The sequence below is a fragment of the Biomphalaria glabrata genome, chromosome 10, assembly GCF_947242115.1.
Source record: "Biomphalaria glabrata chromosome 10, xgBioGlab47.1, whole genome shotgun sequence".
Classification (NCBI taxonomy): domain Eukaryota; kingdom Metazoa; phylum Mollusca; class Gastropoda; family Planorbidae; genus Biomphalaria; species Biomphalaria glabrata.
The window spans coordinates 30,898,477-31,136,871 of record NC_074720.1 but is presented as its reverse complement, the minus strand read 5'-3'; the positions used below and the strand labels follow the sequence as shown (position 1 = coordinate 31,136,871).

The 238,395-nt window shown below is 36.6% G+C and overlaps 7 protein-coding genes across 10 annotated transcripts; 5 read left to right on the top strand and 2 right to left on the bottom strand.

Moving 5' to 3' along the window:
* Positions 1–23,632: 23,632 nt before the first annotated feature.
* LOC106053623 (proline-rich transmembrane protein 1-like) lies at positions 23,633–39,897 on the top strand (the record flags this gene model as incomplete). Its single annotated transcript, XM_013209205.2, has 3 exons — positions 23,633–23,911; positions 29,185–29,313; positions 37,734–39,897. Coding segments are annotated over 3 exons (606 nt in total), but the record flags the coding sequence as incomplete, so codon positions are not given.
* Positions 39,898–42,937: 3,040 nt separating this feature from the next.
* LOC129928508 (proline-rich transmembrane protein 1-like) lies at positions 42,938–51,035 on the top strand. Its single transcript, XM_056043062.1, has 4 exons — positions 42,938–43,099; positions 45,044–45,198; positions 49,833–49,961; positions 50,580–51,035. The coding sequence occupies exons 1-4, from the start codon at positions 43,093–43,095 to the stop codon at positions 50,754–50,756; spliced, it is 468 nt and encodes a 155-aa protein (XP_055899037.1). The 5' UTR covers positions 42,938–43,092; the 3' UTR covers positions 50,757–51,035.
* A 2,307-nt stretch (positions 51,036–53,342) lies between these two features.
* LOC106051721 (uncharacterized) lies at positions 53,343–62,803 on the top strand. Its single transcript, XM_056045061.1, has 5 exons — positions 53,343–53,668; positions 54,884–55,155; positions 57,874–58,005; positions 59,902–60,036; positions 61,039–62,803. The coding sequence occupies exons 1-5, from the start codon at positions 53,650–53,652 to the stop codon at positions 61,099–61,101; spliced, it is 621 nt and encodes a 206-aa protein (XP_055901036.1). The 5' UTR covers positions 53,343–53,649; the 3' UTR covers positions 61,102–62,803.
* A 3,840-nt stretch (positions 62,804–66,643) lies between these two features.
* On the bottom strand, positions 66,644–77,088 carry LOC106051727 (proline-rich transmembrane protein 1-like). The gene is made up of 4 exons (XM_013206930.2): positions 76,905–77,088; positions 74,840–75,057; positions 74,572–74,700; positions 66,644–71,855 (listed from the first exon to the last, which is right to left on the bottom strand). Exons 1-4 carry the CDS (start codon positions 76,918–76,920, stop codon positions 71,682–71,684), a joined length of 537 nt encoding a protein of 178 aa, XP_013062384.1. The 5' UTR covers positions 76,921–77,088; the 3' UTR covers positions 66,644–71,681.
* Positions 77,089–84,468: 7,380 nt separating this feature from the next.
* LOC106067302 (uncharacterized) lies at positions 84,469–189,768 on the top strand. Its single transcript, XM_056044405.1, has 13 exons — positions 84,469–84,802; positions 101,562–101,728; positions 157,414–157,779; positions 161,777–161,992; positions 164,542–164,793; positions 165,585–165,826; positions 171,363–171,503; positions 172,488–172,650; positions 174,111–174,252; positions 180,115–180,245; positions 180,654–180,794; positions 181,692–181,891; positions 186,252–189,768. Exons 2-13 carry the CDS (start codon positions 101,617–101,619, stop codon positions 186,447–186,449), a joined length of 2,304 nt encoding a protein of 767 aa, XP_055900380.1. The 5' UTR covers positions 84,469–84,802; positions 101,562–101,616; the 3' UTR covers positions 186,450–189,768.
* A 3,417-nt stretch (positions 189,769–193,185) lies between these two features.
* Positions 193,186–205,260, top strand: LOC106065907 (uncharacterized). The gene is made up of 5 exons (XM_056044032.1): positions 193,186–193,421; positions 194,457–196,931; positions 201,690–201,887; positions 203,805–203,923; positions 204,672–205,260. The coding sequence occupies exons 2-5, from the start codon at positions 194,630–194,632 to the stop codon at positions 204,888–204,890; spliced, it is 2,838 nt and encodes a 945-aa protein (XP_055900007.1). The 5' UTR covers positions 193,186–193,421; positions 194,457–194,629; the 3' UTR covers positions 204,891–205,260.
* On the bottom strand, positions 205,049–215,669 carry LOC106070177 (uncharacterized). 4 transcript variants are annotated; one of them, XM_056044036.1, is made up of 7 exons: positions 215,584–215,669; positions 212,851–213,010; positions 211,835–211,982; positions 209,244–210,808; positions 208,162–208,393; positions 207,315–207,548; positions 205,049–206,271 (listed from the first exon to the last, which is right to left on the bottom strand). In XM_056044036.1, the coding sequence occupies exons 2-7, from the start codon at positions 212,971–212,973 to the stop codon at positions 206,006–206,008; spliced, it is 2,568 nt and encodes an 855-aa protein (XP_055900011.1). In that variant the 5' UTR covers positions 212,974–213,010; positions 215,584–215,669; the 3' UTR covers positions 205,049–206,005. The 4 variants fall into 4 exon arrangements, with proteins under 4 accessions (XP_055900011.1, XP_055900008.1, XP_055900010.1 ...); XM_056044033.1 differs by lacking the exon at positions 215,584–215,669 and adding an exon at positions 214,310–215,277; XM_056044035.1 differs by lacking the exon at positions 215,584–215,669 and adding an exon at positions 213,819–213,943.
* Positions 215,670–238,395: the final 22,726 nt, after the last annotated feature.

Below are 238,395 nucleotides of genomic sequence, written 5' to 3'. Positions count from 1 at the left end.
AGTTACGCCCATTTATAAATGTACTTCGAGTATATACAATTCTAGTTTAGTGATATTGATCCAGGCATGGTTACATTAAAGGACAGAACGCTAGTCTAAATTAGAATGCCGGATCTAGGCTTAGCTAGAGATATCTCTATATGGCCTCCTTCAGTCGCGAAACGGCTATGGATATTCTCATGGAACTGAAATGAATTCCTGGGCATTAGCTGTGGTCGGAACGATGTCGCCCACACATCAGTTCCCCCCTCTCCACGCAGCTGATGTATCCAAAAGGAACGGCAGTGCCCATACAGTTTGGGGTGAGTGGCGTCGCATGTTCTGCCAGGGTGTAGCAATGGGTGCTGCAAACTGCCTTAGGGTCGCCAGCTCCTGATTTTTCCTCATCGTTGACTCTCGAAGCTAGAGATATGGAACAGAAGATTCTGGTTAAGTGATACACACACCCATACATGGAAACAAAAACACAGTCGTTTAGACGCACAATATTGAACTCTTTAATAAATAAAAGCGGGGAATTTCCATCGACATGACCAAATTTGATTTTAAGAAGATTATATTTTTTGATAAATTATAATGGTCAACCCAGAGTTTTCATTGTGAGGCTAATTAGTTAGTAATTCTTTTCCCAAAGATATATATGAACTGTCACATTTCTAGGAAAATCGTAAGAGGCGTTTTCGGGATCCGTGTTCAGGTTTTCAAAACCCAGGAAGAATTTGCTATTATGATTTTTTTTTAACTTTTCATTTATAGAAGACGTAAGCCGAATTACATTTTTAAGATGATTATTTCCTAAAAAAAATACAACGTTAAAACGAGAGTTTTCAGGGTCTGGCCAGTTAGTGATTTTCATCCCAAATATATCTATACACTGTCAAATCTTCAGTGAAACTGTTAGAGCTCTTTTCAAAATACGTTAACTTTTTCCTTTCAACTTTTTGAGCCGATGAAGAGACTGTCAGCTAACTGTAAGGTTTGTAGAACAAGAAATCTTTCAATGATGTATCGAGATATGAAAACAATTAGGTATGGAGATTTAGGGGGGGGGGTGAGGCGCTTGGCTTTTTTTTAATTTCGGGATCTTTAGGGTGGCTCGGAATGCACCTAGCTCTAATGGTTACCTGACATTTGTTGGGGAAAAGTAAAAGCCGTTGGTCGTTGTGCTGGCCACACGGCACCTCTCAATCTAAACAGATGACCTTTACATCATCGGCCCTATAGGTTGCAAGTTCTGAAAAGGGAACATTTTTTATTGTAATTGAAAGGAAACGCTCAAGTGTTTGAGAGCCATGACTAAGTTGAATTACCACCACTACGGTAAATTGGACAACACATACTTAAATCTATCCAAGTAGTTCCGGGTTCAGAAAGAATGCATTTAGTATCAGACTGAGATGGATTTGAAAACAAGATAACAAAGAGAGTTTATGTCTTTGCGTTATTGTCAGGCAGGTAAAACAGACAGGTTTCAACATTTTTAAGCAGGAATATCAGCAACTATGAACTTATTGCCTCCATGCTAAGAGTTCATTCAAAGCCTGCTATCACTCACAGCCAATAAACGAGGCCCTGCTTATCGCCTGTGTAAATATAGCCATGCAGTGACATAGCAGCCATGAGGCTAGGATTTCATTAATTCCAGGCCCATAAATATTAGGGCCCACGAGGGCTCTTGCAAGAAGAATTTCAAATTTGTATGAGTTATGTAGCACTGGTGACAACTCGTTGTTTAAGGTAGCACTTGAATTCTTTTCCCTTTTTTAAATGTAGTCCACTGACTCAAGTTGAATTAGTCACACTTAACCTACAATTCGGGGAAGGTGGGGGAACCCTAAATCATAGTCTTGAACCCATGCCCACGCTTACTTTGCTGCATATATGAGCTCAGGGTGAGCATATCTTCTACACGTATTCACAAAGACATATGTCAACACTTGAGTCTTGGTGAGTATGAATTACATACGGGTTGTAAAAAAAAATTCTAATTGATGGGGGCCCTTCGGTCGGGGGGTTTGATAAAGAGCCCGTGGAAGAAATCCCTTTCTTGTGCCAATAGAGTGTTGTTTGCTGAAATGTCTTCTGTGATGAAAAACCTATATAGGTCTGTGATGAAAAACATAAATAGGTATGTGATGAAAAACCTATATAGGTCTGTGATGAAAAAGCTGTATAGGTCTGTGCTGCACGCAGCTATGGTTGAATTAAAAATAAAAATCGAAGTATATATAAAATAAACTTTTCTAGTTGTTATTGTTTTCAAACACATATGGCCTAAAATTATATTATATTATTTTGACAATTGACAAAACTGTATAGACATATATATAAATGTTAAAACAAAAAATACATATTATCACAGTGGCTTTACTGGTTGGGGGTGGGGGGACAGTCTGCACCAGGTGACACCCATTAGGGGTGACACTCGAATGGGAAAGTTTTTATTTTGGCTAAAGCAAGCAAATAAAAAAAAAATCTCTAGATATAGTAGATATATACTTACAGATGCCTTGGCACATATACTGTACTAATTTATAGCTATATATTTTATTTTATTTATTTATTACTAGCCAGATATTACGCGCGGCCCTCCGGTCTTAATTTGCGTATCACTGATATAGTCCCTGATATAGTGTACTAGTAAGAAACAAACAAATTAATAATGTTAGAAGTAAAGCGAATGCGCGAATATAAAATTATTATGAATGGGAATGAAAAAAAAAAGCTAATCGACCTAATTAAGACTTCTAAGTTGTCCGTACGGCGCACGCGTGACCTTTCGGTAGTGTCTAATGTAAGAAGCGCGCGATATCGAGCTGTTGGGTTTATTGTATATTTTTTTATTAATTGTATATAGTTTATTTCCTTTGGTACAAATGTCCAAAAAGTTACCTGGTAACAAAGAGGGTTGCGTAGGCAGTCTTTTTTTAACGAAAAAATATCGGTTGAATTTGCATTATAGTTATTTTTAATGTTGGTATTAATGAGGTGAAAGCGGCTTTATTATCAAATTTAAAGAACTTAAATTATTAATTAAAATAACGTTGTTGCATCGACCAAGTGGAACATTTCTTCGTTAGCAGCAAGGTCGATTCAAAAGGTTCTTTTCAAGACAACAGTTTAATGCCTCTTCAACAACGTGATTCTAGTCTACCTCCTAGTGACGTAGTTTCTACCCTGAAACAGAAGGCTTTGTTACAGCAATACAGGACAGAGTAATCAGGACAAAAAATTACGAGAAGCATATCCTGAAACTCAATGTTGTCGACAAACGAAAATGTGGAAATGTGGGCGAGTCGATTGAACACATTATGGCAGGATGTCCAGCCCTATCAGAATCAGCCTACCTGGGTCGCCATAACCAAGTTGCAAAGTTAATACACCAACACCTGGCTTTGACGTACAAATTGATCGGTAAGGACACTCCCCCTTATTATAAATACTCTCCGCAAGAGGTTCTCGAGTCTACTGAACATCTGCTGTACTGGGATAGGCCTATTCTGACCGACAAAACGGTAGATTTCAATCGCCCGGATCTGCTGTTCATCGATAAAAAAGAAAAAAACGCTACCATTATCGATATCGCCGTACCACTGTCTCATAATTTAAGAAAAACTGAAATAGAAAAACAAAGAAAATATGGGAACCTGGGCTTGGAGATTAAGCGTCTATGGAAATTGTCCAAAATAACAATATACCCCATTGTTATATCAACCGAGGGGATAATAACAACTGACCTTACAGACACCTTCAAGGCCCTTAACATTCCTAGGAACATCTTCGTTGCCTGTCAGAGGGGGGTACTGCTGCAGACCTGCCACATCACCAGAAAATTCCTCAGTGGAAACTGTTAAAGGGACTACGATGAATTTTGTTTCTCTTTAGCGAAACTCGACCCTGGCAGCGCCAGAGAATGACTACCCGTTCATTTCTAACATAATAATAATAATCTTTATTATCCATTATTTAGGTGTAGTGTAGTTTCTTTCCTGGTATTTAGAGTTATATCCCTTCCTGGGGTACAAACTAGAGTAGAGTACAGTGCAGTGTCCACAAAAGGATACTTTCCTAAGAAACATGTTAGCGTTGGCTAACGGCGTAGACCAGTGATGCCCAACCTAATTTGACCTGCGGGCCATTTTAATTTCCGACACTCTTGTCGCGGGCCACATGAAGAAAATGTACAAAAACGAAATTAAATTGACCTGAAACAATTTTGTTAGAAACTTGTTAATCTATTACATTAATTAATGGAATAGTGTAAGAAACTTGCTTCATTTCTCTACTTCAAATGTGAGCAACATTGTAGGTAGCGTTACCAACCAGTCATTTTCTTGTCTCTTTTTGGGTAAGCATTCCCATCGATCCTCCAATCTCTAGGCGTAGTTTAACACTCATTTATTCGCAGCTCAAACCAAGAATGTCCTTATATTTGTTTGATAATCCGTTTATATGTAGTTCTTTTTTTTTAAACAGCCACAGTTTTTTTCTTATAACAAATATGTAGTCTTATTTTTTCTACAAAAAGTAAAGATAAGTTCACTTTTCCTGGTATGATTCAAAATTCAGAATCCACATTTAGTTTCTTTGGGTCTCCCATTTATAAAAAATTAAAATGGAGGTGAGGAATTTTCTACATTTTGTTCCGACGTTTTGGCGGGCCGGATCAAACCACGTCGCGGGCCGGATCTGGCCCGCGGGTCGTATTTTGGGCATCACTGGCGTAGACACATCAGATCTCGACTGAAGTGACCTACTTCCCAGAGTTCGTGGCCAAACGATATATTTCATTGTCTCCTCCTTAACGGAGATATAGCTATTTATAGCCCATCTTTAGGATGGATATCTCATATTCGACCCATGTGAAGAACATTTTAACAACATCCGGGAATAGACTCTTTTGATTAACTGAAGCCATTGAAAGATATCCCCATTGACTCGTGACGCGTTGATATCCGGCTTGTCAACACGGTGTCAACACCAGCGGTGCACATTGAAACCAAGGGGGTAACGATGCGACGTGTTTTTTTGTTTTTCTCAGCAGTGTTACAAGGTGCGCTTGAAATTTGAACTTGCTATGTCCCCCTGTCCGAACACAGTTTGGGGACCACTGACCTAAGCCATATTTTTTTAAAGCAGATTAGGAAAAGGGAATACAAAGGTTGACATGGGGTGGGGGGGGGGAGCTATCATTTACTGAAATTTAAAAATAAAAATTAAAAAGACATAATGTAATTTAATGGAAACGTTTTTGGAATTCCAAGAATTCGTTTATAGTATGTATATAGCCTAGTGTCGCATCGTTACCAGCTGCAAAGAAACACTGTGTTATTCTCAGCTTCTGATGATAAGTAATATTTATATATATATATATGTATATCTGAGTGAGTGTGTGTGTAAGAGGGTAAAAGAGGCATGTAGCTACAGTGTGAGTATGTGTGTGTAAGAGTGTAAAAGAGGCATGTAGCTACAGTGTGATTGTGTGTGGCAACTCATCTCATAGGTCACCAACCAGCTTCCTCGAGGCGTCTCAGTTCTGGGCGAGACTCTCCAACTGTCCCCACGTCTTACCCATCTGCTTCCAACTCGCGGCGCTATGTATTCCTGGGCCGTCCCCTCTTCCTCTTTCCTTGAGGGTTCCTTGTTAGGGCATGCCTTGTTATGCTGGATGCAGCCTTGTGAAGGGTGTGACCTATTTATCTCCAGCCTCTCTGAAGCGAATCAACTTCAATGGGCTGCTGCTTTGTTCTCGCCACAGTTCATTATTCGATCCTAAGATGGTGAGGTTGTACCTTTTCATCTCAGCTGCCACTTGCGCTGTCTTCCCAGTCTCATACATGGTCCGGACGTTCCATGTACAGATGGTGGTTGTGGTCCTGGTAGAGATGATGGTCTTCGGCCTGTCAGCTTCCAGATGACTCTGGCTTTCACAGACGTGCGTCTTAAACCTTCCAGCTGGAGGTCCATCTTCTCCCAGGTCCGTGACTTCTGTTGATTAGCTCTTTAGATTTCTTTAGCTTGTGCTTTTTCTACGGGGTAGGGTAGCTAGCCCTACGCCAAACCCTCCTCCTTTCTCAGCCGAGCTTGGGACTGTCCTATGGTGGAGTTAGTCACAACACTAACAGCTGACAATTGTAAGGTAGAAAGATAAAAAAGTAGATACACAAAAAACAAACTTTAACATTTTCAAGGAGCGGTTTGAGGCATCATCGGACAACGACTTTGTCCGCATGAGAATTGGCGAAGAAAATTGCAGTTCTCAAACTGGGTCTGCGTAGTCACTTGAAGTACAGCACGCGTTTTTTAATCTTTTTATTTTTAATTTCTTTTAGGAGATGTATTAATGTGTAAATATATGTGTGTTTATAGGTGTAATTAATATGTTTTGTCAAACTTTAGAATAGCATACACACTCTTCATTTCCCAGGGCAGCTTTTAAATTAACTATTAAAAAGACATCTGAAACTCCACTGATGTGTATGTAGCCATTTGCAAAATTTAAAAAAAAAAGGCTGCAGGGGATCTTACTCCAGCCAAGCGTGTCGCTGCATCCGCAATGATATTACAGATACTGAAAATGAATGAATTCTGGGAAACCAGATGACAATCATAAAAGTGTTTTTGTATTGGTATGCAAAACAAAATTTTGCGACATGCTTCAGTGTTTTTGGACTTGACGTCTGTTCTAGTCCACCAGTTCAGAACCAGTGGTTTTCCCGCTTTTCAAGAACGACTGGGCGATCTTGTGTTTGTTTCGTCTGCAAACTTGACCTTGACAGTGTTCACGCAAAATTGGTTTTTATGGATTTTACGTTCATTTTAATTTAGAAACTGGAACCTTAAGCGGGGCCATCGCTTGGAGGTAGGAGGGGCCATCGCTTGGAGGTAGGAGGGGCCATCGCTTGGAGGTAGGAGGGGCGCGCAACAGGTGATATCAAGAAACAGAGTTAGACGGTAATCCCTAAGCTATTCGACATAGCTTTTGTAATCAACATAACGCAATTTTTCCTTTATTCTTCTTGCTAGAGCCATGGAAGGGGGGGGGGGGGCAAGCAAGTAGGAGCCTTAAGCTATAGATTGTGTTGCCTTTAGGTAAAACCAGCACTCAAGGGGTTACACCAGGGTGGTACAAATATTTACACTTTTGCAATAGCAGTCTTATGTGCTCCCATTTTCTTCTCCGCCTGTACCTTCGATGAAGTCCAGTAGGGAATCGGCGCCGGAGGCGCCATTATCCCGTTGATGGTTAGAAAGGCTTTTATCCAACCACCAGGCCTGGACATGGGGTTCTTCACCCCTGTCCTGTCTGAGGGCACCCAACGGTAGGCGGCCATATTGGTTGACTGACTGGTAAAACCGGGCCGTGCCGTGTACACAGCGCACCGTCCCCGAATCTTAAGTCACCCGCTATAAGTGTCAAGGACAGCGCTAACTGCGGGGAGCTTGTCTCATATTCCTATAATGTAACCGCCACTGTTCCGTGCAAGGGCCGCCAATCCAGCAATCCGGAACTGATGACGACCCCCTTTGTGGAACGGCGTGGCGGACTTTTTGGACTGGGTTGCAGGTTACTTGTTCCATCCCCACCCCGAGTGAGATAAAAAAAACAAAAGCTCACCCAGGGAGACCTGCTAGAAGGCCTGGTTCGCTACTCGTTCTTAGCCTGTCCAGATCCACCTCTGGATGTTTCCACCGGAGGGCCACGCTGAGGCGACGGGTAGCTGGAAATCCTCCGGTCCGCCTGTACCAGAAATGTCTTCTACTATAGGGGGGAAAATGTCAACACTGTGGCACAAAGTCAAATGAGAACTTTGATCATACTTCGCAACAAAACAGTGTTGAAATAGTTTTAGGTCTCTTCTATCCGTCTGTTATACCTATACAATACAAAGCTAGTTTTTATGGTGTATCTAAAAACAGAATACAAGAAAGTTTATAAGCTATGTAACTTTTTTTTCACTTTTTTTTAACACGGAAAAATCAAATGACTACATTCTTCAGTTTCTAAGCCCACAATAATATCAATAATGTCACCATGAAATAAACAATGTCAAGGACGCTTATCGAAACTCAGTATTGCTAACCAAAAAAAAACTATGAACTAAAATTAACAAGAAATTTTGTTATTGAATCACTTTGTTAAAAGATAGGCGCAATTATATCCGGGTGTGACCTACTTAATTTTAAAATATGTTTTAATAGCATCACTGTCCTAGAGTGAAAGTGTAACCCTGGTCTAATGCTTCCTTCCTATTGACCTTATTGTGTGCTACAAACGGAGGAGCTTTCAAAGCTAAATTCTGCAGTGCTAAAAAGTGCAGACCAAAAGTGCGGACAAAAAGTATCCTATAAACTGTGTACAAAACAAAGCTTGTCAACAATTCCTGTGTACACCAGAGACACCAGAAAGCTGTCTAGTCCACGACTCTTCCCGACATGCATGACAATCACCTACATGGAAAAGTTTTTACAGATGCATCACTGGCGACAGTAATCTTTCACAATTTAACTTTTTATTTTTTCAAATGTTCTCACTTTTTTTCCATATTTATACTTTTTTTTTTGTACGGTACGCAACGGTACGGCGTACCGGGACATTTAACAAAAAAATATATTTTTCTTGTATTTTAACGTATATAAATAATTTTTAGTAGTTAAAAGTTATGCAATCAACTACTCAGTACCGGCACCTTATCACTGAGTACCGGCACTTATTTTTTTTTTACAAAAAAACAAAAAAACACTGAGTAAATCTAAAGTAAACACTCAACGATAAGAAGTAACAATAGACGATGTATTTATTTCTTCTTCTTCTTCTTCGTTCTCATTTGACATGTTGAAGGGTTCAGATCAGTAATCCTATATCTGCGATGAACTGCGCAGTGGTTTCCAGATCAGGCAGTTCTCCGTATAGTAACAATAGACGATGTATTTAGTTACAGCTATAAAATACACTGCGAGACATGGACTTCAGCTATCAAGCCACAGGGAGTCTTAAGTTCTGCAAGTCCTATTCTACCTAAACATTAGTACAGACCACTGACACACTTCCTAGTGTAGCTCCAGGTTCTCAACACAGTTTACTGGTAGCCCTAAGGACGGCTCTTGGTCCCAGACAGCTCAGACTCCCATAACTTGCAGAGCACGTCAGCCAGATCTAAAACAGCCCTTCCTCTAGAAAGGACCCCATTCACCAATCGTAAACAAACAACATTTTGCCACGTGGTTTTCTATCTCTTCTATACAAATTACGCAATCCATAAAGCCTGTCACGTGACACGTAATTTTCATTGTTTTATCAATATTATCACGTGGCTAAATGTCGTTTGTTTACGGTTGGTGAATGAGGTCCATTAATATGTCATCTATTTCTCGTGTTGAACGGTGTGCTGGTGCGCAACATTAGTGTCGGCGCGGGAGCAGGCAGGGTTATATCAGTATGTCACTTATATCTCCTTCGTATTCCTTTATTTTGCTTTCTCTTCTTTTTCTATGTTGCTGTAATTTATTAGAATATAGACCGGATTGAAAAAAAAACTGTATGTAAATAACGTGACGATTAATGTGTTTAAAAATTGTGAATAATCCCCAGTACCAATCAATAGGTTTTGTTATGGTTGAGTAGTAGAGCGGTTGACTTTTGGATAGTCACTAGTTCGAATCCCGTTGAAGAAAGATTTTGAGCGTCGAGATTTCTAGGACGTCCCACCTCCCCCACCCCACCTCTAAGGGATATAGTTGGCGAAATTAAATGCGATTAGTTGTTATGCGGGCCACGTGAAAACTTTGTTTACCACTGAAAATTCTGGCTTACTGTTCGTGTGGTTTGTGCCCTAGGTTGTCGACTCGATGGGTGGAAGAAATTATTTTTTAAAATTATTCAATACAACAGTTTAGCAAAGCGAAAGCAACATGTTTATCACAATAAGTTTAGTGTTTTCTAAAATTATCGCCATAACTTGTCGCAATAAAAAAACAGCTCGCGCCAAAACGGCTCGCACCAAAACAGCTCGCGCCAAAACAGCTCGCAACAAAACAGCTCGCGCCAAAACGGCTCGCACCAAGACGTCGCGTACCAGTACCTTTCAGCACATGACAAAAAGGAAAGGATTTCTTCCAGGCGCGGGTTGGCTATAGAGACATTCGGGCAAATGCCCGTTGGGCCGGTACCCATTTGGGCCGGTACCCATTTGGGCCGGTACCTATTTGAGCCAGTAGGGCCACCGAAAGGGCCGCATGAATACCAGTAAATTATATTAAGATGTTATAATACTCTTTTTAAAAGCAACACTTTGAGCATCGTGATTTAAAAAAAAAATCTGATTCACTTTAAAATCTAATACTAATCTAAAGCATTGTCGTAAAAACACTATATCCGTATATAGTACTTCTAGTAGACGTCAATTCCTTATACACACTAAACGATTAACAAGAAACTTAAGGCCTTTACTTCTTATAGTGATTGACGTTAGTGTTTGAAAAGGGTGTCATGTGGCCACCCACCATAACTTTCCCAAACCTTAGGCCGGTTACTCGAGAGAGTCTATACAGTGATTCGAAAACAGGACTCGCGAAGATTCCAAAACTAAAGATCCCAGTCTTCACGAGGATTCGAATCCGGGACCCGCGGTTCGGAAGCTAAGCGCTTTAGCGCTCAGCCACCGCGCCTTCAATTTGACAATCTAAATATAATAATGATAAGATAGGTGAAAAATAGAACTCTCCCTAAAGTACAATTAAATATCTGAAGTTTTTACTGTGGCGAAATAAGATTTTGAAAGAAGTTTTATATTATATTAACATTATGTGTTATATCACAGCGTGGTAGGAACGACATGGTATAACTTTCTGTCTTTATGCTTTTGTGTATTGTGCGCTCTCTCTAAAAATTTCTATTGACTATGTGGTTTCAGATTTTGTTTACTTAGAAATAATAGCCTACATTAGGTCTGCGTCTCAAAAGGCTTCAATCTCAATTGCGTTGAGTGAAACCTTGACTAACGGGAACTACCTCGGAATAGATTGTATCATAAAGAGCAATTGTTAGTATGTAAGAGAGAGAGAGAGAGGCAAATGAGAGGGAGAATAAAGAGAGAGAGGAAGTAGAAAGTAGGAGAGAGAAAGAAATGAGAGGGGGGATAAAGAGAGAGAGAAGAAGTAGAAAGTAGGAGAGAGAGTTCAAGCGCAAGAGATGCAAGGAAAGATAGAGAGTAAGAAAGATATAAAGTGAGAGATACTGAAAGAAAAAAAAGGTACGAACAAAACAGAGAGTGTGAGAGAGTGAGAGAGTGATAAAGTGAGTGTGTGAGAGAGAGAGAGTGTGTTTTTAAAACGGATAGTAAAGAGTATGGAGGCCAGGTCAAAGACAAACACAAAGAAAGGGAAAGAGAGGACAAGGAATAGGTCTACATGGTGACAAACAATGGAGAAGTGAAAAGGGGACCCTAAGAGAGTGGCCTAGAGATACTGCACAATTTTACATCTACCGTTTTGTTGTGTGTGTGTGTGTATTTGTGTGTGTGTGTTAGAGGACATAACAACCAGAATACACGTATGAAAGGGACATTACATTCCATACCTATACCCCCCCCCACCCTTCACCCAAAGCTCGAAGTAACAGATCTTATAATCTAATAAATTATTCATATTATTATTATTATTCATATTATTCATGTCAGGACTGGGAGCCTACGTTACGTAATAGTGTTTAGTCATAATGGATTTATACCCATTTAATACAATTGTCCTCAATAAAATCGAGCCAGGTTTTTCAAAGGTATTTTTTTTGTATTTTACATGTTTACTTTGTTACCGCATTGTATTGTTTCAAGAATGCAGACAGGATCTTTAAAACTACAATTGTAAACAAGCAAGAGAATCTGATATCATTAGATCGGTTTATGTGCTATCACATGGCCGTTAATCTTGTCACATTGCACACAAACATGTTATACATGTGTCCCTTTTTTTAATGTAACCGTCTACAACATGACGAGATTGTAAACACTTACGTTGTAATACTTATACAAAGTTCAGCTTTTGCTTATTTGAATATCCTGGGGCTACATAGTACTACGTCATTGTGAACTCAAAAAAAAAAAAGATATTTTACTGGGAAATAACCGCGTGCAAGAAGAGTTGATATCCGGGACGAGCGAGAGCATACGTCAGAATAGCCATGGGAAAATGTTAGTTGACCAATATGTCTACCGTTAAAACTTTTCCGAGGGAAAGCCTACACAAGATTTCATTGCTTGGGGAGTCACAGTATAACGTATTCAAGTATCACACCCAGAATGAGCACATAAAATGGCCCCACTTCATAAGTTATACCAGTTTGAAGACATAAAATATGTACATGCTGTCCAATGTTTTATAGTACAAGCTGTCCAATGTTTTATAGTGCAAGCTGTCCAATGTTTTATAGTACAAGCTGTCCAATGTTTTATAGTACAAGCTGTCCAATGTTTTATAGTACATGCTGTCCAATGTTTCTTTGTACAAGCTGTCCAATGTTTTATAGTACATGCTGTCCAATGTTTCTTTGTACAAGCTGTCCAATGTTTCATAGTACAAGCTGTCCAGTGTTTCATAGTACAAGCTGTCCAGTGTTTTACCTTTGGCCAGATCAAAACAAAATAATCATCTTCATTAAATTACACAAAACTGTTAACTAAAAACAGGAAGACATGTAGAACAGAGTGTTCATCTATTTCTGTTCACAAATACAGTACGCTTAGATTTGGTATTTTTAGCGGCCCCCGAAAGGGGAAAAGACGCTATTAGTTTTGTGTGGAATGTCTGTCCGTCCGTCCCGTTTCGATCTCGTAAACTAGAAAAGATAGTGAAAATCCGACATCATAATATTTTAGACCATTCAAAGTTCTGATGCAACGGCTACTTTTTTCTTTTCTTAAAGCGAAAAATCTATTTTTTAAATCCCTTATGCAAGCCGTTTTTTCATAAAAATACACCACTTTTAAAACTTTTCACTGTTAATAGTAACAAACACGGGAGGTTCTTTAGTAGGTAGACACAATACACACTATATTTATAACACAATTATGCAAACGGTTCTATATTTTTTGTCAAAAATAGTTTTTTTTACATTTGTATTGCTAAATTTAAATTACGTAAGTTCTCTCACACAAACTACAACTTTCACACGCAAAAAATCTATTTAGTATGCATATAGGTTAGACATGATTAAAAATTACTATTAGTAAGTAGTTTTTCATATTATCGAGTGAACTGCAGCAGTGCGATATTGCCATTGAACACTTAATTAAAGGAATATTTTTTTTATCTTTTTACGGAAATGACTTTTTTTAATTTCACATTTACTTTCACCTATCCTTAGATCTGCTGGGGCAACACACAAGATAGATCTGTCAACCTTCTTTCTCCATTCTTTTCTGTCATTTGTCTTTGATAGAATTTCATTCTGATTCTTTCTGAAAATATTGAAACCTGCCTTTTTACCTGCCTGGGTGGACCATTTCGGAGTCTTTCTCACCTTGTTATTCCTATTCTTTCTATAGCCTTTAATTTATTTATTTGAGTTCATTCCCTTACCTCGTGTTCATATACAGGCAAAAGTAACCATTATAATAATAATATTCGATATAAGAAATATAATAACTTACGCCTTAAGCAAACTGATCAGATTAACAGGAGACCTACTCCCATGAGTAACCTGGGCAGAGTCCTAGGAGTGACGGAATAATTCATTTATTTTGTCCTACTCATGAGGATAGGCAACAGACACAGAGAGAGAGAGAGAGAGAGAGGACTGTAACACAGAACAAAAAATATGACAAATAAATCTCCCTCTCCCCTTTCTCCAAAATCTCTTAAATCTTTCTCACCGAACCCTCCTCGACCAACCGTCGCGGGCTCATTTTCAAAGGCTATTTTCATCCGGGTCGGGAAGCGTCCTATTTTTTTAATCATTCGAACTTGAATCTAACGATTTGTACTTAGGGAGTTGACCTCATTTTCTAGATTCACTACTTAAGTGTAGCACAGTCGGGGGAAAAAAGAGAGAATAAAGTTTTAGTTGCAGGACAATCTAAATATAATGGAGAAAACATCACGTAAGTTGGACAAGAAATTCTTTAAAAAATTTAGAGATAATTGGCCCATTATTAGAGTATTCCTTGTATTCTTTACACAATTTAGTTTCTTAGAAGCTATTTCTACATTTAAAAAATACAGCAAGAAGAAGGTAACTTAGAGTGGTCGGATAATCAATTCTATGCCTGAGTTGAACTGCGCAATGGTTTTAAATATGAATATTCTTTTGTCACCGACACCCCATCAGACAAATATGACAGGCCTTAGAAAGGGCCGGCCATAGATAATTGGAGGCCCTAGGTGAAGTGAGTAAGTTGACCCCAACTGAAAAAAATTCACTGAAAATTAGAATTACGCAATTTATTAAAACCAATTTGATCTATATCTAAATCATCAAATAACTGAAATTCCCATAGTATTCCGTTTGCGTGCAAATGTCATAAACATTTTAAAACATTTTTTCTTTGTTTTGATGGCAGTAAAGTATCGAATGCATGGTGACTAATCCAGAGACTAAATAATATCTTGTTCAATATATATCATTTCCATACTGTTCAGGCGTTCTCGCGTCATAGTTGTTCTCAAATAATGTTTAAATAATCCCCAAACTAGGAAAATACTTTATCTCACACATGCAACAGTGATCGAATCGTCAATTCTGTCTGAAAAGTTGTAGCAACATATGGATCAGAAATAGGATGTACGATGTCTACATTTTCATGGAAAGAAATCAACAAAGTTTTCCTAATTTGGGTAGTCTCAAATGAAGGTCTAAATAGTCGTGAATAAATACTAGAGCCCTAGAATCGGCTATGTTTGAGATTTGATGCACGTTTCGCCATTTTTGTCTCTGTTTTTTTTTCTAGTTCTGGGCGAGTCCCCTATCAAACGGAGGTCCTAGGCGGGGGCCTAGTTTGCCTATGCCAAGGCCGGCCCTACTTACACATGAAATCTCTAAACATGATTTTTTTTCAGAAATAGGATTAAGCCCTGGAAATAACACTAGCCTAGCGCCCCACGTAATACTAAGCCCACCTTGTCTAGTATATAGTAAAAGTTGAACCTGCAAATCTTACCATCCAAATTCTAAAAACGAAATAAACAATATATTTGTTAATGTGTTAAGTAAATACATTTAAACAGAAACATTAGGATGATCTGTATAGTGGTTGTATATTTACAGTATATAATCTAGAAGGCGCGGTGGCTGAGTGGTTAAGCGCTTGGCTTCCGAACCAAAGGTCACGAATTCGAATCCAAGTGTAGACTGGGATTTTTAATTTCGGGATCTTTGGGCGCCTCTGAGTCTACCTAGCTCTAGTGGGTACCTGACATTAGTTTGGGAAAAGTAAAAGCGGTTGGACGTTGTGCTGGCCACATGACACCCTCGTCATCCGGTGGCCACAGAAACATGTGAACTTTACATCATCTGCCCTATAGATCGCGAGTCTGAAAGGGGAAGTTTAAACTAAATTTAGAATCTGAAGTTCTATTTAGTTTTACTCAAACTATGATTCTGTGAATTACACAAAATTTAGTGAAAGATACAGAATTATTTTTTTAAATAGAAAATTCCATTAATAACATTTATTTAAAATAAAACTTATTTAAAATAAAAAATTTATAGCAAAAAAAAAAGTCTGGGGTAAAATAACTAAAAAGTTTCTCTAGTGCATCCATCAAGCCAAAGTTGGTGTAGAATCTTGAAAGTTGGGTAAGCATAGTCATGTGAAATACTGCACCCTTCCGGAGTCTTTGAACTAGGTGACAACGCCTTCAGTAGTGGTCGTCTGAGCTGAGCAAACATTCTGCTGCTTCGTCCATGTACCCAGGGAATTGTGGGAAAATAACTTATGCATATTTTAAACGAAGAAAACACGAACTGCACGAGACAGCTGACAACAATAGATTTGTATGTAACAGATTCACAGAATAGATTAGTATGTAACAGATTCACAGAATAGATTAGTATGTAACAGATTCACAGAATAGATTAGTATGTAACAGATTCACAGAATAGATTAGTATGTAACAGATTCACAGAATAGATTAGTATGTAACAGATTCACAGAATAGATTAGTATGTAACAGATTCACAGAATAGATTAGCATGTAACAGATTCACAGAATAGATTAGCATGTAACAGATTCACAGAATAGATTAGCATGTAACAGATTCACAGAATAGATTAGTATGTAACAGATTCACAGAATAGATTAGCATGTAACAGATTCACAGAATAGATTAGTATGTAACAGATTCACAGAATAGATTAGCATGTAACAGATTCACAGAATAGATTAGTATGTAACAGATTCACAGAATAGATTAGCATGTAACAGATTCACAGAATAGATTAGTATGTAACAGATTCACAGAATAGATTAGTATGTAACAGATTCACAGAATAGATTAGTATGTAACAGATTCACAGAATAGATTAGTATGTAACAGATTCACAGAATAGATTAGTATGTAACAGATTCACAGAATAGATTAGTATGTAACAGATTCACAGAATAGATTAGTATGTAACAGATTCACAGAATAGATTAGCATGTAACAGATTCACAGAATAGATTAGCATGTAACAGATTCACAGAATAGATTAGTATGTAACAGATTCACAGAATAGATTTGTATGTAACAGATTCACAGAATAGATTAGTATGTAACAGATTCACAGAATAGATTAGTATGTAACAGATTCACAGAATAGATTAGTATGTAACAGATTCACAGAATAGATTAGTATGTAACAGATTCACAGAATAGATTAGTATGTAACAGATTCACAGAATAGATTAGTATGTAACAGATTCACAGAATAGATTAGCATGTAACAGATTCACAGAATAGATTAGCATGTAACAGATTCACAGAATAGATTAGCATGTAACAGATTCACAGAATAGATTAGTATGTAACAGATTCACAGAATAGATTAGCATGTAACAGATTCACAGAATAGATTAGTATGTAACAGATTCACAGAATAGATTAGCATGTAACAGATTCACAGAATAGATTTGTATGTAACAGATTCACAGAATAGATTAGCATGTAACAGATTCACAGAATAGATTAGTATGTAACAGATTCACAGAATAGATTAGTATGTAACAGATTCACAGAATAGATTAGTATGTAACAGATTCACAGAATAGATTAGTATGTAACAGATTCACAGAATAGATTAGTATGTAACAGATTCACAGAATAGATTAGTATGTAACAGATTCACAGAATAGATTAGCATGTAACAGATTCACAGAATAGATTAGCATGTAACAGATTCACAGAATAGATTAGTATGTAACAGATTCACAGAATAGATTAGTATGTAACAGATTCACAGAATAGATTAGTATGTAACAGATTCACAGAATAGATTAGCATGTAACAGATTCACAGAATAGATTAGTATGTAACAGATTTACAGAATAGATTAGTATGTAACAGATTCACAGAATAGATTAGTATGTAACAGATTTACAGAATAGATTAGTATGTAACAGATTCACAGAATAGATTAGCATGTAACAGATTCACAGAGTAGATTAGCATGTAACAGATTCACAGAATAGATTAGTATGTAACAGATTCACAGAATAGATTAGCATGTAACAGATTCACAGAATAGATTAGCATGTAACAGATTCACAGAATAGATTAGTATGTAACAGATTCACAGAATATATTAGTATGTAACAGATTTACAGAATAGATTAGTATGTAACAGATTCACAGAATAGATTAGTATGTAACAGATTCACAGAATAGATTAGCATGTAACAGATTCACAGAACAGATTAGTATGTAACAGATTTACAGAATAGATTAGTATGTAACAGATTCACAGAATAGATTAGTATGTAACAGATTCACAGAATAGATTAGCATGTAACAGATTCACAGAATAGATTAGTATGTAACAGATTTACAGAATAGATTAGTATGTAACAGATTCACAGAATAGATTAGTATGTAACAGATTCACAGAATATATTAGCATGTAACAGATTCACAGAATAAATAAGTATGTAACAGATTCACAGAATAGATTAGCATGTAACAGATTCACAGAATAGATTAGTATGCAACAGATTCACAGAATAGATTAGCATGTAACAGATTCACAGAATAGATTAGCATGTAACAGATTCACAGAATAGATTAGTATGTAACAGATTCACAGAATAGATTAGCATGTAACAGATTCACAGAATAGATTAGTATGCAACAGATTCACAGAATAGATTAGCATGTAACAGATTCAGAGAATAGATTAGCATGTAACAGATTCACAGAATAGATTAGTATGTAACAGATTCACAGAATAGATTAGCATGTAACAGATTCACAGAATAGATTAGTATGTAACAGATTCACAGAATAGATTAGTATGTAACAGATTCACAGAATAGATTAGCATGTAACAGATTCACAGAATAGATTAGTATGTAACAGATTCACAGAATAGATTAGCATGTAACAGATTCACAGAATAGATTAGCATGTAACAGATTCACAGAATAGATTAGCATGTAACAGATTCACAGAATAGATTAGTATGTAACAGATTCACAGAATAGATAAGTATGTAACAGATTCACAGAATAGATTAGCATGTAACAGATTCACAGAAAAGATTAGCATGTAACAGATTCACAGAATAGATAAGTATGTAACAGATTCACAGAATAGATTAGCATGTAACAGATTCACAGAATAGATAAGTATGTAACAGATTCACAGAATAGATTAGCATGTAACAGATTCACAGAATAGATTAGCATGTAACAGATTCACAGAATAGATTAGTATGTAACAGATTCACAGAATAGATTAACATGTAACAGATTCACAGAATAGATTAGTATGCAACAGATTCACAGAATAAATTAACATGCAAAAGGTGAATAGTTTATAACAGCATGCAGGAAATAATAAAGGATATAAGCCTACAATACTATTTTTTTTTTACTTTTAAAATCTAAACATAACACCCTTTTTAAGATCAGCAAGACGAATACATTTAGACGTATGTGTGTGTGTGTGAGTCTGTGTGTATTTGTCTGTGTGTATGTCTCTGTGTATGTCTCAGTGTGTGTTGCTATGTGTATATGTGTGCGTGTCGCAATGTGTGTATATGTGTGCATGTCTGTTTATGCCTATTTTTATGTGTCTATATCTATATATCAGCCTATCTCTCTCTCTCTCTCTCTCTCTCTCTCTCTCTGTATAAAAGTTAACATGACATAGTGTACGCTCATTGAATTTTTACGATGTATAACTTATCAATATAGATTAATTAACACCGTATGGCCAGCAAAGCATTCGTTTCTTCCTTCCTTTTGACAAGAAAAACACTAGTATAGACTGTCTACAGTGGTATCACGCCTGAGATCTACGTAACTCGATCCTCAGTTTCAATCAATAACTCATGAAATATGAACGAACTATAGTTAAGTGGCCATATTACGAGGTCTTCGGGGCTCGCAAAGACCTTCCTTCACGGAAAAGTACCAGGGAAAAAAGAAGAGGCAGATAGAGAAAGCGATGGGAGGGCAACATAAAAGAATGGACGGGACTGCCATCGAAAAAGGTTCTATCCAAGGCAAAAGACAGCGAGGAATGGAGAAAGACGGTCAACAGATCTTGCGTCGTGCCTTAATGGTCCAACAGACAAAGGCAGTGTTTCTCAAACTTTTGGCATATGTCTACCCCTTTTATAATTTCTGTAACGCTGAGTACCCCCTCGTCCCCTCCCCCTTCCATGTTATTGTATCTATGTGCTGAGATGACAGATCATATAATGTGGTTCCCGGGTTGTTCATTTTAATATGAGCTCCTGTTCCACGTCTAACAGTCTTGTTCCTTTTTTTCTTTTTCTACAAATATTGTAAAGTAAATTCTCAGAAATATAAAGTTCCTGATGCCAAGATGTATTTCAGAAAGGAGAGAGTTAAAATGCGTGACGTTACAAACCATTTTAAATCACACAAATAAAACGTATATCTTGAGACGCGTAACAAATGTTCTGTAGTTCGAACCTAAACATCTTTAAAACAAAAAAAAAAATTAAAATAAAATAAATAAACGAGAGCATTGTTTGTTTGAAGTATTGCAACTTCTGTCAGAACTAATATTAGCTATTTGTCAAAGAGTGAAATAAACACTGCATTAAAAAATAAGAAGAAAAAATGCAATTTGATACATCAAAAACTCTAAAAATCTTTGACAATGAAGTATTCAGTTGGAGGGATTCACTTATGTATTTCTAAAGTTCATAAACCATGGTAAAATAAAATAAAAATTTTATTGACCTTGATAAACATCAGTATTTATTTCCCGATCCATATCAAATTTATTTTTAAGATGTATAATAACACCGGTTAAGAGTCTGTATAAATATAAAATAGAATAATATTAAAAGTGTAAATTATAACTTATATGTAATTTATTTTAATTAATTAACAGAACATTATAAATGGGAATTAAAAAAAAAAAATCAGCATAGTTAATGAGGTGCAGCGTGTACCCCCTCCAATGTCCTTCATTTCCTCTGGGGGTACGCGCACTCCACTTTGGGAAACACTGAAAGGTGATTGTTGAGTGTTTCTGTCTTTCAAAAAAAGAAAGTTTTTTCCTCGACTGTATCGATTAGTTGTATAACTTCTTAGTAAAGTCAGCTAGTCTTAAAGTCAGACAGTCTTAAAGTCAGATAGTCTTAAAGTCAGACAGTCTTTGTTTTGTATAACATTCTGTATACACTTTTGGCGCTTTTTTTTTTCTGCGTTGATCAGTGATCTTAAAATGGTAACCTTTTCTTCTTAGCAATTTGAGTCAAACATTCTGGGAACTCTTGTGCCCATGGAATCTCCATCAGCCCGTTTGGATTACTGGTCAGGATCCAAGTAGATGCAATTTGGTTCATGCCTATTACAGATGGCCCGTATCGTAAGACGCTCGAGTGAGGCCTGAGGTTGAGAACACAGAGTGTTCTTTTTCTGTACAACAACAGCCCTGCGAGTGTCAGTAATAAAATGGCCCCGTGGGGAACGGTGTGTGGGTAGTAACATGATTGTCGGGACTTTCTTCCACCCCTGCCAGTGCAATCACTGCAATGTGTTCCTACTTCACCACCCCATCCCCTCCTCGACCCCGGGGGGGGGGGGGGTTGTTTGGCTTCTCTCCTAACCTAATATCCCCCGGCCCAATGATAAAACTTAGAACCATTGCTCGGTTTGGTAAACGTAAATAGTTTGAGAAACACTGGCTAAACTATTTGGGGGAGAAGAGTTTAGAACAGAAGAGAAACTCTAGGACTGAGAAATGAACAGAGAAAAAAATACTTTAAAAAAAGCTTTTATTAATTGTATAAGTTCTTTATCCCTAGTGCTACTAGAGTATGGAACGGCTTGCCTGTGTACGCCAGGTAAACAACTGACACAGAAGACTTTAAGTCTCTAACTGACATGCACGACTATAGTGCCACATGGATAGGACATACTTATGTTCTATCTTGAAGTAACCCTAAGTAACCCTAAGTAACCCTAAGTAAGCCAAAGTAAGTAAGAAGATACAGTCAGGTAAAAAGATATAAAGAACGGAGTATTAAGCGTACACACACACACACACACACACACATACTATATATATCAAGAGAGACAGCCAGACATATTATATATATATATATATATATATGATAGATAGATAGATAGATAGATAGATAGATAGATAGATAGACACACAGAGAGAGAGAGAGAAAGAAAGAGAGAGAGAGATAAAGTTCAGAAAAGAAAGTTGAAGCTCTTTTTAATAAAATGAACTCTACTATTTGTTCTGTATTCCTTTGTTCTTCTTCTCCCCCTCTCTCTCTTTAATACGTCTCTACTCATGCTAGTTCATGTTTAACTAAAGGCCTACTACCATATTTGCGTACGTCACAGATTTCCCCCACGTCGGTTGCGCAAGATCAGAACGCCTATTCACATCAATGAACAAACACTGCAGGACTTTTGAGACTGAACCGGAAATGCACCTCCTCTTCCCTTCCTCCCAAACAAAAACGTCTTATTACTAAAAGGCCTTTTTTTTTGGGAAGGGGGAGAAATATTTTCATCATAAATGTTAAACGCAGTAATCTTCTCTTATACAAAGCTTATTAACAACTCACTCCGTCTGTCTGATACAGATTTGAACACGTTAGTTCTCCCACACCTCGGATCAAGCTCAAAATCGGCACAATTATTTATTGTGTTAGACAACACATGAATCAATAACAAAAAAAAAACTAATGAAGTATTTAATTAAATAGTGATAATTATTAAATTTTGTTTAATATCAAAAGGGGAAATAAATCTTATAGTATTGAGAGGTATTGCTATAAATGTAGAGCTATTCCCTTCAGATACTCTTTTTTTAAATTTTATTTTTAAAAATTTTTCTTGTTATAGTTTGATGTTAAAATCCGGTCGAACATTCTGAACAACAAAATACTATAACCTAACGACTAAGAAGAGAGAGTGATTTGGTTACATGTAGTGTGATTTAAGATAAACTCAAGAAAGCGTATGAATTGAATAAAGAACAATTGGGGAAGATTTTGACATAGATAGATAGAATAAGCCAATGTCATGGACACTGTTGCCCAATAAATATCTTAAGATGAGCTATTCCTTATGGTAAGCCTGAGCACCGTCCTGTGCATTGACCACCTTGTGGTCAGAGGAGGCCAATAGCTGTTCTGGCCTGCATTAACCACTGGTCTTGACTCTGTGATTACAATGTCTTCGATTCCGAAGATTAAGAATGAGTGCAGTGTTTCATATGACTACGCGAACCCAGGTGCGACCTACATATTTTCCCGCATTTCAGGCAGACAATTTTCGCTGGCGGTCCACGTAAGTCTTGACACTACTCAGTTATTAAAAACTCACTCAACAGTGTACATGCTATAGAGAGAAACTCTACTACTTCCAACAAAGACCTTATAAATTGTATTCCGAAGTGATAAAATAAATAGTGTATACACTAAATACATACTTTCTTAACACTTCGCATATTCTGTAAACTGGATACACCAGAGAGAGATGTATTTGCAGCATTTTATAGCTATCAGCCAGAGATGAAAATCAGTAGATTCGCCAAGCTACCACCAATAATAAAAAGCCTTCATATTGTAATTATTTTCTTTCTTTAATTATCCCTCACATCTCCAATTGACGTTAAAGTTTGGACTCACAAAATCCACTTCATCCATCACGTGAAGTCTCATTGGCCTATTTTCTATTCAGTTCATTAAAACCTATGACGAGTAATATCATTACTATTGAATTCGGATCTTAATTAGTTTCCTACTATTCAGGGAAAAAAGGCGGGAGGATAGGAATGAAATTTGTGTCCCCTAAAAGGTCAAGGGGCAGTACACTCCTCTTCTGAACCCCAATGTTTCCCATCCCCCCCCCCTAAAACAAAACAGTTTAAGAGCTAATATAGGGCCTTTATCTCATATTCATTTTGGATATTATTAATACCTATCATGTTTAAATCACAGTTCCACCATCATACGATCAAGCTACTCCCGATGAACAGGGATATCCTCAGCAAGGATACCCACCAGCCCAAGGGGGCTACCCACAAGCCCAAGTTGGATATCCTCCACAACAGGCCGGATATCCACCTCCACAGGCCGGCTATCCACCTCCACAGGCCGGCTATCCACCTCCACAGGCCGGCTATCCACCTCCACAAGCCGGCTATCCACCAGCTGGCGGTTACCCTGGATATTATGGGCAGCAAAGCAATCAGACAAGTAACAATATAGTCGTAAGTAGTTCATTAGTTGATAATTTAATTAGTTCGCTAGTGCAATGGTTTATTAGCTCATTAGTTCAGTTGAGCTTTGCTTCAAACCAATCCAAGGTATTAGCAAGATATTGTTTCCTGAAATGTCACTCTGTTGTTTGGCCATGTGACCAAATCTTGTGTTCAAATCTTCCAAGAGAAGATGCGTTGAGGCATACGATAAATACAAGCCTTAATTAAGAAAAACCAATATGTTCAGTCTGTTATGGTGATAATTTTCCCTTTGAAAACCCGGTACAACCAATTTGTACTATTTGAAGCAAAGGAGGTCTAGTAGAATCACCATGAAGATTTATGGTTTTGTATACTGTGCCCGGGTCGTGTAATATAAAAAAAGAGGGTATTGTTAGGTTATTAAAAAATAAATTTTAAAAACTCAAAAAAGGTGTCACATTTTTAGAATACTTGCAATTGGTGTGTTGAATGTCTGACATTCAGTGTGTTTGAATGCCTCAAATCTGGTTTATTTGAATGTCTGACAACATTTATGCTTGCATGTCTTATATCTGGTGTGTTTCAATGTCTAACGCATGGGCGTAGCCAGGGGGTTGGGGTTCACCCCCCCCCCCCCCGAAATGAAATCCCCCCCCCCCCCGGGGATCGGAATTTAGTGAATGATTTTTTGCTTTGATTTTGTTTATTTTAGGTGAGATTTTAATACTAAACCATCACTAGCCCCAGCACAACCAATGGGGTTTTGAGTTTAAAACCCCCTACCAGGGGTTTTGAGTTTAAACCCCCCTACCAGGGGTTTTGAGTTTTAAACCCCCTACTTGGGGTTTGTGTAGTTAACTCCCCCTCTTCTATAAAACAAAACAAAAAAAAAATGAAAACGAAAATCCCCTAATTCCAAGAGCACAGTTAAGTCAGATTTTGATATTAAACCCCCCTCCAAAATTTACGATAAACCCCCTCTTCAATATAAAAAAAAAAGCTAATTGCGCACTCAAAAAGTTATGAGCGTAGCTAAATGGGTTTTGACTTAGTTTTGTGTTTAAACCCCACTTCAGCGGGGTTTGAAGGTAAAAAATACCTCTTTAATAATAAAAACAAAAGCAAATTATACACTCAAAATGTTATGAGTGTAGTCAAAGGGGTTTTGAGTTTAAACTCCCCTCCAGTGGAGTTTGAAGCTAAAAAGTACCTCTTCAATATAAATAAAAGCAAATTACTCACTCTAAAATCTATAAGCGTAGCCAAAGGGGTTTTGAGTTTCAACCCCCCGCCAGAGGGGTTTGACGATAAAAAATACATCTTCAGTTGAAGAAAAAAAGCAAAGTACGCACTCAAAATGTTATGAGCGTTGCCAAAAGGGGTTTTGAGCTTAAACCCCCATTCAGATGGATTTGATGCTAAAAAATACATCTTCAATCTAAAAAAAAAAAGCAAATTACACACTAAAATTATTTGAGCGTAGCCAATCCAATCGGGGGTTTTGAGTTTAAACTAAACCCCTCTTTTACAGATGGTGTTTTTTAAAAGTTTAAAACCCCTCCAGATGGTTTTGAGTTTAAGATCCCCCTTACAGAGCATTTTGAGGTGGAAAACCCCAAACATATGATTTTGACGATAAAACTTCTCTTTTCGATATAAAATCTAAAGCAAACTACAGTCACTCAATTCCAAGAGCGTATTCAAGAGAGGTTACACATTTTTACCAGTGGCAGGGCTCCCTTAATAAACTTCAGTGAATAGTCATCTGCCGAAATTGAAAAACACTAAATGTGGCTCAACAAAGATGGCTAAGACAGATTTTAGGAGTCAGTTATAGAGATCGGGTCTAAATCAAGGAAATCCTATGCCAAACTGGGAGTCGACCCTTTAGTAAGATTGTGAGAGAGCGACGCATGAGGTTTGCGGGACATGTTCTCCGACAAAATGAATTACGCATAAGAAGAGTTGCAATGATATCCTAGTACAACTTGACGCCACTCATTCATTGAGGTCCTCTTGGCAGGTGGGAAGAGGCTTCAGACATTACCAGTGACAGATTTTTATGGAAACAGTTTGACGTCAAATGCTCCGAACGGGGCGGGAGGGTCTAAGTCAGTAAGAATAGCACAATAGGTTTTTGAAATAAAACTTTTTAATAGCAGGAAAATGCACTGTAGATACCTCAGAATATGCATTTTGTTGGCTTTCAATACCAGAAATAGTGCTTGGCGGCGGGGCTTCGCCCCGAGCTGGGGGAGCTCCTAGCGCTCCCCCAGACCCCCTTGCTAGTATTGGCGGGGAATCTACAATTTTTCCACTAACTCATGGAAGAACCTATTCTAGGGCACAATAAACGTCTTCCGAGAGAATGAATGGTCAGAATGCAATAAAGATTATGTACACACACACACACATAAATACATATCAAAATAAATTTCGTGGGGGGGACGGGGGGGGGAGAAAAAATCCACCCCCCAAACCCCCCCCCCCGAAAAAAAATCCTGGCTACGCCCATGGTCTAACGTATTGTGTATGTCTTACGACGTCATGTCCTGTGTGTTTGAATGTCTCGCGACGTCACATTCGGTGCATTTATTTGAATGTCTCTCGTCTGGTGTGTTGCTTTATTTTTCATTGACGTATTGGCCTTGAAAATTGCGTGTGCACGAGTATGTCAGCAATAAAATGACACATCTTTATTGATTAGCACCTATCGATCCTTTAAAAACCTGGCGCATTAATGTGATCGAATGTAAGGATTAAATCTTATATAAGATTAGACCAGCTGTGAGTCTTACACACTACTTCGACTTTGTGCTGAATACAATTCTATTTCTTCAATATGTGTCTTTGGAACAGTACCAGGAAAAAAAAAAGAATAGGCAGACAACACAGGTGATGGGAAGACGTGAAGGAATGGATAGGCCTGGCAATTTTTTTTACAGATAGACAGAGAGAAGGAGTGACTTTATATTAGCTTGGTAAAAAGAGAAGAATGGAGAGAGGCGATGACGGAGAGAGAGAGAGAGAGAGAGAGAGAGATCAAGTGTAATGCCCCCAACAGGCTAAGAGACGCCAGAAGGAGATTTTGGTGATGAATCATTGGCACACGTCGGGCACTACTGAGGACCAGCTGCAAGATTAGACCATGAAGCTTTAAGAGGGAGTAAATAGACGGTTTACACCAATAGCTTTCCTTCACCTGATGTCAATCTAACACTTCCTTGTTTTCTTCTTGTCCCACCTTAGACCTCTGGGCTCACGATTTTAAAATGATTCATTTACAATTCACTAATGTTCAGTTTGATTGTTTACGAAGTTTGGGGGTCAAAGTATTTATACGTTGTATAGTTCGGACTTGTTTAGAGTTTAGATATAATAAAACTATCTATAATATAAAGCAGAAAGTAAGGCGTATCTGTATGTATGTCCCGAATAGAAATAAAAACCTTTTGAGCAATCATGATAAAACTTGGCATTAATGTTCCTTAGATCGTGGCGGAGACCGTAGTGTAGGTTTAATGTCCTTAACACAACCGGAGGACCATTAAACAAAAGAGTACCTAATTATATCTCTATTAAAATACGAAACTTTTGAACAAATCGGGTAAACCCGTTTCCACAGTATTTTAGATTGGATATAAATGTATGCAATCTACTTCAATTTTCGTGGCTACAGAAAAAAACTTGAACATTAGCCTAGTTTAAACATAGATCTTAATTAAATCCACTAGATTAGTAATACCGAAACCAAGACCCGCAGGCCGCGGGTAATATCCGGCTAGTATATATATATATATATATATATTAGACAGTCTGCCATAGGATGCGCTGGCCTTGAGGATACCCAGGTCGATTTCATTATCGATCTGTCCGTTTCCGTCCCTGATTACTGATGATTTTATTTTTTTACTTTGCTTTGAGCCGCCTCGGGTTGAATTGGCCAAAAATCAAATCTATTTGTTATATTTATCCCATTGATTTCTCTATTTGTGAATGCATCTTTCAGCATAGCAGAGAAAATGATACTCAACAGTGTAGGTGCTAGGACACAGCCTTGTTTTACCCCGTTTGATATCGACGGGTTATGATGGTTCTCCACTTTCTTGGACACGAGCCTTCATGCCATTATGAAATAGTCTCACCATGGATATGAATTTTTGTGGACATTCATACTTTGACATAATGTTCCAGAGTCCTTCTCTATGGATCTATCGAGCTGTCATCCTCCCTACATTGTTCTAAGCCTCAGAAACGTGGACAGTGTACAGAAAACATGCAAAGAAACTGAACCACTTCCACATGACATGTCTAAGAAAAATACTGAATGTCAAATAGCAAGAAAAAAATAACAGATGCTGAAGTCCTTTAAGGAGCGGGTCTGCAAAGCATCCACACAATCCTGATGCAGTCCCAACTGCGATGGGCAGGACACGTCTGTAGAATGAAAGACCGCCGCATCCCTAAATGACTCCTGTATGGCTAATTAAGGGAAGGAAAGCACGCACTAGGAGGACAAAGAAAACGCTTCAGGGACACCCTCAAAGCTTCTCTAAAGGCGTTCAGCATAAACCCAGCTACCTGGGAGAAAGAAGCACATGACAGAGCATCATGGCGTCGCGTTATGAAAACTGGCACACAAATTGCAGAGGAAAAGCGAACAGCGCTGGCAGAAGAAAAGCGCCAGAGAAGAAAAGCAAGGCAAATGACTCTAGCTCCAGCTGGAATAACCTGCACAGTGTGCAGCCGAACATTTCGGGCTCACATAGGTCTCACCAACCTCTTGAGGAGGCACAAAAACCCCAGTGCAAAGCCCTCAGCCCCCTGGATGACAAAAGTGGTCATCATCGAACCAAGATGGACGAACTATATATATAATCCTAATAACATTTATATTTAGCTTGAACTGATACAAAACGACATGAGTCCAGAGAAAGAACCCCTAAGGGTAAGGAGAGAGGGGAGAGAGAAAGAGAAAGAAAGGGGACAGGGAAATGGATTGAGAGAGAGAAGTAGAGAGCGTCGGGGGATAGTGAGGGAGGGAGGTTTAAAAAGGAGAGAAAGAAGGAGGAAGATGACTAGAAGGAGGAGAGAGAGAAAGAGAAGGGATGAGAGAGGGAGAAAGAAAGAAGTTGAGGGAAATAGAGACTAATGGAGGGAGAGAGAGAGTGAGACCCTTGAAAAAAAAAGTGAGAATGGTTGGGCTACAGAGAGAAACAGACATTAAGCATGAATTGTGTTTCAGCGCACTCGATTGCATAGAGAAGATGTATTCACCTTCTTCCACTTACACTCTCCAGATAACACAGCAGCCTACATCAGGAGCCACGGTCGTCGCCTCATACCAAGATCACATGACAGCGGCCATCTTGGTAACTCTATGTTGTTTCTGGCCAACAGGAATAGTGGCCATTATAAAAGCCAGTGAGGTAAGTCTTCATCTAAACGTTGGCCAGCTTTGTATCGTTTAACCAATACCCGATGGACCAGCAGGTCTGAATGGGCAACTTTATTTAATCATAGTTCTTATACCAGGCTTGTAAGGGAAAAAAAGTAGATCTTTTTATCAAAACTTTTAAAATATGTTTACATTATAAAGACATGATTTTAAAAAAAAAACTTGTTTAATGGGAATTGACCCGGTCAGTAGTTGACCTTTCCCGTGACCAGAACAATACTCGTTTACACAGAGCTTCATTCCTTTACAGCTGGTAGAGTAAGGGGGGATCTAGAATAAATCGTAAGGTCTTCGGCTGGTAGAGTAAGGGGGGATCTAGAATAAATCGTAAGGTCTTCAGCTGGTAGAGTAAGGGGGGATCTAGAATAAATCGTAAGGTCTTCTGCTGGTAGAGTAAGGGGGGGGGGGGGAATCTAGAATAAATCGTAAGGTCTTCTGCTGGTAGAGTAAAGGGGGGGGGGGAATCTAGAATAAATCGTAAGGTCTTCAGCTGGTAGAGTAAGGGGGGGGATCTAGAATAAATCGTAAGGTCTTCAGCTGGTAGAGTAAGGGGGGATCTAGAATAAATCGTAAGGTCCTCAGCTGGTAGAGTAAGGGGGGGGATCTAGAATAAATCGTAAGGTCTTCAGCTGGTAGAGTAAGGGGGGATCTAGAATAAATCGTAAGGTCCTCAGCTGGTAGAGTAAGGGGGGATCTAGAATAAATCGTAAGGTCCTCAGCTGGTAGAGTAAGGGGGGATCTAGAATAAATCGTAAGGTCTTCAGCTGGTAGAGTAAGGGGGGATCTAGAATAAATCGTAAGGTCTTCAGCTGGTAGAGTAAGGGGGGGGATCTAGAATAAATCGTAAGGTCTTCAGCTGGTAGAGTAAGGGGGGGATCTAGAATAAATCGTAAGGTCTTCAGCTGGTAGAGTAAGGGGGGGGGGGATCTAGAATAAATCGTAAGGTCTTCAGCTGGTAGAGTAAGGGGGGGATCTAGAATAAATCGTAAGGTCCTCAGCTGGTAGAGTAAGGGGGGGATCTAGAATAAATCGTAAGGTCTTCAGCTGGTAGAGTAAGGGGGGGGGATCTAGAATAAATCGTAAGGTCCTCATCTGGTAGAGTAAGGGGGGGGGATCTAGAATAAATCGTAAGGTCCTCATCTGGTAGAGTAAGGGGGGGATCTAGAATAAATCGTAAGGTCTTCAGCTGGTAGAGTAAGGGGGGGGATCTAGAATAAATCGTAAGGTCTTCAGCTGGTAGAGTAAGGGGGGGATCTAGAATAAATCGTAAGGTCTTCAGCTGGTAGAGTAAGGGGGGATCTAGAATAAATCGTAAGGTCCTCAGCTGGTAGAGTAAGGGGGGGGGATCTAGAATAAATCGTAAGGTCCTCAGCTGGTAGAGTAAGGGGGGATCTAGAATAAATCGTAAGGTCTTCAGCTGGTAGAGTAAGGGGGATCTAGAATAAATCGTAAGGTCTTCAGCTGGTAGAGTAAGGGGGGGATCTAGAATAAATCGTAAGGTCTTCAGCTGGTAGAGTAAGGGGGGGATCTAGAATAAATCGTAAGGTCTTCAGCTGGTAGAGTAAGGGGGGGGATCTAGAATAAATCGTAAGGTCTTCAGCTGGTAGAGTAAGGGGGGGATCTAGAATAAATCGTAAGGTCCTCAGCTGGTAGAGTAAGGGGGGGATCTAGAATAAATCGTAAGGTCTTCAGCTGGTAGAGTAAGGGGGGGGGGATCTAGAATAAATCGTAAGGTCCTCATCTGGTAGAGTAAGGGGGGGGGGGATCTAGAATAAATCGTAAGGTCCTCATCTGGTAGAGTAAGGGGGGGATCTAGAATAAATCGTAAGGTCTTCAGCTGGTAGAGTAAGGGGGGGGATCTAGAATAAATCGTAAGGTCTTCAGCTGGTAGAGTAAGGGGGGGATCTAGAATAAATCGTAAGGTCTTCAGCTGGTTGGGCTGATCGTTTGCTTCTATTGTTATAGAAGAGTGGCACAAATGTGTTGCAGAAAAGTGCATTTTATTCTTTTGAGTTTTTTTCTGTGTTTTTTAGCGGCCCCCGTAAGGGGAAAAAGCCGCTATTAGGTTTGTGCAAAATGTCCGTCTGTCAAACTCAGATCTCGAAAACTAGAAGAGATATGAAAAATATTATTTCATCATTAAATGCGGCTTAAAAAGTTTAGGTGCAGCGGCTACTTTTGGTTTTCTAAAAGCAAACCGTTTAATTTATAAAATTAATTATGCAAGCGACTTTTTCATAAAAATACACCAATTCTAAAACAATTACGTAAATGTAAGGGAGGCAATGTTACAATATGCTAACAAAGATGAACGAAACTTGTGTATTTTCATTGTCACTATGTCAAATATTTTTTAAAAATGTACAGGAAATGTTTACAACAAATATAAATAATAGTTGGAGGTTTTTTTTCTGGTCAACTAGCTGCTAAAATTAAAAGGAAACATTTCTGTTTCTTTATAAAGGCTAATAATGCACTTTGTATGTAAATATCACGCACATTTTTTAAAATGGACTTAATTCGCAGCGACTTTCGTGCTGTAGCGTAACGTCGCAACATGACCAAACTGTAAACCAATTCCTTAAACTATTTTAAAAAATCAGATTTTTTTATTTTTTTATAGTTCCCCCATCCGAATATAAGAAGATTATTTTCGTGCGTTTTGTCTGTTGGTCGTCTGTCGTCACGATTAGATTAAAAATCAGCTTTTATTTTTTTTTTTAGTGTCCCCATCCGAATATAAGAAGATTATTTTCGTGCGTTTTGTCTGTTGGTCGGTCTGTCCGTCACGATTAGATTAACAGATAACACTAGAGGCTATTGTAAATCTGATTTAACCTTTAATTTTTCATTCAGAAATATTGCAATAGTTTTAAGTACCTATAATAGATTGTTCCGGATGTTTTGTGAAAAACAAATCAATGCCAATGAATATTTGTTTGCTCTTCTAACTTATAATAGATTTTATTTCCATGCTTAAACGTTGCAAGAAACACATGATCTTTAATATATTGTTCCGGTTTTTTAATGTAAATAGCATATAAATGCTAAATAAAAATATCTATACTGATTTATATTTCATTAACTATAAAGTTGTTCCGGATATTGTTTTATAAAAAATAAATTGTGTCAAATGATTGTTTGAAATCGCATAATTGACTAATATTACACTTATATTCTTTGACACTACGTCACTATAGTTTATTTATCAATATCAATTGTTCCCAATTTTTAACTTCAAACAAATTTATGTCAAATAATTATTTTTTTTTTAAATATCGACAATAGGTTATTCAGGATTTTAAAATAATACAGTAATTTACTAGAAACGGTTATTGAAAATCAATTTTTAGACTTATTAGACTTATTTTACAGTTAAATTTCTAGCCGAAACATAATAAAAGTTGTTTAATCGGTAAAGAATGTTACGGATTTTGTTTCGAAAAAGAAATCGACCTACATTACCTTAATTTTTCTTACAATTCGTCGCCAAAAATGATCCGAATTTTATATGAAAAATCTAAAAACGCTAATAAATGTTTGAAATCCCTCTTCTAATAAATAAAACAAATAATTTTCTCATTTACGAAAATTGGTTGTTCCGGATTTTTTATGAAAAATAGTTTAACTCTATTTATGTAAAATCGCACTTCTCTCTTACACTACATTTAACTTTCTAGCTAAAACGTTAGAAAATCTAATTATCGTTAATATTATGCTCCGATTTTTAAGGAAAACAACTTCCTAACACCAAAGTATGGTTTGAAAAAATCTCCATAAGGCTATGGTACATCTAATTTTCATAACAGTCCATCCCACAAATTTAATTAACGGAATTTGATTAATCTGGAATTCCTATTTTTTCTCACTATGAATATATCAACATCCGGAACAATCTATTATAGAAACTTAAAACTAATGCGATGTTTCGGAAGGGAAATTAAATTTTAATCAGATTTTCAATAGCTTTTAGTCTTTTTTTTTTTCTCGCTATTAACCTAACGGACAGACAGACTGACAGACAATACAAAAAAAAGCGCCTTTAATACTTTATATATATATATATATATATATATATATATATAAAGTCTAACTAGCCTGTCAAATGAAATGCTAAAAGAACAAACTCGGTGCACCAATGTCTATTATCCTTCGAGAAGCTGCTCGTATAGATGACATTTTTTAGTCTAACTAGGACGTGTGACGTAACGGAATTTTTTTTTCTTTTCTTCATATGGAGTTAATTCTTTAAATGAAATGCTAAAAGATCTCACTCGGTGCACCAATGTCTATGAACACTCGACAAGCTGTTCGTATAGATGATATTTTTTAGTCTAACTAGGCCGTGTGACGTAGTGGATTTTTTCCTTTGACGTCATATGGAATAAATTCTTTAAATGCTAAAACAACTCGGTATAGTAATGTTTATTAAACTTCGTAATGTGACTCGCATTTTAAAAAGACGTAATAGCTAGATTTAGATCTAATCTAGATTTTTTTACGCTAGATCTAGATTTTTTTTTACACTAGAGCTAGATTTTTTACACTAGATCTAGATTTGTTTTTCTTACACTGGAGCTAGATTTTTAAAACTAGATTTAGATTTAAGTTCTAATTAAAATCAGTATAGAATCTAGATCTAGAATTTCTTGGTCTAGTTTAGAATGTTTTTTGTTTTACATGTTTCGGATGCTCCTTCAGAGTTGTAGTCCAAACCTCCCTTAGGATGACGGGGGATGGGAACGGGCAGGGTTTGAACCTGGGACCATCGATGAATCCAAACGACAGTGCAGCGCGCAAACCGCACTACCAGACAGCCATGATTTAGACTTGATCAAGATCTATAATTTTAATTTCTAGGCTTAAAGTGTAGATTTTTATTTCTTAAGTCTAGATTGTCAATATGTCAATATTGCAATGTTATAAAATACTAAAACTAATCTACTATTTTAATATTTCATATTGCAATTAGTCTATTAATTGATTACCTAGTGTTTTTTTTTTACATAAATCTTATCTAAATTACATCTACATTATCCCAAATATATATTTTAGATTAGATTTAGATAAATCTACATGCTCATTCTAGTTCCATTTAAATGAAAATGCTTAATACCAAAAGATTATCTAAAATCGCTCTTCTGACATATTGTACATATCCGGTAGTTGTCATTCCATAATGTGTAGGTATATTATCAATAGTAGGCTATTAGTTTGTAACCAGTTTGTCATTAGATGAAGAGCAATGCCTGGTCGTGCGGTTAGCGCGCAGGACTGATAATCTCTACGGTCTCGGTTTCATACCCAGCTCGATGCTATCCTCAGCCGACCAGCGAATATGCGGATCCGACAGGGATCTTGTTTTTAATGTGTATATCAGCACATAGATTTTTGTGGAAAAAAAACTGTAACACTGAACTTGTGAAAGGGAAATAACTTGTACAATGTATTGTTTGTCTTGTTCTAAGTGGCAATGCTTAGGTCATCAAAGTATCACTTATGTTAATATAAATACACGACCCTTTGCTACGTAGGGTATTAAAGTAGTCACGTGACTTCACTGAGCTTAACGATTGGCTGATAGTGTGGTAACTTGGTTTCTTACCGGAAGTTGACTGGATGAATTTGATGACCGTAAAGAGGTCAGGGCGACACTGTCATTAAATCAGAACCCTAGAGATGATGACTGCTCTAGTGTTAGGTAATGTAGCACACAGTAACACTAGCACTGACAGACACTCGTAGCGTGTAATCTTCCAATGAGTCATTAACATTTCTGGGGATTCTCTTTCAAACACAGTTAATTTTTCTTTGTTGCAAAGCTTATATCAACTCTGTCTGTCTGGTAAAAGTGTGTACACGTTATTTCTACCACACCCATTCTCGGATCAAGCTGAAACTCCGCACAGTTATTTATAGACAAGACATGAATCAATAAAAAAAAGTAACCAATTAGTCGATTAGTTACTAGTAATTCATTATTTTGCTTAATAGCAACTAGGGAAACTAATACTTCAGTATTCACAGATATGTCTAAATTTGTTGGATTTCTCGCTCACGATTCTCCGATCAAGTTGATACTTTAAACAATTATTTTTTGTACTTAACAAAACATGAATATATTAACAAAAAATTCTCGAATAAGGGAAATAACATGTACAATAATTATATAGTTTAAAGGGCTGAGTTCTTCCCCTTTAGAAAATCTTTTTTTTTTAAAATAATTTGTATAGATTGCTTGTTAAAAAAATCTTATTTACATTTTTAAAGCAACCGTGTACAATGAAATTAAAAGAAGGGAAAGCAATATGACGAAATTTAAAGGTACCTAAATGAAAACGGGAGGGTAAAAAAAGGAGGAATATTGGAAAAGATTTGAGATCATTAGAAAAGTAAACAATATCAAGAACGTCATAGTAAACTATCGCTGTTGTCACAAGCGAAAAAAAAAAAAAAAAGAAATACGTGAATATATAGTAGGTCCTACTGTGATTAATTAATATCCAATTCCATTCAAAATAGGCAAAATGGTAGTGTATTATTTCTAAACTTTAAAAACTAAAGATCATTACTTTTCTAAGACAGAGAATATCATTTTTCCTAGATACGGAGCGACTTCCCTTACAGCCTGATAAAGAGTTACGTACATAACAAAAAAAAATATATATATATATATATATATTGGTCTGTGATCTGATCATTATCGATTAAGGATTTTTTTTCCGTTTTCCAGTCTAGGTCTACTATCTATATAGGCTATATATATATGTACAAAAGCAGGTGTTTTTGTTTTAAAATAAAGATCAACTGGACACTTATTCCCTTCCCTGTTTAAAAAAACAACTAAAATGAGCCGGTGCAAGGAAGTTTAAGATCTTTGTGAGGGACTTTGTTGTCTCCAGGTCGGTGTAACCTTTAAGTAAAAGCAGACACACACACACACACGAACAGAGCCTTTTTAACTGGTTACTTTCTGATTTCTGTGTTTAGTAAGAAGAAGTTTAATAAGTTAATACGCTCAATAACAGACCGTTGGTTTGGGTTGTAACGTTTAAAGTATCAATCGGCGAAAAGAGGGTTTTGAGTTTAAACCCCCCTTCAGAGGGTTTTGATGCTAAAAAAGCAAAATGCCTCTTCAATATAAAAAAAACGTAAATTACACACTAAAATTCTTTGATCGTATGCAAGCCAATGGGGTTTTTGAGTTTAAATACCCCTCCTCCAGATGTCCCAGAAGATTTTGACAATAAAGCTTCCCTTTTCGATATAAAATCGAAAGCAAATTACAGTCACCTAATTCCAAGAGCCTAGTCAAGAGAGATGACAAATTTCTACCAGTGGCTGGGCTCCATTAATAAAGTGCAGTGAATAGTCATCTGCCGAAATTGAAAAAGACTTAATGCTCAGACAGATTTTAGGAGTCAGTTATAGAGATCGAGTCTAAATCAAGGTAATCCTATGCCGAAGTGAGAGTCGACCCCTTAGTAAGGTTGTGATTGAGCGTCGCATGAGGTTTAATGGACATGTTCTCCGACAAAATGAATTACGCATAATAAGAGTTGCGATGACATGGAGGTCACTACGAGGAAAAGCGCAAACAGGGACATCCTAGTGCAACTTGACGCCGCACTTTTATGGAAGTTCTCAGAGCAGGTGGGAAGAGGCTTCAGACATTGCCATTGATAGATTTTTGTGGAAACAGCTTTCCGCCCAATGCGACGAACGGCGCGGGAGGATCTAAGTCAGTAAGAATAGCAGATAAGTTTTACAATAAAACTTTTTAATTGCAGGATAATGCATGTGGATACCTCAGAATATGCATTTTGTTGGCTTTCAATACTGGAAATAGTGCTTGGCGGCGGAGCTGCAGCTCGCTTCTCTCCCCCAGACACCCTTGCTGGCAAGGGCGGGGAGTCTATAATTTTCCCAAAAACTATTATTATTATTATTATTGGGTACATTAAACATCTTCCGAAAGAATGAAGGGTCAGAATGTAATAAAGTTTAATTATATACTCACAAACACACTATATATATATATACTTTTTTTTTTTGGGGGGGGGGGGAGAAAAATCCCCTCCAAACCCCATCGCCCTCCAAAAAATCCTGGCTACGCCCATGGTGGAGCTATTTCTATTATCCATTCGCGATCAAGTTGGAATTTAGCATGATTATTCTTATTCGGTGATAGTACATGAATCAATAACTAAAATAACCATTAATTAGTGGTAATTAACTATTTTTCTTTTTTCCTAAAGCTTATTCCTATAGTACTGAGATATATAGCAGTGATTTTGCAGTTCTTCCCATTTGATAATTTTTGTTTTAAAGAAGGATTTTTTAAGAATATTTTTTTCCTTATGGTAATGCTCATACTTTTTGTATTCCTAGGCTCGCAGTGCCATGGCAAGGGGAGATCTTGCTTCCGCCAGGTCCTACTCTCAATCGGCTAAGACTCTGGTCAACGTTAGCATCGGTGTTGGCATCGCAACCATCGTCATAGTGGCGATCATCATAGGTGTCACCGTCGGTATAAGCGCTTCATCTTACAGTCGAACCAGTTCCAGTGGCTATTACTACAGCGGGTAAACTAACTCCATCATTCCAGTGACCAGTCTTTCCGGAACAGACCTCTAACATTCAACTATGATGTCAAGGAGTTTTTGCCCTTCTTTTTTCGTATGTCAGCGTGTGTGTATGTTTTTACAACAGTTAGCGAGTGTTAAAATATCTGCAGAGTGCTCCATTTTATTTATTTGTATCTTGTAAAGTGATGTACAGATGTTTACAGATTAACAGGTAGCTCTACTACCCCTGATAATTATGATAATAATGACAATTACAGTAGGTGAGTACCCATTCTTCGTAGCACAAGATGACAACAACGTCATAACTAAAAAAAAAAACTTAATAACCGTAAACAAATCCGATCCTAGTTAAAAAAAGATTGCACAGTAGGTATGGGTCAGTTGTACCTCTTGCAGCATGTATTTGCTCTAAGTAATTTGGCAAGTCTTTTTTGTATGCTGTCAGCCATCCACACTGGAGTAAGGTATTGTCTTACTGAATCACTTAGAGGACTCATTACACCTTTTTGATTCCAACATCCTAGCACTAACAAAGTCAAATAGCTTAGCCGCTTAGCTCTATTCGGCTGGGTGCATTTTTTTTTGTTTTGAAATAAGGTTATAACATATTTCGTCTATGATTTGTCATCCTTGTATGTTCTCTTAAATGGAATGTCTTCCTTCATACGGCGGCTGTTTTCAAGCTTATACTTATATTTGCTTTTATTTCAAGCTTATACTTATATTTGCTTTTATTTCAACGCATTTACTGTTTTAAACATTTATATTTTTAGGCTGTATTAAAAAAAAACACTTTTTACTAGTGGCGTAGCTAGGGTGGGGGTTGGGGGGGGGGGGTGGAGTCCAGATTCAAAATTCCCCCTGGTCTCTACTTGAGGGGGGGGGGGGCTCCCAAATGAGTATCAGAATATTTATTAGATTAAATACTAAAGCCAATGCCATGTTATGTTGCTATTCGTGTTGATATGTACATTAGTGACCATGTTGCATGTATAAATCTATTAAGTATATTATCTCATGTCATGATGTCGAATGTTAAAATGCAGGGACCCTAAAGGGGCCGAGCCACCCGAGCCCTTAAATCTCTTGCAACTCTTTTAACTTACCGGACATGAAGAACTGGACAACGATATTGAGCTGGACTAAAATATCAATTTTTCATGATTACATATTGACTTTTGTTATTTAAGATTTGTGTTCAAGAAATATTTTAATATAATCTTTAAGATTATACTATGTTAAATAAATTTCTACTTATAAAATTGTTTTTGTGGCCTTGCTTTTATAATCTTGAAGTCTTGAAACAAGTAAATCTAGAATACATTTGTATTTGTTTTAAATTAAATTTTCGTTAAAAATATGCCCTTTATTCTTTCCTTTCACAGTTGAATATACTTGTCTATATTTCTATTTAATACATACAATATAATGTCATGGACACAATTTGATATAATTTTGGAATATGAACAATGAAAATGTAGGGCTACAGAAAGAAAATTTAGTGTACATTGGAGTTGAGTGTACATTGGAGTTTAGTGTACAATGGAGTTTAGTGTACATTGGAGTTTAGTGTACATTGGAGTTGAGTGTACATTGGAGTTTAGTGTACAATGGAGTTTAGTGTACATTGGAGTTTAGTGTACATTGGAGTTGAGTGTACATTGGAGTTTAGTGTACAATGGTCTAGTTTTGGCCTTTATTCAATTGGGAGTACATAATTGCTGGCTTGTCTTTTTTCATTCCAAGAATTATATTTATTGTTCCTCTTTATATAATGATTTGTGGAAACTAATGAACTTCTTTGTTGTAGTTTGTTTGTTTTTATGGTGAATTAAACAATGCAAATGAGATTTTTTTTTTGGTTAAATGTTCAACGTGTTTAGCCTTACAATAATGACATCACATAAATATAAGTTGATATTTGTATAATGTATTATGTGAACTTCAGAAATAAATCTATTTTTACTAATTTAGTCTGTCTATCTGATTGTCTTTCTGTCAGCATGTCTATCTGATTGTCTTTCTGTCAGCCTGTCTATCTGATTGTCTTTCTGTCAGTCTGTCTATCTGATTGTCTTTCTGTCAGCCTGTCTATCTGATTGTCTTTCTGTCAGCCTGTCTATCTGATTGTCTTTCTGTCAGCCTGTCTATCTGATTGTCTTTCTGTCAGCCTGTCTATCTGATTGTCTTTCTGTCAGCCTGTCTATCTGATTGTCTTTCTGTCAGCCTGTCTATCTGATTGTCTTTCTGTCAGCCTGTCTATCTGATTGTCTTTCTGTCAGCCTGTCTATCTGATTGTCTTTCTGTCAGCCTGTCTATCTGATTGTCTTTCTGTCAGTCTGTCTATCTGATTGTCTTTCTGTCAGCCTGTCTATCTGATTGTCTTTCTGTCAGCCTGTCTATCTGATTGTCTTTCTGTCAGCCTGTCTATCTGATTGTCTTTCTGTCAGCCTGTCTATCTGATTGTCTTTCTGTCAGCCTGTCTATCTGATTGTCTTTCTGTCAGCCTGTCTATCTGATTGTCTTTCTGTCAGCCTGTCTATCTGATTGTCTTTCTGTCAGCCTGTCTATCTGATTGTCTTTCTGTCAGTCTGCAGACACTGCGCCCACCCCTTTGAAACCGTAAACCATATCCTCTTTGAATGCCCCTCCCTAATCCACCTTAGGCAGACCCTACTTCCACTACAGCCCAACATAACCAACACCCTGTATGGCAGTGCTGAACAACTGAAGAAAACAGCAAACATTTTCCTTGGCACAGTCTGCAAAAGAGCTCACAGCTCAGCAGCAATAAAGTTGGCTAGAAGAAGAAGAAGAAGAAGTCTATCTGGTAAACTAATTAGAACATTTTTTTCACATTTCCTATTCTCGGATCAAGTTGAAATTTTGCATAATTATTCATAGTGGATGACAGTAAAACAATCAATCAAAAAATTAACCATTTAGCTAATGATATAATTCTAATTAATTAATTTTGTTTTATAGTACAGAAAGGGAGCTAAACCCTGTAATTGTCCAATGAATGGCAGTAAACGGTCTTTCCCTTTATATAAGCTTTGTTTTTATAAACTATTCTTTTCTTCTATTGCGTGTTAAATTGTGTGTACACTGCTGCTTAGACGTATACTTTTAATCAGAGTCATTAAAACCAATATTATGTCAATTTTCAAAGCGATACAGTTGTCTTGTCTTTTCATTTTGTATGTAAATGTCCGGCATATAAAAAAAACTCTCTAGCGCTGGTGGAGACCTATTTTCTTTTAAAATACCATACCAATTTTAAAAAATTATCTACTGAAATAAAAAATAACAATAACTCCACTCCCCTTGCAGACCCTTGTCCATTTCGAACAAAATAATTCGCACTGAAAGAGTCAAGTAGTACAAATATCCTGATAATAAATGACAGTGTGTCTCCATGTTTGAATCCGGGTATTCATATTAACGGAGAAAGATGCTTAATAGGAAATAATAGTTTTCTTAGAAATTAAGCCTGGACGATAGTTTCGAAAGTCTCCCTGGCAGATGAAGCAATTATTATTTACTTAAAGTAAAAGAAGAAAAAAAATATGCGAATTAATTAATGCGAATTAATAGTTTTTATTGGTTTTGAATGGCGCCTCCTTAATAATATAAGCAACGACTCCTAAAATTTAAGTTTGCAATAAGCAAAAAGAATCCTGGTTAAGGGAATGTATAGATCTACTATCCATTCATCCCATTCCCAGAGGCGCTACAGCCCATGGAGGGCTCAGGCCTACCTCTACACATCCCTCCATCCAGATCCCTCCTGGGCACCCCGTCTCCACGCCCTAACCCCAAGCTGTTGTAGATCTGCCTCCACATCATCAATCCATCGCATTCGGGGTCCACCTTCGGGTCATCTGCCCTATGTTTTTTTGCCTGTATATAATTTTCGCGCCTCTGTTCTCTGACATTCCTTCAAGGTGACCTGCCCAACGTAGTCTGTTCTTTTTTATTTCTGTATAGATCTACTATACTTTATAATATTCCAATGATAGGCCTTTAGAGCAAGTATTTGAAGACGATGTCAAAGTAGTATTTTTTTTGTGAGCTTAAAGGTGGTCGACGTAACAGAGGTACCCCACGGAAACGCCTTAAAGACCAGCTTATGCGCCAACTTGCCCTGAAGTTTAACTGACATAGAAGAGAGCACCTGGTTGCATGCGGCCTCAGAACGAGACGGCTGGAGGTCACATACAAAGGCTGCGGGAGACACATTTGATACCAAAAGAAAATCCGCTGTCGATGACAGACGTAGACGGCAAAAAGAAAATCTAAATCGACCACCGCCATACAATTATCATGCCTGAGCTGGATGTGGCGAAATATATAGGTCACAGCTGTGGCTGCGTAGCACTGAAGATTCTGCATTCCTCATTGATCGTCGGACTCGAAGACAAGCCTTATTAGAGTAAGATGCGCACAATGTTCCTGAACATTAATTTATTAAACTCTTGAATCAATAATGCCTAAAAGATAAATATGTTCTCGCTAAGTTTAATCTTATTTATTTTTATTTATTTTATTATTTTTTTATTTTATTTTAACAGTCAGACTAGAAATTTTCCAGCGTGGCCAACGAGCTAGTAATTCTTTTCCTAACGAAATTCAGCTATTGTCAAATTTCTTTGAAAATCTTTAGAGTAGAACCGTTTTCGAGAACCGTTTCCAGGTTTTTCCACCCACCCAGAAGATTCCAGGTTTCAAGAAGTTAGAAGCTGAATAGAGTTTTTGTAAAAAGCATATTTTGAGCTCTAAGAAACAAGTCCCTTCTGAACAGCCTTGACAATACAAAATCTTTTCATGAAGGAGTATTTTTTTTAAAAAGATTTCTTGTATGTATGTGTGAGTTTGTGTTTAAACTAAAGACATCCAGTTTTACTGAATAACATGCCTTTCAAGTGAACAACCAAGATGACATCTCCTTCTGTTGCGTACTTCTGCTAACCCTCATGTCATTCTAAATCTAGGGCGGAAGAGGAAATGGATATTGAAAGTAATGACGTCACAGTTATGGAAGCTTATGGATCTAGTTTATGTAACCTACATGGGGAAAGGATTGATATCTACATTTCTAATTGACAGAGACTCCATTTATACAATTAACTTTTGATTTTCAGAAGACATCTAATGGCGAAATGGCCTGTATATAAATTCTTTCTATTATAGAATATATTCAAATACAAATTACATTTTTTTAAAATCTAGAACTAGAATATAGGAGCAATCTAGGTATTTTAATTTTAGTATTTATCTATAATTCTTTTGCTTGCAGCCCATTGGTTGATCTAAAATCTAAATCTACATCTAGATACAAGTATATAGCCCTATTCTGGGAAATATCTAGGTCTCTAAAATCACCATATCTATAGCTTCTAATTTTAGTCAAAAACAAACAAAATATAAAAAATCCTTTAGAAAAACAACAAAAAAAAAACGTATTTAAAGGGGGAAAATTCGTCCTTAAACTATATCTACTAATAATGTACAAGGTATTTCTTTATTCGATATCAACCAAAATAATTAATTACTAATAATTACTTGACTAAGTGATTTTTTGTTTATTGATTCATGTCCTGGGTCCTGGGGGTTCGAATCTCGATGAAGACAGGGATTTTAAATTTCGGGAATTTTAGGGCGCCCCTGAGCCCACCCAACCCTAATAAATGTCTCACTTTAGTTGGGAACGTAAAGGCGGTTGGCCGTTGTGCTGGCCACATGACACCCTGCCATAGAAACAGATTGCCTTAACATCATCTGCCCTTCAAGTTCTGAAAGGAGAAACTGTATCTTCCTCTTCCGTTGTTGACTATTTGTTAAAATTTATTGTCGATTATTATAGATAACAATTTTAAGTTTCATAAAAAAAAAACTGACCATATTGTCTCAAAAATCGTTCCACGGGCTTTAATAATTATTTAACTTGGACCAGTATAATTACAGTTTTTAGAAACATGCATGGCTAAAAGAAGTGTTTACTATCGGGGAATAAGAACTCACATGATAAACTTTTAAAACTAGGTATACAAATATTTTGGTGAACTAGTTAAGTAAATGAGATAATTTAAAACTCCTTTATTAAATAGCATAGTCTATTTCGCACACAAAGGGACTTTTCACATTGGTTCATTCGCGCATAGCTGTAGACTAAGAGAGATCTAGAACTCCATGTAAGACCTTCTTTTCAGATGACACTTTATGGGAAAGACCCACTCTTAGAGTCAAAAAATGAACCGTTTCTCTCTTTGGTCCCTTGTTCGTTGATCAACGCAAACCCCGATTAGAACGCAAGCATTAATAGTGAAAAGAAAAAAAAATAACAAAGTTGTTGAAAAGATACAAGAGACAAGTTTCTTTTGAGCAATCGTTAATATTGTTATGCTCCGATCAAGACGTATAACGACTATTCGAGTCCCCACAGCTGCTCTGCTTTTCAGGACGCTCTTTAAAGAATTGGATAAAGCTGTAGTAAGCATTTAAAACGTTTATTAAATGGTCGTCGCGTCTTCCCCTCTAAGTGTCTCTATTGTCACGTCTGGCGTCTCTAAACATGGCGTGTTTGCTGTCTAATTCTATCTACTCTTTTGGTCACAAGATGACTACTCAGAAATACTATACATATATATCATAACAATATACAAGCACCTGTTCTTTAATGAGGTTTTCAAAACCGATTAATCTGCTTTTAAGAAGTGATGTTTGGATTTAAATCAGACTTTATAAAGGGTAATTGGACAATATGCCTTAAAATAAACTAACGAGGACAGCTGAAGTGGACACGACACAAACAAATGAGGACATGTCCTCCTATTCCAGGACGTCTGATAACCTTGAGTAAAATAATATTGGTGTCTATGATTTTTTTTAACCTTAAAAATCATTTTATTACAGACACTTAGTAATGATAAGGGAGACAAACGTGACAATATTAAACTTTCCGACATAATATTTAGGTATAGTCCCTTTAACTCGAAATTAGTGTCTTGGTCCATTAAGGACATTTTAGATGCGCCTATCATTGATTCACTGCGTCTAAATACAATGACATAATATATTTATACAATAATAATGTTATAATCCTCACAACAGCAGCGGCATACAATCAGATAACACCAGGTGCTCAAGCATATCCACAGACCCTCTATTCATCAGCGCAGGGAGGATATCAACCTACACAAGGCGGTTATCCTACAGCACAGGCTAGCTATGTACCAGGGGGAGGCTACCCACAAGGTGCAAACATTGTAAGTTTAACGCTTTGACTCCGTAACAACGCACTCATCGTTTATTTTATTATAAAGCTCTGAGCAACGCTGGATACGTCGGCGTTTTAAATTATTTTGTTTTCATTTTTTTTCTCCCATATATGTTTTTAATTGCTTGAAACATTATCTTGAATAGTTTCCCTTTGCTAAAAATCCGAAATTTTCGTCTTTCAATGTATTTTACTGTGAAAGATTTTTTGAAAGGCTCTTTTTAGCGGCCCCCGTAAGGGGAAAAAGCCGCTATTAGGTTTGTGCAAAATGTCCGTCAGTCCGTCTGTCTGTCTGTCCGTCTGTCACACTCAGATCTCAAAAACTAGAAGAGATATGAAAAATATTATTTCATCATTAAATGCGGCTTGAAAAGTTTAGGTGCAAAGGCTACTTTTGGTTTTCTAAAAGCAAACCGTTTAATTTATAAAATTAATTATGCAAGCGATTTTTTCATAAAAATACACCAATTCTAAAACTATTACGTAAATGTAAGGGAGGCAATGTTACAATATGCTAACAAAGATGGACTACTTTTGTGTATTTTCAGTATCACTAAGTCAAATATATTTTTAAAATGTACAGGAAATGTTTACAACAAATATAAATAATAGTTAAAGATGTTTTTTCTGGTCAACTAGCTGCTAAAATTAAAAGAAAACATTTCTGTTTGTTTATAAAGGCTAATAATGCACTTTGTATGTAAATATCACGCGCACTTTTTTTAAATGGACTTTTTATGCAGCGATTTTCATGTAGTAGCGTAACGTCGCAACATGATCAGGTGCTAAACCAATTCCTTAAAATTTTTAAAAAAATCAGATTTTATTTATTTTTTGTTTAGTGCCTCCATCCGTATAAAAGAAGATTATTTTTTTGCGTTTTGTCTGTTGGTCGGTCTGTCCGTCACGTTTAGATTAAAAAAAACTAGAACTCTAAAAGCTATTGAAAATCTGATTTACCCTTTAATGTTCCTCCCATAACATCTAAATAGTTATAAGTATCTAAAATTGATTTTTCCGGATTTTTTTTGTGCAAAACTAATCAACGCCAACAAATTTTTGTTTGCTCTACTGACTTATATTACATTCAATTTCCATGCTTAAACCTTGCAAAAACACAATATCAATAATATGTTGTTCCGTTTTTTATGTAAATAGCATATTAATGCTAAATCTAAATCTCTATACTGACTTATATTTCATTAAGTGTAAAAATGTTCCGGATATTGTTTTATAAAACATGAATTATGCCTAATGATATTTTGAAATCGCATAATTTACTAATATTACACTTATATTATTTGACAATGCGTCACTATAATTTGGTTATTAATATCAAATTGTTCCGTATTTTCATCTTTAAACACATTTTTAAAATATCGACAATAGGTTCTTCAGGGCTTTAAAAAAAGTAATTTACTAGAATTGGTTACTGAAAATTACTTTTTAGACATTTAATTTTCTTGCTGAAACATAACATAGAAGTTTTGTAATCGATAAAGAATGTTCCGGATTTTGTTTCTTACAAATCGTCGCCAGAAATTTCCGAATTTATTTAAAAATCTACTTACGCCAAATAATTGTTTGAACTCCCTCTTCTAATTAATAAACAAATAATCTTCTCATTTACGAAATAATGTTTTTACGGATTTTTATGAAAAATATTTTAACTCACTTCTCTCTTACAGTACATTTAACTTTCTACCTAAAACATTAAAAAATCTAATTATCGTTAATATTATGTTCCTATTTTTAAGGAAAACAGAATCCAAACACCAAAGTAATGTATGAAAATCTCTCCACATGGCTGTAGTACATCTAATTTTTATACGAGAACATCCAAAAAATTTAATTAACGGTATTACATTTATCTGGAATTCTCTTTTTCTTTTACTATTTATACAAACATCCGGAACAATCTATTATATAACCTTTTCAATTGTGTTCATACCTAAAAATTATTGCGATGTTTTGAAACGTACAATAAAGGTTAATCAATTTTTAATAACTTTTAGTTGTTGTTTTTTTTATATCAAGATGACGGACAGACCGACTGACAGACAAAACGCAAAAACAATGCGGCTTTGATCCTCTTTAAATAACTTCTATTAGAACTCAGTGCACCAATGTCTATGAACCCTTGTTAAATATCTCGTGTAAATAAAGACATTTTTTTTTTATGGTACCGGTACTAGCCTATTGTGAGGTAATGGACTTTTTTTTTCTTTGACGTCATATGAATGGACTCTTTAAATGTAATGCTAAAAGACAGCACTCTGTGCACCAATGACTATTAACCCTCGAAAAATTGCTCGTATTGATGAAAACATATTTTAGTCTAACTAAGCCGTGTGACGTAGTGTTTTTTTCCCTTTGACGTCATAAGGAATGAATTCTTTAAATGAAATGCTAAAAGAACGCACTCGGTGCACCAATGTCTATGAACACTCGATAAATGGCTCGTATTGATAAAGGTGATTTTTAGTCTAGCTAGGCCGTGTGACGTAGTGTTTTTTTTTTCCTTTGACGTCATATGGAATGAATTCTTTAAATGAGATTCTAAAAGAACGCACTCGGTGCACCAATGTCTATGAACACTCGATAAATGGCTCTTATTGATGAAGGCGATTTTTAGTCTAGCTAGGCCGTGTGACGTAGTGTTTTTTTTTCCCTCTGACGTTATATGGAATTAATTCTTCAAATGAAATGAAAAAAGAACTCGGTAGGCCTATAGTAATGTTTATTAAGCCTCGTTATTTGACTCGCGTTTAAAAAAAAGAATGATATCTTGATTTAGATCTAATCTAGATTTTTTAAAACTAGATCTAGATTTTTATTACAGTATATCTAGATCTGGATTTATATTCTAATTAAAATTATTTTAGAGCCTAGATCTAGAATTTCTAGATCTAGTTTAGACTAAAATAGACTAGATTAAGATGTAGAATTTCAATTTCTAAACTTAAAGTGTAAAAAAAAAAGTGTAGATTTTCATTTTCAAACGTTTTGATCAATATTGCAATGTTATAATATACTAAAACTAATCTACTATTTTTTATTTAATTAAATTTAAATTTACGGCAAATGAATCTTTGAAACATTATTACTTTTGACCATCAAAATTAAATCCCCTCTTGAATATTATTTGCGAATATGCAGATCCGACAGGGATCCGACTTCGACGGGGGCCGCCTCTGAGTTTGTGTAACACAAACTCTCTTTGTAATCTTGTTTTTTTCTTTAGATTTATGTTCTGGATCATACTGATAGGGGATAATGAGCCCAGAAAATTCATTTTATGTGTTTTTAAATGGTTTTCGTGTAAAGTTATGTGTAGCCTACATATGAATAAATATCGTAAATAATAGAATAATAATAATAAGTTGAAAAAAGGTTTGGATTAGGGAATATGAATGAAATGTATTAGCCTACTACATTGGGAATATGAATGAAATGTATTACTACATTGGGATGTTTGAATGAAATGTATTACTACATTGGGAACATGAATGAAATGTATTACTACATTGGGATGTTTGAATATGAATGCTGACCACAAATTCTGACCATAAAGAGGCTATAACTCACATGAAAGACATAACAAAAATTTACAAGATAAATGGTCATGTTATATACTATCTATTGTTCCTGTGTATCCTAGAGTCAAACCCCTTCCCTCCTGCGTGAGGTTTTGTCTTGAAAATGATTATCTTCGAATCCGAAACATATCAAACAAACAAACCAAATGCGCTTAACTGCATAGTAGTGTATAGACTTTTACTGAGCCACCTCTGTAAGTTTACTTCCGAGACAGAGCTCCATGATATAGTTCTACACAAAACTCTGTGTCTGGTTCAAATTTATACACGTTTTTTCTCCGACACCATTTCGGATCAAGCTGAAATTGTATACAATCATTTCGTTTATCTGGCAAAACAAGAATCAGTGAAAAATAATTATAGTTAATTAACTATTTTTAATTACATATTTTGTTTATCTCGAACAAGGGAAAGAAATTGTACCAAACTAAAGTTGTAGTAGAAGCAGAATTAGTCCCATTCATATGTCGCCGCTATAAAAGTAAGTTTGAAATAGACAATTGATAACTCTACAACCTTCTATGTTTATAGGCACTTCACTAGCAGAGTGGTTAGAATATCGGCTTGATGATGCTTGAACCATGAGTTTGAATCCAAGTCGTTCCCCCCCTCCTTTTTTTTTGTAAATGCTTTTAGAAAGTTATTACGGTAAAATTTACCCAGATATCCCTTTCTTTCTCCCCCCCCCCCCCCCCCCCATTTTCCCAAGTTGTCCAGTTAAGTGATAGGATCATATAGCACATTAAAAAAGTTAAATGCATGAAATTGCTCTAAACAAAAACAATTGGTCAAAATATTTCTAATTCCACAGATTTATTGTTATTGGTCTAGATCTATTTTTTTTTACAAACTTAATTGCATGACTGATCCGAACTAATTTATAAAATTACACTTAGTATAAGCATTTTATTTTTTAAAGGTTTTTTTTCTTGTTAATACAAAGTGTTGGTACAACACGGAGAGGGGTCACCCATTAAAAAACCTAAACACCCTTTCCTTGACAAAGTCTTTTCCCTTGTTACAGGTTACACAGCAGCCTGCGCATGCTGTCATTATTCAAAAACCTCCGAACGATATACTAATAACGGCCGTCTTTGTGACTCTATGTTGTTTCTGGCCCACTGGATTAGTTGCTATTATTAAGGCCAGCGATGTAAGTAGTTAGTATATTTGTTATACCGAAAGTTCAATAGAAACCTCATTAATAAGAATCAATAATGAAATAAAAACTTGTAAGGACCTAGTTGGTGAAAGGGAAAGATCCTCTAATTATTACCATTTATCTGAAAATTACAGGGTTTAGCTCCCTTCCTGCTTTATATAATAAAACTTACTGATTACTATACATAGTTAACTAATAGGTTAATTTTTGGATTTAATCCTGTTAGCTGTTAACTCGTATCTATTATTCTGCGAGGAGTCAACAATTCCAACAAAAACAATACAAGTCTATGGAAACAATAAGCCCTGGATGACCGAAAAAATCTAACACCTTATTATTGAAAAGAAAACAAAGTATAAGGCTAGCAACGAAGAGTTTTTATGTCCTCCATACCAAAAAATGTTGTACATGTTTTGGATGTTCCTTCAGAGTTGAATATAGTTTACTTCCTAGTCCAAACCTCCCGCAGGACGACGGGGGATGGGAGCGGGCAGGATTTGAACCCTCGACCATCGACAGTCCAGCGCGCAAACCGCACGACCAGGCAGCCATCTTTTTCCTGATATTCTCAATCTTCTCTCGTTCATCGTATTTCTTTTATGTTTTAAGGCTCGAAGCGCCGTGGCCAGAGGAGATCTGGTCTACGCAGACTCCAGCTACCAAACAGCCAAGACCCTAGTGAACATCAGTATTGGCATTGGCTTAGCAAGTTATTTCATTTCAATCGTAATCATGGCATTCCTCCTTACCTTTAGCGGGTCCGCCTTCAGCTTGACGATCGGATAATCCCCCAACCAAACTGTCACTCAAGCAGAGAAACTCTTACCTTTAACAGCAAGGACCTGGCTTGAAACAGAACAGAACACTCACAGACACAAAAAAAACAAACTTTAAGGATTGTAGTGTATCTAATTTGGACAAAGACTTTCTTGTCTATTTCTACATTGGAATGGATATTGTGTGTTGATCTAAAAATAGTTTTGAATACAATGTGAATAGAGAAAATAAAACAAGTTTGCAAGTTTATAATAAAACACATTTACTGCAAGCTAAACTGTTACTAATGCTACTGTATTTGTTCTTCCTAGATTCTTGATGTTATATGTCCTTTGTTATTTGAGTTTTTTCTATATTCTTTACATGTTTTTTCTATACCTTTATGTGTCCAATGTCATGTGTCATTTGTATGTTGTTGTATGACCTATGTGTCCAATGTCATGTGTCATTTGTATGTTGTTGTATGACCTATGTGTCCAATGTCATGTGTCATTTGTATGTTGTTGTATGACCTATGTGTCCAATGTCATGTGTCATTTGTATGTTGTTGTATGACCTATGTGTCCAATGTCATGTGTCATTTGTATGTTGTTGTATGACCTATGTGTCCAATGTCATGTGTCATTTGTATGTTGTTGTATGACCTATGTGTCCAATGTCATGTGTCATTTGTATGTTGTTGTATGACCTATGTGTCCAATGTCATGTGTCATTTGTATGTTGTTGTATGACCTATGTGTCCAATGTCATGTGTCATTTGTATGTTGTTGTATGACCTATGTGTCCAATGTCATGTGTCATTTGTATGTTGTTGTATGACCTATGTGTCCAATGTCATGTGTCATTTGTATGTTGTTGTATGACCTATGTGTCCAATGTCATGTGTCATTTGTATGTTGTTGTATGACCTATGTGTCCAATGTCATGTGTCATTTGTATGTTGTTGTATGACCTATGTGTCCAATGTCATGTGTCATTTGTATGTTGTTGTATGACCTATGTGTCCAATGTCATGTGTCATTTGTATGTTGTTGTATGACCTATGTGTCCAATGTCATGTGTCATTTGTATGTTGTTGTATGACCTATGTGTCCTATGTTATATGGGCGTAGCCAGGGAGCGTTCTTGGGGTTCAACCCCCCCCTGAATAAAATCCCCCTCCCCCGCATAGGGAGGGGGAGGTCGGAATTTAGTGACTGAATTTTTGCTTTGATTTTGTTTATTTTAGATGAGGTTTTAATATTAAACCATCACTAACACTTGTAATTTTCTGGGTCAGATCTGTCTCCTTTTTAAATAGGGGGGAGGGGTGACATTAGCTTCTTTTCAGTTCCTTGGTACTCTGCCCTGGTTAAGAGATGCCTGAAAAAGTATCTTGAACACTGGTGCTAGCTCATTGCTTAGTTCTTTGAGTAATCTAGCTGGAATACCATCAGGTCCAGATGCTTTATTCGGTTTAATGTTTGCTAATAGTTTTTGGATCCCCTTTTCTTGTGCTTCTATATCTCCTATGCTGTCTTCTTAGTTCAAATTAAGTAATACACCAAACTCCCACACACACACACCGAAAAAAAATCCTGGCTACGCCCATGGAAGGGAACATACTCCATGTTTGACATAGATCTAAATCCAATCGAGTAGGTCAGTAATAACCAGACCTAGGGTCATATACAGCTAGTGTTCTATAAACATGTTGTGAGATAAGAGATTGTATTAAAACTAAAATCTTTGCAGCAGAGGTTGATCTAATCTTGCTAAAGCTATGTACGGTGCCCTCCTTTTACTCAAACGTAGTCTATAAATATCGTGCGGTCTAGTGTGCTACGAAAAGAACACTTTACCAAGAAATAAGTCAAAAACAAAACTGAAAATTACGTAACGTATTGACCTCGCCAGTGTTTGTTTGATTTAGGATACACAAAAATTAACTCTTTCTTTCCTAATTGACGATACCATCGTCGATTTGACCTAATTAAATTAAATTAATGTTCAACTTTATAAACTTTCATTTGTGTTCTATAAAAAGAGCCTGCATTCCCCTTTCATTCTATACCAATAAAACATTTTCTGATAACAAACAACAAAGCTATTGAAGCTTAATCAAAACAGGGTACTGAAATAGTAATTAGCAAAATGAAACGTGGAAAAATAATTACGGAGAGAAAGAGTTAAAGGCACCCTGTATTTCACCACAGGCTCCATGTAATATTCTTTAGTAAAACTACGTGCAAGCATTATGCTCAGTTTGTATGTTACTGTTGTGACTGCGTTCAGTGCCGGATTTAGTCTTGATAAGGCCCTAATTTATTTAAGATATGGGACCCCTAGTCATCACCATAGGGCAATCTTTCCTTTGTTTTCTACAAAATGGAAATTATCCCTGAAACATATTTCAGGGGGGCCCCAACCAAATGGGAGGGAGGGCTAAGCAATAGCGTATGTTGCCTATAGGTAAACCCGGCCCTGAGACTATCCATGTTAGTGTATGTATGTGTGCTATTTAGCATGTGTCTCAATGTATGATAAAGTGTTTACAACAAACAAACCAGGGTTAGATAACATATTTGGCATACGACTCTACATTAATCATGTGAGAAAACGGTCCAGGTATGAGGAGAGGAAGAAGGTAGACCTACAACACTTCTGCTCAAAAAAGTGACAGCATGTCAACAAGGAAGTAACTGTAGACATTTCGTTTTCTTAAACTTGATTTGATCATTTTAAACTAACCTTCCTCAAGTTTTTAATCTCCACCAGTGCGGGTGCGTACTAGTAAATGTGTTAGGAGAATGGAAATTCGTTTGAATTGTTCACCCCATTGATATCTCCCTTCTCTTAATGATGAAGTCAGGCCCTCAAAACAGGTAGAAATAGTTCGTGAAAGTTTAATACCAGAGAAAGAATGAAAGATAACTCTCTGCGTAAGTACACTTTGCCTATAGCTTACTATATGTTTAAAAGTGCCGGTTATGACCCGCGACCCGACTATTTAGTGCATTAAATTAGGAAATAATACTATTAATAAACTTATAAGTAAAGCGAATGCGTGAATCTAAAATTTTAATAAAAAGTACATTTTTATTAACTTAATTTTGCGTAGATCTAGATCTACGCAAGTAAAGGATATTCATGCCACTGTTGTCCATGACCAACATTTTCCAACTCTTGTTGACCTACTTGAGATTGGCGAACATTTTTAGATGCTGCCAAATATGAAATGTTTGTGGGCCGTATGTAAAAATATTCTGAAATGGAGTACATATTAGATTTAATTACATCCTGCTCTACTCATAGGAAGTTAAAAACTGTGAGTGTTTTAATAGTTTAACATTATTTGGTTCAAGTATTTACACACTATAATTTCAGCTGCAAGTCTGATCTCACTAAACTATCTCATTCAAAGGAAGATTAAAAATATCAAAACTATTTCAATAGCACTGAGGTTTTGAAAACTTATTTCAAATTTGCCCCCCCCCCCCCCAAAAAAAAAAAAATTGCTTCATAATGCCTAAACTTGTTTTCTTTCATATCAGTCAATAAGTTTTCCTCGTTTAATGCGTCAAGTCCTCTTTAGCCAAAAGTTGACTATCTGATAAGCAAAACTGTTGTTTGAAACCTTGAAAGTGACTACATCTATTGTTCATAAATTGATTTTTACCCTCGTATATCACCAAATCCCGCCAGTAGTAAATCATAAAAATTAAACAGTTGCAATAAACTCAATTTTTCAACCTGTATTTAAAAAATTATAATTTTTACATTGTGAGTGAAGTTGTTATTTTCTCAATTACTATAAACATGTGGTGGTCCGGATTTAACCTTTCCGCGGGACGGTTTTTGCCCGCGGGTCGTAATTTGCATGCGTCTTCAGAACGAGACAGCTGGAGGTCGCTTACAAAGGCCGCGGGATACACATTTGAGACCAAAAGAAAATCCGTTACCGAGGACAGACGTAGACGGCGAAAATAAAATCTTAATCGACCACCGGCGGACAATGGTTATGCTTGCTCTGGTAGTGGAAAAATATGTAGGTCACAGTTGGAGCTGCGTAGCCACGGGAAACACTGCATTCCGCATTCATCTTCGACTCGAAGACAAGCCTTATTAGGTAGTCACATTTTCTAACCCTATTTCAGCTCCTCCTTACGACGAGGTTGTAGCTGGTGACTTCCAGAACACCAATCCAGGTCGTCTGCAGACAGTGCAGAGAAATGTAGAGCACGGTCAAGCATATCCACTAACACAGCCAGGATATCCACATCCACCAACAGGATATACTTCAACGCCGATGTTGAATCCCAATCCACCGCAAGGATGTCCGCAGGCCGGATATCCACCTCCAGCTGAATACAACCAGCAGTCTCAAACAGGAGCTCAGCAGTCGGTTCAGAATATCAACAACATCATTGTGAGTTTAAGATTAGCTTCTGTTTTACAAAACTTACATCATCTCACTCTGTCTATCTGTCTATCTGGTAAAAAGGTTGAACATGCTTTTTCTCCCATCTCCCATTCTCGGATCAAATTGAAGCTTTGCACAATTATTCATTGAACATGACCAAACACGAATCAATCAAAAAAATTAACAAAATAGTTAATTAGTTGAATTAGTTAATGGTGGTTAATTTTTTTTCTTGGATATCGAAATAAGGGGAATAAATGCTACTTAATGAGAGATATTCATGTATATATGGATTTAATCCCCTTAATACGTTTTGACACATTTTTATCCCACTTCCCTTTTTTGATTAAGTTGAAATTTTGCATAATTATTCAAAGTCAATGACAATGCACGAATCAATCCTTAAATTAACCAATTAGTTAATCAAGTAGTACTAATTTATCAATTTTGTTTAACATACCACAAACAGTGCCAAACCCCTGCCATTTTTAGATAAATGGCAGTAATTAAGTGGGTTTTTTTTAAGCTTAGATAAGCTTTTTTTTTTTTAAATAATCTTTTTTTTTATTTCTTTTTACAAAGCTTATACCAACTCACTCTGTGTGTCTGGTTCAATTTGTGTACACGTTATATCTCTTTCGTTTCTTGTTTTTGTTAGTTTATGGAAACTCTTTTTAGCAGTGATGTCTAAACTTCAAGCTTAGGACAGGGCCGGCTTTGGATAATTGGAGGCCTTCGTCGAAGTGAATTTGGTGCCCCCCCCCCCCTATGAAAGGGAAAATAATGAAAAGAAACAGCGAAAACATTAAAATTACGCAGAACCTTCCTGTGTCTATATTTAAATCAACAAATAACTGAAATTCATACATACATTTTCCGTAGTAGAGTTAGACTTGTAAACATAGAGTCATAGTGCTGAACTATGCTTGAGATTTGATTGAAGCTTTGAAATTTTCTCTAAAAGAATTTTTTTTTTAGTCCTATGCGAGGCCCCCGCCATATGGAGGCCATAGGTGGCTACCTAATTTGCCAGTGCCTAAGGCCCGTACTTCTTAGGACCATGTCCGGCTCGTAGTGCTATCCAGATCTTAGAAATATGAACCCACGGGACACGCGTGGCATAATTTATACGCCTCCCTCCAAAACCGTTTGAGGTAGGGCACCACACCTTGCAGGATACACACCCCTGGGAAAAAGTAGTTGTGTTTTTTTTTTATTATATCTTACCACGTGGAGTCAATGCTTGTCTAATACTACATTCACTAGCTGTTTTATAGTTTTATAGCTGACTTGCATGATTTCTACCCTGTAACGCCTGAGAGAGAGGCAGTCCTGTTCTCTTTAGTGTCAGCCCTAGGACAATGGTGTTCTCTGTACTTCGCTGGAATCCAATTGTTCTTACGTTTTACTTGAACTATGTCAACATACCTAATACTTCACCACGTGTTAAAACTTGAATGTGGAGAGGACTTGTTGATTTTCTTACACGGGAGAGGTTTTGAAATAAATAGACGAAATAAACAATGTCAAGGACGCCAAATGGAAAGATCCCTGTTGTCAACTAAATAATACTAAAACGATTAATACAAAAAAATCCTTATTTAAAAAAAAGCTTATCTAAAGGGGAAGAACTCCGCCCTTAAAACTATATCTATCAATATTGGACATGTTATTTCCCTTATTCGATATTAAACAAAATAATTTATTACCAATAATTAACTGACTAGTTGGGTAATTTTTTTTTTTTATTAATGTTTGTTTTTTCTATGCCAATGAATAATTGTGCGAAGTTTTAACTTGATCGGAGAATGGGGATGGGAGAAATAACGTGCGCACACATTTTACCAGACAGACAGACAGACAGAGTGAGTTGATATAAGCTTTGTAACTAAAAGCGAAAGAGCGAAAGAGTTTTGGTATATGCTGAAAAGTGTGCGGAACTTATAACATGGTTGTAGTTCCATGGTTCATTAAAATACTTTGCTTATCAATATTACGTAGTCTGTACACAGGATACGCCAAAAAGCTTTCTATTTATAGATTAGGCTCCATGTACAACAAAAATATGATCGTGCTTCTTCAACTACTGTTTGCGTGAACTGCAAACATTACAGAGGGGAAAGGAAACTTTAAATACCTATATAGTGCATGTGTTGCTTGGACTGCTCTACACTCAACAGAGTTTCTGACATTTTTAGTTGTGACGCTTTCCCGCATCCTTACCTTAAGCCAGCAGCCAGCTAAATTAGTCCGGGAGAGAACTGATAAGTCGCCCAGCTGCTGGACAGAGCACGAGCGCCAAGGGTTTTCCTTAATTCTTCCTAGCTATTTTTTTTTTTAAATGTATTCAGACCAATATTTTACCCTTTCCAGTTTGTGCACTGCTGACCAGGACTAACCAGGCCTGTTTGAACACCATCAAGATTCAAGCATTCGTACAGAGTACACATTTCTTTTAATTTTATTGCGCCCCAATAGCAGCCTCTACCCTTTCCAAATTGTTATCACAAAAAAATGTAAATTCACTATGACTCATTTTACGTAAATCACGGTGGCTATGTATGGTTAAAAGAGACAGTTACACTGATATGGTACACACACGGTTCTAGGTTGTTGAACAATTATTTATAAAGAAACACACTTATTGTTTCATTTTATAATATCCCTGCTAAAAAAATAGTTGACAAACATTTCATTATTTTTTATTTTTTTTTGTTTCTTCAGATAACTGATCCGCCCCACTACAGACACGTGAATTTCACTTCATTCAAAGATTATTTGCCAGCAGCAATTTTGGTGGCTGTCGTCTGCTTTTGCTGTCCCACAAGCTTCATTGCCGTTTTGCGGGCAAATGACGTAAGTATTTAAATGAGAAAAGATCGTCTCTCGAGAAGTAAAATGCCACAGCACTTTATGAATTCGGCTTCTACTTCTTGGTGACGACAAGTGACCTTGAGAACATGTGACCTTTAAACACCTTGACTGAAAGTGGAACAAAGGAGTTATGAAACCATTATCTAGTTACAATATTTTCGAATATATACGCCGCGCGCACACACACACACAATAAAATACATCATACATGTATTCCCACACACACAAATGCATATACCCCGCACACGCGTATACCCTACACACTCGAATACATATGTCACGGATGAATGTGTGTATGCATGTATAATCTATTTTTACACTCTGCGCGAATGACCGGAAGTGTGTTGGTTGTTAGAAAGAGACCATCTTGTGTGATATGCAGTAAAGCTGATTAAAGTTTATGTGTTTGATCTAGTGGTTTAATTGTTTTATTTCGTTAACTACAGCTGAACCAGGGACACCTAGAGACGTAGCGAGACCTAAGGTAGATTTTATCGAGTTATAAGTAGATAGAGTTATATAATAGGAAAGCTGTGACAACATATATCAAGTAAAGTTCCTCTTATAGACCTTGTGATTTATAGGTCAGATGATGTAAAGGTCATCTGTTTCAGTGGCCCATGGTTAACGAGAGTGTCATGTGGCCAGCATAACGACCAACTGCCTTTATTTTTTCCCAACTAATGTCAGATACTCATTAGAGCTGGGTGGACTCAGGGGCGCCCAAAGATCTCGAAATTAAAAATACCAGTCTTTACCAGGAATCGAAGCCGGGACCTCGGTTCGAAAGAGCCAAGCGCTTTAACGCTCAGCCAACGCGCCTCGCAGACACGTATATCCAGCATTAATTACAATGAGTAAAAATTAAACCGTACAACCCGCACCCTTATATAAGCTGCACGTGCAAACCGTGACATATCATAATTTACCTGTCCCCAAAGTTGTTGCTCATCAGACGTCTGTCCGTCGAGACACAATCGTGCTCCAGTTGTTGTTCCAACAAGCGATACATAGAGTGCAACACGCGGGTGAAATACGAGCCTAATGTTGTATCTGTAGTATGTTGTTCTGTATCTGTTGTAAGTTGTATTGTATCTGTAGTATGTTGTTCTGTATCTGTTGTAAGTTGTATTGTATCTGTAGTATGTTGTTCTGTATCTGTTGTAAGTTGTATTGTATCTGTAGTATGTTGTTCTGTATCTGTTGTAAGTTGTATTGTATCTGTAGTATGTTGTTCTGTATCTGTTGTAAGTTGTATTGTATCTGTAGTATGTTGTTCTGTATCTGTTGTAAGTTGTATTGTATCTGTAGTATGTTGTTCTGTATCTGTTGTAAGTTGTATTGTATCTGTAGTATGTTGTTCTGTATCTGTTGTAAGTTGTATTGTATCTGTTGTAAGTTGTATTGTATCTGTTGTATGTTGTATAAAGACCCACCGCTATCGCCATAGTTTCCTTTGTGCTTGAATAAAAGAAATTTTGTATACCCCGCACCTTTGTGTACCCCCCCCTCCCCTTTTTTTTCCATAGCTGCAATCTATCCAGAAAACATGTAGGCATATAACCCGCGGGTTATATGTACGCCAATACGGTCAAAACTTTCTTTGTTCTGTTCAGCGGAAACACCAAACTAAGCTAGACATATATGAAATTCTGCGAAACCATTCCTCCCCCCACCCCCTTTAAATCATTGTTTACAAATAGTCTCTAGTTGTGCTGTTGTTCGTATTGGAAAGTCGTTTAGTCTCTAGTTGTGCTGTTGTTCGTATTGGAAAGTCGTTTAGTCTCTAGTTGTGCTACTATTGTTCGTATTTGAAAGTACTTTATGTAACCAGAATGTGTAATAATGTTACTGTATTCATGTATTTGTTTACTGCAGGCTCGCAGCGCCATGTCAAGAGGCGACGAGCCAGCTGCAATACAGTACTCCAGGTCTGCCAGGTGTATGATCATCGTCAGCGCTGTAGGCATTGTCATCACGTTTTCACTTATTGCAATCGTCATCGGCATCGTTGTAAGTTAGTGTTACAGCTGTGTGATTATTTTGTTTGTTTTTTGTTGTTGCTCCAAATAATATAGTACGATCTCTCACGTGCTGGACCTGGAGCAGACTATGACAGTGATGTATAGATACCCAGACAGAGACATTAGTTGACACCAACACTGGACCTGGAGCAGACTATGACAGTGATGTATAGATACCCAGACAGAGACATTAGTTGACACCAACACTGGACCTGGTCTAGACTATAACAGTGATGTACAGACACCCAGACAGAGACATTAAGTGACACCAACACTGGACCTGGAGCAGACTATGGCAGTGATGTATAGACACCCAGACAGAGACATTAGTTGACACCAACACTGGACCTGGAGCAGACTATAACAGTGATGTATAGACACCCAGACAGAGACATTAAGTGACACCAACACTGGACCTGGAGCAGACTATAACAGTGATGTTTATAGACACCCAGACAGAGACATTAAGTGACACCAACACTGGACCTGGAGCAGACTATGGCAGTGATGTATAGACACCCAGACAGAGACATTAGTTGACACCAATACTACGAAGACTCGAGAGGAACAAAAAACTAACGAACACTAGGGCTCGAAGTACCATGGTCAGTGATACCGGCAGGACACATCGCGGATCTTTAGATTTATGTAGGGAAAATGTGGTACTAGCGGAGTCCGGGTGACAAGACAATAATTAGAGAATAAATTAGATATAGCTTAAGGACTATAAAGTCAGAAACAGTTTGAGATAAGGGGGAGACGACTCAAACACGACTAGGTGCTGGACCAGACCGATGTTGTAGGAGTCGATGTCGTATTGGTATATACAACTTGTGTTGTGGTTGTTAGATACAGGAACAGTATCAGTGCATTTCTCAAGGACATGCGGTAAGAAGAAACTATTCATCTTTTTTTTACTGTACGTTAGGAAGTTACGAGTTGATTCGTTGATGAAGTATTCGGCTATTTGTGTCTGTCAACTTATATCTAGGTAACGGTCAGAGACGGTAGATTTATACAAGTACATATCACATCAAGACTATACAGACTGTGACGTAGGCTCCAGGATCCGTGCTAAGATAAGAAAGAGAGAGAAACTGTCCAGTGTGGCTTGCTATTTGTACCCAGCATCAATTTATATGTAACTATGTTGTTTTGGCCTTTCTTGATTAGATAACTCCGAATTTCTCGTACCATTATTCATTTCTTATGTGTTTGTATTCATTACATTGTTTTATCTACTTAATTAGTCAACCAAATAAATCACATTATTATTTCAATTATATCCAATTTTGGTGGTTAGTATATCAATAATTAAACACCAATTTTAATGACACTATTGTGTTCGGAGATCCTCATTTGTCACATAAGTCATTGTTGTGCTCTTTACTTCATCGTCACCTTTTTGTATTAGTTTCAATCATTATTACTTGTTGGCTAGCCACAGCGAGAATCATCCTAGACATCTTGCCATCAAGAGCTGATAAGCTGATATTCAGTTTCTTGACAGTTAGTAATCAGAATTTATCGAAGCTAGAATATTTAGCCAAATTAACAGAAGGGAAGTAATTCATAATATTACATCAACTCCAAGGCAAGGGAGATAATTCTAACTAGCAAAGATACACACATAAATACGCAGTATGTACAATATCAGCTCTTGTTTGTGACCTATATACGTAAGGGTCTTACCTCCGTGTCAGTGGCGTAGCTAGGGTGGGGGAGGGGAAAATTTGTAAAATCCCTCAGTGCCAAACTTGAGGAGCCCTTAAATAAGTTTTCGAATTATTTTTTTTACATTAAATAATAAATATTACGCAAAATGTAGGTTCAATCCCACACCATCCCAAATAAGTCAAGCCAGCAGGGTCCCCAAATGATGGTGAATTCCTAGCTACGCCACTGCTCCGTGTAGAGGATAGATGATCAATTTTTTAAAAATATTTTAAGTATGTATGCCTATATTTTTAGTAACGTATGTATTGTCTATGTTATAATAATTTTAATGACTTAAATTGATTGCGCGAATTTCAATACAAAGTAATACTGGTATGTGAATTTACATACACGAAGGCCAAGACAGTGCCATTTTTTATATATACTATATGTTAATATGTACCTATTATAGATGTTGCTTATGCCAATAAGTTTGTTGTTAATTACAAAGCTTATATCAGCTCACTTTGTCTGTCTGTCTGGTAAAAAGTTTGTACACGTTATTTCTCCCACACCCAATCTCGGATTGAGCTAAAATTTTGCACAACTATTTTTTTTGTACCTGACAACACAAGATTCAATTAAAAAATTAACCAATTGGTTAATTAACTATTGGTGATTAATTATTTTGTTTGGTATCTTCAACAAGGGTAAGAAATACTACTTGACAGATGTGGTGGTATAAGTTGAATTAGTCCCTCTGAGGACTCTTGAGCCACAAGTGAGCATTTGTTTATGCATTTAAAAAACGATCATGTAAACCTTCACTAAGATACCCCCCCCCCCCCCTTTCTTCCTTGTCCCTTTCACAACTGGTCCAGACTAAAACAATTGGTAAAAGTATTTCTATCGCATAGATGTATATGTCTAGGTCAGTCATGCTTTGTGTGACTCATCAAAACTAATTGAAACACTCCACTTAAATTAAGCTTTTTTTTTTTTAAAGTATTTTTTTATGTGAATAAAACAGATTATTTATAGTTCATGTTTCTTACTGCGACATCAATATTTAGCCAATAAATTGACAATGTTGTGACTGATTCTAGTTTTGTTTTGTTTCATAAAGTGTTTCGAAGTGTAGACTGTCAAGTTCCACTCTCTTGGTCATTACTACCATGACCTAATTGGAAATTTAGCCAAAACAAAAAAGATTGTTCATCAAGAAACTCAAACTTGAGGAGGTCAACTACAATACAACTTTTCATGACATTTTTTTTTACCTTTACCTATCCCTTAGTCTGTTGGACCGTTGGGGCACCAAGATTTGTCGACCGTCTTTCTCCATTCCTCTCTGTCTTTTGCCTTAGATAGCACCTCTTTCGATGGCAGGCCCGTCCATTCTTGTATGTTGTCTTCCCATGTATAAGGACATGTATAAGTCAAATGAAAACAAGATTAGGAGGAACGAATGAAATGACATTTCCCTTTTGATACAAGAGCTCATTACATTATGAACCATGCGCAAGTTATCCGAACATCTAAGATAAACAAGAATCGTTTCTCATGCATGTAACTATACAGTATGTAGAGTTTACTTAAAGAAACAATTGTTAGTTTATTTTTGTACAAAATATCTTAAATGAAAAATAAAATGGCACATAGAAGTAATTCTGATTTAGAAACGAAATTAATCATCGGAGCCTTATTCGCCAATAAAGATCCTTGATATAACTAGCAATACACACCGGCTACGGCCGTTGATTTGTTCCTAGGCTTTATATTGTTTATAATGGCCGGATTTGTCTAGGCTACATATTCTCCAGTATGGCCGGAACACCCCCTTCTTTTCTTTTTTTAATTGAATCGCATACTTAGTCGTAATTAAACAAACTCCACACTTTAAATAACAAGACTAAATTATTTAGATTACTGGCGAATAGAAATATTATTCCGAAAAATGTATATTAATAACAAGGTTACAAAGACAGTTTATGTGGAAACACAAATTCAAAATCGGCCCCGAAGTGGTCCACCCAGGCAGGTAAAAAGGCAGGTTTCAATATTTTCAGAAAGGGCATCAGAATTAAATTCGATCAAAGAAAAATGACAGAGAAAAATGGAGAAAGAAGGTTGACAGATCTTGTGTGGCCCCAGCGTGGCCTAACTGATGTCTTGTAATGAATATCTAATTGATCTAATTGTTTTGTAAGGGGTCAATGTCTTAGTCAAATACTGAGAAAGAGAAAAATACATTTCCGTAAAAAAAATAAAAAATCTTAAGTTATGTGTTGTATGTATGTTTTGCAGTTATGCAGTTCACGCGATAATATGAAAAATTATTCATTAATTGTTGTTTTAAATTATGTCCAACTTATATATATAATAAATAGAATTTTTCTCTTAAAAAAAAAAAACATTTATTTTTGGGTAAATGTAGTAGTTAGTAGGACAGAACTTATATAACGTAGCAATAAAAATGTAAAAAAAAAAAACATTTTGACAAAAGATCTAAAGCCATTTGCATAAATGTGCTAAACTGTGAAGAGAAATGTCATGTCCCCTACTAAAGAACCTCCAGTGTTTGTTACTATTAATAGTGAATAGTTGTAAAAGTGGTGTATTTATATATACATATATATATATATATATATATACATATATATATATATATATATATATTTAGAGCGAAAGAGAGAATAGAGAATTTGAAGTCATGGAAGAACTATTCCGGCAAGGAATTTTCTTGCTAATGGCAGTAAATTTAATGTAGTTTTTTTTTCTTCCACTTTTACAACCCATTCTTTACAGGGCTTTCGATTGTTCATATTTTTAAAAAATTAAAATTATTTTTGTGTTCTTTCAATTCTTTTTTATCGCAATTAGTACAGCCAAATGAAATGCCAATGGCAATGACACATTGTCCCCACAATTGCTTGCTGTAAAGGGTGTGAATTGTAAATGCATTACACGCTAGACTCCACAAGTAACAAAGAGATTATCTAGTTAGTGTATTTCTTGGCTAAGTTGGAAAATTTATACAATGTCTGAATTTACGACAGTGCCGCCGTAACGCCTCCCTCCCTTAAAAGGGTGGGGGAACTTCACATTTGAAAAAAATATAGCTTTTTGTTGAAATATTCTTATTAAATATGAAAAAATTGGAGGAGTGGTCGAGTGGTATAGCGCTTGGCTTCCGAACCGAAGGGTCCTGGGTTCGAATCCTGCTGAAGACTGGGATTTTTAATTTCGGGATCATGAGGGCACCTTTGAGTGCACCCAGCTCTAATAGGTACCTGACATTAGTTGGGTGGTTGATTGTTGTGCTGACCACACGACACCCTCGTTAACCGTTGGCCTCAGAAACAGATGACCTTTACACCATTGGCCCCGTAGATCGCAAGGTCCGAAAGGGGAAGTTGACTTTATTTTGAGAAAATGAAAGAAATGAGATCAGTTTTAATAATGTGCCAAGCTTTTAAATTAGTATTTTGTTTATTTTATTTTTATAAATAACACATGTCCATTTCTACTGTTTCTGATGTGTATTTCTAATTGCCAGAATGTAACAATTTCTAGAGCAGGCGATCAATTACTAAATGAATTCTTTCTCTTTGTTAACAAAAGTAAACACTATTTAAAATGTAACTAAGTAGCTGGTATGACAGAAAATACTTAATTTAGGTGACCGGTCAATTCAGTCCTTGGTCATTTCATCCCCATTTAAATATTTTTCTATTTCTAAAAGTTTGTACTTACAATCGATAGGTTATCTATCTTATTGATGTACCTTTATATTTATACATACTATTTTTTTTTCTTTAGTTTTTAATGGCATTTAAAATTTATTCATATCTAACGTGTTACACTTTTTGTCTTTTAAATAAAAAATAAATATATTAAATATTGCTCATTTCATGATCTTTACAATTACTATTTGTTAGGTAAAATGATCAGAGATGAAATGACCGGGGATGAAGTGAACGGGGATGAAGTGAACGGGGATGAAGTGACCAGCAACCTTAATTTAGTAATAAAAATATTTTATACCATTATTTTAGAAATACACAAAACCGTCAGCATACACAAAAACAAAATTTACAGGAAAATCCCCACCCTTTTTTTTTGTAGTATAAATAGGCCTACAATCTCTCTCTCTCTTTTTTTTTTTTTTTTTTTTTTTAATGAATAGTTGTAAAAATGGTGTATTTTTAAGAAAAAAAAACAAACAGCTTGCATGGTAAATTAAAAAAAAACTAATCATTTTACAGTCAGAAAAGAAAAAAAGTAACAGTTGAACAATTACCTTGAAAGATATAAAATATCATGATAACAGATTTTCATTATTTTTTCTAGATTTAACCATCTAAACAGCACGGACAGACAGACAGATCACACAAAACCAATAGAAGGGCCGCTAAAGTTGTGTTGTTCTGTTTCATATAAAGTTTCAAGTTATTCGATTTTTTGTGCCGTGACGTATTAAAAAAACAAACAAGACAAAAAACATAGTTCATCAAGAAATACAAACTTTGATCTGAACTACAACAAACCTTTTAATGACATGTATAAGTCAAATGAAAACAAGATTAGGGGAACTCATCAAACATCACAATGTTGAGGATCATGGGTACATCAAACTAAGAGCCAGGAGAAGAAAAGATTAAAGCTTTTTGAACATTCAAGAAACACAAGAAATTTGTATGTCAAGGATTTGACTAGAAACAAAATAAAATGCACACAAATATGAATGATGAGTTGATTGTTATAACATCAATTTCAAATTAAAATAAAGTGGCACATAGAGATAATTTTGATTTCAAACGATCACTAGGGCATTAATTACATAATTACAAAAAAACAACAACAATCACATTACTGATTGAGCATAACAAAAAATGAAAAAAAAATATATATAATTTCAATATTACTAAAAGCCTATCTATCTTTCTTTGCAATCTCTTCTTTTTACAAAACCTATATCTGCTCACTCTGTCTGTCAAAAAGTTTGTACACATCATTTCTCCCACACCCAACTATAATTAAGCTAAAATTTTGCATAATTACTTCTTTCACCTGACAACACAAGAATCTATAGAAAAAAAAAATTAAAAACAATTAGTTAATTAACTATGTGTAATTGTATGTGCACAAAAAAAACATTATATCGATAATGGTTACTCTTTACAACTAAACTAATAAAATGTAAATCACAAAAACTAAAATCACATTTCTTAAAACAAGCCCTTAAAATAATTGCCTGAATATATTAATCCAATTCACAGCAAAAAAAAACAACAACAACCTTCTCAGGAAATAAAACACTGTATTTCTCCCTTCAATTTGAGCAAACATGCAGTTGATTTAAAAACCTGTTGTAGACTTTAGAGTTATAGTGAGAGATAGAAAGAGGTACTACAACAAAATGAAACAAAACTATCTATTAAATATTATGAAACATGTAAAATTTCCTTCTGAATTCTTTGTTGCATTTAGATTTACTATATATATTTTTATAATCATTCAAGTACACACTCTGTAATTTGTTACGAAAACAAAATTAATATGTGGTGTGATATCTGATTGTTTTTAGGTCCAAAATTTGAAAAATCCATTTACATAAAAGGAATTGTAATTTTTATGAGCCAATTTTTTCGGTTGGTATATTTAGTCTTAATGGTCCATATTAAGCTAAGTTCCCTTTTCAGACCTTGCAATCTATAGGACAGATAATGTTAAGGTCATCTAATTCTTTGGCCAAACAGTTAACGAGCAGGGTGTCATGTAACAGTCCATATAATACCAGGATATTGCCCTATCTTTCAAGATGGAAAACACATTACTATACAGTATGACCCCTAAAAATCTTGAATTAATTTGACCATCAAGAAACTTAAAGGGATGAGGAGTGTTTCAAAACTGACCTCCAGCAGAAATGTCTCACTATGCCCATGGGGTCTCATGGGACCTGGCATTAGCTCCAGCCATTGACTTCTCAGCACTATATATATATATATATATATATATATATATATATATATATATATATATATATATATATATATATATATTATAACAGTTAAGTACAGATAATCCTCACAATATAAATCTATTAATATTATTTTAATCTGACATAAAACAAGAGGAATACAGCAGTTCCAACAAAAGTCACCGAAACATGCAATAAAATCTTTGACTTAACTCTGAAAATAAAAAACAAATTGAACAAAGCAGTTGAAATAAAAGCAATGTCAGCAGTGTAAGTGTGTATATGAATACATTTGATCAGCAAGAGATATTCAAAAACTATTATCAAACATGTAAGCAAATTGAAATCCAATCATCCATTATGAGCCTTCAAATGGTAAAATTTCAAGACATTGGCTTTGTTTTTTGTTTTTTTTTTTGGTATTAAATTAATAGTCCATGTTGGTTTCTACAGCAGAGATTTGTAAAGATTAGTCCAAGTGTAAGGAACTTCTAGAACAACTTGCTTTCAAATATAGCTGAAGAAAGCATTGAAAAGAAAAAATATATTATCTCAGAACTTTGAGGATGTAAACTCATTTTTGTTCAGTCAGTGCAGAGAGTTACAATAAACTAATGTATCTCTCCTGAGAAATAAAATCAATACAAAATCCATAAACCTATTATAGTTCAAAGGTTGTTGAAGGTAAAAGAGACAGTTGTGAAAAATATCAGTGGAGAAAAAAATAAAATCACTTTTTTTTTAATGTACAGGTCACAGCTTACAAATATAAACATTCTGATCTGAATAGTACAGAATTTTTTTAAGGCATGTTGAAGCTGAAAGTGTAACTTTTTTTTTAAAGTCAACTTCAATCAGTGACTAAAGTTTAGCAAATAAATGGTGTCAGAGTTCAACAGTTTTTAAAATCTCAACAAAAAAAAAAACAACCTGTAAACATTCATCTCAAACATGATGATGTACAACTTTCTCTGGTTTAAGTTGAGGCTAATAGCACACAAAAAAAGCAATAAATAAAAAAAAAAAACCAACACTCTGATGTTTTTAGCTTTGTCACTGAAATTTGTAAATTCCATGAAAGAGACAAAATACCTCTGTGTATGTGTACATAAGTGGCAGAATTTCATGATTTTATGGTGGATTAAATTAACATGATTATTTATACTGCACACACAAAAAAACTAACACTAACACAAAATAAAATCATAATTTATGTAACTACACAAATTTGTTTTTATCAGGGTGAAAAACATTTTTTCAAAATAATTTCAGATCTTCCATAAAAGGAAACCAAGATTCAGTGTTACTAACATTCAAATGAAACATGTCAAAATGTATATAAAGAATTGACTAGTGGAAACTTATTTGATGTTAAAAAAGAACTGTTGTAGCCCATATAAGACAATAAAATGGGTCTATACACAACAAATGCTTCATATAATAAAAGTAATATTAAATAAAATTACTGGCACAATGTAACAATGACTCAAAAAAAAAAATCCTTAAATCTGGACATAATTTTATAAGAGCTATTTTATAAAGTATGTCAGGCTTCACATATTACTTTGTGATTTTATCATGAGATTTAGAGTTTCATGTTTGAATATCTATTTAGATACCATACGTCTGGTCTTTGCATTATAAAATATATTATATTTTCCTAATCGTGTGTGCACCTATAAAGAATATCAGCAAAGCTTGTGGATATCTATTAACTCTTTCTCTCCTAACAGACAATACTAACGTTGATTTGAGCCCATTAAATTTAATTAATTTTTGGTTTTACAAACTTTAATTTGTGTTATATAAAAAGAGCATGCATTCTTCTTTAATAACACAAATGAACAAAATGAATATTTCCATCACAATGTGGAAAATAATTCCAGAAAGAAAGAGTTAAATACTATTAACTTATAAGTACTGTTAAAAAAAAAATTAAAATAAAATTTCTTAAACAGTTGTGACATTACAATTTTTTTTTTAATTGCTGGTCTCCAAAACTATGAAGCCTTACTAAGTATAAACAATTTTTAAAATCCTTGAAAACTACAATGCATGTGTGTATGTATATAATAGTAATATTACAATTGAATTATATTAATAAAAATATATAATAACATTTAGATTCTGTTTGGCCCATAAATGTTAAAACAAACAATTTCAAGGAAAGAAAACGACAAAGAGATTATCATATAATGACTGTGTTATTGCATTATGTTTTAAAGTTCACAAAAACAAGAAGAATTGATAACAATGTTTTTAAAAAAAAATTTTTAAATGCAAGACTCAATGTATTACAATATGGTATATATATGTATTTCGTACGGGCTGGGCAATAACACAACAGCCCTGGATAATAAAGTTTAAACATTTTGACTGAATAGAATTGAGGCAATGACACTTAACTGTCACAGCTGACACTAAACTGTCACAGCTGACACTAACTGTCACAGCTGATCTTATTTTGTGTCATGGTCATGAAATGGAAAGTTCAGACTGCCTTAAGCTTGTTTCACACATTTGTCGAAAAAAAAAATGTTTTTGTTGTGCCAGTATTTCAGGTGAAGGATTCCCTTGATGTGTTGGATGCAAGCTTGCAAAGGGTAAGACCTATCCATCTCCAGCATCTCTAAGGGACATCTACTTCCATGGGCTGCTGCTTGGTTCATTGCCACAGTTCCTCAGAAGAAGAGGGGATGGCCAGGAATATATGACACTGCAATTTGGAAGCAAATGCCAAGCAGATAGGCAATATATGGGAATAGTTGGAGAAATTCGTCCAGAACCAAGATGCCTGGAGTAAGCCGATTGGTGGCCTCTGCCCCAGGCAATGATGACTATGTTGTTTTCATACTAGACAGGAGTTTGCAATTTCCAACTGCACATTTTACATTATTTATTTCATTTGCAGTGAGTCTTGTGTACAATGAATAACAGACAAATAACTGCTTTGAGGTTGGCTCATCTCTCTATGACCGAAAGCTAATAAGCTAGAAAGCATGTATTTAGTCACACAGGTCACTGTGCCCAAAGCTTTGGATGGCAACCTTCTAGCCTAGTAGCAAAATACAGCCATTTTACCATCACAGAGTAGTACGAAAACTCCCATAGTCTTCTCCAATTTTATTTTATTTTTCCAAGTGGTTAAAACCATGTACAGGTCATGTGAAACAAGACTTAGTAAAAATACAATAATACAACAGCCCTCAGTATACAGTATCAAGAAAAAAAAAAGGTATTAATAAACTTTAGAGACAAAGGTGATAAACTGTGACAGCTGAACATTTTGTCAAGTTTTGAGACATGATAATATAAAAGCAAAGTTTGAAGAAAGTCAAATAGATTGACTGGATAATACAACTTATGAAAAAATAAAATTTATTCAAATATCACTTACAATTAAACTGATTCCAAACCGTTTGAAGGGTTTTAATGTTTAAAAAAAAATATATTAACAAAAAAAAAAAGCATTCATATGGCAAGATTTTGTCTTTGATCATCAAGTGTGTCAATATAAAAATATTTAAAAAACAAAAATCATCCTTCAAAAAATTATTTTTAAAAAATAAAAAAATGTTCATGACTGTACTAATTATCTTCTGATATTTAATCTTAAAAACTATTAGCTATATTAGCATTGATTCATTTCAACTTAATGGTATCTTTGGCGACTGTACACAAGTATAACATAAAACAAGACAAGAATTTCAATGGTTTAATTATCCCTAATAAACGTTTAAGACCGAGTAACAAGAACTATATACAATAAGAACTACATGTGAATATTGCTATCCTTCAACGCTTTGGTAAGTATAGCAAAAAAATTTTGATTGAACAGAAAGAATTTCAATATATTTGGTACAAGTACAGTTTTCTTAAAACTAGCCAATCTGTACAAGTCCTAAGCCACAACTATCACAATGTTTACTTTGCACTCAGTTAATGCATTACAATTTATTTTTTTTTATCCAACCTTCGTATATCTTGATGATTTAATCAAATCTGTTTATAGAAGACATGAGGAGACCAAAGTAAACGCCAAGTATAATGACCACAATGACCAGGCTGATGACACCAATGACAATGCTCATGGTGACCATGCTCTTTGCAGACCTGGAATAGGAAGCAGCAGAGGCAGCATCTCCACGAGCCATGGCACTACGAGCCTATATTTTTAGAGAAAATAAAAATATATTATTAATTAAAAGCATTAACTTATATTTTATGGTTATGAGATTTCTCCAGGGAGATTAATAATGTTCATCCATAAATGAAACATAAAATATTAATTTAATAATGAATCATTAGTAGAGAAATTCTTTTATTTTACACTTAAGGGGTTACTGGATCCGTTTTTGGGTAAAAAAATTGATTTTTCAATTTTGGTGTAATTAAATAGGTGGACATGTATTTTATAAACTGGCACCAAAAATTTTCTAAAAAATAGCATTTTTTATTGAAAAAAAGCATTTTAATGATGCATGGTGAACACTATTTTCCATATTTTTCTTAATACAAATTCACTGTTTTTGAGTGAATGCATTTTTTGTGACCCCCCCCTGTAACATATTTCTAAAATCTCTAGAACTAATAGAGATAAATGTGTCAAATTTGGTACACATATTCAGAGATAAATAATACAGAGAATCAGGTAGATTTAATGACTTTAGCTGAAGAAGTTTTTAATATATGATCTTTTGGGAAAAAAAATGTGGATGCATTTTACAGGAAAAAAATCACCCTTTTTTAAAAAATCATAAAATGCACAATACTAAGGGAAAATGTATAAAATCTAGCTAGCTCCTTCTAGCCACCTTTATACTTTAAGGTGTAAGTATTTTTAGCTTTGAAATTTATCTATCTTGAAAAATTTTAGAATTTTCGTATATGAACTAATGTTTGTTTATTTTCAAGATGGCCGCCATTACCATGGCAACCCGGAAACATTAGACAACATTCAATATATATTTTTTATTATTGAGTTGTCATATGATATAATATAACAATAGTTATTAAGTTAAAGCAAAAATAAAAAAAATAAATTTCGCACTCCAGTAACCCCTTAAATCATGTTTGTATGTATAGGCTGAATGTATCCTGGTGTAACCCCAAATCAGTCATTTGACGTTGAGGCTATTAATAATGACAGAAAAATGTTTTTGTATTTTGTTTAAATAGTTTATTATTACTCTTTTGTTGTTATGTATATACATCTCTACATTGATAATGACCATGTATATTTACCAATAAAAGTTACTTTCATTTTTGTTTAAAAAGAACTAAGAGCAAGTCTTATTCAAGTTCGGCATTAAGATAGACCTACAACAGTTTAGTTGGACTAGCTTTCTGTAGTTACGACCCAACATCCATGTATCAACAACAAACTTCCTAGAACCACGAAAGTCATAAAATTGAAGCAAGAAGTGGGTAAAACAACTAAGTAAAAGACTTAAGAGCCAACTCATAGAGATTAAGAAAAGTAGAACAAAATTAGACAAAATACAAATATTGTGGATTTTTGAAAATCCAATTTGAGGAAAAATCTAAATTGTTCTGAACTAAATATTCTTATTTGAAATCATAAGTAAGCTACTTAATAATAGAGAAACAAGGGTCATTTGCCAAACTATACTACAGTGTGCTATTATATTTAGAAGATTTCTGTTATGAACAATAGACAACAAAAAAGCACACACTGTAGCTGTCTTTCCATCTTGACATTTTTTTTGTTTTACATGTTTCGGGGTTCCCGGTCATTTCATCCCCGGTCATTTCATCCCCTGGTCATTTCATCCCCTGATATTTTCATCATCTGATCATTTTTATCCAACTAATTGTAATTTTAAAAATCATGAAGTGAGGAATATTTAATGTATTCATTTTTTATTTAAATGACAAATCTGTAACACGTTAATGTTTAAAGCAAAACTTATACTGGCGACATGATATCACGAGGATGGGTGAACTCCGCCTTTATTAGAAAAAAAAACAATCTTATTTCAAGGCTAAAAATGACGCGCCCATTTTCAAGAAAGAACTATTGAAAAATAAAATAAAGTGAAACATGGTCGTACTTCCACCACACCTTGGCCTTTGATGATAAGTTATCAGCGGCACGGTCATAATTGTTGTAATCGCACTTCTATCTCTCAAAAGATTTCCTCTACTTGCATCACACCTTGGCCTTTGATGATAAGTTATCAGCGGCATGATCATAATTATTCTAATTGCACTTCTATCTCTCAAATGATTTTTTACTTGGCCTTCGATCCGGATAATATTATGATATTACAACCCCCACATCCAATAAAAGCGCTATAGCTATGTACACCCAGATTTACAATAAGATTTCTCATTAAGAAAACAAAGTGGAAGAGGAAACTCTATAAACGCATTAGTAACAAGTCATAAAATGTCAAAAAGCATTCTACATAATCATATTTATATATAAAATATTTAATTGGGGATGAAATGACCGGGGATGAAATGACCGGGGATGAAGTGACCAGGGATGAAATGACGGGGATGAAATGACGGGGATGAAGTGACCGGGGATGAAATGACCGGTCACCATGTTTCGGATGTTCCTTCAGAATTGAAGATAATTTACATTCTAGTCCAAGACTCCCGCAGCATGACAGGGGATGGCAATGGGCAGGGTATGAGCCCGGGACCATAGGCGAATCCCAATGACAGTCCAGCACGCATACCACTCGACCAGGCAGCCAATTATAGACAACACTGAATTATTGTCCAGCACACATACCACTTGGCCAGACAGCCACATTAGCAAACAATATAAGTCTGACAAAAGAATTTAAAAAAGAAATACTTAGGTAAAGATGAAATGTGTTCAGTAGAACAACCTATCTATATACATACATCACTGGCACGCATAATGGCAATAATCCCTGTTGGCCAGAAGCAACACAACGTCACCAAAATAGCAGCAGTCATGTGATCTCTGTAAGGCGCAACAATAACTTGTTGAGAACCAGGCTGTTGTGTTACCTGAAACAAACAGCAAAACAATAACATCCCAATATTAACATTTTTAATCTGTAGAGATTAAAATAAATATCCAGTCCCAATAAAAACTGCTCAGGCTAACAGCTAATGGGTGTGAATTTTTCAATTGTGTAATACTCACTACTATGTTGTTTTGCTGGTGCATTCCATACTGTCCATATTGCACCGGCTGACCATATCCTGGCTGGGGTGGGATGTACCCTGGTTGGGGCTGTCCATAGTATCCTGGGTAACCTGCCGGTGGTGGGTAGCCGCCTTGAGTTGGATAAACTGGATATGTTGGTGGTGGCGCTTGCTGAGTGTTCGCAGTTACTTCATATTCATTGTACCCTGGTGGAGCTGTCAAAATATAACAAAAAATTATTACAAGAAGATTTTTCAGAATGTGTTTAATTTGAAGAAGAATGATTTGGTGCAGGACAAACAGTCCTTCAAAGCATGAAAAAAAAAAGCAACTCAGGAAACTGTTCTTCAATGGATTTCAGCACACATTGAATTAGAAAGCAATGAAATAGCATACTAGCCAAAGATGGAAGAATGAACAAACAAATGAAAATTCCTCTTTACCCAGAAAAAAATGATGAAAATGATAGAGTGTAGAATAAATGAGAATCCTGACCAGTTTACACTCCAATTACAAAAAAAAAGGATGCCTATTACAAGCTATCTCAACATGATCAGTGCATAAGTTTTTTACTCAGAACCAGACACAACAGAATGAGACAACATATCCAAAAATGTGTACAATCACAATCTTGATGCTAGAAATTTTAGCCCATACATTCAAACTGTAAATAAAATACAAACCAATTTAAAAAATGTGCACATCTTTCAACAAATGAATAGAAAACAATATAAGCCCTGTTTATTATAGACAGACATTCTCTGTAATACAATTTTCAATTTTTAGGAGAAACAGGAAAATTAATCCATTTGCTTTGACTTAAAGATTCAATGGTTTTAAAAAAAAAGTATTTGTTTCACATGGGAGGCATCTAAAGCAATTGAATGAAATGAACATGCAACTGCAATGAAAGAAATTATCATTTCTTGATTCAAAGGCGAGGGCGCTGTTGGATTGTTCAAAGAGAAAATATAAGAAAAGGGGGCAGTGGGTCTAAAAAGTTTGAAGACCACCTAGGTCTAGACATAGATCTATATAATATAGTATATCATAGATCAAGAGCAGTGATGCCCAACCTAAATCAACCTGCGGGCCGTTTTAATTTCCGACACTTGTGTCGTGGGCCACATGACTGAAAATGTACAAAACAATATGAAATTAACATGAAACAAATTTAATAGAAACTTGTGGATCTAGTACTTACATTAATTAATTGCTTATTAGAGGTTCATCTTTTTTTTTCCGCGTCGGAAATCGACTTCGTTTTCTCTATTTAAAATTTGAGCAACATTTTAGATAGCTTTACCAACGACTCACTTTCTTATCTATTTCTATTAAATATTCACATAGTTAAATAATCTTTAATTCGTGGCTCAAACTAAGAATGTTTTATATTCCGTTTATATGTTGTTGTGCTTTATAACAGCCACACTTTACAAAACCAATATGTTGGCAATGTTTATTATCATCTTCCACAAAAAAAGCATCTATAGATCCGTTCACTTTTCCTGGTAGATTTTAAATGTCATGATACTAATCCATCAGATAAAAAGTCAAGGCCCTAACACAGCAGGTAAAGATACATAATTCACATTTTTTTTAAAGGGGAATAATTTACACTTTGTACTGACGTTTCGACAGGCCGGATGAAACCACGTCGTGGGCATCACTGATCTAGAGAGTTATAGAGACTATAGTCGCTATCTATACTATTATAGGTCTTGCTCTAAATATAGTACTCTTGAGTACTGTCAGCACCATGAGTATGTCAGATTCTAATAGAATTTAATAGATCTATATTAATATTTAATACTATACTAGAATATATAGATTAGATAAAGACTACTATACTCGAATTCGAATATAGATCTAGATCTATAGTCATAGATCTAGAAATCTAGATCTAGTAGATTCTTAGTGATTCTAAATAATAATCATAATCATAGACATACTGAGTTACGTCACATAGTCATAAATTCATAAATCTAGTTATGATAGTACTAGATCTAGATCTAAATAGTAGATCTAAATCATAAAAATCATTAAATGTTAAGTTACTTACCAGATGCTTTATCCATAATTGGGAAATTAGAAACAGTAGATTACAGATAGAAATCTAGATCTATCTAGCCAGAATCTAGATTAGTCTAGACAAATTTGACGAAGTTTAGGTTGTTTGCTAAAAGACTTCACTCCTTAGCAAAACATTAGTCTGGATTTTGTTCTGCTTGATAACGTTATGACGAGAAAGCTATTTTTGGATCCGGATGTTGACAATCAGAGGCCTATCCGCATAGAGAGTATAGACTAGGTCTGGTGTCCATTGGAGAAACAAAATTCCTAAAGGAGTGCCCTATATAGATCTAGATGTCTAAGACCTCTCGCTTCTGTACTTACGCATTTTGATCACAAAATACGTCTCTTCAAATATTTTGTGACAGGCACTAAAAAACAAAAGTCTACATTTTTATTTTTGCAACAAGAACCACCCCCAAATTCAACTTGGTAATTTAATTAAACAGGAAAACACAAACAGGGTCTGGTCTGGTAGAAGCATAGAATAGATTCTATAAATAATAATTTTTTTCTGAAACAGTAAGTGTGGGTGTTGTTATGTAAACACGGTCATTGGTGACCATATCGGTCCAGAGTAAATACTGTCTACTGACTTTGAAAGGTTTTTGTAGCCTATATATATAGGGACCTGGGTGATAAAGTCAAATGTAAGCTGGTAGCTGTATCGCTGAAATGCGAGCTCTGTGTCGAGTTGTTTCTAAAATTTGATTCCTTGTCCTAATCTGTTTCTCAACATTTTTTTTGTTCACTTTCTCTCAAGCACTATATATAGTTCTTTCTTATAAAATAGGGCATGCTTTTAGAAATAAGTATTACTATTGTTAAGTGGATTTTCATTAAAGCTTTCAAAAAGTGTAAAGGCCTCCACAAAAATCCTGCCCCGGGGCCTCCGCCTACTTAAATCCGGCCCTGCTTGCGTTTACAGCCCACTCAAAAGCAGTTAATTCCTTTCCTTGTTATGTTTAACTCCTCTTGTGTGAGAGTATGGTTACCAGGCTGCAGAAAAATGAGACCATGGGGAGGGGGGGGGACGTGGCTGAGTGTTTGAGCGCTTGGCTTCTGAACCGGGTGTCCTAGGTTCGAATTTCGGTGAAGACTGGGATTTTGAATTTCGGGATTTTAGAGCACCACTGAGTCCACCCGTATCAAAAGCGCACCTGACTTTAGTTAGAGGAAAAGTAAAGGTGGTTGGTCCTTGTGCTGGCCACATCACCCACATCGTTAACCGTTGGCCACAGAAACAGATGACATAAGCATCATTGACCCATAGATAGCAAGGTCTGAAAGGGAAACGTTACTTTTACCTCTCTTTTGGGGTCGTGTCCTCAGTCTGGCAGTCTTTAGCCTAAAATGAGAAAATGTTCGTTTTTTTGCACAGTTCTCTACTGCAATGGCACATATAAGACCAATCAACTTAGTTCTCTACTGCAATGGCACATATAAGACCAATCAACTTAGTTCTCTACTGCAATGGCACATATAAGACCAATCAACTTAGTTCTCTACTGCAATGGCACATATAAGACCAATCAACTTAGTTCTCTACTGCAATGGCACATATAAGACCAATCAACTTAGTTCTCTACTGCAATGGCACATATAAGACCAATCAACTTAGTTCTCTACTGCAATGGCACATATAAGACCAATCAACTTAGTTCTCTACTGCAATGGCACATATAAGACCAATCAACTTAGTTCTCTACTGCAATGGCACATATAAGACCAATCAACTTAGTTCTCTACTGCAATGGCACATATAAGACCAATCAACTTAGTTCTCTACTGCAATGGCACATATAAGACCAATCAACTTAGTTCTCTACTGCAATGGCACATATAAGACCAATCAACTTAGTTCTCTACTGCAATGGCACATATAAGACCAATCAACTTAGTTCTCTACTGCAATGGCACATATAAGACCAATCAACTTAGTTCTCTACTGCAATGGCACATATAAGACCAATCAACTTAGTTCTCTACTGCAATGGCACATATAAGACCAATCAACTTAGTTCTCTACTGCAATGGTACATATAAGACCAATCAACTTAGTTCTCTACTGCAATGGCACATATAAGACCAATCAACTTAGTTCTCTACTGCAATGGCACATATAAGACCAATCAACTTAGTTCTCTACTGCAATGGCACATATAAGACCAATCAACTTAGTTCTCTACTGCAATGGCACATATAAGACCAATCAACTTAGTTCTCTACTGCAATGGCACATATAAGACCAATCAACTTAGTTCTCTACTGCAATGGCACATATAAGACCAATCAACTTAGTTCTCTACTGCAATGGTACATATAAGACCAATCAACTTAGTTCTCTACTGCAATGGCACATATAAGACCAATCAACTTAGTTCTCTACTGCAATGGCACATATAAGACCAATCAACTTAGTTCTCTACTGCAATGGCACATATAAGACCAATCAACTTAGTTCTCTACTGCAATGGCACATATAAGACCAATCAACTTAGTTCTCTACTGCAATGGCACATATAAGACCAATCAACTTAGTTCTCTACTGCAATGGCACATATAAGACCAATCAACTTAGTTCTCTACTGCAATGGCACATATAAGACCAATCAACTTAGTTCTCTACTGCAATGGCACATATAAGACCAATCAACTTAGTTCTCTACTGCAATGGCACATATAAGACCAATCAACTTAGTTCTCTACTGCAATGGCACATATAAGACCAATCAACTTAGTTCTCTACTGCAATGGCACATATAAGACCAATCAACTTAGTTCTCTACTGCAATGGCACATATAAGACCAATCAACTTAGTTCTCTACTGCAATGGCACATATAAGACCAATCAACTTAGTTCTCTACTGCAATGGCACATATAAGACCAATCAACTTAGTTCTCTACTGCAATGGCACATATAAGACCAATCAACTTAGTTCTCTACTGCAATGGCACATATAAGACCAATCAACTTAGTTCTCTACTGCAATGGCACATATAAGACCAATCAACTTAGTTCTCTACTGCAATGGCACATATAAGACCAATCAACTTAGTTCTCTACTGCAATGGCACATATAAGACCAATCAACTTAGTTCTCTACTGCAATGGCACATATAAGACCAATCAACTTAGTTCTCTACTGCAATGGCACATATAAGACCAATCAACTTAGTTCTCTACTGCAATGGCACATATAAGACCAATCAACTTAGTTCTCTACTGCAATGGCACATATAAGACCAATCAACTTAGTTCTCTACTGCAATGGCACATATAAGACCAATCAACTTAGTTCTCTACTGCAATGGCACATATAAGACCAATCAACTTAGTTCTCTACTGCAATGGCACATATAAGACCAATCAACTTAGTTCTCTACTGCAATGGCACATATAAGACCAATCAACTTAGTTCTCTACTGCAATGGCACATATAAGACCAATCAACTTAGTTCTCTACTGCAATGGCACATATAAGACCAATCAACTTAGTTCTCTACTGCAATGGCACATATAAGACCAATCAACTTAGTTCTCTACTGTAATGGCACATATAAGACCAATCAACTTAGTTCTCTACTGCAATGGCACATATAAGACCAATCAACTTAGTTCTCTACTGCAATGGCACATATAAGACCAATCAACTTAGTTCTCTACTGCAATGGCACATATAAGACCAATCAACTTAGTTCTCTACTGCAATGGCCCATATAAGACCAATCAACTTAGTTCTCTACTGCAATGGCCCATATAAGACCAATCAACTTAGTTCTCTACTGCAATGGCCCATATAAGACCAATCAACTTAGTTCTCTACTGCAATGGCCCATATAAGACCAATCAACTTAGTTCTCTACTGCAATGGCACATATAAGACCAATCAACTTAGTTCTCTACTGCAATGGCACATATAAGACCAATCAACTTAGTTCTCTACTGCAATGGCACATATAAGACCAATCAACTTAGTTCTCTACTGCAATGGCACATATAAGACCAATCAACTTAGTTCTCTACTGCAATGGCACATATAAGACCAATCAACTTAGTTCTCTACTGCAATGGCACATATAAGACCAATCAACTTAGTTCTCTACTGCAATGGCACATATAAGACCAATCAACTTAGTTCTCTACTGCAATGGCACATATAAGACCAATCAACTTAGTTCTCTACTGCAATGGCACATATAAGACCAATCAACTTAGTTCTCTACTGCAATGGCACATATAAGACCAATCAACTTAGTTCTCTACTGCAATGGCACATATAAGACCAATCAACTTAGTTCTCTACTGCAATGGCACATATAAGACCAATCAACTTAGTTCTCTACTGCAATGGCACATATAAGACCAATCAACTTAGTTCTCTACTGCAATGGCACATATAAGACCAATCAACTTAGTTCTCTACTGCAATGGCACATATAAGACCAATCAACTTAGTTCTCTACTGCAATGGCACATATAAGACCAATCAACTTAGTTCTCTACTGCAATGGCACATATAAGACCAATCAACTTAGTTCTCTACTGCAATGGCACATATAAGACCAATCAACTTAGTTCTCTACTGTAATGGCACATATAAGACCAATCAACTTAGTTCTCTACTGCAATGGCACATATAAGACCAATCAACTTAGTTCTCTACTGCAATGGCACATATAAGACCAATCAACTTAGTTCTCTACTGCAATGGCACATATAAGACCAATCAACTTAGTTCTCTACTGCAATGGCCCATATAAGACCAATCAACTTAGTTCTCTACTGCAATGGCCCATATAAGACCAATCAACTTAGTTCTCTACTGCAATGGCCCATATAAGACCAATCAACTTAGTTCTCTACTGCAATGGCACATATAAGACCAATCAACTTAGTTCTCTACTGCAATGGCACATATAAGACCAATCAACTTAGTTCTCTACTGCAATGGCACATATAAGACCAATCAACTTAGTTCTCTACTGCAATGGCACATATAAGACCAATCAACTTAGTTCTCTACTGCAATGGCACATATAAGACCAATCAACTTAGTTCTCTACTGCAATGGCACATATAAGACCAATCAACTTAGTTCTCTACTGCAATGGCACATATAAGACCAATCAACTTAGTTCTCTACTGCAATGGCACATATAAGACCAATCAACTTAGTTCTCTACTGCAATGGCACATATAAGACCAATCAACTTAGTTCTCTACTGCAATGGCACATATAAGACCAATCAACTTAGTTCTCTACCGCAATGGCACATATAAGACCAATCAACTTAGTTCTCTACTGCAATGGCACATATAAGACCAATCAACTTAGTTTTCTAGCTGTTGTCTCTTGTGTTTAATGATTCAAATTGGTATTCAAGATGTCGGCTAACGTTGAGTTCAAGGTACTGTTAATCTTATCTTATCTTATATATTATAGACAATACTTCAAAAACGAAGATGATTACGTATTGCATAGAATAATATGGAGAAGCCCATTCTCTGATCACATGAAGACTAACTATCCGTGTTTTGCTGATGGTAGCACAGAAAATGAAGCTAAGTCTGTGTGTGTGTGTGTGTTTTGTTTGTAATTCTTTCGTGTCACATGTCAGTTGCAAACAAGGACAGCATTGATTTAGAACGCCATCATCATCATCATCATCATCTTTTCTTTGCGTTCCTCGTGTAACATAGGGGGGGGGGGCCTCATGTCACTCTCCACGGTCTCTTGCTAGTTTTTTAATGGCTCTTTCCTGTCCTCTCGGCTTCATCCAGTGCACTACGTCGCCATGTACTTTTTGGTCTTCCTCTACGTCTCGTGCCCGGGGGGTTCCACTCTAAGGCCTGTCCAGCTCTTTTGTTACTACCTTTTCTAAGGGTGTGACCAATCCATCTCCACTTCCTCTCTAAGATCTATATTACGCAAGTCCGCCCATCTCCCGCAGTTTGGTGTTTTCATGATGCCAACGAAAAACACCGTAACATGATAATAAGTTGTGATTCTTCTGCAAAAGTCGCAAACTTTATTATTTATAGGCATCTTCACTTTTTCGAAAGCTTTAAAGAAAATCCACTGAAATGTATATTTACAACAGGTTCTTATTAAATGATATAAATGTTTACGTTTTTTCGAGTTATGAATGGACGTTATATTTAATAACTTGGCTGTATAACATTTAGATCTTGAGCTATAAAAGGGAAGTAATCCTTGTGGGTTTATGGACAATTGTGGCGATGTGCCAAAATCCCAAAATATCAAATAATAGTAATACTTATTTCTAAAAGCATGCCATATTTTAGAAGAAATAAATAGAGTATTTGTAAATTTAAACTCTATTTCTTTTTTTTTTTTGTAAACATTTAATATGTATTTTTAGGGCAAAAATTATTTTTTTTTTGGGGGGGGGGGGTGGAGTTACGCACTGCATAAATCCAGAGCTGCTTTTGTATATTAGGAGCACCCTACAATACTAATGTGAACTTTAGAGGCATCAACAGGAAAGAAGGCAAGAATGTATTTCCACAGCTGAAAACTCAACTTATAAAAACTCTTGTTGAAGTTGAATGCCCAGCTCACGTTCTTCACTACTGAATGCAACATGGTGCATATATTCCGAGATATTCTGCAAACGCTGAGAGCGTTCTTTTGCGGATAAATGCAGAGTGAACATACGAGAACAATTAAATTATGTCTTGACTCATTGAGAGCTCTTCTTCTCACAAAGTTCAATTTGAAGAAAATGTCCTACGCAGCGCGAATGATGAACTACTGTTAAAGGCCTTTCTTCTAGGAAATATGTAATAAAGTTGCCCTAAACCATATGAATTATTAAAAGTTTAATTAAAATAAATATAAAACCCTATGATTTATTAAAAGTTTAATTAAAATAAATATAAGTCCAGTATTTTTTGTAAAAGTTTACTTTATCTTTTTTGTCCTCCAATGTAATGCTTTGTCCTCCTTTTTGTCCTTGTTTGAGTTGTCTATACAGTGAGCGGTAGGACAGTCTAACGAACGTCATAACTTTCAAATGCACTACAAATCTTAATACTTATAATTAGCCAGAGAGCATTAGACTAGGCCTATTGCCCCACCTTACCGGGCATTTTTCTACACCCAGACGTAAAGCTACTTTTTTTTTCTAAAACAAAGAGGTTTATAGCACCAATATGCCCCGACATTCCGACGCCATCCATCTTATAACTTCCATGACAAGACGACCGGCTCTGAAAATCGCTAAGGTCGGCAAGCGACAAGAGACAGCACCAACCAGACGATTTCCGGAATACAATAGTGGTATCGATTGATATCGATTCCTTCAAAGTCCACACTTTATATTTATTTTATCTTTCAATGTTAATACGTGTTAACGTATCCGATTAGATGTTTGTGATAATTCATGATTCATAACGATCTCAAACTGAAATATCGTAGTGCATTTGAAAACTAGGGAAAAAAAAACAAGGTATCGATATTTGTGGATTGTACGCGTTCCACGCTAGAGTAGTAGAATAGAGAGGTTATGCCAAGACAGGCAACACGGCCAGTATCGATCTGATGATACTGTAGCAGTCCATCAATTCACACATGTTTCATGTAGGTACCGAGAAAGAGAGCGGGAACTCGCATCCATTTATTCCTTTCTTACAGCTAGTGACTGAGGATACGCCGAGTTGTTGAATGTTTATTTCGGAACCACAATGACAATAGATGATACCATAAACAGATTTGTTCAAGTTCAAGGACGAACAATATCCTTCGGTTTTCTCTGTGTAAGGATTTAATTTAAAAAAAAAAAAGCAAGTGTTATTTAAAAAAAAAATCTTTCATTTTCACGAGATTAATTCAAAACTGTTTCGAGGTGGACTCTAATTGTAAGTGCCAACATTGCTCTTTCTAAGTCTTCTTTCTTTCTCCCACCAGATTTGTTTTAGAGACACTAGTGCAGTTGTAGAATATTCAATACAACGCTAGGGACTCCCCCCCCCTCCCCGCCCTGATGAGGGGATATTTCTTTATCGCTTTGTTGTATTATGTAATATGATATACTATACCTATATTTGATATTATATATATATTTCCTCTACTTGTTAACCAATTTTTAAAAGATACAAAATAATCATACAAATAATTGACATGCAAATTTATCCTTTTTTTCCACATTTGTTTACCTAAGTCTAACGTGTTTAAAGATAGGTTTAATATGTTGCAATATAATTCGAACAGTGGGCTATTTAGAATATACTTGGACACATTGTATTTGATACAAATAACCAGCTTTATGTCTGGATGGACTCGCAGTGTTTTTTCAAATCCCGTAGTTCTCCAGACAGTTTGTCTATAAAATTAGGGCAGGTTCTTATTGAGGTCTCTTGTTGACACTCCTGAAAGGGCGAATTACACTGGCTCTTATTTTCATCTTCTGGAACATGTGCTGTTTCTCTGTTCTTAGGCGGAAAATGAGGCTTTAGTTGAGGGGGGTTACTTTAGTAAAAGCATCTTTTAGTTTTTGGATGAAATTTGTGAGAGGGTTTGGGTGCGTCATTGATTCATATTTTGAAGAAATTTTAACTTTGGTTTAAATATGTTGATCCCGAATTGGTTAAATTTTTATTTTATCTTAAAAATTAAAGAATTTCCTTAAAAAAATAAAATAAAGATAATTATGTTCTACGTGTCAATCTAGAAATATATGTCAGAGTAAAAAGTAGAGGTTTCTTTCATCGAACACGTACATTTAATGGACACATTCTTAGAACGAAATTTCACCAGTCTGATGACTCTTTTTTGTACAGCCTTTTATTCCCCCTTCCCACTGATCTCACACTGTCGGAAGTGGTAGTGGTTGCAAATGCCCCATTACCTATAAAATGTAGCTCTACATCCTAGCAGGGTACGCTGATCACTATTTGTATCGGATATTTCCCTTTTTTTTTGGACATGGCTGCATGGAGAGGGTGAAACTTCTGTTTAGACAACCTTGTTCCAACCGTAGCTAATGTCCAGGCTTGAAACTTCTGTTTAGACAACCTTGTTCCAACCGTAGCTAATGTCCAGGCTTGAAACTTCTGTTTAGACAACCTTGTTCCAACCGTAGCTAATGTCCAGGCTTGAAACTTATTTCTATGTGAGATGAGACATTCTCATTCCACGGCTGAAGAAGGACACCTATTTTCATAATACCAAGATTTCTAGGTTTCAATTCCCCACATTTGTTCACAACTATAATATTAAATTCGAAACGCTCAAAATGTAACAGTTGATAAAAAAAATTGGCCGTCCTCAGGGCGTAGAGGGGGCGCGGTGGCTGAGTGGTTAAGGGTTTGGCTTCCGAACCTGGGGTTTCGGGTTCGAATCTCGGTGAAGATTGGGATTTTTTTAATATTGGACGTCCACTCAGCTTTAATGGGTACCTCTGGGAAAATAAAGGCTTTGGTCATTGTGCTGGCCACATGACACCCTGTTCTTTAAAGTTGGCCATAAAAACAGATGACCTTAACATCAACTGCCCCATAGATCGCACGGTCTGAAAGGGGAACTTTTAGGATGAGGAATAGTGCTTTTTTTTTCAAATTTTTAATTTAAAATTAAATGCAGACAAATGCTAAAATGGATTCACATGAGTAAGCTGTTAGATAGCTCTCTTAATATTCACGTCAGTAAGCTGTTAGATAGCTCTCTTAAGATTCACTTTAATAAGCTGTTAGATAGCTCTCTTAATATTCACGTTAGTAAGCTGTTAGATAGCTCTCCTTAGATTCACGTTAATAAGCTGTTAGATAGCTCTCTTAAGATTCACTTTAATAAGCTGTTAGATAGCTCTCCTTAGATTCACGTTAGTAAGCCGTTAACGAACTCTTCTTAATAATCCGATCTTCTTGATTGGATCACAGCGAAAAGCGCCAAAAGAATATGCTTTCCATCCCTTTGCACATGTCTTTAAATAAAAAAAACTGATATGATGTATTAGTTAAATTTTTATTTCATATATTTGTATTTTTTGACTGTTCTGTAATTCTAATCAAATGAGATTAATTCTAGATACGACTATACATAGTTATTTTTTTTCTTGAAATGTGAAGCGTGACAAGACTATAAACGTCAGCTAATGTTTCGCTGTATTAAATTCAGACATACTTTGACAAGTCGGGTTATAAATTAATTATTAGGCAGTGTTGTTTTTTTTTAATATTTTCGGCCTGCGGCTAGGCCGCTAGACTTACGGAACAGAGAGCTACTAAGGAGTTTAATCCCTTTCCCATGCGACACTACATTGAAATGTTAGTCAATTTTAAATAGAGTGTTTCTGAACTTCACACCGTTACATTATTATGGGAGGCCACCGTAACTGTGCGGTGAAATGAAGGGGAAAAAATACACTCACTGTTATTCAAATTCTTAACCAAATCTTTACTTTTATTGTTATAAAAACCTTAAAACTAGCCCAAAACATAAACATCAATGTTATTTGGTAAACTTCGCTTTCAACGTGTACATTCGAATGTTTTCATTCAACAATATCTGATAAATGTATATCTTGAACACACAATATTATGGCATAAAACGACATCTATTTTTTTTTAAATATATAACTTGTACAGTGTTACAAATCTATGTCGGAGAAATTACTATGCGCAGGGTGAAAAAAATGCAGAAAACATACGGGTTCCAGAAAGAGAGAGAGAGAGAAAGATGGGAGTTAAATTTCATTGTAATAGATACACTAATTCAAGGGCCAAATGTATATTAGGGAGCAGCGTTAAAATGTTGTCTGTTTATTGAAAAAAAAAAAAAGAAAGGACTAGATGTTTCGGCACAATAAACACTATAAAGCTTGGGAACAACGGGCGAAGCCGGGGTGTACTGCTAGTACTATGTATATGCTCTTTACGACATTCATACGCCGCTGTATTTTGACGTCATTCTTTGATTATGCCATTATGTCGTCGAACCATTAGAAAACGAAGCAATAGATTGAGCCACTCCTGTTCTGCTATGGACATGGCTCATTCACGGAGGATTGATATAGAGCCATTCATGCGTGACCAACAGTCATAGTAGACAAAACGTGTCCTAGTGAAGATGATGTACTACGCACCTAAGCGACCTGGTCACGGTGACTCCCATACGTCACAGGCATGACCGACTCAATCACAGGAATGTTCTCTTTTTTAAATAGCCAACTCACAATTCTTTATTGATCTCGCGCAGTGTTAAAGGACCAGCCACGAGAATTCGGGCACCTCTCACCTCCAAGACGCACACTCACACACGAATGCACGACCTCTCTCCACAGCCCGTTATTCACTCATAGTCTGTCTCTGTGCTGACACGAATTCGATCAATACTTCTGTAGAGCTATTCACACTGTTGGAATAGGGATGGTCATCTAAAATTGTTTCGCACAATAATTCTGATTCTAGTTTAGCTGGCTGTTTTCTTTGCCGGCTCTTGTAATACTCCTATTGAAACTAGTGCAATAGTCCCAGCACTTCTCCACTGCAATGAAGTTATTGCATTTCTTCCTGGATAGATTTGTTTTTGCTCCTTCTTGTATTTTTGTTTTCTCTTAATAAGCAATGGCTAGTATGCCCTTGTACACATATTGATGACGAATGTTCTATTATGTGTTACGTGAATTAATACAAATCTTTGTAGTTGTTTCTTTCTAAATAGATCTATAGCTAAATGTTTTTCTTCACTTGTTACTGCTTCCAGTTTCTATACTTCTAAGCCGTTCGTAAATATTAGAGATTTTCATGTATGGCGGAAAAACTATACATAGAACGCTTTTTGGTGCAACCTATGCGCCCGCACTTTCATAGGCCCCGCGCTAATTCTAGGTGTAAATTATTGAATTAAACCATTATAATTTATATATAGGCTACTAACAGTGTTTCTGAGGCCTCCTGATTTTTCAAGACATCCTGGAAATCTCCAGAAATCCCAAAATATATGAAAAAGTCATGGAAATCTCATGAAATTATCAAAAGCTTTTGTAAACTCATAAAAAATCTGCTGAAAAATAAAAAAAAATTGTCACTTCAGGGACCCAATCGTATGCACGATAAAAAAACGTGGCTTTGTTAGCTTTCATTGGAGAAAAAATTATTGCAAAGACAAATGTATTTTCTAAAAGAAAATCTTAATTTTGACATTATGATTAGGCCTATCCCTATCTAGACTGGGCCCCGCGCAATCCGTTTCGCATAGGGTCACGCAATTTTTAGGGTCGGCCTAGGATCCAATCGCTGAACTAATCTAATTTCTTTGTTTGTAATGCAGTCTTTGTCTACTCTATCCAAAAGCTCGTGTGACATAGTACATACAATCAACGCATAGAAAAATGCACTTTTTGATTTATTTATTTTTTTAAATCCTCTATTAAAGCATTTCAATACTGTTCAGCCTTTAGACTTCGTATTTAATACTGCTGGAGCCGCTTTTGCTTTCAAAATTATGAAATTTCCTGTTATTACAGATTACAGTTTGATTACAGCATCAGGTTTGCATCATGTTCAAAGATCGGATTCACTATTCGATTGCCATCTTTGTCGGACATCTGGATATCTGGTCTTGTTGTCCACCATGGTAATAGCAGCGTCTGACCCAAGGGAGAGAGAACATGGCATTAGAAGTTTACAGATGAATATCTTATGCACAGGGGAGCTCTAGTCATTGATCAATATTCCTTGAATAACTGGATGAGGTTGCATAGGTTATGTGTTTAGTGAAGGGTTATTAATGTCTACCTTTGCTCGTACAATATTTTCTAAAGACTTCATTCCTCTAGAATGGTATTACTTTTGATCTGTTCGGGAGAGTAAATGATGGGAACGACATTCCGATTGCGAACATTTTGTCCAGAACCGAGACGCCTGGAGGAAGCTAGTTGGTGGCCTATGCCCCAGATGGGAACACGGGCTGAGCTGAGATGAGATTGTATACATTTTCCTTCTGAATAGTTGTTACATAGTGACCACTTTACTGTAGAATTATTCTACGTAAGACTTTTTATATGTAAGTAAAAAACAGTTTGCGTATACAACCTCACGATATAGATAATAGAAATATCGGATTTTCTAAAACGCTTTTACTTTTTTAACAGACGGACAGCATAAATCCAATGTCGGGTTTTCCCTACGGAGGACTCTAAAAGTGAACGTTTGTTTTCTTACTATTCCGCCCTGTTTGTCTTAAACTTCTGTAACTGTTAATTTTCACTTCACTTGTCAGACTAAAACATCGCTATTCTTAAGGGAACTAGAAATCTCGACTTCAATCCTGTTATTGCGCCATCTCTCAACAAGGGAAGTAATTCTATCTCAATATCGTGTTGTTTTTGAAATGTCAACACTTATTATCTTTTCCTTGTAATTTGTTTTCCTTTTTGTTTTGGCCCCCCGGCTGGGGGGAGGGGGGGATTTACCGATCAATGTACTTATAAGTCTGACTGCTATTGATTATTTTGATGGAAGAGGGACAAAAGGGAATCGATTTATATGTTGTTCGCTTCGGCTGGAGACACATGAAGAAAAACATGCATGCAAACAGCACAATCTTTTAGCTTGGCGAAAAGCGCAAGACACAAAACATGCTTTGTCAATCATGCGATTGAGCTGTTTTGTCCCGCAAGCAACAACGTCACCCATTAGTGGTCATTATATGTGGTACAGCACTGCTCTCTTCCTTGTGTGCGTGTGTGTAGGTATAGGTATTTTCGCGCATGCGTAGTAGTTAAACTGAAGAAGCCAGAAATCCACAAATAACTTTTAGACTTTCGAGCCGCGGCTCCCAACCTGTGTTGCGAGGCCCGCAAGTCAGTCACTTAAGTTTCAAATAGCTCACTTCAAAACTTTTAAAGACCTCGGGACAACAATGGAGACAAAAAAGAAAAAAAAATGGAAAATTCATCCAAAGACTGGCTCAGGTGGTGAAAGAAATAGTTTAAATTGACCCACTGTGTAGAAACGGTTGTCTGCATTAGATGTACTAACAAAAATGTAGGTCACATCTAGGTCTGCTTAGGTCACATTAATTACTGCAATCCTCCTTAATCTCAAGACTTTAGGACAATGCTCTACATTGTTGAAGTCCCCTGTTTCGTAGTCTATTGGATCGATAGAGCAAAACTTTTCTGCAGTTCATCGAATTCTTTCTTCTCTGTCCTACTTTCAGTTCCACCTGGCGTGAGGCTTGTCCATCTTTTGATGTATGGTCATCGTTTTATTATCCGACTAATAAATTTCCGGTACAAAGAAATTGTTACAAACAAAATTCTTTAGTCTATTTTTACGAAAGCAATGACAGGCATAACAATGCAATATACAAGAAAACAGGATATGTTTTTTAAATACTTAAATATTGATTTTAAACATCCAATTGGAAGTACGGACGTAAAAATCTCATCAATTATTTTAATGGATGTTGACGATAAAATTTCTTTGTAAAAAAAAAAAAACAACCCAACAACATAATGCTATAAACATATTAATGTATTTTCACATCTCTTGGCTTTTATTGTGAAACGCGAAGCAAGTTAAGAAGAAATTATTTTATAACCTTGTTTTAAAGTTGGCATTAAAGCCACTTGCGCAATTTTCTCATTAAACTGACAGTTCATTTTGGTTCTCTCTCAAAAGCCATGAAACTCGATGCTTCCAATAAGCCCTCGTGGCATTATCTTAAACATTTTTATTTAAATCTTGTTTTCTTTTTCTTTTGATATTTCTCTACGATGTCACTAAAGCTCCTCAAGTAATATGTGAAGTAATTCGTTGTCGAACATTCGTTCCAATAGCCCACTTAAATAGGAAGTGTAAAAGTGGACGAACAGTTGATCTATTATCTATTGCGACTATTCACACTAAAATTAAGTACTTTTTTTTTAACTTTAGACTATCAAAACAAGACCATGGCTTGAATATTCCTGGTCCATGGGCGGATTCGACGGGGAGCGACTCTGAGTTTGTGTGATAACACAAACACTCTTTGTAATCTTGTTTACTTTATTGACATATTTTTTTTGAGCTCCTTTTTACTTTCTTTAAAGCAAAATGAAAAACAAATAAATAAAAAAAAAAAGCTTATAATGAGCGTAGTTGTATAAATTAGTTTGGATCAGTCATGTCATTAAATTTGTAACAGATCTAGATTCTAGACCATCAATAATAATTATGAGCGATTAGAAATATTTTAACGAATTGTTTTGTTTAGTGCTATTTCAAGCTTTTAGTTTTCTCAATACACTATGATCCTATCACTTATCTGGACCTTTTGGGAAAGAAGGGGCTATCTCTGTTAATGTGACTGTGATCGCTTTAAAAAAAAGTATACGATTTGAATTCGAACTCAGGGCTCAAGCCTCCTTAAGAGGACTAATTCAACTTATTCAGCTTATACCATCAAATCTGTCAAGTAAAATTTATTTCCCTTGTTCGATACCAAAAAAAAAAATAATTACAAAGACTTAACTAATTTTTTATTGACTCGTAATTTTGTTAAATACAAGAAATAATTATTTAAAATTTCAACTTGATCCGAGATTGGGTTTGGGAGAAATAACCCGTACAAACTTTTTACCAGACACCTGACAGACAGACAGAGCCATTTGATATATAAGCTTTTTTTTAAAAAAAGTTAATATACCAATAAGGAAGCGATATAGATTCTAAATAGTTAAAGATTATAATCTAGAACCAAAATAGTTGTGTATAGCATAGAAATTGATGACGTAATAGTTCAGAGAATTAACATTAAACGAATTAAACAGGTTAGAGAGAGAGAGACAGGCAGAATGAGAGAGAGAGAGAGACAGACAGATTTGGCATTAGAAGAAACATTTGTTCTGTTAAGGGTATCATAAAAAGAACTTCTTTGGTATTTGTCTACTTTTCCTAACCAAGTTGCTGAGAGCTCGCAGTGATACCGAACACACAACATTACAACACTAAAGATGAGGCGGTCCCGAGACCTAGCTTCGTTCACAGCACATTCCTAATCAAGAAGACTAGACTGTTAGGCACATCCACATTAATAGTGGATTTAACATTTGGCAACCCATAAACATCTTTCAGTACAACATGATGACAACAATAGATACAAGTTAAGGGTAAAAGCTAATTAGTTTAAAAGTGAAGTAAAGTTTTCCTTTTCAGACTTTGCAATCTATAGGGGACATGATATTAAGGTCATCTGCTTCTGTAGCCGAAGGTTAACGAGCAGGGTGTCATGTGGCCAGATCGACGTCCAACCGCCTTTACTTTCCGGTACTATAGTCAGGTACGCATTAGAGTAGGGACGACTCAGGGACTAAAAAAAAATTCCGAGATTTAAACCCAGGACCTCATGTTCAGAAGCCAAGCGCTTGACCACTAAGCAACAGCAATACGTTACGTGATGCAGAAAAGTCATATCAGACCTTTAAGATTAATTGTTTCGTACGATAGCAGTTAAATAAACCCTAATAACTTGTGTCTATCAATACTCTCAATAACCTATAAGACAAACAAGAAGAGCCACATATAAAGAGAAATAAGAGGAGCCAGATTATAAGAAATTAAGAGGAGCCAGATTATAAGAAATTAAGAGGAGCCAGATTATAAGAAATTAAGAGGAGCCAGATATACAAACAAATTAAAGAAGCAAACAAATAGAAGCCAGATATAAAGACAAAGAAGAGGAGACAGATATAAAGACAAAGAAGAGGAGACAGATATAAAGAGCCGACAAAATCTGGGCTAGATGAAACCCACTGTAATGTTTTCACAGAAAAGACTTCTCTTGAAATTGCCGTTAAGATGGATAAGGTCCACAGTAAACAAAAATAAGTAATATATATATATGTATATATATATAAAGAATACCTAATAGAAAGAACTGCAAACTCACTGCCATATACCATCATGCTGTAGAAACAAGTTTGCTTTTTCTATTTAAAATTTTTTATTAATTACCACTAATGGTTTTGTTGTTTGTTATTGATTTATGTATTGTTCCGACAAGGAATACTTCAGTAAAACTTTAACTTGATCCGAGAAAGGAAAATGAGAGAAAAACAAAAACTTGTACAAAACGTAAGAAGAGGAATAACTCCTCATAAACAGCCACACCTCTAAATAAGTAGTATTTATTTCTGTTTTTCGATACCAAACAAAATAGTTATTTACCAGTATTTCTCTCTCTCTCTCTCTCTCTCTCTCTCTCTTTCTCTCTCTCTCACTCAATCTCTCTCTCTCTCTTTCACCATTTTCCTCTCCTTATACCTCTCTTTCACAAAAAATATTCTCTCCCTCTCTTTCTCTTCTTTCCTTCTTTCCCGACCTAATAAAACTGACTTATCAATGGGGGGGGGCATGGTAGTTGATGTATAAAGTTGAAAGAGAGAGAGAGAGAGAGAGAGGGTCACGTAACATAAAGCAGCTATTGCATTAGGTTTATTTTTAGATTGAATATTTTCTAGGAAAAGGTCATATTTGCTTGTCGTTAACAAGTAATGACTAGTTTATTTAAAATGATGACGTTTTCGGTAAGGTCTAAAAATCGTTTGGACGTTACTAAAAAAGGGATACACGAGATAGTATTTAAAGAATGGAGATTCAGTTTGGAGAGAGAGAGAGCGGAGACTAGAGAAAACAATTTCAATTGTATTGTATTGTACATCTATCTAGTGTGTATAATTAAAGTGATTCCATGTTCCAGAATAAAAGCTATTTAAAAAGTATTTATTTGAAAGAAGATTTCAGTTTTGAGTTTATACTTTGAAGTATCTCCAGCATCACGATATTGTTTGAGATTTCTGAAATTGTCAGATAGAACAATTGAAATTTAGAACACCAGAAGCGCATTGTGTGATCTACACAATCTCATCGTAACCTAGATATCGTGACATCTGGCTCAAACTTATCGTATCAGAGAGAGAAACTGTGTGTGTGTGTTAAGCTAGTCACGAAGCTTTAATAAAACCTGTGCTTGTACTCAAACGAATCACTTTGTATGTACGTCGATATTCCACCATCCTGATTTTAATCCTGTTTCTCTGACCTAAATACATTTCCGTTGTTCAAAGTAGTCTTTAATTATCATAACCCAAATCAATAACTTTCTATAACATTTCCAATTTTAATTTTCACTGAGTATGCTTTAAGCCGTTTTCATTTAGTCGATTTCAGCTGATTCATGTCTCAAATCTCTCTCTCTCTCTCTTTCTCTCTCTCTCTTTCTCTCTCTCTCTCTCTCTCTCTCTCTCTCTCTATATATATATATATATATATATATATATATATATATATATATATATATATAGCTGGGCAACTTACATGCGTCAAGAACACACATTAAATAGCTTCCACCTACGCTGCCTGCGACGACACATAATGTGCATCTCCTGGAGGGATCTTGTCACCAACCAGGAAGTTTTGATACAGGCCAACATGCACAGCATCTATGCTCTCCTTTAACAGAGAAGACTACGCTGGCTCGGTCATGTCACTCGCATGCCCAATGGAAGAATCCCTTAAGACATCCTATACGCTGAGCTTGCAGAAGGAGTCAGACCCAAGGGTCGCCCAAGACTAACCTACAGAGATGTCTGTAAGCGAGGCATGAGAACCACGGGCATTGACCAAAGTATGTGGGAGGAGATAGCCCAAGGCCGGACAGCATGGAAACAGACTGTACGTTCTGGTACAAACTTGGCCGAATGCAAGAGAAACGAAGCAGCGTCACCCAAGAGAAAAAAAAATAAATTCTGCCCTGTCTGCTAGCCCTATTACAGATGAATAAACATGCCGCCCCAGAGTTGGCTTGATCAGTCACTCCAGATTCTGCCCCATCTCAAGACGTAACCAAAGCCAGTGACTCATCTGTGCGCATCCATTGTCTTCCGAGACAGAAGGAGTCATATATAAATATAGTATTTAGACCAGTTGAAATGTGGTCTTCTTTTGTGAATATTGCGTTAGTCAAAGATTAAAAATAGAAAAAACATTTGATTATAGACTCGAAACTGTTGGCTTAATTAGTCTGTACAAAGCTTCCATCAACTCACTCTATCAGTCTGTCTGTCCTTTGTGAGTGCCCTACATTCTCAGTTTTGTTTTATGACAAACTTCTTTAATTGATTTTTTTTTTTACAAAGCTTATATCAACTCATTCCGTCTGTCTGTCTGTCTGTGTGGTAAAAGTTGAAACTTTGCACCATTATTTATTGATCCTATAAATGAGTCGAAGCACTTAAAGAGGGATAATTAATGAATTTTGTTTGATTTCGAAAAAGACTAATAAATCTTACATTATAGAGATGGCGTATATGTGGAGTTCTTCTCACTAGGTAAACCTTTTCAAATATATTTTTTTAAATATTTTGCTTGTTTAATCATAATTTTCAACTTTTTTTTAAATAAAAAAAAAGGAATAAACTAAAACAATTTATATTTTGACTCTTAACGTCTGCTGTAATCTGATAATATATGAACGGCGGCGTTCCAGTACCACCTCATCGTGGTCCCCACGCCTGCCCTGCAGGAAACTATTTCTCTCTCTCAGGTAATATATGAATGACTACTTTCCCATCTTGACTGCTCCACCCTGCAGGAAACTATTTCTCTTTCTCAGGTAATATATGAATGAAGACTTTCCCTTCAAAATTTATTCTATCCTAGAAGTGCTATCACCATGGTTTCGAGTGGGGGTGTGGCTTGGCATTTGTCAGAGGTCACGTAATGGACTATGATGAACAACAGTAGTCCTAAACACGTTTTATTTTTCTTTCTCTAGCACGTCTCAAACAGTTTGTACCACGTGGCCCGTGATAACGTTTATTCATTGGAAGATATGTTTGTGTCTCTTAGAGCACTTTCATCATTGCCAGGTCATCACTTCTCCAGTTTCACGAATCAACTTTGTCCATAATCTCTTTTCACACCAAACAGAAAAGTTGTTTCGTATCAGCACTTTTTTATCAATTTGTACACGTTATTTTCCCCACATACTATCTCAGATTGTTAAAAAAACAAACAATTAGTTAATTAAATATTGGTAATTAATTATTTTGTTTGGTATCTCGAACAAGGGAAAGAAATCGTACTTGACAGATGTGTTGGTATGAGTTGAATTAGTCCCTTAGAGCTCTGAGTGATTTTTGTTTATGCATTTGAAAAAAAAACGACCATTCAGAAAGATCTATCTCTTACTCCCTCCTTCTCTTACAACTGACAAGTAATAGGATCATAGAGCATTGAGAAACTAAAAGCTAAACAAAAACTATTGGCGCGTTGGCTGTTTTCACAAAAATCTGCCAGTGGCAATGTCTGAAGCCTCTGCTCTAAGGACCTCCATGAAAGTGTGGAGCCAAGTTGTACTAGGATGTCAATGCAACTCTTATAATGCGTAATTCGTTTTGTCGGAGAACATGTCGCGCTAACCTCATGCAGCGCTCTGTCACAACCTTATTAAAGGGTCGACCAGTTCGGCATAGGATTTCCTTGATTTAGACCTGATCTTTATAACTGACTCCTAAAATTTGTCTTAGCCATCTTTGTTGAGCCACATTTAGATCTAGTGTTTTTCAATTTTGACAGATTACATTATTAATGTGGAGCCCAGCCACTGGGAGAAATGTGTAACCTCTCTTGAATACGCTCTTGGAATTAGGTGGCTGTAGTTTGCTTTAGATTTTATATCGAAAAGGGAAGTTTTATCGTCAAAATCATCTGTTGGGAGGTTTTAACTTAAAAAATCTCTGGAGTTTTTTTTTTAAATTAAAAACCCCATTTAGCTACTCTCTTCTATTCTTATCTTCTATCTTATATAATACAGACGTTACTTCAAAAAAGAAGATGATTACGTCATACGCGTCATGCATTTAGTCATGCATATTAACCAATGACTTAAATTCTGCCAAGTCGCTGGTTTTCCTGGCTAGCTCAGGCAACCCATTCCATGCTCTAATAGCACTAGGGAAGAAGGAGTATTTGTACACATTTGTCCTAGCATATGGGATGAGGAATGTGCCTTTATCTTTGTGTCTTTCAGAGTATTTTATTAAATTTTGTTTTTGAATTTGAAGATTATGGTTCAGTGTTTTATGTATAATTGCTTTTTTACTTTTAAGTCTTCTATCCTGAAGGCTTTCTAAATTTAGTGTTTTTACTAAAGGTGTTACTCTAGTCAGATGTGAATATTCGTTTGTTATGAATCTCACTGCTCTATTTGGTGTCTATTCCAGTTTCTTAATGTTTTCTTGAGTTGAGGGGTCCCAAACTGAGGATGCATATTCTATTATTGGCCTAACCAAGGTTAAATAACATTTTAGTTTTATGTTCTTATTTGATTAATAGAAATTTCTTTTAATAAATCCTAATGCTTCGTTGGATTTTTTTATAGTTTCATCAATATGTGGATTCCATGACAGTTTTTCATTTATTATAACACCTAGGTATTTTGCGTTTTTAGTCTGTGTTACTGGTTTGCCATGAATAAGATAAGTGGAATTAATTTGTTTTAGTTTTTTTTGTTACTCTTAACAACTGACATTTTTCTAGGTGGAAAGACATGCTCCAATTTGATTCCCATTTCTGTAATTCAGCTAATTCTCTTTGTAAAATATCTGTGTCTTGTGTTGTTTTTATTGTTCTATATATTATGAAATCGTCTGCAAATAATCTGACTTTTGTTCCTGAACTAATGCAATTTGGTAAATTATTTATGTAAATTAAAAATAGTAGTGGACCCAAGACTGTTCCTTGAGGTACACCTGAGTTTACTGTTATCGGTGTTGATTTAGAGCTATTTATTATTACAGTTTGTTCTCTCCCTATCAGAAAATCTTCAATCCACTGATGCAGTGGACCATTAATGCCGAAATATTTTAATTTTTTAAGCAAATTATGGTGGTGAACTTTGTCAAAAGCCTTGGTAAAAATCTAGTAAGATAGCATCTATTCCATTCACTATTATCTAAACCTTTCTAAAAATCATCAATTAGTCCTATTAGTTGTGTTTCACATGCTCTATATTTCCTAAAGCCATGTTGGTATGGGGTGAGGACATTATGTTTGTATAAGTGGTTTATGATGTTCCTACATATTATGTGTTCTAGGATTTTACATGTGATGCTGGTAAGTGATACTGGTCTGTAGTTTCCTGGGTCAGATATTTCTCCTTTTTTAAATAGGGGGGTGACATTAGCTTCTTTCCAGTCCTTTGGTACTCTGCCCTGGTTAAGTGAAGCCTGAAAGAGTATTTTGAACACTGGGGCTAGCTCATTGCTTAGTTCTTCGAGTAATCTAGCTGGAATACCATCAGGTCCAGACGCTTTATTTGGTTTGGTGTTGGCTAATAGTTTTTGAATACCATTTTCTTGTACTAATAAATCTTCTATGTTGTCTACTTGGTTCAAATTAAGTAATATGTCTTTGTCTCCTGGGGCTGAGAATGCTGATGCAAAGTATTTGTTTAGGATGTTTACTTTAGTTTCATTATCATTATGTATTATGTTATGTTCATCTTTTAATGGCGCTATGCCTGTTATTTCCATTTTCTTAGATTTAATGTATGACCATAGGTTTTTGTTGTTATCTTTAGATATTACATTGTTTATGTATTCACTCTGCAGCTGTCTTCTTTTTTTGGGGTTAAATGTTTAATTTTTATATACTTTTTGTAAACTCTTTCTGCCTTAGTTTCTTTAAATTTTCTATATAGGTTTTCCTTCTGTTTACAAAGCTTCTTTAGTCTATTATTAAACCAGCATTTATTTATTTTGTTTAATGTGTATTTAGTTGGTATATGATTTTTATAATGCTTTTTAATGAAATTCCAGAGGTCATCGACTGGTTGGTTAATGTCTTTTTCTAATAAGAATGTTTGTTGAAAGTTTAATGCAGCTTGGTGTAGTTGTGTTAGGTTACATTTATTCCAGAGTAAGATTTTTCTTTTGGGTTTTGTATTGGCTACTGCTTTTATCTGACTGTGTATTTTTATGATCTCATGGTCTGATAGACCAGGGATAATATCATAATCAACTACTAATCCAGGTCCGTTGGTTAAGAAGAGATCTAATTTGTTGTTTAATCTAGTTGGCTTTTTGAAGGGGATTTAAACTCAAAACGCCTCTTTTATATTGAAGATATTTTGGAGGGGTTTTAAAATCAAAATCTTCCTTAGCTGTGCTATTGGAATTCGGGGATTGTCTTTTTTTTTTTTTTTTTTTGTATGTTTGTTTTGTTTTATAGAAGAGGGGTTTTAACTGCAAAACCCCCTGGTAATGGGTTTTAAACTCTTAACCCCCTTGGCTATGCTGGGGCAAGGGATGGTTTAGTATTAAAATCTCACCTAAAGTAAACAAGATCAAAGTAAAAAATCAGTCATTAAATTCCGACCCCCCCCCCCTTGCGGGAAGATTTCATTTCGGGGTGGGGGGTTTGAACCTGAAACCCGCCCTGGCTACGCCCATCATATATATATATATTACCTATTTTCTAAAAATGAGAAAACTGAAGACATACCCTATATATCATCTTTTTAATCGCCTCATTTATAAAAAAAAGAAAGCTTTTGAGACAAACTGCCCAGGGGACACAACCGCCATTTTACGACATTTTGTGTTTACAGACCATTGATGTTATAGGGTTGGATAGCTACCAAACTTTTATGTCTCTGTTCTTTGGATAGTTTTTTTATTTTGTTATGCACATTGGCAGTATTCCAGAGTTGTAACATGTTATTTAACATGTTATGTGTCATATGTTATTGTTATGTATAATGTGCAGTGTTGGTAACTCACATACATATGAACAGGGCTAAGGATACATTTGTGACCTCATTGTGACCTCATTTGTGACCTCATTGTGACCTCATTTGTGACCTCATTGTGACCGCATTTTGCTCGTTTTCTTTCGTTTCATGTATGACTTGAAATGTCCTGACATTTTCACTTGTAACAAGTCGTTTGTTTGTACAAATGTTGGATATGTGTCGGTTGTTCCTTCAAAGTTGAAGATAATTTTTTTCCAAACCTCCCGCAGGACGACAGGGGATGGCAGAGGGCAGGGCATGAACTCTGGACCATCGAAAAGTCCAAACGACAGTCCAGCGTGCATACCGCACGACCAGGCAGCCTTCGTTACAGAATTAAGTGTTTGATCTCTAATATATTTGCTACATAAATTGGAATGTGTGTTTGATACATACAATATTTTTGTGTGGTCAACTGTCTAGTTTCTTATATAGGGAAAAGAAGGGAGGCCACCATCATATTTTTAACCATGGTCCATTGCTATCTTGTTAAACCTCTGAGCACAGAGGTGTTTTCTTTTCTAATTGTTATTAGATAGTTGGAATTCGGTTATTAGTAGAAAATAAACTATAAATGTAAAAAAAAAAATATATATATATATTTTAATCGCTTAACAATTAATCTAAATATTTCGAAAATTAATGAATCTTAATTCTAAAAAATATTTTAGATTTCAATAATCATAAGTGCGTTATACCTAAAAAGTGATGCGGAACAATCTTAAACCATGCTTCTTAAAGACCCCTACCATCCATAGAGTCGTAAGTCATTTATACGCCTTCGAAACCTCCAAAAAATCCGAAATTGTAATATCTTTGTTTTGTTTTCTTCTCAAGACATGTAGATTAACTGCCAGTAACACAGACATTGACGTGAGCCTCACACGCTGTCATGACACTGTCAAGAACTTGCCACCGTTGTGCCCGTCCCCTGATTGGATTCCATTACTCCTGCCTGACACTTATCCTAGCTGTCACTGTCTGGACAGGCGCTGCAGTCAACTGTAAGTAGCAGAGAATAGATTGCGACAGATAGACTGTAGATCTTTTGCTCGTACGCATGCATCACTTCTTTTTTACCTCCCCTTCTTTCTCTTTCCATAACTTCGTAAATTTTGTGTTTGATTTCGTAGCGGGGAACTCCCGGAATCTGTAAGTAAATTTCGGTAAATGTGGATCTTTAGATTACTATACGTAGTACTATCTGGAAATTCGTGGCTAATATATAAGCTCAGCGTCTTGTTAAAGAATCTGAGTATGTTAACACTAAAGCAGTTTCAACGTTCTTTGTTAAAAATCACTTAGTGTACATAAGAGAACAAATAAATCATCAGTAGCATGGTACAGGAGTATAGCTGATTCCAGTACTACTTGAGTATGTTTAGTATTTGTTGTAACCTAATAAAATACTACAGAAAGGCATGTCCTGATTCTAGGCTTTATTGAACAAATGAAAAAACAGTTCACAATAACACATTACACACACACAGAAGCTGACCTGGATACCAAGACATTTTGACACACAAAAGCAGATCAGTTCACAACTCACAAGAAACATATAAACAACAATATTACACAGGAAATTCTAAGTTATTTCGTTACTATTCTTTTTCCGCTACCTCTATTATATTTCTGTTAACTAAGTAGCTACTTTAGTGGCATTGATTTCCAAGACACATTTCAATCTAATCTATCACACCATCTAAAACGACATAAACTGTAACGACACGCAATTTTCACATTTATACATTCACTTTACAATTTTAAATCTCGGTAGAGGTCCTAAGAACGAAATTCACATTGTTGATGCTAATGAACAGCTAGAGACAAAATTAACAATTCAAACACTAGAGAAAAAAAATCAAACAACAACAGCCTCAACGCATCACCTCCAAATAATAGAGAAAAAACACTTTTTAAAAGCGAAACCTAATATTTACTTTATTTTTCAGTTTTAAAAATGTCTATAAATGAAGAAGAAATAAAAACAAAACTTGGCATGACCATCTCATGTTTGGACATTTACCTGGCTACCTTGTACGTAGGATAGTAGTCATAGTAATAAGAATAATTTCATTTATAGAGCGCTGTTAATTAACATAATGTAGGCTCAAGACGCTTTGATAACATAACTAACATACACGCAAGAACTAAAATAACAAACTAATCTAAAAATGTTTAGAACACGCAGGTCTTAATGTTTTGTTTTTGTATGTAGTGAAACATGTTTTCTGTCCCATATCAATGGAGAGTGAGAGCCAAACCTGAAAAAGCCCGCAAACAGTACTATGTCAGAGATTTTCTGGAATATTTTTACTTTTATAATGGCCGCACGGCCAGTGCGTTATGCGCTCCAGACTGTCCCCTCGATGGTCCAGAGTTTGATCCCTACACCATGCCATCCACTGCCGTCCCGCATGAAATTTGGGCGAGGTGGTAAAAATTATCTTCATTTTTTTTTTACAAATCATATAAAAGCCGGCCTTAGGCATAGGAAATCTAGGCAGCCGCCAATGACCTCCAATTGACGGGGCCTTTCACAGGATTCTTAACATTTTTTAGAGAAGAACTATGGAAACTGGAACCGAGTCTTGTAGTTCACTAGGTTTTCAATAAATTGTGTCATTTTTTTTTTTCGCTGTCAAGTTTTATTTTTCTATTTTCTTTGGAGATCACCAAATTCACTGCAATTATCTAAGAGCGGCCCTGGTCATATGTAGCTTTGTATTAATTTATTATTATCAAGAATATGTAAGGGATACACTGACGCATTACATGTTTATTATTTTATCTATGCCATTGTCTGTGTCATAGAAAGTCCGGTGGCGGTCACAGCGATCGCCAGCAAGGTTCACAATGATGACTGGGCTAAAAGGTTGCCATGAATATATAGCTGCAGACGTATGAGATGGCACGAGCCCATTATCTCTGGGCCAGATAATGGAAACATTAGGAATTCTTGTTCAGAAATGACGTTACGTAATATAACATGTTTTATTATTTTAATCGATTTTATAGACAAATGGAAAGACTGGTGAACATATAGATAGATAGATAGATAGATAGATAGATAGATAGATAGATAGATAGATAGATAGATAGATAGATAGATAGATAGATAGATCACACGCAAGTACGGGGAGTCTACATTTTTTCCACTAACTCCAGGAAGATCCTTTCTAGGGTACAATAAACGTCTTCCGAAAGAATGAAGGGTCAGAAGGTAATAAAGATTAATTATGTACACACACACACACATATATATATATATATATATATATTTGGCCTAAAGGGGTAGGAAAAAATCCCCGCCCCCTTCCGAAAAAAAACTTGCCTACGCCTATGGGGCTTTTAATGTTTTCATGTTAAGTCAAGTGTAATAGTGATTTCAGAGAAGACATGGTGACTTTAAATGACTGAGCACTTTTCAGCAGTCATATACTTTAATGACTGAGCAGGCATTCACTTTTTACTGACGGAAACTTAGACAAAGTTTCCTTGTAAAAATTCTGCGATCATTTCACTAAGTTTGAGTAATGTAGAAGTTAAGTCCCCCCTTCAGACCATGCAGGTGATGTCATCGTCGTCTGTCCCTGTGTTCCATGGCCAGCACCACGACCAACTGCCTTAGTTCTGAGTTTGAACATGTCCTACATGCTAGAGGATGAACATAATCTCACTTTCTATAAACTATTTTTAGTTATAGAAACCGTATAACATATTGTAGCAGAAATCCGAGTGGCCAATCGATCGACTTGTTTTTCTGGCATTAGGACTTAAAGGTATTGACCGCTCGACTATATATAGGTTCACTGACCAGCAACCCAGCCTGTCAAACTATTGACGCTCTCCAGTCTATCAAAGTCAAATTACATCTTCGTGGTTTTCTGAATCAAAGCGCTCGCTGTACACTTTTTTTGTTGTCTAATTTTATAATGAAGCATATTTGCATAGAGTTCATTGTAAAGCTTGTATACATAGTAATAAAAATAATAGTAATAAAATTAGAATATGCCTACTTGGGTCGCCATAATCAAGTTGCAAAGCTAATACACCAACACTTGGCTTTAAAACATGATTTGATCGGTAAGGATACTCTTACATATTACAAATACTCGCGACAAAAGGTTCTCGCGTCTGCTGATCACTTAATATACTGAAATAGGCTGACAAAACGGTAGATTTTAATTTTAAAACCGCTACCATTATTGACATCGACATCTCATAATTAAAGAAAAAAACTGAAATAGAAAAACATAGAAAATTTGGGAACCTAGGTTTGGAGATTAAGTTTTTATGGGAGTTATCCAAAATAACAATATACCCCATTGTTTTATCAAAGCCCTTAACATTCCTAAGAAGATGCTCTTTGCCTAATAGAGGGTTGTACTGCTGCAGACCTGCCATATCACCAGAAAATTCCTCAGAGGATACTGATAAAGGGAATACAATGAATTTTGTTTCTTTTTAGCGAGACTCGACCCTGGCAGCGCCAGAGAATGAATACTCGTTTGTTTCTAACATAATAATAAAAATAATATCATCAGAAAATTTCTCAGTTGACACTGTATAGGGGACTACAATGAATTTTATTTCCTTTTAACGAAGCTCAACCCTGGCAGTGCCAGTGATTGAATATTAATTCAAGAGTGTCTTCATTACCTGTCAGAATGCAGTATTGTTGCAGACCAGCCATAGTATCAGGAAATTTATCAGTGGACATTGTTAAGGGGACTACAATACATTTTGTTTCCTTTAAACACTAAGCTGGACCCTGGCAGTGCCCAAAATGAAATTTAATTCATTTCTGCGATGATAATAATAATGATAATAAAGTGTAGTAGATTTATAGATTTGCTTAACCACGATTTTTTCTCCAGGGCGGGGATGAGTAGTGGTAAAGAAGATTTGATCCTGCTTTAAATTTAACATTCATTACTTTTTAAGAGCAAAATAATCTTTCTGTAAGAGGTACAGGAAAGTTATTGTTCTTTTTTAAAAAGTATTTTAATATCTTTCTTTGTTCTAATAGTTTACAATCAAGACAATGTGTCTACGAATATTTCGTAACAAGAACGAAGAAGCGACTATGCTAAATTTGCCTTTCATTTGCCTCCTCTTGTAGTGTCGCACAGTTGGCATGCGTCCCAGCGAGTTGGTATTGTTCAGTACAATGAAAGGTAGATCTAGTAAATGTCAAAGTGTTTTGAAAAAATAATGATAGATACAAGCTCCGATCGATTCGACCAACAAAACTTTAAACTGCATCCCATCAACTCTCACACCGCCCCCACCCCTTGAATGTAAGGTGGTCGAATTTCCGCAGGGCTATTTCCAGGAAGATCACGTGACCATCCCGTGATGTCCAGCTTATGACAAGATGACATATTGACACGACGTTATTCTGCATTCATCACCTCCTCCCCCCGCCCATTTCATTCCTGGTATTGATTGTTATCACGTTCCTAAGCTCAGTCAGTACCAAGGGATCTTAATGAACTCATTAGCACCCATACACCGTACTAGAAATCTTTTTTTTTTCCCTTTGTAATTGTCCTGAGAGCGGAGACTCGTGTAACTCTAGGCCTATGGATGCTTGTCCTAAGAGCTGAGCCTAAGACGCTTGTAACTCTAGGCCTATGGAAGCTTGTCCTATGAGCGGAGCCTAAGACGCTTGTAACTTTAGGCCTATGGAAGCTTGTCCTATGAGCGGAGCCTAAGACGCTTGTAACTCTAGGCCTATGGAAGCTTGCTTCCTTCTTCCTTTTTGGAACTTCTGTCTGAGATAGATGCAAGCAGATGTAAATTATGACATTCCTATTAGAGATGGCGTTCGGATAAGGTGTGGGGCTAAAATCTACGCTTATTCAAGCTATATATTATAGTGTTGTAACTCCGCTCCCGCGCCACACTGATGGTGCGCATCAGAGCATCAGACATCTTTATACTAGGAAGAAGGACTGTTGTAGATCCGGCTGAAGTGATCTGCAAGTTATTTTAGAGACTGAGCTGTCTTGACTCAAGAGAACGTCCTTTGTGCAATCTGTGTTGTGGACCTGGGGCGGCACTGGGAAGTGTGTCGGTGGTCTGTACTGCTATTTAGGTAAAAAAGTACTGGTGTCACTTGAGATAGGACACTCTGAAACTTGATAGCTGAAGTCCACCCCTTTTTTAACTGTAAATAAATACTTTGGCTATTATTACCTCCAGTATAAAACACTGGGGAAACGGGTTTACCCGATTTGTTTAAAAAATTTCTATCTTTAACAGTGATTCAGTTAGGTACTTTTTGTCTATTTCTAGGGCCCTCCGGTTGTGGTAGGAACATTAAACAGAGAGAGAGAGAGAGAGAGAGAGAGAGAGAGATAAACAACCAAAGACACTTTAACAGTTTTTGGATTAAAATACGGATAAATCTAGCCTAGACCCTCTAAATATTTATATTTTATCAGACTTCGTTAAATAAGAATTAGGAAATGGTAGGCTATTACTGAACGGTGACTAATTCTTACTTCCCTTGGCCATATCTTCTTCATCCCTACAAACTCCATTCCACTTTTAATCAAATTTCCAAAAGCTCCAACTCATACAGAAAGGCGACGGCGCAGACGCAATAAACGTGTTGCTTACTCCAATGACCACAGTCGGGAGAGGTCAGAGGTGTGACACATATCCAGACGACTTACTTGAACAGAGGCCAGATGCTGAAGGACCCCCCCCCCCTCTTCTAATTCTTTCCCTGTTATGACAAATCGACCAGGCAGCGGTCAACGGTTGGAATGGGGCTGGAAAGGGGGGGGGGGAGAACCAGCTTGGGGCTAATATGTCACTCCGCGTGGTCAAAAGTCGTGCTAGGGGAGAAATACACGAAGGGCTTGCAAATATCAGGGAACAACATTAATGGAACTGTCTATGAATGGTATTAATACACAAATACAGCACTATATTTAACATGAGGGATTTTCATAAATGGAGTCTACGGTGTATCTGGTGTACAAAATATGGAAGCACATATGAGCTATGTATTTAAAAAACAACATTTAATAGTGTTTGTGTACATTTGATGACTGTACAATCAAATCAAATTGGTGAGCTCCTTCGCGTGTAATACTAAGTACTAAAGTACTAAAAGCGCAAAATACTTAGGTGTAATAATAAATGAAACACTGTCATGGAATCCCCATATTGATGAAACTATTTAAAAAATCAAAGCATTAGGATTTATTAAAAGAAATTTCTATAAATCAAATAAGAACATAAAACCAAAATGTTATTTAACCCTGGTTAGGCCAATAATAGAATATACTTCCTCTGTTTGGGACCCCTCAACTCAAGAAAACATTAAGAAACAGGAACAAACACAATTAGAGCAGTGAGGTTCATAACAAACGAATATTCACATTAGACTAGAGTAACATCTTTAGTAAAAATCACTAAATTTAGAAAGCCTTCAGGAGAGAAGACTCAAAAGTAAAGTAACAATTATACATAAAACACTTAACCATAATCTTGAAATACAAGAGAATGACACAAAGATAAAGGCACGTTCCTCGTTCCATATGCTAGGAATGAATTTGTATAAATTCTTGCGTCAGCCAGGAAACTTATTTGAAGTAACGTCTATATTATATTAGATATGTAAGTGCTATCATCTACTAGGCAGTAGCGATATTACAGTATGGCGTCCTTGACATTGTTTTATTTTGTCTATTTTTTTTTCAAATTCTCTCCCAATCTTTGTGTTCTCTTTCAATTTATTTACGTTGTTTTCCTCTCGGTTTCCTTCTATCGCCCATACATGTTGTTTTTTTCCTTTTCTCTCTCAATGTGTTTGTTATTGGTGAACTTTGTACACCAAATCTTTAATATTAAAACGAAGAACAGATTACTGTAATTAACTTTAGTATGAAAATTCCCCATAGACGAAAAAAAATATCTTGATTACATAACTGTTAATCATATCATTAATTGCACATTAACTCTAATTGGAAATCAGGCAAGGTATCAACACTAATAATTGGGCAACTAGCGGAAATATCAATCGATAGAATCAATACGGCCACAGTCATGAAACAGTGGGGATACGTTTAAATTATGGAAATAATTGGATCTTTACCGGACAACACTAAACGCTTTTTTTTCTGACTTCAATACACACACACACACGCATACGCACAGAGACACACATATAAAAAAAGACAAATCTGCCGACACATCATTTTTGTTTGTTATGGGTGGTTAACATTAAAGGAATTCGTAAAAAAAATTGAAGGGTATTATTGCACCTAAGCCAATGAAAATTTCAACCTTTTTTACAAAGCTTATAGCAAATTACTCTGTCAGTTTATCTGTCTGTCTGGTAAAAATTTTGTACACGTTATTTTTCCCACACTCGTTCTCGGATGGCGTTGAAATTGTATATAATTATTCATTGGCATAGACAAGACATGAATCAATAAATCAAAACAATTAGTCAATAGATTACTGGCATAGACAAGACATGAATCAATAAATCAAACAATTAGTCAATAGATTACTGGCATAGACAAGACATGAATCAATAAATCAAAACAATTAGTCAATAGATTACTGGCATAGACAAGACATGAATCAATAAATCAAAACAATTAGTCAATAGATTACTGGCATAGACAAGACATGAATCAATAAATCAAAACAATTAGTTAATAGATTACTGGCATAGACAAGACATGAATCAATAAATCAAAACAATTAGTCAATAGATTACTGGCATAGACAAGACATGAATCAATAAATCAAACAATTAGTCAATAGATTACTGGCATAGACAAGACATGAATCAATAAATCAAAACAATTAGTCAATAGATTACTGGCATAGACAAGACATGAATCAATAAATCAAACAATTAGTCAATAGATTACTGGCATAGACAAGACATGAATCAATAAATCAAACAATTAGTCAATAGATTACTGGCATAGACAAGACATGAATCAATAAATCAAAACAATTAGTCAATAGATTACTGGCATAGACAAGACATGAATCAATAAATCAAAACAATTAGTCAATAGATTACTGGCATAGACAAGACATGAATCAATAAATCAAAACAATTAGTTAATAGATTACTGGCATAGACGACATGAATCAATAAATCAAACAATTAGTCAATAGATTACTGGCATAGACAAGACATGAATCAATAAATCAAACAATTAGTCAATAGATTACTGGCATAGACACGACATGAATCAATATTAAAATCAAACAATTAGTCAATAGATTACTGGTAATTTATGATTTCGATCCCAACAAGGACAATTTATTTTTCAGTATTCACATACACGGCTAAATATGTAGGGTTTCTTCCCCTCAGATAAATGAACATGTTATTTCTCCCACACCCTTTGTCGGATAAAGTTGAAATTTTTTCAAAAAATATTTATAGTACCTAGCAAGACACGAATCAATTAAAATTTAACGAATTAGTAAATTAATTATTGTTGCATAAATTATTTTGTCTTTTATCGAATAAGGAAAACAACTTCTACATTGTTAAGAGATATAGTTGTTAGTGTGGAGTTCTTTCTATATCTATCTGTATTTTGCATATTTTTTCATTTTTGTGTCACAAAGATACTTTTGTTGGTTTAGCTTTGGGGAAGCAGCTCGGGCATATTTCGGATATTTTGGACCTTCAAGGGTTTCGATTACATATTTCGATTACTTATTTGGGTTAGTTTGATTTGATTTGTTTGATTTTACTTACTTTAACATTGGTAATTCTTCCTGATTGTTAAGATGACATTTTTATTGGTGATTTGTTTGATTTACGGTTTTTAATATTTCCAGAATTTCGTTTGAAAAGTAAGACATAATAATATGTTGGTTTTTTTTTGTAAAGAAAATTAATGTCAGTCATAAAGACAGTTTCATGTTGTTCTGTTGTTTTTTTAAATAGATCTTTAAAAAATCTAACATTTGCAACTAATTTTTTTTAATAGTCGTAAAGCGATCGGCGGCCGAACCGAGGGTTCCGGGTTCGAATCCTGATGGAGACTGGGATTTTGATTTTCGGAATTTCAGGAAGCCACTGAGTCCACCCAGCTCTAATGAGTAGCTGATATTAGTTTTGGAAAAGTAAAGATGGTTGGTCGTTGTGCTGTCCACTTGAAACCCTCGTTAACCGTGGGCCACAGAAACGGATAACCTTTACATCATCAGCCCCATGGATAGCAAGGTCTTAAAGGGGTACTTTACTTTACTAAGACGCCCAACAGTATCTGTGTTGGCCACACGACGTTCTCATTGACACATGACGACAGCTCGGACAGAAATAGGTACACCTTTACCCGGCTTTTTTAGTGGACCTCAAAGCATCAAACATTGTGCTTTAAAAAAGGGCTATTACTCCTTCATACATCTTACAGAGTGATTTGTTCGCTCTTAAAAGCTAATCAATGTTACAATTAGGAAAAAGGAACATTTTTTTTTTTACCTCGCCCCATTTCCTCCTTTCTCGAGAGAAAAATCGCTGGTCAAACGAATGTATAAATCTACCAGACTTGAACATTAATTTATTCAACTCTTTAATGAATAGGGCCTACATGCGGAAATTCCCGAAGACGCAGTCAGTACACGATATGATTTTTCTAGTCCTCATGCCAAATTTGAATACTTTTTTATACTTTGAAAGATTATAAAGGTCAGACTAGAATTTTCCCAGTACGACCAACGAGCTAATAATTCTTTTCCCAGCGATATTCATCAACTATCATAGTGCTTGAGTAATCGTTAGAGCTCTTTTAGAGAACCTGTGTTTAAAGTTTTGCCGATGAATGTGCGATCTGAATAGAGGAATTACTAAGATGTTTGTTTTTAAGGTTAACTTTGATCAATACTTTCAAATCGATACTTAACTTATTTACATTTCTTTATAAATGAATTGAGGTCCGACCACCAAGGCGTCTTTAGGTCTGTAGCAACGTGGCAACGAGCTATTGGTCTAAACTGCCTACAGGTTGTGACGATACAGGTCTATGTTGAGGCCTTCTATAATGAATGGTCTTGTTTGAACCCGGGACAATCGAGTCCTGAGTGCATTTTAGGATTGTTTTTTTGTTGCTTTAGATTTTAGATCCATAAGTAGTCCATAATTTTAAAGTCTGTTGACCATATAAACAATAATAAATTAAATCATGTACACAAGTGACAATCTTGCTAACAAACTCATAGGTAAATACATTTAAAAGTCACCTAAACGCTAATGAGAACTGACCACTGAAGCTGGATATCTGTTAACAACAGGAATGCCTCGAGGCGATAGAATGGCTGGCCACTCGTCTGCGCAATAGCACACGTCACGTGACCTTACATACCAGCAGGCACGAAAATATTTGTTCTTATGTTTGATGTTTTGAGAGCCTAAAGGGCTGGAATAAAATTAACGAAATTTCATTATTTAAAAAAAGAAGGCGGGGGGGGGGGGGGGGAATCGATTACTCTAGACCAGGGGTTCTCAACCTGTGGGTCGCGACCCCCTTGGGGTCGATTGAAGATTTGGCAGGGTGTCGCCTAAGAAAATATGGATTGTTTTTGTCTACTCTTCTATTGCTGTATGTGTATGTGGGGGGGGGGAGGGTCGCGGCAGAGTGGGGGTTTGTAAATAGGGGTCGCCATGCATAAAAGGTTGAGAACCGCTGCTCTAGACAATCTGAAATGTTTTTATGATGTTATATTCTCCCTTTGTTAGCCCACTGAATCACAGCAAAATTATTTTAGCTCACTTATTTTCTTATTTTAAAGTTTAAAATCATAACTTGATATCCTCTTTAATTTTCAAAAATTCAAGTTTCTAATGTACTGTTAGGAATAGTTTAATGTTTAAAACATTTACTACACAACATTAAAACAAAGAAAAAATGGATTAATGTCTGTTTTTAATTGTTTGTTGTTGTTGGTGGTGGTGTGTGTGTAGTTGGGGGGTTTGAGATAGGTGCTAAATATGATGTCTATTTAGTCAATAAATCATGTGTACTTTTACAAAACTAATAAAAAAATCACTCTGTCCGTCTGTCTGTTCGTCTGTCTGGGTGGATTCTTTTACACGTTTTTTTCTCCCACTTCTCGTTCTCAGATCAAGTTGAACAATTATTTCTTGTCGAAGACGACACACGAATCAATAACAAATAAGACAAATTATTAAACAATTAGTCGTGTTTTATTATTGATGTATAGAAAAAAAGGGAAATGGACTCAACAATTATAAGAGATATTACAGAAATAGGACTGCCTTATCTCATTACTCATTATAAGCGTTTTCTTTTTTAAAAAGTATTTTAACATTATTTCAATTCTAAAAAAAAAAGACAATTGGTTTAGACGAAACAATTAATTACATTTCTATCTAAAAGTTCTCGTGACTTTAACGTCTCTTCTGTTAATGTTCTGAGCTCGTTGTTTTTATTTGGTGAACGAGACAATAAAGAGAGGTGTGAAGGTGAAAAGCCAAAAGTTCAAGGAAAACAAAAGAATACTTTATGTTGCAGTTCACATGGGTCAATGTGCATGTGGTCGATGCAACTTTTATTGTGCCGCATTCCAAAAGTTTGTTGTCAAAACTTATTTCATTTTGTTTTAATTAAAACATAAACAAGAAAAAACATTTGAAACTACATTTAAAAAAAAAACAATTATTATTTAACTTAAAATATAATACAATAATTAAAAAACAACACCAAAATAATATTATCTTCCAACCGGGTATAGAACCCGTGACAGTCAACTGCCTCTAACGTACTATGGCTCTGTTTCGGCCAGCGAGCAATGCATACTTGTGCCATTATTTATTGGTATTTTCATCATATGGACATTTAGATCTGACACTAGACCTAGTCCTAGACTTCTGATTTAGAATTCTCAAGATCTAGCCTAGATAAGTTTTGTTTTTCGAAAGGATTTTTAGCAATTTGCTTGTTCTACAATTGAAATAAAACTGAAACCAAGACTGACTCGTGGGTCTGCTTATCTGGGACCACATTTTTATTTCTATTTTAATTAGCTTTCCGTCAAAAAAAATGTCCAAAAGGTTATTAAATGTATCGTGCAAAGCATCAATATATTTACACCGAGTTATTTCTTTCGTTTAAAGTTATCATAAAATATATTTATCTTAATTCAATGTTTGCAATAGTTAGCAGTTCTTGTTGCGTCAAAATTTAAGCTCTTGTAATACCCTAATCATCAGGCACTGTTGGACTGTTCTTGGTCAATTAATAATCATCTAGGGGTGTTCGATTCAGTGTTAGGTCATTTAATAAAAATAAAATGTTACTGATGTGCTTAGTGGAAAAAAAATCCACTTGGAATGAGCGCCTCTGGAGACGAGGTTTTCTCATTTCATGGTCTGTCAAGGGCTCAAGCGGGGGAAACTCCAAGAGATATCTAAGTAGAAATAAGGAGTGATTTCCCCTAGCTAACTCTGTACATTCACTGTGAAGTACATCTCAATTCTATATTATTTTTTTTTTTTTTTACCGAATTAAAGACAATGGTGAATCAAACATGATTGAAATAAAGTCTCTTTTTTTTTTAACAAAGTTTTTATCAACTCACTCTGTCTCGTCTGTCCGTCTGTCTGTATGGTAAAAAGTCTGTACACGTTATTTCTCCCACACCCAAACTCGGATTAAGCAGAAATTTTGCACAAATATTTCTTTTACATGACAAAAAGAAAAATCAATTTAAAAAAATACAATAAAAAAAACAAACAAAAAAAAAACAAACAAATTACTTGACAGATGTGGTGGTATTTATTGCATTAGTCGGAAATGAGCCCCCTTAAGGACTCCTTGAGATTTTTATTGTTTCGTAAAAAGTTGAAAAAAAAAGGATTTAAATAGGTCCAATTTTTTTAATTATCCATTTGTCTTTAACAAAAGTGTTTAGAAATCTTTATGAACCAGCCAAAACAAACGCATTAATTCTCTACAGGTAGAAAGTCAAACTTTTTTTGTTTGTAACTATGTTTAGTAGGCCTACTGTCTGTGTAACTATGTTTAGTAGGCCTACTGTCTGTGTAACTATGTTTAGTAGGCCTACTGTCTGTGTAACTATGTTTAGTAGGCCTACTATCTGTGTAGACATGATTAGTAAGCCTACTATCTGTGTAACCATGTTTAGTAAGCCTACTGTCTGTGTAACCATGATTAGTAAGCCTACTGTCTGTGTAACTATGTATAGTAGGCCTACTGTCTGTGTAACTATGTTTAGTAGGCCTACTGTCTGTGTAACTATGTTTAGTAGGCATACTGTCTGTGTAACTATGTTTAGTAGGCATACTGTCTGTGTAACTATGTTTAGTAGGCCTACTGTCTGTGTAACTATGTTTAGTAGGCATACTGTCTGTGTAACTATGTTTAGTAGGCCTACTGTCTGTGTAACTATGTTTAGTAGGCCTACTGTCTGTGTAACTATGTTTAGTAGGCATACTGTCTGTGTAACTATGTTTAGTAAGCCTACTGTCTGTGTAACCATGTTTAGTAAGCCTACTGTCTGTGTAGACATGTTTAGTAAGCCTACTGTCTGTGTAACTATGTTTAGTAAGTCTACTGTCTGTGTAGACATGTTTAGTAAGCCTAATGTCTGTGTAACCATGTTTAGTAAGCCTACTGTCTGTGTAACCATGTTTAGTAAGCCTACTGTCTGTGTAGACATGTTTAGTAAGCCTACTATCTGTGTAACCATGTTTAGTAAGCCTACTGTCTGTGTAACCATGTTTAGTAAGCCTACTGTCTGTGTAGACATGTTTAGTAAGCCTACTGTCTGTGTAACCATGTTTAGTAAGCCTACTGTCTGTGTAACCATGTTTTGTATGCCTACTGTCTGTGTAACTATGTATAGTAGGCCTACTGTCTGTGTAACTATGTTTAGTAGGCCTACTGTCTGTGTAACTATGTTTAGTAGGCATACTGTCTGTGTAACTATGTTTAGTAGGCCTACTGTCTGTGTAACTATGTTTAGTAGGCCTACTGTCTGTGTAACTATGTATAGTAGGCCTACTGTCTGTGTAACTATGTTTAGTAGGCATACTGTCTGTGTAACTATGTTTAGTAGGCCTACTGTCTGTGTAACTATGTTTAGTAGGCCTACTGTCTGTGTAACTATGTATAGTAGGCCTACTGTCTGTGTAACTATGTTTAGTAGGCCTACTGTCTGTGTAACTATGTATAGTAGGCCTACTGTCTGTGTAACTATGTATAGTAGGCCTACTGTCTGTGTAACTATGTTTAGTAGGCATACTGTCTGTGTAACTATGTTTAGTAGGCCTACTGTCTGTGTAACTATGTTTAGTAAGCCTACTGTCTGTGTAACTATGTATAGTAGGCCTACTGTCTGTGTAACTATGTTTAGTAGGCCTACTGTCTGTGTAACTATGTATAGTAGGCCTACTGTCTGTGTAACTATGTTTAGTAGGCATACTGTCTGTGTAACTATGTTTAGTAGGCCTACTGTCTGTGTAACTATGTATAGTAGGCCTACTGTCTGTGTAACTATGTTTAGTAGGCATACTGTCTGTGTAACTATGTTTAGTAGGCCTACTGTCTGTGTAACTATGTATAGTAGGCCTACTGTCTGTGTAACTATGTATAGTAGGCCTACTGTCTGTGTAACTATGTTTAGTAGGCATACTGTCTGTGTAACTATGTTTAGTAGGCCTACTGTCTGTGTAACTATGTTTAGTAGGCCTACTGTCTGTGTAACTATGTATAGTAGGCCTACTGTCTGTGTAACTATGTTTAGTAGGCATACTGTCTGTGTAACTATGTTTAGTAGGCCTACTGTCTGTGTAACTATGTTTAGTAGGCCTACTGTCTGTGTAACTATGTATAGTAGGCCTACTGTCTGTGTAACTATGTTTAGTAGGCCTACTGTCTGTGTAACTATGTTTAGTAGGCCTACTGTCTGTGTAACTATGTTTAGTAGGCCTACTGTCTGTGTAACTATGTTTAGTAGGCATACTGTCTGTGTAACTATGTTTAGTAGGCCTACTGTCTGTGTAACTATGTATAGTAGGCCTACTGTCTGTGTAACTATGTTTAGTAGGCCTACTGTCTGTGTAACTATGTTTAGTAGGCTTACTGTCTGTGTAACCATGTTTAGTAAGCCTACTGTCTGTGTAACTATGTTTTGTATGCATACTGTCTGTGTAACTATGTTTTGTATGCCTACTGTCTGTGTAACTATGTTTTGTATGCCTACTGTCTGTGTAACTATGTTTAGTAGGCATACCTTCTGTGTAACTATGTTTAGTAGGCCTACTGTCTGTGTAACCATGTTTTGTATGCCTACTGTCTGTGTAACTATGTTTAGTAGGCCTACTGTCTGTGTAACCATGTTTAGTAAGCCTACTGTCTGTGTAACTATGTTTTGTATGCCTACTGTCTGTGTAACTATGTTTAGTAGGCATACCTTCTGTGTAACTATGTTTAGTAGGCCTACTGTCTGTGTAACCATGTTTTGTATGCCTACTGTCTGTGTAACTATGTTTAGTAGGCCTACTGTCTGTGTAACCATGTTTAGTAAGCCTACTGTCTGTGTAACCATGTTTTGTATGCCTACTGTCTGTGTAACTATGTATAGTAGGCCTACTGTCTGTGTAACCATGTTTTGTATGCCTACTGTCTGTGTAACTATGTTTAGTAGGCCTACTGTCTGTGTAACCATGTTTAGTAAGCCTACTGTCTGTGTAACCATGTTTTGTATGCCTACTGTCTGTGTAACTATGTTTAGTAGGCCTACTGTCTGTGTAACTATGTTTAGTAGGCATACTGTCTGTGTAACTATGTTTAGTAGGCATACTGTCTGTGTAACTATGTTTAGTAGGCCTACTGTCTGTGTAACTATGTTTAGTAGGCATACTGTCTGTGTAACTATGTTTAGTAGGCCTACTGTCTGTGTAACTATGTTTAGTAGGCCTACTGTCTGTGTAACTATGTTTAGTAGGCATACTGTCTGTGTAACTATGTTTAGTAAGCCTACTGTCTGTGTAACCATGTTTAGTAAGCCTACTGTCTGTGTAGACATGTTTAGTAAGCCTACTGTCTGTGTAACTATGTTTAGTAAGCCTACTGTCTGTGTAGACATGTTTAGTAAGCCTACTGTCTGTGTAACCATGTTTAGTAAGCCTACTGTCTGTGTAACCATGTTTAGTAAGCCTACTGTCTGTGTAGACATGTTTAGTAAGCCTACTATCTGTGTAACCATGTTTAGTAAGCCTACTGTCTGTGTAACCATGTTTAGTAGGCCTACTGTCTGTGTAACCATGTTTAGTAAGCCTACTGTCTGTGTAGACATGTTTAGTAAGCCTACTGTCTGTGTAACCATGTTTAGTAAGCCTACTGTCTGTGTAACCATGTTTTGTATGCCTACTGTCTGTGTAACTATGTATAGTAGGCCTACTGTCTGTGTAACTATGTTTAGTAGGCCTACTGTCTGTGTAACTATGTTTAGTAGGCATACTGTCTGTGTAACTATGTTTAGTAGGCATACTGTCTGTGTAACTATGTTTAGTAGGCCTACTGTCTGTGTAACTATGTATAGTAGGCCTACTGTCTGTGTAACTATGTTTAGTAGGCCTACTGTCTGTGTAACTATGTTTAGTAGGCTTACTGTCTGTGTAACCATGTTTAGTAAGCCTACTGTCTGTGTAACTATGTTTTGTATGCCTACTGTCTGTGTAACTATGTTTTGTATGCCTACTGTCTGTGTAACTATGTTTTGTATGCCTACTGTCTGTGTAACTATGTTTAGTAGGCATACCTTCTGTGTAACTATGTTTAGTAGGCCTACTGTCTGTGTAACCATGTTTTGTATGCCTACTGTCTGTGTAACTATGTTTAGTAGGCCTACTGTCTGTGTAACCATGTTTAGTAAGCCTACTGTCTGTGTAACTATGTTTTGTATGCCTACTGTCTGTGTAACTATGTTTAGTAGGCATACCTTCTGTGTAACTATGTTTAGTAGGCCTACTGTCTGTGTAACCATGTTTTGTATGCCTACTGTCTGTGTAACTATGTTTAGTAGGCCTACTGTCTGTGTAACCATGTTTAGTAAGCCTACTGTCTGTGTAACCATGTTTTGTATGCCTACTGTCTGTGTAACTATGTATAGTAGGCCTACTGTCTGTGTAACTATGTTTTGTATGCCTACTGTCTGTGTAACTATGTTTTGTATGCCTACTGTCTGTGTAACTATGTTTTGTATGCCTACTGTCTGTGTAACTATGTATAGTAGGCCTACTGTCTGTGTAACTATGTTTTGTATGCCTACTGTCTGTGTAACTATGTTTTGTATGCCTACTGTCTATGTAACTATGTTTTGTATGCCTACTGTCTGTGTAACTATGTTTAGTAGGCCTACTGTCTGTGTAACCATGTTTAGTAAGCCTACTGTCTGTGTAACTATGTTTTGTATGCCTACTGTCTGTGTAACTATGAATAGTAGGCCTACTGTCTGTTTAACTATGTTTAGTAAGCCTACTGTCTGTGTAACTATGTTTAGTAAGCCTACTGTCTTTTGTAACTATGTTTAGTAGGCCTACTGTCTGTTGAACCATGTTTAGTAGGCCTATTGTCTGTGTAACTATGTTTAGTAGGCCTATTGTCTGTTTAACTATGTTTAGTAGGCATACTGTCTGTGTAACTATGTTTAGTAAGCCTACTGTCTGTGTAACTATGTTTAGTAAGCCTACTGTCTGTGTAACTATGTTTAGTAGGCCTATTGTCTGTTTAACTATGTTTAGTAGGCATACTGTCTGTGTAACTATGTTTAGTAGGCCTACTGTCTGATCAATGCTATGTCAATAAATATATAAATATTTCTTTGGCATTGCTACCAGAACGTGCACTGCACATAGAGACTAGCAAGTGATTTTACGCTGTGTCCACTCTTATGCTTAAGTGCGCCTGCACCAGTGCTTCCCTCGGCCTGGGAACAAAAATGTTTAGAACTTCTAAGAGCTCCAAAGATGTATCTTGTTGTCAAAGTCCGAAAATGTATTTTCGTTCCGTTTAACAAATCTCAATCTAAAAAAAAAAAATTCGTTTTCAATAATCTCTCTCAATGTTACGTGTACACCATACAGTTATGAAACCTTATTTTTTCAGTGGTATATTGACGCTGAAAGGGGAACTTTTAGTATTTTATATGGACTGTTGGATTCTGTAGACAAAGTGTAGATTAATGCAAAAGATATAACAATAACACTACCCCAAGGCCTGATGTAACGTTGACAAGAATTAACATCTTAACAAAGATTGAGTTGGAGAAAGAGAGAGAGAGAGAAAGGGATAGTGAAAGAGAAAACAGAGAGGCGGGTATGATGTAGGCAGAGATATTCATGGTAAAAGAATGGAGAGAGTTATTTGTCTTTATTTGCATATCTCTGCTGCTACAACCTTTATATGAGATCCTAAAATGTATCATTTTTACAATCAAAAGAGTATTGGATAACATTGTAAATACGTGGCATGTGCATTATATAAATATTGGCTCATCAATTACACTAGAATGTACATATCTGTTTTCATAACTAAGTCCAGCACTGTCCACACTGTCAAACAATGTTATCTTGCTATTAACCCTTAAACACCACCTTCTGAATATCTTGAAACTCGAGGCTGAGAAAAGCAGTGATAAATGAGTAATGAGAAAGTAATAAAAAAATGTAGAGTCGGAGAGTGATTGTCAAAGAGAGAGAGAGAGAGAGAGATGCAAAAAGAATGAAGTAGGAGTGAGATAGAGTGAGAGAAAAAAGAGAAAGAGAAATGTAGAGACACTATGATAGAGTAGACACAGTAGACACAAATGTAGAGACACTATGATAGAGTAGACACAAATGTAGAGACACTATGATAGAGTAGACACAGTAGACACAAATGTAGAGACACTATGATAGAGTAGGCACAGTAGACACAAATGTAGAGACACTATGATAGAGTAGACACAGTAGACACAAATGTAGAGACACTGATAGAGTAGACACAAATGTAGAGACACTATGATAGAGTAGACACGAATGTAGAGACACCATGATAGAGTAGACACAGTAGACGCAAATGTAGAAACACTATGATAGAGTAGACACAGTAGACACAAATGTAGAGACACTATGATAGAGTAGACACAAATGTAGAGACACTATGATAGAGTAGACACAGTAGACACAAATGTAGAGGCACTATGATAGAGTAGACACAGTAGACACAAATGTAGAGACACTATGATAGAGTAAACACAGTAGACACAGATATAGAGACACTATGATAGAGTAGACACAGTAGACGCAAATGTAGAGACACTATGATAGAGTAGACACAGTAGACGCAAATGTAGAGACACTATGATAGCGTAGAGTAGACGATGACAGCGAAAAAATGAGAAGAAAAAAGAAAAAAACGGAGAGAGAAAAATGAAACAAGACATGGAGAAAATGCTGAGAGAAAAGACGGGAAGACAAGACAGGAAGACAAGACAGGAAAACAATACAGGAAGAAAAGACAGGAAGAAAAGACAGGAAGAAAAGACGTGAAGTCAAGACAGGAAGACAAGACAGGAAAACAATACAGGAAGAAAAGACAGGAAGAAAAGACATGAAGTCAAGACAGGAAGACAAGACAGGAAAACAATACAGGAAAACAATACAGGAAGAAAAGATGGGAAGAAAAGACGGGAAGAAAAGACGGAAGCAAAGACAGGAAGAAAAGACAGGAAGAAAAAAAGGAAAAAAAGACAAGAAGACAAGAAAATAAAAACAACAATAATCTTACTACGCGTCTTTGAAATGATTAGAGTTCTTCAATTTGAAATGATCCTGGCACAAAAGTGTGTTTTCTTTCATTCTACAATGAACCTGACAGAGAAACAAAGAAACAAGCCAAAAGGTTGAGAAACATTTCAATGTTGGGTTTTAAGGGTAGATAACTATTGTCATTGAATGTGTCTCAAACGGATACCAACCGTCAGAATCAAGTCTAAGAGTTTTACTGACTTGATCATCTCAACCAAAAACCAATGCGAAGGCACAAATTATCACACGCTGTGAGAGTTGACCAAAGAGATGTCCTTGACCTACTATACTGTCGTATTGTAATAAAATTGAAGTCGACTCTACGTTTCTGCTTAGTGAAAGTTATTGTGGTGTCTAAAGTTATTTTTAGCTCCCTTGGGTATTTTTATTTATGAGACTTTTTTTCAGCTCTATCACAAGATTTTTTTTTTGATGTTTCGAGAACAACGTTCTGTCACATGACAGCTGCGTCAAAAACTAAAACTGGTCTGTTGTACTTGTCTGGCCTCATTGTGACCACTTCTGTACCTCCAGGATTAGTTTAGTAAGCCTCTTAAGATCTTGTTTGTTGGTGGAGTACATTTACCACTGTGTAAAAGTGCAACTGCTGTATTAGTACAGAAAATCTTTAGAACTAATTGAAAGTTGAATCTCTGGAGGAATGACCTGTGGTCAGCAAGGACGAGATTTAATGAGGTTGGAATCATTTCGTCGTGTACTGACCTCAGCGTCACTTGTGGAGCTGTCTTTTACTTGATTCATTATTTAAATATGTCCTTTAGATGTTACAAATATTTGTTTCCCTTGACCTGTAGGGTTTGGCTTGACATAACATTTAGTGCAATCATTGATCGAACACTGAAAATTTGTAAGACTAGACTCTAGAACAAAATTTTTAAATTAATGTTCCTTTTTTATATATATTCTTGATTAAAGTTGAATATTCTGACCAGTACATTTGTCTTTCATTTTTCTCTCATTCTGTCTTTCTCTCTCTCTAATTCTTTGTCTCTATCTATTTTATTCTCTCTCTATTTCTGTCTTTCTTTTTGTTCTCTCTCTCTTTCTTTCTTTCTCTCTCATTCTTTCTTTCTCTCTTTCTCTCTTTTTCTCTGTCTCATTCAATTTTTTTTCTCCGTTTTTTTATTCTCTCTCTTTTTCTCTCTTTCTCTCTAATTCTTTCTTTCTCTCTCTCTTTCTTTATCTCCATTCCTTTCTTTCTTTCTTTCTTTCTCTCTCTCTTTCTTTATCTCCATTCCTTTCTTTCTTTCTTTCTCTCTCTCTTTCTTTATCTCCATTCCTTTCTTTCTTTCTTTCTCTCTGCCTCCACATCTCTTTCTCTCACTCTCTCTCTTTTTCTTTCTCTCGCTCTTTATTTCTATCAATTTTCTTTCTCTTTCTCTTTCTTTCCCTCTCTCTCCTTCTTGCAAACATTCACAGACTCTTTAGAATACCATTAACTTTCAATAATATTGTTACGTATTTCTGAATCTTCTGGCTAGATGTACTAGTAGGCACACAAATAAAAACACTGCAAAGAACTTGACGACTAAACTTTCAGTTTCATATAACTTTAATGACTATTAACTCTAACAATTCGTTACTGTAACATGTAGCGTAGAAGACTGTACAATATCTGTCAGTTTACAGTTAGCTATACTTCGTTGCAATTCATCTCTTCACTTCGTTGCAATTCATCTCTTCTCAACTTTCCCGCGAGCCGTATTCCACAGAACAGACCAACGACACACTTCCCAGTGTCGCTCCAGGTCTCCTAAAGCTGAACCAAGTCGTACTCAAGTCTACCGAATCAGAGCCGCACACGTCTTACATCGACTGTATCGTCTGTAACGGCTCAAGTCCACTGTAGTTCGCTGTATAGACTTTAACGACAGTAGTCCACTCCAGTTAACTCTACCCTAGTTAACTTGCATCGAGTCGTACACATTTCTCTTCCACAGAGCCGCACACGTCTTACATAGTCTGTATCGACTGTAACGGCTCACTCACGACTCCATACGACTGACTTTCACATGAACTCTCTGGCTTATATAGAGTCCCTAATCGCTTGTCCAAAGTTGCACAAACACGGCTAGTATTCTCTGGAATAACAAGTGAGGAAACGTCACATCCTGTCTTTGTTTATACATGTAGATTCCAGAAAACATCGGCTGCAGTGTCATCCAGCCAGGGTCACAAGTTGTGACCTCTATCTGTCACTGGACATTTTTAGTACCTTCTGGAATAACACGTAAGGACACGTCACATCCTGTCTCTGTTTATACATGTACATTCCAGGGAACACCCGCTGATGTGTTATCTCGTCGGGGTCACACGTTAACCTCTTCCTGTCACTGGTCATTTGTAACACTGCCCCCTTCTTAGATCTGTTCGTCCCGAACAGATTCCATTTCACCACGATACTGAAGAAACCGATCGATGATCAAGAAGGAAGCTTTGGTGGTTGCCCCCTTCTCAGAGATGTTCTTTCAATCTGGCCGTTGTCCATCTTCTTTCCATAGAAGAATGGGAGCCAAATCCTCATTTTTCAGCAGGTCCTCACAAATGTTTTCATCAATCTTGGTATGGAAACATCGATCTTCAGATGACGACATTGGGCACTCTTGTCGAGAAAATTCATCAGCATTCTAACGAGTTCGTGCTTCACTGGCTGAGTTTTACATTCTCCAGCATCTTTTTACAGAGCTTCTTCAGAGATACACAGGTTCATCACAGTACAGCAATATTCACATGTTCTTCTTACAACAGCAACTGACTTTGGGTTTGTACGATGTCTGTTGGGTTGATCTTCTTGTACAGTTCTGTCACAGATGGTTACTCACTACAGTTCTGACATCTTTAAACTACTTCTTTTCTGTCCTTCTTGCTTCTGACTTAATTAGCGTTCTTCTAAAACCTTTGTTATACTTCATCAAGCTATTTTCATGAGGAATGTTCTTAGATTATTCATTAGCGGCTTCACACTTTCAACTGATAGTAAGGCTTTCTTCTTTGGTCTGATGGTTCCGGACAGAATCTTTCTAAAAACATGGGCTGTGGAGTTTCATCAGTGCAGGTGGGGGTCTATCAGTGGGAGAAGTGGTGGGCTTGTTTTCTAACAACATGGGCTAAGGAGTTTCATAAATGCAGGTGGGGGTCTATCAGTGGGAGAAGGGGTGGGTTTGTATCTTGATCTTGTTGGAGCCATCCACGTTGCACTCTGCATATGTCGCTTTCTCCGCCTCCTCAATTTGATATTTCTTTGGTTGCGTTGATGTCGTTGTCGTTGTCCTGCTTTCCTGTCGATCAATACTGATGGCAGCCACTTAGCACATAGGAAGGCATTGTATTTCATAGCTGTAGTCATCAAGACTGTTGATCTAACAAGTTGCTTCAGCATTATTCTTCGATGGGTGCTTTGCGAATGAGCTGCAAGTCCACTTGAAGGCAAGTTGTCAAACACGTCATCACCTTCATCCGAGTCTAGAGGACTCGGCTGTGGGGCAGGTTGATAACATTCAACGTGCAAAGGTCCATCAACTTCAGCATCAGATTCTATTGTGTTTCCTTGACTTTCACCAGGGCTTCTCGCGCTGATCTTGACAGCTGGACATGCTTCTGTTAAGTCCAGACCTTCCTGGTGTATTTCTTGGCATTCACAGTCTTCTTGTAAAGCTACGTACGTACAGTTCTTGTCAAACACGTGGGTGCAATAATCAAGCTTCGAGTTCCTCTCGTAGACACTGGCAGATAGAAGACAGAAGTCTTTAAGGCCCACAGCAACAAGCTTGGACTCAGACCCAACGTTGTCTTGATCTGTCTGGCTGGTTGAGGTACTCATATCAGGTATATCTGTAGCAAAAGCTTCGGTCAAACTATAGGTCTCTTCTCTTGTTTCTTCAACTGTCTCATTCAGCTTCTCGTTGAAATAGTAACAGCTATCGTCTCTTTTCATTTCTTGTGGGCCACATTCATTTGGTTTGCTATCACAGTCAAAGACAGCACAACCATCACCAGCATGCCTATCGTAATTATCTGTATCGCCACATCCTTGGTTGGAATATTGTTCGCTGTTCATCAATGGTGTAGCTCTTTCATCAGTCGACTCAATCTGATACTGCTGAGTGTTCAGCAGCTCATTAATCATGATTCTCGTTTGATCTTTTATTTGTTCTTCTGTCTTGTTTGGCGTGGTAGCTATTCGTTCATTTTCATTCATGGCTTTGATCAACTGGTTAAATGAAGAAAATCTGGTGTTGATTTCTGATTCTATCTCCTTAATGCTCTCGTTCACCGAGTTCATTTTGTATTGCAAAGTTCTCAGGAGCTCCATCGTATTAGGTTTGATTTCAAATTGGCAAGTGTCTGGATTCTCATCTTCCTCCAACAGGGCTTGTCTGAGACGTGCTGTTAGCGTTTCCTTATTTCCGTTAAGCTGTAGACCTCTTTCTCGAAGCTCTTGTCTAAGTTCTTTCATGTCAAGTTCATTAAGAAGTTTGGTGGAATACATTCTAGCCAGAAAGATCCCACTTCTGACACCAGTTGTTACGTATTTCTGAATTTTCTGGCTAGATGTATTAGTTGGCACACAAATAAAAACACTGCAAAGAACTTGACGACTAAACTTTCAGTTTCATATAACTTTAATGACTATTAACTCTAACAATTCGTTACTGTAACATGTAGCGTAGAAGACTGTACAATATCTGTCAGTTTACAGTTAGCTATACTTCGTTGCAATTCATCTCTTCACTTCGTTGCAATTCATCTCTTCTCAACTTTCCCGCGAGCCGTATTCCACAGAACAGACCAACGACACACTTCCCAGTGTCGCTCCATGTCTCCTAAAGCTGAACCAAGTCGTACTCAAGTCTACCGAATCAGAGCCGCACACGTCTTACATCGACTGTATCGACTGTAACGGCTCAAGTCCACTGTAGTTCGCTGTATAGACTTTAACGACAGTAGTCCACTCCAGTTAACTCTACCCTAGTTAACTTGCATCGAGTCGTACACATTTCTCTTCCACAGAGCCGCACACGTCTTACATAGTCTGTATCGACTGTAACGGCTCACTCACGACTCCATACGACTGACTTTCACATGAACTCTCTGGCTTATATAGAGTCCCTAATCGCTTGTCCAAAGTTGCACAAACACGGCTAGTATTCTCTGGAATAACAAGTGAGGAAACGTCACATCCCTACCCTAGTTAACTTGCATCGAGTCGTACACATTTCTCTTCCACAGAGCCGCACACGTCTTACATAGTCTGTATCGACTGTAACGGCTCACTCACGACTCCATACGACTGACTTTCACATGAACTCTCTGGCTTATATAGAGTCCCTAATCGCTTGTCCAAAGTTGCACAAACACGGCTAGTATTCTCTGGAATAACAAGTGAGGAAACGTCACATCCTGTCTTTGTTTATACATGTAGATTCCAGAAAACATCGGCTGCAGTGTCATCCAGCCAGGGTCACAAGTTGTGACCTCTATCTGTCACTGGACATTTTTAGTACCTTCTGGAATAACACGTAAGGACACGTCACATCCTGTCTCTGTTTATACATGTACATTCCAGGGAACACCCGCTGATGTGTTATCTCGTCGGGGTCACACGTTAACCTCTTCCTGTCACTGGTCATTTGTAACAATATTAACCTAACTAAGACTCGAGATATCATTTCCCCACATGAAGCCAGTCACCTTCGGCTAAGGCGTTACGGCTTTTTCTATACGTTTCACGTCTGCCGAAAGTCAGTATCTGGCCACCCTAGTCTCTGTACAGACAAAAACATAAGACAAAAGTAATACTCAGCCGGCAACACAAAAGTCTCCTAAGACACAAGAAGCTTGACAATGTTGAAACACCAATAAATCAATAAGACCATGGCCATGAGTGACGTAGCCATGACATCACTCGTAGTAATGAGTCATACGTCGTCATAACACACCTCGTAAAGTACATTCATCCGTTCGATTGGTTTTAATGTACGCAGTGCCTCTTTCCATTGAATCAGAGGCGACTATTGCATTACACGTGGAGCTGGGATATCATCTAGATCTATTTCTCTTGTTCTCTTTGGCTCTAGGTTACACAAATGTGGAGGGGCTCTAAGCCTCTAGCCACTTGTTGAAGGGAAGTGCGCCATCAGACATCTATTGGAAATTTTGATGGAATTCTACTTTCTTTGAATTTAATAATATACGAAATAGTTTTCAATGATTGAAATTACGCTATATCTCTCGAGAAAGTATAGTATATATGTTAAAGCCAGATCGCGAATGGGCCGGCCAAATCGTAAATTAGCCTATTTCGGGCTTTGGACGTAACATAAATACAATGGACTTATAAACATTGCTTCAATCCAGAAAATTATATGGCTTAACATCAAGGAATATGCCTTTGCCCCAACCTATACCAAATAAAATTAACATAATAAATAATAATACAGTAGAAATCTGTGTTTTTCTGATGTTTAACATGTTTCGGATGTTTCTTCAGAATGAAAATTGAAGATTATTTCATACTAGCCTAAACGACGGGGGGTGGCGAGGTGCGAGGTTCACATCCTGGCCCATCGAGTAGACAGTCAAAAGCACATAGCATACAACCACGTAGCTGTCGACATATCATACAATCAAACATAATAATAAGGCTTGTCTTGGAGTCCAAAGAATAGTGAGGCATGCAGTATTTCCCTTGGCTACGTATGTAACAAGTCAAATAAAAAATACTTTTAAAAAAACGCAAAGCTTACAGAAGGGAAAGAGCTTCTCAAACACGGTCATATCTCTTAATTTGCAATTAGTATTTCCATTTGTTCTAAATAAAACAAAATTAATTAATTACTTCTAATGAACTCATTAATTTGTTAATTTATTTTTATTGATTCGTGTGTTTTCATCGACAATGAATTACTGTGCATATTTTCAGCTTTATCAAAAAATGGGAAATGGGATGAAAAAACGTGTTAAAGAATCCTCCCAGACAGACAAAACAGACAGATATAGTATGTTAATATATAAGCATTGTAAAAAAAAAACAATACTATAAAATGGTATCTCGTGCGAATTTTTTTTCTTGGGTCTGGAAGCTATATTTAATTGTATTTTTACCAAATGTCATTTACTACTTTTTTTAAAAAGTTGATCTGACATATTTAGAGTTTGTCTAGTCTACAACAATCTTATTCAACTTAGAGAAACATTCCATTTATTCCAAACTGAAAGCACTATGAGAACAATGCAGGCTATTCTTGATGCAACTTCTCATGTTCCCCATTGAAGAATGAAATGTATAAATAATTTGTAGGCAGACAGATGGGGGGGGGGCGTGATTTCTGAGACATTTTCAGACTTTCTAATAGTCAGTACCATCACGTTTCCGTGACTATTATTTGTGTCTTTGCCATTCTCTCTGTCAGGGACTCTCAAACTTGAGAAGACTTGTGAAGAACTGTAGTTACTTTGATTCAATCATTTCAAAACTGTAGTGTGGTGTTTAGTTTAGAGTGTGACCTGTTTAGTAATATTATTGAAGCAGGTTTCAAATCCACTTAACCCATGTGGATAGAAGCGATATCTAGGGAGTATCTATTTCATGTATTCACATCTTCCATTCAAATCTTCCATTCAAATCTTCCATTCAAATCTTCCATTCACATCTTCCATTCACATCTTCCATCCAAATCTTTCATTCAAATCTTCCATTCAAATCTTCCATTCAAATCTTCCATTTTGTTCATTGTATTGTGGAGAGAGTAAATATTTTAAAAAAAAGTGTTTTTTCTAGAGAATCACGTAAAAAGCAGATATTGACACTTAAACACTAAATGGCTTTGTTTCGGAGGCCAGATTCTCGTCTATTTGAAGAACGCCTGTTTTATTCATGAATTATGGTGGTGATTCTAAAAGTTTTGGATACTGTAAGGTCATGATAAAAGTGTTGGTTACCTTAAAGTCGAAATGAAGGAGGGAGATAATGAACACCTTAGCAATATTTTTTATATAATCAGTGATTGCCCTTCGAAAAATTTTTTTCTAATACCGTTTAGCACAGTATGACCAGATACTGGACACTGTTAATCTATTCACTCCAACATTTATGTGTCTGTTTGTCTGTCGGGCAGTGGGAACTATTCACATTCATTGCAGTTGCTACCGCTGTTGAAATATCAACCATCCTGACACTTGTTCATTTTTTATGGTGCTTCTAAATCTTTAAATTTCATAGTCTTTTTAAATCAATTTTATGCTGTTTCTGTACGCTGTAGGAAGGTTTTTACCAAATTTCAACGTTCATGTGACACGATCATAAATTAAATTACCATCTTAACAAAATAAATTCCACACCATTTCCACTTTGTAGACACTGCGCACACCTTATGAAACCGTAAACCATATCCTCTTTGAATACCCCTTCCTAATTCACCTTAGGCAGATTCTACTACCACTACAGCCCAACATAATCAACACTCTGTACGGCAGTGCTGAAGAACTGAAGAGAACATCACACTTTTTTTTCCTTGGCACAGTCTGCTAAAGACCTGTCAGCAGCAAAAAGCTGGCTAGAAGAAGAAGAAGAAGTACCCTGTAGGAAGGTTTTTACCAAATTTCGACCTTAATAATAATTTTATTTATAAAGCGCTATTAACAAACAAAATGTGACACGATCATATCATCTGAGTTTACAAGTTTTTTTTTTTCTCTTTATTAATTCACAGAATTCCGTTGTTAGTGCTTTGTACAACGATATGAGACCCACTGCACTATGTTACCCTTTTATACTGTACCGAGAACCAAATCCGTCGGCTGTCATCACTGACTAAACTGCCCCCTAATGACCTTTCTCGGCTTGGCCATTCATTCCTCTTTGACCCGGTTCTGTCACAAGGGAAGATTATTATTGGTTCTGTGATGCTTTTCAAGAGGTTTGACCGGAATCTTCACTTCCAGACATTAGCATCGGAGACGTGGCTCCATTTGATTCACAGCTGTAACTGCGTTTACTGTGTCCTTCTAGCGACCAGTAAAAATCTCTCTTCAAAACATGATAACAATTACAAGGGGAGTTTAGGTTTTTATGGCCTCCAGATAGATTCTACAATAAAATACGCTAGCCAGTCATTGCATGTGATCCGAACGGACAACCAAGTGGACATAGATAGGTATCAGACGTCTTATGTTTGGCTTTTAGGAAGAGCGTAGTGAAAAAGAACCTGATCATGATTTCAAATGAAGAATAAACAGTATAACAAAGAGAGTTTGTTTTTCAAATGAAGTCAGAGGTGGCCCCGTAGGGTCCTTCCATTAAAAATCTGTTTTTGTAAGTATAAAGGTAAAAAGTCAGGTTTCAATATTTCTAGTACGAATTTCAGAAGTTGGATCATAAACATAAACAATCACAATCACGTATCACTTTAAACAATATATAACAAAATAGAACAAAGTAGAACAAAGTAGAACAAAGTAGAACAAAATAGAACCAAGTAGATGTGTGCGGGGCAGATTGATGCCCACGTTATTCTAGTGTTCGGCCTTCTGACGGCATAATAACGCAAGGTTTGGATATATGATAATGCTACACCTTGCACAAATATATATATGTATATATATCATCTCATCTCTGCCAATGGTCCCGTATGGGGTATAGTCCACATACCAGCTAATTACACTACAGGTGTCTCGGTTCTAGGCGAGTCTCTCCAACTGTCCCCACGTCCAAATTACGGCTTTATGTATTTCTGGGCCGTCCCCTCTTCCAATTTCCTTGGGGGTTCCAGGTGAGGTCTTGTCTTGTTATGTTGGATGCAAACTTGTGAAGGGTGTGACCTTTCCATCTTCAGCGTCTCTGAAGGATACCTAATTCAATGGGCTGCTGCTTTGTTCTTTGCCACAGTTCCTAGAGATCTTGTCTGGCCAGCGGATCATAAGAATCATCCTCAGGCAGATATTGATGAATACCTGGATTTTATTCATGGTAGTGATGGTGGTTCTCCAGATCTCTGCTCCGTAAAGTAGCATTGTACAAACATACAGTATAAGTCTTGTAATTATTTTTTGTAAAAAGATATATTAGTGTAAACAAACAAACAAACAAAAAAGTACATATTTCATTTTAAGAACAAAAGGGTTCGCTTTCAGAAGTTGTTGTCGCACCACTCTTCAAAAGTAATGTGAAATCAGATTTTGAATAGCGATTCCGTTTTAGACTTCTAAACGTGACAGACGGACAGACTTCAAATAACTTACAACAGCTTCTAACGTTTGGACAGCTGTTAAAAATTACTTTTCTTTTCCAAATTTTTCCTGAAATTTTTATCTTCTCTGAGATCCTTATTTTAATCATAGGATGCACGTATTTGCATCGAGAGAGCAAAATTGAAGGACCCCCACGTGACAGTGCTAGCACATGTCGTCTGCTCTTCCTAAGAAAAGAAAATTAAAAGCGCAAATTGAAGAGGTGGAAGAAAATCTTAGAAGCAAAGACCTAAAAAAAAATTACAAAAAAAAAAAAATGAAAACATTTCAATTTACGCGATTGAATTTAACCAGATTGTTTTTTCCTTTCTCTTATTTTTTTTCCTTCTCTTATTTCCAATTAAGCTGAAACAGAATAGACCTTGAATTCTGACGAAGATAAAGATACCACAAAGTCTTAGAGACAGTGTGGATATCGAGAGACAACTGGCTGCAGTTGAGTACTCAGCACGAGAGAAATAACTCACCAGGCTCTGCCCAGGTCCGAGTGTTTGCTCTGATGTTCATGCGAAGAACTTATTTCACTCGAGTGCCCACCAACCACAGGAGCTGGAGATAGCTGTCATTACTGGGAGGTGGGGGGGGGGGGGAGACAGACGTGTACTCGTGAGGGCGAACTGACCTTATTAACTGGAGTGGCCAGGGTTAGGCTCTGGAATGAATAATTCGTACGCTTTTAGCTATGTCAACCTTGGATCAGGCTTTAATAAGATAAAGTTTAATTAGGGTAATACATTCAGTTTGAACTCCAGGCCTGTTAAAATAATAGTATTCTTTCTAGCATTAAAATTAAATCGAATAGATTTTCTTTGGAACAATGTAAAGATATTCTCAGGATTTTTTAAGCGATAAAATAGTATGTAATGTATAGATGGCATACCAGATTTGGAAGCATAGAAATCATTAAATGACATGTAAATACATGTAAGCTGCACTGGCTTTATAAACAAAAAACTAGCCATATATTACCCGAGGCCAGCGGGTCTTAATTTGCATATAACTGAAATAGTTACTGATATAGTGCATTAGAAACAATTAAAGAAAATAATAATGTTATAAGTAAAGCGAATACATGAATAATGAATTCATGAATAAAAAAATATTATGAATGGAGCTAAAAATAGCTATTTGACCTGAATCCAATTTATTTTATGAAAGAATTGGCTTGTGTATAGATCTACATTTAGAAGCACGCGATATCAAGAATAAAGTTGCATTAATGGCGAACGAATGTATGTAAAAATGCTTTAGAAAAAAAATTGAATGTTAATTTGATTAAAATATGAAATGAATGGACTATAATTAGTATGTTCATGTGTTTAAGTATAAAATTATCTTTGCGAAGAGAAGCTCTATCATCTTAGAGTTCAATTAGACCTAGGAAAAGAGAGATGTGTAACATTTCGGTCTTGTCTAAAGTCTAATGAAAGAATGTACGTCAGGAATTCTAAATTCGCAGATATAAGGAAAAATTTATTTATTTTCGAGATAGCAAAAAAAAAAAAAGTAATTGCCACTAGTTAATTGGCTAAATGATTAATTTTAAAATATATATACATCTGACTTGTCAGGTAAAAGAAATATTTGTACAAAATTTCAGCTTGATCCGAGATTGGGTGTTGGACAAATAACGTATACAAACTTTTTACCAGACAGACAGACAGAGGGAGTTGATATAAGCTTTGTAAAAATAAGAAATATGAAAAGAAGTTATGTGAAGTAAGAAATTCTATTAATGTAGATGTTGTGGATGTTTTGATACGTAGCTCTTGACAGGTAATCAAACCTTCCATGTAAACATTTATTGACCCTCCACACACACACACATTCTTTATAAAGTTGGACATGTTGTTAAATAAATAAAAAAAAAACACTTACTTCTTATTGCAAATATCTCCAGGCTTTAAAAAAAAATTCACATGATGTTAAAACATTTTCAGTGTATCTACTTCAATCTAATTGTTCTTGCATTTCAATACTCACACGAGCATCTTTCCCTGGTCTCTTTTATACCAGACTCATGCAATAGATTCGTAGTCCAAGTATATGTATTACATTAGTCAATATGGCAATGGTTCTGTAGTAAAACGCTTGTCTTCTAAACCGGATGGTCCCGGGTTCGAATCCTGGTGAAGTCTGTGATTTTTAATTTCGGGATATTTAGGGCGCCTCTGAGTCTACTCAGTTCTAATGGGTACCTAAAATTAGTTGGGGAAAAGTAAAGGCGTTTGGTCATCAGAACAGACGACCTTTACATCATCTGCCCTATATACCGCATGGTCTGAAAGGGGAATTATTACAATATATCAATATATATACACACACATATACACTTCATTCAAAAGTATATATTAAAATATTTGCGTCTATATAAAGTTTGCCTATATAAAGTCAACCCATTTCTTCTAGTCAGACGATTCTAATTAAATGTTCTTTATAAATTAACGGACCCGAGGATGTTTAGTCACGAGGAAGCTCTGCTCTGGTGAGTGCTACATTTTTTTTTAAATTAAAGGGTAACTCCGATGGTTTTGACAATTTTTGATATAATATGTGTTTTGATTTATAGATAATGAATATATTATTCTTTTTTTTTTATTTGCAAGAATAACTTAGTAATTGATGTTTTTGTGACATAATTTTTCTGCGCATCCAAAACAGTCAGATTTTCACTGAATTTCTGTGTGACGTCACGACGGTGCACTCAAATCCTATTGATACTCATTGATAGGGAGGCGAAAAAGAAATTATCTTTGATAAAAAAAAATTTTTCGTTATTACATCATTAAAATACTTTAAAAGAAATTTCTAATGGTGTATAAATTATGACTGTATGTTTGACCGTAAGAAAATTATGATTTTTTTGTGCTGTTTCGACCTAACATTGGTTGACATGGAAAAAGTGATGAGAGAGCTTGACGCTGGCTCAGCCGGCGAGACACACCCCCAATGTCAAAAGTTAAAAAGTTGGAATTGAGTTTCGTAGACGATAGATCTACTTATTAAATAAGAAATTTAATAGTAGATCTAGTATTCGTAGTAAATTTCTAGCTCACAAATCTGATTTCATTTATATTTATGAACTTCAGTTGTTTAAAATGTCTCAGTAGTATCATTAATTGAATTCTTTGGCCTGGAAATCCAATGTATTGTTGGTACTGCACCTGGTATTAAATTCAATTTTATTTTTAAATCCCATTTCCACAGCAGTGAAGTTGCTGAAACAGCTTCTCTCAAAATGGTTTGAGCATAAACAGGAATTAGCTAATGCCTTTGTAAAATATTTGCTCTTCAGGCGAATAAATTTTCCCCATTTTCCCTTTAAAACTTCATCTCTTGGAAACAAATGAAAATTGAAAAGAGACACTAATTTCTGTATCAGCATACTTGCTGATTTTATCTTTGTGATTGGAACTACTGCAACAAGCTGAAGAACAATATTTAATTTTCTTCAAGTAGAAATAGAGGTTTATATACAATGACCGATTATAAATCAACGTGGAGACTAGATCTAGTTGTGAAGCGTAACAATAAATGCGATCCGATAGGTCTAGATCTAGACTAGAGAGTTTATCTGTTATATAGGTTTAGATCTATATTTAGCCAGCACCTTCGTGACGTCACGTTTTTAAAAACTAAAAACATCTCGCAGAACCCCGTTTTTTGGGGGGCGTGGAGAATTTTCTGTCTAATTTATTAAATATAAAATTTTCCGAGCATTTAAATAAAAAATGATATAATGTTTACTATTACAACTTTTTACGCAGAATTTAAATATGTCAATAACTAAAATTTGAAAAACTATCGGAGTTTCCCTTTAATTAGACACTATTGATTTCTTTAGTCAAATTTCGTTCAACTTGAAAATCAGATTTCTGTCTTTATTAAAAAGAGTTCCTCCCGCTGTCCTTTCATATACCAAGCATATAATAGTTCAAATAATATAAAAACAAGAATTAAGGAAATCGGACTTTAGAGTATTTTTAAAAGCATGTAGTAAAATAAAGTTTCTTTTGGACATTGAATATCGGCTTAGAAAACGGACATTTTGAGTCCTAACCCTCCTATCGGATGACTTTTCCTTTACAGTTTCCTCTTCTTCTTTCCTTGTTGTTATTTTCAAATTTAATGAGCACTGAGTCTGTGGGCTTAAAGTTCAGCGGTGCGTGTGTGTGTGTTTGGAAGGGAGGAATATTGAGCCCTGAGACAGAGCCTGGAGAGAGGAGGTTTGGATGAGGGAGAGGCTGGAGAGAGGAGGTTTGGATGAGGGAGAGGCTGGAGTTTGTGATCACGTCTGACTGGAGTGATGGGACCCAAGAGTTTTAAAAAAAATCTGGAAAAATTAATGAGGACTAAGCCGGTTGTCTCTCTTGGACTGTTTAAATATAAGCGTGGTTTGAGGGGGTCAGAGGGGAAGTTATTTTGTAGACATTCGCGACTTCATTAAAGGGTTTGGAGTTTAATTACATATTTGTGTTTATGTTTTGTTTAGATTTTGTCGGATTTATTTTGAGCCCTTATGGCTTAAAGTAAGCAGTGATTTAGAAATACATTAGTAGGCTACATTCTAGTTGTAAGAACCATTCAGTAGTCATTATCGATTGCAAAAGAAAAAAAAATTGTTAATATTTTGTTGCTGGGATTTTTGTTTTTACGCATCACACTGATAAGAGTTTCTAGTTTGAACAGTAATATCATATAGCGCTTTGTTTTTACGCATCTCACTAATAAGAGTTTCTAGTTTGAACAGTAATATCATATAGCTCTTTGCTTTGTTTTTACTCATCACACTGATAAGAGTTTCTAGTTTGAACTGTAATATCATATAGATCTTTGTTTTTACGCATCACACTGAAAAGAGTTTTTAGTTTGAACAGTAATATCATATAGTTCTTTGTTTTTACGCATCACACTGATAAGAGTTTCTAGTTTGAACAGTAATATCATATAGCTCTTTGCTTTGTTTTTACGCATCACACTGATAAGAGTTTCTAGTTTGAACTGTAATATCATATAGATCTTTGTTTTTACGCATCACACTGATAAGAGTTTCTAGTTTGAACTGTAATATCATATAGCTCTTTGCTTTGTTTTTACGCATCACACTGATAAGAGTTTCTAGTTTGAACAGTAATATCATATAGCTCTTTGTTTTTACGCATCACACTGATAAGAGTTTCTAGTTTGAACAGTAATATCATATAGCTCTTTGTTTTTAAATATCATTTTTGTTTTCATTCTCAATGTTGAATACATTTGTTTCTTAGTTTCTTAACGACCAATATTTTGTTTTATTTTTATTTTATTATTTTGTAAACATACAAATAAACTAACTGAAAAGCTTACACTTTTTGCTGCTGTGGTAATGTGGTAACTCTCCTGTAGTTCATGGCTTTTGTGGTCACATAGCTTCTGTGCTTCACGATTTTTTTTTGGTTATACTGCTTCTGAAGCCAATTAACTTAATAAGTAACTTTCACCTTTCAGACCCAGTGATTTATGGGGCAGAGGACGTAAATTTTATGTTTCTATGGCCCACGGTTAACGAGGGTGTCATCTGGCCAGCACAACGACCAACCTTTCTCCAATTAATGTCATGTACCCATTAAAGCTGGTGGACTCAGAGGCGCCATGAATATCCCGAAAGTAAAAATCCCAGTCTTCACCAGGATTCGAACCCGGGACCCCTGGTTCTGAAGCCAAGCGCTTTAACACTCAGGTACCACGCCTTCCAATTTTGCTACTGTAGTCTAAAATTTCACAAGCCATACAGCGTCTGTGATCTACAACATTTGTGGCCGTACAGCTTCTGTGATCTACAAGTGTGTTCGGTCCTACAGTTCCAGTGGTCTTTCATCTTATGAGGTCTACAAGTGTGTTCGGTCCTACAGTTCCAGTGGTCTTTCATCTTATGAGGTCTACAAGTGTGTTCGGTCCTACAGTTCCAGTGGTCTTTCATCGTATGAGGTCTACAAGTGTGTTCGGTCCTACAGTTCCAGTGGTCTTTCATCTTATGAGGTCTACAAGTGTGTTCGGTCCTACAGTTCCAGTGGTCTTTCATCGTATGAGGTCTACAAGTGTGTTCGGTCCTACAGTTCCAGTGGTCTTTCATCTTATGAGGTCTACAAGTGTGTTCGGTCCTACAGTTCCAGTGGTCTTTCATCTTATGAGGTCTACAAGTGTGTTCGGTCCTACAGTTCCAGTGGTCTTTCATCGTATGAGGTCTACAAGTGTGTTCGGTCCTACAGTTCCAGTGGTCTTTCATCTTATGAGGTCTACAAGTGTGTTCGGTCCTACAGTTCCAGTGGTCTTTCATCTTATGAGGTCTACAAGTGTGTTCGGTCCTACAGTTCCAGTGGTCTTTCATCGTATGAGGTCTACAAGTGTGTTCGGTCCTACAGTTCCAGTGGTCTTTCATCGTATGAGGTCTACAAGTGTGTTCGGTCCTACAGTTCCAGTGGTCTTTCATCGTATGAGGTCTACAAGTGTGTTCGGTCCTACAGTTCCAGTGGTCTTTCATCGTATGAGGTCTACAAGTGTGTTCGGTCCTACAGTTCCAGTGGTCTTTCATCGTATGAGGTCTACAAGTGTGTTCGGTCCTACAGTTCCAGTGGTCTTTCATCGTATGAGGTCTACAAGTGTGTTCGGTCCTACAGTTCCAGTGGTCTTTCATCGTATGAGGTCTACAAGTGTGTTCGGTCCTACAGTTCCAGTGGTCTTTCATCGTATGAGGTCTACAAGTGTGTTCGGTCCTACAGTTCCAGTGGTCTTTCATCGTATGAGGTCTACAAGTGTGTTCGGTCCTACAGTTCCAGTGGTCTTTCATCGTATGAGGTCTACAAGTGTGTTCGGTCCTACAGTTCCAGTGGTCTTTCATCGTATGAGGTCTACAAGTGTGTTCGGTCCTACAGTTCCAGTGGTCTTTCATCGTATGAGGTCTACAAGTGTGTTCGGTCCTACAGTTCCAGTGGTCTTTCATCTTATGAGGTCTACAAGTGTGTTCGGTCCTACAGTTCCAGTGGTCTTTCATCGTATGAGGTCTACAAGTGTGTTCGGTCCTACAGTTCCAGTGGTCTTTCATCTTATGAGGTCTACAAGTGTGTTCGGTCCTACAGTTCCAGTGGTCTTTCATCTTATGAGGTCTACAAGTGTGTTCGGTCCTACAGTTCCAGTGGTCTTTCATCTTATGAGGTCTACAAGTGTGTTCGGTCCTACAGTTCCAGTGGTCTTTCATCGTATGAGGTCTACAAGTGTGTTCGGTCCTACAGTTCCAGTGGTCTTTCATCTTATGAGGTCTACAAGTGTGTTCGGTCCTACAGTTCCAGTGGTCTTTCATCTTATGAGGTCTACAAGTGTGTTCGGTCCTACAGTTCCAGTGGTCTTTCATCTTATGAGGTCTACAAGTGTGTTCGGTCCTACAGTTCCAGTGGTCTTTCATCGTATGAGGTCTACAAGTGTGTTCGGTCCTACAGTTCCAGTGGTCTTTCATCTTATGAGGTCTACAAGTGTGTTCGGTCCTACAGTTCCAGTGGTCTTTCATCGTATGAGGTCTACAAGTGTGTTCGGTCCTACAGTTCCAGTGGTCTTTCATCGTATGAGGTCTACAAGTGTGTTCGGTCCTACAGTTCCAGTGGTCTTTCATCGTATGAGGTCTACAAGTGTGTTCGGTCCTACAGTTCCAGTGGTCTTTCATCGTATGAGGTCTACAGCTCATTATGTCTAGGTTCTCACTTGCACATCCCCTTGCTTCCCAAAGAATTTATTAGGTGTACGCAATGTTAATTGGATCGAGACCAGTCGTCTTAGAAGGCCTGAACACTGACCTGCAACGTCGCAACATGTGGGCAGTTTAGACCAATAGCTCGTTGCAACGTCACAGGTCTGTAAGACTTGGCAACGAGCAATTAGTCTCCACTGCCCACAAGTTTCGACGTCGCAGGTCAGTATTGAGGCCTGCTATTACGAATGTCTCGATTGGATCATGCCTGAGATTCTATTGTTCTTCATCACAACCTAACCTTTTGCGACCAATCGAATCGCCTGTCTAGTCCACGAGACAATTTGAAATGTGACCCCGGTAGATCTAATCATTACACCGGTTAAAAAAAACAACACACAACTAAATTGATTTACGTTGGTGAAGTTTTTTTTTTCCTTTGGTTTAGAAGGAACCATTGCCGGATGTGGCCCATGGATAACCTTGTGTCTGGGGCTTGAGGGAAGCTAGCGAGTTCTCTCCACTTTATTCAGGCATAAAACTGATTTTTTTTTTAAAAACGTTTCTTGGTTCATGAAGCACGCTAGGATAAAACCCAGAACCCGGAAAAAATAAAGTACAATTTGATGTTCCAGGAAAGTTCAGATAAGAAAACATTCAAATTAATGTCAATGAAAAACCCAGAAAATAAAATGTACGCTAGCATGTTCTAAGATAACCCAGGCCACGTAGATTTACGAAAATAGTTTATCGCTATAGAACTTTAACTTTCAACTTGTCTTTTTTTTAATACAAGAACAGTGGCGTAGCTAGAAATTTGCCATCATTTGGGGGCCCGGGGGAGGGCTTGACCTCTTTGGGGGCCGCTGCATTTTGCGTAATATTTATTATTTAATGTAAAAACAATTTTTGGGGGCTCCCCTCAAGTGGTGGCCCGGGGAGGATTTTCAAATTCTCCCCACCCTAGCTACGCCTCTGCACAAGAACAAAACGGTAACAGCCGAACACAAACAATACACAATGTTTCATCTTCTATGTTCTAATTGCAATTTACTTTAGGTTTCTCACAGTAAAATACCCATTTCAGATCTCGCGGCAGATGATGTTAAGGTAATTTTTTTCTGTGGCTGACGGTTAACAGGGGGTGTCACAATGACCCGCCTTTACTTTTCCCCAGCTAATGTCAGGTACCCATTAGAGTTGGGAGGGGACGTGCAGAAAAAAAACCTAACTCCAAAAACCCAGTTTTCACCCAGACTCGGTTCGGGAGTCAAGCACTTTTAACACTCGGCCAGCACGCCCTACATCAAGTTTATTACGCAATAGATAATTATACGACATTTCGAAATAAAGCATCTTTCTATCAAGTAAGAAGATACGCTGTTTAAAAACAAACAACATGTGACATTTTAAAAATTTTATAAGGAGAAGTAACTATATATAGAAATGAATGGAAACCAAACTACGACTCAGGTCCAAACTCTGCACAATTATTTATGGTCGAAGACTTCAAGTGAATCTATGTGTAAAATAATCAATTAGGGAATCAATTAATTTTGTTCTATAAAGAGATAGTAGGGGCCTACTAAGTTAAGGGGAGATAAGCCTGGTGTAGAGAATGAGGTCGTTCGCTAAAATTTGTTAAAACTAACTATAGACTATAAAAGCTTCTACTTTTATAAGTACTTGGATAGTAAAGTTTCCTCTGTAAGGCCTTGCGACCTATAGGGCAGATGATATTAATGTCATCTCTTTCATTGGCCAACGGTTAACGAGCAGGGTGTCATGTGGCCAACACAACGACCAACAGCATTTACTTTCTTTAACTAACGTCAGGTACCCATTAGAGTTGAGTGTACTCAGGGGCGCCCTAAAAATGCCGAAATTCAAAATCCCAGCCTTCGCCGAGAAAAGTAACTTGTTAGAGTTTAGGTCATTGGTTAATATGCATGACTAAATGCATGACGCGTAGGATGTAATCATCTTTTTTTTAAAGTAACGTCTGTATTATATAAGATAAGATACATTACGGCTGACTAAGCCATGTGTTGTTGTTTTTTAAGCCAAATTTAAATTTCTTTTATTGAACTTAGAAAAATTATAAAGATCAAACTAGAGTTTATTTCGTGTGGTCAAACTAGAGTTTATTTCGTGTGGTCAAACTAGAGTTTATTTTCTGTGGTCAATCTAGAGTTTATTTCGTGTGGTCAAACTAGAGTTTATTTCGTATGGTCAAACTAGAGTTTATTTCGTGTGGTCAACGAGCTAGTAATTCTTTTGTCAACGATATACATTACATTTCTAGGAAAATCGTTAGAGCCGTTTTTGAGATTCGTCTCCAGTATTCATGAAGTTCTGACTTGAATAGAGGTATTGTAATATGGGACTTCAAAAGCTAACAAATTATGGAGATGTTTTGTATTTATTGATATGTTGGGAATATTCGAAACTTAGAGTAATGAAAGCTCTAGACAGTATTTGTAATTAACGTGAATGTCGTGGGTTCGATCCCCCAGAGTGTCTAATTTTGTTTCTCTTCCAAGGACAAATAAAATATGAATGTGTAGTTGACTCTAGTGTTTGACTTCACATCAAGTAGGAATCATTTTTTTAAAATAATATTATGCCTATCGTTCTTATGTAATCGAAAACTTCTAGAATATATATAGATATTACATCAAAATAACAGCAAATTTTTAAAAAATGCTTTATGACCATATATAGGTAACATGAAAAAAATATTTGATAAAACAATAGTTAACAAACGGTACACGTTCCACTCATTGGCACATTTTATACCTCTACCCGATTTCCCCTCCCCCTTATTTCCGAAAAAAAAAAATGCTGGTTATGCGCATGTCTAAAATAAAATGTTAATTATAGGCTTTTAGATCCAGACTTAGAAGACGGTGTGAGAATGTATTTACTTTTTTTAACTCCTAAATGAATACATGCGGGAATAACCACTGACGTATGTGTCTTCAAGATATAGATTGTCAGATTGTCTAATCCTACGGACCAAATTTAAATTAATTTTTTTGTTTTTTATACTTTAAAAAATTATAAAGGTCGAACTGTGTTTGCCTTACATGGCAAATTAGCTTGTGTCTTTTTTTTGTGAAGAAAATTGTTAGAGCCGCTTTCGAGATAAATGTCTATCTAGGTTGTTGTTTTTTTTTTTGACCCGATGAAGAATTTGCAAGCTGAATAGAGGGATTGTAAAAGTTACTGCTGTAAGATTTTGATATCAAAATGCAGAACGATAAAGTTAACAACCACAACTTGATTACAAAAACATTACAAAAACATTACAAAAAGACTTGAAAAAGAAAATGTTTACAATAGGGCCAGAAGATAATAACCCGTCCCCAGGACACCCCTCTCTCCCCTTCCCCAAAACTACCCTTTGATGGAAGAAGAAAACAATAAAGATAACAGATTCCTCAAATCAACCCCACGCAGACAACCGATGCCGAATCCAATTGTGTATCGGAGTTATAAATTATTTCAACTGCTGAGTACACTCTGGAAAAGGGGGGGGGGGTGCGAGGGGGACAAAAATGGCGGCTCTGCTGCTCGGAAAGAGAGAACGCTAGGAGAAAGGAAGCGTCTTTACCGCCTGGGCGACACTCTCTGGTCTGTCAAGACACGCGTGCGGCTAAAGGATTGAACAGTAAGATGACATTGAATATTGATTTTTTCACATGTTGAGAATCGATATGAGCCCTAGTATCGAATTTTTGTTTTCTTCGAGGTGTCTTCGGCAGCCAGCCATTCGTTAAGTCATTGTTTCAGGTTATTGTTTCCTGTTATAGTTTTCTATTGTTTTTTACATAACATAAAAATATTATTAGATTGTATTTTGTCTAAACGGCTCTAGACTACAAAATAGATCGACTGAATGGAGAAAGAAAAAGTTTTTTTTGAGGGTTGATTTTGGATTTTTGAGTGTTTTGACAACTAGATACATATGAGTTGTACTCGACTAATGATTGTATTATGTCATTGAATGGATTTAGGAATACACATATATATGTACGTTTGGTCTTGTGGTTTGTACTCCGAACTGTCGTCCCGATAGTCCCTGGGTCAAAGCCTGCTCGCTGCCACCCTCCTCGTCCTACGAGAGGTTTGGGCTACGATGTAATAATCTTAAAATCTAAATCATATAAAACAACTATAAGAGAAGATTTAAAAATACTTTAAAAAAAAAGCATTGTATTAAATTTTAACGTAATCACACTATAAAAGCTTTGATTTAAAAAAAGGGGGGGAATAACCTGAATTTGAACTCACGGCTCTCGCCTTCTAAAGCCGACATTCTCATCACTCTGCTAGTGAGGTGCATATGAAAATAGAAGATTGTATAGTTATCTAGTGTTTATTTCAAACTAACTTTAAATCGGCGACCTATAAAGGGGACTAACCCTAACCCAAACACTTCAGTCGAAATACGGACAGATTGAGTTGATATCAACTTTGTAAAAATAAAAATTAACTTGATATACTGTCCTAAACTGAATAACTGGATAACTAAGTACAATATAAATAAAACATAATTAAAGTTATCCAGAACCTCTACAAGGATACCACCAGTGCGGTGTGCTTCAACAATAATATTGAAGACTGGTTAAAAACCACAATTGGAATAAGACAAGGCTGCCTACTTTCACCAACACTTTTCAATGTCTTCCTTGTAAGGATAATGGAAGATGCTCTCGAAGGCTATGAAGTTACTGTAAGCATTGGAGGAAGAAAAATTACTAACTTGCGCTACGCAGATGACATTGATGGTCTAGCAAGGACAGAAGAACTAGCTGACTTAGTGATGCGCATTGACAAGACTTCCACAGCATATGGCATGCAAATAAATGCCAAAAAAAAAAAAAATATGACCAAATAGGGCTTTAAAAGGGGCATCAGTATTGGAGGTGAAAAGCTGACTAGTGTTAGCAGCTTCAAATACCTCGCAGCTATTGTCTCAGATGAGGGAACAAAACCTGAACTATTGGCCCGAATAACACAGTCCACAGCAGCTCTTTCAAAACTTAAAATAATACGGAAAAACAAAGGCTTAGCCCTTGGCACCAAAACCTGACTGATGCGCTCCCTGGTCATGGCCACATTTTTGTATATGCTTGTCAGTCTTGGACGCTGACTGCAGAGCTAGAGAGGAGGATCCTAGCAATGGAACTGAGATGCTACAGAAGGATCCTAGGTATCGCATTCAAAGATTAGAGATATGTTTACTACAGCGATTGGACCCCATGATGACCTGCTAACTATCGTAAAAAAACGCAAGCTTAAAATCTATGGCCTTATTACAAGATCTTCGGGGCTCGCAAAGACCTTCCTGCAGGGAACAGTACCAGAAAAAAGAAGAAGAAGAAGCAGACAGAGAAAGTGATGGGAAGACAACATAAAAGAATGGACAGGCCTGCCGTTGAAAGAGGTTCTAACTAAGGCAAAAGACATAGAGGAATGGAGAAAGACGGTTGACGAGTCTTGCTTGGTGCCCAAACGGTCCAATAGACTAAGGGATAGGTAAATGTAAAACTATCCTAAATACTGCTATCACACACTCAACATACAGAATAAAGATCTGCTTATTCTCATGGTAAAACTTAATCACACACACACACACACTCATTCTTCATTAAAATCTATCACATACACAAAATGCTTACTCATGCTCTCGCTCAACCTATACAACACACACACACATGCTAGTTCAAATCCAATTTATTTCCTTTCCTTCTGACGTCGTCCTTAAGGTACTCAACTAACTTGTCTCCACTCCTTTTTGATAGCTTCAACCTCTTCAGATAATTTTTTTTTCTCATACTCAGCAAACCCCTCCCCACCGGCCATCAGCATTCCCCTTTATTATTTAGTCTGACCAACGGTCAGCTAAAACGCCAGTCGAGTGTCGAGTGGAATTGGATGTTCTTCTTACAGACACTGAACTAATTAGACACACTGGACTTAAAACAATGAAGTCGCGGCAAGGTTACAGCGAGCTAATGACTTGGTCAGAATTATTCCTGACAGTAACGACAGTAGTTCTGCAACCATCCCTCCACACAGCTGATCTATCCTAATGAACGTCAGGTAGTGATACAGTTTGGGATGAGCTGAGTGGAGGTTCTGCAAGGGTGTAGCACTGTGTGCTGCAAGCTGCCTAATGATATCAGGTCAGCGCTCTTGAGTTTTACTTTACGCAACTTATTGAGCGATTGTTTTTCTCTTGATAACTGATAAACGTCATATTAAAAATAGTGGAACATTTTCAGCACTCCCCTCCCCCCCCCCCCTTTCCTCGAGAAAGAATCCTGGTGAAGAGAATGTATAGATCTACTGACTTTATAAAATTCCAAAATCCAAAGATAGACTATTAGATCTAGACTTAGAAGACAATGAGCAAAAATGGCATAAACAATAATTGATTAAACTCTTGAATTAATAACACCTTACATTCGGATTCGGATATTCCCGAACGCGATAGTCCTTTCAAAACCGATACTGGATCTAGATCTAGAACTATTTCTCTAGCCAAATTTAAATTTTCTTTTGTTTTTTTTTTTACTTTGAAAATTATAACGGTCTAACTAGAGTTTTCCAGTGTGGCCAACTATCAATTCTTTTCTCAGCGATAGACATCAATAGTTAAATTTCTCATAAAATGATATCCACGTTCCTGCACCCTACAAGAAGTTGCGACTTGAATAGAGGTATTTTAAAAATGCATGAGTGTTAATTTGCTGCTCTGATCCTATATATAAAAAAACTAATCTCTGAACCCACCTATTGTGATCATTTATATAAAAAGGCTTTTATAGGACTTCTCTAGTGTGGCTCTTTATTTTAAAAAAGGGTTGTCTGATTACTGTGATTCCTGTATCTGAATGCTGTCGTCTGATACTTCTAAGATAGACCGGAAGTGTGAGAAAAGAGGGGTCAAGGTTTTCAAACGAATTCTCTGAGAAATTGATTGACGATAGAGACAACGTCGTGACGCACGTCTAGGGCGCCAGGCTTAGAATCTATTCACCCCATTGGCGCCCTGCTTACAATAATAGATCCTGGTCTTCTCGACCTTGACTTAGGACAATTTTCTTTTTTTTTCGACCGCCCCACCCCATTTTTGTCTCTTCTGTCTTTACAGAAGAGACATTTTGTGTCTAGCTACAACTCTTCTTCTTCTTCTTCGTTCTCGATGTTATGTTGGAAAGTTCAGATGACTAGACCAATATATGAGATGAACTGCGCAGTGGTTTCCAAATCAGGGAGCTCTCCATATAGTTTTCTTAGTTCCCCTTGTGGTCTATAGGGCAGATGATGTAAGGGTCATCTGTTTCTGTGGATTACGGTTAAGGAGGTGCCATGTGGCCAGCACAACGACCAACCGCCTTTACTTTTCCCAAATTAATGTCAGCTGGGTGGATTCAGAGGCGCCCGAAGGTCTCGAAATTAAAACTCCCAGTCTTCACCAGGATTCGAACCCCGGACTCGGGGCCGCTCAGCCACCACGCCTCGAAAACCCCTTTAACTCATTCCGTACACTCGTTCTCATTCCCCTCGGGTGTCTATATGGGACGCTGCTCGTGAAAACACAGTCTTGTGATAGACGAGAAGGTTTGGTCTCTAGAATCTTATAGAAGGAACCTTAATTGATACAGTGCTTTGCGAATGTGGTCAGCGACAGTAACTTTATTGATACAGTGCTTTGCGAATGTGGTCAGCGACAGTAACTTATTTGATACAGTGCTTTGCGAATGTTGTCAGCGACAGTAACTTATTTGATACAGTGCTTTGCGAATGTTGTCAGCGACAGTAACTTATTTGATACACAGTGCTTTGCGAATGTGGTCAGTGACAGTAACTTATTTGATACAGTGCTTTGCGAGTGTGGTCAGCGACAGTAACTTATTGATACAGTGCTTTGCGAATGTGGTCAGCGACAGTAACTTATTTGATACAGTGCTTTGCGAATGTGGTCAGCGACAGTAACTTATTTGATACAGTGCTTTGCGAATGTGGTCAGCGACAGTAACTTATTTGATACAGTGCTTTGCGAATGTGGTCAGCGACAGTAACTTATTTGATACAGTGCTTTGCGAATGTGGTCAGCGACAGTAACTTATTTGATACAGTGCTTTGCGAATGTGGTCTGCGACAGTAACTTATTTGATACAGTGCTTTGCGAATGTGGTCAGCGACAGCACCTTGAGTACAGCAAGGAAATCGTAGCATTATGGAAGCTGCAGGTGCGTGTTTACATAGGCTAATAAAGTCCGATATCTCTTTGAGTTAAGATACAGATGATGGGATGACAAGGGAGGGGAGTGAAAGAAGAGATGAGAGACAGAAGGACAAATATTGATTTTAGATTTTGAAGTGAATTGAAATATTTGTGCAAATCTTATAGCAACTCACTCTTTCTGGTGTTGGAAAGTTCAGATGACTAGACCAATATATGAGATGAACTGCGCAGTGGTTTCCAAATCAGGGAGCTCTCCATATAGTTTTCTTAGTTCCCCTTGTGGTCTATAGGGCAGATGATGTAAGGGTCATCTGTTTTTGTGGATTACGGTTAAGGAGGTGCCATGTGGCCAGCACAACGACCAACCGCCTTTACTTTTCCCAAATTAATGTCAGCTGGGTGGATTCAGAGGCGCCCGAAGGTCTCGAAATTAAAACTCCCAGTCTTCACCAGGATTCGAACCCCGGACTCGGGGCCGCTCAGCCACCACGCCTCGAAAACCCCTTTAACTCATTCCGTACACTCGTTCTCATTCCCCTCGGGTGTCTATATGGGACGCTGCTCGTGAAAACACAGTCTTGTGATAGACGAGAAGGTTTGGTCTCTAGAATCTTATAGAAGGAACCTTAATTGATACAGTGCTTTGCGAATGTGGTCAGCGACAGTAACTTTATTGATACAGTGCTTTGCGAATGTGGTCAGCGACAGTAACTTATTTGATACAGTGCTTTGCGAATGTTGTCAGCGACAGTAACTTATTTGATACACAGTGCTTTGCGAATGTGGTCAGTGACAGTAACTTATTTGATACAGTGCTTTGCGAGTGTGGTCAGCGACAGTAACTTATTGATACAGTGCTTTGCGAATGTGGTCAGCGACAGTAACTTATTTGATACAGTGCTTTGCGAATGTGGTCAGCGACAGTAACTTATTTGATACAGTGCTTTGCGAATGTGGTCAGCGACAGTAACTTATTTGATACAGTGCTTTGCGAATGTGGTCAGCGACAGTAACTTATTTGATACAGTGCTTTGCGAATGTAGTCAGCGACAGTAACTTATTTGATACACAGTGCTTTGCGAATGTGGTAAGCGACAGTAACTTATTTGATACACAGTGCTTTGCGAATGTGGTCAGTGACAGTAACTTATTTGATACAGTGCTTTGCGAGTGTGGTCAGCGACAGTAACTTATTTGATACAGTGCTTTGCGAATGTGGTCAGCGACAGTAACTTATTTGATACAGTGCTTTGCGAGTGTGGTCAGCGACAGTAACTTATTTGATACAGTGCTTTGCGAATGTGGTCAGCGACAGTAACTTATTTGATACAGTGCTTTGCGAATGTGGTCAGCGACAGTAACTTATTTGATACAGTGCTTTGCGAATGTGGTCTGCGACAGTAACTTATTTGATACAGTGCTTTGCGAATGTGGTCAGCGACAGCACCTTGAGTACAGCAAGGAAATCGTAGCATTATGGAAGCTGCAGGTGCGTGTTTACATAGGCTAATAAAGTCCGATATCTCTTTGAGTTAAGATACAGATGATGGGATGACAAGGGAGGGGAGTGAAAGAAGAGATGAGAGACAGAAGGACAAATATTGATTTTAGATTTTGAAGTGAATTGAAATATTTGTGCAAATCTTATAGCAACTCACTCTTTCTGGTGTAAAAGTTTGTATGCGTTCTCTCTCCCACACCCATTCTCGGATCAACCTGAAACTTTGCACAGTTTTTCATTGGCATAGACAAGACATGAATCCATTTTTACAAAATTAACTAATTAGTCAAATAATTATTGATAATTAAATATTGGTAATTAATTATTTTGTTTCATATCGAATAAGATAAATAACTTCTACATTATTGATGGATATAGTTGTAAGTGTAATGTTCTTTCCTTTAGATAAGCTTTGTGTTTTGTTTTTATATTTTGATTATTAAGACTGTATACAGCTGATAGTTTTCAATAAAAGTTGTTGTTGTAGCTGTTGTTGTTTTTTTGGTTTATTTTTTTTAGTCAATCTAATGTAGACAGTTTTGTCGATTGTCAAATGATTGTTGTAAGAAACTATGTGTATATATGTGTTTCTTCATGTGTATCAGCCACTAACAATGATCAGAAAATGTTTATCATTATTTAAATAATAACTATTAAGGCAGATTCTATGCACAAAGCTTTACCCATTTTTTAGGACACGATTTAAAGCTACGTATAAACGCCCATTTATAAATATTATTGTTGTTACATTTAGACCATCACAGTTAATAGTGGACCTGGTCCCCTATTTGAATATCATCAATTATTCTGACAGCATTAATGAACTATTATAAATTCGTCTGTTTTTATTTTGTTTATAAATGATTTCAAGATAATAGCTTGATCATTCCTAATAATTTATATCTATGTATAACCTTCTAGATTTAGACCAACCTTTTAATGTTCCCATTAGGTACGTTTTGCAAAACACCGCTTCGGCGATAGACTGTCGATGTTTTAGAAAACACTCAACATTTTGTAATAAACATATTTTCTATACGAAAAAAATAAATACTTAAACATTTAAAAAAGACTTAAATCACTTTATTTTTTTAAAAAAAAGATAAGACAAAGTTTTAAATATTTAACAAATTAATAAAGTATAACAAGTATAACAAGTCAAAATGCGTCGAATGGATAACGAATGAAGCTACTGGACATTCTCATTTATTTCCTGTCATGTGGGCATTTTCAGGTATATAACATCAGAACTCCCATCCTGCACTTTCAAGCAAACATGATGTATCACATGACAGCTTAGTTCAGGTCCTAACCTCACCTGAACCACACACCTCCCCGTCCTTCATACAGCTTAGAATGGAATACTAACCGCTTTCAAAAAGGAAAAAAAAACTAATTAAATTTATGTTATTTAAAGTAACTGTGAATACATCCCTCATCTCTATGATCAGCGCAAAATATCATTTCACTTACTGACTGACGGATTTATGTATCAAGAGATTTCATTAACTGCCGTTCGGATTCGCATGAAATTTCGTACATCCGTACACAGTTTCCTTCAGTATTCACAGATACGGCTAAATATGTTGGGTTTCGTCTCCTTAGATAATGGAACACGTTCTTTCTCTCATACACTGTTCTCGGATCAAGTTGAAACTTTTAACAATTACTTATTGTACCTAACAAAACATAAATCAATTACTTATTGTAACTAACAAAACATAAATCAATTACTTATTGTAACTAACAAAACATAAATCAATTACTTATTGTAACTAACAAAACATAAATCAATTACTTATTGTAACTAACAAAACATAAATCAATTACTTATTGTAACTAACAAAACATAAATCAATTACTTATTGTAACTAACAAAACATAAATCAATTACTTATTGTAACTAACAAAACATAAATCAATTACTTATTGTAACTAACAAAATATAAATCAATTACTTATTGTAACTAACAAAACATAAATCAATTACTTATTGTACCTAACTTAACATAAATCAATTTTAAAAATTAACCAAGTAGTCAATTTATTTTGGGTAATTAATTATTGCGTTTGCGGTGGAATAAGAGAAAAACTTCTACGTTATTGATGGATATAGTTGTAAGCGATTTCATGTTGTGCCTTTAGCTGCAGCAAGTCGTAGATTATTGGAATAAAAAAAAAAACAAGGGAGGAGCGAAATGAAAGAATGAATGGACCGAGTGAAGAGGACTTCAGACTAAAACCTTTTACTTTCAGACACGAATAAAGAAACCTTGGAATATGTCTATTAATACAACGTCATTTCCCATTCTTTAAACAAAGTATCTTAAGCAGCAGTAGTTGTGGTTAGGGTCATCCTTGAAGTAGCAGTAGTTGTGGTTAGGATCATCCCTAGTACTTTCTCTTCAGTCAAGCAAACACTTGAATGTCTCTAGCGCTACTATTTCTAGTGTCTCACTTCAGTCAAGCAAACACTTGAATGTCTCTAGCGCTACTATTTCTAGTGTCTTACTTCAGTCAATCAAACACTTGAATGTCTCTAGCGCTACTATTTCTAGTGTCTCACTTCAGTCAAGCAAACACTTGAATGTCTCTAGCGCTACTATTTCTAGTGTCTCACTTCAGTCAAGCAAACACTTGAATGTCTCTAGCGCTACTATTTCTAGTGTCTCACTTCAGTCAAGCAAACACTTGAATGTCTCTAGCGCTACTATTTCTAGTGTCTCACTTCAGTCAAGCAAACACTTGAATGTCTCTAGCGCTACTATTTCTAGTGTCTCACTTCAGTCAAGCAAACACTTGAATGTCTCTAGCGCTACTATTTCTAGTGTCTCACTTCAGTCAAGCAAACACTTGAATGTCTCTAGCGCTACTATTTCTAGTGTCTCACTTCAGTCAAGCAAACACTTGAATGTCTCTAGCGCTACTATTTCTAGTGTCTCACTTCAGTCAAGCAAACACTTGAATGTCTCTAGCGCTACTATTTCTAGTGTCTCACTTCAGTCAAGCAAACACTTGAATGTCTCTAGCGCTACTATTTCTAGTGTCTCACTTCAGTCAAGCAAACACTTGAATGTCTCTAGCGCTACTATTTCTAGTGTCTCACTTCAGTCAAGCAAACACTTGAATGTCTCTAGCGCTACTATTTCTAGTGTCTCACTTCAGTCAAGCAAACACTTGAATGTCTCTAGCGCTACTATTTCTAGTGTCTCACTTCAGTCAAGCAAACACTTGGATGTCTCTAGCGCTACTATTTCTAGTGTCTCACTTCAGTCAAGCAAACACTTGAATGTCTCTAGCGCTACTATTTCTAGTGTCTCACTTCAGTCAAGCAAACACTTGAATGTCTCTAGCGCTACTATTTCTAGTGTCTCACTTCAGTCAAGCAAACACTTGAATGTCTCTAGCGCTACTATTTCTAGTGTCTCACTTCAGTCAAGCAAACACTTGAATGTCTCTAGCGCTACTATTTCTAGTGTCTCACTTCAGTCAAGCAAACACTTGAATGTCTCTAGCGCTACTATTTCTAGTGTCTCACTTCAGTCAAGCAAACACTTGAATGTCTCTAGCGCTACTATTTCTAGTGTCTCACTTCAGTCAAGCAAACACTTGAATGTCTCTAGCGCTACTATTTCTAGTGTCTCACTTCAGTCAAGCAAACACTTGAATGTCTCTAGCGCTACTATTTCTAGTGTCTCACTTCAGTCAAGCAAACACTTGAATGTCTCTAGCGCTACTATTTCTAGTGTCTCACTTCAGTCAAGCAAACACTTGGATGTCTCTAGCGCTACTATTTCTAGTGTCTCACTTCAGTCAAGCAAACACTTGAATGTCTCTAGCGCTACTATTTCTAGTGTCTCACTTCAGTCAAGCAAACACTTGAATGTCTCTAGCGCTACTATTTCTAGTGTCTCACTTCAGTCAAGCAAACACTTGAATGTCTCTAGCGCTACTATTTCTAGTGTCTCACTTCAGTCAAGCAAACACTTGAATGTCTCTAGCGCTACTATTTCTAGTGTCTCACTTCAGTCAAGCAAACACTTGAATGTCTCTAGCGCTACTATTTCTAGTGTCTCACTTCAGAACATTTCCAGCTTCTACGTTTTAACTTTAAAAAGAAATCAATTGTCTGCCCTTGGATTAAGCAGAAGAAAAGATGTGTGCACATCCATCTCTGTCTGGTATGTAACCTCATTGGACGTCCACTTCGTGTAATACAGTTTGCTTTAAGGTACTCCACAATTCGTTTTCAGAGACTGCAATTATGTTCTACCTCTTCCACAAGCTTCAAGGGTCAAAACTTTGATTTATCTATATAGCCTTGAAAGAGGGAATAAAAGGGAGCTAATGAACTAGCATCACAACATCTTCATGCTGTTTTCAATCATTCTTCTTGTTATGCTCGACTCTTAATGGCTTCGGTGAGGATAACTTCCGGTTTGTTATAACTCAGTCAGTCATGTGACCAGGGTTTCGATTTCTATTTTTTTAATTGAAGTAGCCTGTATGTTTGAATGAGTCAAGCTGTTCCTAATGTTAGAACACTTTCAGTTTTGTGGATATGTTGAGTCCTCTCCGATGCCACACTTGTTCTCAAAGTCTTGAATATTTTCTCCCTTCATTTTCCTAATTAGAGCTGCTAGCTTTGCCTTATTGAATATTTATTGTGTCACCCTTAGCAAGGCCAATATCGTTGAGCGTGCACATATTACAGATGAGAAAACATCTAGGTCAACTGGTCAATTATGAATCGATTTATTATGTATTATTTGAGATAACGGATCCAATCCATTGTGGGGCAGAATCAAAGCGTGGTGAACCAGAAATATACTTGTTCTTATGTGACCTGACACCCAAAGGATCAGCGTTTACTTGCAGTTTGTTCAACCACAAATACCAAAATATAACACTGTTGTATTCTAGTTCTTTTTTTTTTGTTCTATATTTCTATTAATTTTTATTAGCCAGTCAGGTGAATTTGAGCCCAATGCGTATACATGGGCGTATCCGGGGAGGGGGGTGTTCAAAGTTCACAGCGCTCCCCCAGACCTTTAACTGGCAAGGGCGAGATGTCTTCTGTCTTTCCACTAACTAAACGAAGAGTCTATTCTTGGGTACAAAAAAACGTCCGAAAGAATAAAAGCTCATAATATAATGAACATTAATTACGTACACTCACACATGCACAACCCCCTTCCCCCAAATATATATATATATTATGTCAAACCTGTGTGGTTTTTAGCGGCATTTGAAATGTGAAATGCCGCTTAAAGTGTGTGTGTGTGTGGTCCGTCTGTCCGTGCGTCAAGTGGCGATCTCATAAAAGAGCTATGGAAAATCTAATTTAAGCATATTTTCTATATTTTGTAGTTTGCTAGATTCAACGGCTAATTTCTGACAGCAAACTGTTGTTTTATTTTTATTATGCAAGATTTAAAAAAAAAAAAGAATGAACCATTTTAAAACATAACAACTAAAGATAATTGTCCACTTTTTAGTAAAAGGTATGTTTTGTCGATTGTCAAATGTTATAAGAAAATATATGTAGGTGTGTTTCTTCTTATGTATCAGCCACTAACAAATGATCAGAAAAAGTTTCTCAGTATTAAAAAAAAACTATTTAGGTAGATTCTATGCACAAAGTTTTACCTATTTGTAAAAGCGAGATTTAAAGCTACGTATAAACGCTCATTTAAAATTTTGTAAATAAGGATGTCACTTTCAGAAGTTAATAGTGGACCTGGTCCCCTATTTGAATATTATCATTTCTCCTGATAGCAAATAATGTAGGGTTTGATCAATGAATACAAGGTATTGGCTTGATCTTTTCTAGCATTGTGTATCTATAACCAGTGCTTTTTATGTGACGGTACGCACCGGTACGGTGTACCGGCACCTTTTTAAATATGGGGAAAAATTATTACTTTTCTTGTATTTTAACGTTTATTATTAATCTATTAGTAGTTAAATGTTAGGCAATCCATCACTGATAGCCGGCACCTATTCCTTTACAAAAAAAAAAAGCGCTGTCTATAACAAACAATTTAGATCATCCTATTAATAGGCCATTAGGTAAGTGACGTTTTGCAAAAGACTGCTTCGGCGATGCGCAGTCGATGAGATAATGGATCCATTGCGGGGCAGAACCAAAGCGCTGTGAACGAGGACTATACACACAAAACATTTTGTAATAAATATAGTGTCTATATACAAAAAAAGACATGAATATTTAAAAGAAACAAATCACTTTATTAAAAACAGATCAGACAAAGTTGTAAATATATTAGGAATAAATAAAGTGAAGTTGAACAAGTCGGATTCGTTGCAGGGAACACGTATACGTGGAGAACGGATGAAGCTACTGCACATTTACATACATTTCCGGTCACGTGGGTTTTTTTTCAGATAGAAAGTATTAGTACACCCACCCTGCACTTTCAAGCAAGCATGATGGTATCACATTACAGCTTAATTCAAGTCCTAATCTGGCCTAACCTACACCTCCCCATCCTTTCTATGTACACGTTTGAATGGGATACAAGCCGTTTTCAAAAAGGAAAAAAAAGTAATTTAACTAATGGCAGTAACTATGAAAACATGCCTCTTTCTATCTTATACGCCATAATACCGTTCATTTTACTGACTGACTGGCGTATTTATGTATCAAGAGATCTCATTAACTGCCGTATGGATTCGCGTGGAATTTCGTCCATTTTTCTTTTCCTTTTAGATGCTTTCTAAGACGCCGTTTCGAAAGATTCATTGCCTTAATGACGCAGTGTTTTGCGCATATATTATATATCATGAAAATCTAAAAGAAAATTGACCTATGGTTATAAAACTTTATATTTTGTCAAAATAAAGTTATATTATATTATATTATATTATATCACACTGTTATTTTCTGTAATAACATATCTGTATTAATTTCTTGTGCATGACGAAAAAAAACACAATATTCATGTCCTATCATACCGTTTTTACTACATTCTTTCTAATTCCTTCATATATCTGAAATCAATTAACCACACTGATAATAGTACACACTGGTGATGTTCATAAATGGTAGATAACAGTAAATAGCTTTTTTGTTGTATTTGGTGTACAGGAAATTTGAAGTTTTAATTAGCTATGTAATTAAGAAGGTATGCGATAAATTATGGACACACTTTAAAATCCTATTTCTAAACTCTTTCGCTGGAAGCAGAAACTAATTTTCACAACGCGTAAGAAAAGACTCGAATTATTGAATAGAGAATTTCATTTTATCACTGGTCTATTTCATTTCCACATGGCATAGCTTTAGGGGCATTTCTTTTATTGTGGCAATAAAGCTCCATTTTGAGAAAGCATTCTTGCCCGCATGGGAGGTGCGGTACAGCTTTCGAACTTAAGTTCCTGGGTTCGAATTCTGGTAAAGGCTGTAATTTTTAATGTCGGGATCTTTGGGTGCTTCTTAGCCCACCCAGCCCTAATGGCTTCCTGGGATTAGTTGGTGAAAAGTAAAGGTGGTTGGTCGTTGTTACGTATTGAACTTGCTAAACAAAAGGGGTGGGGTACGTGCGCATCGTAAATGTGGAATGGTGCGAATGCGCGTGGAAAGAGGGGAAGAACCAAAATGTAGGAATAGAAACAGAATAGTACTTACAGTGTTAAGATTAAATTATGTATAAACTATGATTCTGTCGTTCTGGTGTTGGTGTATCGCTGAAACGTCTCATCACTTAATAAGACGTAACAGTCCTTGTGCTGGCCACATGACACCTCTGTTAACCGTCAGCCATAGAAGCAGATGACCCTAAAGATCTCTAGGTCTGAAAGGGAAACAACTCTTCTTGCCCTCATAACTTACAGGTGAAAGTAAACCCTGACTGACTGTTGCAAGAATCAATTTTTTTTTCTTTGTCTACTAAGACCAATGCTTCTTCCACATGTCGATTTCTTGTCTAGATAGCCACTTCCCTACACAATGTGCGGTCTAAATGCTATTACATCTGTGTCCATGGCTTTAATATCCCTTTTTATAAGCTTTGATTTGAATTCCCCATAAACATCGATGTTCCAAAAGTTATATTTTTTCGTTTGGCTTCTTTCTATTTGTAGTACAAGAGGCCAACAAATCTCCTATTGTGTTCATTGATCTAGACGAGGGCGCCTCACAGTTCCGCCCTGGCCTGAACACTCTGAAGAATGAGGTGAAGAACACCCTGAGCAAAGGCAAAGGTTACATCAAGGCGTCGCCAGCCGCGGCCCCCAGCAGCACCACCAGCACCACTGCCAAGACCACTGACGTCACCTTCGATGACGACGACCTCTTCGCCTCGGGCTCCGGCTCCGGCTCTGGTGACGACGGAGGTAATGCCAGCGAGGCCAACGGCAGATTGACGCCCACGGAGTCGACTGCTTACTTTCAGGTCAACTCGACCTCCGCGACAACGGAAGCAAGTATTGACCTGTTCAGTATAGAAGGTATGTTTTAGCATTTAGCACATTGTTATTTTACATTCCTGTTAAAATCTCATGTCTTGTGTATGTGAACGTGTGTTACAGTCATCTAGAAAACTAGACCAATACCGTGTACATCAACGAAATGAAAGTTCTACGCATTATCATTAACTACAGTCCTTACCATTTCAAACTGTAGTCATTTTGTCACGTACACACACACACACATATACTATTTCATACATACCTGTTTCTAGTCATTGTAAAAATACATTTGATTATCACACAGAAACATTTACTCGTAAAAGTATCTAGATCAAGACGATACTGGACCTCATTCACCAATCGTAAACAAACATTTAGCCACTTGATTCTATATATCTTCTATACATAATATGTAATCCATAGTGTCTGTCACGTGATACGTATTTTTCATTGTTTTATCTATATTATGACGTGGCTAAATGTGTTTATTTACGATTGGTGAATGATGTCCAATTAGATTTAAAATCTAGATCTAGATCTGTGTAGGAACAAAAGAAAATTTAAAAAAAAATGAATCGAAAGAAAGTTACGCACATAGACATAAGTAAATATAGACTGGCCGATTTAAAGAGTTTTATGAAACGAAAATTTGTGACTTGCAATTTTGTGTACTTTATTATACAGCATTTATGAGCAGTATAAAAGTATTCATATCTATTTCAGCCACACACCTATTTATATTGTAAATAAGAAGCAGTGTAGTTTTGTTTAATCTCTAAGAATGAAGATCATGTAATTTTTCATAATTCGGAAATCCGAATACAATAGATATACATGTTTTCATGTTACATGAAGTTACTTCCTACGGCCAGTCTATATTTATTTATGTCTATGGTTACGCACCAAAATGGTGTTAATAAAAAGTGCTTGAAGCGGAAGAAAATTGTACTTGAGACATCTAAAAGTCTGCTTTAAAAAAACATACTGGGTCGAAATTTCGAACAAAAAATCGTTTATGGTAAATTTAACTGCTGTGGTTTCGATTGTGAAAATGGCTTACATGTTCTATGGACCCGGAAAGTAATAACAGGCTAATTTTTCGTATTTTATCGTCCATGACAAGTGTGAGAAAAAGTGATTATCAGTGTGTGAGTCATCAAGGCCAAGAATTCTATATTGTAGATGAAGTTCACTGTTTCTTTTTTTTTTATACTCAGAAAGACACAAAGATAAAGACACATTCCTCGTTCCATATGCTAGGACAAATTTGTACAAATGCTTTTCTTCCCTAAAGCTATTAGAGCATGGAACGGGTTGCCTGAGCTAGCCAGGAAAACCAGTGACTTGGCAGAATTTAAGCCATTGGTTTAAACATGCATGACTAGATGCATGACGCGTAGGACGTAATCATCTTCTTTTTTTTGAAGTAACGTCTGTATTATATAAGATATAAGATATGTACAGGGCTGTTATATTTGTATGAGCTGAGTTTGTTCTCTATACTGGATGTAAAAATGTTAAAGTCGGCGTAATGTGTTATAAATGAACTCTTGTCACGAAAGCACCTTCAAGAGAATGATGCAGAAATAGCATTAGACACCTTTACGTGCAATTGAGGAAGTACATTCACTGCCACTGTCAACCTTAATTAACTTTCTCGTATAAGTTGAATGTCAAAACATCTCTAAGTTTCTACCTCTCTGTTTCTACCTCTCTTTCTACCTCTCTTATTCTTTCTCTTTTCTTCTCCCAGTTTCTACATCTCTCGTTTTTCTTTCTTTCATTCTCCCAATCTCCTTCTCCTTTTCTCCTTCTCCTCCACTATTTCTCCCTCTCTCCCTCTTTTGATCTCCTTTTTCTTCCTGCCTCTCTCTCTCCTTGCCAATGGTCTTTCTCTTTTTTCTTCCTTCTATTGTTTGATTTTTTCTCTCTCTTTTTCTCTTTTTTTCTCCATTGCCTTTTAATCTTTTATTTCTCCCCACCCCTGTCTCTCTCTCTATCTCTCTTTCTCTTAATGTCTTTTCACATCTTTCTTTTTATGTATTCGTCTCTCACCCCTAACAACTCGAGTCCCACTCTGTCTCAAGAAAATTGTCTCCCTCAGATTGTGGGATCATTGAAAGCTAATCAATCACAGCAAATGCGTCCGCTGAGTTCTCTGGCATGTTGTCCACATTGAACTCTGCGCATAAAAGTTGATCAAATAAGGTTCCAATTTCCACAGCTTGACACATGCCTGTAATGTCCACAGCTTGACACATGCCTGCAATGTCCACAGCTTGACACATGCCTGCAATGTCCACAGCTTGACACATGCCTGTAATGTCCACAGCTTGACACATGCCTGCAATGTCCACAGCTTGACACATGCCTGTAATGTCAACAGCTTGACACATGTCTGCAATGTCCACAGCTTGACACATGCCTGCAATGTCCACAGCTTGACACATGCCTGCAATGTCCACAGCTTGACACATGCCTGCAATGTCCACAGCTTGACACATGCCTGCAATGTCCACAGCTTGACACATGTCTGCAATGTCCACAGCTTGACACATGCCTGCAATGTCCACAGCTTGACACATGCCTGCAATGTCCACAGCTTGACACATGCCTGCAATGTCCACAGCTTGACACATGCCTGCAATGTCCACAGCTTGACACATGCCTGCAATGTCCACAGCTTGACACATGCCTGTAATGTCCACAGCTTGACACATGCCTGCAATGTCCACAGCTTGACACATGCCTGCAATGTCCACAGCTTGACACATGCCTGCAATGTCCACAGCTTGACACATGCCTGCAATGTCCACAGCTTGACACATGCCTGCAATGTCCACAGCTTGACACATGCCTGTAATGTCCACAGCTTGACACATGCCTGCAATGTCCACAGCTTGACACATGCCTGTAATGTCCACAGCTTGACACATGTCTGCAATGTCCACAGCTTGACACATGCCTTCAATGTCCACAGCTTGACACATGCCTGCAATGTCCACAGCTTGACACATGCCTGCAATGTCCACAGCTTGACACATGCCTGCAATGTCCACAGCTTGACACATGCCTGTAATGTCCACAGCTTGACACATGCCTGCAATGTCCACAGCTTGACACATGCCTGTAATGTCCACAGCTTGACACATGTCTGCAATGTCCACAGCTTGACACATGCCTGCAATGTCCACAGCTTGACACATGCCTGCAATGTCCACAGCTTGACACATGCCTGCAATGTCCACAGCTTGACACATGCCTGCAATGTCCACAGCTTGACACATGCCTGCAATGTCCACGCATCCAAAACAATATGTTGATATATTTTAGTATAAATATTTGGAGCTTACTTACAAATGTTAGTGTATTTAGCTTGAAGTGCAATCAAAATGAGTTCCTAAAAGTGGCTTCGTCTTTTGTGTGTGTGTTCTTTACATAATATGGCAAAAAAAAAATCATACATCCTTATATTTCTGTTGCATGTCCCAAGTCTAATTTATATTTAATGATTAAGAGTAGTATAAAATTTAGACTAGCTTTCCTTTTCGTAAGAGCTCTCTGTCTATTTCTTTGTTGATTTTTTATAACGCTTTGCAGCGCACTTCTGTTATGCTGTAGGACAATGGGTTCGTCTGCATATGAGGTAGAAGAATTTGCTTGTCGCAACTGGGTGTTCGTAGCAATGTAAAACACTCATCCTTCATCTTCATAATTGAAGGCAATGCCATTAAGTAAAAAAAAAGCAAAGTTCCGCTTTCAGACCCTGCAATCTATAGAGCAGACGATGTAAAGGTCATTTGTTTCTGTGGCCAACGGTTAACGACGGTGTCATGTGGCCAAGCACAACGACCAACCGCCTTTACTCCCAACTAATGTCAGGTGAGAGGTGCCTAAAGACCTCGAAATTAAAAATCCCAGTCTTCACAAGGATTCGAACCCGGGAGCCCATGCTGAAGTTACCGCGAGTCCTGTAAAATGAACAACTTTGGGATACTATTTTTATTTTAAAAAGTTGTTTCTTCTTTCCTCACAGAAGGTGGCACCGAACATGCCATCAACATCACAGGGGACGAGAAGAATGTGGTGATAGACAAACGTGACAACAACATCAACACCAACAACGTGGTGGTGGACCACACCTTCATCGACAGCGACATCAGCGACGACGTGAATGGCGTGGACGAGGTGGACGAGGATGCGATCTACGACCTACCGCCTGCCACACCCGTCACGTCCAACCAAATCCTTAGTAAGTGATTCTCTGTACAAGATGAAGCTAAATGCCTAACGATGAACTATAATCATTTTTTATGCATCATGTTTTGACCTTTTTTAAAACTTATTTCATAACTATTTTTTTACTTGCCTTTGATATGTACACATGGCACAGACACCACATGGAGCTCGTAATACCCATCAATTAAGAGCACTTAAATCGGTTGTGACAAAAAATGAAGATCACCGCTATGCTTTCATGGTCACGTGATATATTGCTCAGGAGACGGAATCGAGTTTGGGGATCAGACTGATTTATATAAGAAATATGTTTATCAATTAATCAAATTAATGTAATAAATGCAATACATAATACTTCTCTAAAATCTTTCCTTACAAATTTATGATATATTAATTTGAAACGGGGCCGAAGTCAATCTTAATCCGGGACTGCAAACGGCCTCTAAAATGTGTAAATATATGACAAGGCTTTTTAAAAACATATGTCCAAAGTCAAAGAGTTATTTTAATAAAACACCCATTTATTTTTACGAATCAAAAAGCTTTGGCGAGACGGGTCTCACTTAACCACTAACAGTTCTTTGATCAATATTTGATGGGAAAGCCATTTTATATTCTCTTAAAAGAGTCTACTTTGTAATATCCAATCTATAAGCAGCAGCTTTAAGACTTTCATTTGATCATGAATAATATAGAGACACAATACGGCAGAGAGATCAAACGATGTTGTTGTTTTTATCTTTGGAATGCTTCCAAAAACTACCATCTCTTTCTAAAACATTTAAGTCGTGTTGTATAGAATATTCAAACTCGTATGTGGACCCAGCTGGTGAGTTATACGCACGCATTACGCTGCATACGCTCTCACACCTTAATTGCATTTGAAATTGAGGATAATCAATCGTTCGCCCCCCCCCAACCCTTAATATACATGCCCCATCCAAATTGTATAACGCACTAAAATTACCTTTTCAATCTAGTCGTTAAATGGGATTGTGCGTAAGCGTTATCGGAAGACCATAAGAAGTGTTAGCATCTAGGTACACATTAAAACACATTTTAAACACACAATGAAGACAACAGGGATACCCCATTGGTTAACGAGATTAGACATTGCTTTGCTTTCTTACTTTATGTACTTTAAAAAAAAAAGCCTAAATAATCATATTTAATGCACTTAGAGGTAAATTATAAAAATTGAAAATAGTTTAAGCAAGATGGAGATGATGATAAAATTGTATTTTGACTTTTGTACCTTGGACTTTGGTTAGTCACTGATGTTCCGCTTCTCTCAAGCTTGTAAAGAGTATGGCCTAATCATTAGCACAAAGAAAACTAATGCTATGGGACCAACTGCTACAGCACCACCACCCCCAGTCGTCATTGACGATAACAAGCTAGATTCCGTAAATGAATTCTGCTATTTCGGATCTACAATTCAAGATGACCTGTCTCTAGAAGAGGAGATACAAAAACGCATAGGGTAGGCCGCATCGACCTTCGCTAGACTCCAACCAACAGTTTGGTAAAAACCAAAAGCTCACTACAGCGACCAAAGTGGAGGTCTACAAGGCAAGCGTTCTTAGTACGCTACTGTACGGCAGTGTGTCGCGGACCACCTACGCAAAGTAAGGGAGAAAAGTAAATTCATTTCACTTGCGCTGCCTTTGAAGGATCTTGAAAATCATATAGCAAGAGAGAGTGTGTATACTGAGAACCTTTTAGCCGAATCCCGAATAACTAATGCGTGTGGATTTATTATTCTTTTTCAACTTCTAATGATCAGAAATCGCAACATATTTAGCTACGATCAGTTTATTTCGCTGTAGTTTTTGCCAATCAAATGACTTTTAATGCTAAAGTTGAAATATTTTAAAATTAGTCTATGTTTTTGTTTTAGAAAAATAATTTCAATAATTTTGTTCATTATTAACATAAAGCATAAATAGAACAACAAGTCACGATCTCAGACATGACTTGGATGATCTTTATCTCAACATATCTCAGTACCATCAACCTTAATTAGTGGTAAAAGGTTAGTTCTATGACTGTAGTCTACCGCTCGAAACATTGCACGATTCATGAACATAATTAAGAATCGCGTGTCCCTATTGTCTAATATAGCAGTTCTCAAAACAAGGCAAAAAAAAAGTAAAGTCCCCTTTCTACACCTGCGTTCTATCGAGCAGACGATGTTAAGGTCATCTGTTAATTTGGCCCAAACCTGCTACTAGAAGTCAAACATTGGTAGCCATCCATGACGAAGAACAATATTTTAAAGTCATTCTCTAATATGAAAATATTAAACCTCACAAGCTCCACGTAACCAAGGTAGCAAGTTACTTATGAACACATTTGTTTGTCTTAGTTTTTTAAGAAAATGCTAGAGACAGTAGAACTCGCGTACGAAAGCTTAGGGGTCATGTACTCACCCAGAGTTGACAGTGGCTCGTTTTTTTTTCTAATGATACTAACTTTCACAGCTTGGGGGTCAAGTACTCACCCAGAGTTGACAGTGGATCTTATTTTTATCTAACGATACCAACTTTTCTCCATTTTCAGATTTTGCTTCCTGGGGCCAGTGGTCCGACTGGTTCATCATCGGGGCCACGTCCAAGATAAGGATACGCTCCTGCCTGGTGGATGGTGGCCGTGAGACTAGTGAGGTGGCCTGCGACGGTGTTAGGGTGCAGCTTAAATCCTGTGAGAGCGGACACGGTGACCGTTGTGGAAAGGTCCAAAACATCAGCACAAACTCGGACGGAAACTGTGTGCAGACATCCAGGCCGAAGACAAGGGAAGGCGTCGTTAAACGTAAGTTGATTGGTGTGTCATCAGATTTAAGAGGTCATCTAAGGCTCGGGTCCTGCTAGAAACACCCGGATTTAAAATTCGAGAAATGACGACTGGACAAAAATGTCTCAGCTCTTCTGGCCATAAGTTTAAGAGCTAAATGGTCTTATATCTGAGACAGACAAGAAGGCCAGGAGTTGGACCGGTTTTCAGGGGCTATTGGAGACACATTTCACTAGGAAGCATTTTATAGGTAGCGTAGTGCTTATATTCATGACCACTTCCATCAATGACTACATCGCGGAACCTACATAATACTAATATAATTATATCATTAGCAAAGTCACTTGTATCTTGAAATCTAAACTATATTTTAATCTTCACGTAGAGTTTGGAAATTAAAAAGTAATCAAACCTAGAAGCTTACAACACAAGCAAATCAACATTTTATGACGGAAGTCTCGGACACTAGATTCCAATTTGTATACTCAGGCAAATTAAACACTTAGAAAACTAAAACCAAAATTTTCCCTACCAGATAAAAAGGTTATTTAATATACTTTAACCCAATCGACTCTAAAAGTCTCTAGAGGAGCCGCCTCAGGACTTTGCCCTGCCTGGAAACAAGGCTCTATATCTAACATAATAATTATTTGCATTAGTCTTGTCCATTCATATTCATTATCATGTGGTATAAATTATTGTTAAAAAAAAGACAAACTTTTCTCAATTTTGAACTTAAAACTTCAATTTAAATCAACTCTCAAATCTCAGTAAAATGTTTAAAATCTGCTAAAAAAAATTTTTTTCAGCGCCACCTCCACAGCCTCCCCCAGCGCCCCAGACTCCGCCCACGGAGAAGCCGGATCCAGGCGTGTGCCACTACTCCCTGTTCGACAACTACCGCCAGAAGTACGTCATCAGCCGCTGGAACCTGACGGAGCTGATGATGAAGAGCAAAGTGAAGAGATGGTGTGACCGAAAGACTGGACAGTACACGGTCATGACGTCACCGGAAGACCACTGTAGGCGTTATTACAAAGATCTGTGTAAGGTGAGATCATAATGTAAACATTGCGGTATTGAATGACTCAATAGTAAATCTATAGACTTAATTTCGCTATGTTTTTTTTTGGTAGTTATTGATTTGTTTATTTGCACTTGGTGGCTGAGTGGTAAAGCTCTCGGCTTACGAACTAAAGGGTCCCGCACTAAAATCTCGGTAAAGACTGGGATTTTTAATTTCACGACTTTTAGGGCGCCCTTGAGTCCACCCTACTCTAATGGATACCAGACATTAGTTGGGAAAAGTAAAGCGGTTGGTCGCTGTGCTGGCTACATGCCATTCTAGTTAACCGTAAAAACAGATGGGCTTACAGATCGCTAGGCCTGGAAGAAATACTACTTTTTAGGAGCCCCCGAAAGGGGAAAAGACGCTATTAGTTTTGGGTGGTCTGTCCGTCCGTCCGTCCGTCCGGTTTCGATCTTGTAAACTGGCAAAGATATTGAAAATCCGACATCACAGTATTTTGGTCCATTCAAAGTTTTGATGCAACGGCTACTTTTTTTTATCTTCTGAAAGTGAAAAATCTAATTTTTAAAATCAATTATGCAAGCAGTTTTTTCATAAAAATACACCATTTTTCAACTATTCATTATTAATAGTTACAAACACAGGAGGCTATTTAGTAAGCGAGATGACTATTTACCATATAATGTAGCACATTTATGCAAACGGTTTTAGATTTTTTGTCAAAAATATTTTTTTTACAATTGTATTGCTAAGTTTAATAAGTTCTGTCGTACTAGCTATTACATTTACAAAAAAAAAAAATGCAAACTTTTTTTTTAAGAGAAAAAAATCTATTTAGTATGCATATAAGTGGAACATAATTTAAAACAACAATTAATAATTTCATATTATTTGGTGAACGAAAGTAGCAGATGCTGCAAACTAAACAAATAAGTAAAGGTTGGGTTTTTATTATTTTTTTTACGAAAATGTTTGTTTTTTTCTTGAGGCTTTGAATAAGAGATTAACCCTTTACAAAACAATTAGATAATCATTATAAGACATCAGTTAGGCCATGTTCATATCTAGCCTTACATTCACTTCACCTATCCCTTGGTCTGCTGAACCGTTGGGGCACCACACAAGATCTGTCAACCTTCTTTCTCCATTCTCCTCTATCATTTGCCTTTGATAGAATTTCATTGTGATGTTCTTTCTGAAAATATTGAAACCTGCCTTTTTACCTGCCTGGGTGGACCACTTCGGGGGCCGATTATGAGTTTGTGTTTCCACACAAACTGTCTTTGTAACCTTGTTTTATTTGCGCTTGATAAAGTGTTGACGTAGTCTTTTAGCATTTCCAGTCCCTGCTTATCGTGAAAGTAATTAAAGAAATATATATTTACCAACTAAAGCGTCATGGTAGACTTAGCATCTATCAAGCGTAGTGGGTTTTTTTTCATCCTCAACAATAAATGGCCCAATGACCTAAATAAAGGAATCTGCGATAAAAAGTAAATATCACTTATTCATAAATCATACACTATAGTAAATATCAATTAGTATATGTTTATGGCCACCTTCAGTCGCGAAGCCACTATGGATTATCTCATGGAAATGCGAGCGTTAGTTGTGGTCGGAAGGATATCGTCCTCACATCAGTTTCCCCCTCGCCACGCAGCTGATGTATCCAAAGGAACGGCAATTGCTGATACAGTTTGGAGTCAGATGTGTAGCAGGTTTTGCTAGAGTGTAGAATTGGGTACTGCAAACTGGTTTAGGGTCGCCACCTCCTGATTTTTTCTCATGGTTGACTCCCGAAGCCTTTCCCATAATTGGGTGTAGCTGCAAGTCAGCAGAGGTTTGAATTCAGCGTTTTCCTTCTCATAGGAGGTTATCCAGCCATGGCTAACGAGCCCCTCCTACCCGAAGCTTACTGGTTTAGACACCAGTTACTCGCCTTTGCCCCTTCTCGTGTTAGTGAGAACAGTTCCGAAGGACTCAATATCTGATCCGCAAGGTTTTAATGGAAATGGATGTACACACTCCACTGCCTATAAAATGCTTCCTAATGGCATGCGTCTCAAATAACCTCTTACAACCAGTCAAGTCCAACTCTATGAGTATCTAACACTTTTGTAAAGCTTATACCCATAGGTATTAAAAACTGTGGTCCCAAACTACCAAGGACAAAGACTGAGCTGTGGAGAATACCCAGTTTGTCACGTAGTTCATATTCAGATGAATATTCACCCACGGTTTCATGCAGTCATTATCTAGCATCATTTATAGCACATAAAAAATGATGGGATGGAAGATCGATAAGGTCATTAAAATTCCGTCCTTGAGATTTATGCCTTGCAGTATCAACAAATGTCCATAAACATTCAAACATTTTTGTGGCTGTCACAGTTTCTATTGTTTACGTTGTTTGCGCAGGTCATGGAAACAAGATTCAAAATAAGGTTTCAGAGCGAGAGTGTGTTAGATGCAGAGCCTAACTCTAGCCCTAAATATCATGATAAAAGCCTTTGCGGTCTTTGGTATAGATACGGTGTTATGGGGTGTCTGTGCTTGAGTGTTTCTATGGTGACGGTGGGAAAAGGTTAGCGATTGGTTCTGAATGATACAAGATCAGTAACATTTTCGTCAGAGGTCTTTGTGAGGACAGACGACTCCAGAACGTGAGACTGAAAAGAAGTGTCATTGTAGTGAGTTAGATTTTGTTTAAAATACCATTTCCTATTATTACTAAAGTCTGCTACATTTATTGCATTTTGTCACAAGTTGAATTTGTCTATATTCTAATAACAGTTCTATTTAGTTCTGTTCATTAAAGAAGTAGTCAAGCTCTTTCAGGCTGTATTAGTTACGATATATTACACCTACAGCGGTTTAGTTGTCTGTCTACACGCAGTTTGGTGCTACAAGTCAACGACTGTCCACGGAAAGTCTTCAACAAAATTGAGAACTGCATACGAATTAATCCACCCCACAGTATTTCTAATAACTGGTACTTCGTAGCTTTACTAATTGGTACGGGACAACATAGCTAAGGTCCCACATACTTGTGTGATGCACTGATCGTGACAGAGAATTTCCATATCGCCAGACAACTTCAGCTGCGGGGCTTTGGGCGGTCGCCCCTGTTTGTCAATTCCAAGGGCCGCCTCTGAAGCATTGTACTCGTTCTACATTTGTGGTTTATTTCAAGGACATGTGGTTGACATGCTGAATTTGTGTCTGTTGAATTATTATTAGATCATAATAGTTACATGTGTAAATATTTAACTTAGGTTTTAAAACCAAGATCCATTAAGGAACCTTACCAGATCACCAAAGGGGGGTAAACAAGATGTCTGCGCACGAGACGGTCAAATCAGTTAAAATGGAGTGGAGGGAGCGAGACAGGAAAATGGTCTCAACACGGAAGCCAGCAATAACAAAGGGCAGTAATTCCAGATAATCATGTCTAAGGGGAAGACAAACTATCCAGTTGGTATGGATCCAAAAACTATAGCATCATTTCCGTGACTTGGCCTTTCAGATCCACACATCTACATGTACACACACACGTGATGACATACACACAAACCCTTTTTTGTGTGTGTGTGTGGTTTGTGTGATAGATGATTCCTTCCAAACGTACGTGATTCTGCACTGAACTATACAATAATAATGGAAGCCACTTGATGGATTGCTCTTGGAGAACCCGCGAACTTGTTGATGGCTTCACAAAACATCGAATAATAAAATAGCACTACACTAAAAAAAACAACAAAAAAACACACCCACAAAATTCATTCTTGTAGGCAACACGCAAACATCAATTTTTAACCTGAAGAAATATTTTTTGCTTTTAGAATATCAATAAATAAACGATAAAAGAAAGCTTTGTGCATTAAATGTTTTATGATTGTTTCTCTTCTTTTCTCAAGACTTTTTTTTTTAACTATAAAGAAAATACAGGAAATTGAAAGATATTCGTGTTGTATGTATCTTCAGTACACCCTGAGGAATCACAATTAGACATTCTAATTAGATATGTGACTGGGGAACAAATTATTATTGCGATTTAGTCTGTCCCCATGTTAATCTAGTTGTCGATGCTAGTGAGTTAAACTTCTGTACTTACTCTTGCCTTGATTCAGGAAACCTACGCCTTGCTCGAATGTCTCTTGAGATGAGTCCTTGGATTTTTTTTTTACAAAAGTACTGGTTGATATATTAGCTTCAAAAAATTGTATAAATCTATTACCTGGTAGAGATTCAATTCGCACATAAACGAAAGATTTGGTGACACTAATGATTCATTGACCTCCAATGGCGCATCTAAAAGACGGAACAATAGACAAGGAATTGTCGGGACGTTGTCTTCCACGCAGCTGTTTCCCCCCTCTCCACGCAGCTGTTTCCCTCCTCTCCACGCAGCTGTTTCCCCCCTCTCCACGCAGCTGTTTCCCCCCTCTCCACGCAGCTGTTTCCCCCTTTCCACGCAGCTGTTTCCCCCTTTCCACGCAGCTGTTTCCCCCTTTCCACGCAGCTGTTTCCCCCTTTCCACGCAGCTGTTTCCCCCTTTCCACGCAGCTGTTTCCCCCTCTCCACGCAGCTGTTTCCCCCTTTCCACGCAGCTGTTTCCCCCTTTCCACGCAGCTGTTTCCCCCTTTCCACGCAGCTGTTTCCCCCTTTCCACGCAGCTGTTTCCCTCCTCTCCACGCAGCTGTTTCCCCCTTTCCACGCAGCTGTTTCCCCCTTTCCACGCAGCTGTTTCCCCCTTTCCACGCAGCTGTTTCCCCCTTTCCACGCAGCTGTTTCCCCCTTTCCACGCAGCTGTTTCCCCTGCTTTTGGGTCCAAAGGAATGGCAATATTCAATACGGTGTGGGTTCACCAGCGTCGCAGGGTCTGTCAGACTGTAGCAAAGTGACATGATGGTCAACGGCTCTTGATTTATCTTCATGACTACTATACTTTCAATGGTATAGCCGCCAAACAGCAGAGGTTGGGATTCAGAATCGTCCTTCTCTAAACAACTCCAGGCCTTCACTTGTGGCCCTGATCTTGGGTCTTTCAGACTTGCAGAAGTGTTAACACTGAAAGGAGAAGGGTCAAATCGAGCATCTGGCTCCTAAAACAGAAAGCACCGGGCAGAAAGGGCATCAACAAATTAATTGTATGCATTCTGTGTAGTTCTTGTTTCCAATCATTCCTTTTACGTTTTGGTAAGAAACGTTAAGATGCTGAACACTATACAGCGGACTATTTGCACTATAGAGCGGACTATTTCTACGAAGGTTTTTTTTTTAACGTTTCATTCTAAATTATATCTGAAATATTTTATTGATATTTTAAAAGTATATTTTTTATTTGTAATGTTTTCAGAAAAGTGCCGGATCAAAGTAGTTATTGTATTTTTTTTTTGTTCTCAGGGACTTCTTTGTTATAGAAAAATGTTACAACCGTGCACCAATGTTGTTATTTTTAATGTGGTGAAAATTATTTTCACTTCTTTCTTAATAATGTTGTTCTCCAATGTGGACCGAGTCATAGCTTGAAGTAAACCTGTCCTACATATTCCAGGTTTCTGACAGATGTCATGCCAACAAACCAACTAAAGAGAGAGGAGATTTCGCTGAAGGGTGTTGGAGAAACATGGTTTACAGTGAAATGCTCCCAGTTGGCTTATCCGGCAAACAAAGCGCTATTTACCTCATATGCCAGGTAACTTTGAAATGTCAAATGAATCGCTTTAGACTATTACTTATATAGGTTGAACCACGTTATCTATTCTAAGGATAGAATAAGTTAATTGTCTTCCAGAGAAAGTAGATTTATAGTCCATCCTTTTGAAAGACCAAAACTTTGGCGGTTGAATTTGAATTGTATTCGAATCACCTTTTCATTGTATGTTTATCAGGCAGTGCCCGGAGATCTGTTCAGTTATCAGTAGTAGACGCGTTAGCCATGCCTTAGCTGGCTTGGAGAATAGACATGTTCATTGAATGCCACAAGGTCGATTCCCACACGATATTTGTACGGTGATCTAATAAAAGGCAGGAGAACTGCAGTCATTCTGATATACGCCACTTGAATCTCATCCTGACACCAACAGTTGGAAGAAACAAGCACTGCCGTAGATCCACATGGGAGGGGCCTTGATTGCGGATTTTGCAGACACCAGAATTAGAAAGAGTTAAAATGCTGTAGCTACTGTTGATTACCGATGCCCATCCCGTGACCGCAGTTTTGTATTAAGGATTGGCCTCTTTGGTCACACGAGTTGTAACTTGAAGTGACAAATAATATATTTTATTTGTTGTGAAATTAGATCTAGTATTAATTTGAATCGATTCACTATTGAGCGTTGAATCGATTCACTATTTAGCGTTGAAAGAAGATATTCATCTGATACAGTTTTATTTCTGTATATTCTGTACATTATTGTGATTCCTAGTTTTTGAATTAAAGTTCTGTATTTGAATTGAAAGGATCTTCGTTATTTGAATCTCTAAGACATATTTAAATCTAGAGATATATCTATAGAATCCCCGGCATCACAGTTACAACATATTAGCACCTTCGACGAATGAGCATTTTCGACGAACAAGAGAAACTTAACTGTGATAATAACAAAGCTTACAGATAATAGCTTGACATATTGATTTACATTGAATGTTTTTCTGATACTTTGTAATCTTCCAACAGAGATTTGCGGCCCAGAGCAGGATGGGTAAATTATTTGGTTATAAGGAAACCCAATTCGGCACACTGTTTGATACAAACTTGCGATCGCCGCTTGTTGCCATAAATAAAATCACCAGACTTGGGGACGAAACCTGGCCCATGACTGACTACTTCATAGAACATGGTAAGTCTGTACTGGCCATTTTAAACGTTTTAAAGTAAGAGGCTAATAGTGTAGATAACAAAGGAAAGGATGTAGACAGTTTTAGTAGACACCAAACTTTTAGCATGATTTGTGAGATTTGTGGAAAAAATGCGTCCAATTTTTTCGCCTCACACTTTCTTGGTCTTATATTGTTCATGATGGATATATATAACTAGTCGGATATTACCCGCGGGCTGTGGGCCTTTAGTTTGGGTATTACTGATCTAGTCGATTGGATATAAGTCAAACATGGCGATTGTTTTTTATATTTTGCCACGAAAATGGAAGTAGAGTGTGAAAATGGGTTTACCCCTTCAGCCGATCAATCCACGTCTAATATAAAAATACTCTGAAAACGGATTTACCCGATTAGTTTTAAAAAGTTTCTTCCTTTACTAGAGATATATTTAGGTATTTCTATTAATCTTTTTGGCCTTCTGGTTATGGGTGGGGCATTAAACATAAACTACAGTCTCCGCCATGATCTCAGGAACATTTATGCCAAGTTTTATAAAGATTGATCAAACGGTTTTGATTTCTATTCGGGGCATACATACATACATACGCCTTACTTGCTGCTCTATATATTAGATTATTATTATTATATTTTGGCTAATTCTTCGTCCTTCGAGATCTTTCTCAACCACAACACACTCAGTATTGAAAAAAAGCACAAAAATGATAAATATTTACAATACAAATGTGCGCTATGGTTCAATCCCTTTTATGGACCAGTTGTGGGAAAAGGGAAGGGGGGGGGGGGGAGAAGAGTTCCTTGCTGCCTTTATTCGCTCAACAAACACAGCTCAGCTCAAGTCGGGTTTCGAACCCGAGCTCTCCTTTATAAGTAGACAAGCTGTTATCGCATCTTAGCCACACATCCCATATTTTGAAAAATAAATAATTAAAGTTCCCATTTTTGTTTTAATTTTATAAATGTATCTGCTTTTAATGCGAGCCAAGGTCCGACACTGCGTTTACTCATTTCTATACAAGTCAAAGTAGCTAGAAAAATCTTTAATGATTTTCCCATTGCAGAGATAGAATATAGAAAATAAAAATATGGAGTCCCCATGTTATGCCCTTGAGGCAAGCAATCACCAATTGCACTGCTTAACGTTCACATGTCCAATCACAGGCAATGCTAAGTCTAATAGAGTTGGTTTTAGTAGTTCAATACCTCTCTTTTCTCGTTGTGGTCGAATAAGATTTCTATTTTTTTTTGTGTGTAAATACTTTATATGCACTCAAAGAAACAAAATAATTTTTTCATGATGTCAATATGTCGCTTTTAAGTTTGCGTTACTGCAAATGTCTGGGTTTTCTAGACTATTGAAGAAATCTAATGTTTTCATTGAAATACTGTGTTTTTTAATTATACTAGTGTCCTGTAGTTTATGTCCCTTGTATTTCACGACTTCACTTTGAATTGCTTCTAGGTCTGGTGGAGAACGAGTCGAATATGCTGTGGCTCTTTAAGAAGCCAAGGAAGGGCATGTTGACACTGCTCGACCTTGACCGTTGCCAGGACGACCAGAGTTGTGACGTGGGCTTGAGGCAGACTTTGCCTCATGATTACGTGTGAGTACAGCCTAGTAAATGAGTGCAGCACTCACATCCGCACAAATATATATTTTTTTACACACGCTGACTTTTATTATAAAACTAGGTGCATGAAATATTTTAGAAAGAAATAAAATTGTGTGTTCTTTTCATGAGGAAATCTCTAAACGTGTTATGTAGATTGCACACAAAACATGTAATAGACATTCTTCTTCAACAATGGTGTCAAGTTTGTGTTAAGGCGTGTTATTGTCTTTGTTTTATAAATTGATCCGATTTGTTCTGAAAAAAGCATACATTAATGTAGTGTAAACATAAGCAAAATTTAAACAATCCTTTAAAAAAAACCAGCTTATCCTAGGAGAAGAACTCCGCCCGATATAAACTCTATCTCTTAATTATGTTGAAGTTATTTCCCTTATTCGATATTCAACAAAATATTTCATTACCAATAATGGACTAATTGGTTAGGCTTTTGTAATGGATTCATGTTTTGTTAGGTAATATAAATATTTTTTTTTATTTCAACTTGATCCGAGAATGGATGCCAGGTCGTGCTTGGACTTGTAGATGATCCCGGGTTCAAACCTAGCCTGCTCCCATCCCCTGTCGTCTTGCAGGAGGTTTGGACTAGGAAGTAAATTATCTTCAACTCTGAAAGAACATCTGTGTCACGTACACTATGACCATATATGGTAACAGTTTCGGGTTGTTTGCCGACATAGCTTGACATAGCTGGGAAAAAAAAACCAAGCATGTAATTAAATGAACTCCATTGGTTCCGAAAGTTAATTGTTGTACATTAGACTGCAATGATTGGTTGGTCTGGGAGGGGTAAGTTGTTGATCACGTGATTACGAGCTGAAGCCCGGATGAAGCGTGTAGCTCCCGGCCAGTCTTGTCTCGGAAGTTGTAGCGATAACATCTAACTTGTACGTAACGTGAAATTGAGAATATATTTTATTTGTATCAGACTCAGATATACTATTGTGTAGATTCAATTCAAGTACATTTTAACCATTGTAACTATTTGTGAATAGTGTTTTCAAGTTATTAATTAAAGTAATTGTTTTTGGACGAAGAGAAGTTTCTTCATTGAATTTAGAGCCTACTTAGATCATATCTGTCAAGTAGTAACTCCTAGACCTAGATGATCCTCTTATCAATTGGCAACATTCTGTATGATCGTATTTTCAACATAGATCTGTCTACTTCTATACGATCATCTTATCGAAAGATCATTTCAACATCCTCGGCAATCACGATCATTGATGGTACAATATAGTTCAAGTCTGATCGTGACAGTAGCACCATCTTAGAGTGTGACATCAACACCATTGATGATCGTGACAGTAGCACTATCTTAGAGTGTGACATCAACACCATTGATGATCGTGACAGTAGCACCATCTTAGAGTGTGACATCAACACCATTGATGATCGTGACAATCTGTAACATGTCAAACATTTGACAAACAAACAAGGGTTAAGACAGTGATGGGCTAACTTTTTGAGGAGCAGGCCAAATATTAAATTAACAATTTCGGCGGGCCATATTTATTTTATTGGGGTGAGGTGGCTGAGCGGTAAAGCGCTTGGCTTCCGAAACGGGTCCATGGTTCGAATCCTGGGATATTTAATTTCGGGATCTTCGGGCGCTCCTGAGTCCACCCAGCTCTAATGGGTACCTGACATTAGTTAAGGAAAAGTAAAGGCGGTTGGTCATTGTGCTGGCCACATGACACCTTCGTTAACTGTAGGCCACAGAAACAGATGACCTTTACATCACTTTACTTTTTTTTTTTTTATTAGGTAAATACAGAAATTATTATAAGAGTTTATGATATCATTATTTAAATTTAACATGTTTCCAGTGATATATTCATTCGTATTGAAGAAAAAGCAAAGAAAAAATTGTTAATTACAAGGGGCCCCATAACTGAAAAATTTTAGGGCCTTATCAAGTCTAATACGGTCCTTGTATCTAGGAAGGTAGGATATTGCTTGTTGGCAGGTTTTATTTCATGGCTTTTGATATTCATGCTATGAACGATAAAGCTGCCTGCATGGCTTACCAAACGGATGACCCATGGGGGCCAGCTCTGAGTTTGTGTACTTTCTTTGATCTCCTGTTTATTGTTAGCTTATAAAAGTTAATCTTATATATTTTAGCTAATGATATTAATTTAAATTGATATTTACTAATTATTTCTTAATAATGAATTTGAGCAAAACTGATCCTTGTACCACACGTGACCTACTGACGTAATGAGCACGTGACAGAGGTACGTTTAAGTCAATGAGCTCCCCTGCAGCTCTTGAAACGTAATCGGCTAAAGCTGGTTACTTCCCCTTGCGCTGGCTTCGCGACATCCTGGCCATTACCTTGGTTGGCCCTAGGGCGCCTGGCTTGAATCTTCCTGAGAGAGAGAGAGCAGGAGAGAAAGAGACATAGAGAAGAAAAAGAATCATACAGCAAAAAAAAAAAAAAAGGTGGAATAAGAAAGAGACTTGTGCTGTAATTGATCAGGCAGAACAAAATTCAAAATGAAACATTTATTGTATAGCTACGGTTAAGCCCACTGTTGCTATATTTTATAACCAGTTTCACAAAGTCAAGACTTAGCTTTCATCGTATTGGAGACGATTTTTAAAACATACGTTAAGTGGTGCACGGTGGCTGAGTGGTTACGAGCTTGGCTTCCAAACCTGGGGTTCTGGGTTCGAATCTCGATGAAGACTGGGATTTGGAAATCCGAGATTTTTAATGCGCCCCTGAGTCCACCCAGCCCTAATGGGTACCTGACTTAAATTGGGAAAGTAAAGGCGGTTGGTCGTTGTGCTGGCCACATGCTGGCTCGTTAACTGTTGGCCAAAAAAACAGATGACCTTAACATCATGTGCCCTATAGATCGCAAGGTCTGAAAGGGGAGCTTTTACTTTACTTTACACTGTTAAGTTACCTTGCTTATGTATGTTTCCAGTTGTCCTTGCACGAACACAACACATTGAACATATAATAATAAATATAACACTGAGGGGACAAAATGAGCAACAATCCTTGAATTGAACTGACAAACAATGTCATAAAATAAATCCAACAAGAATGTTTGGATCACAAATTTGAATACACATGAAATAGATTTTTAGGTTTATGTAATCTAACAGAAGGCATGAGAGCCGCTGGTCGTCCACTTCTAAGGTATACTGATGTAGCAAACTCGACATGATGCTCTTCTAAATTGACACTAGCAGTTGGGAAAAAGTGGCTCTGGATAGATCCACATGGAGAGCGAGCATAAAAAAGGGTCCCGGATTGCAGATGGCGTACACAATAGTAGTATAAAGAAGGGTCTAAATCAGTGGTTCCCAAACTTTTTTGTCTCGTAGACCCCTTGCCATGTTTTCTGGTTTTCGGTAGACCCCCTGCTTAACTTGTTTTGCAATTTTTGCAGATTCATAAACTCATTTTTAAAACTAATTTATAACTGTATTGAGTCGAAGAGTGAAAAAGTAATTTAAAGCTACATCAAAAGATCTATCTTTTTTGACTGATAAAATTTAAACCAAAAAAAAAATGTATTGCTGGAATCACCAAACACACTAGAAATGTTTTTTTTTTTTTTTGCATGTTCATCATTTGTTATTACGGTTATTATGTTTCATATATAAATTTTTTGTTCTATGAAGTAGTCCTTCAAACATTAAATATTAATTAATTAATCAATTTAATCATAAAAAGGCGCTGAGACATCCGCTTATTTAACCAAGGAAATAAATAATCTATAATGTAAAATCTAGATTTCTTTTTGTTAAACATTAGTTACATGTAGACAAAAGTAACTATTTAGATAAGTATTGAAATTAAATACAACAATTTTACATTTCAATAACAGGACAAATATTTATAACTAAATTACACATATTTATACGTGCTTGAAATAGTTACATTAACGGAGTGTGAAAATTATAACTTTCTTTAATTGAAATCCACCACCGTAGACCCCCATGGACATCTCATAGACCCCCAATTTACTTTTTCACTTTCATGGACCCCCTGGAGGTCTTCGTAGACCCCTGGGGGTCTCTATAGACCACTTTGGGAATCACTGGTCTAAATAGTTTGGCATATTTTAACTTGTTAGGCAAGACACAGTCTAAATAGTTTGGCATATTTTAACTTGTTAGGCAAGACACAGTCTAAATAGTTTGGCATAGTTTAACTTGTTAGGCAAGACACAGTCTAAATAGTTTGGCATAGTTTAACTTGTTAGGCAAGACACAGTCTAAATAGTTTGGCATATTTTAACTTGTTAGGCAAGACACAGTCTAAATAGTTTGGCATATTTTAACTTGTTAGACAAGACACAGTCTAAATAGTTTGGCATAGTTTAACTTGTTAGACAAGACACAGTCTAAATAGTTTGGCATATTTTAACTTGTTAGGCAAGACACAGTCTAAATAGTTTGGCATATTTTAACTTGTTAGGCAAGACACAGTCTAAATAGTTTGGCATATTTTAACTTGTTAGACAAGACACAGTCTAAATAGTTTGGCATATTTTAACTTGTTAGACAAGACACAGTCTAAATAGTTTGGCATATTTTAACTTGTTAGACAAGACACAGTCTAAATAGTTTGGCATATTTTAACTTGTTAGACAAGACACAGTCTAAATAGTTTGGCATATTTTAACTTGTTAGGCAAGACACAGTCTAAATAGTTTGGCATATTTTAACTTGTTAGACAAGACACAGTCTAAATAGTTTGGCATATTTTAACTTGTTAGGCAAGACACAGTCTAAATAGTTTGGCATATTTTAACTTGTTAGGCAAGACACAGTCTAAATAGTTTGGCATATTTTAACTTGTTAGACAAGACACAGTCTAAATAGTTTGGCATATTTTAACTTGTTAGACAAGACACAGTCTAAATAGTTTGGCATAGTTTAACTTGTTAGACAAGACACAGTCTAAATAGTTTGGCATAGTTTAACTTGTTAGGCAAGACACAGTCTAAATAGTTTGGCATAGTTTAACTTGTTAGGCAAGACACAGTCTAAATAGTTTGGCATAGTTTAACTTGTTAGACAAGACACAGTCTAAATAGTTTGGCATATTTTAACTTGTTAGACAAGACACAGTCTAAATAGTTTGGCATAGTTTAACTTGTTAGACAAGACACAGTCTAAATAGTTTGGCATAGTTTAACTTGTTAGACAAGACACAGTCTAAATAGTTTGGCATATTTTAACTTGTTAGGCAAGACACAGTCTAAATAGTTTGGCATATTTTAACTTGTTAGACAAGACACAGTCTAAATAGTTTGGCATATTTTAACTTGTTAGGCAAGACACAGTCTAAATAGTTTGGCATATTTTAACTTGTTAGACAAGACACAGTCTAAATAGTTTGGCATATTTTAACTTGTTAGGCAAGACACAGTCTAAATAGTTTGGCATATTTTAACTTGTTAGGCAAGACACAGTCTAAATAGTTTGGCATATTTTAACTTGTTAGACAAGACACAGTCTAAATAGTTTGGCATATTTTAACTTGTTAGACAAGACACAGTCTAAATAGTTTGGCATAGTTTAACTTGTTAGACAAGACACAGTCTAAATAGTTTGGCATAGTTTAACTTGTTAGGCAAGACACAGTCTAAATAGTTTGGCATAGTTTAACTTGTTAGACTCGACATTTCTTTTGTTCAGAAATGAAGATATTTTTTCGTCGTAGCTTTATCGTTCTGCGACACGGCAGGGGATCGAACTCATTCCCATCTAAAACTACAATCCGAAGTGCATACATCACGACCAGAGAGCCATGACTTACATTTTGTAAGAACTTGTTATATCGGAGAATGTTTTTTTTTTCAGAGACCATGGCGATACAGGCTACACTCCAACACACTTGATGTGGCCTGAGCTGATGCCAAACGAACCAGGTCCTAAGGTAGCCACATTCACAATGACCAACATGGCACCGATGTTGTCCAATTTATTTGAAGGTGAGTTGTTTCACATTCAAAATAAACAACATAAAAACACACCCTTAAGAAAAAAGACCTGAAGTCCGAAGGTTGTTAAATCCTTATTTAAATATTGATCATGTAAACACGATTTTATTTTCAATGTTTAAATCATGAATTTAAGAGTCGACTTTTCAGTTAGCAAATTGGAAATTGTACAATATTTTTGTGGTAAACAACTGCAATGACATCGTCGCAAAACTTTCTGTTTACTAAGAGCGCTGTCGGAGAAGGCGTTTCTACACTTCAGAATAAAGTAAAACGCTGACCTCTTGCTTGGGAGGGGGGAGGTCGAGAAGGGCGGAGGGAGAAGATGTGACAGAAGTCAGAAGTTTTGAACACACTGGAAGAATTTTGTTAGTTACTACTATGACTTTTTATTTTCAGATTGGCATAAAACGGTGAAGAAAGTTCGTCAGTTTGCCATAGAGAAGTGTGGCGTACCTGTGGTGGTGGACTATAGTGTCAGACATATGGGAGAGTTCAGCAGTCACAGGGCTAACCAATCTGCCTTGTACTTAGTCTCAGGTAATCTTGTTGCTTACATTGGAATATAACTTATAACGGCTTAGTTTCATTATTAAAGACCGAATTCATTACTGTCTTATCTTATATATTACAGACGTTACTTCAAAAAATAAGATAATCACATCCTAAGTATATCATGTGTCAGTCTAGTCTTACATGTTAATCAATGACTTAAAATATAAAAGGTTTTTTTTCGGGCTGATTCAGGCAACCCATTCCATTCTTTAATGGCACTATGGAAGAAGAAGCACTTGTACGAATTTGTTCCAGCTTAAAGAATAAGAAATGGGCCTCTGTCTTTGTGTCTTTCTAAGTATTTCATTAGGTTTTGTTTTTTATATGTAAATTATGGTTTAGTGTTTTATTTCTTATAGCTACATTACTTGTTATTCTTCTGTCCTGAAGTGCGGATGCGTGCGACAACTTAAGGGATTTCATGATCTGTGAATGATTCAGTCAAATTTTACTTTTATATTATACATTGACAGTCTGGCTACCATTATGTCTAAGAAAAGTGCAACTGAAATTTCATTATAAAATTTAAAGATAGGCAAATTGTACACCAACAATAGAAGAATTTAAAAATGGGCATCTGAAGCTATTCTTGTGGGAAGCGATGTCGAGAGGCTCAGTACGCTTGAACTTGGCTACCCATGAAAGGGACTCGACACCCGACTCCAGCAGAATTGTGTTTACTGAGCGCCTAAAGGCAGAAGTGTAAACCTTCTCTCAGATATTTCCCCCTCCCCCCCCCCCCCCCCCCAACAGCTCCGCAAATGAGATTTGACCATAGCGCTCTAAGCATGCTATAAGCATGAAAGTTATGCTATATAAAAAAAGACCTATAAATCTATAATCATTCTTTTCTTAAATTGCATTGTATTTTGTCTTTTCCAGGGCAAATGCCAAGCGTGGATCCATTAGTGACCACCGGTCGTGGGATCCCCGTGCCCTTCATGTTCTGGATGGCCGGATGCTGTGTCCAGCAACACTTGACCATTGAAGCGTCCATCTCAAGTGTGACGGACTACGATGCCGACCACAACGTCAGTAGCAGCGACACCCACATCAACATCACACACAAAGAGGCGCCGAAGGTAAACATGCAAATATGGCTTCACTTTCTTTTGAATGACTAACACATACAAATAATAATGGCAATGTCTTTTGAGTCCGAAGATTAAGGATAAGTGCAGTGTTTCTCGTGGCTACGTAAACCCACTTGCGACCTGCTTATTTTTTCACATCTGATGCAGACAAAGCCGTTGTTTGCCTGGGGGGGGGGGGTTGTCTTTACGTCATCTGCGCATGTCCTCTATAAGGGCCTTCATGGGAGCTTTCCAACTGTCTCTTTATAGGCCATCTGCTGGTGGCTACTTTCCTCTTTTGCAAAAGAGGGCAAAAGGGCACCTTAGTTGGTCTTCATTGCGTTTACGGGGGGGGGGGGGGGGGGGGCAGCGCAGTTTTCGAATGGTAAGTAGTGCTTCTAAACTGTCCACAGCAGCCTTCAGAAGCACAAGGTTATTTGTTAGGTAGCAAAACTGAAGATTAAAATAAAACGGAGAGTCGTAAATATAGATACTTATGGAAGCTAGATAAATGTAAACCTTGGCCTTCGTAGCAACTTGAAATACTGCAGTCCTACTTAATCTTCTGACTCTTGTCAAGGCAGTTCAGCTTTCAGAATGAGAAAGTATTTTTACAAAGCTTATGTCAACTTACTCTGGCTGGTAAAAATAGTTTGAACATGTTTTTCTCCAATTTCCCATTCTCGGATCAAGTAAAAACAATTATTCATTAAACGTGACAAGACATGAATCAATTTTTAAAAAAGGTTACAAAGACAGTTTGTGTGGAAACACACTCAAAATCGGCCCCAGAAGTGGTCCACCGAGAGTCTTCACCAGGATACGAACACGTGACTTCCGGTTCCAAGTGCTCTACCCATCAGCCACAGCATCTCCATATTTTCATTTAGCGTACATTTATATTTTTTAAAACAATGATTATTAACCTTATCCATACATTCAAAATTAATATCATGTTACATGTAATAAAGAGAAACTAAAAAAAGATTTATTCTTCTAACAAAATTAGATAAATTGGCAACACGAAAAAAAAAACATTTCTTGACCTAGATTACTTTAGGTAGTGAGCTAGCTACAGTTGTGTACAAATGACTTGACAAGACTTTCCCCTCGCAAATAAAAATTAATATCTCCGTTTTCATTTGTCATACAAACTAGACCTAGATCCAGCTAGATCTAAGTCTAGGGCCAAATTCTGGAATAGATATAGAATCTTGATATAGAATCTACTAGTCTATATCTAGACTAGAACTCGTATGACTTTACACGTTTAATCTTAAAATTACTAGACCTAGGCCAATGTTAGGCCTATAAAATGGAATAGTAGGCCTTTTGTTACGGGGTAATGATGTTTTTTGCTGTTCGTATCCGATTCATTTCTTAATGTGATAATACTGTTTACATAATAAATAAATCTACACCCCTATACTGTCAGAAGATAAGTTATTGTCTTAATAATTAAAATTTTGTTCGAATTATTAATACATTAATAATATATACATATATATTATAAATATATCTAGATCTGGGCTCTATTTAGTCTTATTTAGACTGTCAAGTGTAGGACCCTATAATGAGGATATGTCAAAACTGCGCGCTATTAAAGTAGTTTGTTATTTTTCAAACTTATAACAAAAACGAAGTTCATATCAAAATTCTATTTTTAAACATTCGAATCAGTATTCTATTGAATGAGTTAGTAAATAAATGGAGAATATATTTTATAATCATCCATTGATACTTTTTCCCATTGTGACCTTAGATGCAAATTTTTTTTTACCAATGCGCGAATCTATGAATGAAGCTTGAGTTATTCATGAAGAAGTCTGTGATCTTTTTAGAAAACTTACCTTCCCTGAAGTTTTCATTGAAAAGTGGTGTATTTTTTTTTTTTTTTTTCAAAAATCTGCTTGCATAGATAATTTACAAAAATTAGATGGTTCACTTTCGGAAAAGAAAAAAGTAGCCGTTGCATCAGAACTTTGAATGATCTAAAATATCATCATGTCCAATTTTCATTTTCTCTTCTAGTTTCTAAACGGGACAGACAAACAGACAGACATGCTACACAAAACTAATAGCGTCTTTTCCCCTTTCGGTGGCGCTAAAAAGTAACCAATAAGTTAATTAACTATCAGTGATTCATTATTTTGTTCGATATTGAAATAAGGGGAATAAATGCTACTTGATGAGAGATATGGAAGTATATATGTATTTAATCTCCTTCGACATATTTTTCTCCCATTTCCCATTCTCGGATAAAGTTGAAATTTTTGCTTAATTATTCATAGTCGATGACAATACACGAGTCAATCCAATAATTAACCAATTAGTTCATCATTTAGTACTAATTAATTTATTTTGTTATTTAGCAGAAAGGGAGCTAAACCCTGTAATTTTCAAATAAATGGCAGTAAAAAGTTTTTAAAAGTTTTTTTTTCCTATTGCTTATTTAATGGTTGAATTACAGCTCTATTTAACACAAGGAAGTGTCTGACTTTTCTTCTTTGAGGTTTTAGTGTGCCTCGTATTGATTTCATCGTAGCCTCATTGTGGTGTTATAGAAATGGGATAATAGTACACGTCTATCATTTAGTTTTCTAAACAGCATTTGAGAATTGCGCAAGCAATAAAAATGTTTAATTCTCCTTATATCAAACTGACTTACAAATAGGCCTATAACAAACAGACTTAAAAATAGGCCTATTAACTGACTTACAAATAGGCTTATAGCAAACTAAATTACAAATAGGTCTATAGCAAACTAAATTATAAATAGGCCTATGGCGAACTGACTTAAAAATAGGCCTATAGCGAACTGACTTACAAATAGACCTATAGCTAATTGACTTACAAATAGGCCTATAGCTAATTGACTTACTAATAGGCCTATAGCTAACTGACTTACAAATAGGCATATAACAAACTGACTTACAAATAGGCCTATAGCTAATTGACTTACAAATAGGCCTAAGCTAATTGACTTAAAAATAGGCCTATAGCTAACTGACTTACAAATAGGCATATAACAAACTGACTTACAAATAGCCCTATAGCTAATTGACTTACAAATAGCCCTATAGCTAATTGACTTACAAATAGGCCTATAGCTAATTGACTTACAAATAGGCCTATAGCTAATTGACTTACAAATAGGCCTAAGCTAATTGACTTAAAAATAGGCCTATAGCTAACTGACTTACAAATAGGCCTATAGCTAATTGACTTACAAATAGGCCTATAGCAAACGTACATGCATGATTAATTTGTTAATTCGAAAAAAAAAACAATAAACTTGCTACAACATTCGGAGTTATTCAATTGTTCTAAGCACAATGCAACTGATGATTAATACACACTCAAACCTATTCTTAAATGTATAGTGTTGTCAGGCATAGTATTTCTCTATCGAGTCATATCTTTACAAAATGGGCGTACATCTTTCATAAAGAGAAAAATAGCGATTCTGGAGAGGCGGCCCCAGCAGTACGCGTAGACTTGGGCGAGTTTCAAATGTTGAATTATCAGGATTTGTCAGTTTAAAGACAAAACCTCAATTTTTATTTTCTACTCACTAGCCAGTCACCAGCCAGTGTCAATATAAAATCGAAGGGTGTACGTTTTCTGACACCTAAAATATGCTTCGAGACTTCAGGGTTATTCAAGTAATGCAGGGAAAGACTTCTAAAATACTGAGTTCTGATTTAAGAGAACTGTCTCCTAAGAAATTTACCACACCGAATTGAGGTCTATTTGATGGATCGGTATTGGACATTAGAATGTGTGTCAGAGACCCCACATATATGTAGAATATGCTCAGAGTGAAATAAAGAATTACCCTGAGGAGTCCAACTCTGGTGAGGGCTATTTGCGGTTGCCTCCAAAGGTCACGTCTGGTTTGAGCCATTTGTTCAGCACATGATCTCCCAGTCAGACAATTCCTGAACAAAACAAAGTATTCTCATTTTTTACGTCTCTTAACACCCATGAGCATAGAATGCGATGTAATTAATGCTTAAAATTATGAGGGGAAAATTTCCAAGGATTCCTTGGTTTGCTAAGCCAATTATTATCTCCCCTTCATTCTTATAAATATCTCAAGCTCGCTCGCTAATATGCATTCATTAATGTCTCGAAGCCTTTCACACGTGACCTCAGACCTTGAACTTGTTGAATAAAAAATATTAGCATAAAGGTTAAGAGAAAAAAACAATTAGTTTTATTGGCGTTTTAGGAAACATTTATTTTGGTGTTGCTATTAATGATCTGTTTCTTGAATCCAATCACCTGCTCGTGGCAATCCAATTTAAATTGCTAAGAGCTATTAAGTTATTTTTTTAAATTGACCTTTTACTTTTCTTTATTTCAGATTGTCATTTCGGGTTTCGCTGTGTACATCCGAAACGCCCCAGATAATCACGTGATACCAGCACCCATTCTCCAGCTAGAAATGCTTCTGCAAGACATGTCGAAAAGCGGCTCCATCGAGGGTGAGGTGGCGCTCTTCCCGGGAAATAACGGAGCCTGTGGAGACCTGAGGAATGACGTTTCCAAATGGTTCCAATAAAAACTGTGTCTGGGTTGTGACCAACAAAACAAAAAGAAATTGTTGATATTTTAAATGTTCAGTTAGTGATGAAAATCATCATTTATTTAAATACATTTCCGACTTTTTTCCAATTCTGGCATCAGTGGATGTCATAGAGTCTGAAGTATTTCATTGAAACATTAGAGCACACACTCACTGTTATTCCACATTGTCTCTTGACTATATTGCCATATTTGATACAAAGTCTTTTCATATGAAGTGTAGTGAACTTCTTTTTTATTGTCTCTAGACTTTCAGACCCGGGGCCCACTTTAGTGCCACACTGCATCCATGTAATACGAAGATTTGAACTCTGCCTGTATGTCGCAGCTTTGGCTTGTATAACTATTTGACAATCTCATTGTGCGGTGTGCGATGCATTCAATTATTGATTTGAAATATCTCTTCATCTTGCTACTCTTGATATTTACATTGTGTTCATAATTTTATTTTCATTGTCAGCTTGGGCCACGCGGGCCTGTTCCGGCCCGCAGTTGTTTCATCAACACAATTTGTGATTCATTCGTGTACATAGAACATTGTGTGTGTGTATCTTCAAAAGTATTATTAATACTTTCATATGTAGCATTAGAGAGACCCCCATCCCCCTAGGATATGATGCCCTAGCCCCATCGTTTTACCCAGCGTTAGTCCGGCCCTGCTTTCTTAACAGGGTATAATGTGTTTCATCATAGTCTGTGTATGTTTGCCTTGATTTTGACACGTATTATAATAAACCACATAATACTTTGACCAATGTTATGCTTATGTGGTTTTTTGGGTCATTGTTTATTAATGTGTATTTTTAAAAGTTCATTTCAATAACTAAATTAATGATATATACTTTTTTTTATAGTATGCTGAATAAACATGCTACAATCGCAAGGCGCTACTTAAAACTGTAAAAGCAACATAAATTTAACATTGCATAATTTAAAAGACCATTCCACCTTTACGAAAGTAGATGCTTTATGTAAAAGTGATTACATTGTCTTTAATAACTACTAGATGCAGAAACTGAAACATTTTGTACTCCGCTCCGATTCCCCCCCCCCTCCCATTTCCAACAAAAAAATGTCCTTGTTAAGCGCATGTATAAATCTATTCAGAGCATATACATTTTAGTTTGGTGGTGCAGATTCAAACATCGAAAGTCAGTAGCCTAGAGTTTAGTCTAGACTAGAATACTTAATATAGATCTATGGTGTGGAAGGTTCTAGTCGGGTGATAGACCTATAGATCAAGACTCAGAAGACGCCGCGCAAAATGTTCCTGGACGTGTGTGTGTTCAAGATAGAGATTGTCTAGACCAACTTTACATTTAAGAATATTATTTTTTTTCAAAAAATTCATGGATATACATAGACTGTTAGATTTCTGGGCAAATCGTTAGAACCGTTTTCGACATCGGTGTCTGGGTTACCCAAATTTTTGTTTTTTGACCCGCCATAATGAATTAGCCAGCTGATAAGAGGGAGCGTTAAACCTTAATTAAAGTTGAATATTATGCAGATGCATTGTGTTGATTAACGAATCAAACACAAGGTTTGGGATGTAACTTACTAATTATGATGTCATCTTAGTTAACAACTCGGAGAAGATAAGGGACATGACTCCTTAGGACAAAGAAGCATAACTCATATAATACATCTATCAATGCGTAGTACATCTAAGGCTTTATGCATAAGAAAATACGAAAAATATATTTAAAAAAAAAAAGGAAATCATGATCTAAACCTAAGTTTGAAGACTTTTAAACAAGTGAATTTCGAAGGACCTTTTGATACAAAGACTTGGAACCAATATGAATGTTTGAAACTTTAGAGATGTTGTTTCTAAGATTTAGTTTAGTTATAGCTAGGAATAAAACACTGAAACTATCAGGATAATAAATATACAGACTCATAAAATAAATACCTAATATATTTTCATAATCAATACTACATATTACTGTGCAAGGCTGTAAACTCTATGACTATAGGGTAAGCTATATTATAGAATAGGTATGACAAAATTCATTTTCCTTGCATAGCCTTTTTATCAAATCTTTTTTTGTTCAGAATTCTCCTTCGCTAGATAAAAATATACTTGTAAGTGCCATAGGCTGCAAATCGAATCTTATGTTGATTGGCGTTTCTTGTAAAAAGCATTTTAAAACAAGTTAACAAAACACAATAGAGTCAAAAGCTCTAGCTCAATGAGCCACGATCACAACAGAAACATATAGGCTTCGATGACGATAGTATATTTAATAATTGATATAATAATATCTAGCAGCTTGCGTGGGTTAGAACTTCACGTATATTCTTTTTATGCGGACGATCCTACTTTTTAAAACAGCGCTTGTTAAGTCAAAGCAACGGTCCAGTACATTGCGTTTCCTTCTAGTTTTAAGATAATTTATAGGTAAATCTTCAGTTTTAACAGTTTCTTGATTGTAAAAATATTCAGAAACCCTGTTACACAAAATTCAAATAAGAAGAAATGGACGTGAAATTGTTTGTATGTGTCTCGTTAAAACTTGATTAGACGTTGTTTCTACTTGGTGTCAAGGAGTCAATCAAAAAGACAATTATAAATAATGATTCATTAGTTCCTCCTGAAAAAGGAGAAGATTTGCTGGAGTATTATAAACTAGACGACGTACAAATAGTCACGTCTAGGAACAAAAGAATTTATGTTGAGTTGACATTAAATTATTTGTTCATTTGTATGTATTTACTTTCATATGGAAATAAAACAAACATCATTTTCTTTAGCATAATTTTTTTTTTATTTCTAAAAACCCTAGTTCAAAACAAAAGTTTGATTTTTGATGTTATCAATAAACATCGTACGTAGACTAAAACAAATTAAAATTAGAAATTTAAAAAAAAAGAACGAAACCAATTAGTTTTTACAGTTTTTAATTAGAAATGATTCAAAGTAGAATAAAATTAACTTCTAGAATTTCACTATCATGTAAGCTTAAGAAATTGACGTTGAAGACTTCATTCTAGTTGGTGAAGTTTCAATGACTGCTATGGAGTACATCGACTAAGACAGAACATCTAAACGCAACTCAGTCAACACTGTAGATCGAGATAATTTACTCCCCATTGATGTGAACGCTGACTGGTACATAATATTGTTTCGTTAAAAGATCGGGTTGATTTTTTGTGTCATATCTAAATATAGAGACTAAATTATTGCTCTTTAAAAACACATTTGTCAGGTTTCTTTAATAATGAAAGTCTGAGATTTGACTTGTGAAACCGTTCAAATTGTTTCTATACTTTTTTAAATCAAGTTTTTAACGGCCCCAGAACAACATAAATGTGAGATTACTTGTTAATAAAAACAATGTGTACCTAGAGCGAAAGCTTGTATACAAAGTAGACAACAATAGTTTTCTTGACTACATTTAAAAGGCTTGATTGAATATCTCGGCTTTTGACTTTCACGTGAATGTAACCTGTTAATATTACAACACAACCTATGATATATTATGTTTTTATTTATTTTTTTTAGACTTGGCTTTTGTAAAGAAAAGTTAGAAATATTCTTTGCAAATTTTGTATAAGAATCGATTTTTTAGGCCAAATAAAAGTGTACATTAAAATTTGACAGAGTTTGTTTTAATTTTTTTTTATTGATCTTACCGTAAATATCTGCAATGAAAAAGCTGTTTGCAAATAACTGGCTCAATGCTTTTTAGATTTAACATTACATTTCACTTGCTCGAAGTGTTTAAAGATCACTGCATTTTAGCTAAAACATGTAAACAGTGTAGGGTAAATCATCCTAATATTGTCAAATGTTAATTCGGTATGTCAAATTCACCTAACCCTTAGTTTGTTGAGCCGTTGGGGAACCACACATGATCTGTCCACCGTCTTTCCACAATCCTCTTTGTCTTTTAACTTTACTTTAACCTGACTAGAATCTCTTTCAATGACAGGTCCGTCCTTTCTTTAATGCTTTCTTCACTTCTCTTTCAATGACAGGTCCGTCCTTTCTTTAATGCTTTCTTCCCTTCTCTTTCAATGACAGGTCCGTCCTTTCTTTAATGCTTTCTTCCCTTCTCTTTCAATGACAGGTCCGTCCTTTCTTTAATGCTTTCTTCCCTTCTCTTTCAATGACAGGTCCGTCCTTTCTTTAATGCTTTCTTCCCTTCTCTTTCAATGACAGGTCCGTCCTTTCTTTAATGCTTTCTTCCCTTCTCTTTCAATGACAGGTCCGTCCTTTCTTTAATGCTTTCTTCACTTCTCTTTCTTCCACTAGAACTTTTCTCTATGGGAAGGTGTTTGCGAGTCCTGGGACCTCGTGATATTGTCAAACAGTTTCCTGACTATCTTCAGCAGCTCATCGTGGGGCCTAATAGTCATTGTGAATTTCCTCATTTGTGTTTAGATGTTTTACAAACGTATCCCAACGATTCTTCTTTTTATTTTTCTTCATGCATTATTTTATTAGATTTTATTATAAAAATAAATCAGATTAAATAAGAATGAAGCCATTTTCAATCGGCTTTTTTTTTTTCAATTTTGCAATGACACAATACAAAAATAATCGTTCCAATAATTTGGAAACTTTTTATCATTAACTGACATTTAAATGTCCATACAATGCCGTGACTTTGTCTTGTTTTGGTATTCTCCATTACCCATCTCTCCTTCATCGCCTCGTTCTCTTCTGATACTTCTCCAGGTCTCGCTTTATTTCCCCCACTTTCACCTTTGTTTCACCCTGTATTTGTATCTTTCTCAACATGCTCAAGTATAGTATCAACCTGCAAGAGTTACGCCATAATATCTGAAAGGGCAGATTACCGCGATCAACTTGATTACTGAACATTCTTTTTGTGTGTGTGTGTGTGTGTCTCGAGAGAAACCCGAGAGAGTTATCTATCCTAGAAATTAAAGTAGACACAAACCATTTATAATGTGAACACAAGGCAAGCCTCATATACGCACAGGCTTCATTCTTTAGCATAGCAGACAAGCTGGGGGAAAAAATTGATAAACCTACATAGACATTTATTATCTCCCTTATTGCTAAACTTTAAAGAAAAAGGTTACATAAACCAGCGATTCTCAATATGTAATGTGTATAAAAGATACGATGAAATATTTTACAACCACTAATTATATACTGCATAGTACAGCCGTCCATTATTAATTAACATACATTTGATATTAATGGAGTCAGAAACCATGATTCACATTAAAGAGGACGATTCCAGCCATGAAATAGGGATGTTACAAAGGATTCCAGCCATGAAATAGGGATGTTACAAAGGATTCCAGCCATGAAATAGGGATGTTACAAAGGATTCCAGCCATGAAATAGGGATGTTACAAAGGATTCCAGCCATTAAATAGGGATGTTACGAAGGATTCCAGCCATTAAATAGGGATGTTACGAAGGATTCCAGCCATTAAATAGCGATGTTACGAAGGATTCCAGCCATGAAATAGGGATGTTACGAAGGATTCCAGCCATGAAATAGGGATGTTACGAAGGATTCCAGCTATTAAATAGGGATGTTACAAAGGATTCCAGCCATGAAATAGGGATGTTACAAAGGATTTCAGCCATGAAATAGGGATGTTACGAAGGATTCCAGCCATGAAATAGGGATGTTACGAAGGATTCCAGCCATGAAATGGGGATGTTACGAAGGATTCCAGCCATGAAATAGGGATGTTACGAAGGATTCCAGCCATGAAATAGGGATGTTACGAAGGATTCCAGACATGAAATAGTGATGCTGCCAAGGATTCTTGCCATAAAATAGGGATGTTACGAAGGATTCTCTTGCCATGAAATGGGGATGTTTCGAAGGATTCTAGGCATCACATACAAAGACAAAGTAAAGATTCTAAGCAGGTTCAGAATGGCGATTGGGCCCCAAGATGACCTTCTGACCACCGTTAAAAATGCAAGAGTGTACGGTTACATAATGAGATCCTCTATGCTCGCAAGCCATCAAAGAATGAAGGGGCCTGTCAATGAAAGAGACTCTAATGTTGGTAAAAGACAGAGAGTAATAGAGGTAGACACGACAGATCATATCGGGTGCCCCAAAAGTCCAACAACCTAAAGGGAACCTGAAGATGAAGCTAACGTGATTGAATACAAATCTGTTTTTGTTATTTGTTCAAGTTAGTTCTTCATTAATACATATTTTTTGTAGTGAGAAATAAGATTAGGAATTATGTCATAGTTGGGGGGGGGGGGGGGGTAATAAAGAAATTCATAGAAAAGATGGGAGTAAAATTAAAAAAAGGGAAAGAATGACTTTGACAAAGTGACATTTCTTGTTTCATATCCCGGGAAAAGTTTTTCGAAAAGCCTCATTCTCTAGTGCCATTAGAGCATGGAACAGGACACCGGTACTTAAATCAGCTAGGAAAAGTAATACTTCAAGTCTCTACTGAACACATGCACGACTAGAGGAATACGTGGATACACGTAGCACGTACTTCCTTTTTGAAAGAACGTACCAGTATAAAATAGATAAGATAAGATAAGATAAGAAAGGTCTTTTTATTTCTTTGGTTACGATTCATTTTAGAACTACGCTGAAGAGTAAACTTGTTTGCGTCCAAAGAAGGAACTAATGAAATGATACCTACCAATACATTATGAGGATATATTATTACAGGTGGTAAGAACGCGCACACAACACGTGACATGTATGATATATGTAATCAATATTGAAGGAGCATTAACCCGTTCAAAACGAACACTTTAGACTATTAAGCTAATAAGCTAGTGTGTAAAGTGAAGGGGGAAAGATTATGGGAGGAATCTTGTGTGTGGTCGACAGTCATTTTATACTTTCATTGATGGACAGAAGATATTAGTGACTGTAAAAATATGTTCTCCATCACGTGACCATGATATGTAACTGCGCAAATTACAATGTCAATAAATCATCATCGTGTGCAGTCTTTATCATTTCAAGTAAGTTTGGTCACACTAATTTTGTATTTTATGTAGAGTTAGAACAATACCACGTTGTCCTCAAGTTCGATAATGTGTAGTTCAGTTCTTCAATTGGATACGCTGACCCCACAATGACCTACATATCTTGCAAATCGTTAATTTGATTAAATGTTATGAAAGTGAACAGTGTAGCTCGATGACATTTTAAGAAGTAAATCCTTTCTTTGCTTTCTATAAGAAAAACAACAAAATTGTGTGTATAACTCTTGCGTCTTTTCTCTAGGAAGAACGAGTGTAGGAGTGGATGTGGATATAAAATTATAACATCTCAATATCTCTGTTTGAACTACGCGTGTCTATTGCTGTAACAAACAGACAGAAATCAGACAGAAATCAGAACCAACTAATTGACAGGAAGACTCTGAGAAAGTTATTGAAAGACACAAAATCTGTCGTTTCTTGCTGAGAATGGTCTCACTGAAATATTTTGACAATACGTCAATTAGTTTGTTCTATGGGAAGGGTTTGTAGTGTGAATCAGTGCACATTTTTTTTACAAATGTGTTAGGATTCTTCAAACTGAGACTATGACTTCAGAATTTCGGGTGACGTTGTTTAACTCTCTCAGTATATATGTTTATTTAACTCTCTTATCTTATCTTTATTTATGAAGCATATAATTCTCTCTTTTTTTATCTATCTAGCTCTTTTTTTATTTCTCTTTTTCTCTTAAACTCTCTCTTACTCTCTCCCTCTCTCTCTCCCTTCTATCTCCTTCCCACTCCCCATCTCTCTCTCCCTTTTTCTCAGACACTCTCTCTCTCTCTCACTCTCTCTCTCTATCTTGCTCTCTCTTTTCTCCCTCTTTCTCTGTCGCTGTCTTTCTCTCACTCTCTCTCTCTCTCTCTCTCTCTCGCTCTCTCTAATAATTATGTCTGGAGAAAAAGAAGAGACCCAAAAACAAAATGTTTACTTTTGACTGCATAACGTTGGTTAGATTTAAAAAAAAAAAACAAATGCCAAAAAGTGTTAAAAAATTATTATTTTTTACAGGTGTTTAAAATTGGTTTAAAAGTAGCGATACCACACTGCTGGCTGCAACAACCGGTTCAAGCATCAAATTTCAATAAATATATTTCAGTTATCACCAATTAAGAACTTTTAAAAAGCAAGCTAGTCAGAGCACAAAAACAATTTGAACAAAACAAAATAAACAAGAAAAACAGATGACGGAAATTAAAATGAAACGAATCGGTTTACGTCTGCTGGTTATCTCAGCTGTTTCTTTAGCAGTGTTTCTGAGCATAAGAAAACAGTACAACACAGCTCAGACGATTCTGCAAGAGAAACTTCTACCAGGACCTGCAATAGACAAGATCAAAGATGAAGAGATGGTCAGGAGCCTTGCACAAGAGGTAGAAAAATTGGATGTTCGCTTTTCTTTGGAAGACAACTCCCAAGGTCAAGGATTTGGAAGCAGGAACGTTCCGCTCGACGTTGAAGGTCAGAAGAAAGTGTCCTCCCAACAATACGAAGGCCGCATAATCGACGACAACGGCCCAAGCGAAGACAAAGACATTAGGGACCTCATAGAAGAAGAAGACATTGAAGAAGTTTTTTACGACACTGATGCTAATCCAACAAAGGAGCCCGAATCTCTTATAGACGCTATTGGGGAATATTTGCGATTACCAGGCCACAAGAACAACAAAGCTAACACAACAGGAGAGTCAGATGAAGGATACGACGAATATAGAAAAGCTGAAATCCCATCAGAGAATGCAACAGGTTTCTTCAAAGACCTGCAGATAATAGACACCGCCCCTGAAATAGACAACCTAGATAATGCCAATGATAACGCTGAAACATTTATAACCGAAATGGAAAAGGAAAACGGCGATGAGCCGGCGGTTGTAATCTCAGAAATAACCGTCACGCCAATAATGAGCCACGATGCAGCCGAGACTGTCAGCGATATTCCTATTGCGAAAGATGTTACCGACGACTTGATTCAAGAATACGACGAGTACACGGACAAAGACAAACTTAGTTATAAGATTGTCTACCGTGAGTCGCTGATTCCTTTCGAGCGGACGGTCACCGAAATTCCACTGCAAGAAATAACTGAGAACATAGAACAGCAAGATAGGGATGTAAGTCTTTCCGGGAAATGGACCAATGCTCCAGGAATCGATGATTCAGTCTTGCGAGTCGATCAAAGGGTGAAACCGAAACCGACTAGCGGAAGTTCTTCTATGGAGATGAAGCTTGTTGGAGAAGGATATGAAAAAGTTTCTAATCATGACTGGAAGGATCCTTTAGTGCAACCTAATGTTAAACTCCAAATGCTTCTGGAAACTCTTACTCCAGGGGTCCTCAGCGCCATTCTAAACCATCAGCTTAGTCCTGTAATGGCTAATAACCTGAGAAATAAATTAATGATGAACTTGGAGAGAGTCTGGAATGACGGTGCCTTAAAGTCTACGAAAGCTCCAGAACTTCAAAGAGACGAGATCACGTCTGAAGAATATGTTTTGGCATCACCTGAACCCGATGCTAATAACATGGCGACACTGCGCCCAGCAATAGGAGAAAATGGCTTCGATTCTATTCTCGAGAGCGAGGTCAACATCACCGACGACAATACCGCGCTTCAAAATGAAACTGATTCAATATTATTTGAAGCAGACATGACATCCTATGGTGTAACCACAGTCTCTCGGGTTAACTTCTACGACAACCCAAAGCCACTGTCCGAATCCGAATACTCCTCGCTGCGAACAAAGTCCAGTGCTTCATCTAACCAAGAAAGTGTGAGTTCTCCTCCAGATTACAATGTCAAAATTAACAGAGAAATAGAGTTTGATTCTTCAAGAAGATCTGAGGATTACAGCGCAAACAAATCCGAAGAACCAATACTGCCTAAATGGATGACTTTCTTACCCCAAAATGAACATATTTCTCAGAATTCCAATGGCAATTTCGAAAATCACCATTTGGTCACAAATCATGTTTTTAGCAGATCTTTATTAGATGGCCAGATGGGAAATACATTTTCTGAGCTGTCCAAAGTCAAGGCAGATCCATTTGATAGCAATGACCTCAAAGAAACTTCCAAAAGCATATCTGATGTTGGTGATCAACAACTTGATAAAGATGTTTCCATTCCTGGAAATTTTTTCCATCATATAGTGCCAACGGATGAACCGTTACGATTCCAACAATTAAGTGACTCTTGGAAGACAAGTGACCAGCCATATCTACAGGAATTTAACAATCCTGGACAGCCTGGACAATCCTACCAGGACATATTAAGACAGCAGAAGGTTCAGATTGACAAGTCAGTGGATAGTATGTCCAGCAATGACATTTTGACTCCTCTGGATACAAAAGTCTCCTACAGAGAAGGTAAAGAGGACTGTCCCAGAGAAGTCAAACTGAGTGAAACGTCACATCCTGTAACGGCGTTAGTGACTTTTCCCGGGGCGGACACGGCATGGATTAGAAGGATTTTGGAGCAGCTCTTTGGTAAGTATAACGTATTAAAGACAAAACTCTAGCGTCCGGGGTTATTAGTGACAGAAAGAAAGTTGTTGATATTTGATATACAAAAAGAAGAGAAGGGGCAGGTAAAGTAGCCTTTCAGAACTTCAAGCTTTTGGGGAATGGTCTAATATAACTGATTCATCCGGTTCCATAATGTCACAGATGTAAACTTAAATCAGGGTTGACAAACTCTAACCAGTCCTATTTCATTAAAGAACTAGAAGTATATGAGAAGCATATGGGACAAGCAAATTAAAAACCTTTTCTGTAGATGCGGTTGATTTGAAAATAGTCTAGCTGGCACAAAGACTATCCTCTGAATTTCAAGTACGGTGCGGACCTAAGACCTTAAAAATTAGGTCTACAATTAAATCCGGCTTCATGAGAACTCACATGATGCACTGATGTGCACATTTATTTAGGAACACCGTACACGTTCATCTCCTATGTTAATTCGGTTGCTTCAAAATGTTTTTCACACATTCATTTACTTCACTTCGGAACGAATTTTTTTTTTAGATAGGGCCTATATAAATTAATAGTATCTTCATCTTCACCTTTATTCTGTACCTATCTCTTGGTCTGTTTGACCGTTACCACACAAGATCTGTTGACCGTCGTTCTCCATTCTTATCTGTCTTCTGCCTTGGACAGAATCTCTTTCAATTGGCAGGCCCGTCTAGTCTTTTATGTGGTCTTCCCATTGCTTCCTCTATCTACCATATGCGCGCATGAAGTTTCTTTTTGCGTTTAATAGTTGTGTTTTAATGTATAGGAAGTAGTTTGGATTAGGCGCGTTTTGTTGTCTAGAATATTGTGTATGTGTATGTTTTCGTCATCCTTAGTGCCCGCAGTGGAGGGAGCTTTTTTTGTGAGCTGGTTTTCTGTTTCCCCGTTTTAACAGTACGTAACATAGTTTTAGTAAGTAGGCTAATCTTTAGGTACGGGTGTTGCTAATGAAAAGTTCTTTATTGTAGCGGCATCGCTAGATCTTGGTTTTCTTTCGTTTCAGTGTGTTAGGCATGGGGCTATGGGAAGAGTGTCGCCTTCTCGCCCTTGGAGCCGTGTCTTTAGCTAGCGTTGTTTGTGGTGTAGGAAGCTGCTGTTCTGTAGGGCGCCGAGATGGATTGTGCGTGTGGGAGGTGTGTTATTGGTGTGTTATTGGTGTGTTATTTGAACAATTATTAATGTAATGTTAACCACCGTGCAATTGATACACAACGAAGTATCTTGTTAAGTTACAATTATGTATTATGAAATATTGTTCGTTTTGAACAACTGTTGTTTACTCGATAACGATGACATTTATTCGTTGTTCATTTTTTCGTAGTTTATATGCTAGCACTCTTTGCGTTGGTTTGCACTGTTCAGGTGGAGAGAGAAGCCCGCGAACTCAATGCAAGTATATCCACCCCTAGTTAAGTAAACAACAAACCCACGTGACATCCCTCTTCTTCTTTTTCTGTTCCCTTGTTATTAATGTTTGAAATCTTTCGTTTATATGAGACAGTGGGTTGGGCAGGGTGTAAAGATATTGGCCAGGGTAGCTCCCTTTTGATTCCAGTGTATGAGCCCTTATTGTCATGAGTATCGTTGAAAAAATTTAAGTCACCCAGATTTATTCTGTTTTAGACACTTGTTTGTATCAAATAAAAGGTTTGTCAAAGTGCTGGTCCACTGACACCCTCTTAAACCACTTTATCATAGATGTAATTGAATGCAGTTCATGCCATACCTTGTCGTTGGATATGGATGGATATTCTAATATATACAAATGATGGTCCAAACAGACACAACTGGCGGTTCTAATAATAACGCTATTAGACACACCATGATGTCATTATGAAAGGAAAAAGTCAAGTCGAGGCTCTTTTTATGGAGACTATTGATTGGGCGCAATCAATAAAAAGCGGTCTATAAAGATGAGCCACTATCCTTAATTGATTCGAAGATTAGAGCAAAGTCCTGAATGTAAATATGCACGAAACTATTGATTTAGTTCATGTTTTATTTGTTTCAATACGTACAAGAGAAACATAGAGACAGACACAGGAGACAGAGAGCTTACTATTAATTATATCTTTTTGTATTTAATCTGTTGAATTTTTTTTTAAATGACCTTGTCGTTTTATTGTATAGTCTATAATATATGTAGCTCCTCCTTCGTGATCGAAGATGAGCATATATCTCTTGACCTATGAACTCGAGATGACTATTAACTCCAATCTTCGCTTTAAAAAGCCGGCCCATTACATGGCATGGGTGGGTTTGGTCAGTTTCAGATAGGCCTGCTTCTTCTCTCAGCTTATTTTTGGTTCGGCGCTCTTTCATGCTGGCTACTCTATAATAATCTACATAACGATGTCGGACTAAACAACGTCATAACATGTGACATCTTTCATTTAGTTTTCTTTTCTTCTATCTTCGATACATGTTGCTGGTCAAGATAGGGCGCTTTTCATAAGTACAACATTCTAATGAAAGTCCATCATAGTTACAAAGCTTATTTCAACTCACTCTCTCTGTCTATCTGTCTTATACGATATACATACATATTATTTCACCCACTTCCCAATCTCCGAATCAGTTGAATCATAAAAAAATTAATAAGATAATTATTTTGATACTGATTAAGGGAAATAAATCTTATAGCATTGATAGAAAAGGCTATCCCCGCTATATAAACTTTGCTTTTAATAAAAGTATCTTTTGTATTTTACTTGTTAATATTTTTACAAGGCTCATCTCAACTCACTCTGTCTGTCTGACTGGTAAAAAGTGTGTACACGTTATTTCTCCCACATCCCTTTTCGAATAAAGTTGAAACATATCAAAATTATTCATTAGCTCAGACAAGACATGAATAAATAAAACAATTAACCAATTAATTACTGGTTTTTAATTATTTTCTTTGATAGCAAACAAGGGAAATTAACCCTTCAGTATTTACTGATATGGCTAAATATGTAGGGCTTGGTCCCATAGATAATTGAACACGTTATTTCTCCTACATCCTTTCTCGGGTCAAGTTGAAACTTTGAACAATTATTTACTGTACCTAGCAAAACATAAATCAAGTGAAAAAGTTATCACGTAGTCAATTAATTATTGGTATTTTGTTTTTGTTTGCTATCGAATAAGGGAAATAACTTTTACATTACTTTGAGATATAATTGTATGTGTGGAGGTTTTTTTAAAAATATTTTTTTTTATTTTGTGCTTGCTTCTAAGCATTGACTTCTATACAAGAGATTAGTGAGTTGTATTCTCTCCCTTACATTGTGCACTCAATAACTCTCCAGTACTCAGTTGTACATGACAATGTTGTCAACTTCATGACATGTTCACTTCGGTGTTGTGGGTTTGGTAAACAACGGAAGTAGGAACCGAAAAATCACTGCCATGTATCTCAATACTGCAGGAATAAGCTCCCTTTTCTATATGAAACAAAATTATTTACCAATAATAGATTAAGTAATTCATTAATTGTTTTTAATTAATTCATGCATTGTCATCGACAATGAATAATTAAGCGAAATGTCATCTTCAGCCAATAATATGAAGTGAAGAAAAAACATGTAGAAAACGTAATAACAGGGAATAGAAAAACATGTACAGCCACATCGCTAAATAATTAGCATTTCTTTCCCTTTTTCGATACCAAACAAAAGAATAATTACCAGTAATTAATTAATTAATTTTTTACTAATTCGTGTTTTTTGTTTAGATACAACAATATTTGTTTTCAAAGTTTCAAGTTGATCCGAGAATGGGTGTAGGAGAAATAACTTGTACCAGCATTGTGACAGACAGACAGTCAACGCTTTGTAATAAACTATACATAGGCTATCACTGTGGGCTATCACTGTGGGCTATCACTGTGGGCTATCACTGTGGGCTATCACTGTGGGCTATCACTGTGGCCTATCACTGTGGGCTATCACTGTGGGCTATCACTGTGGTAAAACAAAATCAATAGACACTGAAATATGGAAAATACAATTACACCATAGATGTTTAATCTCAGTCTTCAACATCTCTGTCCCATGGAGCCTTATGACCGTAACTCTATTCTGTAACCAACAAACCGATGTAACGTAGATCTCTTTCTATCTTCAAACCTAGATTCAATCAACAAACTATTCATGATTATATAAAGTTATAAACTATACTGTTACCCTAGTAAACCTACTACCTTAACACGTGATTCAATTTAGACTTAAAGCCGTCGTTAGGTCTTAAGAAGCACACTGTTCTACCACAATGAAATATATTAGAAAATGTTATTCTTTATTAACCAAACAATTGTATAAAATAATATCTTTTAAAAACAAAACTTGTATAATTTTGAATCAACTATGTAATTAATTTTTAATAGGTCTAGATTGGAATAGAAATATTTTTATCACTTGTTTTTGTTTAGCGCAATATTCAGGATTTTACCTTGCTTAGTGCACGATGGTCCAATCACCTTTGTTGGCCGGAAAGGGGGGGGGGTATCTGAGAGAAGGTTTCCGTGCTGCCTTTTCAAAAACATTTTTTTTACAAAACGTTGGTCAAGTCTGAATTTAAACTCGATATACCGGTATCGAGCCTTCGTGGTAGAAGGCCAACGTGTTAGCCACTGAGCTATCAAAGTACTTAAAAATTATAAGGTTTTAAAATTTTCTGTAAGGCTTAGCTCTCCTTAGCTAATTGCTATCTCCATGTTTTATGGGATGTTTTTTTTTATTTTTATAGGTGAAACGACGGACGACTTGTACGAAATAACAGCGGACCTGAAATCAGGCAACGCCAGACGCGTGCTCCAGATGAGCCGGAACATCGCCATTCAGACCCACTCTGTCCGGGACAAGAACTTTGAGAGGGCCTTGGTGGTCATCAGAAATCCTTACTCTGTGGAAGAACGGCATCAAGTTTTCAGGCCGGACTTTATAGGTCAGTACAACTTACATTGACATTTTGGTGTAACATAGATAAAGTAGGTAACTCAAGTTTATTTGATTGCTAAAAAAAAGGTTTGGCAAGAGTTCTGTTTTCTTGGTGTCTCATTTTTGAGCCATTTGGAAACAGGAGAAAGGAATGAAAACCTCAAAGGGCTTCCAAAAGACCTAGCCAATGAAGCTGTGAATGAAGAAAGGGCAGCTACTCTTTTTTTTTTATTCTCTTACGGAATTCGCATGCTATTGTAACGGTCTTCTCATTGTTAGTGGCAGTTATGTGTAAGAACAGTGATGCCCAACCTAATTCGACTTGCGGGCCATTTTAATTTCCGACACTCATATCACGGGCCACATGAACGAAAAGGTACAAAAAAAAAAAGAATTGACATTGACCTGAAATTATTTTATTACAAATCCGTGGATCTAATACACTAATTTAATTCACTATTTAATGAGATATTTGAAGTTGTCAGAAAATGACTTCATTTCTCTACTTCACATACAGCATTGTAGCTAGCTTTACAACCGACTCATTTCCTTGTCGCTATTTGGTCAATATTCCCATCAACCCCCACCATCTAGGCTTTTAAAAATTTAACAATCTTTTATTCGCGACTCAAACCAAGAAAGTCGTCAGATTCGTTTGATAAAGCCGTGTATATGTTGTTGTTTTAAAAACATCCACACATTCTTTACAAATAAAATATGTTGGCTTAATAGCCACACAACAACAAAAGTAAAATGAATACACTCTTCCTGTTAGGTTCTTAGATTCTACATTCAGAGTCCATTACATAAATGCAGAAATTTTAAAGGTCATTGACCAATCCATCAAAGAAAATGTGAGGGCCTTAACGTAGTTTTTCTTTGGAGGGGAGGGGGTTTCTACGCTTTGTGCCGACTTCTCGGTGGGCCGGATTGAGTCACGTTTTGGGCCGGAGATGGCCCGCGGGCCGTATTTTGGACATCACTGCACATATTCTTTTTTTTTTTTTTTTTTGATTTCACAGTCATCCCGATTGAGCCTAAGAAGGTTTCAAAGAGCGGAACTGAAAAGTTACCAGCTCCCACTTCTACCAGAGCGAGATTTGGTTAACTGTGATTGTTACGTATACCATTACATAAAATACATATTTGGTTAATTCTTCATAATTAAATGGCAGACTATTGACAAATCTAAAACTATATTTCACTAAATCATAAAGGAAACAATATGAAACTTATGTAAATGATTAAAAATAACAATGACAACTGCCCAGTACCGTCGTTAGGGCTGCGAGTGGTGCAGACTTAAACGCCCATTCAGGTGTGTGTGTTTTTCGGGGTGTAGAAGTAGTCATGGCTGTAAAATCGTAAGCTACCTTCACTATGTAACACCTATTCTAGCGACGACTAATTCTTACCTAAATGGAAAACCTAAAACTAACGGGAATGTTAATGCTAATTAAAAGCCCACCCTTGTAATATTGTGAAGTAAAAATTAAAACGTTCCCTTTCAGACCTTGCGATCTATAAGACAGATAATGTAAATGTCATCTGTTTCTGTGGCCCACGGTTAACGAGGTTGTTATGTGGCCAGCACAACGACCAACCTTTACCTTTCCCCAACTAATGAGAGCTGGGTAAACTCAGAGGCGCCAAGATCCGAAATTAAAAATCCCGGTCTTCACCAGGATTTGATCCCGGAACTTCGGATCGGAAGCCAAGCGCTTTACCGCTCAGCCACCGCACCTCTAATATTGTAAAACTAACTAATGTTTATCCTAATAATTAACCTAAATCTAACCCAGTTATGGTCTACTCCAAAATCAATTACTACAATTAAGTCTCTAATCAAACACACTCACAAAACAGTAATTAATTTAGACTGTTTTCTACCCAACTAATAAGTTTATTATTCTGACTTGCTCAGATTGGCAGAAACAATATCTCTGGGGCGATACTTACGTTTCGTGGCTATCCAGCGATCTTCCTTTGCATGTTGTTGTCTACGAGGATTTGGTCGAGAGTCCACTCACAGAACTTATTAAGGTAAGCAGTACTAGATGGTATTACAATGCTAACTCAGTTTTTGAATGGATCTCAACTCGTGTTGTTCAACCAAAATTTAGGAGTCCTAAATGTCTCTGAATAGAACAGAGAGTCAGAAGTTAACATCCAGGCCAAGCGTAGTTATCACGGCCTCAATTAGTTTCAGCCAGTCTTTAGACTCAACTTTAGAGGAAGACTTGAACATTGGGTATTGTACTTGTCGTTGATATATTTCGCCTTAATAAATCAATTTTAATCTTTAATCAAAGTCCCGAAGAATGCGAAGATAGACATTGAACAACAGAAGGAGACGAGAAAAACAGTGAGAGCAACTATTGAACTGAAAACAACTAAATCTGAAAATGCATTAAATGTACTCTGCGTTTAGAAATATGGATAGTTCGGAACTGAAGCAAATCGATTTTTAATCGAAATTCTGGATCGAATTATGACCAAGAGCCGAAGTACCATTGTATTTCTCAAAAATCTATTTCTGTCTACTTACAAGTTTTAACTATAGAGCAACACATTTCCACCACTATTGTCTTATCTTGGTAAGTTTTATTATAATAATAATGAGGAATGCAGTATTTCCGTATTTCTATTATAATGACACTCGAAAACGTGAAAACTTTGTTCAGACTTGGACAGCTTGGGATTTTACATTTTAGATAATGTCGTGCATTATTAATAATTGAATAGCAGAGTACCATTGAAAATCACTCTCTAAATATATATTTTTTTAAAGATTGCAGATTTCCTTTCTACAACTGACAGGAAGGTCAATTACAAGTGTGCCATGGCAGTAGCAGAGAAACCCCCAAACATGATCTACGACTTGCGCCAAATCACTGGAATCTATTTCTCTGAGCGGAAGAACATCAACAACAATATTGACAAAGTTTTGCAAGTTGCCCAAACCAAGTTCCCGGAGCTCGTCGACCGCCTCGATAGTTATAAAGTCTAGTTACCGAGCAATACGTTTGTTTTTCATCACGAATCCTAAAGAAAAAGCCAGAAAATGTTTTTTTTAAAAAGTATTTTAATGAAGAGATATAATATTTAAGATTTGTATTAAAACAAGAAGATATGTAAAAAAAAAAAAAAAAAAAAAATTCCATGAAATTAGATTGTATTAAATTTTTATTTTTTCAAGCTACTGACACCAATTGTTATTCATTTATGTAAGATATGTCATTATTTCATTAAGACATTCTCACTATGTTAATATAACATTGTATGTCTCACTATCGTTTTTCATTAAAACATTTATGTAAGGAATTTGATGCATTTGTATTGTAGCAATAAAAGGAAAAGTAATAAAAATATCAATGTAATTTCTCTTTCACTTACACATCTCTATCTCCCTGTGGTATTTGTATCTAGTATTCTCACACTTCTCATTGTTCTCTTGCTTCCTCTTTTCTCTGTCTTTCTCTTCCTCGACTCTTTCTTGCTTTCTTTATTCATCTTTCTTTCTCTCTATCTCTCTCTCTCTTTCTTCGTCACTCTTCCTCTTTCTCTCTTTTACTCTCACCCTTTCTCTCTCTCTCTCTCTCGATTTCTTTTTTTCTTTCTTTCTCTTTCATTCTCTTCCTTTCTTTTTGTCTCTTCCTTTTTCCTCACTCCTTTCTCTCTCTCTCTCTCTCGTCATTTATCTCTGTTTTTAACAACTTCTGTTATATAAAACGTGACAAAGAAAACCAACAACTTATTCTCTGTCTACTTAAAGAACACAAATGTTTGACGTATCAGGCTCTGTACTTCCTGTCTGAAGTGATGCGCACATATTCTGTTAGCTCTACTTCCTGTCTGAAGCGATGCGCGCACATTCTGTTAGCTGTACTTCCTGTCTGAAGCGATGTGCACACATTATGTTAGCTGTACTTCCTGTCTGAAGTGATGCGCACATATTCTGTTAGCTGTACTTCCTGTCTGAAGCGATGCGCGCCCATTATGTTAGCTGTACTTCCTGTCTGAAGCGATGCGCGCCCATTCTGTTAGCTGTACTTCCTGTCTGAAGCGATGCGCGCCCATTCTGTTAGCTGTACTTCCTGTCTGAAGCGATGCGCGCCCATTCTGTTAGCTGTAACGCTTGTTGTTGGGGTAGAGCTCCAGAAAAAGAGGAACGTCCACGTGACGGGTCAATCGAACGATGTCGGAGCCCAACCTTTGATAGCTCTCCCGGCTGCTCTCGGAGATCTGCCTCATGTAGGTCAAAACGGAGATAATCTTAGCATAGTGTCGCAGGGGTGACTCGAACCGACGCCACAAACTCAGCAGCAAGCAGCAGTGAAGTCGCCAGTAAATGTTGTAGACCTTTTCATAGTCGTTCAGCTTCTCACGATCTAAAAAAACAGGATACAATAAATTCGTATAATAGAAAGCAGTACAATATCAGAATACGATTCTTCAATGCAATAGCAAACAATACAATAACAGAATAGGATTGTTCAATACAATTTGTAAAAATTGTCTTTCATTCGTTTAGTTTTACATGCTTCAGGTGTTCCTTCAGATTTGAAGATTATTACATCTTAGCCAAACCTCCCGCAGGACGACCGGTGATGGCAGCTTGCAGGTTTCGAATCCGCGCTCCTGTCGTAAGACCTAGTCTAGAAATAAAATCGTCACTTTTAGCCCTAACTTAGTGCTTCTCAAACTTTTACATATCACGCCCCCATCACACAGAAAAAAAACAAAAAAGCGCCCAGCAACTCAGCCACCTGTAAGTTTCACAGGCGGTGTCCAGTTTCGATTTCCAGCACCAAGATATTTTTCTGCATTTTGAAGACTTCAGAAATGTCTTTCCCTGGCATGTGCAGAGCACATTTTATCGTGGTAAAAATAAATTGCATGTCAAATAAGGTGAAATGAAGAAAATAAAAAGGGGGGGGGTACAATACTGACGTGTAATAGAGATTCAAAGGACATGTAGCTGTCACAGTCTGTATTGGGTTTGGCCATCTTCTTATAGCGGGCCTATTTCAGTCACGAACAAGCGTCTGTGGAATTGTCTACATGGAACTCAAGAGACATTCAACCATATTTAGGCAAGAAAGACGGAAAGAATCTAGTTGTCTTTTTGAAGAGAAAGTTTTCAGCCGAACTTGTTATAGACATTGTTCTCAATAAAGGTCCTACTGTAAAGTGTAAAAGATCCCTCTCAATTTAATTTCTTACAGATTGCCAATACGTACGGTAATGTCGTTTGACCTGATCTCTAATAATAAAAAGGAAATTACAATAGAGTTTTTGGGCCCTAAAAAGCATAAACCGATTAAGCGGCTATTTCCCACTTTTTTTTTGTCAGAATGTCACCCCCCCCTCCCACCATAAGGTTAAGAAACGCCGCCCTAAATGTAACATTGAAATAAAAAAAAAAGCATACCAGGGGAAACAATAATAATTGCTTTCAAGATTAATATCTCCTCGAAAGTGAGTTGCAGTTCCTTGAGTCGAATTGACGACTGTATGATGCCTTGAAGTATTTGCTCAATATCCGGTAAGATCTGCACCAAAAAGTTCATTGGCACAACCAATCTGTTTTCTGCGTGGACTAGCAGGTCCTTCTCCAGGTTGACCCCACGGAATAAGCTCAGGTTTGTGTACTCATCCAAGGATGCTTACAAATAAAGATTAATGAGATCTTAATGAGAGTTATAAGAGGAGATCGAATGTACGATTTTTATTGAAAGAGAAAGTGCGAGATAGAAAGAGAAAGTGCGAGATAGAAAGAGAAAATTGGAGAATGAGAAAGAAGGGGAGTAAAAGAGAGAGAAAGAGAAAAGGTTGATACTGAGTGAAAGAGAGAGTAGGACAAAGACTGAGATAAATAAAGTGAATGAGAAAGAGAAAAAAAAAAGAGAAGGATAGAGTGAGTAAAAAATAGAATAAAAAAGACAGAGAGAAACGAGAAAGCGATAAAAATGAGAGCCAAAATAGGAGAGAAAGAGATAATAAATGGCGGACAGAAAAAGAAAATTAAAGAATGATAGAGAGTGAAAATGAGAGACTATGAGAATGCAAGAGAAAGAGAGAAAATGGTAAAGGAGTATAGGAAATGAGTAAGAAAGACATAATATGAGAGGAAAAGGGAGTGAGAGCGACCTATAGAAAGATGCTGTATACACAATCATATCACGAGGACAGAAGACTGTAAATCAGCTTCAAAGAGCAATCACATTTAATGCATGTGACACACACTGTTACACTGAGTGAGTTAAATAAAACCAAACCTTTGCACAAGATCACTTTATCCTCCATGTTGATATCTTTAAACCCAGGCACTGACCGAAAGAACCGCATAGTATTTTTCAGAGTTTCGTCCAAGATCTTTACCCAGATTTCCACACAGAACTTACGCCCATCAATGTCCAGACCGGTGGACTCCAGTATCTCGTAGTAGAGATCTTTGTCAATGATAGGGCGCTGGTCACTTGATCCCTTCTTGTTAAAATTAAAGAACTCCTAGTCACAAACAGAGGAGAATGAATGTAATGAAGAGAACGTCATAGTTTATAAAGAGAGAGAGATTGTGGTTGGGTATCTTGGTGTGACAAGAGAAAGTGGAAGATGGTCAGAATGTGCAAAGAGAATGAGAGAGAGAGAGAGAGAGAGAGATTGAAATGGGAAAAGAGAGGCTGGATTAACAATGCGATAAGAGATAAAGTACGTAAATAAATGAAAATAAGACTGATGAGCTTAATACAGAGAGAGAGAGGGGGAGGGAGAGAGAGAGAGGCAAATGGAACTTGAAAGAGAGGAACGGACTTAAAGTGAGTGGCATAGCAAGGGATTTTATGGAGCCTGGGGCGCTTTGTCTCTTTAGGGTCCCCTGCATTTTGACATCGATATCAATGCATGAGATAATGTACTTAACAAAATATAAGTCTAATGTGTGGAATACATGCAACATGGTCACTCATTTCCAAAACAACATGAATGGGCACTGGCTTTAATATTTAATGCAAAAAAAATGGACAATCATTTGTGGGGATTTTCACATTTGGACCCTCACCCTAGCTACGCCACTGGCTAAAGTAATACAAAAATAATGTAGAGTGTTAACTTGATAGACAAAGACACAGACAGATGTGCTTGAAACAAAGTGGAAACACTGCGCTTGAAAGACAAGAAGACACAAAGATAAGAGGAAGACCTTCAAAGACAGAAGACAATACTTCATCGGAATGTCTATCAATAAACATAAACAAAACTACAAGGGATAAATACAAGAACAAATTGTCATTTGGCAACTTTATCATGATCAGATTGAAACCTTCTGATAGAAATAAATATGTAATGCATCAGTTCTTACCAGAAACGAGTTTTCTTTTTCTGCAAGCTGCTCTTTTGACAATTGATTGCCATCGACTCCGATGTACTTCCGGTGTGAGCATTTTAAAGACCGTACGACGTCATCCAACTCCGCCTCAGTGAACTCACACCAAGGGAGAGGAGTATTTTTGTATTTGAAATCATCCTCACTTAGGCGTCGTTGGGGTTCGCCATCTTCAAAGTCTGGATGAAGCTGAGCCTCTTCCTCCTCGCTAAGACTGAAAGGAGTCCAGAGGCTGAGGAAATTTTTGTTGCTTTCGATTAGATTTCTTAAACGAGTGCATTTGTCGAATGTGGAGTCTCTGTCTGGATCACTTCTAATCGAATTATCGTTTTCTTTTGGTTCTGTTGACCCAAGCTGGTTGAGAGGTAATGTCATATTTTCCCCATGAGACTTTGGCGACTTTGAGCAACCAACAACATCTGGAGGAACGCCAGCTCCGGAAGAATTGGAAGTAGCGCGATGCTGTGTTGTAAAGGTGTGAGGTTGACCGTGGTCAAACCTAACATGTAGCACCTTATTAGATGATATAAGGCAATCTGATTCCGTCTTGGAATCCCAAAGTGTTGGAATCAAAGTGTGTGCGACGTCAAGAAATGATTCAGCATTGGAATATGACGAATGTGTGTTAGCAGAGCATCTTTGATCATTGAGCTCTTTACCATGTCTTTGTTCAGCGCAGATAAGGGAATCACTGACCCAGGTATCCTGCCTCAAGCTCTCCGGCTGTATTGATGTATTCGTGTAATTTCCTTCACCTTGAATGCGATGTAACGATTCGGTTGTAGTTGCCTCTCTTTCAGGCAATACATTATGGCTGCAAGTGTTGTCTTTACACAGACATTTAAAGTATCGACTGCAGCTATCGACATGGACATCAGTAAGCTCATCAGGATATCTAGTTTCCATTGAAATTTCTGGAGTGTCTGGGAAATTAGAACTAATCTCATGGGTCTTGGGCCAAACATTTTGATTTGAGAAACACGATTCTGTCGTGGTTCTTAGTGACCAGTCTGGTGACAGCTGAGAAACATTCAACGCTCCTGTAGTATCAGACAATGAAGGTGAAAATGACCTTTCATGCATTACGGCCGTTGAGGAAACGCAATAATCAAATTGCTGCTTCTGTTGATGGGTTTGTATATTGGGATTATCCTCTTCAGAATCTAACAGCTCTTCTCTAGCTGTTGGCGATACTTTCCTCGTACCATGCTCATCCTCTAAAACAAAAGTATGATCTTTAGGTAATAAAGTCTTCAAAGAACATTGCAGATCTACGGAACTGGGGTATTGCAAACAATCTTTACTATGAAGTAGCGTTTCTACCAAAGATCTACAACTTTGACTAGAAGGAGCTACAGAGTTATGCATCAAGTCATTAATGTTGTTTTCTTGTGTTGGAGAAGCAACGATGGACAACTCAGAGCTGTTGTTGGTCGAGTCAAGAAGAGGTTCACCTCCACTTGAAATTTCACTTTTGAATGTCATCATCTCCAGAATGTCGTTACATTTTTTCACACGTGAATAGCGGCCAGTTTTAATTGCTGAGGAGGAGATCATAATTATTACTATTGATTACATAAATCCATTTTAAAGTGATAACACTTTTTTTTGCATTGTAAAACAGAATGTTTTTTTTTTTTTTTTTTTTTTTTGTAAATTTTAATCAGACAACAAGAAGAACATGAAAAAATCCTTTAAAAAAAAGCTTCTACGAAGTTTAGTAGAGCCCTATATCTAGGATCAGTAATAGTAATTAAGTTTGTAATAGATCTAGACTATTCTACACTAACAACAATAAATCTCCGATTAGAAATATTTTGACCAATTGTATTTGTTTAGCATTCTTTCATGCTTTAAGCTTTCTCAATGCGCTATGATCCTGTCACTTGTCTGGACCAGTTGGGGAAATGAGGGGGGATAAGAAATGGTTTTTAAAAGCATTTTTTTAAAGGGTGAAAGACCTGAATTAGACCTCAAGACTCAAGCCGACATTCTATCCACTCTGCTAGTTAGGTGTGTGTAAAAATATAAGATTGTATAATTATATATTGTTTAGCTTAAACTTACTTAAAGTAAAACATATGAAAGACAATTTGCACACATAAAACCACGGTTAGATCAGGACGAGGGAGTCTACTCTTCTCCCTTAAGTCTATAAAAGAGATATTTAAAAACTCCTTTATCCCACTTTTAGTCAGGGTGTTGCAGGGTCATCACCGAGAAGTACAAGAGAGCCTGGTTAATCAATAATTGTTGGTGAGTGCGCGACCTTCGCATGTTGTATAAATCAGCATCTATATTGTTATTACTATAGTAGTAATGCTGAGGTGGACATTAGTGGTCAGACTGAATTTCCATTTGTTTCAACAATAAAATAATCTTATCTTATTTGCTGATCAGAATTGCATAATCTATTAAGTCAGTCACTAAATCTGAAGGAATCGGAAAATTTACCACTCATCAGGTCTTCACTGTGAACATTATAGGCCTATGTTGTTAATGCCCTTTGATCAACTTTGTTATGTGACTTAAAGGACCATTATATTCTCAGTATCTGTGAGACCTACCTTCTTTACACATGCCTACAGATAGACACTTCTCCAGGCGACATTTCGGACAACTTTTTCTTCTTTTTGTCTCAGGTCCGATGTGGCAATGGCCCCGACCAATGCAGATGTAAGGCTCTGTGCGGACTAGACTTCTTCTAAAGAATCCCTAGAGGATGTTAGAATGCCAAATTTAGTATTACAATCTATTGAACATACTTTAGTACTTTAATATTACAAAACAAAGCAAAATATTTTTAAAAACTACTTAAAAAAACGAAAAACAAAGCTTATCTAAAGGGGGCGAACTCCGTCCTTAAAACTCTATCTACCAATGATGTACACGTTATTTCTCTCATTTGATATTTTAAAAAAATTAATGGCCACTACTTAATTGACTAATTGCGTATTACTGTCTATTGATTCATGATTCGATAGCTACAATAATTGTTTAAAGTATCAACTTGATCGGAGAATACGCGAGGGAGAAATAACGTTATCAGTTATTTAAGGGAACTATACCCAACAATTTTAGCCATATCTGTGAATACTGAAGGATTAGTTTCCATTGTTGCTATTCAAAAAAAAAAAAAAAAAAAAAAGATTTCCCAGTAGTTAATTGTCTAACTGGTTACTTTTTTTTTAATTGATTCGTGTCTTGTCTATGTTCAATGAATAATTGTGCGAAGTTTCAATTTGATCCGAGATTGGGTGTGTGAGAAATAACGAAATAACGTGTACACACGTTTGACTAGACTGACAGAGTGAGCTGATATAAGCTTTGTAAAAAAACAAAACAACAGTGTTAACATCTACAGCTTTATTACACTGAATGACGAAAAAAAAACGACGCACATAAAGTAAAGGTCAAGACACAGACGATTGTCAGTACACAATCTCACTTTAGTGCACAGATATAAACAAGCATATTCACGACACATACATTTATTAAATTTATTAGTACAAACAACCTTTTAATTACGAGACCATGTTTTTAAAATGATTCATGTCCAGTTGTTCAACAATTATAGTCCTACCTTGCAAGCACCACATGTGGTAACTCCATAATGAAAACCAGATCCCTGCTCGCCACAGACTTTGCAAGGTGGTAAGGTTGAAGGCGCCTGTTCGTTTTGTTTTGGATTTTTTCTACCCCTCATGTTGACCCCCTCGTTCTTCAGATGTTAAACGGAATTTCTATCAAAGAAAAAGACAATAACTGAAAATGCCAATATTTATTTACTTATCGGCTGAGAACTTCAAATCACAAAGATTATTAAAGTCATTTAGTTAAATAGATTTAGATCTAAGTCATTTAAATTTACTCCGACTGTCTGTCTGTCTGTCTGTCTGGTAAAAATTTTGAGCATGTTGTTTCGCCCACTTCCCAATCTGGGATCAAACTGAAACTTTCTACAATTATTCATTGTTCCTAATTAAACATGAAACATTTTTTTATAGTAACCCATTGATTAATTAATTAGTTGTAATTGACTAATTTTGTTTGATATCCAAAAAGGGAAATAAGTCTTACAATCTTGAGATATAATGCTGTAATTGAGGAGTTCTTACCACTAGATAATCTTTGCTTTAGTTATTTTTTTTTTAATTATTTTTATATTTTGCTTGTTTTAAATTGCATTTATTAACCTGAAAAAAAAAGTATGATTTGTATTTAAAAAAAAAGGAGAACCCGGTCTTTCACTGATATAACCTCTATTTGGCACAACTGTTATAATTCGCTTAATTAGACAAAAAAAATTATGATAAAAATCGATTCGCAAATTTGACTCATGTTATAAAATGAATGTACTCTCAAGAGTAATGCCAAAATAAAAACGTGTTGACCTATATTGTACAAAATATGTCCATATTACACATATAGTGAATTCATTCTGTCCTATTTAACACTGTTACAAAGTAAAAAATGGGTTAAAAGATCTAATGCTTGAATGAACCAAGTGTTCCTTCTTCCCTAGTGCCTTGAGAGAATGGAATCGGTCACCTGAATCAGCCAGGAAAACCAATGACTTAGCAGAGTTCAAGTCATAAATTAACATGCATGACTAAATTGACACATTTTGAAGAAACGTCTGTTATATATAAGATAGAAATAAGTTTAGTCCGCAGAATCAACATATTCGAATTAGCGCTATATCAAACGCGCTAGATTTGTGTGCGTTCCATCACCACCTTCTAGCATATTACAACATAGATACACGCAACTGTCTATTTTGCCTGTATGAACATACAATACTACTTATATCTAGATCTTCAGACACTTTATGTAACGAAGATATAGTTTTACAATAGCAATGCTTACCTCTTACACTCTTAAAATCATTAAGAAAAGAATATATATATATATATATATATATATATATATATATATATATATATATATATATATATATATATATATATATATATATATATATATATATATATATATGCAAGTGTGTATAGAGTCAAGATCTTGTAATGTCTTTGTCTTACCACAATATTTCTTGTGCATACATTCGCCAGGCAATTGTTTACCAAAGTTGTGCAACACGCTTTAAAATTGCTGTTATTGTATATCCAGGAATGGGTTTGGTCAAGGCCGCTGTGTAGTTTTTTTTTACGCAGGCCTCGGTTAAGTAGGCCATCCAGCGCTATTATACTTAGTCTAGCAAAGACCTCTGACAGTTTCAACACTGAACTCGTTATTCCATTTGTAGAATTTACTTAGTTAACAGTGCTTTGTGCATGCTATTATGCTGGCAGTTTCTCATCGAGGGTTCTGTGTTATTAATTTCTTGGTCTCGTTGTAAGCACGATCCTGGGGTTAGATTGTTAAACCTTGTTTACTTATTTGATTATCCTAGTTTTACTATCATTATCACTAAGTGATCTAAGCCAGCTAATTCTTTTTTCTTCTTAAGTTTACCGAAGCTTTAGCGTCAAACAACACCTTTTAAGATCCATTGGCCTATATAAGCAGCGAGCACACATAGAATCCAAAGTGGACCAGTGTACTGGATGGGTTATATAAGTAGAATTAGGTGTTGTTAAGCCAAGAACGCATGACCAAATACGAGTATTTCGATGTAGTTTATTTTTTCTGCACATCTCTCTCTCTCTCTCTCTCTCTTATCTTATATAATACACAAGTAAAGGACTTTAAAATTTTTTTAGAATTCCTGTCATTCGGTGTGTTTGCTATAAATGGACGATAAAGATTTACTAAAACAACTAATTTTAACACTATATAGATCTAGTATTGTCAACTTTGTTACCTATTAACATCACTATTAAAATGTGTGTCCTCTGTTTGAGACTTCTCACCTCATGAAAACATAAAGAAAATAGAACAGACACAAACTGGAACTGAGATTTATAGCTAAGAAATATTCATATTTGATTAGAGTAACATCATTAATAATATCAATCTATTTAGAGACACTACAGAAGACTATAAAAAAAGTACAGTAGCATTGAATTAGTGATAATGATAGTAAAACTATGATAAAAAAAAGAAAACAAGGTTTAACAGTCTAATCCAGGCTTGTGCTTACAACGAGACCAAGGAAGTTAGTAACACTGAACCATAACAGACAAAAAAAAAAAACAAACACAATCTATTAAAATACTAAGAAAGACACAAAGATAAAGACACATCTCCTATCCCATATGCTAGAATAAATTCATATAAGTGCTACCTCTACCATAGTGCCATTAAAGCATGGAATGGAATGTCTGAATCAGAAAAACCGAAGACATGTAATTACCAGACGCTGTAGTGCTTTACCCTTCTTTCTACTTCTGAGTTGCAATCTATCTGCAATCCAGGAAACTTCCTTTGTTCTGGCTCTCCGTGCGGGTCTATCCACTGCCTCATATGCTGTTGATATCAAGTTTCGAGAGCTACATGTCACGTTTGCATACATGAGTATTTTAGTATACATTAAGAGTGAGCGACCTGCAGCTCTCCTGCCTTCTATTAAATCAAAATACCGAATGTCTAGTGCGAGTCGACCTTGTGGCACTCTTTGAGCATGTCCACAGTGGCGTAACTAAGGGGGGGAGGATTTTAAAATCCCCCCGGGCCCCCAACTAGGGGGGGCCCCAAATGGGTGTCCGAAATTTATTTGTAAATACATAAATTTAATATATTTGATTGACAAATAGTGTCAACGGGTGTCTTTTTTTTTCCACATTTATGGATTAAATTTATCACAAGGACTAAACCTAGATCTAGGTCTATCAGTACCATGGGCGTAGCCAGGGGGGGGTTTGGGGGTTCAACCCCCCCCCCCCGAAATGAAATCCCCCCCCTAGGGGGATCGGAATTTAGTGAATGATTTTTTGCTTTGATTTTGTTTATTTTAGGTGAGATTTTAATACTAAACCATCACTTGCCCCAGCACAACCAATGGGGTTTTGAGTTGAAAACCCCCTACCAGGGAGGTTCGAGTTTAAAAACCCTTACCAGGGGGGTTCGAGTTTAAAAACCCCTACCAGGGGTTTTGAGTTTAAAACCCCCTACCAGGGGTTTTGAGTTTTAAACCCCCTACTTGGGTTTTTTGCAGTTAACTCCCCCTCTTCTATAAAACTAAACAAAAAAAATGCAAACGAAAATCCCCTAATTCCAAGAGCACAGTTAAGGGAGATTTTAATTTTAAAACACCTTCCAAAATTTACGATAAACCCCCTCTTCAATATAAAAAAAAGCTAATTACGCACTCAAAATGTTAAGAGCGTAGCTAAATGGGTTTTGACTTAGTTTTGAGTTTGAACCCCACTTCAGCGGGGTTCGAAGGTAAAAAATACCTCTTTAATAATAAAAACCAAGCAAATTATACACTCAAAATGTTACGAGTGTAGTCAAAGGGGTTTTGAGTTTAAACTCTCCTCCAGTGGAGTTTGAAGCTAAAAAAAACCTCTTCAATATAAATAAAAGCAAATTACTCACTCTAAAATCTATGAGCGTAGCCAAAGGGGTTTTGAGTTTAAACCCTACGCCAGGGGGGTTTGAGGCTAAAAATAAATCTACAGTGTAAGAAAAAAAAGCAAAGTACGCACTCAAAATGCTATGAGCGTTGCCAAAAGGGGTTTTGAGTTTAAACCCCCATTTAGAGGGGTTTGATACTAAAAAAGACCTCTTCAATATATAAAAAAAAGCAAATTACACACTAAAATTATTTGAGCGTAGCCAATTTAATCGGGGGTTTTGAGTTTAAACCCTTCTTCTACAGATGGCGTTTTTTTTTTTAAAGTTTAAAACCCCTTTAGATGATTTTGACGATAAAACTTCTCTTTTCGATATAAAATCTAAAGCAAACTACAGTCACTTAATTCCAAGAGCGTATTCAAGAGAGGTTACACATTTTTACCAGTGGCAGGGCTCCCTTAATAAACTACAATGAATAATCATCTGCCGAAATTGAAAAACACTAAATGTTGCTCAACAAAGATGGCTAAGACAGATTTTAGGAGTCAGTTATAGAGCTCGGGTTTAAATCAAGGAAATCCTATGCCGAACTGGGAGTCGACCCCATAGTAAGATTGTGAGACAGCGACGCATGAGGTTTGCGGGACATGTTCTCCGACAAAATGAATTACGCATAAGAAGAGTTGCAATGATATCCTAGTACAACTTGACGCCACTCATTCATTGAGGTCCTCATGGCAGGTGGGAAGAGGCTTCAGACATTACCAGTGACAGATTTTTATGGAAACAGCTTGACGTCAAATGCTCCGAACGGCGAGGGAGGGTCTAAGTCAGTAAGAATAGCACATTAGGTTTTTGAAATAAAACTTTTTAATAGCAGGAAAATGCAGTGTAGATACCTCAGAATATGCATTTTGTTGGCTTTCAATACCAGAAATAGTGCTTGGCGGTGGGGCTTCGCCCCGCGCTGGGGGAGCTCCTAGCGCTCCCCCAGACCCCCTAGGGGAATCTACAATTTTCCCACTAATTCATGGAACAACCCATTCTAGGGCACATTCTTCCGAAAGAATGAAGGGTCAGAATGCAATAAAGAATATGTACACACACACACACACACACACATACATAAATACATATTAAAAAAAATTTCGCCCGGGGGGGGGGGGGAGAATCCACCCCCCAAAACCCCCCCCGAAAAAAAATCCTGGCTACGCCCATGATCAGTACGTTGACTTTGTTGACATTTAAAAAATATTTTTTCCCACAGAAATCAAAGGTTTTTTTAAAGTTATTTTTACATTTTAAACTTTGTTGCCACCAATAAAACTGGATGATATACAGCGAATTAGATCTAAATGGCGAGTATTTTATGGCTACACTAATTAATCTTGAAGCAAAATTTACAGAATCGAGTATAACAGATCCAAAAGTTATTCTTAATAATGCTAGAATAGTCCATTATTCGGGTTTGGCGTCTATAATTTCAGAATTAAACTTCACACTTGAGTTATTACCCCTCTATTCATCTTTCCTCAATCCAATGGAAACTCTCTTTTTATTTCCATCTAATCCTTTTGCTTTCGCACAAAACATAAACAACAAACAATAACGTAATATCATATAATATTAGCACATCCTTCCTTTTGAAGTTATTATCACACGCTTCTATTTAAAGTTCTTAAGAGTGATATCTACTAGCAGGGCAGGCTCTAGCATTTCCGGGGCCCTATGCGAAACGGATCGCGCGGTGCCTAGTCTGGGTAGGGATGAGCATAATGTCAATATTATTTTTTTTGAATTAGAAAATAGGCTTACTTTCGTCTTTGCAATAAATTTTTATCAAATGAAAGCTCGCAATGCCACTTTTTATTTATAGGCACCCCAAAATGTCAATTTAGTCTATTCTTCAGGAGATTTGAATAAATTAAAAAAAAGTTCAGGACTTTATCGTATAGTTTGCCTTTTCATGAGATTTCCTGGAGGCCCTGAAAAATCAGGAGGTCGCAAAAACCCTGTTATTTTATATACGTTATAATGGTTTAATGTAATAATGTACACTTAGAATTAGCTCGGGTCCTATGAAAGCGCGGGGCCCACTGCGACCGCATAGGCTGCATTGGCCTAAGGCCGGCCCTGTCTACAAGGAAATTTAACAATTCGTCCACTTCTGGTTGTCCTGACTGGCACAACAAGTTCTCTAGACGTTGGTCTATAACTGTCAGTTTCGTTTGTTCCAACAGTTTGCAGTTCATTGTCTCCATCGGTATCATAGTACCCAGAGATGTCTTCATCGAAACTCTTATTCAAAAAGCGTTGATTTCTTCTGTATGTTTTTCCGTTTGTCTTTATGATGTAAGATCTGGGTGCTGAATGTTTTTTTTTATGACAACTGCTTTCTGCCATGTTTGACCTAGACGAACTCTCCGACAGAATAATCTTTAGGTAGTCTTGCTTTTGCATTGTATTTCACTTTGCTTTTCATCTGTCGTTCGTTGAGTAATGTCTCTGCATTTTCAGCTACCGATGGTTTCAATAGTTAGGGATCAGTTGGAATGATTCCCTGAGTCTTCTACTCGTCAGCAGTTGTGATGGTGAATACGGCAGTCCACTTATCGGAGTATTTCTACACTCGAGCATAACGAGATATGGATCTTTCCCACTTTGTATGCTCTGAATCCTTTTGCTTGCGCAGAAAACATAAACAACCAACAATGACATAATACCATATAATATTAGCACAGAATCTTCTTCATGCAGTGGAAAATTAAGATTTTTTTTGCCTATCTTGAATTCTGGTCAAAGCTCTTGCGCCCAATTATTATAGTTCAGAAGAAACTACAAAAGTCTGGACTGCATATACGGGAAGCTGCTAAAGAAATTAGTACCCTTTCATGCTTTCTGCAAAATGAAGAGAAACTGACAAAACCCATTCCATCGAAAAAGCAAAAGAAGGTAGTGAATACTATGGATTCCCTGTAATCAAAACAACCATAAGAAAGAAAAGACTTGATGGGAAGTTGAGTTCTAATGTAGGACTGTCAATAGAACTGCAATATAAACGTGTTGCGACAGAAGTGCTGGACAGATTTCAAAGGCTGGAAAGAAAATGGATACCTTTGGGTTTCTTCTTGAACCAAGACACCTGTTAGATGAAGACCTGCTTATGACAAACTGTGCTACTTTTCCTGTTTGTATGATGAAATAAATGGCAAATCGCTTTTTCAATGATGTCATTGATGCACGAGCACTTTTCATCAACAAACCAGTTATACAATCACCAATAGACATATTGAGGAAACAGGCTTCATATGGTAATTACGTGTGCTCAAACTTTGCAACCTCCTCCGAATACGCTAACTCAGGCCACTTCCATTACGTCATGTGAGAGATCATTCTCAAAGCTCAAGTTCATCAAAAGCTATCTCAGAAGCACAATGACACAAGAAAGGCTTATCATGGCTTTAATGTCAGTGAAGTCACAAATACTAGAAAGTATCGATATAGTTGATGTTATAGATGTCTTTGCTGCACAGAATGCACGACGTAAAGCGATATCAATTTAGATTTGTCACTTGTGCATTATTTAACTAATAAACAAAGGTATTATTCATTAAAAGAGTCTTGATTACTTTTTGTTAAGCTTACTGATATACTGAACCAATTTGATTTGGGAATTATATATTTTTGCGTACATTATGTCATATGTCCAATGTCAAAATGCAAGGGGCCCCCAAAGAGGTCAATCTCCCCGGGCCCCCAAATCCTTAGTTACGCCCCTGCATGTCCAGCTAATTTTATTTTATTTTACTTTGCCACCTTATTTTAAACATCCTCCTTAAGCATTGTCAGGTCTTAAGATTTCATAAATATTAAATTGTCTAGGTATTAAAAGTAATATTAATTGCAATGTGTTTGTGTGTTATAATTAATTTATATTTTATTATTACTTTCAGTCCCAAAACTCAGCCCAACAGACACACCATACACACCCAGTTATACATAAACTAATAAACGATGTGTATGATGATTTCAATTAAACTCTGAGTTTAATACTGTCACCGGTGTGAATTTTCAGACACCATAAATGTCACTGGGGTGGTTTAACGTGTAGGCGTGGTGACATTGGGTTCATATTATTGGATGTTACTTTGGATTCTTGTGCACGTGTTCTGAGTCTTATAAATAACAACGAACATAGAAATTCACAGACTAACACTTATCAGCAGACAAGACATTTAGTAAGATGAAATTATGTATATATATATATATATATATATATATATATATATATATTGTTACGTATTTCTGAATCTTCTGGCTAGATGTATTAGTTGGCACACAAATAAAAACACAGCAAAGAACTTGACGACTAAACTTTCAGTTTCATATAACTTTAATGACGATTAACTCTAACAATTCGTTACTGTAACATGTAGCGTAGAAGACTGTACAATATCTGTCAGTTTACAGTTAGCTATACTTCGTTGCAATTCATCTCTTCACTTCGTTGCAATTCATCCCTTCACAACTTTCCTCGAGCCGTATTCTACAGAACAGACCAACGACACACTTCCCAGTGTCGCTCCAGGTCTCCCAAAGCTGAACCAAGTCGTACTCAAGTCTACCGAATCAGAGCCGCACACGTCTTACATCGACTGTATCGACTGTAACGGCTCAAGTCCACTGTAGTTCGCTGTATAGACTTTAACGACAGTAGTCCACTCCAGTTAACTCTACCCTAGTTAACTTGCATCGAGTCGTACACATTTCTCTTCCACAGAGCCGCACACGTCTTACATAGTCTGTATCGACTGTAACGGCTCACTCACGACTCCATACGACTGACTTTCACATTAACTCTCTGGCTTATATAGAGTCCCTAATTACTTGTCCAAAGTTGCACAAACACGGCTAGTATCCTCTGGAATAACACGTGAGGAAACGTCACATCCTGTCTTTATTTATACATGTAGATTTCAGAGAACACCCGCTGCAGTGTCATCAAGTCGGGGTCACACGTAGTGACCTCTATCTGTCACTGTTCATTAGTAACTGTCCCCCTACTTAGATCTGTTCGTCCCCTGGAACAACACGTGAGGGCACGTCACATCCTGTCTTTGTTTGTACATGTAGATTCCAGAGGACACCCGCTGCTGTGTCATCTCGCCGGGGTCATACGTTGACCTCTACCTATCACTGTTCATTTGTAACAATATATATATATATATATATATATATATATATATATATATATATATATATATATATATATATATATATATATATATATATATATATATATATATATATAATAGGCAATCCAGCCATATGGCTCAATGAATTAATAAACAATAACTTCCAGAACTATTTGTGAAATTCAACATCAAATACATTTCATAATGATATTCCTTAGCAATTTACTCCAAGTAATAGAATTCTCCAAAACAAATGTCCTTCCTCTCTGAAGACCCAAAAGTAACTCACTTTACTGACTCTAACTAACTGACCGCTATCAAGTATCTCTATCAAGTAACTGTTCTTAGTGCCTGTATTTGCCTGCCCTCAAGTAACTGGTTAACTCAAGGTTAAAAGTGTTCACCTTATAGCAACGTGAGTTGTGAATTACACTCACGACATCAACATAGGGTATCAACTATACGTCACCAACTTTGAGGTGGTGACAAATACAATGAGATTTATACAATGAAAAAGACATATGACTAATAATAATGATTAATGAATCCTAGTACCTATAGTATGATGTGAAAATTCAATACTTATAGTATGATTCCAATAAATACTTAATTAGTATTTAAAAACAAGAATAATCACCTTTAATTATAAAGTTCAGTAATATTGTCCGTAACACTATTTCAAGACAACGACTCCATGAAAGGTTCAGTGTATTTCATTTTTCAAGTGTTCATGGTAACACACGAATGTTCATCAACAACGAAGATAACCAAAAGTTCAGGGTAGCACCATAACTCACAACATACGTCACAATGTAACACCAAGACTGAATGTAGAAATCTGGAACCTCAGACTCGAAGCCCAAAACTTGAAACCTCAGTCCTGAAACCTGATACGAAAACCCTATAGAAAGGCAAATAACAGATTCTTCTAATACTCTAATATAGGCTAATTACAAAATACGAATACAACAGAATCCATCTTAAAAATAACTTTTACAATGTGAAATAAAACTCACCCTAAACATGGGTCAAATAATCCTTCAAGAATATATACCAAGGCCAACGATAAGGCTATCCAGTACCGAAGACACAAGGAGAATTCAAGAACTCAATAGATACAGCCTGCTTCAGTCGAGCAATATGGCGTGAATGCACCAAACGACCAAGAAGAAATGTTTGACGTCATATGAAAAAAAACTTCAATGACGCGACAAAGGGAGGACACTAACACTACACAAGAAAAAATAAAATAGCACAAATGACGTCATCACCTATTGATGAAACGGCGCTATTAGATAGAGAACATATCTACTATGCAATTAAATAATTAGTTGCGACAAGCACCCGAGGTTGAAGATATTCAGCTTTTTTCCCTGCACAGGTCCGGTAGACTATGGCTTGGGTATTGGCTTCAATCTTATCGGATCTTATAAATTACAGAAGTTACTTCAAAAAAGAAGGTAATGTCCCACACCATTTCCTGCAGAGGTGGCATTGCCTTGGCTATCCTGTTGTTGAAGTCTATCCAGTAGCAAATTGTTGGAGATGACAAAGACTAAGACTGCTTTATTGATCCATATGCAAATTGGTTGTGATTACAAGGTCTCTTTTCTCATATAAAGACAAAACAACAGAAACATAGGCTACACATAAATAGAACAGATACAACATAAAGAGTTCATTCAGCGATTACACACAGGTATGTTGGTTCTTTTCATGTTTCCTGATCAACGGCTGGCGTTGATATAGTCTGACCGAGTAAAGTATGAACGAGTTTTTGTACCGCTCTGTTCTTGTCTTGATTGACAGTAGTTGCCCACTTCGCGACGACTTGACGTAGGCCTAGTTATGATGGAGCGGGTGGCTGTTGTCTTCCAAGATTTTTCCGATTTTTCTTAGACATTTCTGTTCATAAAGTTCATTCAAATATGGTAAAGTTGTGCGTGTGATTTACGTGTGATACGACTGACTTTCACATTAACTCTCTGGCTTATATAGAGTCCCTAATCGCTTGTCCAAAGTTGCACAAACACGGCTAGTATCCTCTGGAATAACACGTGAGGAAACGTCACATCCTGTCTTTGTTTATACATGTAGATTCCAGAAAACATTGGCTGCAGTGTCATCTTGCCGGAGTCACAAGTTGTGACCTCTATCTGTCACTGGACATTGCTAGTACCTTTTGGAATAACATGTAAGGACACGTCACATCCTGTCTCTGTTTATACATGTAGATTCCAGGGAACACCCGCTGCTGTGTTATCTCGTCGGGGTCACACGTTAACCTCTTTCTGTCACTGGTCATTTGTAACAAATGGTTATGCTTGCCATTGCTTGCCCTGGTTGTGGTAAAATATGTAGGTCACAGCTGGGACTGTGTATCAACAGAAAATACTGCATTCCTCATTAATCTTCGGACTCGAAGACAAGCCTGATTATTATTAAATACATTTTATTTATAAGTTTTTATTTTTATGTGATGTTCCTGAAAAAAAAAAGGGGGGGGGGCGCACGTTTTGCTCATGCCACGCCTCTGGCTTTGTGTTCAATAAAATGTCTAAATATAGAGACTGAATTGAGTTATTAGATATTCCCTAAGACTGCAAACAAGTTTTATAAATAAATTTTTAGGGAGAACAAAAAATAAACGATAATGCGATGGATGTAAATTTAGGTCTACTTCTACGTAATCAAATATTGGGGATTTCGATGATACTAAATCATGTCATGGACGTTATTTAAAATTTCAACGTTGCCTACAGAAAATTTGATTCTTCAGGACTGAAATGTGCACAAAGATTATCATATATTCTAGATCTAGATCTAACAGTAATAACTTTTAAACAACAAAGCTTATCAATCTTTACTCTTTCATTCTGAATACCGGATACGACATAATGCCCGATCTAGCTATTTATAGTTTTTCCGCCATAGATTGTTCTTAATGTCTATTCGGAAATATCCGAAAAATAAAAAATAATTAAATCTAAAAATAATATCTAGATCTAGGATCTGGGCTTTCGAACTTCGCACTTAACTGTAGATCTAGATCTATAACTCTTACATTACTTACAAAACAAAAGTTGGAGCTATATCCTAGAGTTAATTAATCTAATCTAGATATCTAGATATAGATCTATATTTATATATAGATTATAGATAAAATTTAAAATCAACTCTAGTTAGATTCAGTTAGATCTAGACTAGTCTAGACTGACTAGACCTAGATTCTGATCTAGTAATTAAATAGATGATACTACTAGACTAGATTATAGATATTTACCATATTATTATATAGGGATGTGAAATAAAAAAATTATCTTTGAAAAAACAATTTTTCGTTAGTACATCATTAAAATACATTGAAAGAACTTTCCAATGGTGTATAAATTATGAATGTAGGTTAAACAGTTAGAAAGTTATGATTTTTTTTGTGGCGTTTTGACCTAACATTGGTTGACATGGAACACTGATGATGAGAGCGTCTAGCTTGCTCAGCCCGCGAGACACACCCCCCGCTCAAAATGTTAAAAAGTTGGAATTGAGTTGCGTAGACGATAGATCTACTTATTAAATAAGAAATTTAATAGTAGATCTAGTATTCGTAGTAAATTTCTAGCTCACAATTCTGATTTCATTTATATTTATGAACTTCACTTGTTTAGAACGTAAATATTGATGAAATAAACAATTATCGGGTCTAGAGCTACAAGAAATGTCAAGGGGTGTGGACAAAATGGCGGCTTTGTGATGGCAGAAAATAACCAAATATTTAAAAAGTGGGATCAAAATCGTCTGAAACAATATTTTTCAAATGCGCTTTAAAATTAAAAAAAAAATAGAAGAAATAAATTAAACTCTTTAAAAGCTTTTTAGACCTATACATAATTGCTATATCTACTAGCCTAGGCAAGATTTAAGTCTTAAAATAGTTTAGTTTTCAAAAAAAGTAAAAAAAAAAAAATCCCATAGGGAGCAGTGCAAATTTATATAATCGATAACAATTGAAGAAATAAAGGTATCGTGATAAAACTTGGCAGAAATATGGCCAGATATATTTTCTATTAGTACAAAAAAAATCAGCTTTTAAAATGTTACCTGAAATGAGTATCAGTAAAAAGAAAAATACATATACTTTCAAGTAAAAAAAAGTAAGAAAATACATATTTTTTTATAAAGTCCACATGAAAAAAGTGTTCCTCAATATAAAATGTATCCATATTCACCTCTTATAGCCACGATTACAATGGATTTAAAATCATAATCGATTTCAATTAAGGCCTATGTACAGAAAGTAAGAAAAAAACGATCTCAAAATTTGATGCCATTTTTTAACTTCCGGTCTTACGGATTTTCACATAGCTATATTATAGATCTAGATACATTGTTACTTGTAGATCGATCGTAAATCATTGTCGTCATTGAGATAGTTATAAGAATAATAAGATTAAGATAGTAGATGTAGAGTCTAGAGTTAAGAGTACTCTAGACACTAGTCTAGACCTAGATTCTAGATCTAGAAAGTAAGAATGTATGATCATGTTTTCGCTGGCGGATTTACATACGGCCGCCATGTTTGAATGATGATAGCAACAGCTCCTAGGCAGCCAATTGTTGCCAGATGGATTTTGTTGGTTAAAATAAATATAATGAGTTATAATATGCTGCCAACTATTACATAAATAAAATCTTAATATATTAAGATAGAGTTAGGGAATGTAGACCTATTTAAATAGGAAATAGATGTACATTTCACTAGTGTGAATCTATATTATTTCTCAATATACTATTATATTTTATTTTGTGTGTGTGTTGGTGTAGATTGAGTTTGTTAAGGATTCATGTTTTTGTGTTCTATTGAATGTGACAAATTTTATTAAAATATTAAAAATTCTAGTGTTGTTGTTTTTCTTTTATATATATATATATATATATATATATATATATATATATATATATATATATATATATATATATATATATATATATATATATATATATATATATATATATATATATATATATGTGTGTGTGTGTGTGTGTGTGTGCGTGCGTGCTTGCGCGTGTGTTTTATATGAAATTATTGAGAGTTAAAAAATACTTAGCTTACCAGGTATCTTATTAATGGCAAAACAATTAATGAGACATATTAATTCCACCACCCCCTACTTTCTCATTCCAGACAGGTGACTAAACTAAGGTAGATTTACCAGTACCAGCATTTTAGTACATTTTAGTTTTGAAAACGATTTTAAGGCGGTAGAGGAGACAAGTGCACGCTGACACAGTACCGCTAAAGCTTTAAATCCATCAATGTGCACATTACTTAGCTAGTCTTTGGTTTGGGTTGGACATAGTTGGCGCATAATTAAACATTAGAGTTGCATTAGAGAATAATCCATTTGGTTTATTGGCTTGACCACATAACAGACGTTGAACTCCTTGAGTTGTTACAGATAAACAGCAACAATTGCGTGGGAGGGTCAACACAAACGTTACAAAGACACCCTTAAGAGTTCTCTCAAGGAGTGTGAGGGAAACGCTATAGCTCTGGGTCCTTTCTTATTGCCTGAGGCCGTGAGTGTCGTGTTTCATGATATAACGCAATGAGATTGGTAATCAACAAAGAACGTAGATCTAAGATTAAAAAAAAAAGGAAGGTGAGAAAAGAAGCAGGCAACCCATGCCATCTATATGTTCGGCTTTTTTAAAGAAAAAATGGACTTTAAAGCCATCTTCAAAGTCATAGAAAATGGGAAATAATCTCATCTTCAGCTACGAAAGAGGAGCTATATATTTAAGCTAGCTAATCTGCTCATTAATTGATTAGCTACCGGTTACGTTAATGTGCAAAATCGACATTTTCCCTCTAGATATAGGCCTAATGTTCATATTAACTGTTTAGGTACCGTTAAGGTTAGGGTTAGGATAGAGTTTGGTTTATCTAGGTATGCAAGCTCCTGCAAATAACTATAAAATAATAATTAAATTTATTAAGCGCTGTTAACAAAGCACTATAAACTTTGCAGAGCTGATTATTTTGTGTGTCAAAAGAGTTGAGACAAAGATAATTACAACATAACGTAGCACCAGGACAAGTGGATCCTGGTAGTTGGTGATAAATACGAAATTAGTCGTATTCTAATTCTGTTCTAAAGTTACTGCTCGGCGGTCTGGAAGTTAGACAAGAAAACAGCGCCCACTTTTACAGCGCCAAATACCCATATTGTTCATACCTCACAACCATCAAAGACATACCTCACTTACTAGGCGTCCCATTTTTGACCACTGGAGCAATACACCACAGGTGCGTTATATAAGTCACACTCATACAATACGCCACACACGCACACCAATTACCATTCACAAGAGGGTAGGGGAGTCATATATGGAAAATGAAAGAATGTCAAGAAGAGGGGAGGGAAGAGAAAGTGGCGAAAGAAAACTAAGTCTTACTTGGGGGGGGGGGGGGGGGGGCAGAAGTTAGCAAGACATCCAGGATGACATAACATCCAGACGATGGCGTATTCGGCTAGCGGGCAGTGTTTCTCAAACTTTTTTGTCTGGCGGCACAGTAAAAAAACTACAAAAATTTCGCGGCACACCACTAAGAGCAACAGTTGTTTTATAATAAAAAGAAAAAAAAAATTTTTACCTGTTTTTAAGTATTAAATTTAATGTGTAGGGTGTGCCTGTTTTTGAGAGCAAATGCGATCTAATCAAGTCTCCAGAGTCGACAAACAAACTCGCATTTCATCGTCAATTGTAAGAAGTCTCTCTCTTTTCCTAGACTTAATTTCAGTCAGTGCTGAAAATTCAAACTCACAAAACCATAAAGATGCAAATGGAAGAATTATTTTGATTGCTTTTAAACTGATTGCAGGATATAACTTGTTGATTGAAATCCAAAACATGTCCTGGCTGTTTTCCCCAAAAAATTTACTTTAGAACTGCATCATTTTTTAAATCAATGAGTTGTTCTTCTTCTTCATTTTGTAAGATTTGTAGCTTCATTGTTTCCAAATGGAGAGCTGACCCATCCATACTCATTACTTCCAACTGTTGGAAAGTAATGCTGCAATGCTGACTGCAGATGTGTCAAAGTGTCCAGAATTTCGGGGCTCATTTCTTTATTTGAAGCACATTCATTGTAAGTAGGAAAGCAGTCCTTTCGAGATCTTACTTTGCATCAACGACAATTTTTCACCAAATGACTTCAGTTTTGAGATGCAGTGATGATGGTTTCCGATGGTCATATAAGACATAAATTCAATGAATTTAATTTGTCAAATAAATCAAAGAGAAATGTCACCTTAACCCACCAGATCTCGTCATGAAAAGAAAATCCAAAGTCTTTTTTTTTCAGCCTCCAAGAATGAAATCAGCTCAGCCTTGAGTTGGACGACATGCTTTAACACATTTGGTGTGATACATGAGACATTTGTAGTCTGAATCCATTGCTTCACAAAGCTCTGAGAAAAGTCGGGATGCAAGCGGTCGAGATTTGATAAAGTTTACAACTTCAATCACTTGATCCAGAACAGACATCAAATCTTTCGGCCAAGACTTGAAGGCAAGAGCATCTCTGTGGATCATGCAGTGAACAACTAATACATTTGGATTTTCTTGACGCAAAAGAGTGACGAATCCCTTTCTATTTCCCTGCATTGAAGGACAGCCATCGGTGCAAACGCTGACACAGTTTTTCCACTGTAGTTTAAATAGCAAAATGTTTTCATTCACCACTTTGAAAATATCTTCACCTTTGGTCGTAGTTGGTAAGTCTTTGCAAAATAAGAATTTGTTGACACATTTTTCATCCTTTATGAACCGAATAAAAGCTAGCAGCTGGGCTTTGCCGCTAACGTCTGTGGATTCATCAACTTAAAGAAAGAGACCACAGTAGAGAAACTTTATCGTCAATCAAGTCGAAGTGTTCACAGATTTGATCTTGTAAATCTGACGATAAGTCTGCGCGAGATAGTATCATTGGACAAAGGAAATTTCTTAACTTTTTCGGCAGTATCGGGTCCAAGGATAGTTTCAACAACTATTGCTAAAGCTGGTGCAATGACAGATGCAGCCTCTTGCGTTTCGCTAATAACTGAGCAACCTTATGACTTGCAATCAATCCCTTTTCTGTCAGCGTTAGGTAATTCATAAATTTCTTAGCTTGTTTATTTTGTTGAGCCCTGATGTTTTCGAAGTATTCCTTCGGTTGCGCTTTTACAGCTGGATGTTTTGTTTCCAAGTGTCTCTTCAATTTGCTTGGAACAAGCTGCTCATTCGACAGAGTTGCATTGCAGATAAGACAGAATAGCAATGGAGCATCTTCAGGTCCAGAAGATATAAAACTATATCCGATGTAATCTTCTTCATACCTTAGTTTGGTTCCTTGCTTTTCATTTAATGCTTTCGCAGTTTCATTTTTGCTAACGTATTTCTCCATGGGTAACTTTTTTTTGTTTTGTTATTATTAGCTTACACCTAAACAATTTACATGAAACACATCGCTTATTATTATCGTTACCAATTCAAGAACTGCTTTGCGTTTGCTAAGGCGGCCTACATTTGAGTCATTATAATTATGTATAGTGGAAAATTCCATAACCTGAAGAGCTAACAGCCCTTTCCGTCACAATGGACCGATCCACTACTACTACTGGTCGTTGCAAGTGGGGATGTCATCGCAACGTAAAATAAAAATTTAATAGTAGGCAGACCTGTGTAACGCTGCAAGTGTGGCGTTCTAAAAACTCCCGCGGCACACCTGCAAATCTTCGGCGACACACTAGAGTGCCGCGGCACACAGTTTGAGAAACATTGCCGCTAGCGGCTCATGGGTGTCCCTTTTTGCTTTAACAGTGATAAGGGGAGGGAAGCTAAAAGACCTCTGTGACCCGAGGCTAAGTCTGCCTTGGTCCTATGAATGGAAAACGGTGTGTGTGTATGTACAGTAGATGGACTGGGTGACAAACTCAGCTCTGCTATTAACATATGATTTTATTCTTTCTGACTCACAATCGACTGGTGTCTGGAAATATTTAAGCGCCCAGTAATTTAAGCACCCGGGACCGGGAAATCGGGCACTTTTTTGACAAGGCAGAAAATTAGGCACTCTTCAATAGAGACTTAATTTAGAAGATAATTGATTTTTTTAGCGCATGTTTTATTCCGAAAATACCAACAATAACTAATTTTCAACAGAATGTTCATGAATCAAAAGAAAAGCTGACAAACGGAAAAAAAGTAGGCCTACAATCACAAGAATGCGGGGGAAAATCACATTATATAATTTAGGCCTGCACATCAAAGGATTCTGTGGAGGGGAGGTAGAGATGATTCCCCGCTTAATGCTTCACATCCACCACCAACCCTTTAGATTAATTGTTCATATTATTTTTTTTTAAATATATTATGTCGCTACCTCTCTCTAATGTAAAATTCAGCCACTCATAAGTCAGTAGTAAATGCAAAGTCAAGTTTGAGGGTAGAGTATTGAATTTTACCATTTCAGCCCCCCCCCCCTTTTAAACGATACAGCAAAAGATTCCGATGATAGATACAGAGTCGGATCGGGTGTGATGACGATAAATATAATCGCCTTATCCCCAACTACCTTAACCTTTAAGATGTGCTTGTGGAAGGGAAGGCAGAACAGAATGATAAATTTGTCAAATTCAGATAAATCTAACAAAAAAAATTACTAACCCTAACCCTGAAGACATTAAACGTCGTATAAATCTAGCACGTCAGACATTTACACAGCTAAAACCAACCTGGAAATCTCTTCACATCTCAAACAAGACTAAACTAAAAATCTTTAACTCTATTGTCAAGGCTGTCCTATTGAATGATTCGGAAACATGGAGAACAACTGAAGTGACAACAAAAATAGTACAGACCTTCATCAATAGATGCCTGAGAAATATCCTAAAAATACACTGGTACGACAAAGTAGAAAACACCAAACTGTGGGAGATGAGTGGGCAGAAAAATATAGAGGTGTAGATCTTAGAGAGGAAGTGGAGATGGATTGGTCACAAGGAATTTAGGAAATTTAGGCACCGGATATTTAGGCACCGCGTATTTACGGATATTTAGGCACCGGATATTTAGGCACCCGGAAATTTAGGCACCCGGATATTTAGGCACCCGGAAATTTAGGCACCCGGATAATTAGGCACCCGGAAATTTAGGCACCGGATAATTAGGCACTTTTTGACAAGGCGGAAAATTAGGCACCGGATAATTAGGCACTCTTTAATTAGCGACCTTAATTTTGAAAGTAGTTTTAAAATGTTAACGTATATGTTATCCTTAGGCTATGGGCTATCGGTGACGTTATAAAAAAATAGCAAATATAACGATTCTAGCTAAAGAAAAGTTGAAACAAAATGGGAAAAAATGACAATCATGAGAATGTGTGGAAACAAAAGACTCCTGAGTATATAATATAGACATCACAGGATTCAGGGGAGGGTTGGTAGAGATGATACTCCGCTCATTGCTTCCGTCCATCACCAACCACTAAGGTTGACTGGTGAGTCTTTTTAAATTGATGATTATGCAAATTGTGTAAATATTTAGTTACTAATGTAAATACTTAGGATTAAAAAGTATTATAAAATATTGTTATTATGTCGGGGAGTGTTGGTGATAAATATAATCGCAATCGCCCTCTGCTTGTGGAAAAGGGAGGGGTCGTACTCTTAAAATGGGATGGGCGGGGCGAGGGGGGGGGGCGCACACACTCTCACTTAAATGAGTGGATTTCTCGCAGGTAGATGTAAACTTAGTCGTAAAAGTTACGTAGTGAATCTGAAGGCTACACACTGGAAACACAAAGGTGTTCAAATGGAAGTCTGGGGATTATATTTTAGAGGCCTTCCAAAAACTTTGGTAGACACATTTCTGTTAAAACCATCATAATAATAAGAACAGTAATAAAAATAATAATATATATAAGGGAAATGAAGATAGTTAAATTTCATTGGCAGTTTTGAAAGTTAGGGAAACGAGTGTTTTTTTTTTAATATGTGTGTGTGTGTGTGTTTAATAATGAGTGTATGAAACCTTTTTTGTCGTTGTTTTTTTTTTTTTCATTCTGAAGAAAAAAATAATTGTATAAGGTAGGCCTACTGAACACAAAAGGAATGGAGGAATCATACCTTCTCGACAATTGTAGTAAATATATTTGGTTTATGATAGAGAAGGCGGGGTTAAATTGGAACATCAACAATCTTCTATAAGCAGAATAAGTATTAATAAGAGACCAATATTCCAAAAAAAAATTATATTTAAATTTTTAACTCATCTGTCTTTTCCATAAACTTTTTTTAAATTTTCAAAACATTATATTTTATCGTAATTTCTAGCCGTTTTGCGATTTCCATTGCTATTTATATAAATATTATATTACATAAATTTACATATATATTCAATAAAAGTTAATTACCACATTTGAAGGACGTAACACACCTATACACTCACACAATAGATCTTCCTAAAGGGGTTACCCATTAACAATATAAAAGAAGGAGTGTTGATAATAGATATTAATGGTATTATAAAAAATGTATACTACTTTAGTTTATCAACATATTTAATTCCTATAAGCAACGCGCGCAAATCCACCCTGCTCATTTCAATTCCCACTATAAGAAGACAATTTTCTCCAGACTTCCATTTTAGCAGTTATGTTCAATGCTGTACCCTGCCCTGTACTCCAGTGTGTAGCCTTGAGACTCATTGCGTCATTTTCACGACCTAGTTCAACATCTACCCGCCACAAATCCTCTCCTTTAGTGGGAGTGCGTAAAGGGGGAAGGGCTAAGGTCAGGAAGCAATGAGAAGAGAATCAACTCTACCTCCCCTTCCCTGAATACTGTGAGGTCTATATTTTATAATGACTATTAATCCGGAGTCATTTTTTCCACACATTCTCACGATTGTCATTTTTTTCCTCGTTTTGTCAGTTTTTCTTTTATATCATGAAAATTCAGTTAGAATCTTTATAAATGCTATTTTTTTGATAACGTCACCAATAGCCCATAGCCTAAGGATAACATATACGTTAACATTTTAAAACTACTTTCAAAATTAAGGTCGCTAATTAAAGAGTGCCTAATTATCCGGTGCCTAATTTTCCGCCTTGTCAAAAAGTGCCTAATTATCCGGTGCCTAAATTTCCGGGTGCCTAATTATCCGGGTGCCTAAATTTCCGGGTGCCTAAATATCCGGGTGCCTAAATTTCCGGGTGCCTAAATATCCGGTGCCTAATTATCCGGTGCCTAAATTTCCAGATACCGGTCACAAGAGAAAATGCCGATAGAGATCTAAAGACTGTTTTTGACAGTAGAAGTTCCCTGTATGCAAGCACTGATAGTTACTTTCATTGGCCTACAGTGACAGGATTGCGCAATGCGTCTGGCCCTTCGACACGCCCTATTACAGTAAGACCTGGACTTCATCATTCTCTGGTCAATCTGTTGTTTCCCGATCAAAGGATCCGGCTATACACACCCACCCCTCCCCTACCAGCCCCATGCCGCAGTTTCACCCCTCCCCTGACCCCTCCCTGCCCGCTCCCACATTTTCACCCCACCCCCTGACCACCCTCCCAGTCTGCTCCCGCTGTTTAACCCCACCCCTGACCCTCCCAGCCCGCTCCCAAAGTTTCAACAATTTCTTGAGCCAGTCAGTCAGTTTCAGCGGCGCCTTCACGGTTTCACTGACCTTGGTTACCTAGCCACATTCCTTGACTCTTGAGGCTAGATTAGAGAAGACAGTCATTTTACCTGGGATATTTCTATTAAATGAATAAATATTTATATATGAAATTCTTTTCTATAAGGACATCAGTTGTTTATTGCATGTATCCTCAAGCACATTCTAGATACAATGCAACAAGTCTCATAACACACAACATTACACTAGACTAGTCCACTAGATTTAGGCTTAGATTTAGATCTATGTAAATTCAACATTCATTTCAGCTTTATTGAAAAATGTTACAAGTATTACAAGCTGTCAGCACCTTAAATCTTCATCAAATCATTTAAAATATAACTTCATAGATCTATATAAATAATCCCATCATATATAGGGCAATATAGGCCTAAATCTATTTAAATTCAATTTCTTAAATTTGTATGAAAAAAAAAATAAAATAGGTACCTAAATTTACGCTTTATTAATGTCATTCCAATTTTAAATAATAATATTTTACTCCCCCCCCCCCCCATTCCTTTTTTTTAAGTACTACTTCTACTACAATAGTAAATATTCCTATTATTTCTATTTGTTTTATTTTCTCTCTCTTGCAATCCGCTATAAGCTGGCGATATTTATATAGGTCTGTGAGTCGGCTCTACAGCGCTATTAATTCTATTATTTCTATATGTTTTTATTTCCTCTCTCTTCGAGTATGGTTTCAGCTGGCGATATTAAAAATCAACTAGGTTATCTCCCCCTGAAAATAATTTTTTTAGCATCGATTCAACGCTGAGGCATCGCAAAAATCTGGCCAGTGGTTGCCAGGTGCTGCCTAGAGACGTAAATACGCCAGCTAAAAGCGGAAATTACCAATAAATATATAGACTCTAGACGTCTAGATCAGATTGATCAGATACTGTCCTGTTGTTGGAGATACTTGTTATTGAGTTCATCAATTAGGATTAAGTCTTAAGTAAGACTTTATAGATCTAGGTAACTCGATCTAGAATCTAGATCTAGAATTCTAGACATAATCTAGATTTAGATCTAGAATCTAGATCTCTATGATCTAGATTCTAAATATTAAATTTAAAAAATGATTTGATTTATATAGATTTAAATTAAATATAGATTATTAATTTATTATAATTCTAGATCTAGTCTATAAGTATATTCTATTTAATAAATCATTATTTATAATATAGATCTAGATCTATAAATAATAATCTAATTAAATCTAATACAGATATATAATATATAACATATGCGTAGGGCGTAGTTTAATAATCTTCTTGTTTGAATTAATGTGTATACATTTTATAAAAGATATATTATAATCTAGTACAATAAAAAGAAAATGTTTATAGTCTATGTCTTCTGCAGCAATTCAGATTAATAATTTAAATTAAGATTCCAGATTTGAGTAGATATATATTATAGTCTAGATGCTTGTACGAGATTTAAAAATAACAAAGATTTATTGCTGCAGGGGTTAACAACTGTATAGAATGTGCTTAAAATTCAAATGATCTACATATTGTCCTCCTTTTTGAGATTGCATCAGCCTAAAGTCTACATATTGCCACTTTTTCAAAACAATTGAATATTATCCATCAATGGACCTCATTCACCAATCGTAAACAAACAACAATTTAGCCACTTGATAATATTGATAAAACAATTAAAAAAACTGTTATGTGTATTATGTAATTTGTATAGAAGTGATCGACGTTACAGAGGCGCCCCACGGAAATGCTTCAAAGACCAGCTTAGGCATCAACTTTCCTTGGCTGACATAGATGATAGCACCTGGTTGCATGCGGCCTCAGAACGAGACAGCTGGAGGTCACTCACGAAGGCCGCAGGATACACATTTGAGACCAAAAGAAAATCTGCAGCCGAGGACAAACGCAGATGGCGAAAAGAAAATCTAAATCGACCACCTGCGGACAATAGTTATCCTTGTCATCGATGTGGCTAATTATATAGGTCACAGCTAGGGCTGCGCAGCCACAGGAAATACTGCATTCCTCACTAATCTTCTGACTCGAAGACACACCTTATTATTATTATAGCAGAGATAGAGAACCATGTGGCTAAATGTTTGTTTACGATTGGTGAATGAGGTACATTGTTTATTGTTTTTTTTTCTCTTATCTTCTGGATTCATTGCACAAACTCACCAACAGACAGCAAGTAAGATGACACATTTTTGACAACCTCCTTCTTGAACTGGTGTTCGTTTGTTCCAGGATGTTCAAAAGAAATCAGTTACTCAAAATACCGTAAACCAAGATCTATTTTTTATTTTTGCCTTAGGCATAATAATAAAGTTGAAAAGGCTTTTTGCTCATCAGCATGCAGTGGGCAAAAGAGTGAGAGGTACTTTTCTCGCAATGTATGCTCTTTAAAAAAAATGTCTTGCGTGGAGTTTTTCGAGTACGTTTGTGCTAATGATGTACTCCTGGGAAAAGATGCTATGTCTGAGTAATTCACTACAAAAAAAGAGTCAAGTTCTACAGCCTTTGATTAGCTGAAATGTTTCAAATACAGATCTCCATTTTAATTTTACATTGCCTTGTTTTTGTGTGTGTCCTCCTTTATAAGGCTTTGTCCTCATTTTTGTCCTCCTTTGGGTGTGCTTATGTCTGGTAACCCTAACATTGGAAACACAAGCAGGACCTTAAAAAAACACTACTTCAAGAACACCTTTGAGGCATTCAAAATTTTGCAACTAAGGCTGTTTCTATTCAGTTCAATATCACACATCCTAGTGATACCACTGACCTCTTCATCACTGCTATACAACAATGCAATGACCAAACAACCATCTGCAGATTGAAAATAAACTTATTCATGCTAGGTACCTTCCAACCTCACAGGATCAACAACCAACATGCTTTTATTTCAAATGAGATAGGGACTAACATTTCACCCTTTTTCCATTCATCTTTGCCAGACTTAACCGCCCCTTTTTGATTTCCCACTCTTTTGCACCAACATAGCTCATTTCTTTTCTGCCTTGATAGAGAGCAAGTTAATCCTATTTGGTGTTAATTGTTTGTCTTTTTTTGTTTGTCTTGTAGCTGATGAAGGCCTTGTGGCCCAAACATCCTTTGTTTTTACTTGGTCCAGCAGGATTACATATATGCATGTTTATTGTATTTTGTATGAGATTTGACTTTAATTTATTATATGTATTTTTGTTTTTTAGATTGCTAAGTTCAATGAAGCATAAAAAAATGATGTCTGGAGATGCAGTCCCTTATTGTCGAATTGAATTTCACTGTCAAATAAATCAACGTACTATTTCCTTACATCAGGTATTTTATATATTTATTTGTGCATTGTTTTAAAAAGGTTAAATCAAGATTTTTTTTAGATACTATGCATTGATAAGGGGACATCATGGCTGAGTGGTAAAGCGCTTTATTTCTGAATCAAGGGGTCTCGGTTTCAAACATTTGAATTTTAGGATGAGCCTGAGTCCACTCAATTATAATTGGTACCTGATATTAGTTGGGGAAAGTAAAGGCTGTTAGTTATTGTGCTGGCGTTAAACATTGGCCAAGGAAACAGATGACCTTTACATCATCAGCCATCCATTTGGAAGCCAGGGGCTTTACCACTCAGCCACCTTGCCCTGCTTTGGAGAGAAAGCTGGATGTAATAGATGTAGAAGAAATGTAGATAGTTTTATGCTCCAGGTGACAATACAAGCTGAAGTTGGTAAAGTA

What these genes read in the sequence shown, in the direction of transcription:
- LOC106051727 (XM_013206930.2), bottom strand. An exon ending in ACCAGCAAAACAACATAGTA is followed by an intron (nt 74,701 to 74,839) that starts GTGAGTATTACA and finishes TGTTTGTTTCAG; the next exon opens with GTAACACAACAGCCTGGTTC. An exon ending in CCATTATGCGTGCCAGTGAT is followed by an intron (nt 71,856 to 74,571) that starts GTATGTATATAG and finishes CTAAAAATATAG; the next exon opens with GCTCGTAGTGCCATGGCTCG.
- LOC129928508 (XM_056043062.1), top strand. An exon ending in ACCCACAAGGTGCAAACATT is followed by an intron (nt 45,199 to 49,832) that starts GTAAGTTTAACG and finishes CCCTTGTTACAG; the next exon opens with GTTACACAGCAGCCTGCGCA. An exon ending in CTATTATTAAGGCCAGCGAT is followed by an intron (nt 49,962 to 50,579) that starts GTAAGTAGTTAG and finishes TTATGTTTTAAG; the next exon opens with GCTCGAAGCGCCGTGGCCAG.
- LOC106067302 (XM_056044405.1), top strand. Translation starts at nt 101,617, where the DNA reads ATGACACTGTCAAGAACTTGCCACCGTTGTGCCCGTCCCCTGATTGGA. An exon ending in CACGTCCAACCAAATCCTTA is followed by an intron (nt 161,993 to 164,541) that starts GTAAGTGATTCT and finishes CTCCATTTTCAG; the next exon opens with ATTTTGCTTCCTGGGGCCAG. An exon ending in TGACTACTTCATAGAACATG is followed by an intron (nt 172,651 to 174,110) that starts GTAAGTCTGTAC and finishes AATTGCTTCTAG; the next exon opens with GTCTGGTGGAGAACGAGTCG.
- LOC106051721 (XM_056045061.1), top strand. An exon ending in CCGTTTTGCGGGCAAATGAC is followed by an intron (nt 58,006 to 59,901) that starts GTAAGTATTTAA and finishes TGTTTACTGCAG; the next exon opens with GCTCGCAGCGCCATGTCAAG. An exon ending in CAATCGTCATCGGCATCGTT is followed by an intron (nt 60,037 to 61,038) that starts GTAAGTTAGTGT and finishes ACTTATATCTAG; the next exon opens with GTAACGGTCAGAGACGGTAG.
- LOC106070177 (XM_056044036.1), bottom strand. Translation starts at nt 212,973, where the DNA reads ATGAGGGGTAGAAAAAATCCAAAACAAAACGAACAGGCGCCTTCAACC. An exon ending in CCACATGTGGTGCTTGCAAG is followed by an intron (nt 211,983 to 212,850) that starts GTAGGACTATAA and finishes AACATCCTCTAG; the next exon opens with GGATTCTTTAGAAGAAGTCT. An exon ending in AATTATTATTGTTTCCCCTG is followed by an intron (nt 206,272 to 207,314) that starts GTATGCTTTTTT and finishes CTGTTTTTTTAG; the next exon opens with ATCGTGAGAAGCTGAACGAC.
- LOC106065907 (XM_056044032.1), top strand. Translation starts at nt 194,630, where the DNA reads ATGACGGAAATTAAAATGAAACGAATCGGTTTACGTCTGCTGGTTATC. An exon ending in GATTTTGGAGCAGCTCTTTG is followed by an intron (nt 196,932 to 201,689) that starts GTAAGTATAACG and finishes TTATTTTTATAG; the next exon opens with GTGAAACGACGGACGACTTG. An exon ending in TTTCAGGCCGGACTTTATAG is followed by an intron (nt 201,888 to 203,804) that starts GTCAGTACAACT and finishes TGACTTGCTCAG; the next exon opens with ATTGGCAGAAACAATATCTC.